The sequence below is a fragment of the Onychomys torridus genome, chromosome 20, assembly GCF_903995425.1.
Source record: "Onychomys torridus chromosome 20, mOncTor1.1, whole genome shotgun sequence".
NCBI classification, from domain to species: Eukaryota; Metazoa; Chordata; class Mammalia; order Rodentia; family Cricetidae; genus Onychomys; species Onychomys torridus.
In genome coordinates, this window is record NC_050462.1 from 46,539,562 (window position 1) to 46,818,802 (window position 279,241).

The 279,241-nt window shown below is 47.5% G+C and overlaps 14 protein-coding genes and 3 non-coding genes across 32 annotated transcripts in view; 13 read left to right on the top strand and 4 right to left on the bottom strand.

Annotated features, from left to right (window-relative positions):
• Positions 1–5,951: 5,951 nt before the first annotated feature.
• Prim1 (DNA primase subunit 1) lies at positions 5,952–23,864 on the top strand. Its single transcript, XM_036169406.1, has 13 exons — positions 5,952–6,096; positions 6,748–6,905; positions 9,724–9,830; positions 9,894–9,967; positions 11,712–11,848; positions 13,512–13,570; positions 14,768–14,877; positions 15,575–15,666; positions 15,817–15,955; positions 18,085–18,154; positions 19,593–19,684; positions 21,872–21,970; positions 23,746–23,864. The coding sequence occupies exons 1-13, from the start codon at positions 5,994–5,996 to the stop codon at positions 23,763–23,765; spliced, it is 1,260 nt and encodes a 419-aa protein (XP_036025299.1). The 5' UTR covers positions 5,952–5,993; the 3' UTR covers positions 23,766–23,864.
• A 4,722-nt stretch (positions 23,865–28,586) lies between these two features.
• On the top strand, positions 28,587–42,031 carry Naca (nascent polypeptide associated complex subunit alpha). 4 transcript variants are annotated; one of them, XM_036169789.1, is made up of 8 exons: positions 28,587–28,669; positions 29,476–29,547; positions 39,641–39,726; positions 39,980–40,057; positions 41,027–41,173; positions 41,421–41,549; positions 41,642–41,764; positions 41,880–42,031. In XM_036169789.1, the coding sequence occupies exons 2-8, from the start codon at positions 29,478–29,480 to the stop codon at positions 41,892–41,894; spliced, it is 648 nt and encodes a 215-aa protein (XP_036025682.1). In that variant the 5' UTR covers positions 28,587–28,669; positions 29,476–29,477; the 3' UTR covers positions 41,895–42,031. The 4 variants fall into 4 exon arrangements, with proteins under 4 accessions (XP_036025682.1, XP_036025683.1, XP_036025684.1 ...); XM_036169790.1 differs by lacking the exon at positions 28,587–28,669 and adding an exon at positions 28,676–28,872; XM_036169791.1 differs by lacking the exon at positions 28,587–28,669 and adding an exon at positions 28,676–28,856.
• A 10,390-nt stretch (positions 42,032–52,421) lies between these two features.
• On the top strand, positions 52,422–70,128 carry Ptges3 (prostaglandin E synthase 3). The gene is made up of 8 exons (XM_036170165.1): positions 52,422–52,738; positions 61,770–61,883; positions 62,415–62,484; positions 63,046–63,144; positions 64,598–64,687; positions 67,587–67,649; positions 68,378–68,402; positions 68,982–70,128. Coding segments are annotated over exons 1-8 (483 nt in total). The 5' UTR covers positions 52,422–52,736; the 3' UTR covers positions 69,002–70,128.
• A 5,724-nt stretch (positions 70,129–75,852) lies between these two features.
• Positions 75,853–82,520, top strand: Atp5f1b (ATP synthase F1 subunit beta). The gene is made up of 10 exons (XM_036170074.1): positions 75,853–76,022; positions 76,453–76,635; positions 76,864–77,038; positions 77,485–77,606; positions 77,836–78,020; positions 78,239–78,397; positions 78,484–78,606; positions 80,688–80,900; positions 81,087–81,288; positions 82,271–82,520. Exons 1-10 carry the CDS (start codon positions 75,896–75,898, stop codon positions 82,369–82,371), a joined length of 1,590 nt encoding a protein of 529 aa, XP_036025967.1. The 5' UTR covers positions 75,853–75,895; the 3' UTR covers positions 82,372–82,520.
• LOC118571307 lies at positions 76,710–76,785 on the top strand. The gene has a single exon (XR_004943342.1). It is a non-coding gene; the product is annotated as a small nucleolar RNA SNORD59 (small nucleolar RNA).
• LOC118571306 lies at positions 77,681–77,752 on the top strand. The gene has a single exon (XR_004943341.1). It is a non-coding gene; the product is annotated as a small nucleolar RNA SNORD59 (small nucleolar RNA).
• Positions 82,521–89,314: 6,794 nt separating the features above from the next.
• On the bottom strand, positions 89,315–90,736 carry LOC118570909 (translation initiation factor IF-2-like). Its single transcript, XM_036169644.1, has 3 exons — positions 90,603–90,736; positions 90,232–90,510; positions 89,315–89,459 (listed from the first exon to the last, which is right to left on the bottom strand). The coding sequence occupies exons 1-3, from the start codon at positions 90,734–90,736 to the stop codon at positions 89,363–89,365; spliced, it is 510 nt and encodes a 169-aa protein (XP_036025537.1). The 3' UTR covers positions 89,315–89,362.
• Baz2a (bromodomain adjacent to zinc finger domain 2A) lies at positions 89,853–121,143 on the top strand. The gene is given in 30 exon segments (XM_036169586.1): positions 89,853–90,040; positions 100,687–100,824; positions 102,395–102,988; positions 104,234–104,419; positions 105,078–105,296; positions 105,833–106,234; positions 106,528–106,588; positions 107,776–107,884; positions 108,022–108,123; positions 108,233–108,443; positions 110,144–110,244; positions 110,529–110,594; positions 110,843–111,076; positions 111,194–111,448; positions 112,364–112,578; positions 112,853–112,927; positions 113,108–113,288; positions 113,384–113,443; positions 113,605–113,749; positions 114,726–115,021; positions 115,023–115,379; positions 115,508–115,730; positions 115,847–116,002; positions 116,091–116,242; positions 116,782–117,071; positions 117,155–117,287; positions 117,428–117,574; positions 117,827–118,053; positions 118,140–118,283; positions 118,610–121,143. Coding segments are annotated over 29 exon segments (5,643 nt in total). The 5' UTR covers positions 89,853–90,040; positions 100,687–100,688; the 3' UTR covers positions 118,776–121,143.
• Positions 121,144–125,124: 3,981 nt separating this feature from the next.
• On the bottom strand, positions 125,125–174,959 carry Rbms2 (RNA binding motif single stranded interacting protein 2). 4 transcript variants are annotated; one of them, XM_036169457.1, is made up of 15 exons: positions 174,702–174,959; positions 174,516–174,576; positions 143,753–143,919; positions 138,951–139,009; positions 138,135–138,226; positions 135,633–135,790; positions 130,319–130,398; positions 130,118–130,227; positions 129,852–129,898; positions 129,628–129,721; positions 127,578–127,655; positions 126,910–127,020; positions 126,259–126,336; positions 125,767–125,854; positions 125,125–125,600 (listed from the first exon to the last, which is right to left on the bottom strand). In XM_036169457.1, exons 3-14 carry the CDS (start codon positions 143,893–143,895, stop codon positions 125,771–125,773), a joined length of 1,134 nt encoding a protein of 377 aa, XP_036025350.1. In that variant the 5' UTR covers positions 143,896–143,919; positions 174,516–174,576; positions 174,702–174,959; the 3' UTR covers positions 125,125–125,600; positions 125,767–125,770. The 4 variants fall into 4 exon arrangements, with proteins under 4 accessions (XP_036025350.1, XP_036025348.1, XP_036025346.1 ...); XM_036169455.1 differs by lacking the exons at positions 174,516–174,576; positions 174,702–174,959 and adding an exon at positions 171,305–171,411 and having other exon boundaries at positions 143,753–143,895; XM_036169453.1 differs by lacking the exons at positions 174,516–174,576; positions 174,702–174,959 and adding an exon at positions 171,305–171,411.
• A 7,381-nt stretch (positions 174,960–182,340) lies between these two features.
• Positions 182,341–182,643, top strand: LOC118570929 (small nuclear ribonucleoprotein E-like). The gene has a single exon (XM_036169667.1). The coding sequence runs from the start codon at positions 182,353–182,355 to the stop codon at positions 182,629–182,631; it is 279 nt and encodes a 92-aa protein (XP_036025560.1). The 5' UTR covers positions 182,341–182,352; the 3' UTR covers positions 182,632–182,643.
• Positions 182,644–189,008: 6,365 nt separating this feature from the next.
• Gls2 (glutaminase 2) lies at positions 189,009–210,341 on the top strand. 3 transcript variants are annotated; one of them, XM_036169662.1, is made up of 18 exons: positions 189,009–189,469; positions 198,458–198,557; positions 198,937–199,058; positions 199,588–199,717; positions 200,421–200,500; positions 200,965–201,128; positions 201,320–201,378; positions 203,813–203,845; positions 204,090–204,148; positions 204,659–204,725; positions 204,854–204,904; positions 205,087–205,263; positions 207,265–207,396; positions 207,887–207,979; positions 208,152–208,213; positions 209,145–209,221; positions 209,482–209,545; positions 209,674–210,341. In XM_036169662.1, the coding sequence occupies exons 1-18, from the start codon at positions 189,288–189,290 to the stop codon at positions 209,828–209,830; spliced, it is 1,809 nt and encodes a 602-aa protein (XP_036025555.1). In that variant the 5' UTR covers positions 189,009–189,287; the 3' UTR covers positions 209,831–210,341. The 3 variants fall into 3 exon arrangements, with proteins under 3 accessions (XP_036025555.1, XP_036025557.1, XP_036025556.1); XM_036169663.1 differs by having other exon boundaries at positions 189,402–189,710; XM_036169664.1 differs by lacking the exon at positions 199,588–199,717.
• On the bottom strand, positions 210,317–212,284 carry Spryd4 (SPRY domain containing 4). The gene is made up of 2 exons (XM_036169665.1): positions 212,184–212,284; positions 210,317–211,849 (listed from the first exon to the last, which is right to left on the bottom strand). The coding sequence occupies exons 1-2, from the start codon at positions 212,266–212,268 to the stop codon at positions 211,311–211,313; spliced, it is 624 nt and encodes a 207-aa protein (XP_036025558.1). The 5' UTR covers positions 212,269–212,284; the 3' UTR covers positions 210,317–211,310.
• Positions 212,285–224,294: 12,010 nt separating this feature from the next.
• On the top strand, positions 224,295–230,040 carry LOC118571199 (major intrinsic protein of lens fiber). Its single transcript, XM_036170152.1, has 4 exons — positions 224,295–224,675; positions 225,599–225,763; positions 226,183–226,263; positions 229,483–230,040. The coding sequence occupies exons 1-4, from the start codon at positions 224,316–224,318 to the stop codon at positions 229,666–229,668; spliced, it is 792 nt and encodes a 263-aa protein (XP_036026045.1). The 5' UTR covers positions 224,295–224,315; the 3' UTR covers positions 229,669–230,040.
• A 1,233-nt stretch (positions 230,041–231,273) lies between these two features.
• On the top strand, positions 231,274–251,149 carry Timeless (timeless circadian regulator). Of its 8 annotated transcripts, none has more exons than XM_036170099.1 (29): positions 231,274–231,366; positions 237,673–237,861; positions 237,974–238,127; positions 238,212–238,326; positions 238,421–238,483; positions 239,799–239,900; positions 240,059–240,214; positions 240,439–240,572; positions 240,757–240,844; positions 241,110–241,286; positions 241,916–242,133; positions 242,349–242,452; positions 242,556–242,725; positions 245,106–245,240; positions 245,336–245,487; positions 246,136–246,233; positions 246,317–246,437; positions 246,522–246,723; positions 246,889–247,034; positions 247,718–247,794; positions 247,880–247,997; positions 248,085–248,167; positions 248,369–248,511; positions 248,676–248,829; positions 248,907–248,975; positions 249,071–249,189; positions 250,019–250,235; positions 250,351–250,455; positions 250,571–251,149. In XM_036170099.1, exons 2-29 carry the CDS (start codon positions 237,765–237,767, stop codon positions 250,639–250,641), a joined length of 3,588 nt encoding a protein of 1,195 aa, XP_036025992.1. In that variant the 5' UTR covers positions 231,274–231,366; positions 237,673–237,764; the 3' UTR covers positions 250,642–251,149. The 8 variants fall into 8 exon arrangements, with proteins under 8 accessions (XP_036025992.1, XP_036025994.1, XP_036025996.1 ...); XM_036170101.1 differs by having other exon boundaries at positions 237,703–237,861; XM_036170103.1 differs by lacking the exon at positions 231,274–231,366 and adding an exon at positions 236,070–236,091.
• A 4,133-nt stretch (positions 251,150–255,282) lies between these two features.
• LOC118570877 (apolipoprotein F-like) lies at positions 255,283–256,130 on the top strand. Its single transcript, XM_036169587.1, has one exon. It carries the CDS (start codon positions 255,283–255,285, stop codon positions 256,045–256,047), a length of 765 nt encoding a protein of 254 aa, XP_036025480.1. The 3' UTR covers positions 256,048–256,130.
• A 9,350-nt stretch (positions 256,131–265,480) lies between these two features.
• LOC118571301 lies at positions 265,481–265,586 on the bottom strand. The gene has a single exon (XR_004943337.1). It is a non-coding gene; the product is annotated as a U6 spliceosomal RNA (small nuclear RNA).
• A 13,221-nt stretch (positions 265,587–278,807) lies between these two features.
• Positions 278,808–279,241, top strand: part of LOC118570910 (apolipoprotein F-like) — a 2,327-nt gene continuing 1,893 nt past the window's right edge. Inside the window, 2 exon segments of the mRNA XM_036169646.1 lie at positions 278,808–278,823; positions 279,229–279,241. The exon segment at positions 279,229–279,241 is cut by the window's right edge and continues 938 nt beyond it. Coding sequence (XP_036025539.1) covers positions 278,808–278,823; positions 279,229–279,241 — 29 coding nt within the window.

A 279,241-nucleotide genomic window follows, 5' to 3' on the forward strand; every position in this document is an offset into this window, starting at 1 on the left:
CTCCTGGCATCAAGTCTCTAATTTCCAACTGCCTGCTGAATACTTGCCTCCTGGGTCCGGCTAATATTTTGTAAACTTATAGCCCTTTCTTTATAGGTAGGCCTGTGCCAGCTCATAAGGTGGATGTGCCATTTGAACGCCCAGAATTTAAGTCTTTGCTTTCCGGTGGTTTATTTGCTGGGCTCAAACTCAAGACCTCATACATACTAAGCATTACCACTGAACTTCATACCCCAGCCCTAGAATCGATGGTCTTAATAGAGAAAACAGATAGTAAAGGTATAGTGTAACCAAAATGCAGCGTACACTACTAATACACTTTTCCACGAACACGGTGTAAGAACTAGGAAAAAAGAGCAAAGGGCACTTTAAGGATCAATTGCCATAATACCTTGAACTCAACCTGTTCAAAACTGAAATAATCATGATTTGTGGCAGTCTGGTTTTCCTCCTGTTTTATGTCTGTACATGTATCTCCAATCTGTACATCTACTCAATAAATATTTAACACACTTATCAGTACTTACAAGGTTCAAGAAAATCCCCTCCTACCCAGTTGTCCTAGTCCACAATGTGGACATCATTTTAATCCCTTTCCTCCTCCCCTGCACTCGGACAATATTAATTCTGACTCTTTAAGCTGACAGTACCCATCCTGCCATCTCTATCTCCAGTCACTGCCTTAGTTCAGGTCATGGATTTGTCGTCTGCTTCCAGCCACCGCATCTAAAATCGCCATCTCTGTTCACTTTTCTCTCCTCCTACTTACTTGCCAGCCTGCAGCTCCAGAATTTATTTCTGAAACACAATTCTAATTATGTTTCTCCAGTGGTGAAACCCAGCCATGAGGTGATAGGTACCATCCCATATTCTTAGGAGGCTGAGACTCGTGGGTTCACAAAGCATAAACAACATACAGAGAATGGCATGCCCCGCCCCCCACTGTCTTCAGATAAATCCAAATTTCTATGGAAAGAGCAAAGTTTGATGTGATGTTTTAGTTTAAGTCTAATAAACCCTTTCCTGTAGGCGGCCTGCAGGGAGAGAGCTAGATCCACAGCATGTAGAGCTTTATGAATAGCAAGAAAGAGTACACAAGTACCCGGTCAGTCAATACAAGTCTGGCACATTAACTTATAGGTAAGCTTTAAAATTTTCAATTTCCTATACCAAACCTGTGACATAGATTAAAGAACCCTTGCAAGGTTCTATAATGAGTGTTTTATTAGCTTTTGTGGCCAGCACTTGCTTTGGACTTAAAGGAAATATTCCTGTGGGGTTAAACTAAAACTTTCTCATTAAACAAATACAATGTTTATAAAAACAAACTCTGAGCCGGGCGGCGCACGCCTTTAATCCCAGCACTTGGGAGGCAGAGCCAGGCGGATCTCTCTGTTCAAAGCCAGCCTGGTCTCCAAAGCGAGTTCCAGGAAAGGCACAAAGCTACACAGAGAAACCCTGCCTAGAAAAAAAAAAACAAAAAACAAAAAAAAACAAAAAAGCAAAAAACAAAAACAAAAAAACAAAACCAAAACCAAAAAAAACAAAAACAAAACCCAAACCAAAAAACCAAAACTCTGCTAGTTTGTTGTACTTTTGGTAATATTATCAATTTTTGTTGTTGTTTTTTTTGTTTTTCAAGACAGGGTTTCTCTGTGTAGCTTTGTGCCTTTCCTGGATCTCACCCTGTAGCCCATGCTGACCTCAAACTTACAGAGATCCCCCTGCCTCTGCCTCCCAAGTGTGGAGATTAAAGGCGTGTGCCACCACCGTGCACCCAATTAGAAAAAGCCCAGTTTAATGAGTAAAGTGTTCCTGGTCACCAGGCACCACCACAATATTCCTGAACATATTCCATGCCCTTTATACGTTTGCGTCTGTATTTCTATGCCAGTCTTGTCATTACCTTACGGAACTGTGTTGCATCAATAGAGGCCGGCTCAGGGGTTAGGGACACTTGTTGCTCTTCCCAAGGACCCAAGTTCAGATCCCAGCACCCATGTTGGGCAGTTCACAACTACACCTATCACACTTTGTTACCCTTGTTTGTGCCCGTTGCCCCAACTAGACCTTCACATCCTTGGAAGCAGAAACCATGCCCTTAACCTTTTTCTCCCCAGAGCCTCCCTTCATGCCCAACATAGATCGTGGTAGTGAAAGGACAAGCAGACGACATGACATGCTGCCCAGTCTTCTCTCGGCGATCAGGCCTCAATTTCAGTTTCCTGAGACTTGAGCAAGCAGTTTCTGGAAGGGCCGTGAACAAAAGACATAGTCCGTGCAGTAGCTCCCTCTCTGCACATACTCGTACTCTGACTGCTCAAGGTTCAGCCAGGACCCCTCACCAACTTAAAACTACAAGCATGAGTCAAGGACAGAGCCTGAGACACTGCGTCAGCCCCCACAGTCAGTAAGTGCAAGGGCCAGCCTCCATGGCAGCTCAAGGACAGAGACTGGGACTTATCCAGGCCTGTCCCAAAATGCTAACTATAACCCCCAACTAGTAAATTCAAAGGTTACATACTTCACCCAGGCATATAACACAAAGGCTTGTACCACCCTGCTTGCAGTTTTTTTCCTCTCAAAACCCCTCAGGGCCATCCTTCTCCACATGCTTAGTCAGAGTGGTGGACACGGACCAAGGCCTGGCTTGCTTGTTATCAATAAACCCCTGTGTGTTTTGCATCAGGTATCAGCTCTGTGGTGGTCTTGCTGAGGGGTTGAGGGAGCGGGTTCTCGAGCCGTGGGCACAACAATAGTATTTATTATCTGAGAGGCAGAACCAACAAGCTAAACAGAAATAGATATATAGAAGGGGATTACTAGGGGCATTGGCTCACATAATCGCAGAGGCTGAGAAGTCTCCCAACGGGCTGTGTGTAACTGAAGTCCCTTTTGTGCCAACAGGGAGGCTCAGTCCAAGTCCGAGTCTTCAGAACCGGGGAAACTGACTGTATAACTCTCAGTAAAACCGAAGGATGCTGTGAGAGACACTGGCTGAGTCCTGGAATGCAAAGGCCTGAGAGTCCAGCAGTCTGCCTTTGAGGGTAGACTTGAAGTGTTTCAAGGTTGGGAAAGAGTAAATCACCTTTCTTCTGCGCTGTTTGTTCTTTCTGGTCCCCAAGCTGATTGGATGGTCCCTGCCCACAGGGAAGGCGGATCTTCCCATTCAGATTAGCAATTAATTCATTGAAGTGCTTGCTCTTTAAACACTCATAGGCACACCCAGAAGCAATGTTTTATCAGTCAATATTCTAGGTATGCCTTACTTGATTCTAGGTGGCAAGTAAAACTATTATACATTTATTCATTAATTATTTGCAGACTAAATGAATAAATTAAAGAAAGTCCAATAGGTTTAGGAGACTGGAGCAGTAAGGTGCAAGTTTGAGGCCAAACTAGGCAATGTAATGAGTCTCCTTCCTATCACCTCCAATATATTAATAATTTTAAAACAATGTGAGAAATAAAAAAAATTTAAAAAAATACTTCACAAAATAAATTACTCTTTTAGCTGCTTAAAAAAAAAAAAACGCGCAAACTAATGCTAGAAATTGAACTAAAAAGAAATTCCAAATGATAGGTGCCCTGCTCTGCTGCGCTTGGGGGAAGAGGTTGGGACTGATTAGATAGATATTAGCCCTCGAAGAATCAAGGATGGTATAGTCAGAAGGCGTAAATCTGGAAAGGGAAAATGGTTTTACTACTTCTGTGGTTGAACAATCAAAACAGTAGCAATACTGCCTCCTAGTGGCATTTGGCATAAAGGCTGCCACCCCAGGGCCCTTGTAAGATAAATAACTTGGGTGGATAAGGTCTATGACCTCCACCCCCCACCCTCATGCTTCAGACTGCCCTGTTTCTTTACCCCATAAATACCTCTTCAACCATACCCTTGAGGAAGAAGATTTGAGACTTAAGACCTCTTTATATTGCCTGTCCCTTGAATAAACCCTCTTGCCAAAGTCCTTGCTTAGGTGATTGGCATACAAAGGGGTCCGGGCTCCCCAGATACCCTCTTTATGCTGAGTCTTCAGTAATTCTCTGACCGGTTCCTTCTCCTTTAACGGCCTCTCTTCACTCGACCAGTTCTAAGAGAGTAGGGACACTCTTTCCCAGGCATTTGATTCCCGCTGGGCACATCCTAGAGTATAAAAAGTAGTTTGTTAATTACTTCTTTTTATTATTGTTTTGTTGTTGTTCTGTATGTTTTTTGTTTTGTTTTGAGACAGGGTCTCCCTGTGCAAGAGTCTCCCTGCTGGCCTGGAACTTGATAGACCATATTGGTCTTGAATTCTCTGAAATCCTTCTGACTCTGCCTCCTGAGTACTAGGATTAAAGGTGTGCACCACCACCCAGCTGTTTGTTTGTTTGGTTGGTTTTGGTTTTTCATGACAGAGTTTCTCTTGGTAACTGTCCTAGTTATCACTTTGTAGACCAGGCTGGCCTCAAACTCACAGAGATCTCCCTGCCTTTGCCTCCCAAGTGCTGGGATTAAAGGCACACGACATCCACACCCCGCTGTTTGTTTTTAAATCTCAGTTTAACAATTTTAAATTAATTAAAACATCTCAAGGAACACAACATGTAATCGTATCACACAAGAAGCTGATACAGGAAGATTGGAAACTTAAGGCCAGTTTAGCCTGGGCTTAGTAAAGAGACAAGATCTCAAAAGAAAGAAAAAACAAACAACAACAGTCCTGGGAAGTTGGCACACATGGCTTCAGAAAAGAAAACTGGGTGGGAGCTCCACCTCAGCCCCTGGCATCCTGGTCTCCTATACCCAACGAGGTCTGGAATGTTCTGGTGGATTACCCACCTCAACTCCCCTCCCTTGTCTCTTTCCCCAAACCCACCCCTTCAAAGCCCGCCAAACACAGCTCCTCCCCCAGAGGGGCTCACCACCACTCCCACAGGGTGTTTAAGCTGGGTGTTTAACCCAGGAAACAGGTTTTCTGCATGGCTGGCGAATCACCTTGGGACGCTTTACCCCTTAAACCGGGGCTTTTTCTAATTCGGTCTGATTTGGTCTGATTTGGTCTGATTTGGACGGTGGAGAGGTTTATCGGGGTGCAAAAACTGCAATGCACTCTGGACAAGACAGTTGGAGTGAGAACCCTGTCAACAACAAAATGCACTTCACACAAATAGGTAATACGTAGGGGGTTCAGGAAATCAGCTATGTTTTGTGGAAGTTATCAGATCTCTAAGGATCTTCAAATAAGAAAGCTCTGTGCGGAAGCCATTTTGACCACTTTGCCAACCGGCGTGGGGAGTCCATTTCTGGAGTTAGGTTGTTAATTTACTAAAACCTTTTTGTCTCTTCTTGCTCTTCCAATATTATTGAAAAAATAAAACTTGTGAAAAGTATGGGGAGGTGGGGGGCTGGGGAAATGGCTCAGCAGGTAAGGGTGCAAACCACCAGGTCTGATGACCTGAGTTCAGTCTCCCTGAAAACTGTCATCCTCCATACCCATGACGTGGTACATGAGCACACATGTACAACATAAATAACTAAATGTAATTTAAAATGTTTTGTAATGAAATTTAAGATGTGTTGAGCTAACCAGAGCTACATAGCAAGAAGCTTTCTTTCAAAAAGGAGATGGGAAGCTGGGCAGTGGTGGCTCACATCTTTGATCCCAGCACTCTGGGAGGCAGGTTTCTCTGTAGAGTAGCTCAGGCTGTCCTGGAACTCTCACTGTAGACCAGGCTGGCTTCAAACTCATATATATGATTGCTTTGTTTTATTTTTATGTGTGTGGGCATTTTGTCTGCATGTCTGTCTTTGTACCGCATGCATGCAGTGCCCACCGAAGCTAGAAGAGGGCGTCAGACAGGTCTTCCGAAAGAGCAGTCCTGCCGCACGCGCGCAAGAACTACAAGTCCCGGCAGTCCCTGCGGCAGCGCGCCACGACTTCGATGCGTGCGCAGCCGTGGAGCCCTGTGCCGTTCCCGCCAATTCCCGTGTCAGTCTAGCTCCTGACTTCATGGAGCCGTTTGACCCTGCGGAGTTGCCGGAGCTACTCAAGCTGTATTACCGAAGGCTCTTTCCCTACGCCCAGTACTATCGCTGGCTCAACTATGGCGGAGGTGAGGGAGGCTGGGAGCCGTGGGGAGGATTTTCCGGGCGGGATGTCCTTAAATGACTGTAGAAAGCCCTCTGCGTCAGATGGATGTGCCGGGTGCCTTCCTGCACCATCCCCATCCCGCCCCACCACCTCAAAGGTACCAAAGACGGGGACCTAATGTCCTGCGGGCATGCTGTGTTGAAGAAGAGAAGGGCGAGCGGGGCCAGCAACAAGCGGGTTTCTAGGTGTAGGCATGGGGGTGTGACCTGCAACCAGGTCCTAGGGAGAAGAAAGACTTTCACAGCTGGGTCTGTCCGTGCCCGCTGATGAAAGACATTTCGTCTTTAAAATAGTTACACCTCTTGTTTATTGTTCCCTAGCAAATGTGGAATAGTACGTCCCTTCAAATTACAGGCCCAGTAAAACCGTGTTGGGCCCAAGGGCACTCATGAAAAATATTCTAGAGGGCCTGGTGACTCACGCGTGTAATCCTTACATTTGGGAGGCGGAGGCAGTGAATCTTCATGAGTTCAAGGCCAACCTGGGCTCCATAGTAAATTCTAGGGCAGCCTACTCTATACAGTAAGACCCTATCATATATATTATTCCCATTAGTTGAGGTTATATAATGCCCTAAAACTGAATAAAGTACCAAATTAAAATTATTTTGCAGTGACAAAGAATTACTTTCAACACCGTGAATTTTCATTCACCCTGAAAGATGACATTTACATCCGCTACCAGTCCTTCAACAACCAGAGTGATCTGGAAAAGGAGATGCAGAAAATGAACCCATATAAGATTGATATTGGTGCTGTATATTCTCACAGAGTAAGGAATCTTTGTGTGTGTTGTTTCATAAGCCGGAGCGGGTTGGTGCCCCCAAGTTTTGAAGGCAATGTTTTAAGAGTTTGTTATAGTTGATGAAACACACTTGCCTGGCATGCATGGACCCTTGAGTTCCATAAACCAGGTGTGTTGGTGCATTACCTGTAATCCCAGTGTAAATAAAGGTCCAGGGGAGGCCAGAGGACCAGACGTCCAAGACCATCTCAACTATGTAGGAGTTAGAGGCAGTCTGAAATACATGAGACCGTGTCTTTAAAAAAAAAATCTTGCTGGGGTGGTGACACACTCCTTAAACCCCAGAGGCAGGTGGATCTCTGAGTTTGAAGCCAGCCTTGTCTACAGAGTGAGTTCCAGGACAGCCAGGGCTGCAAGAGAAACCCGTCCCTGAAAACAAACGGACAATAAACCTTCGATTTGATTGGCTAAAAGAGAAAAATAAATCTGTATTCGAAAACAGTAAACCTGAGGCTGGGGAAATAACTCAGTTGGTAAATTGCTTGAGGTCCTGAGTTGAGAATCCCTAGTACCCATGTCCCGAGGCAGAGACAAGGGGATCCCTGGAGTTTGCTGGACAGCCAGACTAGTGGAATCAGGGAGCTCCAGCTTCAGGAAGAGTCCCTGTGTCACTAAGGTGGAGAGTGGTCGAAGGAAACACCCAACTTCAGCCTCTGGCGTACATACATGCACCTGCACACAACAATAAGTATAGAAGTTTTTATTAAGTTTCTCAGAAAAGGAGCTGGGATGTAGATTAGTCATAGAGCATGTGTTGTGGGAAACCCTACATTTGATCCATGTTGCACCAGGGGTGGGAACCTAATGTTATTCTAATTTTCTTTCTAATGCATGAGACCTGGGAGCTCTTAGGATTTTCCATCAATCCTTTCTTTCCCTAGTTCTAAAATTACACAACTGTGTGCCTTTTATCATCTGTTCTGATAGATAGTGAATAGACCGCTACCATACTTGTGGTCTTCAGTTGTGGGGGGGAGCTATACTTTTTCTAAACATCCTGTCCTTTTTCTTTGAAATATCTTGTTTCTGGGGATGTCAATGATAGTTTATTAAACTCTCTTCTTTTATACTCAACCTCCCCCACCCCTTCATAATCTTCCTGCTTCTGCCTCCTGAGGTGCGGAATTTACCAAAGCACCCAGCTATGGATGTGATGTTTTTTTACTGGAAAGTGATTTGGCTGAGCCATATTCTTAGAGACTCTGAGCTAAGTTTCTCAGGTCTTTGTCAGAATATCTCCACTAGCATAGAGACCTTCATTCAGTCACTGGCCTGTTGTCCCTAGAGCCTAGAACAGTGCCCAACACATCTGGTCAGATTCTTCCTGCCTGAGTTGTCAGTGGAAAGCAATGGACGTGAGGAGAAGGGACTGGATCTCTGGGTAAGGAGATGGCTCAACAGGAAGAACACTTGCTTTGGGCCTGACTTCAAACCTCCAGCATCCACATAAAAGTTGGTTGTGTCTACAACCTCCATGCTATGGAGGCAGAGGCAGGTTGTGTCTACACTTGAGCACCTATAACCTCCGTGCTATGAGGTAGAGGCAGGAGGATCACTGGAGCTTGCTGGCAACCCGCCAAGCTCTGAAAAACCCTGTCTGCAGGAAATAAAATGGAGAAGTAATCAAATAGGACACCTAACATCCTAAACACATTCTCTCTCTCTCTCTCTCTCTCTCTCTCTCATACATAGACATAAAACTAAACACAATTTAAAAGAAAGGGCTGAATCTCAGCATTTCATATATAAATACCTGATTAATCTCTCTAGTAGCAATATAATATGCCCTTCTTCAACTGTGCCTTTTGTCCCCCACGTCCAAAGACCCTCTTTTATGTTTTCCAAGTGACAGATCAGGTACCTTCTTCGAGGGCAGTGGAGGAGCAGTCACTTAGCTCTGTAGCTTTACAGAAGACTCTGGAGAGCTAGCTGCTTCAAGGGCTGGGGCGTGCTCAGTTGATTGTGTTCCTAGCATGGAAGCTCTGGGCTCCGGCTCCAGCACTGATCATCTGGGCGTAGGGCACATGCTAATAATCCAGCCTCAGGTAGCAGCAGGAGGATGAGAAGCCCAAGATTATCTTTGGCCACGTAGGGAGTTCAAGGTCAGCGTGGGCTAGTGAAACCCTGTCTCAAAACAACAACAAAGACTCGTTTGAGGGGATATTTTTTAATCTGCTGATGGGATCTAAAATAAGTAGATATTTGTTATTTGCATGTACAATAACAGATTTGTAAAACATCCTGTAATAGGAAATTATTTGTATAGACTTTTTTTTGGGGGGGGGAGCTGAGGATGGAACCCAGGGCCTTGCGCTTGTTAGGCAAGCGTTCTACCACTGAGCTAAATCCCCAACCCCTGTATAGACATTTTTAAAGAAGATTTATTTACTTATTAGGTATACAGTGTTCTGTCTGCATGTACCCTCTGCCCACCAGAAGAGGGCAACCAGAACTCATTACAGATGGTTGTGAGTCATGTCATTGCTGGGAATTGAACTCAGGACCTCTAGAAGAGCAGCCAGTGCTCTTAACCTCTGAACCATCTCTCCAGCCCATCATTTCTTTGTTAGGTGCCTAAAATAGCTTTATTATTTCTATCATGCAACATATATTTATGGAGAATTCATTAAACCCTATTCTAAGTAGGTTTAAAAAAAAAACAAAACGTTGAGTAATGGACTCAAAGTGCCATAGACGTTGTATTATGCAACCTCTGTGGCTCATTTTCCCGTGTGAATAGACATGGACAGTTCTCACAGAAACTGATAGGTTTTTGTATTTGTAGCCCAGTCAACACAATACAGTGAAGCTAGGAGCGTTCCAGGCCCAGGAGAAAGAACTGGTCTTTGACATTGACATGACAGACTACGATGACGTAAGGAGATGCTGCAGGTGAGCACCATCCGGTCGGAGTGGGTGATGTCACTGACAGTGAGTAACGATGATGTGTTCCAGTTCTGCAGACATATGTGCTAAGTGCTGGACTCTCATGACAATGGCCGTGCGAATCATAGACCGAGCGTTGAAGGGTACGTGCCAGTCAGTGTCTGCTTTCCTAAGTCTCCGCGTTTCTGATCAGACCTCCTGGTTTCTGGTATTTCCCCCTGAAACATAAGAGAAGAAGAAAAGAGAAAAATCTTGTAGCAGTGAGAACTTAAGACAGCCGTCACACACACTAGTGTATCTTCCCCCAGAACAGTCACTGTGGAGCAGCGCTGTGTGCTAGGTACTGTTCTCCATAAGAAAAATGAAAAAACAAAAAGAAGAATCTTACCCAGTCTGGTTTTTTGGGTTTTTTTTGCTTTTTTCAGAGCTGAGGATTGAACCCAGGGCCTTGAGCTTGCTAGGCAAGCGCTCTACCACTGAGCTAAATCCCCAACCCCCAGTTTGGTTTTAAACTTACTATAGTGCTAAGGATGACCTTGAACTCCTGATCTTCCTGCCCCCCTCTGCCGCCCCGCAATTACAGTCCCTCTGAACTGATTCCCAGCGACTGTGTAGGTTGGCTAACAACTGCTTCTAATAAGGGGTCCAATACCATCTACTGGCTTCTGCGAGCAGCATCACACACACGGCAAACATACACACATAAGCACATATATATTAATGAAAATAAGCCAGGAAAGAAAGAAAATCCTTGTCAGAAAGATGAGAATGGGTTTAAAAAAAAAAGTCAAGAGCTCAGGATACGTCAAGCTGCATGGAAGTCAGTGTGATTAAATGAGAAAGCTGTTGCTGTGTGTCTTAGGGTTTCTATTGCTGTGAAGAGACACCATGACCACAGCAAACCTTATAAAGGAGAACATTTAATTGGGTGGCTCACTTATAATCCAGAGATTCAGCCTATTATCGTCATGGTGGGACATGGCAGCGTGCAGGCAAAGCTGGTGCTGGAGCTGTGAGCGCTACATCTTTCAGGCAATAGGAAGTGATCAGTCTCTGTGGGCATTACTGGAGCCTATGAGACCTCAAAGCCTGCCTCCACAGTGGCACACTTCCTCCAGCAAGACCACACGTACTCCTATAAGGCCACACCTAATAGTGCCACTCCCTTTGGGGGCCATTTTCTTCCAGACCACCAAGCTGTGAGCATGACATCTGGCTTGGATTTCCAGCACCTGTGTGAAAGCCAAGCTTGGTAGCGCATGCCTGTAACCACAACTTGGGGAGGTAGGAACAAGAGGATTCCAGAGGCTTGCCCAGCCAGCCATCAGCTGAATCAGCGAGCTCCAGATTCAGTGGGAGTCCCCAAAAAAGGAGGAGGACAGGAATAGAAGGACATACAGTGTGAGCCTCTGAATTCCCCACATGTACGCATGGGCATGCACACACACATCATAAACACAAACGTAAAAATAGGAGAAAGCCAAGTCTGGTGGTGCATACCAATAACTTAGGGGTGGAGGTAAGAGGATCAGGAATTCAAGGTCATCCTTGGCAATATAACAAGTTTAAAACCAGCCTGAGTAGCGGAGCGTGGTGGCGCACACCTTTGATCCAGAGCCAGGCGGATCTCTGTGAGTTCGAGGCCAGCCTGGTCTACAGAGCGAGTTCCAGGACAGCCAGGGCTACACAGAGAAACCCTGTCTCAAAAATAAAAAATAAAATCAGACAAGAAAGCCAGCCTGAGTAACATAAGACCTTGTCTCAAAGTACAGCCCCCAGGAAGTGGGGGGGGGGGGGATGAGAGCACTTGTGGAGAACATGAGAAATGAGTAAGCAATAGCTAGGCCATCAAACTGTCTTAAAACCGGTTATTTCTGCCCTCCTCAGAGGACTTTGGATTCAAGCACCGCCTCTGGGTGTACTCAGGGAGGAGAGGAGTTCATTGTTGGGTCTGTGATGAGTCCGTTAGAAAACTGTCCTCTGCCGTGCGCTCTGGGATAGTGGAGTACTTGAGTCTTGTCAAGGTAAGCCTCTCTGAGTTAACAGTTCCCGTGTCCTTATCTAGTAGATCCTACCAAGCACGGGACTTTCGGTAACACAGAAAATTATCTTTATAGCATTCATGTTTCAGAGTAAGCAATCTTAGCAAAGATCGTTGGAAGTCATAGTAACTAGTTTTGAAAAGATGCTTCACACCAAACACACACATGCACACATACACACATACACACACACAACCCCCCCACACACACACACAGCCAAGGCTCAGGTAACATTGTAGGAGAGAAAATGGAAAGAATGAGCTGAGGCTGGGGTGATGTGCAGCAAAAAAGACACGGCATAACCATCACACGTAGCTGTCTGCACCCACGTGAGCTCACTGCAGCTGACTGCACCCACGTGAACTCACTGCAGCTGACTGCACCCACGTGAACTCACTGTAGCTGTCTGTCTGCACCCACGTGAACTCACTGTAGCTGTCTGTCTGCACCCACGTGAACTCACTGCAGCTGTCTGCACCCACGTGAGCTCACTGCAGCTGTCTGCACCCACGTGAGCTCACTCACTGCAGCTGTCTGCACCCATGTGAGCTCACTGCAGCTGACTGCACCCACGTGAACTCACTGCAGCTGACTGCACCCACGTGAACTCACTGTAGCTGTCTGTCTGCACCCACGTGAACTCACTGCAGCTGACTGCACCCACGTGAACTCACTGCAGCTGTCTGCACCCACATGAACTCACTGCAGCTGTCTGCACCCACGTGAGCTCACTCACTGCAGCTGTCTGCACCCACGTGAGCTCACTGCAGCTGTCTGCACCCACGTGAGCTCACTCACTGCAGCTGTCTGCACCCACGTGAGCTCACTCACTGCAGCTGTCTGCACCCACGTGAACTCACTGCAGCTGTCTGCATTCTTGTGAACTCACTGCAGCTGTCTGTCTGCATAAGTCCTTTATGTGATGGGTCCGTCAACAATTCATGTCTCGTGGGTGGGAGACGGGTCCCTGAGGCCCCGCCCCTTCCTGTGGGACAGGTCGGTGAGGACATGTCATTTCCATCAGTGGTGTAGCCACTAACAAGTTGCTGTGGCTCTCGGAAATAACCCCTCACCCACACTGGGGCAAGAAACCTGAGTTAACTCAGGGAGTCACACCCACAAAAGAGCTGATAATGAGAAGACCCGTTGGGAAGAACGGTGAGGGGGGCCATGTGAAAATAACTAGAGTCCATCGTGTAAATACAGGAGACTCGAACAACAGCTAAATTATTTATATCTTTAAAATGTAGATGGCCAGCCTGGGCTGGAGTTAACAGAAAGTTGGAGACATGGAAGATCCTGGGCTGGTGGCTCAGTGGTTAGAAGCACTTCCTGCTCTTGCAGAGGACCCTGGCTCAGGTTCCACACTGACGTGGTAGCTCACAACCACCTGTAACTCCATCCTACGGCCCTCACAGCTACAACACTTGTCGTACACACACACACATACTCAGGTACACAGACGCAAAAAGAAAGCATTTTTTAATAATGAAATAGCATCCAAGCTATACTTCCAAATTTAGCCACTGTCTCTGGTTTTTATATAGCTCTAAATGGGATAATAGAATATATTAAAGATGATTTTAAATAATTTTATTTAGTATACATAAATAAAGGTCTTTTTTTTTCCTGGTTTATTTTTCAGGGTGGTCAAGACGTTAAAAAGAAAGTCCACCTGAGTGAAAAGCTTCACCCCTTCGTCAGGTCTGTTGGGGAAGGGTCCCTGAGGGTCCCAGGTTCGCTGCTTGTGCTTCTAGAAGTCTTGCTGTTGGCTTCCACCCTGGGAGCTTTTAGTCACTGTTGCAGCCGTCAGCCTCCTAGTTTATGTCCCATGAGTCCCAGCGGCCTTCACGGCTTCATGAGAAGCGTGACAGTGTCTCCGGTGAAACATCACACAAGTCACCGTTGACGTCCAGCAGGCAGGCCCCAGTTTACCAGCTTCTAAAACCCATGCTTCCTCTACCCCCTGTTCTGCCCTGTGCCCTTCATGATGGAGGCACCACTTCCTTATGTGGATGATGTGGAGGGCTGGATCCACTCTACTTAACTCTAGAGTTGTGGCAAAAACCAGTGAAACAAGATGTGAAGAATATTTGTAAACCCCAAGCATACTGCCATTTTGTTTTATTTTGAGAGGGTCTCTGTGGCCCTGGCTGGCCTAGAACTCGCTCTGTAGACCAGGCTGGCCTCTGTAGAGATCCACCTGCCTCTGCTATCTAAGTGCTGGGATTAAAGGCATGTGCCGCCGCCACCACCACCTAGCCAGCTGTTGTGATTTTAAAGCAAAAAAATAGATCCTACCTGTAACACTGATATGTTGTCCTAAGTTGATTATTTATACCAGTGTTGGATGTTCTATGATGTTAGTAACTGTATAGATATATTGTAAGATTTAAGAAGTAATCATGGGGTTGGGGATTTAGCTCAGTGGTAGAGTACTTGCCTAGCAAGTGTAAGGCCCTGCGTTTGGTCCTCAGCTCTGGGAGGGGGTAAAGGGGGGGAGAAGTAATCATTTAGACCAGTCATGGCAGCACACACCTTTAATCCCAGCCCCAGGAGGCAGAGGCAGTCGGATCTCTACAGAGGCCTGCCAGGTCTCCAGAGCGAGTTTCAGGGGATCCAGAGTTATACAGTGAAATGCTGTCTCAAAATGAAATAAATAATTTGTAAAGGAAGCAAACCTTTCCCCAATACCTACCTATCCTGTGATGGGTACATGCTAGGTTATTTACCTTTTAAGTGTCTAGTTTTAACTTTACCTAACTAAAAGGTCTCATTTCATTTATCTAGTTCTAGGAATTCAGGAAAAATAAACAGTAACCTCGCCCAGTGGGAGAGTGTCTGTGTGTCCTGCGTGTTGCTAATGCTGTTCGGACTTTGTTGTTACTGTTATTCCTACAGGAGGTCTATCAACATAATTAGAAAATACTTTGAAGAATATGCCTTAGTTGGCCAAGATATTCTTGAAAATAAAGAAAACTGGGATAAGATCTTAGCCCTTGTTCCTGAGAATATCCTTTCCTGTGATGACTGTGTGAGTCAGTGTTGCCAACCTGTGATATTACAGAAATGTACTGCTTGCATAGTCTCATATGTTTCAACAAGTTTAACCTTTTTGTTCCTGCACATCTACATTTTTATATCACTGGGCCACAGTAAGAAATGGGACCATTTTGTAAAATAGTTTCCTCATTTTATAAGTTGTTCCTAGAATTAATGGTTAAAGAATGGGGAGCCATTTAGTCTGGATATGTACAGACCTGGGGAAACTTCATTATGTTATAATGCCTTATAGTTATTTTAGCATCTTTCTGTTTCACTACTATATTTTTATAAGGTTTTTTTGTTTGTTTTTGTTTGTTTGTTTGTTTGTTTGTTTGTTTTGGGTTTTTTTGGGAGGGTGTTTATTTTCAAGACAGCATTTCTCTGTGTAGCCCTGGCTGTCCTGGAACTCACTCTGTAGCCCAGGCTGGCCTCAAACTCAGATCCGCCTGCCTCTGCCTCCCAAGTGCTGGGATTAAAGACGTCTCACCACCGCCTGGCTATGAGGGAATTTTTTCACTGTAAGCGGTCCGTGCCTAGCATTTCTGTTTTGGAGTCATCGATAGTGTCTGAGTGTGTGAAGCCTCAGCATCCCTGTAGTAGCACACACCACAGGCTGACTTACCGAGGTACCCCAGATGAGCGTGTTCCTTAATGATGAATCACCGATTCACGATGAGCTTCAGAGAGGCTTTCAGCGGCTTCACAGTTCCTCTCAGCGCTGGGACCATCTGAGGAAAGTGGTCAGCACCTCCCAGGTATTGAAATGTGTGTTCGCCAGTTTCATAATACAATTCGTGATTAAGTTGTGATTGTTTTCACCTGGTCATTTAAAGGTGGTTGAAGAAGATCTTTCTTTTTAACCACCTTTGAGGAAATACTCAGAAGTCCCTTCCGTCTGCTTTTAGAGTATGAAGAATGATAAATGTGGTCCCTGGCTGGAGTGGGAGATTATGCTCCAGTACTGTTTTCCACGCCTGGATATCAACGTGAGCAAAGGGATCAATCATTTACTGAAGAGCCCTTTTAGCGTCCATCCTAAAACAGGTACAGTGTGAGGAAAGGAAGGAAGGCGAAAAGGAAAAACCCTTCTTCTGTTTAAGACAAGCTCTCACTGTGTAGACCCGGCTAGCCCGGATCTCTCTCTGTAGACCAGGCTTCCCTCACAGATTTGCCTGCCTCTGCCTCTGAGTGCTGGGATTAAAGACGTGCTGTGCCACCATGCCTGGCTCGTTGTTTTTGGTGTTGGTGGGATGTCATTAGTTGTGAGTAGATACACATGTCTGTGAGTTAAGGGTGAGGAATCAACTTGTTGGCCAGTTTCTACATGCTTTGACCGTGCCTGCTAAGTAGCTACTAGGAGAATTGCTACTATATAAAAGTTAGAGGGTTGTGGGGGGTGAGGCTCAGTTTGTAAAGTGCTTGCTTGGCATGCACAAAGCAACCATAAGCTATGTGTGATGGCACAGGCCTATAATCCCCCTAATTACGAGAATCAGAAGTTTGACATCATCGTCAGCAACAAGGTGTTTGAGGCCAGCCTAGGCAATATGGCCTCATATTGTCTCAAAAAAGAAAAAGATTGTTAGGAAAAACAAACTGAAGCCAAGGACAAAGTTTTTATATACCTGTGCGCCCAGCAGTCAGGATGTAGAAGCCAGAGGGAGGCAGAAGGATCAGAGCCAGTCTCTGCTACATAGCAAGTTCCAGGCTAGCCCAGGTATTCTCCATAATGGGACCCCATTTCAAAAGAAATCATTATATCCTCAGCCGTTAGGTGTGAATTTTATGCATTGTCCTGGATATAGATTGTTTTGTTTTGTGTTTTTTGTTTGTTTATTTTTTTCAAGACTGGGTTTCTCTCTGTAGTCCTGGCTGTCCTGGAACTCACTCTCTAGACCAGGCTGGCCTCGAACCTGGTGTAGATTTATAAGATGTTATCAAAGGTCATATGTCACTTAGCAACAGAAATTCCTTTAGAGAAATATCATTTCTTTTATTATTGTGCAAACACCACAGTATAATTTTATACAAATTAAGCTGCTTGTTGCTGGACAATATCTTATAATATCACCACTGTATGCATCCTATCAGTTGACCAAAATACCATTTTGGTCCCATGACCGTGTATTTCCAAAACGCTCCATGAAGATGTCCAGCGTGGAACTGGTGAGGTGGCTCAGCAGGTGAGAGGCACTTGCTGCCACACTTGATGACCTGGATTCGATTTTCTGGACCTACATGGTTGAAGGAGAAGACCAACTCCTACAAGTTATCTTCTGACTTATACAAGATAAATAAATGCTTTAAAATGTTTTTAAAGATGTCCAGGGGCAGGCTGGAGAGGTGGCTCAGAGGTTAAGAGCACTGACTGCTCTTCCAGAGGTCCTGAGTTCAATTCCCAGCAACCACATGGTGGCTCACAACCATCTGTAATGAGATCTGGCGCCCTCTTCTGGCATGCAGGCAGAACACTGTATACATGATAAAAAAATATTTTTAAAAAAAAATGTCCAGAGGCTGGATAGATGGTTCAGTGGTTAGGAACATATATTGCTCTTCCAGAGGACCTGAGTTCGAGTCCCAACACCCATGTCAGGTGGCTCACAGCTGCATATAACTCCAGCTCCAAGAGGATCTGCTGCCTCTGGCCTCTGCAGGCACCTGCACTTGTGTACACAGAATACTCACACAGTTAAAATTAAGGTGTCCAATATGGTCAAGTATGGTGGTGCATGCCTGTGGCCTCAGCACTTAGGGGGTTCATAAGTTCAAGACCAACCTGGGCTACATAGTGAGGCCTTGGCTCCAAACAGCCTGAGCATGATAGCTCACGCATATGATCCATCCCAGCACTCAGGCAGAGACAGGAAGACTGTTGCAAGTTCAAAGCCAGCCTGGTCTACATAGTAGTGAGTTCAAGGACAACTAGGGCTATATAGTAAGACCCTGTCTCAAAAAAACCAGATTGAAAAACCCTCATGATAGCAAAGCTTTTGAAAAAAGAATTGTGTGTGTGTGTGTGCATGCTAAGGATGGAATATAGGACCTCATGCGTGCAAGGCAAGACCTCTACCACTAAACTATATCCCCAGTGCTTTGTAAAAATTTAACCAAAGATAATTCAGAGACACAACAACCTATAATCATGTGTTTGTAACTTCTGGTTCTTACAGGTCGCATTTCTGTGCCAATTGATTTTCAGAAAGTCGATCAGTTTGACCCATTTACTGTTCCAACTATAAGGTATGCTCCAGATCATTGATTATTCCTTGTTTATGACTGTTCTTCTGAATTTTAAATAGATTATCCTAGATCCTTGAAGAGAGAAGTAGTTTTACAGGGTGACCTATTTGATTATGGAGGTACTTAAATATGGTGATATTTTAGGGGGGCCGTGCATGTCTTTAGCTGTTTTGTGGGGAAAAGTGTTTTAAGGTCAGATAACCCTATGAGGGCTAAGGGGCACAGCTCATTAGTAAGAGTACTGGGCCCAGTACACAGCATCAAAAATAATAAGTCTGGGAAATACCAATTCAAGCATATGAAAAGTTTTAGGTGGGGCTTGGGGAGATGGCTCCTTGGGTGAAACACAAGCTTAAGACCTGAATTGAGCCAGGTGGTGGTGGCGCACGCCTTCAATCCCAGCACTCAGGAGGCAGAGCCAGGCAGATCTCTGTGAGTTCAAGGCCAGTCTGGGCTACAGAGCGAGATCCAGGACAGGCACCAAAACTACACAGAGAAACCCTGTCTCGAAAAAGAAAAAAAAAAAAAAGACCTGAGTTGAAGTCACTAGACCTTCTTAGAGCCAGGCACAGTGACAGGTGTCTGTGATCTCAGTGTCTGTGACGAGATGGGAGTAAGAGACAGGAAAATCCCCAGGAGCTCACAGGCCAGTTAGCCAGAATACACAGCAGAAAACACCAAACAGGTCGAAGGTGAGGGTCACTTTGGCTGTATGCGTACTGTAGCTCACATACACATATGCATACATGAAAGTTTTAGCCTAGAGATATATATGGATGTAGCTCAGTGACAGAGCACTTGCCAGGCATATAGCATGTATAAGACACTGGGTTAGATCCCCAGGATCATATTAAAAACAGATCTTGCCAGCATAGTGGCATATACCATGGATCCAGAGGCCGAGGCAAAAGGATCACAGTTCTAGGCCAAGGCGTGGGAAAAATGTGGCTTAGCACATAATCACAGGCGATGTGGAATACACCTGTAATCTCAGGTGGGGGGGGGTGGAGGTAAAACAAGAGAATTCAAGGCCATCCTTGGCTATGTGACAGTCTGAGAACACTCTGGAATACATGAGACCCTTTCTCGAAATTTAAAATCATTCTAGGTCACCTAGAGCTCCGTATTGAGACCTGCTGAGTGTGAGGGCACTTGTGTGTGCAAGGCCCACCCTGGGTGCAAACACTGCTGCATTTCCTAATCCTTAATGTGCTTGAGAAACTCTTGAGAAGAGATGAGGCTGCCTCAAACCCACTTGACAGGTCGTTTGTTCATTGTTCAGTATCAGAAGTGGTGCCTGGGGTCGTTTACATACTAAGACAATCTCACCATCAAGCTACCCCTCAGGCAGGTGGCTTTTTCACAGATTGTGAGCTTCCTGTGCTAATGTCAGGGGGTGATGTGAGTCTAGGAACCAACTTGAAAATTCCCTTTGTAGTGCCATCTGCCGAGAACTGGACATGGTTTCCACTCATGAGAAGGACAAAGAGGAGCACGAGGCCGAACCTGACAGCAAGCCCAGAGTCAGAGGTAAGTTAGTGTACCGGAGCTGCGCTCTCACAGCCCTGTCTGCACTCCGGGAACTAATTCTTAGAATCAGGCGCCGTGGGCGTCTGTCCTTGACCAGCTCAGAGATAAATGCTGTCACGGCTCTTCCCTTCTCTTGTGAAGTACTTTGTTTTCTGGTTTTGGAGTTGTGGTGAATAGACACTGATTTCTTTCTCTGAGAATACATTATTGGTTTATGTGAAGGCTGCTTTCGTACCCTGCACGGTTCCCAGTACAGTCTGTGGAGTCTTTGAAGAATTGTGTCATCTGCAAATATAAGTAGTATGACTCCCTCCTTTCCTATTTTTACCCCTTTCTGGCCTGTCTTGGGTAACTGCTAGAGCTAAGACTGAGCATGGTATCAGATAAAGGGTGGGGGTTGCTGCAGAGAGGTCTGCAGAGAGTTGCTGGCTGAAACTCGAGTCCCAGGAGGAGCCTGCCCTTTCTGGCTCCCACAGGTGCTGCGTGTGTATGGTGCACAGACATACACTCAGGCAAACACTCATTCACATGGAATAAAAATACATAAAATCCTAAAAAGATACAAACCATAAAAAGAGTGTGGACATCCTTGTTGTTCTTGATTCTAGTGAAATGCCCTTGGTCTGTCTCCATTGACTATAGATTTGTTGTATACAGTAGCCTTTAACATTTTGAGGTGTGTTTCAACTATTCCTGAAGTCTCCAGAACTTTATCATGAAGGCATGTTGAACTTATTTGAAAGACTTGTCTTGATACCAAAATACACAAATACTGAAATAAGATTTTTGGAGCTGTATCTTCTCCAGCAGGTTTAGGAAATCCAATAATCAGATAATTCTCATGAATCCCATCGTAGAGTGCTGAATAATTTGTCTTTTTGTAGCTGGAAAATGCTTTTCGTGAAAAGTAATGTTCCTCCTGCAGGTGCACTTTCAGCCCATGCCAGTTTTCCTCTGGAATAATTAAACTATGAAACAAACCAGTGCCCTTGACAATTATGTAACTGGATATGTTACGTCATTTTTCTTTGAACTCTGAGTTAATATCTCCCTGATAGAATCTCAATAATTGTTACAGACTCAATTCTCACTGACTTTCTCCAGTTTTCTACTATAGAATAAATTTGATAAGCAATTAATGAAATCAACTTGCTTTTTTTTTCTTTGTTATTTATTTGTGTTTTAATTTTACACATCAGCCATGGGTTCCCCTGTATTACATTTATTGATGTATATATGTCGAACCAACCTTGCCTCTCTGGCATGAAGCCTATATAATCTTCTTAATGTGTTCCTGAATTCAGCCTGCAAGTATTTTGTAGAGAATGTTTACGGCTCATCGAAGAAATTGGTCTGTGGTTTCTTTTGTTGTTGTTGTTGTGTCTTTGCCTGGCTTTGCTACCAGGATAATATTGGCTTTGTAGAATGAACATGGTAGTATTCCTTTGTTTTCTTTTTGTGGAGCAAGGTTTTTAAAGATTGGTATGAAATCTACCTTGAAAGTTGGATAGAGCCGGGCAGTGGTGGCGGACGCCTTTAATCCCAGCACTTGGGAGGCAGAGGCAGGTGAATCTTTTGTGAGTTCGAGGCCACCCTGGTCTCCTAAGCAAGTTCCAGGAAAGGTGTAAAGCTACACAGAGAAACCCTGTCTCGAAAAACAAAACAAAACAAAACAAAACAAAAACTGGATAGGTCAGGCTGGGTAGCGCACACCTTTAATCCCAGCAGTCGGGAAGCAGAGGCAGGCAGATCTCTGAGAGTTTTAGGCCAGCCTGGTCTACAGAGTGAGTTCCAGAATAGCAAACAAAACAATTCAGCAGTGACTGTCCAATCCTGGCTGTGTGTGTGTGTGTGTGTGTGTGTGTGTGTGTGTGTGTGTGTGTGTGTGTGTGTGTGTGTGTGTGTGAGTGAAGTTATTTGTATCATCTGTACTTTGGGGAGATGGTATGCACTTAGAAACCCTGCTCCTGAGTTACCCGGCTTTTTAGAGTTAAGTTTCCATAGTACTCTCTAGTAACTGTTTCTTTGGAATCGGATGGAATGGCAACTTTGTATCTCCTTTCTTTTTATCAAGGTGGTGAAGGGTTTGTCAATCTTACTTTCTCAGAGAACCAGCTCTGGTTGTTTTAAAATATTGGTGCTCTTCTGCCAATGTGCTAGCTCTAACGTACACCCTTTATAATCTAGATTATAAGAAGACCAGTCTAGCGCCATATGTGAAAGTGTTTGAACAGTTTCTTGAAAACCTGGATAAGTCTCGGAAAGGCGAACTTCTCAAGAAGAGTGGTAAGATGATGTTCCCCCTGTGTCTAGGAGGATCTTCTGAGTTTGAATAGTTTAAAGCTCCCAGCAAATGAGCAACTTTGTGTTTCTAGTCTTTGTAAAACTAATCTTTGTCTAATCTAGTTTAAAAAATACTGATTTATTGTAACTTTAGTAAGTTTTTGCTGTTGTTGTTGTTGTTTTGTTTTTTTTTTTTTTGTTTTTTTGGAGCTGAGGATCGAACCCAGGGCCTTGTGCTTGTTAGGCAAGCACTCTACCACTGAGCTAAATCCCCAACCTGGTTTTTGTTGTTTTTTTGTTATTTTTACATTTATTTATTTAGGGAGGGGTGTGTGTGTGTGTGTGTGTGTGTGTGTGTGTAAGCACATAGTGCATCTATAGGGATCAGATGACCATTTGTGAGTCACTTCTGTCCTACCATATGGTTCCAGGGGACTGAACTCAGGTTTTCAGCCTTGGCAGCAAGCAACTTTACCTGCTGAATGTCCTGCAAACCCTTAGTTTTTGTTTGCCTGTCCTGGAACTTTGAGATGGGGTTTCTTCTCTGTGTAGACCAGGCTGGGCTCGAACTCGAAGAGATCGCCTGCCTCTGCCTCCTGAGTGCTGGGATTAAAGGCACGAGCTACTAACATCCAGCTAAACATGTTTTTAAATAAGTAAAATGCTTAAATTATTTACAGTGTATTTCTCTTATGGAGATTATTTTCTTCATAGAGAAAAGTGAGTTTGTAAGCTGGGCAGTGGTGATGCATGCCTTTAATCCCAGCAGGGGGATCTCTGTGAGTCTACAGAGTGAGTTCCAGGACAGCCAGGACTGTTATGCAGAGAACGCTTTCTAGAAAAAAATTAAAAGCCTGGTAGTGGTAGGGCACACAAATTTTTTTTTCTAATTTTAAATGTGTGTATGATTTATTAACTTCCTGCAAAATATTTCCGTCTTACTAGTAACAAAACTAGAAGATTGTTTTTCTTCATGAATTTTCCTCTTAGAAAAATTCTCATGTTGCTACAGAATGAAGTTTTCAAAAGCTTGATGGATACTCTAGAAGGCAACAGCAATATTATAGAAATACCAACACCATTCCCACTTCATTGTTTTAAATTTAATTTGTGTTGGATTCCAGAGGGCCGAAGACAGAGTTTTGCTTGTAGTGAACGCTCAGATTTGTCTTTATTGGATAAACTTAAAGCCTCATCATTGCTGGTATACCAAGTAGCTATACCAAGTCCTTTGATTTCTTTTTATTTTAAACATGGAGATGGGGGTTGGGGATTTAGCTCAGTGGTAGAGCACTTGCATAACAAGCACAAGTCCCTGGGTTCGGCCCTCAGCTCCAGAAAAAGAAAAAAATAAGAAAAAAAAAAACATGGGGAGAGAGAGAGAGAGAGTGAGTGTGTGTGTGTGTGTGTGTGTGTGTGTGTACACATGTGTGTACGTGCACACTTGCCATAGAATGTGTGTGGACATCAGTAGTTAGTTCTCCTTCCACCCGTGCAGATCCTGGACATTGGATTCAGGCTTGGTAGCAAGTCCTTTACCCACTGAGCCATCTTGCCAGCTTTTGGGTTTCATTCTGTACTGGATCAGCCTGTAATGTGGGCTTCAGTAACAAATACATTAATAAATGTAACAATAAGCCTTTATATATGATGCAAATTTAATAGAAGCATTAAACAAATCAGAATATGGAAATAAATGGCTTTATTTTCCTTTACTAATTTTCATTTTAAAAAACTATATTTTTAGTTTTTAAATTTTGTTTTCTATTTTGTTTTAGATTTACAAAAAGATTTCTGAAGAGAACAACTCCTGTCAAACCAATGTCGATGCCTTCCACCCTTAACCACGGACCAAATACTTTAGGAACCATTTAATAAATTCATCTATGTGCCTTAATCCTTAAAGCAGAATGTCCTTCTTTCGAGAAATAGTTTATATTGAAGAGATTTCCTGGGACCAAGAGAGTGTTGAGGATCCTAAAAGAAACAATAAATCAAGGAATAAGTAAACTGCAGGACTTTGTAAATTTTAATATTATAGAAAGATAATTCTTAGGCTTCTGATATACTCGGTTCTACCAGTTGCTATGTGTAGAGGTACATGTGAGCAGTAATAATGCCAAGACTTTCATTTTAGCCCACTGGGTACCATCTCCACTTCCATAATTCTTTATAGATGATGGCCGTATCCTTCAGTCATGTGAGTTAACAGCTGTGGCTCATACCTGTGACCCCAAGACTTAGAAGTCTGAGGCAGAGCAAGAGTCCAGGGCCAGCCTGGGCTACACTACAGCCTACTTGTATTAGTCAGGGAAGTATCTGTGTGTGTGTGTGTGTATATATGTATATGTATATAGAGAGACAGGGATTTATCAGAAAGGCTCACAGGCTGTGGTCCAGCTAGTCCAGCAGTGACTGTCTACCAATGTAAGGTCCAGTAGCCTTCCAGTCCATGTGGCTGGATGTCTCAGCTGGTTTTCAGCACACTGGGAAGCCCTGAAGCGGCTCCAGTACCACTGATAGCGGGGAGCCTCCTCCATCTCCTTTCTGTGGTTGGCCATCAGAAGGTGTGGCCCAGAGTTAGGTGGGGCTTGCCACTTCAGAAGATCCAGATTTAGGGTGGTGCTTCCCACTCCAATGATTCCATTAAGAAAATCCCTCACAGCTGTACCCAGCTGCCTGGGTTTTCGTTAATTCCAGATGTAGTCGAGTTGACAGCCAGGAATAGCCATCACAGTTCGGTTCGGTTTGTTTTACGGTTTTGTCTGTTGTTCTGAATGACAGGGTCAACTCTAGGCCGAGCTGTCCTGGACCTAATGACAGTCTGGATGTGTCAACCTCCTGGGTGCTGCTGGGGTTACAAGCCTCAGACACCATGTCCACTTTTCATTTTCCATGTATTAATGTTTTTAGTTAGCAGATAAGATAATGAGTTTCCTAGTAACATTTTCCTTTTATTCTTTTTATTGTGACATTTCATACATACATTTATATCAAACTTTTTTCACACACTCCCTTTTCCCCCAAACAGCTCTCCCATTGGCTTTCATATCATCTATATTCATTTACTCTCTTGTTTCTCCTTAAAAAGTTTTTGGGGCTGGAGAGAGATGGCTCAGAGGTTAAGAGCACCAACTGCTCTTCCAGAGATCCTGAGTTCAATTCCCAGCAACCACATGGTGGCTCACAACCATCTGCAATGAGATCTGGCACCCACTTCTGTATACATAATAAATAAATTTAAAAAAAAAAGAAAAGAAAAAAATTTTTTTTCAAGACAGTTTATTTATGAAGCTGTCTCTGACCTTGAACTCACAGAGATCCACCAGCCTCTGCCTCCTGAGTGCTGGGATTAAAAGCCTATGCCGTCGGGCAGCTGTGGCACACACCTTTATTCCCAGCACTTGGGAGCCAGAGGCAGGCCAGCCTGGTCTACAGAGTGAGTTCCAGGACAGGCTCCAAAGCTACAGAGAAACCCTGTCTCGAAAAAACAAAAAGAATTACATTGTGAGACCCTGTCTCATATATTTCATATACATATATAGTGTTTATCAAAACACTTAGGGGGGCTGGAGAAATGGTTCAGAGGTTAAGAGCACTGGCTGCTCTTCCAGAGGTCCTGAGTTCAATTCCCAGCAACCACATGGTGGTTCACAACCATCTGTAATGAGATCTGGTGCCCTCTTCTGGCCTGCAGTCATACATGCTGTATACATAATAAATAAATCTAAAACAACAACAACAAAAAAAACCCACTTAGACCTTCTCTCCTACTCTTCAAAGAAAACTATTAAAAGCCATCTTGCAAAACTCCTTATTTAAGCTTCTGTATACTATGGATTATTCAGTCTTCAGCTCCTAAAAAATAATGGATCAATTAAAACTTAATAATTACTGGGGCTACAGAGATGGCTCAAAGCTTCTGGCTTCCTTGGATACTGCACAAACGAGCAACCACTCATAGAGACAAAACACCTTACACATACAATAAAAAAATTACTAAGACTCATTAGTGTGTGTGTGTGGTGTGTGTGTGTGTGTGTGTGTGTGTGAGTGTGTGTGTGTCTCTGTGTGTGTGTGTGTGTGTGTGTGTGTGTGTGTGTGTGGTGGAGGGCTGGTCTCATGTAGCCCAGGCTGGCCTCAACCTTTATGTAGTCAAGGAAGACCTTGAACTGAACCTCTTACCTCCACTTCCCAAGCGCTGGCTTTGCCAGCTTTCACCATCACACCTGGTTTTATGAGCACTGAGAGTCCAACCCAGGCCTTCATGTATGTTTCCAAAGCATAACAACTAAACTCTATTCCCAGCCCCAAATCTGTTCTTAGTGAGGCAGTGTCTCCTATATGGGATGATTTCGGAATTCCCTAGACCTTGTAAAGTTATTACCCCAATTAATCCTGATTTATTCATCCTAATTCTCATTGATTATACTCAAATTCTCAAGACAGCTTATTTTTGCTTTATTTCTGTTTTATGTGTACAGGTATTTTGCTCTTCGGTATGTCTTTGCACCACATGCATGCAATGCCCCCAGAGCCCAGAAGAGGGCTTAAAATTCCCCAGGAGCTGGAGATAGAGACAGAAGTGCTGTAGATGCTGACAATTAAACCCCTGCCCTCTGAAACAACAGTTAGTGCTCTTAAGTGGTGAGACGTATCTCCAGCCCAGATATTATTATTTCTTAATTAATTTATTTATTTATTATGTATGACTGCAGGCCAGAAGAGGGCACCAGATCTCATTGCAGATGGTTGTGAGCCACCATGTGGGTGCTGGGAACTGAACTCAGGACCTCTGGAAGAGCAGTCGGTGCTCCTAACCTCTGCGCCACCTCTCCAGCCCCCGGATATTATTATTTTATAGACTTACTTGTGTATATGCTCTTGTACTTTGTGGAGTCTGTTCTCTTCCACCTTTCCATGGGTTTCAAGGATGAAACTCAGGTTGCCAGGCTTGCACAACAAGCTCATGTACTAGCAGACCCATCTGGCCAGCCCAATCGTGAGTTAAAGTACCTTTCAGAATATTTAAATTTCTCAATGCTTCCTATAAAACGCAGCCAATTAAATCAAGTAAGTGTTAGCCAGATGTGATGGTGCACGGCTGTAAGCCCAATACTCTGGAGGGCTGCAGCAAGTTTGAGATGAGCTTGGACCTACAGAGATCCTGCTTTTAAAAACAAAGACAGGCAGGAGAGATGGCTCAGTGGGTAAGAACATTACCTGCTTTTTCAGAGGGCCTGGGTTCAATTCCCAGCAGCCATATGGGAGCTCACAACTGTCTGTAACTCTGCTTCCAGGGAATCTGACATCTTTACATCAATGCACATATAATAAATTTAAATAAGTTATTTAAAAAAAAAAAAAACACCCTGCAGGTGAGCTAAGTAATCCAGGTTCAAGTTTGTTGAGTTCTTTTGTAGAACTAAGAGATGGTAAACCATTTCTTTAACAAAATATTGGTTTTACAGTATATTCTACTTTCAAAGAATATGAGGTTTTGTTTGTTTTAAGACAGGCTCTCAATATCTAGTCCAGGCTGGTTCTAAATTTGCTAGATTCAGAGGCAAGTGCGTCTCTAAGAGTTCGAGTTGTCTCAAAACACAAGGCTGGGCTTGGTAGCCCATGTCTTTAATTCCAGCACTCAGGAGGCAGAGCCAGGTGGATCTCTAAGTGAGTTTGAAGCCAGCCAGGACTACATTAGGAGACATTGTCTCAAACAAAACAAAAACCCTCACACGATTCTGTATTGCTGTTTTGCTGAGGATGGCTTTGAACTCTTGATCCTGCCTCCATCTCTCAAATGCTGTTTTGCAGGATAAAACCCAGGACTTATTGTTTACTAATCAATCACTCTACCAATCGAGCTACATTCCCACGCTGACTCTAAAAGGGGTGAACTTTAGAACATCTGGGAAGAGCTGGGTGGTGGTGGTGGTGCGCACTTTTAATCCCAGCACTGGGGAGGCAGAGGCAGGCGGATCTCTGAGTTCGAGGCCAGCCCGGTCTACAGAGCGAGTTCCAGGTCGGCCAGTGCTGCTATGCGGAGAAACACTGTCTCGAAACACGCACTCCCCTCCTTCCCCCAAAAATAGAATATCTGAGAAGTGCCCTGGGCGTATCCCTGACTGTCCTGGAACTCGCTCTGTAGCCCAGGCTGGCCTCGAACTCAGAGATCCGCCTGCCTCTGCCTCCCGAGTGCTGGGGTTAGAGCGTTTATTTTCCTGGGGAGAACCGAACTTTCGCTGCGCTAAATCGTCCATTCTAAAATGCAAACAACTGGGATTTAACACAGGCCACTTCTCTCCAACGGTGCAGACGGGGCTCGGTGACACTGGCTGGAGGAGGGATCCGGGGACGCCGTTTTCAACAGCTGCTGCTCCTTCGCGTTCGGTCTCCTGGCGCGTCCCCCGGGGTCAAGGCCACGGCTGGGCGGCTCCAGCCAGGCCCGCGCGTCCTCTTAGGAATTCACAGCCTTGTTTAGGCCGCGTCACCATGACGCCAGGACAACAGCTGCTCGGCTCGCTAAAGGAAGCGGAGGCACCGCCCCCCCACACCGCGGGGAAGGAGTGGAGGCGCCTGACCCGGAAGCGCATGTTGGTCCCGCCCTCCTCGGCGTCCGGCTTCCTTCTGCAACAGGCGTGGGTCACGCTCTCGCTCGCTCTCTTCCCGCCGCCATCTTGGTTCCGTGTTCTCCGCACAGTAAGTGCCGCCAGCCCCTCCGCTCTCTATCCGTAGCCATCCTCCTTCGCGGCGAGCCCGGCGGGCCCCGGGGGATCCGTGTGCGGGGCGCTGGCGGCTGTGTTGGGGGGCTCAGCGCTCCCACTCCGTCCCCGGGGGCCTGCGGACAAAATGGGGCCCGCGGCTGGGGTCTAGGCGTAAAAAGCAGGCGAGGAGGGCTGCGGGTGGGTCGTGCCCGGAAGTTTAGGCGTGGGGACCGGGGAACCATTGCGGTGTTAGCTGGAGAGGTCGGGTGCGCCTGGACTCGGGAAGGGCTTCCCGGGGCCCCGGGCGGGGAGGTTAGGGGGTCACGGCCGGCCGGTGGCCGGGGATTGCCGGGACAGATGGCCCCCCGTGCTCCTCCTGCTCTCGGGAGTGGACCGAAGGGAATCTGGGGGTCCCCGGCTCAGCGGCGGCGTGGGTGTTCGGACGGGAAGGGGGCCCAGCGAGCGCCGGGATCCTCATGATGGGGAGCCAGACCTTGGGCGCAGAGAACGCGCAGAGGGTTGCTGTCCTTGTGACATCCAAGGGACTTGGGCCGCCGGCAGCCAGCTGTCTGCTAAGTGAGGCGGCCCCGGGAGAGGTTTGGTGCCTTTAGCAGCGATCTGAGGGTCGTGTCACAGGCTCACGCTCTTGGCAGTCGCCTTGGGGACGTTGTCTCCCCGGGCCTCGTGGTTGGTTTTCGTACCGGCCCTAGGCAGGTTTTGTTTGATTCCAGAATACTTGTCTCTGGGCCGGGCAGGTGAATTCACCCCAGTTAATTCGGGCTTCCGGTTTATTCCCTTCAGAAATGCCTGGTGAAGCCACAGAGACCGTCCCTGCTACAGAGCAGGAGTTGCCACAGCCTCAGGCTGAGACAGGTAGGTGCCCATAGCTCTCTTGCTGTTAATTAAAATGGATCCTCAAGCCATTTGGTGGGCAAGGTGACCAACACATTTCTGCCTTTTGGAGTTCACTGTCATGTAATGAAGTTTTTTTCAAATGGGTTCGTAGCTGTAGGACAAATTTTAACTGCTATCTTGTCGGCGCTGGGGGACCGCCTCAGAGGAAAAGAATAAAAAATGGTGTCTTCAAGATTTATGGACAGGTTCCCTAGCTTGAAAAGCTCTTCTGTGGAATCTACACATCTTATACGAAACCTGAGCAGGGCAGGGGCTGGGTGGTTCTGGTCTGTTGGAACTGGGTGGCAGAGGCAGGCCAAGGAGACCTGAGCTTTAGTGAAGTTCTGGCCAGCAAGTTGCATCCAGGTTTTAGATAGCCGTGATTGGCACTGAGCCTTTCTCACATGTCTGGATGAGATAGGTGCTCCCTTTGAGAGAGCCCCAGCCAGGGTTAGTTAACTTGTAGGGATTGATAATGCTCAGATACTTGTAGTGGTACTGGAGTAGTTCCAATATATGGAACTCAAGGCTGAAATAAATGTGGTTTTCAACTGAAGTAGAATGTAGTGTGAAGATAGGCCTGAATGCTGGTTAGAAGAACGTTTCAATAGGAAACTTGAAATGAACATGAAGTGGTCTTACCGAGTCAGTTCTGCAGACCTAAATGAGTGTCCTAAGAATACGCCCTCTACTTCGTCTTTAATTGTTGCTCATTGGGCCATTTCTGTTTTCTGTTGGATTGAAAGTTATTTATACTCGAAAGCATTAAAGTCCTTCCTCCCCACCTGTCTGATTTTAGCAGCTGAAGGGATTAGTCCAGCTGCTAGACCAGAAAGGAGGTGGGTGCCCTGACGAGGGAATGGGCAGTAGGGAAAGGAATGGTCTGCAGCTGCCGGGCTAAATAAGGGTTAAATTCAACTCTACACGTGTGGAGGCTGAAATTGACATGAATTTAGAATGCTTTGGTTCTGGCTTTTAAAATTACTAGTTTTAAAGCAGTCCTTAGTGTTGTTAAAGATAATTAGTCTGAGCTTGCACATGTTAGGTATTGAAGGCATACTCATGATATCTGTATTAGTCTCACTGGAATGAATGAAGATAAATCAGGGCCTTGGGTATAGTATAAAAGCAAATCATGTGGACCTTATCCTGCCTTTAGGTCCAGTAAAGCACATTCCATGTTTTAAATTCTAGTTAACATGTTTAGAAGTGTTTGCATTATAGTTAAAAGGCTTTGGCCTACCAATTCTCCCAGAGAGACTGGTCCAGCCACCTCCTCCCTTGTCCTATGAGAACTGGGGATAAACTGGTTGAGTGAGGTTGGGTGTTGTGGACTTTTTTATTATTATTTTCTAGCCCTGCTAGGTATTTATCATTTGTTGGTTCTTTGGTTTAATCCAGTGTTATCTCAAATGGCAGAACTTCCACCCCCTTTTAGAAATCTTAACAGTGCCAAATAGTGGTCTGTTTCAGTAGCATCGTAGGCTTATCTAGATCAAGGAGTGGGAACCTGTATTTTTTGTTTTTTTGTTTTGTTTTTCATTATAATTCTCTTCTAAAGTATGTCTTAACAATTTGGTTAATTCCATGGTATAATTCCTACTTTGCCCTTCCTTGGGTCATAATTAGTTACAATGTTTAAAGAGCTAATATTGCTGAAAAATAGAGTATGGTTTATAGACCTCTTCTGATTGAGACTGGGTGTTTAATATTCAGTATTAAATGTTGAAGAGGTTCAGCTTTAGTAGAACTGAGTTATGCTAGGTATATACTTTTTAAATTTTATTCCAACATAATCAGATCCCACCCCGACCCCTGTAGATTTCCTCATCGTTAACACTGCTCAGAAAGCATTGGCCAGCACCTTTAATCCTGGCGGAGATAGAGACAGCTAGACCCTGCTCTGAGTTCCAAGCCACCTGGGGCTTACATAGTGAGGCCCTGTCTAAAAACAGAGCATTGGGAATAGTGTCAGCTTTGTAAAGGAGGGAGGAAGAAGGCATGTTCTCAGTCCACTCCGGGTTGGTCTTCTAGTCTCAGCTCTTTAGGAAGCTGAAGCAAGAGGATTGTGAATTCAAGGCCAGCCTAAGGTGGGGCCGTCTCAGGGCTAAGGCTCTACAGTAATCTTCCCTGTACTGTGTGAAGAAGCCCTAGGTTTAATCTCCAGTCACAGGGAGGGTGTGGGCCTGTGCTCCCCATTTAGAGATGAGCTAGTCTTAAACCATTTGCCCCACCTTAAAATAGTTGGTTTATTTTTGTAGAACTTAGGAAATGAGAAGGATGTAGTCCACTTAATCGCTGAAATATGTACAGGGAAAGTTGATATTGCTTGTCACCTTTTCTAATCCTGTGTGGTGACCTTCATTCTCAGATTTAAAATTCCATTGTTTCCTGTGAGGCATGTTACCAACTTGGGCTGCACAACTCACCTTTTTCCCCTCCCTTTATCTCCGTTTATTATTTTGTTTTTTATTTATTTTTGCTTTTCTCCAGCTGTGCTTCCCATGTCTTCAGCCTTGAATGTTACCGCTGCTGTAGTGCAGCCTGGACCTCCCCCTCCTTGCTCCCCAGCCCCCCAGCAAAGCCCTCTAGTAACTGCTAATCAGCCTTCCCCGGCCCCTTCCCCTAGCATTTCCTCAGCCCCTTTCGAGCTTCCTTTTCCCCGGCAGTCTCCTGAGACAACTGCACCCCTGGGAGCTGCCCCCCCCACCCCAGCTTTCCTGCCGCACCTGATGATAGGGCCCCCCATCTCCCCTGCTGCCTTGGCTTTGGCCTCTCCCACCATAGGTCCAGCTCAGAAAGGTGCCCGGTCCTCTCCAGCCCCCGTGTCTCTGGTTGCCGTGGCTCCCCGCTCAGTTCAGAAGGGTCCTATATCTCCACCTCACCCTCCCACCTCACCTTCGCCAATTGCTGTAGCCGCTGAGCCAGGGCCATGGGCATCTCTTGCTCCTTTCGAACCAAAGGCCTCTGCTAGTCAAGTTCCCTCTGAGGTAATCCTGAATCTGAAGGGTGCTGCCCCGAGTCCTCCAAATGTGGTCAGTGTTTCTCCTGCCCCCCTTGAGACCCCCCTTGAGGCCCCCCTTGAGGCCCCCCTTGAGGCCCCCCTGGCCTCCGTCCCACCTGTTCCTCAAATGCTGTCCATCACTCCAGCCATCACTTCTCCAATCAAAGGCACCCCCATTTCCTCAGCTCTGGCGCCACAGAGTATAAGCTTTAACCTAAAGAGACCTGTTAGTTCACCTGCTCAAAACACTGTAGCTCCTAGCACCCTCCCGGCGCCCCCTGCTTCTCCGGGCTTGCCTCTTCCACCTTTACATCACAGTTCTTTGGATTCTCCTACCCAACCTCTACGTCAGTCAGGTCCTGGTGCTCTGTCAGATCCTACAGTGAGTAACACCATTTCTGTAGGTCCTTCTGCTGTTGAGGCATCCTGTCTATCTGAGAGATCTGCATTTCCTCCCCTTCCTTCCTTCCAGGCAGGACTCCTTCCTTCCAGGCAGGAGCTGGTTGCTGATTCTCTGGCAGCTCTTTCAGTGGGGGCTCCAGCTTCTGCCCTAGCTCCATCTATTGACCACAGCACCTCTGCTGTTACTGGTATAATCTGCGGCCCTCCTGGCTCCTCAGATACAGCTGCTTCATTGTCTCCTAGCGCCTCTCTCGTTCCCAAAGATTCTTCTAATGCCACTCAGCAGCCTGTGCTAACACAGATTCCTGCTTCTCAAAAAACTGGCTTAAAAGAAACTCCTGTCTCATGTGTTGGAGCGGTCCCGCCTGCTCCGGATAACCCTTCTGCCATTTCTGATGCACCTGCCACTTCCACGTCTCCTCCAGTTCCTTCAGGTCCTGTGGGTAGTAGAGACCTCGCTTCCCCCGCTGTCTCACATGGAGTGCCTGCTGCTCTGGGAGTACCTGTTCCTCCTCTGCTGGCCACTGAAGGCCTTAAAAATCTCATCCCCAATTCTGTACTGGTAGGTGCCCCTGGCTCTGCAGCCCAGGCAGGACTCCCTACCAGAAGAGACCCCGCTCTACTACCCTTGGCTCTGACAGCACATAAAGAGTCTCCTCCTCCAAGTGCATCATCTTTGGGGGTACCTTCAGAAGACACTGTAACAAAGATTGTGGAAGGTTCTGCCCTTGGAGTGAGGGCAGCCCTGAGTGCTGACTCCCCAACTGCTGTTGTCAAAACAGACCCTGTCAGTCTGTCTGTCAAGCGTCCTGTCGCTGCCCCAGCAGTGGCTCCATTTCTTTTAGAATCTTCTGATCCTGAAGAGCTGGCTCCTAAAACTGCCAAAGGTACCTCTGCTTCTAAAGCATCCACTACTACCACTCCACCTCTGGTTCCTTTAGCTTCTGAAGGTTGTCCTATGGCTCCATCTATGGCTTGTCCCCCGACAAATGTTTCTGCTTCTATGACCACTTTGGCATTCGCCCCTGAATTTCCCAAGTCTGTACCCTTTCCTGCTCCTCCCCCAGCTGGAATTTCTTTTTCTGGTGCAAAGACAGTTGATGGTGTTTCCTCTAAGTCATCTTTGGCCTCCTCTCCTGAAGGGCACCCAGGAGACTCGAGTGCTTCTGTGTCTTTGAAAGGCACTCTGGTGTATCCAGCTGATTCCCCATCTTTAGAGACTGGTATGTCTCCTCAGACTAAAAAGCCATCGTCTAAGAAGGGTTCTGCTATCCCAGATGTTTCTCCTGCAAACCTGTCGTCTCTTTCTCCATCTGAGCCTTCCTTCCTTCCTGGGGCTAGTCTTTCTTTTCAAGGCCCTAAAGACTCACTTAAGCTTTCTCCTGTTTCTCCATCTTCCAAAGGGGCCCCTGTGGAGACTTCTACATCCCCCCAAAAGGTCCCAGCAACCTCGTTCTTCAAAGATGCCCCCACAGTTCCAGCAGAAATTCTTCCTTCCCCCCCAAAGACCACAGAAGCTACAGCTTCCAAACTGGTCTCAGTAATCCAGCCCCCCAAAGTGGCCCCTGTTGTACCAGATGTGACTCCCACCTCTTCCAAAAAGACACCAGCCCCCAAAGATACTTCAGCAGCCCTGTTGCTCCAAAGTGTCCCAGCTGTGACTTCTTCGTCTCCCCCAAAGGCCCCTGTGGCCCCACCTCCTACTGGAACCCCTATTGCTCCAACTGAGACTCCCCCTTCCCTCAATGCCCCAATAACCGCAACCCCCAAAGAAGCTCTAGCAACCTCATCTCCCAAAGTTGCCACTGCTATCCCAGATATGACTTCTCCCTCCCCACAAAAGACTCCAAAATCAGCATCCCCTAAGGAAGCCTCAGCTATGCCCTCCAAAAAGGCACCAGAAAGTGTAGCTTCCAAAGTGTCAGCACCCCAGTTCCCCAGAGAGGCCCCACCTGCACCAGCTGTGGCTCCTCCCTCCCCACCAAAGTCTCCAGCAACTGAAGCATCCAGTGAGGCTCTAACAAGCCCATCCTCCAAAGGTACCCCTCCTGCCTTAGCTGAGGGCCCTACCTCTAAAAGGGCTCTCGAAACTGCAGCCCCCAAAGAAACTCCACCTGAAGGGGTCACAGCTACGCCACTAGAGATTTCACCCTCCCCAAAAAAGACCTCGAAAACTGTAGCTCCCCGTGAAAATTCAGCCTCATCCAAAGGGTCCCCTAAGATTGCAGCCCCCAAAGAAACTCCAACCCCTTCAGGCAGGGTCACCACTGTGGCACTGGAGATTTCTCCCCCCAAAACTGGAGCCCCAAAAGAAGTTCCTGTGACCCCATCTCTCAAAGGTGAACCTGCGACTCTAGCTCAGAGTCCTGCCTCCTCTAAAAAGGCTTCCAAAACTACGGCCCCCAAAGAAACTCCAGCAGCCCCATCTGTAGGCATCACAGCTGTGCCACTAGAGATTTCTTCATCCCCAAAAAAATCCTCAAAAACTGAAGCCCCCAAGGAAAATTCAGCAACTCCATCCCAAAAAAAGTCCACAAAAACTGCAGCCCCAAAAGAAATTTCAACCGCACCTTCTGAAGGGTTCACTGCTGCTCCATTGGAGACTGTTCCTTCCCCCAAGAAGGCCCACAAAACTGCAACCCAGAAACAGGGGTCTGGGACCCCATCTCCCATAGGTGCCCCTAATAATCCAGCTCAGAGTCCTACCTCCCCTAAAAAGGCCCCTAAAACTGCAGCCCCCAAAGAAACCCCAGCAGCCCCATCTCTAGAAGGCGTCACAGCCGTGCCGGTGGAGATTCCTCCCTCCTCTAAGAAGGCCCCCAAGACTGCAGCCCCCAAAGAGAATTCAGCAATGTCATCCCCTAAAAAGGCTCCTAAAACTGAACCCTCCAAAGAAACTCCAACCCCATCTGCTGAAGGCGTCACAGCCGTGCTGGTGGAGATTCCTCCCTCCCCCAAGAAGGCCCCCAAGACTGCAGCCCCCAAAGAAAACTCAGCAACGTCGTCCCCTAAAAAGGCTCCTAAAACTGCACCCTCCAAAGAAACCCCAGCAGCCCCATCTCCTGAAGTTGTCACAGCTGTGCCGGTGGAGATTCCTCCCTCCCCCAAGAAGGCTCCCAAGACTGCAGCCCCCAAAGAGAATTCAGCAATGTCATCTCCCAAAAGGCCGCCCAAAACTGCAGCTCCCAAAGAAGCTCCAACAACCCCATCTCTCGAAGGGGTCACAGCTGTGCCACTAGAGATTTCTCCATCCTCCAAAAAGACCTCAAAAACTGCAGCCCCCAAAGGAGCTTCAACTCCATCTTCTGAAGGGGTCACAAATGCAACACAGGAGATTCCTCCTTCCCCCGCTACTGAAGCCCCCAAACAGGCTCCTGTTACTCCACCTCCCAAAGGTGCCCCTGCTACCCTAGCTGAGAGTCCTGCCTCCCCTAAAAAAGCTCCCAAAACTGTAGTCCCCAAAGAAACCTCAGCAATTCCATCCTCCCAAAGGGCTCCCAAAACGGCAGCCCCCAAAGAAACCTCAGCGACGTCATCCCCCCAAAGGGCCTCCAAAGCAGCAGCCCCATCTTCTAAAGGAGTCACAGTTGCATCACTGGAGACTCCTTCCCCCAGAAAGACCCCTAAGATGTCAGGACCCAAAGAAACACCTACAGTCCCACCTCCCGAAGGGGTTACAGCTGGGCCACTAGAGATCCCTTCATCTCCCAGAAAGGCCCCCAAAATGGCAGGCCCTAAAGAAATTCCAGCAAAACCATCTCCCCAAGGAGTCACAGCTGTACCACTGGAGATTTCTCCTTCCTCCAAAAAGACTTCAAAAACTGCAGCCCCCAAAGAAAATGCAGCAATATCGTGCCCAAAAAAGTCCCCCAAAGCTGCAGCACCCGAAGAAACTTCAACCCAATCTCTTGAAGGGGTCACTAGTACTCCACTGGAGACTGCTCCCTTTTCCCAAAAGGCCCCTAAGATGGCAGGACCCAAAGAAACATCAGCAGTATCTCCTGAAGGGGTCACCATTGTACCACAGGAAAACCCTCCCACCCCACAGAAGGCCTCAGCCACTGCAGCCTCCAGAGCCATCCCTGCTGACACACAGGGGGTTGCTGTCTCCCCCAGGGAGACTCCAGTAACCACGGCTGCTCCCCCAGTCAAGAACCCTTCCTCCCATAAAAAGGCCCCGGTGCCTGTAGCTCTTGAAGAAGCTCCAGCAGCCCTGTCTTCCTCAAAGAGTCCAAAAACACCATCATCCAAAAAGGCACCAAAGAATTCAGCCCCCAGAGAGTTCCCGGCAAGCCCCTCCCTTGAAGTTGCCCCCACTTCACTGCCAGAGAGAGCTCCCTTTCCGCAAAAGGCCCCAGCAGCTGTGGTCCCCAAGGAGAAGTCAACAGCCCAGTCCATCACCCCTGTCTCCACAAAGGCCCCAGCAGCCCTGTCTCCTGGAGGTGCTTCCACTGCCCTAGCTGTGGCTTCCCTTTCCCCAAGTCCCCCAGGGAAGGTCTCTTCCTTCACTAAGACTCCAGCTCCCACATCTCCTGAAGGGGCCCCCGATGTCCCATCTCCTCCAAAGGCTCCAGCAACCGAGACTAACAAAGAGATTTCAACAACTCTGTCTCCCAAAGGGGCCCCTACTATCTCTTCTGTGGGTCCTGTCTCCCCCAGAGAGGTATCAGCAGCATCCTCATCTTGCCCCAAGGAGACCTCAGAAACTTCAGCCTCCAAAGGAGTTCTTGCCCCCACCGTTAATGCTCCTTCAGCTCCAAAAAAAGCCCCATCCTCCAAAGAGGTTCCCATTCTCTCAACCATCACTTCTTCTTTCCCCAAAGACTCCCCTACTTCCCCAGCCTCTGTCACACGTAGCACAGGGACTGTTGACCCTCAGGCATCTGAAAAGCTCCCAGCAAAGAAAGACCCTACAGCTCTCAAAGAGGTACTTGCTGCACCTGCTCCAGAAAGTGCTCTGGTCTGCACTGCTCCCCTGCAGAAAGGCCTAAGAGCCAAGAAGAATTCTGCTTCCCCTAAGTGCTCAGATCCCTCTGCTAAGAAAGATACAAAGGGCCTCCTTTCTACAGTAGCCCCAGCCCCTCTGACAGTCCCTGTGGAGAAAGACTCTTCAAAGACTACAAAAGCTCTGCCTGTTGTCCCTGCCAAAGACAGTGATTGTCTCCACTCCCCAAAGAGTCCTGTGGATGCTTCTCCTGAGTCTCAGATCACCCCCCCTCTGGCAGCAGTTACTTCTGACAAAGCCCTTCCTGAAGCTGGGTCAGCAGCATCTGTGGCTCCAAAGCCTACCGCACCAGCCTCTCTGACTCCTGCTCCCTCCCCAGTCCCCCCTCTGCTTCCTAAACAGCCATTTCTTCAGTCCTCACCTGGGTCAGTGCTGGAATCACCCTCTAAGCTCCCAGCCCCTGCTGAGGAGGATGAGCTGCCGCCTCTGATTCCCCCGGAAGCAGTCTCGGGGGGAGTGCCTTTCCAGCCGGTCCTCGTCAACATGCCCACCCCTAAACCTGCTGGGATCCCTGCCCCAGCCCCCTCTGCCAAGCAGCCTGTTCTGAAGAACAACAAGGGTATTTGCCTTGGTTTGCTGTGTGCATGGTGTGTTGCCCACACCCCTCTTGGGGGCTGCCCACCAATACTAACTAGGATGCGTCGCTTTGTACAGTATGTCTGCTTGGGTGTGGGCATAGTACATAGAATGATAACTAAATGTAGACGCTCTAGGAATATGGTACTAAATCTTGGTTTCTATCATCTCAGATAATACTTAGTGTCTTCTGTAAAGTGAGCCAGGCTAAGCCCTGGGTCTAACCATCCTTTTCAGCCTGACTGAGCTGATAGAGAAAACCAAGACCACCAGGCCTTTAGTTTACTCTGATTCCTACCACATCACTAACCCTATCTGTCCCTGGGCCTGGAGTTTGCTTTTTTAAAAGTAAACAGAAGGGAAATCTTGAAGCTAATTTTTTTTCCACTTTTTAGACTTAGTAACTACCAGTTGCCCAGGGACTTCCTTTTCTTAAAAATGTAGAGACATACATGTTTTTTCCTGACCTATGAATGGTGTGGGTGTATGCTTTCTTCCCCTTCCAGTAGAATTTACTGATGCTTGGCCTTTGAATTGAAGGAAAATTAAGATATGTGTATTGTATTTGGAAGTGGGGACCATGGGTCTTCTCTAACAGAGGTGAGAACTGTTAGAGCTGAACAACATGGAGGCGTTCCAGTGGTGGGTGAGATAAGGCAGAAAGCTGTGTGTGCACAGCTGCCTCTGTCTGACCTTCCAGCCTCTTTTTAAAGGGTTTCCACTTAATTGTACCAAAAGACGCCTTTTGTCTAAACATTTCCGGATGGCTGGGCTGGGGATAAAATTTGGAATCACGTGGGTGCTTGGTGTTTGTGCCAAGCAATGGAGACCTTGGAGCAAGGTGACTGTCTCCAGCTACTTACTGCACATAAGCTGTCTGCTGTGTGTGGTGACTGCCCACATCTCTGAGAATGGCTTCCTTCAGTGGGGTCCTAGAAGTTGGAGGCCTCAGGTGGGGTCACAGGAGACGTTAGCTTTGTAAGGCCTTGTGTAAAGCAGCGGTGGCTAGTTCAGGCAGACCCTGATGAGGTGCCACCTTTTAAAATTCTGCTATTGGGAACACTGAAAGTTTTCTGTCATCTTAGGGTCAGGAACAGAATCCGACAGTGATGAGTCAGTACCAGAGCTGGAGGAACAGGACTCCACACAGACAACCACACAACAAGCCCAGGTACTTGTTCTCTTAATAATTTACATTGAGTCAGGGAAGTACTAGAAGACAAGTGTGGTAGCCAGGACCTATCTATCATCTGAGACAGGTGTTGAGTAAAGCCAGTTCTCAAAAAAAGGAGGGTCTGGAGAACCAAGATTGATTATAACAGACATGACTGAGCTGTGAATCTTTGTAAAGCATAAAAAAAAAACACATGGAAACAAGCACCCTGAACTTGGGATCTGTTCAACTCAAAACTCTGTCTTCCCAGCTGGCTGCCGCAGCAGAAATCGATGAAGAACCTGTCAGTAAAGCCAAACAGAGTCGGAGCGAGAAGAAGGCGAGGAAGGTAATTCAGCGGGTATTGTTTCAGCATGCGCCTTTCTCTAGCTCTGTGGAGCTGTTACTGTGCCTAAGACACCTGGTGGGCTGATACAGAACTGGCCGACAGCAAGGCAGGAGAAAGGACAGGCGGGGCTGGCAGGCAGAGAGAATGTCTAGAAAGGGGAAAACCTGGGATTGGAGAGCTAGCTAGCAGCCAGAGGAGGGAAGACTTCAGGAGCCACACAGCTGCAAGCCACAGAGTAAGAGTTAAGATTCACAGAAGCGCAGGTGGTGGGGGCGCACACCTTCAATCCCAGCACTCGGGAGGCAGAGCCAGGCAGATCTCTGAGTTCGAGGCCAGCCTGGGATACCAAGTGAGTTCCAGGACAGGCGCAAAGCTACACAGAGAAACTCTGCCTCAAAAAAACAAAACAAAACAAAAAAAGATTTACAGAAGCAAGAGAACAGGAAAAACCCAGAGGCAAAAGGTAGATGGGATAATTTAAGTTTAGGAAAGCTGGCCAGAAACTAAGCCAAGCTAAGGCTGGGCATTCATAATTAAGCATGAGCCTCTGTGTGTGATTTATTTGGGAGCTGTGTGGTGGACCCCACAAAAGAGTAAAAAACCCCAACAACAAGGTAAGATAGATTTATCAATAAGGTTGGAGTTCTGGGGTGCTGCTACCTATAATCCCAGCACTTGGGACACTAGGGCAGAAGGATTAGGCCTTAAAGGCTAGCTGTGTAGGAAGTTCAGAGCTAGTTTAGGGTCTGTGGGACTGTCTCCACAAATAAGGCACCATGGTACAGCTCCTGGTAATTGCTGCAGCTGAAAACACTCAATTAGTCTTCCCTTAATAAATTTAACCCAGGTAAAGTGCTGTGGGTGTTGAATGTGATATTATGTTTCTTTCTTCTTTTTTTTCTTTCTTTTTTTTTTTTTTTTAAAGCTGCTTCTAAAGTTAGAAACTTAATGTTCTGTTCTCTTCTTTAGGCTATGTCCAAACTGGGCCTTCGACAGGTTACTGGGGTCACTAGAGTCACTATCCGGAAATCTAAAAATATCCTCTTTGTCATCACAAAACCAGATGTCTACAAGAGCCCAGCTTCAGACACCTACATAGTTTTTGGAGAAGCTAAGGTTGGTGAAGGTTTGGGGTGATGGCTCCAGACCAGTATTACTGTTATTTGGGGTCAGATAATCTTTGTTGCAGATGTTTGGCCCCTTCTCATGCAGCTGTGATCTCTAGACACAGCGCTCACTTACTTCTTCCTACAGTGAGTCCAAAGTGAGGGCAAATACTGTTAACAAACAGTGCATGGCCTAAGGTGCAGTTTTTACCTAGACAAACAGATCTACTCATGTGCCTCTGTTCTCTGCCCTGTAGATTGAAGATTTGTCTCAGCAAGCACAGTTAGCAGCTGCTGAGAAATTCAAAGTTCAAGGTGAAGCAGTTTCAAACATTCAGGAAAATACTCAGACTCCAACTGTACAGGAGGAGAGTGAGGAGGAAGAGGTACGCCGCAAAACCTTGTGAACTTTTATTTAGTCTGTTTGTGCCTCACACACTGCGGAAGTCATTCTTATTAAGACTCTCTCCCTCCTTAGGTTGACGAAACAGGTGTGGAGGTGAAGGACATAGAATTGGTCATGTCACAAGCAAATGTGTCACGAGCAAAGGCAGTCCGAGCCCTGAAAAACAACAGTAATGATATTGTAAATGCTATTATGGTAAGTGGCCTATGTCTGTTCCTTCCCTCCCAGTCACTTAGGAGCCTGAGATGCCTTAGAATATAATGACCTGTTTGCCCATAAATGCCTCTAATATCTTTTCCCCCCTTTACAGGAATTAACAATGTAACTATTTGACAGCAAGGACACTTCCATTCTCCGCCTCCTCTCCTCCCTTTTTTGGTGTTTCGAAAGTGGAACTACAGCTTGGTTTGAAATTTGTACTGTTTCTATCACTAATAAAGCTATGGCTTCTTGTTGGATGAACTTGGTAGGTGCTTGATCTCTTCCCTCAAAGTAAATTGAAGGTGCTCAATTTTAACACTACCACCACCTTTAGGTGGGTGCGAGTGAGTGTGTGTGGACAAAATTATTTTTAAAAAGTGTGTGTTGATCTGGCCAGGCATTTAGGAGGGAGGAGGATCTCTGAGTCTGAAGACAGTCTACTCTATCATGTAGGGAAGCTATCTCCCCTCGGGGTGACAAGTGGTCAGCACACCTGTTTTGATGGTGAGACAGGGCGCAAACTGTAGCCCACACTGGCCGGGAACTCTAGCCCAGGAGGGCTCAAATTCATGTCTGTTCTTTTGCACCGACTTCTGTATGTTGAGATCACAGGTGTGAGCTACCACACCTGTTTTGGATTTTGTTGTGTTTGGGGCTGGAGAGATAGCTTAGCAGGTATGGGTATTGACTTCTCCCTGAGGATCCAGGTTCACTGCTGCCTGAGGTGAATTCAGGCGATCCAGTGCCCTCTTGTAAACTCTGGCACCAGGCACCCAGGTGATGCACAGACAACAAGTCTTTTCAAGAATTGCTGCATTGATTTGTGTGGGGGTGTGCATGCATGCCATGGAGCACCATGAAAGTAAAAAGGCAGCTTGCAAGAGTCCACTCTCTTCCACCACATGGAACTTGGGAATCAAACTTAGGTGTCAGGCTTGGTAGCAAGCTTATTCATCAACTGAGCCATTTTGCCAACCACCTAATTGTTTTATTTTGAGACATCAGACGTGCTCTCTACATATCCCTGACTATTCTGGAAGTGACTAGGTAGACCAGGCTTTTTTCTTGAATTCACAGAGATCTGCTTCCCAAGTGCTGGATTTAGGTGTGCACAACTTCTCACCATTTTTGAGACCTACTATGTGCCTGGCATTGGCTACACCAGGAAACTTGTTCATCCATGTCTTAGATTCTACTGCTGTTTAGAGACACCATAACCATGGTCGATGGTTATTTATTTTTTGGTTTTTCAAGACAGGGTTTCTCTGTAGCTCTGGCTGTCCTGGAACTCGATTTGTAGACCAGGCTGGCCTTGAACTCACAGAGATCCACCTGCCTCTGCCTCCTGAGTGCTGGGATTATAGGCGTGTGCCACCACCGCCCGGCTATAAAAGAAAATATTTAATTGAGGCTGATTGGCTTACAATTTCAGATGTTCAGTCATGGTGGGAAGGATGGGGACATGCAGGCAGTCTTGGAGTTCTGCATCTGGGTTGACAGGCAACAGGAAGGAAATGCCACACTGGGCCTGGCTTGAACATCTGAGACCTCAAACTCCCTCCCCTCCCCCCAGTGACATCTATGACAAGAACTGTCTTCTAGCAGAAAGGATCATGAGTTCAAGGCCAGTCTAGATTGCATAGTTCCAAACCAACTCCAACAAAGTTGGAGCCTGTCACAAACCTATAAAACGATTACCCCAGGCTAATGGATTTTCTGTTGCTGTAACAAGGTAGTGGGGGAAACCAGCTTATGCCTAGCATAGTGTCATACACAGTAGTAGTGCTAGAGATGTGGAAGCAGGAGGATCAGGTGTTTAAGACTATCCTTGGCTGTATACCAAGTTTGAGACCAGCCTATGGTATAGGAAACTGTCAAAAGGGTAACATTGAATGAAGAAATGCCGATTTTGTTCAGCTTCAAACATACTGTTGCAAGGCTGAGTGTGAGGACAGAAGCAAGTGGAACAAAACTCGCCTAATAAGGCTAAAGAGCAAAAGAGGGATCCTGATGTGTTTCTGAAGTTTACATATCAGTAGGGACTAAGCCTTCGACCTGGGAGCTTTTAGGGTTAATCAGGATTTATTTCAAGCACTGAGCTTGGTGGAGAATCTCCAAGTTGGAGACCAGCCTTGTCTACAAAGTGAGTTCCAGGACAGCCAGGACTGTTACAAGAAACCTTGTCTCCAAAAGAAAAAACAAAACCAAGTCTTGCTAGGTGGAAGTGTCACACACCTTTGATCTCAGCACTCAGGAGGCAGAGGCAGGCAGATCTCTTGAGTTTGGGCCAGCAAAGGCTACACAAAGAAACCCTGTCCCAAAAAAAGTCTCGGCTCAGTCCCATTTAAAAGGGTTTGGGGAAAACTAGCTTTTTGTTGTTTGTAGAACTAAATTTAAACACCTTAAATATGTGGTGGTACTTGTCACATAAGTCCTGAACTTCTAACCTTCTCCTCCATCCTCCATATACACTGTCTCCTAAACTCAACGCATGGAACTTTCCAGGAATTACTTTCCAATTTTTATTTTACGTGTGAGTGTTTTGCCTGCATGCATGTCTGTGCACCACTTGCATGCAGTGCCTGGGGAGATCTTAAGAGAATGTCTGATCTCCTGGACCGGGCCGGAGTTACAGATGGTTAGGAAACTGAATCTAGATTCTCTGAATGAGCAGGTGAGTAACTGTCTAACTTGCAGTTTCTTGAAAATAGCACTGAATTTGCTTTACACCTATCCAGTGCTCTTCCTTTTTGGTTTTTTGAGGCTGGCTTCAAACTCAATATGACCTTCTTTGCATCTGTCAGCTTTCTTTTGTAGTCTCTGGCTTCTTTAATCCTGTAACATTCTATAGTGTGATCTGAGAGTTAATATCAAAATTAAGATTGGGAAAAAGGAGCTGGACAGTGGTGGCGCTCTGGGAGGCAGAGGCAGGTGGAGTTCCAGGCCAGTCTGGTCTACAGAGTGAATTCCAGAACAGCCAGAGCTACACAGAGAAATCCTGCCTGGAAGGCAAGGGGATGAGGGGTGTCTGTCTGTCTGTCTGTCTGTCTGTCTGTCTGTCTCGTTTGCCATCAAACAAGAAAATTAGTGCTATTTGGCACATTGTAGCCAAATAAAATCCACATAGCTTGTGAGCTTGTTACTTAGCAAACACTGGCATTGTGTGAAGACAAAACCATGCCCATATGTGTTTCTGGCATAACAGACTGACAACACCAACTTTTTGGTTATGTGAATTGTCAATTTTTGAAAGTATGTTGGGAGGGGTAGTGTCTAAATTTTTTTAAGTGTGACAGTATGTTAATCACATATGTCTGGTGCCTAAAGAGGCCACAAAAAGTCGTTGGATTCACTGGAACTAGAGTTGCAGCATGTGAGATGTTGGGAAACAAACATGGGTCCCAGGAGCAGCAAGTGATCTTACCAGGAACCGTCTCTCTAGCCCCTCGTTTATTCTGATGCAGGCTTTCACTGTAGTCTATAATGACCTGGATCTTAACTGTACCTCAGACTCGAGATTCTCCCTCTTAAACCTTCACAGTACAACTGTAGAGGTTTGAGCCACCATACTTCACAGGTTTTGTCTTTTGGGGAGTTTCACTTTGTAAAGCCAGGCTGGCCTCCAAGTCCCAGCACACCTGTCTGTGTATGTGTTCCTGTGAGTACTGTGTGTATCTGCATGTGCATGGAAGCCAGATTGGTGTTAAGGGTCTTCCTCAGTTGTTCTCCAGCTCATTGGTCTTTTTTGAAGTGGTTCCAATAGCCTTGGCTGGCCTGGAAGAGGCTGTGTACTGAGACCAGGCTGACCTCAAACTGCCTCCCAAATACTCGCAAATACCATGCCCAGTGGTTTACTTTTGAGACAGGGTCTCCCACTGAACCTGAAAAAATTTGGCTTAGAATAGCTTGTCATCATCCCAGGGATCCTTCTGTTACTAGGACCGGGGTTACAGATGGACACTCCTTCATCTGCGGGTTGTTTTATTTTTTCGAAACAGGGTTTCTATGTAACATTGCGCCTTTCCTAGAATAAGCTTTGGAGACCAGGCTGGCCTTGAATTCACAGAGATCTGCCTGCCTCTGCCTCCCAAGTGCTGGGATTAAAGGTGTTAGACACCACCGCCTGGCTAAGTCTTCGTTCTTTTTTTTTTTTTTTTTTAAGATTTATTTATTATGTACACAGTGTTCTGTCTGCACATATCCCTGCAGGCCAAAAGAGGGTGCCAGATCTCACTACAGATGGTTGTGAGCCACCATGTGGTTGCTGGGAATTGAACTCAGGACCTTTGGAAGAGCAAACAGTGCTCTTAACCTCTGAGCCATCTCTCCAGCCACCAAGTCTTCATTCCTAATGTGGCAAGCGCTTTACCACCAGAGCCTTCTCAGCTGCCTTATAGGTATACATATACTCTTAAAGGTGATGTTTGAGGTATGGGCGGTTTGTTCGGGTGTTGGATTATGGGAAGAACTGAAAGCATCCCCGTGGTGTCATTTCATCAAGAGCAAGGCCAGATTTGACTTCTCTACTTCACTTTCCTGTCTCACTCTGGCCGTGTATGAGTCTGAGTGAGTCTCTGCCTGAAGACTTGAAGTCTGTGTATCTTTGACAAAGGGCTTGCTTTGCTCTTTGTTTTTATTTTGTTTAAATAGAACAGAAAGCATCACTGGGGCAGGACTGAAGGCTATTTTTACAAACATCTTTAACAGCGTTTAACAAGGGGTTGAGTAACTAACTCCAACTGACCAAGATAACTAATCCTATGAAGCAGTATCTGAATAATGGTCTCAGCATGTGTGGTGGACATTCATTTTATAAAGCAGCTTCCAATCTATTCACTGTTTTCAGCACATGACTATCACAGCATGCATGTGCTTATAAATTACTCATAGAATAGGGACAGAGAAGAGTATATAAATTTAAGATTAAAACTATGCATTAGCTTAGGTTGTAAAAGTTGACTACATAGGAAATCCAAGGCAAGCAAGGTTGGTTGCTACACTGTTCTCTTAAGGGTAAGTTACAATAGCAGTCTTAAGTCTTAATTAAGTGACCTCAAGGTGCATTACTAAGTATGGCTGTAAGGACCAGCAAAAGTTCCAGTCTCAGGATATTTTTATAATTATGCATTGCTGCAAAGATAATGTATACTACCTTGCAAGAAGAGTAATTTTTTCATTTTTCAATATTTTTTCTTTGTTTAAACTTTTTAAAGCCTCTTCCTCTAGAAATATTGCTAGTGGTGGGCCCATATTTATAGACCTTAGAATTACCAAATCAAACTTTAGAACATGAGAAAGCTCAAACAAGGCACAGTAGTTTACCTTTCCATTACCGTATACTAAATTGTAAGAAAATAAAGACAAAGTGCAAGAGAAAACACAGTAAGGCCTGTGTTTGAGTCTTGACCTTGACCCAATCAGAAATTGAGTTGTCAGTACATTTGCAAGACAATCCTGTTACAACTTGCGTCACATCGCTAATGGTTGAGGCTACAGGTAAAGGCTTGTGAAGTCTAATGTGAAATCCATTGAGATGGGGATGGGAAAGACAGAGAAATGACCAAAGCAATAGGATAGAGGAATAGTGTGTTACGGACTGCCATGCAGTGGACCTGTATCTTCCAAAGTGTCTCACAAGAGACAGTTGTTTCAAAAGAACTTTTGATAAGGGGAACTCCCAGAAATTTGGGGTTGAATTCTTCTGAATGTTACCTTCTAGTCTGTTATTTTATTTTCAATTCGTCTGTATTTTGTTACCAAGTTATTCAACTGCAATTAGCCTAATGTTAAGCACCACCATTGTTTAGCCTGCTTTGTAACTCTTTTGTGGTACTGGGCATTGAACCTAGAGCATCACACACGCTACACTAGCACTCTCCTTAGAGGCACCATAATGCTAACCTTTTTATAACTCAGAGAGGGGTCTGTCCAGGCTGATTCTGGGCTTGCCAGTTAGTCCAGGCAGACTCTGAACTTGAGATTCACTGGCCTCAGCCTGTGATTACAGGCCTGTACTACCTGTGACCTACCTGGTTAAATTTTTGTTTAGTCCAGGCTGGCCTTAAAACTTGCTTAGCTGAGGATGGCCTTGAATGCCTGATCCACCACCCCTAGTGCCAGAATTACAGTCACAGGCAGGTACCATGCTCTTGTTTCCTTAAGCTTAACTTTAATAATTTTTAATAATTTCCCTACACTTTGGGGTCCATATGCGGGCCAGAGGTTAGCAAACTACTGCTTACAGACCAAATCTAACTCACCTGCCATCAGTTCTTATCCAATCAGAGTAATGAGTGACATTTTTAATGGTCAGGAAGATAGGTAACTCATGCTTGTAATCCCAGCACTTGGGAGACAGAGGCAGGCAGATCTTTGAGGCCAACCTGATCTACACAGTGAGTTACAGGACAGTTAGAGGGCTACATAGACCCTGTCTCGAGGAAAACAAAAAACTAGGAATACAACTCAACTGTGTAAGGGGTTTGTTAGCATGTATAAGATGCTGTTCAATACCCAGTACAAAAAATATAATGTATTTCAAGCTGGTGATGTTTAGTCCAGTATTAGAATGTTTGGCTAGCATATACAAGGTCCCTGGTTCAAGCCAGGCAGTGATGGTGCACACTTTTAATCTCAGCATTTGGGTGGCAGAGCCAAGCAGATCTCAGTCTGAGGCCAGCCTGATCTACAGAGTGAGTTCCAGAACAGCCAGGGCTACACAGACAAACACTGTCTCAAAAAACCGAAGTCCCTGGTCTTCAGGAAGCTCTGAGTCTGGAAGAAAAGACCTTCACTGGTGTTGGGACTGTTGACTTCCACCTGGTGTGGCTGCCGTGGTCTTACTGCGAGATGAATAGGTTTGGTGAGGTTTGGTGGAATCTTCGAGGGACTGGGAATTTAGTTATTTCAGAAAACAGCACCCGCCCTTCCTCTGGAAGTGGGGATCCATGCTGTGCTGAAGGCCCAACCAAGTGGATTCAGTTGAGCAGTGGAGAGAGCCTGCCTAGTCCCTGAGTTTAATTTCCTGCACAAAAAAGAAAAGTCTGGATTTTTGTTTTCTCCAGGATCTCATCATGTAGCCAAACTCACCAGGTACCTGATGAGCATCCTGCTCCTTTCACTGCCCATGGGCTGGGGTTGTCCATGCTCAGCTTACCATGAGGGTGGTGGTTTCTGTTTTGGATGGTAATCCTGTTTTGTAGGATTATATGGGTGTTTTAATCTGCATGTATGTCTGTGTACCACTTGTATTCCTGGTGCCCTCAGAGTCTAGAAGAGGGTATTGGATCCCTAGAACTGGAGTTACAGATGTGGATGTTGGGGATTGAACCTGGCTCCTATGGAAGAGCAGAGTGCTCTTAACTGTTGTGCCGTCCGTCTCTCCAGGTCCCAAAATTCCATTTCAAACAGTACAATATATTATGCCTAGAAATCCCGTGTTCACTTGGTAACATACAAGGTTGTTTAATTCACAGTTCAGCATCCTTGAGTAGCTTGATTGAAGCTGGGCACGGTGGTGCACTTTGTTTGTTTTTGTGTTTGTGTTTTTTCCAGACAGGGTTTCTCTGTGTTGTTTTGGTGTCTGTCCTGGAACTCGCTCTGTAGACTAGGCTGGCCTCAAACTCACAGAGATCCGCCTGCCTCTGCCTCCCAGCAGGCGTGCGCCCCCACCGCCCGGCCAGTGGTGGACATCTTTAATCCCAGCACTTAGGAGGCAGGAGGAATCTCTGAATTTGAGAACAGCCTGTTCCCGAGTTCCAGGACAGCTAGGACTACACAGAAAAAACTTGTCTCAAAAGAAATCAATGTGTGTGTGCACATTATAGAGATAATCTTTATTAAACACAGCCTCATTGACATACATGTTGTCTTCACAATACTAGAGCAGCAGAGTTGAAAGAAGAAATCTTGACACAGTCTTATAGCCCAAGTAGGTTTCATACTTGCAATGTAGCCAAGGCTGGCCCTGAGCCTCTCCTCCTCCTCCCTCCACCTCTTGAATGCTGGAATTACAGGTTTATGCCACTACACATACAGCAAAAGCAGAACTTCTTGAATTTTTGCCAATGATCACAGAACAAATTTTTATACAACCTGGGTATGTATGTAAGTATATAAAAAGTAATACAAATTAAACAATGATTAATCAATTTTTTTGAAAGTTCTTTGTTATACACATAATTTTACAGCTTATAAAGATGAAGGAAATCTTACATACTAATGAGATGCTATGCTTATTTCAAATGAAGAAATCTTGGGTGCTGGAGAGTGCTCAGGCCTTAAGAACACACACTGCTGTAGTAGAGAGCCTGCTTTTAGTTTTGAGCACATTGGGCACCTCGTACTTGCCTGTAACTACAACTTTAGGGGATGTGACACACTCTTCTGGCCTCTGAAAGTAACTGTACTCATGCATACATATTCTTTTCGTGGGAGGTGGAGGCAAGGTCTCCTTATACAGACCTAGCTGTCCTTGAACTTACTATGTAGACCAGGGTGGTCCTGAACTCTCAGAGATCTGCCTCTGCCTCCTATGTTCTGGGATTAAAGGCATACACCACTACACTTGGAAAAATTCATTTAATTTTAAAAACCATTTTATGTGGCTGGAGATGGCGCAGTAGTTAAGAGCGGTTGCTGCCCTGGTACCCACACTCTTAACTTTCTGTAACTCCAGGTTCCGGGGGGTCCTATGCCCTCTTGTCCTCCACAGACATTGCATTCACATGGTGCACACAGATACATGAATGCAGGCAAGTCACCCACACACGTAATTTTTTCATTCATATGTATGTGGGTCTGTGTCTGTTGTGTGTGAGAAAGAGAGTAAGTTTATATGTGTTAGTGTCCACAGAGATGGCATGCATCCTATCTTCTGGAGCTGAAGTTACAGGTGGTTATGAGATGTTTGCCACGGGGTTGGGAACTGAAGTTGAGACCTTTGTAAGGGCCATATATGCTCTTAACTGCTGAGCCAGCTCTCCAACCCCCTCCTCAATGGTAGTTTTAAAAACTGAATATTCTGCTGGGCAGTGGTGGCCCATGCCCTTAATCCCAGCACTTGGGAGGCATTGGCAAGTGCTTCGGATCTTAAGGAAGAGCAGACAGTCAAGTCTTTTCTCTTTTGGGGTGTAGTAGTAGTAGTAGCAGCGCCATGGACTGAACACAGGATTCACCATGCTAGGCAAGTACTCTATACCACTGAGCTGCATCCCAGAGGCAGGGTCTCTCTTAAAGCCCTGATACACAAACCAGACTGGCCTAGAATTCAGAGGTCCACCTGCCTCTGCCCCTGGACAAATGTTGGGATTAAAAGCATGGAGCCATGACCTCTTATTACATTTTGAGGGAGCTGGAGAGATGGTTCAGCAGTTAGAGCACTGGGTGCTCTTCTCAAAAAGCCAGGTTCTATTCCCAGAGCCTACATGGTTCACAACTCCGGTTCATAACCCCAGTTCTAGATCTGCCCTCTTTTGACCTCCATGTGGGTGGGCATCAGGCACACACGTGGTATACATATTGGCAAAATACTTAACCTCAGGAAAAAAATTAAAAATTGAAATTTTGAAGCAGGGAAGTTACCCAGATTGTCTTCAAGCAATATGCCACCCAGACTGGCCTGAGGGTTGCCCCAGATTCCTCAACTGAGATTCCAAGCCTGTGCCACTATACTGGACCATTTTCTTTTCCGATGGGTGGTATGATTCTCAGAATCAGTATTTCAGTTACCTTGCACTCGGGAAACAGATCAGGATTACACGGTCAACATCACCTAAGACTCTGGGCTTAGTGACACCAATAGCATTAAAATGAAAAGGCTTGTAATCCCAGCACATCAGGATTACCCTAAATTTGAAGCCAGCCAGTACTGCATAGTGAGTGTAGGCCAGCCTGAAGGACAAAACACAAAGACGTTCTTATCTGTTTATATCCCCTTTCGCCGTAGTGAGCCTAACGCCCCATTTTGCAGATCTGAATACAGCTTTCATTGCACAGCGCGGGTAACACTTCACTTGGTCCCCTTCAAGCTGCGGCTCTTCCCAAATGGCTTACACTCTCCTGAAACCTCTCGTGCCCTAAATAGTGGTTCGCTGGTCCACCTCTGCCCTCATCCGCCCGCTTCTCACCAGCAAATAACTGCTCTCGGCTACGAGGGTCTGAAAACAGCCCCCAAAGGGGGGTTCGCCGAGGCAGCCCCTCACTCAAGGCCGCGCGTCCCCACCACCCGGGACTGGAACCTCAACACTCGGGAGGCCGAGGCGGCAGAGGCGCCGCGGGTTCGAGGCCAGCCTGGGCTGGAGTGCGAGCCCCGTTCTCAAACCAACATGTCCACCGAGACGTCCTTCTGGAGACTGTCTCCTCGGGGCCCGGTTCCCACCCCTTGGCCAGCCCGGCCGTTTCGCGGGGAGAGCGCCCAGGGCGCGTGCTCGGGCGGTTGGCGGCCAACGGCCTGCTAACGCGAGAGGCGAGCACGGGAAGACGGCGCGAACAAGGCCCGCGGCGGGCGGGCGGGCGGGCGGGCGGGCGGGGCGGGCTCGGGAAGCATCGCGAAGGAGCCGGAGGCCCCGCCCCTTCCGTAGAGATCTCTAGAAAGCCGCGCAGGAGCCTGGAAACAGCGACTGCGCAGGCGCGGCGGCCGGGCCCGGGCATTTTGCTGCGTCACCAGCCGCCGCCCGGCCTCACCACCCCTCGCACGCACGCACGCACGCACGCTCCTTCTCCGTGCTCGCGCCCCTTTGCCTACACTTTCCTCCGCTCCCGGGCCGAGGGAGCCGCTCTGCGCGCGGTGCATTCTGGGCATCGAGGTCGAGCCCGCCGCTGCCGTCGCCTTCGGGGAGCGAGAAGAGGCCGCGACCGGGCAGAAGACGCCGGAGTCGCCGCCGCCGCCGCCGCCGGAGAGGAGTCGCCGCGCCCGCCGCCAGCGAGGCCCGCCCACCCGTTCGCCTGGCCCCCGGCCCCGTTCACCATGTGAGTGCGACATGCCGCCCAGGGAAGGTCGTCCGGGAGCGAGGCCGCGCCGGGAAGCCCGGCGGCCGGGAAACGGCCCCCGGCCCTCCCCCACGCGGCCCCGCGCCGCCCTTCTCCCCCGGCCGGTGGCCGTGCTGCCGTGCGGTGGGAGGTCCCGCGTCCTTGTTCCGGTTACCGTTGGCGGGCGGAGGACATCTTTTTTTCCTCCAGATGTCCGCTCCCTCCTCCAGCCCGTGTCCCGGAGCCCTCGCGCCGGCAGCCCCGCGCTCCCCCGATGGGCCTGGCCGACTCGGAACTCCGGGCGCTCGGCCGTAGGCCCCGAACTCGCGTGTGCGCGGCGCGGCGGAGCCCGGACCAGGCCCGGGGCTGGAGCCGGCGGGCGCCCCGGGAAGCCCTCCACGCGGCCCTCCGCCCTCGGCCGCACGCTCTGCTAGGCAACGGGGTGGCCGTGCCGTCCCCCCACCAAACTTCCCGTTCCCGCGGTCGCTCGGGGCCTGCCAGGCTGCTTCCTGACGCGAGTAGAAGCGCCTGGGGCAGGTAGTTCTGCACGGGTCCGGTCACAGCACGCTTGGGGACTCGGCCTTAACTAACTTTGGGTGGCACCTCGTTAGTTAGGTCCGTCCGTGCGAGGATGACCGCCTGACTGCCCGGAAGACCTCAGATTTGTTCCTGTGGGGGTGGTTGTCGATTGTTGAAGCCTAGCTCTGTGATAAAGGGACCTTGGGGGTTTTAACCTGTTGAGAATTCTTGACCCCGTTTTTCCAGGCCCTGCCTTCTCAGGAAAACTTTTCAGATGCGAGAACCGAGTCCCAGTATTTGGTGGTGGTGTGAGTGGGTGCGATGCACAGCCGTCAGAGTTAGCTGTGGGTCGTGGTTGGAAGGAAACTAGATTCTAACAATCGTACAGGTGTGAGGACTTGCTTGAATATTGTATGGCTAGAACTCAACGGGTGCAAAGCAACATACCCTAGAGCTGGTTGGTGGCTGAGAACAGGCCCTAGAAGAAGGCATGTGGTGCTCGGAAATATGGAAAGAAGTTTGTTTGCCTGTGTGAGTGACCGCTCCTGAAGGCGAAAGGAAAGCCTGTGTGTGGGAAGGTCTCTTCCATCCTGTGGGGATTGATTCAAGTTGTCAGGGTGGCAGTGGGTGCCTTAACTTGTTGAGCCAACTCCCCAGCACCGATTTTTTTATTTTCGAGGTGTTATGGATAGAACCCTGTGTTAGGTTCTAGGGCTCTATCGCCTGAGCTATGTTCCAGTGCCACATTTTGGCTTAAGACAAATTAATGTAAAACGTTTATTTCCTTTTTGATATTTAATATACCAAACAGATTGAACATCTGTAAGGAGAATATGAATTGCTAGGTAAAACGTAATCAATTTAATAGATGAACATAGCCAAACAAAACACTTTTTCATCCAAAAGTACCAATTTAGGAGCTGCAAAGGTAGTTCAGTGCTTTAACAGCGTTGGCTTCTCGTGCAGAGGACCCAGTTCTATTACCAGTACCCGCATGGTGCCTCACAACCATCCATAACTTCAGTTTTAGCGATGTGGTCCACATATGCAGGCAAGCATTCATGCACATAAAGTCAAAAAACACTTTTCAAGCACTGTGTTTAAAATGACTTTTTGAAACATTTTCTGTAGGTAATAAGTGTAAATAATGAACATTGCAGGTAACAGTAACATTCTACCCATTCTCTAATTGTAGTGCTGTTACCTTCAAAGGTAATGTTTTTGTTTACCACTACCCCACCCCCCCCCCCCACCCGGGTTTCTCTGTGTAGATCAGGCTGGCCTCAAACTTAGAGAGATCTGCCTGTCTCTGCCTCTCAAGTGCTGGGATTGAAGGCGTGTGCTACTACTACCCAGCATAAATTTTTCCTTTTAAGATTTTGTTTTTATTTGGACCAGAGAGGTGGCTCAGATTGAGTGGTTGCTGTTCTTGGAGAGGACCTGGGTTCAGCTCCCATCACCATGCGGTGGCTCACAATCTTCTGTAACTCCAGGTTCAGGGGACCCAGTGCCCTTTTCTGACCTCTGTGGGCACCAGGCATCATGTGGCACATACATATATACAAAATACTAGTACAACTGAGATGTGTGTGTGTGTGTGTGTGTGTGTGTGTATATTTTTTTTTTCTTTTTTTAGCTGAGGATCGAACCCAGGGCCTTGCGCTTGCTAGGCAGCGCTCTACCACTGAGCTAAATCCCCAACCCCCTTAATTAATTTATTTATTTTTGTTTTTCTGAGGCAGGGTTTCTCTGTAATTTTGGTGCCTGTCCTGGATATCACTCTGTAGACCAGACTGGTCTCGAACTCAAGTGCTGGGATTAAAGGCATGAGCCGCCGCCAGCTGGCAAAAATAAATATTTTTAAAATTACATTATTTTTTATTATGTCTTTATGGATGTGTACATTCTAATGCAGGTTCCTGCAGAGGTGTTAAGATCTGAATAGAGGCAGTTTTGGGCCACCCAACCTGGGTGTGTGAGTGTTTTGCTGTACGTATATGTCTGTACCACCTGCTGGCAGCACTTCCAAAGGCCAGAATAGTGTTGGATTACCTGGAACTAGATGGAGTTACAGATGGTTGTGAACCACATATAGCTGTTGAGGTGTTATTTGTTTTGGGGGTTTTTTGTTTTGTTTTGTTTTGTTTTGTTTTGTTTTAAAGGCTTTTTGAGTTGGGTCAATGAGGCCCTAGGTGGTCTGCAGTCCACTACTATGGGGCTACCCTTGAATGCTTAATCTCTCTTCTGCCTCTACCTCCCAAGTACTGAAACTAGAGGTGGTACACACCATTAAGATAAAGGCCAGCCAGGCCTACATATGCACATAACTTTTTATTTTGTTTATTGTTATTTGGTGGGTGTTTTTTCCCCTCCCTCAGGACAAGGTTTCTCTGTGTAGACCAGACTGTCCGGAACTCACTGTAGACCACACTGGCCTCTAACTCCGGGGATCTGCCTGTCTGTCTCTGCTTCCAAGTTCTGGGATTAAGGATGTGTGCTACCTCACTTTATTTAAAGCTTGAACCATTATGCACATTTTGAATCAATCACATACCTGATGTTGTTTTTGTCTTGAGGAGCAGCCATTGCTCTTTGAGAGGATCTGGGGTTAATTCTTAGAAGGCCCCCCCCCCCCCATGGCGGCTGGTGTAATCCAGCACCCTCTCTGGGCCCTCTGGCCTCCAATACCAGGCATATAAGCAATGTCCTTAGGTACATATAGCCAACACACACACACAATAAATATGAACTCCTTAGAAGATAAAAATGTTCAATATATGCCATTTTGGAAACATCAAGGCATTTATGTAACTAATATGACTTAGAGTTCTAAAGTGAAAATTGAAAAAAAATCTGGCTAATTTGTTGATGTCTGCTGTGAATAAGCTTATTCTTTGAGACAGGGTCTCACTGTGTAGCCCTGACTATGCTAGAACTATAGACCAGGCTGGCCTTCAGCTCCCCAGTGCTGGGATTAAAGTTATATACCTATTTATTTACTCCCAAAATAAAATCTTCAGCCTTCTGAACTTAAACAATGAGCGTGTCCTATAATAAGTGTCTCGTAAGTTTGAAAAGAGTAACTGGTGGCCTTTGTTCAGTGTTGATTTCCTAACCACTGTATCCTGGCAACTGATGGTTTTCCTTTTTTTTTTTTTTTTTTTCTTTCTCTTGTTGAGTTAGACTTTTAACTGGAAGGCATAGAAACAGTGACAAAAACTGCTGGATTGTTACTCCTATTGCTAAATTAATTACTCTGATAAATTGCATTTTCTGTTGTAAAAATTTGGGGCCCTGGAAATCATTTGGGGGCCTTGAATAGTCACTGGTTATCCTTGCCCCCTCAGGAAAACTCTAGAGCAGATTGTGGGGCTTTAGGGTTTTTAGGTGGGTCTCACTGTCTGCCAGGCTGAAGTGGAACTTGTGATCCTTCCACCCCAGGTGTGAGATGACAAGCATGTGCCACCATACCCAGCTCTGTAAGTTCTTAAATGGAGAATTGCTGTGTTATGTTTTGCTGTCAAGATAGAAAGAACCTAGGGCTTCATTCACCCATGCTGGGCAAAGCTCTTCCAGTGAACTGTAGCCCCAGCCCTGTTAGTTATTGTAAGGATTGATGGGGGGTTTTTGGAGGCAGTGGCAGCAGGTTGGGTGGGTATCACTCTGTAGACCATACCAGCCGTGAACTCAGAGATTCCCCTGGCTCTGCCTCCTGGATGCTGGGATTAAAGCTATGTGCCACCACTGGTCCAGCCCCCTTTTTAAAATAAATCACAGGAACTACTGGCACCCAGCTTCCAGAAGCTAGAACTTGATAGAAAATGGGGATATGGTACAGTTGAATCTACTCCAACTACTGTGTATATTTAGGTTAGTTTTTCTCTCTTGAGACAGGTTTCACTGGGTAGACCAGGCAGGCTTCAAATGGAGATCATCCTGCCTCTGCCTCTAGAGTGCTGGGATTACCAGTGTGCATCACTGTAGCCAGCTAACTCCCTTCTTTCCCTTCAGCGCTGCTGGCCTGGCTCTGCTGCTGTCTTCTCCCCATGTTGGGTTACAGGCGTGCTCCACTGTGCCTGGCTATCCACAGCAGAGCTTTGGTGTCTCTCTCCTCATTACAAACTGACACAGATAAAACAGTTTTGTTTTCATTCTGTGAACTCCTGATCCTTCTACCTCCACATGAGCACTGTCCATGGGAAGGTAGAGGCAGGAGGTTTGTTGCAGTTGAATGCCATCCAAGCCTGCATAGTTAAGACTCCCTCGGGAGTGGTGGTGCACACCTTTAATCCCAGCACTCGGGAGGCAGAGGCAGGCGGATCTCTCTGAGTTCGACGCCAGCCTGGTCTACAGAGTGAGATCCAGGACAGGCTCCAAAACTACACAAAAAAATCTTGTCTTGAGGGGGGGGGGAGACTCTCTCAAGGGAATAAGGTGTGGAGGTGAAGCAAGTGTGAGACATCTGGCCACCTCCCACCCCCATACACACATGTGCATATATACTACATACAAACATACACAGTTTTTGTGCAATATTGATGCGTGGCCTTTAATGGTACAGAGAATGTAGACCAGGCTGTCCTGAAACTTGTAGTGATCCTCTACCTCGTAATTAAAAAGTGCTATGACTACAGTGTAAGCCACCACCACCTGGCTCAAGGTTGAGTGGGATTGTCCTCTCCTGTTGCATCTCCAGAACAATTCCCAGCACTACCTTCCAGTAAAAATTTAATGATAAAGCTCTGATGTGCTTTGGCTATAGGGCATGATTACATGAGATGCTTTTGATAGTTAGGGTTGGGCCTGAGGTCTGCCTGAGGTCTTGTTACTCTGTAGCACATCTTCAGTCAAATTCCCTATGCCCCATGTTAAGCCTATTGAAAAGTATATTGGGGGGAGGGTTGAAAAATAGTTAGCAGGTCTGGGAGATGGGCCAGCAGTTAAAAGCGTGTACTAGCTGGGCAAGGTGGAGCACACCCTCAATCACAGTTCTTAAGAGGCAGAGCCAGGCAGTTCTCTGAGTTGGGGGCCAGCGTGGCCTACATAGTTTCCGGACAGCCAGGGCTATGTAGAGACCTTGTCTCAAAAACAAAAAACCCCACTAAACTAAAAGCACTTAACTGCTCTTGGAGAGATTTGATAGTTCCCAGCATCCACATGGAGGCTCACAACCTTCTAAAACTCTAGTTGAAAGGGATCCATCTGACTTTTGTAGGCAAAAAGTCATACATGAACCTTTAACTGTGTGTGTGTGTGTGAGTGTGTGTGAGTGTGAGGGGGGGGAGCGCGAGCGTGCGCGAGCTGTGTTTATCTTGGAAAGTATAGAAAAGCATCGCCAAACCAGTATGTATTTATATATAAAGTACCTTCGATATATCTGTGAATTATTTGGTTTAGGACTGTTAGTTACAGTTTGGTCAGATCTTTAACTAGAAAACACTATGGCTTCCCCTTGAGCTGAGTCAGCCTCTTAGCTCACCTAATACTGGAGAGAAACTGCAGGGTGAGACCTTAACATTAAACAAATTTGTTGCTTTTGATTGTTTTTATTTTCTAAGAAGGGGTTCTCTCTCACTTGCTAGCTCCCTGAGTCTTCTCAGGCACATCTCCTCTCCCCTGCAATGGCACAGTCGGGAGGAGAGCCCACTTTATAATTGCACTTTCGCTCTTAGCTCAACCATAGCCTCAGCTCCTAGGCAGGGAGCAGGTGGACAGTAGAGCCCTGTCCCCAGGTCAGTCGTTTGTTTGTTTTAATGAGGTAAAGCACTACACTGGATCCTCATGGACCTGTTATTTGATGGTATTATTCAGGGTTCTCTAGCAGAAGAGAACCAATTCAGTGAGTGTGTAACAAGGGGATTGATTGGCTTGCCTTCCATGGTGCTATGTCAGCCGAACAGTTCGACAATGGCTGACTTACCCAGAGAAATCGGAAGCTGGTAGCTGCTTCTAGTCCCTCCAGTCTGGTGCTGAGAGCCTGGAGGAGGGCCAAAGAGCTGCTGCTCCTCTTAGTCCACTTGGGAAGGGTGAAGCAGCAGCGGCGGCAGGGCGGGTGAACTTGCCACAGAGGTGCAGCCAGCCCATGATTACTTAGGACGTGTCTCCCCACTTCAAATAATTTATTTGATCAAGAAAATTCATAGGAATGCCTATTGTAGTTGATTTAGAATCCAAGATTATTTGGAGTCACTTTTTTTGTCCCCAGCGGACTTTATTTTCAATTTAAGCAGTTTTCTAAAGTTAAGCAAAGGACTCTTGGGTAATAATGGTGAGCTGTAGCTATTAGTCTTCGCTGAACAAGCAAGTTTGTTACAACTTTTATTGTTGGTGGGTGGGCATGCATGTGGAGGGATGTGTCTTAGAGTCCTGGTTTCCATCTTTATGTAAGTTCTGGGAATTGAAGTCGGGTTGCCAGGCTTGTGTGGCAAATACCTTTACTTGGCTGCTGAGTATCTCACCAGGGCAAGGTAGACTTTGTTTTCTTTTATTTATTGGTTGGTTGGTTGGGTTTTCTGGGTGGGGTTTTGCTGTGTAGCCCTAGCTGTCCTGGAACTGGCTCTGAAGACTAGGCTGGCCTCTTGCCTGCCTCTACCTCCTGAGTGCTGGGATTAAAGGTGTGTGCCACCAGGCATGGCAAACAGCACCGACTGGACTGCTCCAAAGGGAAAAAGCATTCCATACAAAAATGAATTCATCTTACTTAAAATACTTGTAGTGCTTGGGTTCAAACCTAGGGGCTTGCCTGTACTAGGCAAATGCTCTAACACTGAACTAACTACTAACTCATGCCATTGCGGGGACAATAGTTGAGAAAGGATCCTACTCCAAAGCCTGGGTTTACCTGCACTCAATAGTTTTCCTACATTCGCCTGCCAAGTGCTGGGATTATAGACATAAGCCACCACGCTCAGCTAGTTTTAATTTTTCTTTATTGCTAAAAATTTCTAGTGTGTTCTTAGCAACAGTGGCCTCTAAGATCTATCCTGCTGAGGACAGCAGGTTTGGTGGACTGCTTTGGCCCTTTTCCAAGTCTCTGAATAAAGTGTTTGGCCAACCACCACCACCCCATTTTTCCCCCATTGTAGAAAAACTCTAGATACTGTGCTTGGTGGTGTGTGCCTTTAATCCCTGCAAAGGCAGGCAGATCTCAGTGAGTTCGAGGACAGCCTAGGCTACATAGTGAGACCCTGTCTCAAAAGAAAGAGAAAAGTTCTAAGCCAGGGCTGGAGCAATGTCTCAGTGGTTCAGAGTCCCCACCGTTCCTGGAAGGCCCAGAGTGTGGTTTCTAGCATCTGTATCTGGTGGTTCACAAGTGCTTGTAACTCCAGCTTTTCTGACCTCTACGGGTACTTGTGTGCAGGTGCATATAAATAACACTAACTAAACCCTGTCTTGAAAACAAAACAAGAATGAAATCTCTTCAATTGAATGTGAATGGTGTGCACCTGCAATTCCATCATTCAGGAGGCAGGGACAAGTGTTAGTGCAGGCCAGCCTGCACTTAAACAGCAGGACGCTGTCATAAAACAAACAAAACCCCAAGGGCAGGGATACAGTTAGTGAAGAAAGGTACCACTGCACGTGTTCAAGTTAAGACGACTCGCAGTTTTCACACCCAAGTGGGTCCTGAGAGCCACCTCAAGTGGTGGAGCTTGGCTTTTTTATCTTTTTTGTATGAATGTTTTGCCTACTGATCTTGGATGGTTGTGAGCTGCCGTGTAGGTGCTAGGAATTGAACTCAGTCCTCTACAACAGTGAGTAACCAATGCTCTTAGCCACTGTGCCATCTCTCCAGCCCTTGCTCTTGTTCTGTGAAACAAGAGCTTAGTGTGTAGTCCAAGCTGCTCTAGAATTCCCGGTCCTCTTACCTTAAATCTCCTGAGTTCTGGATGACAAAACAGCACACTACAACACTCTGCGTTTTTCATTTCTCTTGTTCAGGGGTTTAGTGCATAAAACCCTGACCTTGTAAATACTAGGCTAAAATTATGCCACTGGCTACACCCTGTTACTTCTAAATTTGAAATGTTGAAATCAGGATTGTAAGCTACTACTACATTTATCTCTTTATAATTAAATCTGTACATCTTAGTTTTAGTGATAATGGTTTAAAAGATCATCGCCTAGTGATTGACAGGGAATTAAACATTAAGATTTTGGCTTTTAAAATCCCTGTTAACACTGCTGAGTGTCTGTGAAGGAAAAGGTGGTTGGTTTTTAAAAACTATTTTCTGTCTTACAATGATACTAAAAAGATACTTGGCATTATGTGGGTAGGCAAGGAAAAATGAGGTGTTCGAGGCCAACATGGGCTATGTGAAACCCACCTCCCAAAATAAAATCCCTATTACGAGAGTATGTCCTCCTGAAATTAGTTTGTTGGAGCCCTTGAAATGTAGGGTAAATGTAAAACAACTTTAAAATGTGATGGAGTAGAGAAATACATGTTAAATGTAAAGCCAAAAGTATTCAATTCCTGCTTGAATTTATCATTTTTTTTTTCTATTTATAGGCAGCCTGCTTCTGCGAAGTGGTACGATCGAAGGGACTATGTATTCATTGAATTTTGTGTTGAAGACAGTAAAGATGTTAATGTAAACTTTGAAAAATCCAAACTTACTTTCAGGTAATTTATTTGCCTTTTGTCTTGGGGAGGGTGACTGTTGCTGTGATGAAACACCATGACCCGAAGCAGCTTGGGGAGGAAGGATTTATTGGGCTTAGGCACCTACTGTTCATTATCAAAGGAAGTCAGGGCAGGAACCTGGAGGCAGGAGTTGATGCAGAGGCCATTGAGGGGTGCTGTTTACTGACTTGCTTCACATGGCTCTTTCAGCCTGCTTTCTTATGAAACCCAGTATCACCAGCCCAGGGATGACCCCATCCATGATGGGCTGGGCCCTCTCCTATCAATCACTAATAGAGAAAATGCCTTACAGACTTGCCTACAGCCCAGTCTTAGGGAAGCATTTTCTCATTTGAGGCTCCCTTGTCTCAGATGACTCTAGTTTGTCAAATTAAAAAAACTAGCCAGCACACCTTTTTACATCAGTGTTACCCAAAGCTTATTTCAGATAACTGAGTAACTTATGCTTTTTTTCTTTTGCTTATCTATTGTTTAAAGAAGCTGATTTGAATCTCTCTCTCTTTTTTTTAGTTGTCTTGGTGGAAGTGATAATTTTAAGCATTTAAATGAAATTGATCTTTTTCACTGTATTGATCCAAATGTAAGTAGTATTAATGCTTTATTCTGATTTAAGTTTTGAGGAAATGGGAATGCTGATAGTAAATATTAAGTCTTCACATGACAAAATAGAGACTGCTATATATTTTAAAACCTTCCTTCTGCGTGGTTTTATTGTCGCTGGACTGATGACATCACCTTTGACGCCTGTCTTTAAATCTGAAATTTTTAGCGCCTGAGAGCCTGAGGAAAGAACCAGATAGGTGGCTTGTGCCTATAAGGTGAATTTTCAGGAAGCTGAGGTGCAGGACAGCTTTGCCTACATAGAAAAGCCGAAGGAAAGAAGCAAAGCTTAATGTAGAGGGGCACATAAAAACTGTTAGCACTCAGGCCGATTAAGGAGGGTCTTGAGTTCAAGACAAGTCAGGCTGCACAGTAACAGCCAAATTATGGAAATACAGCTCTAATAGAACACTTCCCTGGTATGTTTTAAGATCCTAGGTTTGATCTCTAACAATACAAAAAAGTAGGGAGAAGTTGAAAGGAGCAGGTATTTACCGAGATAATAGAGAGGTAAAATGGTGTGATGATTCTCTGGTTTCAGGATTCCAAGCATAAAAGAACGGACAGATCAATTTTATGTTGTTTGCGGAAAGGAGAATCTGGCCAGTCGTGGCCTAGGTTAACAAAGGAGAGGGCAAAGGTGGGTGCTAATTTTCTGTGCTTGAGAAGTAAAAAATGTTTTAATGAAACGATTTTGTTGTTTTTGTTTTTTGAGACAGGGTTTTTCTGTGTCGTCTTCACAGAAGTGTAAAAGCTGGTGCCCTACCTGGCACTCTCACCAGCTGTCATGAAATAAGTCCCTGGTTGATGACAATTTCTTACATTCAAGAGACATAGGCTTTTGCATCAGGCATGGTGGCACATTTGAGGCTAAAACAGTAATGTTGTGAAATTTAGACCAGCTTGCCCGAGTGTCTTAGTGTTAGTTACTATGATGAAACCCCATAGGAAGCAACTTGGAGGGTTATTTGGTTTACACTTCCATATCCATAGTCCCATCACTGAAGAAAGTCAGGACAGGAACTCAAAGCAGAACCTGGAGGCAGGAGCTGATGCAGAGGCCATGGATGGTGCTGTTCACTGCTTTCTTAAGGAGCCCACCAGCCTAGGGATTACTCTACCCCACCGTGGACTGGACCCTCCCCCATCAATCACTAATTAAAATGTTATACAGGGTTGCCTACAGCAGCCTGCTTTTACAGAGGCAGTTTTTCAATTGTCATCTCTCAGGGACTCTAACCTGGGTTGAGATGACATAAAATAGCCAGAGCCTGTCCTTTTTTAGGGATGGGCTTGGTGCTTTGTGTCTACAAGATCCTGAGTTTACTGTTGGACACAGAAGAGTTTGACCCAGGCATGGTGGTTCATGCAGAGGCAGGAGAATTGTGAGTTCAGGACCACCATGGGCCATAGAAGTTAAGACTGTCTAAAACGGGAAAAGGGAGAGAAATTTTGCAGAGGAAAAGTTTTTATCGTAGGGGAGCAAAGCTTGGTGTCACTTAAAGTTCATGGAATTGGAGACTGGCTGCTAGAGTGACTTACTGGTAAATAGGAAAAGGTGATTGCTGCCAAGCCTGAAGACTGAGTTTGAGTCTAAGAACTCATGTGGTAGGAGAGAACTACTGACTCCAAGTTGTTGTCTTACCCTCTTGCTCCTCCACACATACAAATGTCTTAGGAGTGCCATGTGTGTGGTGCTTATCCCGGTATGTAAGAGGCAGAGGCAGGAGGATTTCTATGAATTTAAGCCAGCTAGGGCTTCATAGTAAGGTCTGGTCGAGAATGGAAACAGTGGCACTAAGGATGTAGCTCCGTTGGCAGAGTGCCAGAGCGCACACAGAGCTACAAGTTGGTGCAGCCTGGTGGCGTGTCTTGTAATCCATGTCTCCAGAGGGTCAGTAGTTCCAAGGTTAGCCTTTGTAAGTTTAATAGTTCCAGATATCAGACAATGCTTCTTACCAATGACTGTTTTTGTATAAAAGGAAAGTTAAATGATTCATGGACTTGTTACTAACTTGTGCTAATTTTATGTCCCCTTAGTGGTTCTAAGTTCAAAAAACTTAACATAGGGTGATGTTTTTGTTGATCTGTAGCTTAATTGGCTCAGTGTGGACTTCAACAATTGGAAAGATTGGGAGGATGATTCAGATGAAGACATGTCCAATTTTGACCGTTTCTCTGAGGTAAGTTCTCTTAGTGATGTCCTCTACCCTGTTCCCATAATACTGCTCTATATAGTGATTTTAATGTGTAAGGATAGTCTTTGCCTGCATATGTGTCTGTGCACCGTCAGGGAACCTGGTGTCCTCGGAGGTCCAAAGACCGTGTCAAAAGTCCCAGGAAATGGAGTTACAGGGGTTATGAGCCACTGTGTGGTTACTAGAAGTCACCCTGGTCTTCTGCAAGAGCAACAAGTGTTCTCAACTAGCCTTTTAAAATTATTTTTAAAGCTTAGTATTATGGGGACCTATGAGATTACTCCATGTCATGTGTTAATAAATGTAATTTTAAAAAACTAATGTACCGAAATTAAAATATGAATGATGTGGTGCTGGAGAGATGGCTCATTGGTTAAGAGCACTGGCTGCTCTTCCAGAGGACCTAGGTTCAGTTCCCAGCACCCACATACATGGTCGTCACAGCTGCTTATAACTCCATTCCTAGAGGATCCTAATGGTCCTCTGGTCTCTTCAGACACCAGGCTTACATATGCTGCACAAACATACATGCAGACAAAACACCCATATATACAAAATATCAAAAATACAATCAACTTTCCTTTTAAAAAAGTACAGTTTAGTCCCAACACTCAGGAGGCAGAGCCAGGCGGATCTCTGAGTTTGAGGCCAGCCTGGGCTACCAAGTGACTTCCAGGAAAGGTGCAAAGCTACACAGAGAAACCCTGTCTCAAACCACACACACACACACCCCAAAAAAGAAAAGTACAGTTTCTCAGTCCAGTACAAGTAGTTGTGCCAGTCCAATGTTGGAACCATTTAGGAGCATGAATTCAGCAGTTGCACTATACTTTGAACCGTATAATACAAATTCACCTTTTTGTTGTTTTCAAGACAGGGTTTCTCTGTGTAGCTTTGGTGCCTGTCCTAAAACTTGCTCTGTAGACCAGACTGGCTTTGAACTCAGAAATCTGCCTGCTTCTGCCTCCCAAGTGCTGGAATTAAAGGCATGCGCCACCACTGCCCAGCCAAATAATAGTTCTTGTTTCTCATGCAGAAGGCCTAGGTTGTGCTTAATGGTAGCACAACCGTCCATAACTCCAATTATGTGTATGAATGTTGGCTTGCTTATGTATCTATCTGCCTACGGAGTGCAGAAAATTTATTGGTGGTTAGGATACACCATGTGGGTGCCAGGAAATAACCTGGGTCCTCTGCAAGAGCAACAAGTGTTCTTAACCACTGAGCCATCTCTTCGGCCCCCCTAAAAAGAATTTTTAAAAAGAAATAAACAAGAGCATCTTGGTGAGTTGTTGACACTGAAGTGTGTGCAAAGATATTTTTTGTTTGTTTGCAAAATCAAGAAGAGGACAGGTTAGTGGCCCATCTCTTTCTTTAATACCAGCACTCAGGAGGCAGAAACAAGAGCATCTCTGTCAGTTCAAGGCCAGCCTACCTAGTGAGACTTATCTCCAAGAAAAAAACCAAACAAACAAAAAAAGAGGCAAGGAGACATAGGTAAACAGAGAAAGACTTTTGTTTTGTTTTTTTGTGACAGGGTTTCTCTGTAGTCCTGCCTGCTCACTTTGTAGACCAAGCTGGCTTTGAACTCACAGAAATCACCTGCCTCTGCCTCCCAAGCACTGGGATTAAAGGTGTGCACTACCACTGCCTGGCTCAGAAAAGGGCTTTTATGTGTTTTGTAAAATGTTACAAATACATTACTATGATCAAAGTGGGAAATATTTGTTAGTTATGTGTAAACTAAGAAAAGAAGGAATGTGGTGCAGTTGGTAAATGCTTACTCAGCTTGCATGAATCCCCTATTCATTCTCCATCCCCAGAATTTTGTGAAGCCAGGAGTGATAGCAGATATGGTAAGTGAAGACAGGGTCAGGAAGTTCAAGGTCATCCTCAGCTCATAGTAAGGTTAAGGCCAGCCTAGTCTACACCAGATTATCTGAAAATTAAAATTCGGGGCTAAATTTCCAACTTCATGTGCTAACTGCTTACTTAAGCATCTCATGGGAAGAGGACAACAACACCTCTTCCTCTTGTTGTGGATTTAAAGTGGGTCCACCACTACCCATCTTTGTTGTGACATGTTTTTTGTTTTTTAATCAGATCTCACTGCATTACCCTGTCTGGCCCACAATGCACTGTGTAGCAGGCAGGCTGTATGTGAGAGCTTATTTTGCATGTGTGTTCACATGCATACCTGTCCTGAAAAGGTCAGAAAAGGGCATGAACCCCCTTAAACTGGAGTTTGCTGTTTATCAGTAGTTGTGGGCTACCATGTGTGTTCTGAGACTGAAACTCAGGCCCTCTTTGAGATCAACAAGCACTCTTAACCACTGAGCCATCTCTCCAGACCAAGACCGTTTTCAGCTACCAAATGAATTCTATTGGTGGTGTTTTCGTTGTGCTGGTGTTACTTGTTCGTTTTTCCTTTACCTCCAGAGATAACTATATCCTGCTATAAAGAAGGATTTTTCTTCTTTCCTTCCTTTCTATGTGGGTAACATAAAGATGTCAAGAGTCCCCTGGGATTGTGAATCATTTGGGTATTAAATACGGTGCTGGGTCCTCTGCAAGAGCAGTACATGGTCTTAACCACTGAGCCATGTGGGGTTTTTGTTTGTTTGTTTGTTTGTTTGTTTGTTTGTTTTTGAGACCTTAGGATCTTAGGCTTGCTTGCCTTTTATCTCAATTTGTAGTTGAGAATGACCTTGAACTTGTAAAGTCTGCCACCAAGTTCTTGGACCGCCCCTTGTTTTCAGGAAAGAAGTAGTTTCTTTTGCATTCATTGGTGGGAACCTGTGACAGACTGAAGGGTTGTATCTGGAATGTGCAACCTATTAGGCTTTTAAACATTTTAAATACTATTTTTTTATGCTTCATATAGATGATGGATCACATGGGTGGTGATGAGGATGTAGATTTACCAGAAGTAGATGGAGCAGATGATGTAAGTATACGAATCCTCTTTTCTATTTCCTAATAGTAAAAGGCAGTTCATTTACAGATGGTCTTGCATGTTCAGTGAATCCCCCTGCAAGTGTGTACTCACATCCATATGCCAGCACTGGGGATCTTGTGAGTTCAAGGCTAGCCTGGTCTACAGACCTAATTCTGGGACAGCCAGAGCTGTTACACACAGAAACGCTGTCTTGAAAAACCAAAAAAGAAAAGAAAAGAAAAAGAAAATGATTGTCTTACCAAGGATATAAATAGGATTTAAAACCAGGTCAGAGACTATAGTAATAAAAGGATGTGACTGCATTAAGAGGAGCTCATATTGGACTATTAGACATTCTTTCCTCAATATTCTGTTAACATCTTAACACAAAGTTATTTATGTAGTTGGGAGAATTCTCAACTTCAGCATATAGAATTAGAATTCATTTTTTGTTGTCTTTGTATTGAGTCATTTTTTCCCTTTAATTGAATGGCAAGATACTGTAACAAGGGGGAGAACTGAGGGTGAGCTCAATTCCAAGCAAGAAGTACACGATGCTTTGTACAGAAAGAGGTTTTCTGTTGCACAGTCATTCACTTCATGAAAATAAATGAATCAATTATCATTAAGTTTCTGGGTACCATGTGACTATTTGCTACTGAAGTAAAAAATACAATCTTAGGGTTTAAAAAGAATGTGTAATCAACTTGGTAACTTTTTAAACATTTCTTCTACAGGATTCACAAGACAGTGATGATGAAAGTAAGTGAATGGTTTGGGGGTGGAAAAGACCATACCTATTGTTTCTACACAAGGTCTCTCTGTGTAGCCCTGGCTGTCCTGGAACTAGTCCAGGCTGGCCTCTCCACCACCTCCCAGCACCTTTCTATGTTTTGCCTGCATGTGTGTCTGTGCACTATGTATAGCTAGCTGGTAGCTGGGGGGACAAAAGAGACTCAGAGCCAATTGTGAGCCACCGTATAGGTGCTGGCAGTCTCTCCAGCCTCAAGAGCATAATTTTCAAATTTGGCATGGAATAGAATTGGCTTATTAAGAAAGAAGAAGACAGAAAAACCCTGTCTCAAAAAACCAAAGGGGGGGGAGGGCATTCCCAAAAATGGAATGGGCTAATGAACTAAGGAAGGAGCCTTTAGAAAGCCTTGTTGTGGTTCTCAGAGATGATTTCCTCTTTAACATTTGCTCTGTTCATAAGGGCATACAGGGAGGGCACACACAAGTGCTTACCAGGAGCTTTCAGTTCTGCCAGCTACTTCTCTACTGAGACGGTAGATTCTCAGATTCTCTTGTAGACCTTGCTGACTGTTTCTAAACTCCTTTCAGAAATGCCAGATCTGGAGTAAGGAATGTTGTCATCGCCTGGATTTTGAGAAAGAAATAACTTCTGCAAGATTTCGTAATTGAGAAAATTCCTGAGTTGATAGCTCTAAAGGCAGATGCTGTATTTGCCTCCTTTAACCCATTTTTCAACCTTTTTTTTTTTTTTTTTTTTTTTTTCAAAGGCTTCACTAAGGGTTGATAATGTACCATTGTATGGGGCAATTTAAGTCAGCTAAGGCAATATCCTTATGCATGAACATTTCCCAGGATTCCATGAAGCAGTTGAGATCCTAGGCAACTGACACAGCAGCTCTGATGAATAAACACATTTTACTGAAGTCTTCTTTCTATAACAGTTACTTACATGTTAGGAAGCTCTCAGCTTAGGGAAGAGAACTAGTTTTAGATCCTAGACCATGGCCTTGAAGGGGCTGAAACAAATTGGCCGATATCCTAACCTGATACCCTGCCATTCTTCCAGTGTACCTTTCAGAATTATTCCACTAAAGTTTATTTTTCAAGAAATGTACTTTACATTATTGTATGTGATCACTTGTCAGTGTTGAGGTGTATTTTAGCTAAAACTAGTGAATGCCCTAACTTAGATGGTTCTTGAAGCCTATACATTTGGTATTGTTTGGCCCTTAAGCTTTTACATCTCTTAGCATGGAGGACAAAGGAAGCTGTACATTGTTGCTTGAGAGTCTGTACATTTTAGACCAGATTTGTATTTGCATTGTCAGTATGGCAAATGAGTGGAAAATGTTAATACACTATTGGATTTTTTTTTTTATTTCCTGTTTTGATTTCAGCTTATGCCCTGGCTGGAAAACCTCAATTTATGTTCATGACAGTGGGGATTTTTTTAAATGTCTACATTCTTTCTAATAAACTGTTGGAAGATTTCTTGGCTCTCCTCCTAAGTGTCTGGTTTGCTGTAATTTCATGTATTTACCACTTACTGGAATGGAGTTCTTATTTTTTTGAGGGAAAACTTGGGACTGCTCCTGTTTGAAAAAGAGGCTTGCTATATTGTCACAGGGAACCCTTTAAAGTGGATCTGTAATGGAGACCTGTAGATGCACTGTGCAGCACCTGGAACAGTGTTGTGACTTGATTGAAATAAAACGCAATGTGGTGTCCTCCTGTACATCCTTCAGTTCCTGCGTTTGAGCAGTGTTCCTCCCCAGCTTCTGGAGTCTGTCCAGCAGGAGAATGCTCTGTGTCTCGGTAACCTGTGCTATTCGGGTTGTTTCAGACAATGTTGAATGAATGCTAAAGTGCAAAGATTGATTCCTTGATGATTTCTGTGTGTACATAGCTCAGAAGTTGACCAGTTAGAGAACAGCAGATGAAGATTTGGAGAGGTGGCTCAGGTGGTTACAAAATGAAACTTCATCTTGGGGTGTGTCACACACAGCACATTACTATAGGCCAGAGAACTACCTGGTGTTGATTCTTTCACCGTAGGGATCCTGGAGCTCACACTCAGTTTGGCAGACTGGGTTACAGGCATCTTTGCCCTCTGAACTATCTTAAAAATTTAGGGCTGGAGAGATGGCTCAGCTGTTAAGAGCACTGGCTGCTCTTCCAGAGCACCCGGGTTCAATTCCTAGCAACCACATGGCGGCTCACAGCTGTCTGTCGCTCCAGTATTAGGGAATCTGACACTCTCACACCAATGCACATAAAGTAAAATTATTTTTTAAAAATTTATTTTAAAAACAAACTCACCACCACCACCTTTTAAAGACCTTTTCTTTGTATGTGTCTACCTGCCGTTGTATGTATGCTCCATGTAAAGACTGGCTTGATGATGCATACCTCTGATGCCAGCACTATGGCAAGCAGGGACGGGTGTCATCTCTGAGTTCAAGGCCAGCCTGGTTTTTTGGTTTGCTTGGTTTTGGGTTTTTTTTTTTTTTTTTTTTTTTTTTTCCGAGACAGGGTTTCTCTAATTTTGGTGCCTGTCCTGGATCTTGCTCTGTAAACCGGGCTAAGGCCAGCCTGGTCTACAGAGCAAGTTTTAGGATAGCTAGGACTGTTAAACAGAGAAAAACCCTGTCTTGAAAAACAAACAAAAATGTGCTCCATGTGTATGCAGGTCTCCTCAGATGCAAGAAGACTTAAACTCCATTGAACTGGAGTTATACGGAGCTACATGTGGGTCCTGGAAATTGAACCCAGGTCCTCATAGCAGTAGACACTTTTCACTGTTGAGGCCTCTTTCGAACACCTAAATTTGGGAGGGGATGGTGCTGAGGGAGGCGAGAAGGTATTGGTCCCTTGGGAACTTGAGTTAGTGGTGATTGTGAACCTTAATTTACATGGGTTCTGGTATTTAAACTCCTCATTGAGTAGCAAGCACACTTAACTGACAAGTTAGGACCACTGAGTGAAAAAGACACATAGCACCACATAGCTCTAAAATTTTAACATTTTATCTGAAAATTTGGACACAAACTTTCAAACACTCATAAGACAGGCAAGAATAGCTCTTGAGTTTCAGGCCAGCCTAGTCTACATAGACCCTAATTCAAAAATAAATTTGGAAATTTACAGCAGAAACAGCCCAGCCTAGTAGCTCACCACACCTGTGGTCCCAGCACTTGGGAGGTACAGGCAGGGAGTCAGCTCCTGCTTGGCTACTGAGTAAGGTTCAAACCAACTAGGCTAAAAGGAGCTGTCTACACAGTGCAGGCCTGGCTCCAGAGCAGGGCTATCTTAAAGCAGTAGGGGCTGAATTCCGTCCCAGCTCTCAAGGCCAGAGCCTGGTCTACAGCACCTGTGCCAGGACAGCCAGGGCTACAAAGAAAGCCTGTCTCAAAACCAAGCAGTAGAGGGAACAACAGCCACAGACAGAGACTTGGGGAAACTATTGATACAGTTTGTCCTTGTTCTTGTCAGAATTTCTGCTAGTCTTGATAAACCTTACTTTGTTGCAACCTCACATATAGAACAGATAAGGTGGCTAAAACTCAAGGACAGCTTATAGACATTTGAAACAACCCAGAAATGAATATTCTATGTTCTGCCAGGCATGGTGCTATATTCCTTTAATCCTGACAGGAGGCAAAGGCAGGCAGAGCAGGAGTTTGAGGCCAGCATGGTCTATCTACATGGCCAGTTCTGGGAAAGCCTGGGCTACACAGACCCTGTCTCAAAAATGGGGGGCAGGGTGTATGTAAAACATTGTTTAGTGCTGGACATGGGAGTCTAGGTACTCCTACAGAATGATCTACCACTGAGCTACACTGACCTCAGCTCAGCTCATCCTGTAGGCAGTGTATTTATCTTACATGATGATGCCAGGACTGTTAGGGTACGGTGGTGGATTTTGAGAAAGACCACTTATATAATAAATTTATTGTGGACTGGACATGTGGCACTGAGCAATTCATGGATTTGATCATCAACCCTGAAGAAAGTAATTGTTCTGTTAGTACCTAATATGTAAGTTAAGCTTTACCATAAGCAATTACATACAAGGAAAACATATATATGGGTCGCAGCTGGTGTCCAAGGTTGCAGATACCTACTAGGATCCTGGAATGTGTTTCTTCTGAATAATGAAAACTATGTTTCAATTACAAGAGTTCTGGAAGAATTCAGGAGCATGACCAGTGTGGATATCAATATTGTAAGATGAGTTGGTGAGAAATAATTTCATCATAAAATTGGTGAGGCTTCCAGTTAGCAACTTCAGGGCACAGTCACTTGTGAATACAGATGTGCCAAGGAGACCTGACTGAAAACTCACTTCACATGAAATATCACTTGCATAATCTGGGTGTCAAGAAATATAGCCAGGCAGGAGTAGTACATGCCTTTAATCCCAGCACTCAGGAGGCAAAGGCAGAAATATCTCTGAGTTTAAAGCCAACCTGGTCTACAGAGTGAGTTCCAGGACAGCCAGGGCTACATACCCTGTCTCAAAAAAAAAAAAAAAAAAAAAAAATTCCTGTGTTTGTGCACCACATCCATGCCTGATTCCAAAGGAAGCAAGAAGAGGCTGCCAGATCCCTTGGTACTGAAGTTACAGTTGTGAATGTCCATGAGGGTACTAGAAACCAGATCCTGGTCCTCTGCAAGAGCAGCCAGTGCTCTTAACCACTGACATCTAGCCCTTAAAATAAAAGTTAATTTGAGATGGCTCAGCAGTTAGGAGAACTTGGGGGCTCTTCCGAGGATTGGGGTTCAGTTCCTCTCACTATAACTAACTCCAATCCCAGGGGATCTGACCCCTTCTGACCCCAGAGAGGACAGTCAACATATAAGCAAAACACCCATACACATTTTTTTTTAAGTACAAATAATAGCTAAGATGTATGGGCTATACACCAGATACTGTTTATTTTTTCAGGACAGGGTTTCTCTCTGTAGCTCAGGCTGCCCTGCAACTCATTCTGTAGGCCAGGCTGACCACAAACTCAGAGATTCACCTGCCTCTGCCTCCTGAGTGCTGGGATTAAAAGTGTGTGCCACCACTGCCTGGCCAGATGTTTTCAATTGTTTTTCATATATTATTCTGTTTAATGCTCTGAACAGCTGGTGAGGTCATCCCATTATTGGACCTTATACATAAATAAACTAACACATAGAGAAATTCCGTATCTGGTGATGTCTCAGAAGTGACAAAAATCAATTTTACCCCAGTCTGGCTCCTGCTTTTCTTAAGTATTCTAGCTGAACTAGAAACTTTAGAGGCGGAAAGACACATGCATGACAGAAGTCTCAATTAAAAGCACTTGCATGGTAGCACACACTTTTAATCCACTTTTAAGCAGAGGCAGACTGAAACCTATGAGTTTAAAGCCAGGTTAGTCTACATAGCAAGTTCCATGGTGACACTCTGTTTAAAAAAAAAAAAAAAATCAGCTGGGAATGGTAACATATACCTGTAACCTGGGAGGTAGAAGTGAGAAGATCAGAGTTCCAGGCCAGCCTTGTTTACATAACAGTAAATTAGAGGCCGGCAGGGCAGGGCTACATTACATAGTGAGACAGTCTTAGTTATTGTTACCCCTGTGAAGAGAACCATGCACAAGGTGACTTCTATAAAAGAAGACATTTAGCTGGGAGCTTGCTCATAATTTTAAGAGATTAGTCCATGATCATCATGATGGGAAGCAAACAGGCATGATGGGGAGATTGGACCTAGTGTGGACTTATGAAACCTCAGAGCCCACCCCCAGTGATACACCTCCTCCAACAAGACCACCCCTCGTCCTTCTCAAGCACTTCCACTCCTGGTGACTAAGCATTCGAATATATGAGCCTCTGAGGGTCACTCTCAGTCACACTACTACAGAGACCCTGCCTCAAAGTGGAGGAGGTAGTTCAGCAGTTAACAGTTGTTCCCAACACCCGTGTCAGGTAGCTCACAACCATCAGTAACTCCAGTTCCCGGAGGAGATCTGATAGTATCTTTTGGCCTCCTACGCCCAAACACTCAAAATACCATCAGCAGTAAAAAGCAAACAAAAAAGGGTTGCTGTGGAGCAAAGCAAGAATACCAACGCGGCACCTTTTTTCTGCAGGCCTCATGGTATATGCCTGTTATTAAAGCACACTTGTGATGGAGGACAGAGGCAGGAGGATCTCGAGTTGAAGTGAGTGAGTCTAGAGAAATAACTTAGTTGTAGAGTGGTTGTCTATTATGTGTGAAGCCCCAGTACCACAGACATACAAAAGTATGTCCTGTGCTTAGTCAGCACTCCGAGCTTAGCATTATTACCCACCCTGGCTACATACAGCCTTTGCTAGCTCTCCACTGCCAAACAGTAATGCAGAAAAATCATCGTCATTCAGAAAAATGAGAAGTAATGGAAGATGATGGGAAGCAGTCCAGCCCAACACTCCAGCTGTGTGTTCTCCCCGCCCCCATCAGCCCCATTGTCGCTGAATAAAGTCGGTATCTCAGGAAAGGATGTCATTGACTGTGACTTTCCCTTCTGAAGGAACACACACTTTATCCCAAAGTCCTTTGAGACCTGGCTCGGGCTTCTCACTCGGCTCATTTTCTCTTTTCAAGCTTTCACCTTAGCTGCAAACTAAAGGAACGTGGTTTCCGGCAAACGTGACCTTGGCATAGTCTTCCTTTCCACTTTATCTCAGGGATTTCTACGTACATATCACAGCCAAAAATCTTACTACTTCCGTTCTTTCGTTTTGTGTTTGAGACAAGGTCTCAAGTAGTTCCAGTTGACCACCTGAGACCTCTTGATCCTCTTGTCCATACCTGTCAAACTCTGGAATCACAGGGTTCTGCCACCACGTCTGGTTAGGGCAATTTCTTTACATGGCTACGGGGCCCAAACGGACCCCTCGAGCGTTATAAATAACCTTGTCTCCCCGATGCAGAGCATCGTCTGTCGAAGGCTGGGTTGCTCGCTTCTTTCAGGGCATGGCTCTAAATGATAACCAGGTTTCTGGCTTGCTGAGCCGCCTGGAAACTTCCACCCTCGCTCCTGTGGGGGGGAACCCGCGCTGTGATGCCACAGGAGGCTCCCGACTTTCAGGACGCCACCACTTCGGCTAACCTCCGTGCCTGTCACCTAACTCAAGGTCCAAGGGCAGTCAAAGACAGCCTACTGCCCACGTCCAGCAGGAACCCCGCCCCTTTGCTTTACGTAGTTCCGCCGAATACCCTCTCCAACGGACATTCCTAGGACCCAATTAGGTTTCGAGGCTCAGGGGGCTGCTCCTCCAATTAAAAAAAGGCGTTTCAGATTGGCACCCGTTTGGACCAATAGCTGAGGCGCTCCGAGCTTCTTTTTACCCTATAGGAGCGTCACTGCGGATGATGAGCAGCACACTCACCCAATGGCTGTGCCGACGGCAGAGTCGGCCTCGCCCCAACTGCAGGACAGGCGGCGGGGACCGCTGCGGCGTTCAGTCTCCACCCGGACTCCGCCATGTTGAGTCTTGTGGGGCGTGTGGCCTCGGCCTCGGCCTCCGGGGCCCTCCGGGGACTCAGCCCTTCGGCGTCGCTACCCCAGGCGCAGCTTTTACTGCGAGCCGCCCCCGCCGCGGTCCATCCTGGTAAGCGCCTTCCTCAAGAGGCGGGGTTCGTCTCTTCTCCCCGTGACCTTGAGCCTGGGCCTAGGCGATCGGTGCTCCGTCGGGAAACCCGGGGCCGCGGACTGCCGTCCGGCGGCGGGGGGACGAGGACAGTCGCCCGTGGGAGCGTTCGTCGGGCCCGCGGCGTCCCGTCTGGTGGCGGGGAGGTGGCGGGCCGCTGCCTTGACCTTGTGGCGCGGAGCGGGGATACCAGACCCGGGAATCATGGCGGTGTCGTGCACGAGGTCGGGGGAGCGGTGCGGGCGGCCTCCCGGCTGCGGCGTGGCTTTCTCCGCCAGCCGGAGACCGAATCTGGGCTGAACTCGCCCTTCCTTGGGGACGCACCGGGGCTTCCGTTGACCTTTAGCTGCCCTGACCCCCCAGCGCCGTCCCACACCTTTTTGTCTGTTAGCCAGAGACTATGCGGCGCAGACGTCGCCGTCGCCCAAGGCGGGCGGTGCCACCGGCCGCATCGTGGCGGTCATCGGCGCCGTGGTGGACGTCCAGTTCGATGAGGGATTACCACCCATCCTGAATGCCCTGGAAGTGCAGGGCAGGGACACCAGGCTGGTTCTAGAGGTGGCCCAGCACTTGGGTAAGTAGGATTTTCTTTTTAGGAGTGGTAAAGAGCTAGTTAAGCTTAAGTATCACAAAAATCCATGCTGTCTCCCTTCTGTGATGATTTTATCAAAATGACTTTCGTTCTTCTGAGTTTGCTGAAGCCACGTTCAGTTGCTGAGAGAGGGAGCCTTGTTTGCTTTTGGTCACCACTAAGTGCTATTGTGCATCGGTGCGTGTAACCTCTAATTCGTTTCTCTGACAGGGGAGAGCACCGTCAGAACCATTGCTATGGATGGTACTGAAGGTTTGGTTAGAGGCCAGAAAGTACTGGATTCAGGCGCACCAATCAAAATTCCCGTTGGTCCTGAGACCTTGGGCCGAATCATGAACGTCATTGGAGAACCTATTGATGAGAGAGGGCCAATCAAAACCAAACAGTGAGTTCCTCTCCTTGATTTGTGAACACAGGAACTCTTTCTTGCAGTTTTTACACATTAGGTAATAACTTGTAATAAAGCAGAGTTTTTCTACAGTACTGCTTCAATTTCTGTTGTATTCAGTTATTGGAACTAGAGGTAGAGACGTTTGGATTGTTGAAAACTTGGTAGTTAGAAGCCCCCCATTGGTTATTTAAAGCTTGAGTTTATGGCTTAGGTTATGGAGTCTCTGAAATTTACAGGTCTTTATTTTCCTGTTGGTATGTAAAGGAATTTTGTTGCATTAAGATTCAAGAAGGGGGGGGGGTATTTATTCCCAAGACAAAGTCTTGATTGCAGAAAGTTAGATGTTACATGACAGCTTACTTGGGCAGGATTGGGCTTGTTGGCAGGGACTTTTCCGCACAATGAACAGTTAACTGATCCTCTTTATTTCAACCTTACAGATTTGCTCCTATTCATGCTGAAGCTCCTGAGTTCATAGAGATGAGTGTTGAGCAGGAAATCCTGGTGACTGGTATAAAGGTTGTGGATCTGTTGGCCCCATATGCCAAAGGTGGCAAGATCGGTATGTTGGTGGTTGATAAATGCTTTCCAAATATAGTCGGGAGGGAGTGCCATCTTCTGAGTATGTGTTGATGTCCTTCACTGATGATTAGCTTCTGACTTTCGTTCTTCTGAGTTTGCTGAAGCCAGATGCCATTTCTGAGAAGGGAGAAGATGGACAGGGGTGAACATTTTTTGATGGTTGTTGAATTTGGGAATGCAGAGATCTGAAATACTACTTCTTAACGTAGGACTCTTCGGTGGGGCTGGCGTTGGGAAGACAGTACTGATCATGGAGTTAATCAACAATGTGGCTAAAGCCCATGGTGGTTACTCTGTATTTGCTGGTGTTGGTGAGAGGACCCGTGAGGGCAATGATTTGTACCATGAAATGATTGAATCTGGTGTTATCAACCTAAAAGACGCCACCTCCAAGGTAAGCTCTGAGCTGCTTGATGTCCACATATTCAGAAAACTAGTGCCAGCTGAAACCATATATTTCCAATTTGGAAATTATCTTTAGTGTTTTGAATTTCATATCTAATGGGAGAAGAAATTTAAACAGAAACATTGGCACCTAAGTGGGAGTCCCCTGGTGGTTTCTTTTTCTGCTTGGGAACCTGCTAACTTTTCTGATTTGTGTACTTACCACAGGTGGCGTTGGTGTATGGTCAGATGAATGAACCACCTGGTGCTCGTGCCCGGGTAGCTCTGACTGGACTTACCGTTGCTGAATACTTCAGAGACCAAGAAGGTCAGGATGTCCTGCTGTTTATCGACAATATCTTTCGCTTCACCCAGGCTGGATCAGAGGTATGAGGGAAGCCTAGGAGGACCAGTTGGACATTTTAGGATAAAGATGTAGACACATAAACCTTGTCTTCACTTTGATCTTTTAGGTGTCTGCCTTATTGGGCAGAATCCCTTCTGCTGTAGGCTACCAGCCCACCCTCGCCACTGACATGGGTACAATGCAGGAAAGAATCACCACCACCAAGAAGGGGTCTATCACCTCTGTGCAGGTAAGAAGAATTAAGTGGGTAAAGGTAACAGTTGGTAGAAAGGAATCTGAGAAGATATAAAACCTTGTTATATGTTGGCCTAGAGAGAGAGTTCAGTGGTTAAGAGCTCTTCTATCTCTCCAGAGGACCAGGTTTATTTTAGTTCCTCTACCCAAGTCAGATGATGCATAGCCATTTGTAACTCCAGCTCCAGTGGATCTGCTGCCCTCTTCTGGCCTGTCATAGACAACCTGCACACACATGGTGAACATCTATACTCGGTCATACATGTGTATTAAAAAGGTAGTTTGTGCTGGATGCTGCACACCTTTAATCCCAGCACTGAAGGCAGAGCCAGGCGAATCTTTGTGAGTTCAAGGCCAGCCTACTCTACAAAGCGAGTTCCAGGACAGGTTCCAAAGCGAGTTCCAGGACAGGTTCCAAAGCTACACAGAGAAACCCTGTCTCCAAAAAAACCAAGAAAAAAGGTAGTTTGTCTGAGTGGAATGGAGTGGCATACACCTTTAATTCCAGCACTCAGAAAGTAGAAGTAGGTGAATCTCTGAGTTCAAGATCAACCTGGTCTACATAGTTTTCGGAGAAAGGAGGCTGGTTGGCTTGCTTGTTTATTATGGGTGGGGGGCTGTTTGAGACAGGGTTTAATCATTATATAGCCTTGGAACTTGATCTGTAGACCAGGCTGGTCTCAGACTCAGAGATCCATCTGCCTTCCAAATATTGGGATTAAATGCATGCATGCTCCCAAAAAGGCTTTTGAGCTGGGCAGTGGTGGCACACACCCTTAATCCCAGCACTTGGGAGGCAGAGGCAGGCGGAAGTTCGAGGCCAGCCTGGTCTACAAAGCGAGTTCCAGGAAAGGTAACAAAACTACACAGAGAAACCCTGTCTCGAAAAACAAAAACAAAGAAGTCTTTTGAATAGGGAGAGTTAGCCAGTTAGAATAATGTGTAAAATTTTGGGTTTGCATGCCAGAAATTTACAAAAAGGGTAAATTTTTAAAGAAAAGAAAGAAAAGCCAGGCGGATCTCTGAGTTCGAGGCCAGCCTAGGCTACCAAGTGAGTTCCAGGAAAGGCAAAAGGCGCAAAGCTACATAGAGAAACCTTGTCTCTGGAAAAAAAAAAAAAAAAAGTTTACTAGCTGGGTCTGGTGTTACATGCTATGATCTTATGATCTTAGCACATGGGAAGAGGCAGGAGAATCAGAAATTCGAGGTTGTTTTCAGCTCAGAGCGAGTCCCTGGCTAACTTGACTACATGACACTCAGGGTTTTGTCTCACAAAACCCAGAAAATTAAACATTCATTTAATGATGTGAAGGTGTCTGGGGCTGGAGCAATCGCTCAGCAGTTAAAAATACTTTCTGCTCTTGCAGAGGATCTGCATTCTATTTCTAATACCTAAGTGTTGGGATTACAGATGGGAGCCATCATCGTATCTGGCTTTCATTGTTTCCTTGGTGTGTTGTGGGGCAAGTCTTCTGGGGCTTGACCTTGAATGTTAAACATACCTTATCACCTGAGGTACACTCTTAGGTTCGTGTTCATTTAACTATTGTGCACTCTTTATTTTTATTTTATGTGCATTGGTGTTTTACCTGCAGTGTATGTCTGTGTGAAGGTAACAGATCTCCTGAAACTGGAGTTCCAGGCAGCTGTGAGCTGCCATGTGGGTGCTGGGAATTGAACCCAGGTCCTCTGGAAGAGCAGCCAGTGCTCTTAACCGCTGTGCCACCTTTCCAGCCCCCTATTGTGCACTCCTGTGTTCATGTTCACTTAACTATTAATGTGCTGGAAGTTTTTCTGTTTGTTTGTTTTCCTTCTCTTTTTTGGTGTGGGGGGGGGGGTTGTTAAGACAGGGTCTCTGTAGACCAGGCTAGCCTCAACTCAGAGATTCTCGTGCTAGGATCAAAGGCATGTGACACCACCAGCCAACCAAGGATGCTAAGACAAAACGATCTTGATTTTGAGACTAACGTGGGCCTCTTTAGTAAGACAAAGTGAGACAGAGTTTGGAAAGCAGATGGCCTGAATAGGAATGAGCTTGTTTGCTGCTGGTCTCCATGAGTTCTTGACTCACTTTAGGCGATCTATGTGCCTGCTGATGACTTGACTGACCCTGCCCCTGCAACCACCTTTGCCCATTTGGATGCTACGACTGTGCTGTCCCGTGCCATTGCTGAGTTGGGCATCTATCCAGCTGTGGACCCTCTGGACTCCACCTCTCGAATTATGGATCCAAATATCGTTGGCAGTGAGCATTACGATGTTGCACGAGGGGTGCAGAAGATCCTGCAGGTGAGCGTCTGCCTCCATGGGGTCAGAGGAAGGAGTCTGAGAACTGCTGAAGGGCCTGGGTCTTCTCTGGTCATTTGTGCCATATGTTTGGAGCGGGGGAGTTGAGAATGGAGTGGTGTTGCTGATGAGGTTCCCAGTTAAAGGAATGTGTGCTTACCTCCGTCCTTTCATCTTATTTTCTTCTAGGACTACAAATCTCTCCAGGACATCATTGCCATCTTGGGTATGGATGAACTTTCTGAGGAAGATAAATTGACTGTGTCCCGTGCAAGGAAAATACAGCGCTTCCTGTCTCAGCCGTTCCAGGTTGCTGAGGTCTTCACGGGTCATATGGGAAAGCTGGTGCCCTTGAAGGAGACCATTAAAGGGTTCCAGCAGATTTTAGCGGGTGAGATTTTCTACCAAGCTAACCATAAAAATGATTCTTTCTGCTGTCTTCCCACTCTAACAAATGATATATTCTGTACACTTCCATTATAGGGGCCACTACCCTGCTTCTCTGATAGCACAGAAAATATTAAACTCACATGACACTGAGCCAGAGAATAAGAATTTGAACTCTGGTGTCCCAAATATTTTTCAGTGTTTATGTGCCTGAGTGTAGATGTGTGCATGCAGGAGCCCACGAGGAGTTAGGTTTCCTGAACAGTCAATGGAGGTTACAAGTGAGCCACCGTGTGGGTGCTGAGATCTTGCTGAGCCATCTCTCCAGCCTCAAACTGTGATTTTCTTTTAATTTGTTTTGTTTTTTATTTTTTAAGACAGGGTTTCTCTGTGTATCCCTGGCTATCCTGGAACTAGCCATAGACCAGGCTGGCTTTGAAATCAGATCTCCTGCCTCTTCCTCCCGAGTGCCTGGGAGTAAAGGTGTGCACCACCACACTTGGTTTAATTGGTTTTGTTTTTGTTTTTGTTAAGATTTATCATGTATACAGTGTTCTGTTTGCAGGCCAGAAGAGAGCACCAGATCTAATTACAGATGGCTGTGAGCCACCATGTGGTTGCTGGGAATTGAACTCAGGAAGAGTAGCCAGTGCTCTTAACCACTGAGCTATCTCTCCAGCCCACCTAATTAAGTGTTCTTAATCTACATCTTTGTCATACCTTATGCTTGGAAGGAGACAGGTGTGGTGCATATCTTTAGTCCCAGTATTTCCAAGTAGGTCTCTGGGTACTGGAGGTCAAAGCCAGCCAGGGTTATGTAATGAAACCTTGTCCCAAAACACAAAGTACATTTCACTTGGAAGTTTAAGTTTCCTTGGATGATAAGAATTCATCAGTTTGGGCAATGGCCTCAATTGCTAGGTTGTATCTACTGTAGAAAGTTGATGTAACTCCACTTCTTACCAATTGTATTTTCCTCTGTGTAGGTAACTATGACCATCTCCCAGAACAAGCTTTCTATATGGTGGGACCCATTGAAGAAGCTGTGGCGAAGGCTGATAAGCTGGCGGAAGAGCATGCATCTTGAGGGGTCCTTGTGCAAACTCTGTGTACTGTATTCTCCGTGCTGAAAGCTCAGTTTCTGTGTAGGCCACACAAGAGCCTTGACTGAAGATGTGATGTCCTACCTGAAGAGTATTTAAAGTTTTCAATAAAGTGTACACCCCTCATTTGTCAGTCTGTCTTGCTCCTGAAACAGCCTACAATGCAGTTGACTATGAGAGGTCAAATTTAGAATAAAGTCGGGTTATATGCTTGAAATGATTATCAAAAATGAAGATCCATTCATGAATGAAATTCTGTGGGTCTTGTGAAGTTTCCTGTGGTTAGTGAGGTCATAATAACTCAGCTTGGTTCTTATGGTATTTGTTTAGACAAATCTATTTATTTGCTTCCAAGCATTTCATACAACTTTCCTTTGTTATTTGAATCTTGCTAGGTAGTCTTGGTCTGGCCTCAGTGATCAGTCTTCCAAGTGCTAAGATTGCAAGTATGCTCCACAACACCCATACCCCTCTATGGAGTAGAATAGTTTTGTTTTTGTGGGGTTTTGTTTTGTTTTTTTGGTTTTTCGAGACAGGGTTTCTCTGTAGCTTTGGAGCCTATCCTGGACTAGCTCTGTAGACCAGGCTGGCCTCGAACTCAGAGATCCACCTGCCTCTGCCTCCTGAGTGCTGGGATTACAGGTGTACGACACCACCGCCTGGGCTGAATAGTTTTTTTGTTTGTTTTTTTTAAATCTGTGTACCCTGGCTATCCTGGACTCCCTTTATACATTACACTCCTCACACCCAGAACCTGCTTCTGCCTCCCAAATGGGATTAAATGTACACACAGACCTGGTACAAGGTGATTTTAATGCCTGGATTTTGCCAGTTTGGAGTTCGGTGTGGGTGCTAGGAATTGAACTGGTGTTCTCCAGAACAGTCCATGCTCTTAACCACTAAACCATCTCTCCAGCCCATGGGATGATTGTTATAAAGAGGGTATCAGGGAAAACAGGTTGGCTTATTTCAAGACGGATTGTTTTTAGGAAATGTTGAATATTATAATGGAGGGTCTTCTGGGCTTTGTCTAGGCCTTCATTCTTGAGAAAGTTCCTAATATACAGCCTCCAGATATTTCAACAAGCCTAGACATGCATGTTTTGTGTTTGAGGTTCTACTGGCTATGAAAATTTAGGAAGATTTAATTTTACAAGGAAAGACCATATTTTAGTGTTTCCATTGGGGCTTTTGAACAACTTAGTTCCTCTTTATAAAATGTGTGCCTTAGTGTAATATACTAGGGTGTATTTTGTGCCCTACAGCATGTGTGAGTACACCTAGTGTCCTCTTGTGGCAGCATTTAAGACTACAAGAACTGGAATCTCACCATTTTGAAATCTATTAAAAGCTATTTGCTAGGAGGTATTTCTGTCATCTAATGACTGTTTACAAACCAGTCGGAGCTTTTGTCCTGAGGAGGAACCTACATCCTTAAGTTCCGCCTGGCAAGGTTGCCACATAAGATAGAAGCCGGGCAGTGACAGCTGAACTCCTGTTGGGAGTCCCTGTGGCCTGAAAGGTTGAGGGAGGGCTCTAGGAGCCTCCTGGGGTGGAGTAGAGGCCCCAAGCTTCCATCTGTCTATGACGTCCTTGACTCCAGAGCGGCCCGCGTCAAGATCTGGACAGAAGGTGGCGCCCCTGAGTTGTTTGTGTTTGGCAGTCCGCTCTCGGAGAAGCTCGGGTTGGGGGGAAAGGTGCTTATGAAGGTGGGGACGCCTCCTCCAGATCCTGACTCCCCCAGACCCTAAAGGGCTTTGTCACCCAAATACAGACTTGGAAACTAAAGGTCATCCGCACGCCGGCGTTCATGTGCCCCAGCATTTATCGAGAGCCTTTGCCCTCTCGTTAGCTGCAACTGTTTCCTTCTCCCTTCACCCTCTTCCACCAGTCTGGGTGTTAACGCGGTTCTAACCTTCCTCTGTATTTCTCCGGGTCGGCCCCGGTCCGCGCCGCCTCCCTCTCTCCACCCAGTGAAAGCCCCGCCCTTCTCTCCTCCCTCCCACCCCAGTCTGTCATACAGGGACATCACCCTACAGCAGTTCAGACTCTGTGGTTCGCAGGAAGCATACACTGGCTTTTTCTGTTTTGTCGAGTTCCCAGCTCACAGTTGGGGTGGACCTCACTCTAGCCTTCAACTGAAGCGAGACTCAAGGACAGTGAGAAGCTGGGTCCTCATCTGGAGTCCTGCCAGCCTGACATGGGTAAGTATGATAGCCGGCCCTGGGAAAGGCCTGAGGGATGCCTCGCTCCCTCCCCGGCTGACTCAGCAGGGGTGGGACCTAACCTTTGCTCTTTGGGGGGTGAAGGAGAGGAAATGGACTGTGGGGGTACACAGGGCTCCGCTGGTGAGCTTCTGGACATGAGATCCCAGCGCTGGCAAACTCAGCTCTAAGGAAGAGCTTGGGGCTGTATCTTGGGCTAGAGCTCCTTCCTCCCCCACGAGGCGCCCCTCTCCCCCATTTAAACTCCTGAGATACAAAATTCGTCACCAAGTCCACTCTTGGTCCCGCGCCCTAGTTTCTCTCAGCCCTTTAAAGTCCAATGTTTCCTCCTGCCCCGTTTGAACCCACCACCAGGTCGGGGCTGCACTGGGCATCTGCTTCCTGTTGCCCCAGAGGTTGCTGCAAGGGTGGCGGTAGTGGCGGCGGCTGGGGCCACGCTGAGCAACGACTAGAGCCGACCCTCCCAGTCCTGCACAGCCTCACTGCGCCGGCCGCCCTTGTGGGTGGCCTGCCTCCCCAATACCCAGAGGGGTGACAGGACAGGGAGGGAGGGTTTTCGCCTTCGTGGCTTCCTGATTCCGGAGTCTCCACAGCTGTAGTAGGGCCCGGGCCCGGAAGAAGCATGTTTACCTAGCAGGGCGCTGTGCGTGACCCCGACATGCCCGGCCTCCGCGGGGAATAAGTCGGGGCTGGCGCCCCGAGAGCGCCCGCAGAGAGAGACAGAGACCTCCGAAGTCCTCCGGTCCAGACCCACCACCATCCCCAACCGCGCCGAGCAAGTTGGTCTTTCCCTGCGCCCGGGATCCTCCTTTCTGGTTCTGGCCCCTAGGAGACGCCGCCGCCCGCTGTCCCCTCCCCCGCGGATCCTGGGCGACCGCCGTCCCTGAGCGCTCGTCCTCGCCCGGGCGCCTCCTGCCCCTTTAAGCGCCTCCTCCCCCCGCTCCACCGCCGCGGGCCTCGGGCTGGGGGAGGAGGAGGCGCCGCCGCCCGGCTCCGCCACCTGCGCCGCCGCCGCCGTCCGGCCCGGCCCGGCCCTGCTGCAGGTGAGGCCCGGCATCCACCTCCAGGCCCGGAGTCCCGGGCAGGGCGTCCCCGCCGCCTCCCGTGGGATGCAGGGCCTGCGCTGCCCTGCGCCGCCTGCGCTCCCTGCTCTCTCGCCCGCACCGTCTCCTCGCCCGCTCCGCCCCTGTCCTCCGTGACCGGGATGCTTCTCACGCCTCTCCGCCGCCCTCTCCCGGGAGGCGCCCCTCCTGTTCCGGCCCGCCGTCGCCCCCTCCCCGGCGCCGGGCTCGCCCGGAGAGGTCTTCCCTGCCGCGGTCTGGGTTTCGCCTCCGCGGCTCGGGAGCCGGCGCTGTCCCACGCCGTGCTGACCCCACCGGGAGGGGGGACTAACCGCCACCCCAGCACCTCCGCGGCGCCCCGGCGGGAGGGACGCCGCGCACGCACGACACACGGCCTCCGTCCGCCGGGCTCGGCTCGCCCTTCAAGTTCGATCGAGTCCCACCTAACGCTTGCTTCCCTCCCCGAGTTTGGGGTCGGACCTCCTGCACCGCCCCCTGATGCCGGTGGGAAGGGCCCTGGGCCGGGGCGGGGAGCTGGCCCCTCCCCCTCGGCCGGGCGGCGCTGCGGGGACCGGGGACCCTGGGCCTGGGCGGCTGGCGCGGCAGAATAGACGGGGGCTGAGTCTCTAAAGGGGTTTCGGTGCCCGGTTAGGCAAAGGAAACCGATCTTCTCTGGTTTAGATTACTCCAGGGGAAGGAGCGGGGGGAAAGGCGCTGTGGCTGTCTCCCAGTCCCACCGCGGAGCTGTCCGCTGGGAAATCTGGGGACAAGACCCCATCTGAGGGGCACAGGCCCACTTGGAGAAGGGCGGGGGTTATAGTCCTCTGGGTGTATCAGGAGAGAGTCTAGCCTCCCCCAAAACACATGGAGATCGTCTGGTGTGAACCGGGGTGGCGAAGGGGACCAACGCGAATGCAGCTGCAGGGCCGAGAGCGGTCGCCACAGTTATCTGTTCAGTCTGCGAGTGGGAGGTCTTTATAATTATCCTACCTAACACGGGGGAGACTCCTTCCCCCCCCCCAAGTCCAGCTGAGCCCCTGGCTCCAGAGTTAGAGGACGGGGTGTCGGGGTGTCTTATGCCATCCTGAGTCACGACCCAGGGTGCCGGGAGGGCAGTGTGTGTGTGTGTGTGTGTGTGTGTGTGTGTGTGTGTGTGTGTGTGTGTGTGTGTGTGGTGCTTGGGGTTGGATGCCAGGGGTGTCTGGACGGGGAAGATATAGCCAGGCTGTACACCACCTCGGCTCTCCAAGCCCCGGCCATCTGGCTCCGGCCTGGCTGGCACTATGGCAGCCGACCCAGAGTTAGAGAGGTGCAGCGGGAACACGGAGAGTGTGAGAAAGGGGAAGCAGGTGTTCACCCCCCCACCCCACCCCACTCCCCGCCTTTCATTTCTCATCCTCGGGCTCGTTTGCGGGGAGGATCAGTCTCTTCCCCCACTCTTCTGACAACTTGCTGATGACAGGACCGTCGGCCCCTTTCTCTTTTTAGAAGCCTCTTCAAGGGAGGCTTGTTGGACAACCAGCTGCGTTTTATGGGGTTGAGAAATGTTTGGGGACATCTGGGGTCAGTCTGCCCTCGGTTGTCTGGAGTTGGCGTGGGGAGGGGGGTCACCAGGGCTGCACGTCCCGGCGTCTGGCAAAAAGTAAACACTTAGCTTTGGGGCATATTCCCAGCCCACCCTTACCCTTCAGAGAGCAGGAAAGATCCCAGATTAGACGGGATAAAGGAGGATTTTATTCAGGGTTGAAGGTGATCGCAGCCCTCCTGTACCAGATGGGGAAAATGCATTATGCCCTGTTTTTCTCTTCGCGTCCCCGTGGTCTTCCAGCGCACACCTTTCTTTCCTGGCTCGGAGCTGGGTCAGGGCCTAGAGGTTGCCCAGGAGACTCGGCCTGGGGCTCGGAAGGGGTGGGGACAGTGGGGCACAGGAGTAACCGGCTCTTCCGGAGCCAGCAGTGGGTGTGTGTGGGTGTGTGGTGGTGAGGCGAAGGGGCGTGGTCACGGACGTCGGACTGGCGAGGCTCCTCCCCTGCCTGCCCTGTCTCGGACTGGTTAGCCCGGTGGTGGGAGGTAGGAAGATTCTCTAGTACGCCCTGGAAAAGGAAGAGGAGGGAAAAAAAGGATACCAGCTCTCCTGTGCACCTGCCTCCTCCCCTCCGGTCCTCAGGTGCCAGTTCCAACGTAACCCCCCCCTTTTTTTTTTAATTTATATATATTTTTTAATTTTTTTGTTTGGGGGCTAGCATTCCTTAGCATAAGTCTACTTCTGCTTTCTCCTGAAGGAAGAACTCCCTTCCCTTGAGCGTGGCCTCTAGTTAGGGCTTTGAGGTTAGTGGGCTGTCGGAGGGGTGAGGTGTATCCCTCCCCCCCCCCAGGTGACCTATAAATCTCCTTTTGATTTTTCCAGACGAAGTTTTACCATGTAGTCCTGGCTAGCCTGGAACTCGATATGTAGACCAAGCCGGCCTTGAGCTCATGACGATCCTCCATCTCTGTCTCTCCAGTGTAGGAATTACAGGCGTGGGCCACCATGACCGACTTTATAAACCCACTTGGACAGGGGCGATAGAAAGATTTTGTTTCTCCCTGTCTCCTCTGCCTCTCAGGAATTTACTTACCTCAGTTGGGGACAGGAACCCCCTTAGCCTCTGCTGGCCCACATTGTTGGCAAGCTTTTCTAAAAAGATCTTCCTTCTGATTCCTTTCTGAACTATTTGTAATGACGGGTGGGATATGTCTCCCACACTCAGAATCCCCCTCTGGAGTAAGGAAATCCAATTTAGACTGCTGGATGTTTGGCTCTACTATATTCTGTCCACAGCCAGCTATCCAATCTCTTAGCATCCCCCAAAAGGAAATGGTATTTTTGACGCTTCCCCCATCAGCCAGAATTTCACTCTCCTTTTTCTGTTTGTTGCTCTTCCGAGGTATTCAGACTTGGCTTTGCATAGTTTAAGCAATTGTTTATATTCTAGAATTACACCTCATTGAGTTGAATGGAATTTATGAAGCCAGAAAAGTCTTGAATTGTAAGGAAAGTAAATGAAGTTTCTTTACTAGTTATATCTAATGTATGACCTTGAGCAAGTCAGTGAGTCACTTGGCTCTCAGTTTCTTCATCTGACAAATGAGAAGTTTGAATTTAAAAAGTGTTGGGTGGTGGCGCTCGCCTGTAATCCCAGCACTCTAGAGGCAGAGCCAGGCGGATCTCTGTGAGTTCAAGGCCAGCCTGAGCTACAGTGTGAATTCCAGAACAGCCAAGGCTTTACAGAGAAACCCTGTCTTGAAAAAAAAAAAAAAAAATCAATAAGCTATAACATCATATGACACTGTTTCCCATCTTGGTTCCCGGTAATACACATTTAGGTGAAGGCCAAACTCTCTAATTGCTTGCTTGATTTTATTTTCCAGTTCCCCACAGCTAGATGTTAGAAAAAGTACAGGGAGCCGGGCGGTGGTGGCGCACGCCTTTAATCCCAGCACTCGGGAGGCAGAGGCAGGCGGATCTCTGTGAGTTCGAGGCCAGCCTGGGCTACAGAGTGAGTTCCAGGACAGGTTCACGGAAAAACCCTGTCTCGAAAAACCAAAAAAAAAAAAAAAAAAAGTATGGGAACAGGAGACAACATTTGGGACATTTTATTTGTTGGTTAGTTTACTGTTTACCTTCTACCCTTTGGCCACAGTTAGACTCAAAGCCGAGTCTTCTTTCTCCACATGCAGGAATCTCTCCGACGTCCAAGGCCTTGCAGATGTCGCCAGCAAAGTGGTGATCCAGGCAGGACCAGGCTGTCCGTACAGAACAGAGGTGAGTGGACTTCTGTTTCTCTTCATCCCTTTACGCTCCCTAACTATCAACCTCCTTTTTCACTACCCTGCAGAGGAAGCAGACAGCCCCGAAATTATCCTCCAGACAGACATCCCTCACAGTTAGAAAAGCATCATCTGCCTTCGGCCCTAGAAATGTGCTCTAGTCGTTTGGGTTAACCCTGAGATATGGCTCGCCTCTCGGTTTGACCTGGGTGAAGCGCTGTGGGCCTCGGAGCGGCGCTAGGACCCAGCTCGGCAGGGTCTGCGGGGAGAGCGGCGGGCACTAGGGCCCGGCGGCCGCGGCCTCGGTGGGCGGGCCCGGCGGCCGCGGCTTCCCCGCCCCCTCCGGCCCCGGCTCCTCCTCCCCCGCCGGCCATGTTGGCTGTGCTCGGGCCCCGCGGTTAGCCGCGGCCGCCTCCCGGACCCCGGACCCGGGCCCCGCTCCCGCGCCCCTCTCCCCGCGGGCGTCTCTCCCCTCCTGGCGCCCGGAGCGCGGCCATGTGACCCGCCCGCCCCCCGGGGAGAAGCGAGCCCCCGCCGGCTGGACGCCGTCGCCTCAGGTCTGTAGGGTGTGTGGCCGGGGCCGGGCGTCCCTCCGCGGCTGCGGCTCGGGAGCCGACCGGGGCTTCTCCCCGCGGCACGCCGCCCGGGGCTGTGCGGAGCCGGCCGGGCCGGGCCGGGCTGCAGGCTGACGGGCCCGCGGGCCGGCGGGGGTCGGGGCGGCCGCGGCGGCGTCCCCGGAGGGCCCCACCTCCTGGGGCGGCGGCGGGGCTTGCCCGCGTGCCCGGCGGGATGGGGCTTCCCTGGCGGGTGGACGGGAGCCTGTGCGGAGCGGGGCTTTCGGCGGCGGTGAGCGGAGGCGGGAGGGGTTCCAGGGTCGGAGGTGACTCCCGGGCGCCGCAGGTTCTGTCCTGACGGTGGGGAGGGACTGGCTGCGGCTGGCGCCGGCTTGGCTTGCGCCGGGCGCCCAGGGCGAGTGCCCTGCCCCGGAGACCCTGCCTGGGCGCCTGGGCTTGAGCCAGGCGGAGGACTGAGGAGGAGAATAAAGAGGATTCCTCTCCAAGGAAATCCTCTGCTGCAGCGGGGATCCCCGTTTCCGTAGCAGAAAGGATGCTCTCTCACCATCCCTCTTCCCCGGCGTCCCCGACAGCAGAAGTCAATGCCAACAGCAGGCATCCTTTGTGGCGCTCTCTGGAGTGAGGGATGTGTGTCCTTGGGGGAGTGGTGGTGGTGGGGATCGCGTCCACCACCTCCATCTGTACACAAACGGCCCCTCCCCCAGCCTCCCGCAGGAAGTGGCCGGGAAATGGCAGCTGTGCGTTCGATGCTGCGTCTCTTGTTGTTTTGAAATGTCCATTTTAATCTGATTTGGTTTCATTTTCTGAGGCCTTGTGGGCAAGCTTGTGTGCCAAACGTGTGGCCCGAGAGACTTTTCCCTGTAACATCCATTTGTCAACCAGTGCTCAGCTATAGTTGACCCTCCTTTGTAGACTGGGTCTCTTCTGGACCGCCTCCCTCCCCCGCTGCGAGCTCTAGAGGTCATAGAGACTCAGACTCAGTTTTCACCAGCCGTACATTCATTACAAGTGGTGCAGATTCAGCTTAGCTGCCAAGACGACTTGGGATCTTTATGGAAAGAGAGTGGCTTCTTAATCCTGCTTAATGTTTTTAAGTGTGACAGTTTCTTTATCGCAGAGCATCTGAGCAAGTAAGCTTGTGAAAACACGGGCACAAGGGAAGAGAGGAAATGGGCACGGTGTATGTCTTATGATTTGTATATAGGGATGGGGACTGATTATACATGAGCGATATCAGCTTGTTCCTTAGTGATGATTCTAGCCTAGTCCTGCAGGGAAACCCATTCGTTGACCTGGATTCCTGGCAGTTCCACCTTCTACAGAGCTAATAGAGGAATTTGCTCTCATGATTTAACTCTTCTGTCTGTAAAAGAACATTTCTTGAAATGTGGGAATTTTTTCCTCTTGTGTATACTTATGCCTGTGCCCACATTTTCTTTTCCCTTTAAAAAACTTTTTTTATTGTTCTACTTTATGTGTATGAGTGTTTTGCCCACATGTGTATCTGTGCACCATGGGTGTGCCTGGTGCCCATAGAGACCTGAAGAGGGCTTTGGATCTCCTGGAACTGGGATGAAAAGATGGTTGAGCTGTCATGTGAGTGCTCTGAACTGAATTCCTGTCCTCTGAAGTAGCAGCCTCTCCTCTTTCTCCTGAGGACCCAACCCAGGGCCGTGTGCTTGCTAGGCAAGCGCTCTACCACTGAGCTATGCTGAGCCATCCCCTCCCCACGCTTGTCTGTGTCTGTCCTGGAACCAGGCTGGCCTCCAACTCAGAGCTCAACCTACCTGCCCTTCCAAGTGCTGGCATCAGAGGAGTGAACCGCCCTGTGAGTTTTTTGTTTTGTTTTGTTTTGTTTACTGTTTTTATTATTATTATTTTGTTTTGGGTTTTTGTTTGTTTGAAACAGGGTATCATTATAGCCCGGTTGTCCTGGATCTTCCTAAGTAGATCAGGCTGGCCTCAAACTCTCAGAGATCTGCCTACCTCAGCCTCCTGAGTGCTGGGATGGATAAAAGGGCATGCCATTACACTACAGAAACTTGGTTTTTTTTTTTATGCTAGGGACAGGCTGGCCTAGAAATAACTATTTGAGATTTAAGCTGGCTTTGAACTTGTAGTGATCCTCTTGCCTTTCAAGTGTTGGGCTTAACCAAGAGACTTTTTCCCCTAAAGGATAAGGTGATGGCTTTTGTATCTCTCCATTTTGGTTTGTTTGTTTGAGGTCCCCCTCCCCCAAGGTAGTGCCTCATTAGGTAGCTTTAGAGGGCTGGCCTGGAGCTCTCTATGTAGAATTTATAGAGATGTTCCTGCCCTGTCTCCCAAATGCTAAGATTAGCTGTGTGCCCCATTCCTGGCCAGGTCCCCTTTTGTTGCTATTTGGGTTTCGTTAGGGACAAGAGTTTGAATATTTAGAATTGAAATAAGATTATTTGAACTACCCTGAAAACTACATGCACCTGTCATTGAAATCATGATTTTTTTTTTCTATCAGAAACTTACCAACAGCATATAAATATATAGGTTAAAGATCTAGGAAAGAGCAGACATATGTGATTTTTTTTTTTGTGAAAATGGTATCCTTACAATAAGATTGGATCATTGCTCTTCCTGGGGTGGCTGGTAATCTGGAACCAATTTTTAAAAAAGTATGGTGTCCTTATCTCCCTGATTCATTGCCTCTCTGATGTGGACTGGTGGGTTGCTTTGACTTGTCTTTTAGCTAGATGGTATCAGGCATCTAGGTGATATCCGGTGTCTTTTGTGCGTGCTGGGAATTTAACTCAAGGTCTCAGGCATGTGATGCTTTAATTATCATTTTAGATTTTAAAAGGTACATTTATTTGTTGTGTTTGCCACAGGGTGTGGGTGGAGATCAGAGGACAGCTACCCTACCATGTGGGCTATGGGGTTTGGTAGCAAATGCTTTTAACCTCCGAGTCTCCTCACCAGCTCCACACTGATTGATTTTTAACTTATCCTGTTCAGCCTTCACTTACTTAAACTGGGACCTGGCAGAAAAGAAAAGAAAAGTTTCCTTGTTGGGGTTAAAAGATGGAAGAGGTCTGTAAGGAAGAGTTTAGTAGTAAGTAACTCCCAGGCGGTGGTGCACGCCTTGAATCCCCCATCACTTGGAAGGCAGAAGGCAGTCTGTGAGTTCGAGGACAGCCAAGGGCTATACAGAGAAACTCTGGAAAAACAAAGAATTTAGTAGTAAAAGGACTCTTGAACCATGAGTTCCACAATCCAAAGTGACTTCATAGTTGAAGCTTTGATAACTTTCTTGTAAAACGATTCATTTTCCTGTCAGAAGTAAATTAACTCTCCTCCCTTTCTGTATTTCTCTTCTGGCCTTTTTTTTTTTTTTTTTGCCAGACAGGGTTTCTCTGTAGCTTTTGCGCCTGTCCTGGAACTGGCTTTGTAGACCAGGCTGGCCTCGAACTGGCTCTGCCTCCCGAGTGCTGGGATTAAAGGCGTGTGCCACCACCACCCGGCTATTTTTGGATTTTTTAAAGGTCTCTCAATGTCCTTGTCTGACTTGAACTCACAGTGGTCTGACTACCTCTATCTCAGTGCTCAGTGTGCCACCACCTTACCCCACATGCTTTTATGTTTTTGGTTTTTGTTTCTCAGAGACAGGGTAGCCCTGACTGTCCTGGAACTCACTCTGTAGATCAGGCTGGCCTCAAGCTCAAAAAACGGCCTGCCTCTGCCTGCCTGAGCACAGGTATTAAAGGTGTGGGCCATTGCCACGCAGCCTGTGTTCTGTTTTGTAAGTCTCTACCTGAAGAGAAAAATGGGTAGTATGAAGAGAATTAGATGGGCTAACCTCAGCTTCTCAGAAGCCTAGAAGACAGAGGTTCATTTGGAAGCCTCCGCATTCTGGAGTCACCTTTGAAGAAATTAAGCCAAACTGCTCTATTCTTAGACTGTTAGAGTGATGTAAAAGTTACTAATTGGTGTAGTGTTTGATCTCGTGTGTAATGTGTAAAGTGAGACAGTAATGTGACATAGAGGGATTTTCTGGATTTTTCCCTTTACTCACCCCGTTTTTTTCCATAATTTTGCAATAAGATCTCATACAGATCAGGCCAGCTGCTTTTTTTTTTTTTTTTTTCCTTTCCTCGGTGAGACAGGGTCTGTTTGTGTTACCCTGGCTGTCCTGGAACTCAGTGTAGACTAGGGTGACCTTGAACTCAGAGAGCTCTGCTTACCTCTGCCTCTGTTAAGGTAAGCGTGCCTAGTGTGTACAAGGCCTTGGGTTTAGTCCTCAGCACTGTAGGAAAGAGAAGTCAAGAGATTGGAGCCCTTCCCCACCTAGACTATTCTATCTTAGGCTGGGGTGATAGCCTAGGATCTCACAGTTGCCAGCCTGGCTTTCAGCTCACAGAGCTCCACCTGCCTCTGCTATGATTGCATGCTGGAAGGAAAGGCCTGCTCCCCATTACAGCCAGCTTGGACTGGCCTTGAACTCCTGTAGCCCAAGGAGGCAGTCCTTGGATTTGGGATCCTTCTGCCCCAGTCTAAGTAGCTAGCCAAGATTACAGGATATACAGCCAGATCCAGTTCCAACTGTAATTTTCTTTTCTTGAAACCCTGGGGAATCAAGAACATTTTTAAAAATTAATGTTTATTGGTGTATTGATTGCACTTATGCATGTGCATGCTATATTCATGCCTGGTTCCACTGGAGCTGGAGTTGCAGATGGTTGTGAGCTGCCACGTGGGTCCTCTAGAAGAGCAGCGGTGCTCTTTAGCTTCTGAGCGGTCTCTCCAGCCCCTCAAGACACTTTTTCTAGAAAAAGATTTACTTGAACATACATATGTTTGTGGTGTGTGTGCCCGAGTGCAGGTGCCTGTGGAGGCCAGAAGGCACGGGTCTTGTGGAGGGGGTTACAGGTGCTTGAGAATGCATGGGTGCTGGGAACTGAACGTCGGTCCTCCACAAGTGAAACAGCACTCTTAACTGCTGAGCCATCTCTCCAGCCCCATGGGGACAGGTTGTATTGTCTTGTGTGACAGGACTTGGTGCATCGTAGGGAAGTATACTCTGCCAGGAAACTACATGAGACTGTTTCTTGACAATGAAGTGACTAAGAGCTACGACAGAAAACCAGGCTGCAATATGATTCCTTTAGTTCATATAAAAAAATAATAACTTCTTATGTAATTCAGATTGGTTTTGAATATATCCACAGCTGACCTTCAGCTCCTGTGCTTGTTGCTGAGTTTGTGTGTGTGCACCTCCATGCCAGTTTACTGGCATGTGCATGCTGGGCAACCACTCTACCCACGGAGGTACAGTTCCAGTCTTTAATAAATTAAGTCTGTGTGGAACATTAGAACTAAGTTTATTGACTTTTTAACATTGTCAGTACTTCTCTATTCTTTGTTTTGTTTCCCAAGACAGGGTTTCCCTGTGTAGTTTGGTGCCTTTCCTGGAACTCGCTTTGTAAACCAGGCTGGCCTCGAACTCACAGAGATCCGCCTGCCTCTGCCTCCCGAGTGCTGGGATTAAAGGCATGCACCATCACCACCTGGCTACTTCTCTATTCTTTTACCTTAATTTGTATAAAGGATAGCTAGCCAAAAGTCTGTTAAGGATGGTATGTATAGCTTGCCTAGTATCCTAGTATATACATACAAGTCTTTGGATTTAGTCTACAGCACTGTAGGAAAGGAGAAGTCAAGAGATTAGGACCTTCCCCCTCTAGGATTTTTTTCTTTTTTCAAGGCAGATCTTGCTGTGTAGCCCTGGCTGGCTTGAAACTCTGAAACATAGACCAAACTGACCTTCAACTCATAGAACTCCACCTGCCTCTGCTGTGACTTTGTACTGGATGAAAGACTTGAGCCTACCCAAGTCTGACTAAGGACTTGAGTTTGATCCCTAGAACCCAAGTAAAATGTCAGGCAGGCCCAGTAATGTGTGATTGTAATCCTAGCACTGGGAAGGCAAAAACTGGAAGATCCCCAGGGCTCACTGACCAACCAGTCTAGCCTAATTGGTATACTTCACTGAGGGACTCAAAGGGGATGGGTGGTGCTTCTGAAGTTGTACTCTGACCCACATGCATGGACACACAAGCACTGGCACATATATGAACACATACATACATACATACATACATACATACATACATACATACATACATAAAAAAGTGGGGCTCCGTTTGGTAGTGTCTGCCTTTAATCCTAGCATTCACAGGCAGAGGGATGCAGCTCTCTGAGGCTAGCCATATTGAGTTCCACTCCAGTCAAGGCTACATAGAGAGACCTAGTCTCGAGAGATTTGCATGCATGCTGCTCTGGCAGAGGACCAGAGTTCAGCTTCCAGCACCTCTTCAGGCAGTTCACAGCAGCCTATGTAACTGGCTGTAGCCAGAGTGGGTGGATCCAACAACTCTGGCCTCTTCAGGCACCTGCACTCACTTGCAGAGGACCTGAGTTCCACCCCAGCACCTACACAGTGGTTCAGAACCGTCCTTAACTTCAGTTCCAGGGCATCTGATGTCCTCTGCTAACCTCCATGGGCACCAGGCATGCAGATAGTACAAGCATAAAATCTTATGTCTGAAAAACTAGCTGGGCGAAATGGTGCACACCTTCAATTCCAGCACTTGGGATGCAGAAGCAGATGGACCTCTGCGTTTGAGGCCAGTACATTTTACAGAGTGAGTTCCAAGACAGCTAAGGCTATGTAGAGAGACCCTGTCTCAAAAAATAAAGAAAAAGAAAAAAGAAAGGGAAAAAAACTGAATTTAATTATCTGAAAATAGGAACAGGCTTACACTAAGCTCGTAGTGGCAAAAACAAAAACCCTAAGCCACATGTATTCAACAAGTACTTCATTTGGCTCTTTACTAAGTATTAAATTAAATCCTGGAAACTTGATGGTGGAACCTAACATCCAGGTGATGTTGGAGAACCTGCCTGGACATGGCAATTTTCTTTGAGTAGTGCCTTCCTACATCAGTGTGAGATTTCACCACCTTCCTTCTACCTCACTGAGAGCTCTGGTGTGAAATGGGGGTTAAAGAAAGGACATTTTGAAAGAGGCTGAGCCTTGGTTAGAACATGTTATAGTTGGTCTGAATCAGAGTTCCCAGAGAAGTTTGTTGAGTAGGCCAGATAAGATCCTTCAATATGTGTTTGCCATTTGGAGCTTGCATGGAAGAAGATGACTTAGGCAGTGAGGAGGGGTGTTTTAGATAGGAAATTTAAAGATCACTGTCTCCAGTGTCAGGAACTGAGAGCGGCGAAAGCTTGGAACTTCCCCAGGATGTGTGGGGCAGAATCGCTACAGCTTTTGTTTCTCAGCCTTGATGTGTACCTTGGGTCATTGTATAAGACTGAGCTGTCTATTAAACAATGCTGAGAAACAGGGCAGGAGAGATGGCTCACAAGCTAGGATTGCTTACGGCTCTTGAAGAGGATCTGGGTTCTATGTCCAGCACCACATAGTAGCTCACAACTGTCTGTAACTCCAGTTTCAGGGGTCCAGGTCTTCTTCTGACCTCTGAGGGCTCCTGCCTATGTGTGGTGTACATACACACAGAACATTATTTTTTTATATGCTGAGAAGCAAGTTGGCATGATGAGATATGCACCTGTAATCCTAGCACTTTCTAGAGTCTTACCATGTAGCCCTAGCTGTCCTGGAACTAGCTAAATAGACCAGGCTGTCCTCAAACTCGCAGAGATCCACCTGCCTCTGCCTTCCAAGTGCTGGGATCAAGGCAGATGCCACACACCTGACATTTTCTTGCATTCTTATATTGTGATCCCATTATTTATGTGACATCTGAAATCAGAAGTTAAGTTGTATGTATTAAGTCTGGCTATATCATCTCTCTTGTATCTCCCATATGAGTAGCTTTAAAAACACATACTTTTTAAAGCCAGACATAGTGGTGCACACCTTTAGTATCAGCACTAGGAGGTAGAGGCAGGTGGATCTCTTTGAAGTCTAGGCCAGCCTAGTTTATATAGTGAGTTCCAGAACAGCCAGGGCTACACAGAGAAACTGTCTTGAAAAGCTTGCGTGTGTGTATTATGTATATGCACTTTTAAGTTAGGAGTTGTAACTCACACCTTCGATCCCAGCAATTGGAAGGCAGAGGCAGGTGGATCTCTTAAGTTTGAGGACAGCCTGGTCTACAGGAGTTCTAAGACAGCTGGGGCTACACAGAGAAACCCTAAAACCATTTTTAAAAATTGCATATATGTGCATACACACACAAACTAAACATTCTTTTCACTCTTTGTCTAATAAGGTGTGAGGATGGAGAGATGGCTCAGAGGTTAAGAGCACTAGCTGCTCTTCTAGAGGAACTGGGCTCAATTCCCAGCACCCACATGGTGGCTCACAACCATCTGTAATGTGATGTGGTGCCCTCTTCTGGCCTGCAGGCAGAACACTATATACATAATAAATAAGTCTTTTAAAAAAAAAAAAAAAACTAACATGGCTGGGCATTATGGACATGCCTTTAATCCCAAGGTTTGGGGATTTGAGGCAGGGGGATTTCTGAATCCCAGACCACCTGGGGCTACACAGTGAGACCCTATTTCAAACAGACAAAGCATGACCTTTACTACAAGGGCTTTTAGGTAGACAAGTAGACTGAACGATTGATTGATTGATTGATTGTCTTGTTTAACCCTCAAGCCCTAGAAATGCATAATAAAATTTTTCTAAGTGACAAAACTAAAGCTCAGCAAGTAATTTGTTCAGAGCCAAAGAAGCCAGTGAGTGGTAGGTCTGAGCTTTGAGCCTGCCTTCTTATGCTGACCTAGGGATGGAATGCAATGGCTGTGGTTCCTGTGACTCTTCAGCTGGGGCAGGCATGCAGACAGACTCAGGTGCCAGATAGCTTTTATTCCTTTTACATCTCTGGTTTCTTTGGACCGTCAACTTATTCTGAACAGTATGTAATTTGTAAAGTAGCATATGCTGTTTTCTCAGAGTAACAAAAAGAATAAGGTCACTAGTTTCCTTATAGCTGGAGAGATGGCTCAGAGGTTAAGGACACCGACTGCTCTTCCAGAGGTCCTGAGTTCAATTCCCAGCACCCACATGGTGGCTCACAACCATCTGTAATGAGATCTGGTACCTTCTTCTGGCCTGCAGACATACATGCTATATACATAATAGATAAATAAACAAATAAATGATTCAACAACAAAAGCAAAGAGAAAAATGAACCAGGCAGGATCCATCATTTAGGGTATAATCCAGAGGACACAGGAAGAAGGATGTGTTCCTGTTTCCTGCATGCCAGGTGAGGTGTGATTGCCTAAACTGGAAGAGAGAGGGCCGTGGAGGTCATGGGGAGTTGGGCTCCTCCAAAGTGAGCCGCTGCGTGTTCCTTGCTCTGTGGTCTAAGCTTTCGAGTAACCCAACCTAAAACAAGGACTCAGTTTTATTTTGTGTGTTTTATCCAGGATTATTAATCTCATGCTGCTTTTTTTTTTTTTTTTTTTTTTTTTTGGATCCCTGTTTTGAAGCATGGGCTTTCCCTATGATGGGGAAGTCCTGGAAGGCAACAGTCTTTTATCTGTTGATTGGCTTTTCCATGGATGTGTAGCAGATTGAAGTCTGCTGCTTAATTTACACTTGGTCTTAGCCAAAAGCTGAGAAATGGTCAATCACTACTTAATGTTAACATGTTTGGGGGGGCGCATGTGTGCACTCATGCATGCTGGTATACAGGTGCCACAGCAGGCCTGTTGAGGAGGGGGTGGTCTAAGAGTTGGTTCTCTCTTTTAGCTGTGGGTTCCAAGGATTGAACTCTGGAAATCAGGCTTGGCAGCAAGCACCTCTACCTTCTGAGCTATCTTGCCAGCCCTTATTGTAATTTTAGAGTGAAGCTGGGATTCTATATGAGAGATAAATTAGTAGGAAAACTTCTCCGGAGTTGGGCTTGGTGGCATATGCCTGTAATCTCAGTACTCAGAAAGCTGAAGCAGGAGAGTTGTTGTGAATTGTTATCACTCTAGACTACCTGGAAGACTGTTTCTGAAAACAAGCAAACAGCTAAGCCATAGTGGTGCACACTTTTAATTGGGGGGGGGGGTCGCAGAGGCAGGTGGATCTGAGTTCAAGGCCAGCCTGGTCCACAGAGCAAGTTTCAGGACAGGCAGGGCTGCACAGAGAAACCTGTCTCAGAGAAAGAGAACACTTTCGAGGGCGGTGGTGGCATGCGCCTGACGTTAAAATAAAGAGCAGATGTCTAAGAGGACGACAGCCTGGGCCATGGATTAAGAGGGTAGAACTTGACATAAGGTGGGCTCTTCCACACTAACTCATTTTTCTCTATGACTGACAGTGAACTCTGCCTGCCTGCCTGACAACTTGCTTTTAAACTGTCTCAAAGCTGGGCCTTAAACCTGTGATCCTTTGCCCCAGTCTCCTGTGTGCTGGGTTTATAGGTGTGATACCATGCTTGACTTAGAGTTGGGTCTTTGCCCAGGTTAAGGGCATATTTTCTTCTCTTTTTCAACTTGCACCTTCTCACAGCACCCCTACATTGAAGGGTGAGTAAAGGGATGGGAGGGGGCACCGCCTCTGGACGATGATATAACCTTGCTTAACTGATTATTTTTTCCTTTTCTCCCTCCTACAGAAATGGAGGCAAACGACCATTTTAACTTCACTGGCCTTCCTCCCGCACCAGCTGCCTCAGGACTGAAACCCTCTCCTTCCTCAGGGGAGGGCCTCTACACTAACGGGTCTCCCATGAACTTCCCCCAGCAAGGGAAAAGTGAGTGTGGAGGCAGGCCACAGACCTGGGGAGGGAATGGGCATCACTGCTTTAGATCAGGTGGATGGAAGGAGGTTGTCTAGTTTGGGCTAGCCACCTTACAACAACTCTCTGCTAGCAGGTAGTGGCAGAGGAAATAAATCCGTAGAACTTACTCATTGCTAGAGAGAACTCACACTTCTGAGAACAAGTTATAGGACTTCGAGAAGCTGTGGTTTTTGTCTTGACTTCAGAGTCTTTTCTCTTCTGCCAGTCCTGCCCCTGGCTGCTGCAGAGAGAAGGGCAGCTGCTGATAGTGAGGGTGGTGGGCCTGGGCCAGGGAAAGCCTCGGGGAGCTGGGTTCAGAAGTTAGGAACTTGGCTTGGATTGGGACTCGGGTGAGGAAGGTGGGCGAAGGCTGTAGCAAAATAGCTTGTGCAGCAGGGAGGCCGCAGCAGAAGCCCGGTGCTGCCTCCCGTCTGGTTCAGAAGGTGAGGGCGTGCAGTGCTTTCCTTAGACGCTTACCATTCTCTGTGGAAGCGCTGCTGTTGCTTGAGGGTGTTTCCTAGTTCTCTTTTGGGGTAATGGACCGATCCCCTGGGACTAGAGCTAGCAGACACTGTTGGCTGCCATGAGGGTTCTAAGAATCAAACGCAAGTCTCCTCGGAGAGCCAGTGCCCATCACCACTGAACCATCTCTAGCCCAGATGGCCTTAAACTGGTGACAGTCCTCCTGATTTACTCTTCTGTCGGTTATATTGCCCGGATCTCAAGACAGTATGCTTAGAAGTAGAAAAATTCTGGCTTGTACTTACTGTCTGTCCTGTTGTGTATAGGGCACTTGCCGATAAATGCAAGACCTATTCTTTTACTGGCCTTTCCCCACATGTACATACCCACCCACCTGCTGTAGGATTCCCCCATACCCAGATACCTGCTTGAAGTTTCTTTAGTATCTTGGTCCTGATTGTTGTCTGTTGAAAACCCAAAGATTCCTATTTTCAGAGCTGGTTTCTGTAGCACTGGTCATGCAAAGATTTTTACCTATTCCACATTACCCTCCTGGGCCTATGGGGAGGAGCGAAACCCAGCCTTCTGAGCTGGATTTTGTCACTGTGGTGACTGCAAATTCTATTCTTAGCCCAGCACAAAGTGCTGGATCTGCATGTGCCAGTGAGGTAGAGGCTCTCCCTTCTGGTGCCACTGTAGGGCCAAACAGGCACTAAGGAAAGAGAGCGGGGACTGGGGAATTCAGTCACTCCAAGGGAGGAACTCCCATAAGGAGTGAGGGTGAGAAGGAATGCAAGTCATTGCGGGAGACGTGTGCAGCCATGTAGTGGAGAGCTGCAGCAGCAGCATCCGCAGCTGCCATGAGCTCCTGTGCACACCTAGGCCACTCCCTCACCCTGACCCAGCTGTCTCAGCAGCAGTGCTAAGCTTACGCACAGGAGCATCCAGGTTCAGTGTTCCCTTGAGACCCAAAAGCTAAAGGAAACGGGTCCTTTACTTGTGCCCTCACTGTTAATTGGAGGTTTATTTGGTAGCATTATTGCATATATATTCATAGCTGACTCTTCTATTTCTCTGCCAGGTTTGAATGGGGATGTGAATGTTAATGGCTTATCTACTGTATCTCACACTACCACTTCAGGGATTCCGAGCTCTGCTCCCCACTCCTCCAACACCTCACACCTCCATCACCCTAACGTGGCCTACGACTGTCTTTGGAACTACTCACAGTACCCACCTGCCAATCCTGGCAACAACCTCAAGGACCCACCCCTTCTCTCTCAGTTCCCTGGGGGACAGTACCCGCTCAACGGTATCCTTGGGGGCAGCCGACAACCTTCATCCCCAAGTCACAACACTAATCTTCGAGCTGGGAGCCAAGAGTTCTGGGCCAACGGTACCCAGAGTCCAGTGGGGCTTAACTTCGATTCACAGGAGCTGTATGATTCCTTTCCTGACCAGAATTTTGAGGTGATGCCCAATGGACCCCCAAGCTTTTTCACCTCCCCACAGACTTCTCCAATGTTGGGATCTAGTATCCAGACCTTTGCACCTTCCCAGGACGTAGGCAACGGGGTCCATCCTGATGAGACAGCAGAAAAGGAGCTGACTTCAGTTGTGGTAGAAAATGGCACTGGCTTGGTAGGCAGCCTGGAGCTGGAGGAGGAACAGCCAGGTATGACTGGGTCTGTGAGCTGGGTGTGGAGAGGGGAAGAGGGGTCATGGAGGACAGTGGCTTTTGGGGTGAGGAGAACTTGTCTTTCCAGCTCTCTGCAGTGGAGGCTGATTTGCATGTTAGTGATTAGCAGAGCCAAGTGTCTGGTGTCTTGTGGCAGCAGCTCCAGTTCAGGAGTGGGAGTGCAGCTATTTCAAGCTCATGCAGAGCTACTGGCCGGGAGAGGGCAGGTGGGCGACGGGCAAGCCTGAAACAGCCCAGACACTGCATCAAGAACGGCTTCTCAGGCTAGGGGTGTAGCTCAGTGGCTAGTGTGGTTGTGTAGCACGCGTGAATGGGGCTCTGGGTTCTACCTCCAGCACTGCATAAATCATGGACCCTGGCACATGCATATATCTCAGCCCTTGGGAGGGGAGGCAGGAGAAGTTGTTCAGGGTTAGCCTGGGTCACATACGTGGGGTAGGGTGGGGTAAGGGCTTCTGAAACAGAGGAGATGGTTAGGACATGAGCAGTGAGCACTGAGACCATGAGGATGAGGTTCTGCTGCAGCGGCGCAGCCCTAGTAGTGACTGGCAGAGTGAGCGCACCATTGCTCATCTGTTCAGCCCCCTTTTTGTTTGTTATATTTATATATGTGACCTCTTTTGTTTCCCTCAAACTAGATAAAATCTTAGTTTGTATTTGTAGTTAATATTCAATGCAAAGACAGCTACCCTATAAAAACCATAGGATATATTCTCTGCTCCACTTGTGGGAGAAAATAGCTGAGTCCATGGTGGATTCTTGTCTTGGCCTTGGCATCCCTTTTCCTGTTTGCCTGTGTTTTAGCAGCACATCTCTACTCATTCAGGTACCTGGATAGGATCTGTTTCTAGTTCAGAACTGGCAATAAATGTTGATTGAATGCACATCTTAGTTTTAAAACGGTTTACTAAGAGTGTTTTAACACAGATCTGAGTGCCAGGGTGGCTAGGGGAAGGAGCACTTAGTTAGGAAAAGAACAGGATACACCATGTGCATGTATATCTGTTGAGGGTGTCAGATCCCCTGGAATTGGAGTTACAGACAGTTGTGAGCTGCCATGTGGGTGCTGGGAATTGAACCTGGGTCCTCTGGAAAAGCAGCCAGTGCTCTTAACTGCTGAGCCACCTCTGCAGCCCCTCCTGAACACATTTCTATAACCACCTAATATAGCTAAATTGAAGGCATCAGTTTTGACTTTGGGTCTCTCCTGGGATTACCTAGAACTAAAGATGTGTGGCTACAATGGTTCCGTCTCTTCTGTGGAGTCTTTACACCAAGAAGTCTCCGTCCTGGTCCCTGATCCCACAGTGAGCTGTTTAGATGATCCTTCACATCTTCCTGACCAACTGGAAGACACTCCAATCCTCAGTGAAGATTCCCTTGAGCCTTTTGACTCTCTAGCACCAGGTGGGCTTTGGAGGATGTGTCCCTTTCCTGCTTACCTGGGGGGGGGGGGGGGGGGGTGGGGCTTGTAGGTAAACCTTTAGTAAACTGTAGTCAGTACTGCTGGCTGGGCTAGCTTTACTCAGATGCATTGGTTCATTTCCCAGGCTCTTTCTGTCTTCCAGTTGGCCCAGAGCCCTTGGCTGCAGTAATTCACTGAATAGGCTGTAACTACCACACAGTTGGGCTATTTGGGTTCTAACTAACTAGAAAGGAAACATTTGCCAATTAAATATAAAAACAAGGCCTATTTTATGATAAATGCTGGATTTCTGCAAGAATCTATATGGGTAGATAGACAGTCTGTATCTTTGCCTTCATTTTTAGTTTTCTGGCTTTGTTCTTTAAGAGGGCTATATGTCCCCCTAGTTTTAATGTTAACATAGGGTGGCTGAGGTAGGAGAGTTGTGACTTTGACACCATCCTGAAGTACATAGTGAATTTCAAGTCAGCTCTGAGCTGGAGGTGAGACCCTTTCTTATTTCCTCCCTACTATTCCCCAATTCATACCCTAGAAACTAGAATTGGACATTGTTTTAGCTAGTATTTCATCAAGAAATCTGGCTTGCTAATTTTTTTTCCTTAATGTTCTGCTTGTAATTTTTTTCACCCTCATAAACAGAGCCAGTGAGTGGAGGACTTTATGGTATAGATGACACAGAGCTGATGGGTGCAGGAGATAAGCTGCCTCTTGAGGACAGCCCTGTGATCTCTGCCCTCGACTGCCCTTCTCTCGGTAACGCTACTGCCTTCAGTCTCCTGGCAGACGACAGCCAGACGCCAGCCTCTCTCTTCGTCAGCCCCACCTCTCCACCTGTCTTAGGGGAGTCCGTCTTGCAAGGTAAGTGAAGGGAGGCAGGACAGATAAAATCCTCACTTGCAGAAATAGTGCGTGTGTTCCGTACCTAAGCCCTTAACACGGGAGTGTTCACTGGTATCTCAGTTACACACTGAGATGGTGTCAAGTGGGGATAAAAAGTATCAGCCATTATACCTCCATAAGTACTCCGTGGAGAGCTTGAGCAAAGATGTTTGGGGCAGGGAGAGTAGCCAGCACTGCTCTTTCAAATTTAATTTTATGTGTATGAGTGTTCCTGTCTGTAAATCTACGTACCAAGTGTGTGGTGCCCTTGGAGGCCAGTGTTCTGAGCTCTTGGGACTGGAGTTACAGAAAGTTCCTGGAGTTGCCTGTGGGTGCTGGAAGTCAAACAGCGGTCCTCTGGAAGGCGGCCAGTGAGCTGTTGCTCTAGCGCCTAGAGGTCACCGTTCTTTTTTCACTACAAGTCCTTAGGATAACCGTGGTTGCCACAGTGCAGGTTTGACTGAATAAATTCTTGATACCATTTTCTTTTATTTACATTATTCTTTGGATTTTAGATAACGGCTTTGACCTGAATAATGGCAGTGACTCTGAACAGGAAGAAATGGAGCCTGAGTCTTCTTCGGACTTCCCACGTCCCCTAACTGAGCCGGCCCCTGACCAGCTGCCTACTGTTGAGCTACATCCAGCAGCCTCTCCAGCAGCCTCCTCACTTGTCCCTCCTGCAGTCTTCCCAGCAGTCTCTCCAGCCCCCTCCCCTCCCCTCCCAGCAGCCTCTTTGGAAGCGTCTTTGACAGCTCCAGTGACCCCAGTGACTTCTCCTCAAGCTTGCCCGCCACCTTCCCCAGTAGCCACCTTCCAGACAGTTTCCCAAGCAAGTGAAGACGTCAGCAGCATCCCGGAAGCTTCTGTTGATTTAGAAGAGATCACTGGAGAAGCTGTCACAATTTCTGGTAGTGGTGAGTGTCCAAATTCTGTTTTGTCCCTGTCTGGTTTCTACAAAAGTTTATGTTACATACTGCATCTATCCCTCCTCTTCTAACCTGTAATTTAATTTTTAAAAAAATATTGTTGTTGTTTCTTGAGACAGGATCTGACTATATAGCCTCGGCTGGTCTGTATGTAGACCAAGCTGGCCTCCAGTTCACAGAGCGCTGCATGCCTCTGCCTCCAAGTGCTGCTGTGCCGCCAGCTCAGCTCTGTCCTGTAACCTTACTTGACCTCTTACCTTTATCTCTGGTCTTATCTCAAGGTGATGTACTGAAGAGACGCATTGCTACCCCAGAAGAAGTTCGTCTTCCCCTCCAGCATGGGTAAATGCTCTAGATGGATGCATGCATTGACCTTAACAAGCCTAGGAATGATTCTTAAGTTATGGGAGAGGGTTGGCCTAGGTGGGAATGGATTGCAGGACCGTGAGGAGAGTGCGGAGTCCTCGGAGTTGGAGTTGCAAGCTGTCCTGAAGCCACCTGTTGTGGGTGTTGGGTCTTCTGGCAGAGCAGCATGTGTGCTTAACTGCTGGGCTGTTGCTCTAGACCAATTCCCTCTTTCTTTTTTCTTTTTTGGGGGGATGGAGACAGGGTTTCTCTGTGTAGCTCTGGCTGTCCTGGAATTCACTCTGTAGACCAGGCTGGCCTTGAACTCACTAAAAATCCACCTGCCTCTGCCTCCCAAGTGCTGGGATTAAAGGCATGCGCCACTACCATCCAGCTAAGTTTTCTCTTTCTTAGGGTCTGTCTTCCCTGTCCTTCATTGCTCATCTGCTGTTCCTTGGTCTTGATCAAGGATCCTTTTCCAAACTAAGGCTCAAATATCCAGAGTAGCCAGGCAGAGCTGTTTTCATAGAGAGGGACAGCAGTGAGGGAGGAGGCTTCCCCCGGTGAACTGGGTGGTTTGTGGTGTGGTAGTTTCTGTTTCAATGCTCTCTGGAGGGCTACGCTTTGGAATGGTAACTACGTAATGACCAAACCAGATATCATCGAAAACCTCCTGGAAATAACTATCTTCCTAATTTTCACCACAACCACTCTGGCTACTGGTTGTTACCAGGTCTTAGTACTGCTGCAACACTGGTGATGAGGATAAGGTTGGCTGTCACAATCTGCTGCTCAGATCAGCTACTGAGTAAAACCTGGCCTGCTGAGTTCCTTCATGGAGGCAGCCTCCCTCTGCACCTGAGCCAGGGCTGTTAGAGTGTCCAGCTGCTCGTTTCGTGTCCATAGCTTTATGAAAAGGAAGAGTGGGGTCTTTGTACGAATTTGCCATTTGGCGTGTTGTTTTCCTCCTGAAGTATTGGCTGCAGAATCTGCTCGAGCAGCGTGAGCCTGTTTGTCAAGCTCGTGTGCTGTGTTGTTTGTGTGTGCAGGACTGTCTAGGACGTGTGCGTGCAGGGCTAGTGAGACAGATGTAGGGGCATCTGCTCAGTGGGCTTGGCTCCTGGGTGGCATGGGAGTGGGTAGGGGTGTGACCTGGTGGCAGGGCCCATGTGCTTCTCTGGCAGGTGGCGGAGAGAAGTGCGCATCAAGAAGGGCTGCCATCGGTGGCAGGGGGAGACGTGGTACTATGGCCCCTGTGGGAAGAGAATGAAACAGTTTCCAGAAGTTATCAAGGTAACAGCATTTGTAGCTCTGAGAGGACTTTTTCTAGCACTGTCTGTCCTGGGACCTATTCTGCGTGTGTGACAGCTGGCCACAGACGTGGTAGAGCTCTGACTTTACAACTGTCGCTCTCCTCTCCTTCCTCTCAGTACCTGAGCCGAAATGTGGCCTCCATGGTCCGCCGGGAACACTTCAGCTTCAGCCCCCGAATGCCTGTCGGAGACTTCTTTGAGGAGAGAGACACCCCAGAGGTGCTGGCCCCAGGGCTAAGTAGATGGGGAACAAGTCCGGGATAGTGCAGAGGGCTTAGTGGCCTGCACTGATTGTCTCCTTATAACACAGTGTTCCTTGTTCCTTTAGGGCTTGCAGTGGGTCCAGTTATCGGCAGAGGAGATTCCTTCTAGAATCCAAGCAATTACTGGCAAACGAGGCCGACCTCGAAATAATGAAAAGGCCAAGAACAAGGAAGTTCCCAAAGTGAAGCGGGGCCGAGGTCGGCCACCCAAGATCAAAATCTCTGAGCTATTGAATAAAACAGACAACCGACTTCCAAAGAAACTGGAAACCCAAGGTACAGTCTTATTTGTAGCTCAGGTATTCTGCTCCCTCCACGGGGTATCTGAAAGGTTGCTGAATTGCAGTTGGTACCTAGATTTCCCAGGAGGGACTGACATCTGGAAAGATGAATCTAAATCTGTTCTTCCCTTGGAAAGCATGATCAGCTTTTTGCTGCATTTTTTTTCCAGACAATTTCTTCCTTTGAGTTGCTTTTACTATTAAAGCCGGGGGCTGTCCCTGTAAATGCCAAAGGAGAAGACTTCCATGCTTTTCCTCTCCATCTTCCAGCTCCTTGCTTGTGTTGATTGCATTCATACAATTTCCAGGGTTTTTGTGTAGAGATTCCAGTTCATGCCTGAATACAAAAGATAATTGGCACACTATTTTAGTCAGATAAGTAAATGGGAAAATGTCTGGGTTTTTTGTTTGTTTTGTTTTGTTTTCAGTTTTTTGGGGGATGGGATTGTTTTGTTTTGTTTTTCAAGACACGGTTTCTCTGTGTAGCTCTGGCTGTCCTGGAACTAGCTCTGTAGCCCAGGCTGGCCTTGAATTCAGAGATCCACCTGCTTCTGCCTCCCCGGTGCTGGGATTAAAGGCATGCACCACTACCGCTCAGCACAAATGTCTAATTTTCTAAGTAAGCATTGCATTTATCTAAGTAAGTATTATATGTACGGTGTGCAGAATATGAAATAGTCTTGTTAAATTCCATTCAGAGTTCCAGCTCTGCTCTCTGTCTATATCTTTTTGCCCCCTATACTAGGGGCCAATCCTAGGTCTTCGAGCACTCTACCAGAGTTAAAACCCCAAACTCAGTATATTTCATTCTTTTCAAAAAGGTTTATTTTATGTGTGTAAGTGTTTTACACACAGGCACTACATGCATGTGTGCCTGGTGCCTGTGAAGGTCATAAGAGGGTGTCAGGTCCCCTAGAACTGGAATTATAGATGGTTGTGAGCTGTCATGTGAGTGCTGGGAACTGAATCCAGGTCCTCTTCTGCAACAGCATTAAGAGTGCTTAGCCCCTAAGCCATCTCTCTAGCCCAATATCTCATTTTAATAAAAGCTTTAAGTGACTTATTTGCCCAAAATACTTTAGAAGCTTGCCATAAAAAATGTATGATGATGCTTCTATATCAGAAATGAAAGAATTGGTACTGTTGGGTCAGAATATCAATTAGAAATGAGTTCTTTGCAGATTTATACTTTGATTTGAATCTTTTAGTGGAGTGAGCTGTGAAAGTTGAGTGTAAACACTGGCTATGACAGTTTGAGTCTGGGGTGCCAGTGTTACAAGCCAGTACCCTCTTTGCTGACAGTTTAGATTCTTGTTTCCATCCTCAGCTCTCTTTGTACTAAAATGAGGCTGTGTGCATCAGTCTGGGCGCTGCTATCCTTGCTCCATAGTCCGGGAAAGAGACAGGTCATACAGGCACTCTGCATTTGTAGCCTCTGCCATCAGCTGGAGTCAGCCTGTGGCTTCTGGGCTGCTGATGCTGTTTGGGTGCTTTGTGTAACTACCTGAGCAGGTGCCTCTCTGACCCCTTTCTCTTAAATGTTTTATTATGTCTACTGAAAAAACAACCAAAAGCAAAACAATATCTGTTCATGAAGCTGTATGAGAAGCCAGCTTTGTAATAGGCATGTGCTACCATGTATGCCAAGCTTGGTTTTCAAACTCACTTCTTTCAATTTCCTTTCTGCCTTCACAGAAACACTGAGTGAGGAGGATAAAGCACAGATGAGTAAAAGCAAAAAGAAGATGAGGCAGAAGGTACCTCGGGGAGAGAGTCAGACTCCTGTCCAAGGGCAGGTGAGGAGCACGGCCGTTCGCTAACATTTTCTACAGCCGGCTTCACATTTTCTTCCATCTCCGTTTCCTCCTCAGTGTAGCAGTGCACGTTCATAAAATGGAATTGCTTGGGCTTGGTTTAGAAAAATAGGGCATCTCTCGGGTGAGAGAATTGATCCATTGCCAGTCCCTCATCATCCCATCTCTCACCTCTCCTCCCCAGCACCCTTTCTGTTTTTGAATCCTAGCCCAGGCAGAGGTGCTTTCAGAGTTTGGGGAGAAATGACTTCCCTTATGGTTTACAGGCCAGAAACAAGAGGAAACAAGATGCTAAGAGCTTAAAGCAGAAGGACACTAAGAAGAAAGTCAAGGTATGTGTACGTGTGATTAGTGTGTGCACCAAGCTTACTTCCTTTTCCAGGGTGCATTGTGCATGCCAGGCAGATGTGCTGCCACAGAGCCAAGTCTCTCTCGCGTCTGACTCTGAAGCCACCACACGGGTTTATTTCCCAAACACTCCTCTGCCAGTGTTATTTTGGACTCTTGCTTGGGAGGGACTAAGATCAGGCCTGGCTAGACAGGTATCTCTGACACTTGTTCCTCTCTCCTGCGTGGGTAGGCCGAGAAAGAAAAGACGAAGACAAAGCAGGAAAAACCAGTGGGGAAAGTGAAGAGGGAAAAGAAGGAAAAGGAGAAAGTAAGGGTGAAGGAAGAGGCGGCCAAAGCCAGACCCCCCAGTAAACCAGAGAAGAGCCTTGCCACGCAGAGGCGTCTGCAGGAGCGGCAGAGGCAGCAGGCTATCTTAGAGGAGATGAAGAAGCCCACGGAGGACATGTGTCTGGCCGACCACCAGGTATTAAGGGTCATGGAAGGGCCAGTTCTAGGGGCATTTAACAGAAGGACCTCTGACTATCCAGACATTGCCTCTTGGTAAGTCTAACAGGATGCCTACCCAATTTTATCTCCCCAGCCCCTGCCTGACTTCGCCCGCATCCCTGGTTTGACATTGTCCAGTAGGGCCTTCTCAGACTGCTTAACCATCGTGGAGTTCCTGCATAGTTTTGGCAAAGTGCTAGGCTTTGACCTTACCAAAGATGTTCCTAGCCTGGGCGTGCTGCAGGAGGGACTCTTATGTCGAGGTGACAGCTGGGGCACAGTGCAGGACCTGCTGGTGCAGCTCCTGAAGGCTGCACTCCGTGACCCGGGTCTGCCCTCCTACTGCCAGGTGAGCGCGCTTTGAGAACATGCGACACCCCCCCCCCCCCAAGAAGTGGGGTGTGACTACTTCCTGTTCCTGGTTGGTTGATACTGTTTTCTTTGTAATGCTTCCTTCAGCTGTCATTTTCTTGTTTTTACTTTACAGTTCTCCGTGGCAGTCTCGCCTTTTTCTAGTAACCATTTTCCTTAATTTTCATTATTTTATTTTATGTGTATTAGTGTTTTACCTGCCTGTTTATGTACACGTGTATGCCTGGTACCCACAGGAACCAGAAGAGAATGTCTTCTCCTGTAACTGGAGTTAGAGACAGTTGTGAGCCACCCTGTGGGTGCTGGGAACTGAACCCAGATCCTTTGGAAGAGCAGCTAGTGCTCCTGACCACTGGGCCCTCTCTCCAGCCCCTGTCCTAGCCAGTGCTCCTGACCACTGGGCCCTCTCTCCAGCCCCATGTCCTAGCCAGTGCTCCCGACCACTGGGCCCTCTCTCCAGCCCCTGTCCTAGCAGTTTTCGGTCTTTTTCTCTTTTCACAAGAATTTCTTTTAGCTGGGTTATGTTGCACACCTTTAACCTGAGTGCCTGGGATGCAGAGACAGACAGGCCTCTTTAAGCCTGTCTGCATAGCAAGTTCCAGGCCAGCCAGAGCTACATTTTTTGTTGTTGTTGTTTCCTTGTGTTCCCCACCTCCCCCACCCCACAGGGTTTCTCTGTAGCTTTGGAGCCTGTCCTGAAACTCACTCTGTAGACCAGGCTGGCCTCGAACTCACAGAGATCCGCCTGCCTCTGCCTCCCAAATGCCGGGATTAAAGGCGTGCGCCACCACTGCCTGGCTTTCTCTGAGAATTTTATCTTAACCCTTAAAGTTTTCTCCCAGGTTTTATTCCTATTTCTTCTCTCATTCCCATTATGTTTTCTTCCAAATAGTCCCTGAAGATCTTGGGGGAGAAGGTGTCTGAGATCCCATTGACCAGAGACAACGTGTCTGAGATACTACGCTGCTTCCTCATGGCGTACAGAGTGGAGCCAGCCTTCTGTGACAGTCTGCGCACCCAGCCTTTTCAGGCCCAGTCACCCCAACAGAAGGCTGCTGTCCTAGCCTTCCTTGTACATGAGCTCAATGGCTCCACCATCATCGTCAAGTGAGGGACTTGGGTGGGATGGTGAACCCTGTGCCTTGTGTGGGAGTGGGGTGGGGAGGGGTTAGCTCTCCAGAAGTCCGGGGTAAGGCGTCCATTGCTCCTCTGAGGATGCCAGGATGACTGGATAGAATCGTAGCCCTTCCCTGGGGACGGAAGCCTGCCTTGGTTATTCATTCAGGTTGTGACTGGACAGAAGTTCCCTTGTAAGACCTTATTTTTCTTTTCTTTCTTGCTGCCACTTTTCCCTCAAAAATCATTTGCTGTTCCTCTGCAGTGAGATTGACAAGACTCTGGAGAATATGTCCAACTACAGGAAAAACAAATGGATTGTTGAGGGCCGACTCCGAAGGTAGGGACACAGAAGACTAGAACCCAGAGAGAGAGTGAGGCATAGCCAGGATGTTGCCTGGATATGATGCCCTTCTTTGGTTGACACTTCGCCAGGGCTCTAGAAAATGTACATTTCAGGCGTTTCTTTTTTGGCATTATGTTCTTCTCCATAGTTTCCCCTAATCTCTTGTTTTTCAAGACTGAAAACTGCTCTGGCCAAGAGAACTGGGCGGCCTGAGGTTATGACAGAGGGGCCAGAAGAAGGCCTGGGACGGAGGCGCAGTTCTCGGATCATGGAGGAAAACAGTGGCATAGACGAGGAGGAAGAGGAGGAAACTATAGCAGCTGTCCATGGCCGCAGGGCTCGAAGAGATGGAGAGGTACTGACCCAACGAGAGGAGGCGAGGTGGGCTAGAAAACATTCTTCCTTGATCTGGTAACTCCACATCTCTCATGTCTCTTTGCTTCTGCCCAGGTTGATGTTGCAGCATCCAGCATTCCAGAGTTAGAGCGCCAGATAGAAAAACTCAGTAAGGTATTTTAATCTCCCCAAAGCTGGCAAGAACTGTTCCCCTTGTTTAGATTATACCTGTTGTATAGGGAAGTAGAGAAGCCCCAGTCCTCTCTCTATATTAAAATTCATCATGCCACGCTGGAAATGTTTTTATTCATCTTCTTTTTCCAATTCCTACCCAGCGTCAGCTCTTCTTCAGAAAAAAGCTGCTTCTCTCATCCCAGATGCTTCGGGCAGTGTCTCTGGGTCAGGACCGCTACAGACGCCACTACTGGGTGTTGCCATGTTTGGCCGGAATCTTTGTGGAAGGCGCAGAGGGGAGCTCAGGTAGGTGTGTCTGTGGAGACTTGAATTCTGCGTTCAATCTTCAATTTCCTGATGCAGTGCAGTTTATTAAGAGCACAGGCTCTAGTGTAAAAACTGCTTGCCAGCTGCATGCTTCAGTCTGTAAACAGTGGCCATGTTGGTTGTAAATGTGCTTCATGAGACAGGACACAGAGGTGAAGAGCGCGGCTCTTCCAGAGGGCCTGAGTTGCATTCCCAGCACTCACGTCACTTGACTTACAAACACCTGTAACCTCAAAGAATCCATACATACACATAATTGTTTTTCTTTTTTCCTTTTTTTTGGGGAGGGTGGGGGTTTCAAGACAGGGTTTCTCTGTGTAGTTTTAGTGCCTGTCCTGGATCTCGCTCTACAAGACTAGGCTGGCCTCAAACTCACAGAGTTCAAGGACAGCCAGAGCTACACAGAGACACCCTATCTTGGGTTAGAGTGTATTGATACTCTTATTAGTGCTTGACAGAGTCTAAATGTAGCTCAGTGGTGGGCGTTGCACAATATCTTGGGGTTGATCCCAAACACAAAAGAGAGGACTAAACTGAGCATGTAGCTAAAGATTGATCACCAGTGCTTGGGGAGCTGAGTTAAGAGGGCCTAGAGTTCAAGGACAGACTGAAGTATATAGCAAGACCCTGTCTCGGAAAACAGGTGTTTAACCGAGAGTTGTTTCTCAGTAAAGCACTTATGTAAAGACTATGTTGTGACTAGTCATTATTTAGAGCAGGTTGGTCTCTTGAATCAAGGCAGTCTAGTGTACATAGTGAGTTCAGCGCTGGCCAGGGCTACATAGAGAGAGACTGTCTAAAAGCAGGATTTCTTCCGCAGACACTCTCCATTGACTTACGCTGTGAACCAGTAGAATCTTGACAGATTTCAGAAAGCCAGTGTGTTTGCGTTTGTAGATTCCCATTCTTTCCCACTGTGCAGCAGCTTGTCTGGAGCTTTTGTCTCTCCCTACAGTTAGTGAAGAGGCAATAAAGCAGGAAGCTGAGTACTTGACGGAAGCAGTCCCTTCAACCCCCTGCTCGGCCCTAGTCTCTGGAAAGAGAGAGTTAACTGGATCCAACACCTCTGCTTCTCCTGCCCGCGCCCGAGGCCGACCTCGAAAAGCTAAGCCTGGGTCTGTGCAGCCTAGGCACCCCAAGTTTGCTATTCAGGACCGTGATGATTCAGAACAACCCCAGCCTCAAGTTCAGCCAGAACCTCAGTCCCATCTGCAGCTTCAGGCTTCCACCCAGCCCCATCTTCAATCCCATCCCCCTATCAAATAATGGGTTCCTAGAGCCAGAAGGCTCCCCTCTGTCCCTGGGTCAGAGCCAGCATGACCTCAGCCAGTCTGCCTTCCTGTCTTGGCTGAGCCAGACCCAGAGCCACAATTCCCTGTTGAGCAGCTCAGTCCTCACACCTGATAGCAGCCCGGGGAAATTAGACTCTGCTCCATCCCAGTCTTTGGAGGAGCCAGAGCCTGATGAGTCAGATTCCTGCCCTGCCCCTCAAGGACCCTGGTTTAGCTTCTCAGCCCAGATACCCTGTGATGCTGCCCCTACACCACCCCCTGCAGTTTCTGAGGACCAGCCTACTCCCTCCCTTCAGCTGCCTGCCTCCTCTAAGCCAGTAAGTAGCCAGATCCGTCTGCTTTATCCTGCCCTGGGCTCCCATGTCTAGCTATGAGGCTATAGCCTGAAGTTGGGAAACCTGTAGACATAAAATATCTTCATTCCTTCATGTCTCCTTATTTACAGATGAATACCCCTGGTGCTGCCAACCCCTGTTCTCCAGGGCAGTTCTCTTCTACCCACTTGCCTGGAGGGGGCTCTAAGAGGCCATCAGGAGACTCTGAAGAAATGCCACAGAGTCCCACAGGGCAGGGACAACCCAAGCGGAGGGGGAGGCCTCCTAGCAAGTTCTTCAAGCAGGTGGAGCAGCATTACTTAACCCAGCTGACAGCCCAGCCTGTCCCCCCTGGTGAGCGAGCATGGCTAGGGTGGGGTAAGCATGGGGGTAATAGCAGCTCTCATTGTGGGCAGTGTGACTCATGTGGTTTCCATTCCCTGGCCCATGTACATACCCTCTGTACACAGAGATGTGCTCTGGCTGGTGGTGGATCCGAGATCCTGAGACACTGGATGTCATACTCAAGGCACTCCATCCCCGAGGCATCAGGGAGAAGGCGCTTCACAAACATCTTAGCAAGCACAAGGACTTCTTGCAGGAAGTTTGCTTACAGCCCTTAACTGGTAAATAGGAAGCTTGACCCAGCTTGAGCTGAGTGGCTGCTGTGCACAGGAGCCTGACGGACCGCTGCTCTGCTCCCTCTCTTCCCAGATCCTATCTTTGAGCCTAGTCAGCTGCCTGCCTTGGAAGAAGGCCTTGTGAGCTGGTGTCCCAAAGAGAAGACTTACGAGACAGACCTAGCTGTGCTTCAGTGGGTAGAGGAGCTGGAGCAGCGGGTTGTCCTGTCTGATCTGCAGATTCGGGTACACTGGGGTCCGCACTGAGTAGGGAGCTATTTAGGGGAGGGTTTCGGTTTTGTTTAACAACTTTTTGTCTTGATTGGTTGGGGTGTGTGTGTGTGTGTGTGTGTGTGTGTGTGTGTGTGTGTGTGTGTGTTTTTGCTTGCATGTCCCCATGGTACATGTGTGCAGTGCCCTCAGACCCAAAGGGTCAGATCCTCAGGAACTGCACCTTGTAGACAGTTGTGAGCCCGTGTTGGGGGTGCTGGGAATGACGTGGGTCCTCTGGAAGAGGAGGAGCCCGTACTCTGAACTGCTGAGCCCTCTCTCCGGCCCTAGGTTCTGGTTTTTGAACAAGGTCTCTGTAGTTGAGGCCTGCCTGGGGTTCAAGGCACTTTTCCTGCCTCAGCTGTCCAGGCGCTGGGACTGCTGACGGGAGCCACTACGCCCAGCTGTGGGTGGGTGTCAGGAAAAGCCCTTGGTGTCTTCTCCCCAAGTGACTTTCCATGGCATGAAGTGTTCCCTTTACAATGTGTGTTGCTCCTCCTCTTTCCCACTGGAAGGGTTGGACGTGCCCCAGCCCAGACTCTACCCGAGAAGACTTGGCCTACTGTGAGCATCTGCCTGACTCTCCGGAGGAGATGCCGTGGAGAGGACGGGGCAGAGAAGGGGCTGTACCTCAGCGGCAGAGCACCAACCCTCTGGACCTGGCTGTGATGCGGCTGGCTGCCCTGGAACAGAATGTGGAGCGGCGTTACTTGCGGGAGCCCCTCTGGGCAGCCCAGGAGGTGGTTGTGGAGAAGGCCCTGCTGAGCGCACCCAACGGTGCCCCTGATGGCACCACTACTGAGATGTGAGTGACTCCTGCTTGCCAGTCTCCTGGCCTGGGAGAGAAGACAGGCGTCTTCCTGTCCCTCACCCTAGATCTCCCCCTAGATCGTATGAGATCACCCCTCGTGTTCGCATCTGGCGGCAGACACTTGAGAGGTGCCGTAGTGCCGCCCAAGTGTGCCTGTGCATGGGCCAGCTGGAAAGGTCCATCGCCTGGGAGAAGTCCGTCAACAAAGTGGTGAGTGTCTGGACCGCTCCGACAGTGGGCTTGTCTGCTCACAGTAGGCCAAGTCTGCTCGGGTAGAGTCTGGGCTGGGGCGCGGACAGCCATAGGCAGGGGTTAAGGATTCTCTCTGCCTCCTCACCACCCGGGTCTAGACCTGCCTAGTCTGCCGGAAGGGCGACAACGATGAGTTTCTCCTGCTCTGTGATGGGTGTGACCGTGGCTGCCACATTTACTGCCACCGGCCCAAGATGGAGGCTGTCCCAGAAGGAGACTGGTTCTGCGCTGTCTGTTCGGCCCAGGTAAGGTCTCTGCTCCTTTTTCCTAACCACCAGTCCCAGGTGTGGGACTCTCCCTGGGCTGAGCCTCCGACAGCATGTTTGGGTTGAGTCCTTTGACCAAGTCACGCTTTACCCCGTCATTGTCTCTGTAAGTAGTAGTGGTTACCCTTCCTCTTCCTGTGGATTCCCTGAATGAACCCACAGGCTGATGAGCAGGAGAACCAGCAGCACACACCCACACTGCTGCGCTCACCTGGGCCTGTCCATCCTCAGCAGGCAGCGGAAGAATCCTCTCGGAGGCCTGCTTTCCCAAAACGAGGCCAGAAGCGGAAAAGTAGTTTTCCACTGAACTTCCCAGAGGGTGACAGACGCAGACGTCGGGTTTTGTCACGCGGCCGAGAAAGCCCAGCAGTGTCCCGGTGCCCAGAAGATGGGCTTTCTCCCTCCAAGAGACGGCGACTTTCAATGAGAAGCCACCACAGTGATCTCACATTTTGCGAGTGAGTTAGTGAATCTAGGGATAGCTGGCTGGCTCTGTGTGCCGGAAGGGCTGGCAGGAGTCAGTGTGTGCTTCCTGTACTAATAGGATCATCCTAATGGAGATGGAGTCCCATGACGCAGCCTGGCCTTTCCTGGAGCCTGTGAACCCTCGCTTGGTGAGTGGGTACCGGCGCGTCATCAAGAACCCTATGGACTTTTCCACCATGCGCGAACGGCTGCTCCGGGGAGGGTAAGAAAATGCTGCTTGCACACTCGCGCTCTCTCCCTCCCTCCCTCTCCCCCTCCCTCTCCCTCTCCCCCTCCCCCCTCCCCCTCTCCCCCTCCCTCCCTCCCTCCACTCCCCCTCCTTCTCCAGCTCCCTCCCTCCTCCCCCTCTCCCCCTCTCCCCCTCTCCCTCTCCCTCCCTCCTTCCCCTCTCCCTCTCCCTCTCCCTCCCCTCCCTCTCCCCCTCTCCCTCCCCCCTCCCTCCCCCTCTTCCCCTCCCTCCTCCTCCCCCCTCTCCCGCTCTTTTTCTCAGCTCTTAACAGCTCACAGCCCATTTCCCCCTTGGCCCAGGTATACTAGCTCAGAGGAGTTTGCAGCTGATGCCCTTCTGGTTTTTGACAACTGCCAGACCTTCAATGAGGATGACTCTGAAGTGGGCAAGGCTGGGCACATCATGCGCCGCTTCTTCGAGAGCCGCTGGGAGGAATTTTATCAGGGAAAACAGGCCAGTCTGTGAGGCGAGGAAGGTGGAGGCCACCTCGTGGTGTCTTCCCCAGCCTTCCTAACAAGAGCCTGCCGTTCTCACCTGCTGATGGCTGCCCTGGGTGGACGCATCGGACAGTGCCGATGCCTGCCTCTGCCCTCGGCAACACCACACCCTCTTGTCCCAATCTCCCTTTCTCCCTTCCTCCTCTTGCTCCTCAAAGAAGGGATGCAGAGATGAGGTCCTTCTGGACAGAAAGCCAAAAAAGAAAAGAATTTTTCCTGGGTTTTTTTTGTTTTTTTGACTAATTAAAATGGAGAGGGGTAAAGAAGTCCCTTCCTCTTCCTGGCTTCCTCCCCTCCCTGTACACGCCCCAGCATCCTGGGGCTATTTAACAATAGCAATAGTTCTAGTGAATGTGTGAAACCGAGAAACACTCTGTACTGTGTGTGGACCCGCAGTGACGGCCAGTAAAGTGGACTTAACTCCCAAGTGTGTCGAGCCGGACACCGGGCCCTGAACATGCTGCTTCCATGTTCAGTCCTCCCTGCTCCTGCCTCCTCTTACCTTTTCTTTTCTCCCCTTTTTGTCCCACCCAATAATGTAAAACTATCGTGTACGGGTTCTTCTTCCCCTTCTGTGGAGAACAAAGTTCAGAGCTCCCTGTCTCTGTCCTCCTCTTCCTGCCGAGTTACCCTCTAAAGTGTCCGCTCCCCTCATGTGCTGAGTTTCTAGCCTTTCCTGAAACTCTGACTGGGGGTGGGCAGGTGGGCAGGCGGCGCCCCGGGCCTCCCAGCCTTCTTCCCCGCTTCCCAAACCTCCCTCTTGGGAACTCCTCAGGGACAACTACTGCTGAGTCTGAGTGCTGCTCCGAGATGGAGGCCCTCAGAGAGAGGGGGAGAGGTGTGCGTGTGCGTGCGTGCGTGCGTGCGTGCGTGCGTGCGTGCGTGTGAGAGAGCGAGCGAGCGAGCTGTGATCGTGACCCTGTTTTGTGTAATGGGATCCATTCATGTTTCCTCATATGTTTTTGTCTCATCTTCCCCTTTGTTTCATGCCATCACTTTCTGTCCGGGGGAAAACACGGGAACTGTTTCTCTGGGGACAGTGCTGTCTCTCCTCATGGTTATCTTCTGCTCCAGCCTCTTCAAACTGTGCAATCTTCTCAGCAGGAATTCCCTCTCCTCTCAGGAGCTTTGAGTCCCGAGTTTGCTGGGAGAGGGTAGAACTGGATGTTTCCTAAACCATGAGTGTCTGCGCTTCCTTGTGTTTCCCTTCCTTGTATCTAATCTACTTCACATCCCCAGCATCGAGCAAACTCCTGGAGCACAGGATGGGTAGAGGAGAGGTTCTGGGTCTACCACTGCCCTGTGTGTGACTAAGCCCAGGTTAAGCCCCCAACACGTGAGAGGAAAGCTGCTAACTCCAAGCTATAGCCATGGGCCTCTGGCCCCTGCTTTCCTGCTCAGCAGAGCCCCTCCCATCAGAAATTACGGGTACTTGCACTGGGGAGGTGGCTGCTAGCTGGCCTAAGCAGAGAGCTGAGGCATCCAAGCAATGTTCCATTGGAGGGGCAGGGGGGGCCAGGTGAGGAGAGTGGTCCTTGTACTCGGCAGTACTGAGGGGTAGGGCGGTGCGGTTCCTGGGCAGCCCCTTCCTCCTTTTCAACCCATCCTCACTCCGCTCCCTGTTGCCTATCTCTAAAGTCGCCTTTTCTGTCGATAAACCTCAAAACTTAATTTTATTTGAGAAATTTTTTTTTTGCTTTTAAATAAGAGGTGGATTGAAGAATATTTGAATTGACTTTATATTATGCATAAATATTTATATTTTATCTAAATAACTGCGCCGTAACAAACTTTGTGTTAGTCAGATGTTTGGAACTGTTGTAACTGGGGACAGCTCCCCCGTGGCAAGTTTCCCTTGGCATAATGTACTGGAGTCATTCGTGGTTGGGGTGGAGGGGGAGAGGCCTCATGGTCTTTGTGCTCCTCTCCAGCCTGCTCTGTCCTGGGGACCAGGCACTCTTGGCGGGGACGGGGAGGCCCTAGACTTGAAATGGGGGCTGAAGGGGTCCTGGGGTAGGGCATGATCCAAGGGGCCATTTCTCGCTTTTCTTTCTCATCTTTACTGCCCCTCAAGCTAGGTGGATTTCCTCTTATTGGCAGAGTATTTGGTAGGAAAGCAGGTTAAAAATAAAGAGACACCTACCCTGCCCTTTGTGTCCCTCTCCTGTCCGGTAACAGCAAGAAACCAACACCAACAAGTTTCCATGTTCCTTTTACAGCAAAAGGGACTGACTTTTTATATAACCAAATGTGGTGTTTTAGTGACTTTTTGATAATGTACAGTTTTTTGTGAATTTAAATTTATTTCTTTCTATATTTTTAGGACCAATCTCATTTTTAATAAGGTTTAAAAAAAAGGAAAAAAAAGTCTAGAGAAAAAAAAAAAACACCTTGTTTTTGCCATGTGATGCTCCACAGGTGCGGCTGTAGAAAGTGCTTGTCATTGAATAAAACCACATTTGATAGAGACTCAGAAAGACTGGCGTGTTTCTCTGGTGCAGCAGGCTTGTGTGGTGGAGCACTCAGCGCTCCCGTTACCATGTCACCGTGTGCCGTGGTGGCAAGAGTGGGCAGGTCACTAGTTACCCCTCCACAGCCATGGATAAGACACTAAAACAGGCTTTTGTGTTTTATTTTATTTTATTTTATTATTTTTTTTTTAAAGACAAGGTTTGAAGTTAGCAAAAGTAAAGCTCTTCCAAATCACAGGGGAGCGATGGGAACCAGAAGTCAGCCGAGGAGAGTGAGCAGGAGGTAGTATTGGCAGATGTGGGAGAATATAAAACTACAGGTTTCTGGGTAAAGGGAAAAACGTACAATGTTCTAAGTATAAATTAAACCTCCTCTCCGGGGTGATAAGTGCATCCAATGGAGCCATCACTTGCCCCAGAGATTGGCAGGAGCAGATCTATCCCTTTCCAGCCCAGTTAAAAATCACAGACAGAGCCAGGCAGTGGTGGCACACGTCTTTAGTTCCAGCATCGGGAGGCGGAGACAGGCAGATCTCTGAGTTCAAGGCCAGCCTGGTCTACAGAGTGAGATCCAGGACAGGCACCAAAACCACACAAGGAAACCCTGTCTCGAAAAACCCAAAAGAAAAAAACAAATCACAAAGCCCTCAGCTCTAGGCAGCCTCCAGTCTGTTCTCTTGTTCTCGGAGGTCTGAAGCTCTGCTCCAAAGCTGCTGTTGTTGCCGGGTGATTAGTAACTGCCCTGGGTGGTCACTGCGCAGCTTCGGCCCTGGCCTGTCCTGCCCAGACTGGTCTGGAGAGCTTACACTATCGTAGGTGATAGGGGAGCCAAGATCACTAGAGAGACAATCCAGGAAGAGCAGTTCCGGTTCTAGACCTGAAGAGTTTGCGTTTGTTCTACGTCCATGAAGACAAGGGCAGTGACGACGTTCGGCAAGACGATGCTGGTGGTCTTGGTAAAGTGTGAGACTGAGGTAGTCGAGTGATGAGGACAAGGAAGTTAGGGTTTGCCTGGACAGTAAATGTCTTTTGAACAGACTCCAGTAAGAGAGCAGTCACGAGGCTGTGAGGACATGGAGCTTTCTGATCACTACCACACGGAGACCATTTCCAGCGAGACGCAGCACAAAGCAGAAGAGACAGACAGAGGCTGGCTTTAGCTGCTGAGGAGAGGCTCCAGGGAGCCTGTCAACAGAGGACACTAATGCTAAAAGGCACTTTTTAAAGGTGGACTGTTGAGAAGTGGGAGTGGCTGATCCCAGAGGCACTGAGGAGAATCGGTGCAACAAGGCACAGATTTGATCTGACTGTTCGTTATTCTCTGAATTCAGGTTTAGAAAAGGCTGGGTAAGTTTGGACTGAACACCTACTCTGTCCATTGCTCCTGGCTAAGAAGGCCTTCCATGAGTGCAATTTGGACATTCTCCAAAGGTGGGGCACCTCCCGGAGGGATGGGAAGCAAGAGCAACAAACGCTTCCCCTTGTAGCAAATAATGTTTTGCTGCCACCCCATCTTTATTATTGACAAGAGCTGTTCCCTCTTCAGAGGCACCCAACTTCACAAGCTGGGCAGTTCTTCTCAGTAAGGATCTCTCCATCACTGTTCCCACATCATCCTAATTAATATCAGCATCTTCCTGCAAAAAGTCCAGGCCCTCTACAGCCCGGATTGTGTGGCCAAAAGGGATGCTATAACACTGATAGGGTTAGGCCTGGAGCCTCGTAAAGGGTTATACCATCCTAGGAATGGACTCTAGTTTGTTCTAACTGGAAACAAAACGTGAGCATCTATGGGGTAAGATACAGAGAAAGGTCTGACCTCCATGCCAGCAAGATTCAGGAACCACTGGGCATGGTGTCTCAACACTCCACTGCCTTGGGCAGTGGAGAGGTGCTTCCTTTGGAGCTATGTCGTGTGGACCAACCCTCTACAGCCTGTATCCTTACTTCCTGTCTCTAGTCACTACCTCACTGAATGATGAGCCAACAAGAGAGAAGAAATCACCAAGCAGAATTACACAGTGCCATTAACTGCTATGTAAAAAAAAAAAAATTACAGGTTACCCTCATTTCCCGTGTTCACACCTGTTCAACCAGAAACACTGGAATCTAACCAGTGGGAAACCTCAAGAGATAACTTCATATTCTAAAACCATCAGCTGTTTGAATCGCTTTAGAACTACAGAAAAAAAAAAAAACAGGTGGAAGAGGTAGTGGGGGCAGCAGTGACATCAGGACCCTGATGGTCAGCAGGGCTTCCCCAGTCCACTGGAGAGGTGAGTGATGAACAGAGTCCTGGGCTTGGTCTTTTTGTTCTTAAAAACCGCTAACAAGAAAACAGCCTCTTGAGCGTCCTGTCGCTGAAGGCTGGAGGCCTTTAACTGGATAGGACTGACCTTCCTAAGGTTGAAAGCACCAATGAAAAATCCGGTAATTTTGTTCTTTATACTGTATGCTTGCCACTGCCATGAGCCCCTTATTCCTAGAATGCACAGAAGTAGAGTCAGGCCCGGATTCCTAATTGTGCGGTCTGCACAGCTGCTGAGCCACACTGGCCCCTTCCTCTTGTACACAGGCCTCTGAACACATTTCCCCATCTCTACGACTTTGTCTAGTGGAGGTGAACCTGGCTTTGATGTGAAGGGGACATGTCACATGTGGGGAAGGTCTGACGGAAGGGTTAAAGGCGAGCATTTAAAGGTCCCTCCTGACGTAAGTACGGAGTTGAAGTACTGCCTTTTTCTATCCTAGCACCCTGTTGTCCTTCCACAAGAAGGAAAACGATTTCTGGTGTTCTGGTTCCCTGGGGAAGGGGTCCAGACACACCAGGGCTGAGCAGGGCACTTTCTACATAGAGAGCTTGGTCCTTTGTCAGGCATGCAGAGCACACAGTGAACAGTTCTCGCGTTCTTCCCTTCAAACTGCAGTTGACATACACATACAACCATGAGAGCCCCGCTAAGACAGCTCCTGCTGAACTTTCAAGTGATTCAGCAAGGTCACAGCTGGGATGAGAGGCCGAGACCCCAGGCAGAAATGACCCACCAGGAGGCGGAATGGACAATTCAAATGAAGGCAGCAGGCACTCCTGGTCAGTTACCTGGCTGTCACAAGGCTGTGTGTCCAGGGCTGGGCTGGGGATTCAGCCTACTCCAGAAGGCAGGGAAATACTTTATCTGAACTAGATGACTCTTTGCCAGGGAGTGAGGGAGGGGGAGGGGAGGTGTGGTTCTGTACTATCAGATACTCGGGACCACCCTTGATCTGCAACAGCCAGGTGCCCAGCACACATGACCACTCCCAGGCATGGCGAGCAAAGATGACAGGCAGAGCAACAGCCTCTTGGGGACAAAATAACCTCCAGTTAAAGTGAAGGGCTGGACTTCGCAGCGGGGGATAATCTTTAAATGAACTAAGCAAGGCCACAAGCAGCAGGGATGGGGTCTGTGAGACCTGGGAGAGAATGAAGCCCCTCCAGGAGGCAGGGCAGGTGTTCCCCAACGCTGAAGCTGGCCAATGCTTCTCAGGGACACTTCCCTGGCAGTGCTAAGAGCTAGTCAGACATCAGAAAGTTCATCCTTCTCGAACCTGCCACCAGAGCTGGCTGAAGGGTGACTTCCAAAGGCTGCGGTTGCCACGTCTCTTCTCAGAAAGCAGAGAGAAAGCCACCTCCACGGTCTGCGATGCTCTCTCCCTTCCCCCAGTTCCACATGAAATAAGTCAAATTCATAAAATTAAAAACTGCAAAAAGGCAAATAGGCAAGGCTCAGCTAAATGGAAAAGAGAAAAACAACCTGGACAAAAAAAAAAAAAAAAAAAAACAATAAAGAAAAAACAGTAGCCAGGCATAGTGGTGCTCTCAGGAGATGGAGTGGGTAGGATCCCTGTGAGTTCAAGGGCAGCCTGGTCTACAGAGCGAGTTTCTGGCCACTGAGACCCTCCCTACCTTAAAAGGTGGTAGGGTCAGGGACGCAATGCGATGTGTGAGCTCAGAGCTTTGCAAAACAAAAAACTTCAAATCTGCATATTTAAAACACATACATCAAAAATAGTCCGTAACTAAACTTGGCAAGCAGGACTCCTTCATCAATTTCCCAGCACTTTTTTTTTTTTTTTTTTTTTTTAAGAAATCATTTTAAAAGCCTTCCTAAGTATTTCCAACAAGCCCCAACCTTCCTGTGAAGATGAGAAGCGGCTCAACCAGTGTAAGTTTTCTGATCTTGGATGTAGCACACACGGAAAGCCACAACGTTTCCCTGGCTCCATCGGTGGGAAAACAGCCCAAGGCAGGCATGCACAGGCTTCTTTCCTCAGGCCCGGGCCTATGGGGAAATGATGGCCACATGTTAGTGATCAGTGTCGCCTATAGATTGCCAAAAATGCATTTCTGTTTAACAAAGCTGTGGGCAAGAATCCTAAAGGAGGCATAAACTGAAGAGGGTGTGGAGGGCTCAGTACCACAGCACACCCCCACCTTAAAGTTCTTACCTCATTACTTGCTGAACTGGAAAGGATAGACCCCATGGTCTGAGGGTGTCTCCACGGCCGCCACTTGATTCTGCTGACCACTGCTCTCCTGTATCACAGCCAAGGAAAGTTACTGATGCATTCCTACTCTCGCCTCCCACTGAAGAAGCCTCACTAAAACAGATGCAAAGCTGAGTGGCATCCCCAACTCACCCACTCCCCAAAGGCAAGTGTGCTCGCAGCACCTAAGTTGGAAAGGGTGATGTGGTACAGCTAGCTACTTTGGGAAATACTTAAGCAATTGCTCCTTTTCAGAGCATTTAAGCAACTGAAGTTGCATCCCGCTCTGAACTGAACTGAGCAGTGAACACCAGTGAAGCCTTTCCTTCTCTACACTCCTCACACCCACCAGTGAGGAACAGAATCAGCAGTGCTGGGAGAGAAAGTGCTTGCTCAGGACAGAAGTCTGCCTTTCACTGTGGCCTAGCCACCGCAAAGAAAGAATGTTCCTACCTCCACAGACACATTGGAAGAAGGCACAGGAGGGTACTGGGGGATGTAAGCTCCCTGCATGGCAGCTGTTGGCAGGAGCTGGAACGGAAAAGAGCCGTGGTTCTCAGACGGTTCAGAGCACTTGCCAGCTTTGGAAAGGACTATACCTTTATTGGTGTGGGTGCTTCTTAGGAGTGTTCTTGGTGGTACTCAAGTATGCTGGCCTAGAGACAGATCTGCCTTCCTAACGTCTCCCTCCACACCCTCGGTGCCCTGCCCACCAGCTTTCCCCCACAAGTCAGGCTCAAAAGAAATCTGAGCTGCCACGTCCCTTCCTTTAGTGTTCTGATGAATTCTAGGAAATAAGCACCAATTCCTGAGCGAATACACAAACGTTTAGAACTTACTTAGCTCCGTGACTGGGAAGCACCAGAGGTAGGAGGGAGGCAGAATGACTATATTCCCAGCTTACAGATTCTTTTCTGTTTATCATTGTCCTTGAACTTTTGAATACCTTCCTCAGCCTCCTGAGTACAGGGATTGGAGAGGCATTATCCCAGGTCTGAGAGACCCCGAGAAAACACTTCCGTCCTTCTGGTCACTACTGGTGCTAAGTAGGATTTCACTGGTAGTCTAATTCTACAGAGTTGATACTTAGAGACACTCCTTTACCGGGCCCAGGCTGTTGAGTGACAGGTGACCCAATTGCTGAGTGAGAGGTCCCATCATAGAGGCAGGCTGGAGAGAAAGAGGGTGGTCCATCCCTGGTGTAAGAAGTGAGCCCTGGTGGAGGTAATGAAGGAAATGGTTAGGCAAGCAGCCTCCTACAAAGACACCTCAGGCAGCAACTGATGACAAGCAGGGCCACCAACATTTTTTTTGGGGGGGTGGGGGCAGGGACTCTGTAGCCCTGGCTTGTCCTGGAACTTTATGTAAATCAGGCTGGCCTTGAACTCACAGAGATCCACCTGTCTCTGCCTCCCAAGTGCTAGGATTAAAGGCAGGTGTCACTACACCCAGATTTTTATTTGCTTTTTAAGAATCGTTTATTAACTGCACTGTAAGTGGGAAGCAGACTGCAGGAACTAGAGTACCGTCGGCTGACATTTTCAAGTCCTGGAAATTAACGTGAGCAGCAAGCAACCCGGCTTGAATAAGATCAGCACCCTGACCTTCAGTCTGCAAAGGCTTCTGTCTAAGAAATCACGGAATTGGGTTACTGTTGGGTTGCACAATGCGCTAAGCCAGAACTCACGCCCACAGGACCCTGTTATCAAAGCCCTTTGCTTTTCTTTACATCGAATCGTCTCTTTTGCTTCTGCCCACTTCTGAACACTCACTGAAGGCTGCATGAGGTACGACTGGTGTTGCATCCAGGACGGGTTAGGTACTTGTGGAGAAGATGTCTGAGTCACTCTCTGATATAAGCAAAAACAAAAAAATGTTAACTGCCTCAGCTCAGTGACCAAGAATGATCAGCAGAGTCCCCCACAAACTGACATGTCCCTTCAGAACACAAACATTAAGAACAAGCTGTTTTTTCCAGGCATGGGGCTGGCATGCCTTTAATCCCAGCACTTGGAAAGCAGAGGCAGATGAATCAGAGTTCAAGGGCAGCCTGGTCTACATAGAGAATTCCTGGCCAGCCAGGGCTATATAGTGAGACCCTGTCTCAAAAACCTTACAAAAGTAAAAAGAAACAAACAAGGTGTTTACAAAATCTTAGCAACTTATGACTCAGATAATCCAATTAAAATTAAGCAAAGGGCCGGCTGTGATGGCGCACGTCTTTAATCCCAGCACTCAGAAGGCAGAGGCAGGCGGATCTCTGAGTTGGAGGCCAGCCTAGTCTATGGAGTGAGTTCCTGAAGAAACTTTACCTTGAAAAAAAAAAAAGTAGGCAAGGAGTCGTAAATAGCTCACCAGGTAAAGGCATTTGCCACCAAATCTAAATAAATCTAAATCTACCCAGAGAGTAGTAGGAGAAAACCTTCCACAAGCTGTCTTCTCACACACACCCACACACACACACACACACACACACAGACACACACACAAGACAGACACACACAGACGCACACATATACACACACACAGACACACAGACACACACAGACACACACATACACACACACACACACACACACACACAAGACAGACACACACATACACACACATATACACACACATACACACATATACACACACACACAGACACACACACACACACACACACACACAGACACACACACACAAGACAGACACACACACAAGACAGACACACACAGACAAACACTTACACACACATATACACACACACAGACACACACATACACACACACAGACACACACATACACACACACACACACACACAGACACACACACACAAGACAGACACACACACACACATATACACACACAGACACACAAGACAGACACACACATATACACACACACATACACATATACACACACACAAGACAGACACACACACACACACACACATACACACACAAGACAGACACACACATACACACACATATACACACACATACACATACACACTCGCATGTGCGCCTCCCCCCCTCCCCCCCCTCCCCCCCGTGGGACAGGGGAGAGAGAGACAGAATGACAAGAAATGGGATTTTTTAAAAAGGTATTGGGGGATGGTTCAATTAAGAGTTAAGAGCCAGCAGTTAAGAGCCTTGCTGCTCTTCCGAGGTCCCCCAGCTCGGTTCCCACCACCCACATTGTGGCTCCCAGGCATCTGTAACTCCAGTTCCAGGGGATCCAACACCTGACCTCCTCGGGTTCTAGACACACATTTAATACATATACATACATAGAAGCAAAACACTCATACACATAAAGGACTTAAAGATATTGTTATGAGAATAATTAATACATGTTAAATGTGGTTCTGTTTTTATAAAATGAATTACTCCCAAAGTCTCTTATATATGTATTTATTCACATGAAAGTGAGATGCCGTAGGAATCAAACATGCATTTACTTGGATGGTGAAAGAGAAAGAGAATTTTTTTATTGTATTTTGAGGCAGGGTCTCTATGATGTAGCCCTGGCTGTCCTGGAGCTTGTTATGTAGACCAGGCTGGCGTCGAACTCACGGAGATCCACCTGTCTCTGCCTCCCAAGTGCTGGGGTTAAAGGTGTGCACCACCATGCCCAGCTCAAGAGGATGCCTCTAAAAGTGTTAATATATACACACACACTGTATGTATGCACATATACACATATAGGAATGCATGCTATTTATATACACACATAAATCACGTTATGCTTTTACATAACTTTTTTATGTGTACAATATAGAGAAACTTCATATTCCTTCACTTAAAACACGTGGTAGGGAAAACACCATGCCTTACCTGATAGGAAGACACGGCAGATGGAAGGTATGGGACGAGGGCAGACTGAGCCAGCATCCTGCTGTGGGCGATGTTGTAAGGGGCTGGGTAGAACCTGCAGAAAGGGCTTTGTTCAGTGAGACGCTCCAGGAAACCAGAGCCACCTCCACTACCTGGTATTTGGGAATCAAAAGCAAACGCTGAAGTGCCTGGACAGGAGCCACTGACATTTCTTTCACCCTTACCCATTCTGAAGCGCTGCGGTCGGGTCATAGGTCAAGGCCATACCACCCTATAAGAAAGAATACAGGGTTCTTATTTTGAGCCCAGAGTACCCACGAGTCCCACTGCAGGTTTCTGGAACTGTGCAGGTTGCAAATCTGCACTGCAGAGCAGGGAACAACCCGCAGGACACAGCTCCGCAGACTGCCCTCAAGCTTGCCGCCTAGGCGCACAGAAACCAGGCCGCGCTTGCGCGAGGCCATTCCCATCCCACGCCAAGGGCTTCTACCATGTCTCCGTTCCTTGGCCAGGCCCGTCCGTTCTGCACAAATTTTCCTTGGTTCTGTCGTTTCTTTGGCCCGCCATCGGCAAACTTGCAAAGCAAGGGGTCAGACGGCGCTGGCGAGAGAGAACCGCAGACAGGCGCTGGACCACCGCCCTCGGCGCCCATCGCGCCCGCGGCTCCCAGCCTGAGTCCCAGAGGCCTCACCTGCCACTCCAGGGGGCGTCTTAAGATACTTTCCGTTAAAGTGGGTGATGATGGCTTCACACTTCTCTGTGGACTCCATCCTGAGAAACACGGGAGGAGTAAGGCTCTCACCTGTCCGGGACACGCGTCCTGCGCACATTCAGCGGGAAAAACCCAGGTCCCCAGCTCCATGCGTGCTCAAGAAGTTATTTATATGTGGTACATACAAACAGGAATTTCTGGCACATGTTCATTTCAAGGCAGCTATGTTTCCTTTTTACAAGACGGAGTGTGTGTGTACCCCTCAAACCCCTATCTAAGGACGACTTTGATCTGCTGAGCCTCCACAAACACCACGTCCGGTTTTTATGCAGTGCTAAAGTCTGACCCAAGGCAGCACGCACTTGTGACCGGCAAGCACTCTAGCGACTGAGCGCCTCCCCAGCCCTTTGCTGTAAAATTCCTAAGGGCCAATGAGATGGTTCAGTGGGTGAAAGGCACCTGCCAGCCGGACCAGCACCTTGAGTGCCATCGCTGGCCACATGGTGCTAGGAGAGAGCCATGGACACATGCGCCGTAACACACAAACACGCACATACGCACACACAAAACGAATTAGTTTAAATTATTTCAAATGCCAATGGGCGGTGGTGGCGCACGCCTTTAATCCCAGCACTCAGGAAGCAGAGGCAGGTGGATCTCTTGAGAGTTCGAGGCCAGCCTGGGTCTATTTATCAAGTTCCATGACAGCCAGGGCTACAGGAAGACCCTGTCTCAAAAAATGATTCAGTGGGCAAAAGTACTTATTGCTCTTGCAGAGGACCCAGGTTCTGTTCTAGGCACTCACATGACGGCTCACAACAATCTGTAACTCCAGTTACAGGGACCTGATGCCCTCTTCTGACCCCTGAAGGCACTTGGTGCACATACATACATGCAGGCAAAAGACTCACACCCATAAAAAATCAATATGAAAAAGTTTTGTTTATTTGGTGAAACTGCACACGCTATGGTTTTGTTGATATTTATTTCCATTTCTGGCGATAATTATCAAGGCCCAATTATGGATGACATATTGTTATGATTGGTAGTAAAGAGCTCATGAGGTCAATGAGGTGGCACAGTGGATACAGGGACTACAGCCAAGCCTGGTAGCCTAAGTGACCCTAGAACCCACACAGTGAAAGGAGAATGGACTTCTGTGAGCTGTCCTCTGGCTTCCACATTAGTGCTCTCTGGTTCTGCCCGAACAACTGATAAATAAAAACTTCCTGAAGGGGTCAGGGCTCCTGTTCCAAAGTGACAGCAAGGGACGCGTTAGGACCTGCTCCATGGCAGCTTCCTGCTTGGGGGAGGAGCCTGGGAAAGAAGCCATGTAGGGGCCAGTGGCCACTCACCACCCAAAGCTGTCAGAACACTCACAAAAGCGCTGACTCTGTCCCTCACCTCTGCACCAGACACGGGCCCCACAGGCCAAACCACTTGGGTCCTGCTTGGGTTTGATTTTCTGAAATGGGACCTTGTTTTGTAGCCCGCGTTCAGAGCTTCTGAACTACCTCAGTCTTCACATGCTGGGATTTCAGTAGCTCTACACTTGGGCTGGCAAGATGCTCAGCAGGTCAAGGAACCTGCTAATCAAGTATCAGTTAGCCTGGACATGAGACTCCTGTCAGGTCTAATGACCTGTGTTTGATCCCTGGAACCGACATGGTCAGAGAGGAAAACTGATACCTAAACATTGTCCTCTGACCTACACCCCCCTGCCATGGCACCTACACTCACCTACACACACACACACACACACACACACACACACACACACACAAGCTCACAAAATAAATAAAATGCAATAGAAATATAATCCCAGCTACTGGTGAGTTGGGATTCAAAATCTACCTCAACTACAGAGTAAATTCGGAGCCTGTGTGATGGTCAACTCAATACAACCTAGGGTCACGTGGGAAGTCTCAATCTCTCTGGGGGTCTGTCTTCAATTAATTCATGTGGGTGACACCATTCCCTAGGCCCAAACTGTGCCCAAACTGTGTAACAGGCAGGTGAGCATTCATGAATTCATTCTGTTGTGGGTTTTGGTTTTTTTGACAGGGTCTCACTATGTAAACCTGTTTAGCCTGGAACTTACTCTACAGACCAGGCCTTAAACTCTACCTACTCCCACCTCTTGAATGCTAGGTTTACAGCAAGCATCCACAACAGCTGCTCTCTTGTCTTGACCGTGGGTGTGACTGGACTAGCTAAGTCCCCACCGATTTTCCTGAGACCATAACCAAACACCAGGAGTTGAAATAACCCTCTTTGCTAAGTCGTCCTTCGTTGGGGTATTTTATCACAACAACAAAGACGGAACTGGGGCCCGCTGTCACAAAAATGAAAAAAAAAGGACGGGGATGTGGCTCAGTGGCAGACTGCGTGCCTGGCGTGACAGAAGCCGCAGGCTTTAGCCTGCGCTGTTAAGATGACAGACAGGCACAGGGGTAAGGAGATGGCCCACTTGGTAAAGTGTTTGCCACTGGAGCACAGAGATCTACATTCAGTCCCCAGCACCCACAGAAAAGCCAGGTGTGACGCTGAGATCCACATACTTGTGCAAGCATACCTCATCCTAGCTTCCCCAACCCCACAAACTGTTTGACCATTTAATTACTTAAAGTACTGGATATTTCTTTTGGTACGGAGGGGAAAGCACTATGCTAACTAAGGGCGCCATGAACTAAGAACATCAGCCCTAAAGTGAAGAGCTAGCGTGGCATGGTGTTCCAAGTCTGTAGTTCCCGTATGCAGGAGGCTGAGGCAAGAGGATCTCAAGTTCAAAGCCAGACTAGGCTTCACATCAAGACCATATCATGTCTCAAATTTTAAAAAAATCAAATAAAAATTAAAAAGATTTCTTTTTAATTAAAAAATTAAAAAGAAAATGTCAGAAATCAATTAACACAAACCCAATTTTCCTCTTGTCATACCTGAGACTGCCATTAGGTGGTGCCACTCAGATTGAGCCCATTAAAATTTTTTTCCTAGCCACAGCCTCTATTATTTAAAAAATAAAGGGTTGGGGATTTAGCTCGATGATAGAGTGCTTGCCTAGCAAGCGCAAGGCCCTGGGTTCAGTCCTCATCTCAAAAAAAATAGATAGATAGATAGATAGATAGATAGATCGATCGATCATTGAGGGTGGAAAGATGTTTTGTTCTTTGAGGTAGGGTCTCATGTGGTCCAAGGGCTCCCCCTATTCTCTTGCCTCTATCTCCCAAATGTTGCGATTACAGGGTGGGCCACCACCCCAAATTCACTCCCAGTCTCTGAATCACTGACTAAGGGAGTAGTCATGAGCAGATCAGAGATTGAAACACAACAGTCGATCCTCGAAACCGTGACTTTCCCGCATTGGCCCTCCAAGCGCAGAGATTACAGGCGTATACAATACCAAAACAGTTTTTGTTTTTTATTTTGAAGACAGAGTCTCCTGTAACCCAAATTGACCCTAAACTTTTATTTATTATGCATACAGTGTTCTGCCTGCATGTACCCCTGCACACCAGGAGAGGGCACCAGATCTCATTACAGATGGTTGTGAGCTACCACGAGGTTGCTGGGACTTGAACTCAGGACCTTTGGAAGAGCAATCAGTGCTCTTAATCTCTGAGCCATCCCTCCAGCCCGACCTTGAACTTTTGATCCTTCTGCCTCCACATCTCAAGTGCTGGGAATCCCGGGAGGCATCTCATTCCACGCTGGAGCTCAAACTGGGGTTTCTGGCATGCAAGGCAAGCGCTCTACCAACTGAACTACATCACCAGTCTGTTCTGAGCCAGGGTTGAGACCTGTGTAGCCCTGGCTAGCTTAACATTCCCTATTCTATCAAATGCTGGCTTTGAACCTGCAGTGATTCTCCTTCTTTGGTCTGCTGAATATTGGAGTTTGTGAGCAAGTTTGTGTCTGGCTCAAAAAAAAAAAAAAAAGTTTTTATAACAATATTTTACATATATTCATTTTGTGTGTGTGTGTGTGAGCATGTGAGTATGGGGTCAGAGGACTCATGGGAGTCTCTCTCTCAACCACGTGAACCTGGGGAACAAACTCAGGTTGGCCAACTTGGCAGCAAGCACCTTTACCTGCTAAGCTGCCTTGCCAGCACCCAAACAAAATCGTAAATAAAAGCAAATAATTTTTTAGGGAGGCTAGGATCCGCTGAAGCTCTATGACACATGAGCCCAGAAGAGGGCAGCCTAGGGAACGGAAGCTAAGGCCTGTAAATAGCCTACATCCCGATGGTCAGAGAAAGGGTTGCTTTCTCTGGGATGTAAGTCTCCCTACAGATCTAAAAGGCGGAGCAAACCCTCAGCTTCATCCTCCTGCAGTGAGGACCAGGCCTCTGTGCTGTTGTCCAGTCTCGGTTAGGAGGAGGCAGTGGGGGAAGGCATGAAGAGTGGATAGCTGTGAGGCATGGCAGAGCATGCCTAGAACCCCAGCGTCTGGGAGGCAGAGGCAGAGGCAGGAGGATTACCACCAGTTCAAGTTACATGCCAGGCCCTTGGGTTAATACTCCACACACACACACACACACACACACACACACACACACACACACACACACACTTGATTTACTGCCAAGGGTCTAAACATGTTATTACATTTTACATTTATATTTATGTGTGTGGTGTGCACAAGCCTCTTCTTCCACCGTGTGGGTTCCAGGGATCAAACTCCGGTCATCAGGCTTCATACACAGTGCCCTCACCCGCTGAGTTACCAGGGATTGTTGACCATTATTTTGGTCCATGTAGAGAGGAAAGGCAGTGTGTGTGTGTGTCTATTTGTGTGTGTGTGTGTGTGTGTGTGTATGTGCCTGTGTGTGTCTATTTGTGTGTGTGCCTGTGTGTGTGTGGGGGGGGGGTTGCCTGTGTGTGACTATGTGCCTGTGTGCACCTGTGTGTGTGCATGTGTGTGTGTGTCTGTGTGCCTGTGTGTGTGGAGGGAAGGGGGGAGTTGCCTGTGTGTGACTATGTGCCAGTGTGCACCTGTGTCTGTGTGTCTGTGTGCCTGTGTGTGTGTGTGTCTGTGTGTGTGTGTGTGTGGTTGCCTATGTGTGACTATGTGCCTGTGTGCACCTGTGTGTGTGCCTGTGTGGGTGTGTGTGTGTCTGTGTGTATTTGTGTCCATGTGCCTGTGTGTGCGTGTCTATGTGTGTGCCTGCCTATGTGCCTGTGTGTGTCTATGAGCCCATGTGTGTATGTGTGTGTGTGTGTGTGTGTGTGTGTGTGTGTGTGTTGTTTCCTAAGTTCTCTCTCTTTAATCACCCTTAACCTCCTCTTACCTCGCAAAGCCGACCCCTCTGCTGATCCCACTACTGTCTCGAAGGATTCGGGTGGAGATAACCTGACCAAACGGCTTCAGCATCCCCTCCAGCTCTTGCTCGTCCATCGACAGGGGGAGGTTTGAGATGTATAAATTTGTAGGGTCTTGCTCCTGTTGCTATGAACATGAAAAGTGAAAACTGAGGCTCACATCTTTATCCCACTCCACCCTCAGCCCTCACGCGCAAGAGAACATGTGAGCCAGCAGTGGTTGTAGTGGATAGCCATCCCAGCATTGGCCTGGAAGTTCCAACCCCCATTGAGGCTTCAGTAATGATCACGCCCACAAGGCGGGGCAGAAAAGGGAGCGGAAGACCGAGGATCAAGAGGAGGTCACTCTCTTGGTTGGGGACGCTGGACGCAGGAGGTAGACCGAGCAGAGCTCTCCAGAGAACACCGCAGGACTGTGCTATACCTTTGCCAGACCCTGCAACCTACCCCTTCATTTGTAAGTTACCCTACAAAATAAACCTCCCTTTTAACTACGTGGAGTGGCCTTAATAATTTCACCAATAAGTGGTCATGCACTGGAGGCGGAGGCAGGCGGACCTCTGGGAGTTCGAGGCCAGCCTGGGCTACAGAGTGAGTTCCGGGACAGCCAGGGCTACAAAGAGAAACCCTGTCTCAAAACACCGAAAATAAATAACATTTGAGAAAAGAAACAGGAAGAGGGTTCCAAACGAAGAGAATCTTGGCTGTTTGCAATATCCAATCCCATCATCATGTACGTATCCCTAGCCCGGGGAGAAAAACTACAGCATTTCCTCTGTCGATTACAATCCAGTGATAAAGCCACCAACCGAGTCTGTGCCCGTTAAGCCTGGCCCAGGGATTAGAAATTCCCTTAGACTGCCTTGTCAGCTCCACAGACCTGCATACTTTCTCCCCCCTTCTACCACACCAGACTTGTCAAGGTGGGAATACCTGGTCCTTTGTGAGTGGAAGGGAGGAAGAAACAGAAAGGGCTGCTCAGTGGTTACCTCAAGCCCTGAAAGGTCTAGTCTCCTGGGAGCCCAAGGCTAAAGTGAGCGGCTGCATTGGGAGGGGTCGTGAGGTCACCAGACAGAAATGCACAGTGGCAGTTCTGCCCCAGGGCTGGGTTTTTTGGTGTCTGTTTTTGTTTTTGAAATAATTTATTTTTATTTAGTATGCACTGATGTTTTTCCTGCATGTGTGTCTGTTTGAGGGCGTTGGATCCTGAAGTTACAGACAGTTGCGAGCTTCCATGTGGGTGCTGGGAATTGAACCTGGGTCCTCTGGAAGAGCAGCCAGTGCTCTTAACCACTGAGCCATCTCTCCAGCCCCCAGGCCTGGTGTTTTGTTTTGTTTTGTTCTCCATGTATATGTGCATGTGTGGCTGTTTTTGAGACAGGGTCTCACAATGGAGTCCTGCTGGCTTGGAAGCTGCTATGTAGCCAAGGATAACCTTGAATTCCTGATCCTTCTGTCTCCTCCTCTCAAGCTCTGTCATCCCAGGCACCGCGTTCCAATGCCAGCCCCAGAGCTGTTTTCGAGACTGTAAATCATTCTCTGCCTCAGTCAGTAGTTCCTGTCACCTTAATCCTACTGTCAACATCTGTTTCCTTTGGTTTTCTCTAAAATTGATTTCTTCTTACAGCTATGGGTGTTTTCGCCTGCATGTGTGTCTGTGGGCCATGTGTATGCCATGTTCGTGGAGGCCAGGAGGTGTTAGATCCCCTGGGACTGGAGTTAGGATGGTTTTAAGGTACCAGGTGGGTGCTGGGAACTGGACCCAGGTCCTCTAAAAAATAGCCAGTGTTCCTCTCTCCTCCCTTCCTTCATCTCTCCCTTCATTTCTTCCCTCTGTCTTTCGAGACTAGCCCGCACTCTATCCTAGGCTGCCCTGGAACTCTCTGCGATCCTTGGCCTCCCAAGTGCTGGGATCAGAGGCCTGAGCCATCATACCCTTAACCATTACAGAAGAGAATGGCTGTCTTGGGGCTGGAGAGATGGCTCAGCGGTTAAGAGCACTGGCTGCTCTTCCAGAGCATTCCCTGTACCTACATGGGGACACACAACCCACTGTAGCTCTATCAACTCTTATCAGGTTCTTTATAGTATTTGAGATGCCTCAGCAAGGCAGGGAACTGTCCTCCTCTGCTGCAGGGACTAGAGAAAGGCTTCTAGCTTTCTAGAGGTTGACACTCTCAGCTCCAGGGAGCACTAAGCAAGAGGCTCAGTTCTAGCTTCCTTCCCTTCCCCCAGCCCTCTCCCAGCTCACTCCCAGCTCACTCACTCCCTGCCCTATGGGAGTACCGCAGGCCTGTAAAGCGTTCTTCAGAACCTGAGTTGCACAACTGCCCTCTTCAGAGAATGTTGCAAAACTGTAACCATCTGGCCTAGCAAAGTGGGGCCGGGGTGGAGCAGGGAGGCATCAAGAGTGCAGAGAGGCCTGCCCTCCTGTCTGCCACACAAACGACCCTGGCGTGGGGAGGTCTTACCTTTGCCATCTGGGCCTGCACACCACTGGCTTTCAGCGCTGTTACAGCCTTCTGTGCTGCTGATGGGCTGTCAAAGTCCACAAAGCCATAGCCTGGAACAGGGAAACAGCATCACGGGGAGGTGGGGTGTGGGACAGAGGCAGGAGGCCCAGGCTTTTCAGGAGACAGATGTAGTGGGGGGAAAGAGAAATTGAAAGTTTCCAGGCGATTGTCCGTGCGACCCCTCACCTGGAGGTCAGGCCCACTCTGGCCAAGAGCACTAAAGGAAATGAAGCCCTTGTGTATCTGCCTTTCTCCTTCTCATTAGAAACCTGGGGCTTCAGACCCAACGTGTTAAATCCAAGACCTCGTGCACTTCTAAAGGACCCCCATCTCTTCTCTGGACAGCCCCCAGAAATGCTGGGCAGGGAGAGACACGGGAGAGCAGGCAGTTCCAGATGGAAGCGGCCCTTCCTGCTTATCCCAGTGTTCTTCCAGCTCCTCTGGGAAATGCTCAAACCCTTCCACAACTGAAGAGAAACCTACTGGGCTGTCTTGTTTACAGTAACAAGCAGAGGCAGTCTCTCCTGCATCCCCTCCCATCCAGGGAGACGCGGCCCTGAGTGAGCTCCAGCCACCAGAGGGAGCCCCATGCAGGCTTCTGGCTGTCTGTCCCTAACTGCATTCTCAGCTCTGGCTCTCTGGTCACCAATGACTCTAAATACCTATTGGTCTTTAGGCCCCAAACCCTCCCACCTCCTCCCTGGCAGCGGGTGCTCAGACACCCAACAGCAGGAGGCAGAGGATGGCCTCTCACTGTGGGCAGCTGCTTCTCACCTTTGCACTTGTTTGTGGTCTTGTCCAGAATGGCCTTGGTGGAGACAATCTTGCCATATCTAAGGGGAAGGAAAAGGCAAAGTGGTGATCTGAGGACAGGGATTAAGAACAGGACAGCCAGGCGGTGGTGGTGCACACCTGTAATCCCAGCACTCGGGAGGCAGAGGCAGGCGGATCTCTGTGAGTTCGAGGCCAGCCTGGGAGCCTTAAACCCAGGCAAGGCAAGGAGGCAGAGGCAGGAGGGGACCCCCAGCCTGGTCTACAGAGCGAGTTCCAAGGCAACCATAGCACGGAAAGGGAGGGAGGGAGAATATGCCAGCCTTCTCTCTTTCCTCTCTGTTCCATCTTACCCCCCTCCTACCCCCCCTTCGTTTTATCTCCCTGGAAAAACCATCCCTGGCATCCCCAGATGTGTACTTTAGTAATCTCCAGGCTGGTGTGGTTTCCATGGAAATGTCCCCATACTTTGTCCTGTGGCTGAATACTTGGTTCCTTAGCTAATGACCCTGTTGTAGGAGGTGGAGCCGCACTGGACTGAACAGGCAGCAGGGACTTTACAGCACAGCCCCACCTGGCTGCCCTTCGCCACAATGGACCCCTCAAACTGTGGCCAGACAGACCCTTCTTCACCAATCGCTTTCTGTCTGGTACTATGTCACCACAAAAGAGGAACGTAACTCCCACGCTGCGCTTCTCGATCTAATCACATCGATGAGATCAACTGTCCCATTGTCCTTAATATCACCCTGACCCCTCAAAGGCACCACTAGAAAAAAAGTCACTAAAGTCACTGCAATGCGAAGGCATTCATCTCTTTTAGCTAGGAATGTCTGGGGGGAGGGGAAAAGGGCCAGCTTGGCCACACCCACTTAAAGTACGCAAGGGCGGAACTCCAGGCAGAATTCCTTAAGGAACAGAAATAATTCCGTTTTGTTTGGTTTGGGGTTTTTTTTTGTTGTTGTTGTTGCTGTTTTGTTTTGTTTTTAGACAGGGTTTCTCTGTGTAGTCCTGGCTGTCCTGGAACTCATTCTGTAGCCCAGGCTGGCCTGGAACTCACAGAGATCCGCCTGCCTCTGCCTCTCGAGTGCTGGGATTACAGGCGTGTGCCACCATGCCTGGCTGGCATCCTTATTCTATTTTTCTTTTAGACAAATACCATTCATCCTATTCAAAATAATAAAATAAGCCAGGTGGCAGTGACCCAGCTGTTGCCAGCTGCACTGGAAATTCAGGAGGCAAGTGGATCTCAGTGAGTTCTAGGCCAGCTTGACCTACAAAGTGAGTTCCAGGGCCAGAGCTACACAGAGAAACCCTGTCTTGAAAAACCAAATAATAATAATAGTAATAATAATAATAATAATAATAATAATAATAATAATAATAATGGGTGCTGGAAAGACTGTTCAGTGGTTAGACCACTGTAGAAGACCTGGGTTTGATTCCTAGCATCCAAGCATCCAAGTGGCAGCTCATAACTGTCTGTGACTCCAGTTCCAGGGGATCCAATGCTCTCTTCTGGCCTCTGTGGGCGCCAGGCATGAATGTGGTACACAGACATATATGCAGGCAAAACATCCATACACATAAAAAATAAAATTAAAAGTAAACAAATAATAAACATTTGTTCCTTGGAGCCCCTATTCCCCAACACTCAACTGATCTCTGAAGTGCATGCCAGCTTGATCCCAAACTGCTTTCGCTCAAAGCCTGGCTCGGCTGCTTTTTAGCAAAGTGCGATCCTGGACAAGTCCTGTGACCTCACCACTGCAATCTTACCCCGACATATTTTAGCGCTAACGAGTAACTCCTTGTGTTCCTTGACCTGATTTTTCCATCCTTCTGCTGCCTCCATGAAAGAGTTAAATCAACCTGTGACATGATTTCACCCTCCAGTTTATGAGCTCTTTGGAAATCCTTGGGCGCAGCAGGGGTCTGCACAGCCCCCAGCGCTTCCGTGGTGAGGTACCTACTCTTGGGTTACGTCAGGAGCATCAGTTAGGAAAAGCCGCTACATTCTATTCCAGTAGTGTGAAAATCTCAGACAGAACGCAGCCAGGAAGAAGTCAAAGGACAAGGGCTGGGGGAGGGAACAGAGGACGGACGGACAGATGGACGGGACGGGAGCAGAGGAGGGGGGAGAAACGGTGGTCGGTATGTAAAATAAAGAAGAAAATGTTATTTAAATAAAATTTAGAAAAAGAACAAAGGATGAACAAAAACAGCTGGCAGGGACTAAATTTGAAATTAACACCCCCAACAAGCATTAGATACATACATATCCTCTTCTCCCTAAAGATGTGATGTCTACTTTGTTACCACTCCCCAGCTGCCCCACACCCGCCCCAACTCCGCCTTTTCAGGGGAGCTTCTGGGACCTGCAGCATTAAGCCAGGGAATGCCCTGGAGGTCGGGGAAAGAACAACAGAGAAAAGGAGGTGGGACCAGTGGTCCTTGGTGTTTTGAGGCTCCAGGCTTGGACTCTAGCCCGAGGACACTCAAGCTGCTATCCCCATCAAGGCCCCAGGGTGGAGCCTGCTGTGGCCCAGCAGCCTGAGACTGCTGCTCAGAATTTCCAGTGCAGCTGGCAACAGCTGGGTCGCTGCTTCCTCCTCCTCCTCAGAAGGAGCCCCTTCCAGAGAACCAGGAGTTCCAGGCTCAGGCCACACCTCTCCTTCCGGCCCACCAGAGTTTGGGATCCAGCAACCCAGGAAGATGACTGGGACAAAGGCAGGAAGTCCTTCTGAGTTTGAGAAACACCCTTTTCAGAGCGGCTCAGCTCCCTGCTCCCCTCCACCAGGCCCCATCCCTGCTCTGCTGCCCTTCACTCCTCCATTTTTATTTGACTGATTTTTGTTTTGTTTTTTTAAGACAGGGTTTCTGGGGCTGGAGAGATGGCTCAGCAGTTAAAAGCACTGACTGCTCTTTTCAGAGGACGGGGATTTAATTCCCAGCACCCACATGGCAGCTCACAACTGTCTGTAACTCCAGGATCCAGCACACTCACACAGACATACATATAGGTAAAACACCAATAAAATAAATAAGACAGGGTTTCTCTGTGAAACAGCTCTGGCTGTCCTGGAACTCACCCTGTAGCCCAGGCTGGCCTCGAACTCACACAGATCCTCCTGCCTCTGCCTCCTTGGTGCTGGGATTAAAGGCGTGTGCCACCACTGCCCAGCTGTTTGACTGGTTTTTAAAAAGATTTCATTATTTTCGATTACATGTGTCTGTGTGGTTATGTGCCTGTGACTACCTGAGGTGCTTGGCTGCAATTACAGACAACTGAGCTGCCCGACCTGGGCCCAAACTATGGTCTTTTTCAAAAGTAGTTTGTGTTCTTAACCACGGAACAAGCTTTCCAGGTCCCCCCCCCCCCTTTTTTTTAGACAGGGTCTCATTCTACAGTCCTGGCTGACCGGATGCAGATCCTCCCACATGCTCCCAGACGGTGTGAGCACAGATGAGCCACCACAGCCAGCTTTCACACCTGCTTCTTCCCACTCCACTCCTGGACTCCTGTCTCCCACCCTACACACTGACCCTGACTAGTTCTTGGAAGGGCAAATGAAAGCCTCAAAGAACAGGGAAGCCAAAGTTTCTTAGACTAGAATGTTGCACCCAGGCAGAGTGCTTGCAGCACGCAAGGCCTCCAGTTTGCTGTGCAGCAGAGGACTTTGAACCCCTAACCTTCCCGACTCCATCTCCTGAATGCTGCAATTACAAGCATGGGTCTCCATGCCCAGTATGAAAACCTTATAGTATTATCTACAATAGCTTCATAGATAGATAGATGATACGCTGTGACCCAGCAATACACCCAACATGAATACCTACATATACACACACCAAGGTGTAGGTTTCCGGCACAGTCTGCATTCATAATAGCCACAAACTGGTAATAATGCAAATACTGGCAACAATATGATGGGCGATTGATTGATTCTATAAAGCAACAGGAACAGCTAGTACAGGGGACTGGAGAGGTGGCTCGGCAGTTAAGAACACTGGCTGCTCTTCCAGAGGTCCAGAGCTGGATTCCTAGTGGCTTGAACCTGCTTATAACTCCAGTTCCAGGACATCCACGCATGTGGCACATGTAAATCCACACAAGCACATACACATATGTATAAATAAAAATATAGCCAGGTGTGGTGGTGCATGCCTTTAATTCCAGAACTTGAGACACAGGAGGATAAGGAGTTCAAGGCCAACCTAGACTATATGATATCCTGTGTTACACACACACACACACACACACACACACACACACCATAGAGAGTAAGTGAATATTTCTTTCAAAGCATGTGATGATAAGTGTTAACTGTCAACTTGACAGGCCCTGGTATCACCCAGGAGACATGCCTGTTGAGGGCCTTACCCACTATGGGTAGTGCTGTCCCTGGCCTGGGATCCAGGACTACATTAGCAGAGAAAGGGGCCTGAGTGGTAGCATCTGTTCTCCTTCCTTCCTGGCTGAGAGTGTGATGTGACCAGCTGCCTCCAGCTCCTTCATCTGGGCGTCCTCAAGCTCTGAGACAAGAGCACCCTTTTCTCTCTTAAGCTGATTTCGTTTGATCCAGCCTAGGATCCATGAGACACTGTCTCAAACCAACAAAGCCAAAAAGGCAACAAGGAAAGATGCTGAGCTATGTCACGACTGTGCCGTGACTACTGTCGTGTTTGAGGCAGAAGCACACTATCGCTATTGCAATGCGAGCTGAGAGCAGGCGACAAGAAGCCAGCGATCGATCGCAATCCATGCTGTCCCTGGAAGCCTTCCTACCGGGCCCACAACTTACGGCTGACAGAGCTTGACGAGGTCCTGGTCCGTCGTGCCAGGCTGCAGTCCGCGAATGTACAGGTTGGTTTTGCTCAGCTGCTCATTGCCATTGCCCCCGATGCTGCTGTTAGGGGTGCTGTTCCTCGGACTTGGCGGTGCCATCTGCTGAGACAATGACACATATGGCTGTGGGGAGACATAAAGGTCAGAAGGTCAGGAAGATTGTACATGTGTGGAGATTGACTCCCTGTAAGCAGGATGCAAAACGTTAACGGTAAGGAAAGGGGATAAAACATAAAAAGAATAATGATGATGGGCCAATGAGATGGCTCAGCATGTCAAGCTGCTTATCACCAAACCTAATGAAAGAACAGACTAAAAGTGGACCTCTGACCTCCACATGTGCACTGTGGCACGCCACATACATGCACATACACACAGACAATAAATATATAAAATACAAAAATGACAGCCAGGTGGTGGTGGCATACACCTTTAACACCAGCACCCAGGAAGCAAAGGCAGGGGGATCTCTGTGAATTTGAGGCCAGCCTGGTCTCCAGGACAGCCAGGACTACACAGAGAAACCCTGTCTTGAAAAAACAAAAACAAATGAACAAACAAGCTGGATGTGATGTCACACATTTGGAGGCAGAGGCAGGAGGATCTCTGTGAGTTCGAGGTCAGCCTGGACAACAAAGCGAACTCCAGGCCAGCCAAGTCTCCATGGTGAGACCCTATTTCCAAACAACAATAAAGAATCTAAGAGAGAAGACAATCGAGAAGCCTTACGCAACACTCATCTAACTTCCCAAAGGAAACTACTCAGTCGGTGTAAACCAACCATGCTCACCTAATCAGTAAGAGAAAATGAGGTTGTATGTGTGAACAACTAAGGAACGGAAATATTCTTTTTTTGGTTTTTTTGTTTTTGTTTGTTTGTTTTTTAGCTGAGGTTCGAACCCAGGGCCTTGCGCTTGCAAGGCAAGCGCTCTACCACTGAGCTAAATCCCCAACCCTAGGAACTGAAATATTCTTACCAGAAGAATTTTGCTCAAAGCCCTACACTGAATTGTTACAATTCAAAGATCTTTTGTGTCACTTCTGTTTGAAACCAGGTCCCATGTATCCCAGGTGTTCTTAAACGCATGCTGCTCAACCTCTGTTCCCTCAGTGCTGGAATTTGGTATGTGCACGACCACACCAGCCTAAGTTCAAAACTCCGGTAACCACTCATCCGCCACCAAATTCACTCTTGACCTGGGGCCCTAAACGTCATTATGAACCATCAGGGCAAGAGAAAATCCTTCCTGAACATGAAACCTAAGTTCCTGGTGCATAGTAAACATAGGAATTAAGATGAGAAATCATCTTACAGGATAACTTCATCACACACTTAACATCTAGACAGTCTCACAGATGCACCCAGTGACCGGACTTTATAGTTCTGACAGCAGCCTGGGTATAAATGATCCTAATAACATGTCCTAAGCTAGTGGCCTCTATGGCATGTAACACAGATGAATATTTTTGCTTGGGTTCCAAGTCATAATACCTCCAAATAAGAGAAGGTCCACATTGCAGAGTGATAATTCCCCAGTAATTACTCCTGAGACCCTCAAGCTATTCCAGTGATTCAGTGAATACCTGACCTGCCAACTACATGTAAGCACTGATTGATCCTGTGAGGAAACAGATTAATAAAAACAAGTGGGATATTTCACAATGCCTTTTAATTTGTGCAGCTGCCGGGGATTGAACCCAGACCTTGACTATATGCTAGGCAAGGGCTAAACCTGTCCTTTTTACTTTCTATTTTGAAGCATGGGCTACGCCTTCCACTTTCAAAATTCAACTTGGTAAACCAGTGGGTTTTATCTGGGTTACTTCACCCCAGCCCACCCCAGCATAGAACTGGATCCAGAAAGCTGGGCACCCAGAGCACACAGCACAACCCATAGGTAGCTCAACGGGGGTGGTGGAGTGGGAGGTGGGTGTTTTTTCCAGGCAGACTGGTTGATCTGAGCCCATTCTGGGCACCTCTACTTGCTTGAGACCATCTCTTCACAGACTTTACCACTTATATAAGCCCATGTGAGCTTTTTTGTTTGTTTGTTTTTGTTTTTGTTTTTTTTGTGTGTGTGTGGAGCTGAGGATCGAACCCAGGGCCTTACGCTTGCTAGGCAAGCGCTCTACCACTGAGCTAAATCCCCAACCCAGAGCTGAGCTTATTTATATAACCCAGGGTGACCTCAGGCTCCTCCTGCACCAGCCTCACCAGCTGAGTGTACGATAATGTCCGGCTATAATATATCTTTTACACTCCCACCAGGAGTTCACAAGTTAGAGCTCACCACCTAGAAAAGTAGCTAAGTGTAAAATGTGTGCTAGTGAGAATCCAAGCAAAACAGCAACCGAGCAAGAAGGAATAAGTTCCCGAGAGAAGTTTTTCTTTCTTTTTTTTTTTTTTTTTTTTCAAGTCAGGGTTTCTCTGTGTAGCTTTACACCTTTCCTGGAACTCGCTTTGGAGACCGGGGCAGCCTCAAACTCACGGAGATCCGCCTGCCTCTGCTTCCCAGGTGCTGGGATTAAAGGCATGCACCACCACCGCCCCGCTACCGAGAGAAGTTTTGAAAAGACTATGGTACCCCTCGAAAGGACAAGCAGAAAGAGGAGTGAGTTCAGAAGACACCTGTGGGACAACACAGATCACCCCTGCTGACTAGTACTGTGTCAACCTGAACAAGAGAGCTGGAGAAGGGAGAAAATGCCCCCACCACATTGGCCTGTGGGCAAGCTTACAGGTTTTTTTTCTTGATTAATAATTGATTTGGGAGGACCCAGCAGCCCACTGTGGATGGTGCCTCCCCTGGGCAGGTGGTCCAGCATAGAATAAAAAAACAGGCTGAGCAAACTGTGCAGAGCAAGCCAGTAAGCAACATTCCTCCCTGGTCTCTGCTTCAGTTCCTGCCTCCAGGCTCCTGCCCTGACCTCCCTGGATGAAGGTAAAGCTGTAAGATGAAATAAACCCTCTTTGGTCATGATGTTTTATCATAGCAATAGAAACCCTAAGACATAAGTCTTCACACCCATTGAGATGATGATAATAAAAACAACACAGAGTAGGGCAGGTGAGGATATAAACTGAAGCCTTTGGGCACTACGTGTGAGACTGTAAGACAAGGCAGCCATTCTTTGTGCCTGTTCATTTGTTTCAGACAGGGTCTCAGGAAGCCCAGATTTGTTGTGGGATAATCTTTTTGTATCCTATAAAGATGTCTCTGCCTAAGGCACCTTGTGATTGGTTTAATGAAGCGCTGAATGGCCAATAGCTAGGCAGGAGAGGATAGGCAGGACGTCACTTCCAGGGAAAGAGAGGAACTCAGAATCTAGGTGCAGAGGAGATGCCAAGGGGATGCTGAAGAGGTCAGATATACAGGACAGAGTAAAGGTAATCGAGGCATGTGGCAGAATATAGATTAATAAAAGCAGCTTAAGTTATAAGAGCTAGTGGGACAAGCCTAAGCTAATGGCCAAGCTTTCATAATTAATATTGTCTCCATGTCCTTATTTGTGAGCTGGTGGTCCAAATAAAAGTCTGACTATACAGTCTTGCCTTGCCTGCTTTGTGTATAGTAACTCTGGATGTCCTTGAACTCCTGATCCTCCTGCCTCCGCTCCCCAAGTGCTGGGGCTACAGCTGTACCCCATCATATCCAACTTTTTTATAACAATCCAAAAAGTACCTGTCATGCATAATTCTATTTGGTCAACTCAACAACTCTGTGAGGAGGGACAGGAAATGTGTTATTTATTCCCCTTTTAAAATTTGGAAACTAGGTATATTGGTTCACACATTAAACACATAATTAAAACATAAAAATAAGGAGCTGGAGAGACGGCTCAGCAGTTCACACCACTGGCTGCTCTTGCAGAGGACTCAGGTTTGATTTCCAGCACCCACATGGCAGCCCACAGTAGTCTATAACTCTGGTTCCAAGGAATCTGATGCCCTTTTCTGTCCTCCTCAGGTACCAAGCATGTACATAGTGTACATACATACATGCAGGCTAAGCACTCACACATATAAAAATACATACATCTGAAAAAAAAATTTTTTTGAGACAGGGTTTCACTGTGTAGCCTGGAATTCGCTGTCCTGGAATTTGCTCTGTCGACCAGGCTGGCCTCAAACTCACAGAGATCCGCCTGCCTCTGCTGGGACTAAAGGCGTGCGCCACCAATGTTCAATGTCATCCTCAGCTACACAGCAGGTTTGAGGCCAGCCCCAGTGAAACTCATGGGATACACATGAACTCACAAAGGGGGATGGCTAGAAAGAAGAAAGGGACTAGCAGCTAGTAGATTGTGTGTATGATAGAAATACACTATATAGATGTATAAAAAATGTCATAGTGAGCAGATGTCTGAGTTTGAGACCACCCTGGTCTACAGAGTGAGTTCTAGGACCGGCAGGACTATACAGAGGAACCCTGTCTCAGAAAATAAAAGAAAGAAAGAAGATCCAAATAAGGCGAACATGCTATGGTCAGCAGCTCTTAGCTAACGTGTCTTTTATTTTGAAGGGGTGAACTACTAGGGTACGTGTGTGATTACAGGATAACTCCCGAGAGTCAATTCGCTCCTTTACCATGTGGGTCCCAGACTCAGGCTGTGACAAACACCTCACTGGCATTTACCTGCCTTCGAACCCACAGGTTTCCTACCCATCATTTTCTTCTGTAATTTATTAGTTGAAGAAATTGAGTCAGTTGACACATTTAATAACCATTTAAGTAGTCACTGTGTAGAAAAGGATGTCACCCAACACGGGCCACCTACATCCACGTTAGACCCGAGAAAGCTTTAAAAAGGTTCTAAACACACAAAAATGGAGCCAAATGTGGCTTCCTAGTCTGGTGTCTCTCATGCGGGCTGCAGTACTGAGGCTTATCTCCGGGCAGCTGCCAGCACACCATGAGCTAAGTAAGCCAAGTGGCGCTCACACAGGCCGCAATACAGAGAGGCCTCTCCCAGCCGCTGCCTGCAGGCTTGAGCCCCCAGTGGGAGCTCCTCTGGTGCACTACATGGTGGATTTGGGGTTTTGCTTATGCAGACAGAAAAGGTTACAGATGCTCAGTAAAGACAGATCCAGACAGGAGAAATCTCTAAACAGGTTACAGTGTGTTTAAAAATGTACAAAGGCTTGTGTGTGTGTGGGGGGGGGGGGTTATAGACAGTTATAATATATATAAATATATATATAGTTTTAAAACAATAAAGTCCTTAAAAAGGAAGTAATATAGAAGAAAAAAGCTATGTAAAGATGGGAAATACACAGAGTCTGGATTTGTTATTGTATTGTCTTTAAATTTTTTGACTGCTGCTGGGCAGTGGTAGCCCATGCCTTTAATCCCAGCATTCGGGAGGCAGAGCTCTGTGAGTTCAAGGCCAGCCTGCTCTACAGAGCGAGATCCAGGACAGGAACCAAAACTACATGGAGAAACCTTGTCTTGAAAAACCAAAAAATAAAAAGATAAATGTAATATATAATTAAGAAATACAGTTAACAGTCATCTATAATAGTCAAACTTATATTCATGTTAGGTATGTTTTCAAGGTCATAAACAGATATATTTAAATAGATGGCCTTCAAACACTTCAAAGAACTACAAAAAATGGCATTTAAAATGTTTTAATAATATAATGCTAGGGGTTGGGGATTTAGCTCAGTGGTAGAGCACTTGCCTAGCAAGCGCAAGGCCCTGGGCTTGATCCTCAGCTCAAAAAAAAAAAAAAACAAAACAAAAAAAATACAAGGCTTTTTATGACAATGAGCCATGTCTGCTCCTGGCAGCACCAATCTACTTCAGAGAAGATGACGGGCATTGAAGAAACTCCTGCATATGGAGTTCACTCTCTTTGTGGCAAAAGTTAGCCACTGGGCAGGAAAATGCCCTTGTCTCAATTGCTGACAGAATGATGTCCAAACTGGACCAGCAGGACGCAAAAGAAAGTGATTGCCAAACTTTGCCAAGACAAGGTAGGGCAGTCCTTCAAAATTCCTGCTTCTCAGAAATGTCTGTCAGACATTCTCGACCTGTAGGCCAGAGATGAACACCCCAAGGTTATAGAAGAACTTTGGGTGACTGTCCAGGCAGCCAGATGTCCCCGTCATTAGGTAACATTTCACCCTTCTGGGGTCTTTAATGGAGTTAAAGACTAAATAATTAGACTTAATTAATTTAATTTCCTTAATTATGAAAAAAATAAATTAGGTATAAAACTTTAGACTCACAAAGATAAGATAGATAGTATTTTCTCTAAATTTGACAAATACAAATGGACTGGATATTGTAACTCTTATTTAATAACTGTTTTTGTTGTATATAATTTTACTATGTTAAAATTAAAACTTTCCGCTGGGCGGTGGTGGTGCACGCCTGTAATCCCAGCACTCGGGAGGCAGAGGCAGGTGGATCTCTGTGAGTTCGAGGCCAGCCTGGTCTACAAAGCGAGTTCCAGGACAGGCTCCAAAGCTACAGAGAAACCCTGTCTCAAAATACAAAACAAAAACAAAACAAAACAAAACTTTCCTTTTTTATTTAGACAAAAAGGGGGAAATGTGAAATATTCCTTTACACTGTGTGAATATATGTTGCTGTGATTGGTTTAATAAAGAAGCTGACTGGCCAATAGCTGGACAGGATGAGGTTAGGTGGGAAAACCTGACTAAGGACACTGGAAAGATGAAGGGCGGAGTCAGAGGAGTCGCCAGCAAGACTCAGAGAGGAAGCAGAAGTGGCAGATGAAAGAGAGGTAACACCATGTGGAAGAATGTAAATTAATAGAAATGGGTTAATTTAAAATATAAGAGCTAGTTAGTGATAAGCCTGAGCTATTGACTGAGCATTTATAATTAATAATAAGTCTCTGTGTGGTTATTTGGGAGTAGCTGCTGGGCCAAAAAAACTGCCTACAGAGGAATCTATAACTAAGTAACTAACGGTATAGTGTGTGGAGATAACTATAAAGAAATGCAAAGGCAGAGAGAGGTTTGAACCAGGGATAGTGGTACATGCCTTAAATCCCAGCACTTGGGACTGAAGGAGAGGATTGAGGCCAGCCTGGGCTATAATGTGAGACCATCTCAAATTAAAAAAAAAAAGAAAAAAAAGAAAGAAAAAGGCAGAGGGCCAGCAAGACGGTTCATCAGGTAAAGGTGTCTGCTGCTGAGGCCAAATAACTGTATTTGATCCCCAGGATCTACATGGCAGAAACAGAGAACCAGCTCTTTCAAGTTGTCCTCTGACCTCCAAGCTCATAAGAAAGTTAAGGCAGCCAGTAGTGTGGTGATGGTTACACACACCTTTAATCCCAGCACTCAGAAGGCAGAGGCAGGTGGATCTCTGAGCTGGAGGCCACCCTGGTCTACAGTTCAAGCTCCAGGACAGCCAGAGCTACAGAAAAACCTTATCTAGAAAAAAATAAAATAAGCAAAAAAAAAAAAGCAAAGGTACCCTTTCTACTTTGCGTGGATGAAGAAAAGGAGTTTTAGCCTCTTTCTCAGGGTTACATAATTAATATGAAGTGAAGTCTTGCTTTGTGAGTGTGGGTGTACGATGTGTGTGCCTGTGCATACATTCATGTTTGAGTATGGGTGCTTATGTGCAGTGTTGTGTATGTGGAGGTCAGAAGACAACCTCAGGTGTTGTGTATATGGACGTGTGGGTTCTCAGTGTCCACCTCAAGATGCATGCTAAGCCAGGTGGCCGGTGGTGCCCTGGGGGTTTTCTGTGTCCACTTCCCACTTGCAGGGGAACACTAGAGAGCCCAGCTTACACGGTCCTCACAGGTGCACGACAAGGGCTTTACCTGAGATCCCGAGCCTACACCTGTGCACTGTCCCTCTAAACTGGAGCAGTCTTTCACCAATGACAAGCCTCTATTTACAAAACAGGAAGTCTTTCTAAAATGTGTTCAAATCCAGTCTTAAATAAGATTTAAAAACAGATGGAGAGCAAGAATGCTGGTTCACACCTGTAACCCTGGCACTTGGGAATGGATAGAAGGGTCAGGAGTTCAGGGCCAGCCTGGCCTATACGAGACCCGTCTCAAAATAAAATAAAATAAAAGTTTCAAAGACCAGCCAGGCAGTGGTGGCACACACCTTTAACACTGGAGCTCCAGAGGCAGAGGCAGGCGCATCTCTGAGTTGGAAGCCAGCCTGGTATACAGAGCAAGTTCCAGGACAGCCAGAGCTGTTACGTAGAGAAACCTTGTCTCAGATAAAAATAAATTAAAAAAACAGGTGAAAAGTTTAGAATAAACCCTTTCGTCCCGTCCCCCTCCTTTTTAATGACTGGAGATCTGTTCAACAGCAGAGCTCTCACCTCTAAGTCCTGAGGAAGCCCAAGGCTCACGCTTCAATACCACCACCACCCCAAAAAACCAGGCCAAGAGCTCTATCCCATCCATCAAAAACATCTACTAGATTTAGGAGTCAGTCTGATATTTGCAAATGAATTCTGTTATCATCATTAGATTACAAAACACTTAATTCTACCACAGGAGTCTCACTTCAGAGGGCTGGCCGGCTTCAGTCAGTGTTTCTGAAGGCAGTAGCACATACGGTAGCACAGGCCTGTCATCCAGTCACTGGGCAGGCTGAGGGAGCCTGGACAACAGTGAAACCCAGCAGGAGACAGGGACAGACAGACAGACAGCACAACTCGCCTTTCAAATTGTGAGACCTAGTAGAGGTTCCCACAGGGAAAGTCCACAGGTTTTTGTTTGTGAATCTAAAAAATAAATAAATAAAAAGGAAAGGACATTAGCCGGGCGGGTCTTTGTGAGTTCAAGGCCAGCCTGGGCTACAGAGTGAGATCCAGGATAGGCTCCAAAGCTACACGGAGAAACCTTGTCTTGAAAAAAAAAAAAAGGAAAGGAAAGGAAAGGACGTGACCACTCAAGGTATTGTGGTTTATTGTGGAGAAAAGGAAGACATAGCCAGAGGCAGGGACATCTGGGAGAGTCCAGAGTGACCTGTGACCGTGACCCGACTGAGCTGGGCCGTGTGGGGAGAGGGGGAGGGGAAGGGAGAGAGGAGAGCAGGGGAACCCAGTGCAGCAGCCAGGAGGCCCAAAGGTTCAAAAAGAGCGGGTAACCAAGATGGCTGGGTTATACAGGGGAGAGCAGCCCAGACCCTGGGCTGGAGAAGTTCAGGGTGGGGGCGGGGTGTGCGAGCCAGGGGAACTGTAACTGGCAGAGGCTGAGGAATGCAGGAAGAACCTGGAGGCCAGGTTTGATTTGATATGTTAAACAGGCAACTGGGCCACTTGGCCCAGGGTTTGAGACTTAACAGTTTGGTTTCATGGTATATTGGGAGACGAATCTATCTGGTTCTAGACTTAGTATTAGATCATCCAGAGGTCCAGAAATGTAAGATGTCTTTTGTTTGGTTGGTTTGCTTGTTTTTTTGTTTTTTTTTTTGAGACAGGGTTTCTCTGTGTAACAGCTCTGGCTGTTCTGGAACTTGCTTTATAGTCCAGGCTGGCCTTGAACTCACAGAGATCCCCCTGCCTCTACCTCCCAAGTGCTGGGATCAAAGGTGCCTCTGCTGCCAGCTTGTGGCGTGTTTTTTGACACAGTCCTAATACAACCCAGGCTGGCCTTAAGGGACAGATCCTCCTGCTTCCTGAGTGCTAGGTTTACAAAGCACTCACGTCCGGCCTGATAAAGGACCTTTGTGAAGATTAGTTTTTTGTTTTTGTTTTGTTTTGTTTTTGCTTTTTTGGTTTTTCAAGACAGGGTTTCTCTGTGTAGCTTCCTCACCTTGTCTGGAACTCACTCTGTAGACCAGGCTGGCCTCGAACTCACAGAGATCCGCCTGTCTCTGGATCAAAGGTGTGCGCCACCACCGCCCAGCCGTTAGCTTTATTAATACTAACAGTTCCACTTTTATTTCTACTTGTCATTTTTTTTCTTATTTTTTCAACAAGAGTGAAGGAAAGTAAATGCTCCAGTTCCAAACTTCAAACCTCAGCAAGTTTTAAGGCTGGAAAACACTCTGGTGGTTGAAATGGTAGGATGAATGTTAAAGCATAGCCTTGCCAATTTGCAAATCCTGTTTCTGTAAATAGTGACTTTAGCCAGGAATGACCGTTTAGACCTATAATTTCCACACTCAGAGGCTTCCTCCCCAAGTCGCTTTGGTCATAGTGTTTCATTATAGCAACAATAGGAACCAGAACTAAGGCAGTGGCCAAGGATGACGTTAAAACTGTGATCCTTCTGCCCCCCCCATGCTGAGATTACACACGTCGCATCCCCATGATCAGTTTTATATGGTGCTGAGAATGGGACTCAGCGCCTCGTGCATACTGCACAAGCATTCAGCAGCTAAGCTATATCCCAGTACATCACTTCATACTCCGTGTATGGTCTTTTTTTTTTTTTTTTTAATTTTATTTATTTATTTATTTATTTTATTTATTTATTTTTTTTATTTATTTTACTGTATATGGTCTTAGTGTCTCAGATGAGGAAAGATGAAATTCACTTTCTGTACAATTATTGAGCTGTTCGTTATTCATTCAAAAATGGAATAGACAATGCTTCAACATTTTGATACATTTTTTTCAAATGTATATATTTTTAACTTTAGATAGCATTTAACTAGTGAAGTGTAATTAAAACACAGGCTCTGGATCTCCCTTCCTTGGAGCCCTCCCATTCCCAGGAGTTCTTAGTTTCCTTGATAAATCTGTGAAAATCAAGCAAGCAAACAAGAAGCCACAAAGAACAGAGCCATGGTGATGCATGCTTGTGGTTCCAGCACTTGAGAGGTAGAGGCAGAAGATCAGGAGTTCAAGGCCACCCTCAGCGAGGGCACCCTCAGCTCCATGAGACCCTATCTGCAAAGAGAAAAGAGATCGGTGACCTACTTTTACCAGGCTCCTCAGAAAGGTGACTAACCTTTAAACAAGACTTCAAAAACAAGGAGGGGAACCTCATTATTTAGAGAGCAAAAGAAACCAGGCCATTTCTTAGTACCAGCACTCAGCAGGCAGAGGCAGGCAGATCTCTGTGAGTTCAAGGTCAGTTTGGTCTGAAGTGAGTTCCAGGCCAGCCAGAGCTACACAGGGAGACCCTGTTTCAAACAAAACAAAAACAACCTCCCTCACCCCAAATAAAAACAATCTGAAAAGAAAAATACCATTTCAGAAAAAAGGAACAACTCGGTGAGAGCCATGAGGTCCTTCTGTTGCCAGGACTAGACGGCCAGTGGACCTGGGGTGTAAGGAAGACAAAACAGGAAGACTCTTCCCAGTTACCATAAGGTGCTGGAGGTTTCCTTCCCCTCTGGGGAGGATGCAGACTCTGGAATCATGATCACCAAGCAGAGCTGGATGGGAATAAGCGTGTACCAAACCCACACCACGTGCTGCCATTTCTCCAGCACCACAGCTCCCAGAAGACACGACTTCGTCCTGAGCAGCTAACCCACCACACAAAAAATGCCCAGCGAGCAACAACCCTCGGTGCTCCCGCACGCTGCACGCTTCAGCTTGATTACAATGAAGCCCGTTACTTCCCGTGCCAAGAATGCTTCCATCTGCCTTTTAATGCCTTCCACTTAAACAGCCCCAAACCATGAGACATAATTAGAAGAAAACCTATGAAGTCAGAAACCAAAACAAACAGAAAATCAAAAAGGACTCAAAGGAAAAAGAACATACAGGAAGAAAGCGTAAGGACAAGAGGAGTTTCAGGAGAGCTAGACAAAAATAATTCCATCTGTGAAGCAAAAGCAAAATTCAACAAAGAAGGAATGGACAGGGCCTTGGAGAGACGGCTCAGCAGTTAAGAGCACTGGCTGCTCTTCCAAAGGACCCAGGTTCAATTCCCAGCACCTACATGACAGCTCACAAGCTAACAGTTATAAGTGTGTAACTCCAAGATCCAACACCCTCATGCATGTTGGGGCAGGAGTGACAGGGAGTTCTAGACCAGCCAGGACTAGAGTGAGACCTTGTCTTAAAACACAAAACCAGCCAGGCAGTAGCGGTGCACACCTTTAGTACCAGCACTCAGAAGGCAGAGGCAGACAGATCTCTGTAAGGCCAGACAGGTCTACAAAGCCAGTTCCAGGACAACCATGGCTACACAAAGAAACTCTATCTCAAAAAACCAAAAAAAAACAATCAAACAAACAAAAAAAACAAACGAACAGGAATTTATGGAAACAGTAATAAAACCTGTTGAAAGAAAAATATAATTTTAGAATTCAAAATTATGGAGACAGGAAAGGCACATTGCTAGCAGAGGACCAGGAGTCAAATTAGCATCAGTCAGCAACACTGTAAGTCAGAAGACAACAAGGTAACACCCCGACCAGCAACTACAGATTCAGTCAATTATCAATCAAGTTTTACAGTGGAAAACATCTGCATATCCACAGTTAAAAAAAGTTTCACTAGGAAGTGCTGGTGCACGCCTTTAATCCCAGCACTCAGGAGGCAGGGGCAGGCAGGTCTCTGAATTCGAGGCCAGCCTGGGCTACAGAGGGAGTTCCAGGACAGCCAGGAGAAATTTTATTTTGGGGGGAAACAAATTTCCATTTGCATTTGGTGACACTCTTACCTAACAAGGGAATTAAGCAACAAACAGGATCCAACCAAGACAACAGGCAAAATCCATCCCTGGGAAAGAGCAGTGGGAGAACAGCCCACCTCAGCTGCAACTCTGCAGAGGGCAGGTGGTGGGGACCAAGACAGTGGAGTCTGATTTGCAAGCAATTATCAAGGATTTCCTACTTGGTCCAGAAGCAACAAACCCTACAGACATCAAAAAGCCATGCTGGTTTTTCCCAGAACTAGATGGTAAGACCCAAGCTCCCTGATGCTGGAGATGTCGACTGCCATGGGTATCAAGGACTGGGAAATAAAGATGGAACTGGGCGGGAAGCTTCCTTTCCGCTGGCTTGCCTTCATATTCCTGGAAAGTTCTATGCAGGCTGCCCGGAGAGAATCAGTGTCAACAATCTTACCCAGCCATGGCTTCTGCATGCAACACTATCATTCAGTCAGACAAGATGCACCCATGGGTGTGGCAACAGCGATCTGTGAGGGGATGGCAAACCATTCTGGCTGGGATGTAGGCCCACTCCTCAGGAGGAGATTCATGCTTGGTACTGTAAACCAGTCAAAAGCCCAATGCTGGGGAGGTCACGGGCCCTCGTGGGAAGCTACTGCTCCTTTTGCTCAGCAGACATGACGTACTATGGAACTGCCTTCTAAATAACCATATTCATACCACAGGGTTGGCAGTGTTGGTAGGAGAAGCTTCTTTTCGCAGTAGTCCAAAGTGACTGCAGAGACCCACAGCTGCTCAAGTGAGGAGAATAAATGGCTGCTGAATGCGCAGCCATAAACAGGACATCTGTCCCCACATGTTTTGGGGACATCATGGAAAAAGGAGAAAGAATGGGAAGAGTTGGACAGTGCAGCGGAAGGGGGCAAGGAAGAAGTACAGAACCCTAACTCCTGGGCATGGCAGCTGCTGCACTCTTGTTTGGGACACCACTGAGGGCCTACTGCACTTCCTGCTGTACTTTTTGTTTGTTGGTTTGGGTGTTTTGTTTTTGTTTCTTTTTGTTTTTCAGAAGAGAGTTTCTCTGTGTAGCCCTGGCTGTCCTGGAACTCACTCTGTAGCCCAGGCTGGCCCTGTGGCATTAAAAAAAAAAAAAATCCTATTTATTTAAGTATATGAGTGTTTTGATTGCATGTATGTCTGTGTGCCACACGTGTGCCTAGTGTCTGAGGAGATAAGGCATCTGGAACTGGAGTTATGGACAGCTGTCAGTCACTTTGTAGGCCCTGGGAATTGCACTCTGGTCCTCTGCAAGAACTAGTGCTCTTGCTGAGGCATCCCTCCTGTCCCCACCCCCACCCCTTAAATGCACTCCTAAACTCATGGTAGCTGTGATTACCTGCACAGGATCTATTCAAGTTTGGACACCATCATCACCTTGTCATGGAAATGGGAGGAACTCTATACTCCCTGAGGGTTTATATGCAATTAATTGTTGATGGAGAGCATCTTAGTTAGGGTTTCTATTGCTGTGAAGAGACACCACGACCACAGCAACTCTTATAAAAGAAAACATTTAACTGGGGTGGCTGACATTTTCAGAGGTTTAGTCCATTGTCATCATGGTGGACATGGTGGTGTGCAGGCAGACACGGTGCTGGAGAAGGAGCTGAGAGTCCGACATCTTGCAGGCAACAGGAAGTGAACTGAGACACTGGGCATTATCTTGAATATATATGAGACCTCAAAGCCCCACCTACAGAGTTACACACTTCTTCCAACAAGACCACACCCACTCCAGCAAAGCCACACCTCCTAATAGTGCCACTCCCTTTGGGGGGCATTTTCTTTCAAAACACTACATTCCACTCTCTGGCTCTCAAAGGCTTGAAGCCATATCATAATGCAAAAATGCATTCAGTCCAACTTCAAAGTCCCTATATTCTTTAACATATTCTAGGCAACATACTAAAATTCTCCTCTAGAACCTCTTGAGCCAGCCCCCCACAGTTCAGATCACTCTTCTCACCTCTGTCTTCCATGCCCCTACTGTCATGCCCCATCAATTAGCACCTAAAGCATTCCACTGCTTTCCTAACCCAAAGTCCCAAAGTCCAACTTCCTCCAAACAAAAGCATGGTCAGGCCTATCGCTACACCCCACTTCTGGTACCAACTTCTGTTTTAGTTAGGGTTTCTATGGCTGTAAAGAGATATCCAAAGGCAACAGGAAATGGTCTGAGATACTGGGCATGGCTTGAGCATATATGAGACCTCAAAGTCCACCTCCACAGTAACATACTTCCTCTTACAAGGCCACACCCCCTAATAGTGCCACTCCCTTTGGGAGCAATGTTCTTTCTAACCACCACAGGGAGGGAAAGACTTTTTCTTAAGAGATGTCATCACTGGTGAGGTGCCTCTGCTCCTGTGAGCGAGTAACCCTAAAGGGGTTCATAGGGACTCTCTCTCTCTCTCTCTCTCTCTCTCTCTCTCTCTCTCTCTCACACACACACACACACACACACACACTCACACACACCACATACACTTACACTCAGACACAAACACACTAGCACAAACATGCACACTCAGGCACACACACACACTCACACACACACACACACACACAGTCAAGACATTAGAACAGAAGGAACTTGGTGGCAAAGGGGGATTAGTAGTAATGGGAAGGAGACAATTGATAAGTGCTGTGACTATGCTCAAAATACCCTCTGCACATAAGGATACTCATTATTATATATAACTAATATATGCTAATAAAAACATTTCTTTTTTTAAATGAGGACTGAGCATGGTATCTCATGCCTATAATCACAACAATTTGGGAGTTAGAGGCAGGAGCATTAGTTCAGTCATCCTCAGCTGTAAAGTTTCAAGCTAGCCTAGAGTACAAAGTGAAACTTTGTTTCAAACAATTATTTCAGGGCCTAGAGAGACCGCTCAGGGGTTAAGAGTATTTGTTGCTCTTGCATGACACTTCCAGGCAGCGATAAACCCCTGGAACTCCAGCTGTAGGGGATCCAATATATTCTTCTGGCCTCCATGGGCGCACACACATATTAGAGCCAGGCACTGTGATGCATGCCTTTAATACCAGTACTTGGAAGGCAGGGAGGGGCAGGCAGATCTCAGAGTTCAATGACACCCTGGTCTACATACATACACATAAACATACATATATACATATACACACAAATATACAAACATAAATGAACTGTTATTTAGATGACAGAGCTGTGTAACCATAACCTCAATTTTAAAACATTTCCATTAATACCCCCAAAGAAACCTGTAATCCCAGTTCTTCCCAGTTCCCTTCATCCCCTTCTACTTCCACCACAGACAACCACTGATACACTCTACACCCTTATGGATTTGCCTGTTCTGGGCGTTTCATGAAAATGGAATCATACTCCATATGTTCTCTTTGAGTGCCTTTCTGTCATTAGCAATCTGTTGATCCATTTGTAGCAAGTATCACTACTTCCTGCCTCTACTCTGCTGCACAGCACCCACGGTACCGGCAGGCACCATGGTTCGTTGACCCATCCGTCATCTGAAGGTTTGGGGTGTTTCCACTCAGGAGTTTGTGACGAATGCTGCTGTGAACATCTGTGTGCATGTTTTGTGTGGATGTACATTTTCTTGGAATGGAATTCTTGGGTCCTTTAACATTTGACCTCCCTCCCAGCTGTGTATCAGGGTTCCAGTTACCACACACTCCCTGTCATGAGCGCTAACACGGAAGCACAGCTACATGATAAACCTTCTTCTCAGACCCTGCCTAAAAGAATGGTCCTCCTCTTCAAAAAAACACACAGCTTTGAGGGACTCACAGGAAGTGGTGAGAGAGGAAAGGGACAGATCAGCCAAATCCATGCTGGCAACCAACGGGGAGGTAGATGCCACAGCCGGACAGAACTCACATCACTAATATTACTTGTCTTTGGTTGGTTGGTTTTTGAGGCAAGGTCTAAAGCAGCTGAGGCTAGCTCTGAACTCTCTCTGTAGCCAAGGCTGACCTTAAATTCCTGATCCTCTTCCATTCACATCTGATGGGCTGGGGTTGCAGACACGTGCCAGCATGCCTAGCAGACATGTATTTATTCAGAGACCAACAGAGCTTTGTTTTGTTTTTAGTTCATTAAGAAAAAGGTTTTAAGCCAGTTGGTGGTGGCACTCGCCTTTAATTCCAGAGGCAGGTATTGGAGGCCAGCCTGGGTTACAGAGTGAGTTCCAGGACAGCCAGGGCTCACAGAGAAACCCTGTCTCAAAAAAAAACAAAAACAAAAACAAACAAGAAAGAAAGAGAGAAAAAGAAAGAAGGAAGGAAGGAAGGAAGGAAAAGGGTTTTAGGGATGGCAAGATGGCTCAGCAGGTAAAAGCCAAGCCTGACAAGCCGAGTTTGATCCCAGAGACCAAAATGAAAGAAGGAGAGAATGTGCTCTGTGACAGGTGCTCCTGGTGTGTGTGTGTGTGTGTGTGTCTTGTCTGTCTGTCTGTCTGTGTGGTGTGTATGTGTCTGTCTGTGTGTGTATGTCTATCTGTCTGTGTATGTGTGTGTCTGTCTGTGTATGTGTGTGTGTGTGTGTCTGTGTGTGTCTATCTGTGTGTGTGTCTGTCTGTCTGTGTATGTGTGTGTGTGTGTATGTGTATGTGTAAAAGTAATTGTTTTTTAAAACATAAAGAGGTTTAACATCAGAGCTTAAGAAAAGCATAGTGTCCATCAAAATAGCTCAGGGGTAAAGGTGTTTACTACCAAGTAACAAGCTGAGTCTGATCTTCTACCATATATGGTAGAAGAAAAACTGATTCTTCAAAGTTGTCAGAATTTGAGTTACGGAAGGGCCTCCCTTCCACAAACAAATAAACAAATGTAATTTTAAAAAAGTTTAAAAGAGGGGCTGAGGGCTGAAGAGATGGCTCAGTGGTTAAGAGCACTGGCTGCTCTTCCAGAGGTCCTGAGTTCAATTCCCAGCAACCACATGGTGGCTCACAACCATCTGTAATGAGATCTGGCGCCCTCTTCTGGCCTGCAAGGACACATGCAGACAGAACACTGTACACTTAATAAATAAAAATAAATCTTAAAAAAAAAAAAAAAAAGAGGGGCTGAGATGGCTCAGCAGGTAAGAGCACTGACTGCTCTTCCAGAGAACCCAAGTTCAGTTCCCAGCACCCACATGGCAGCTCACAACCTCCGTAACCCCAGCTCCAGGGGATGTAATGCTCTCTTTTGGCCTCTGTATGCACCCACATACATGTGACATACACACACATAAACCTAAATAAAAACAAATCCTTAAAAAATAAATCAATAATGTGCTTAATAAATACCAAAGTGCTTATAGAATGTCAACTTCTAAAAAGATTTTAGCCTAGTGTAGGGGTGCAAGCCTTTAATCCCAGCACTTGGGAGATAGAGGTAGGCGGATTTCTGTGAATTAGAGGCTAGTCTGGTCCACAGAGTGAGACCCTGCCTTAAAGTAAAATAAAATAAATAATTAATAATTAAAAGGAAAGAAAATTTTGCTGGGCATGGTGGTGCACGCCTTTAATCTCAGCCCTGGAGAGGCAGAGGCAGGTGGATCTCTGTGAGTTTGAGGCCAGCCTGGTCTAAGATGGAGTTCCAGGACAGCCCGAGCTTTACCAAAAAAACTCTGTCTCAAAACACAAAAACAACAAACAAACCAAAAACATTTTTAAAAATGAAAATTGATCTTAAAAAAAAATAAAGCAAAGGATGATTCTGGACCGAGGATGCAGCTAAGCGTCAGAGGCAGAGTCATTACTTAGCATGTATGAACCAAGTGCCAGCCCCCACACAGCATAAGCTGGGACTGCACACACCTGTAACCCCAGTGCTCCAGAGGTAAAAGCAGGAAAATCAGAAAGAAGTTCAAGGCCAACCTGGGCTACGGGAGCTCCTGTCTCAACAAAACAGAAAAGGAAAGAGCTGCATCATCCACCTGATGCGTCCCTCCGGAGTCACGAAGGCCACAGAACTGTTTTTTTTTTTTAAGGCAGGGTCTCTCTCACTATGGCTAGCCTGGAATTCACTCTGTAGACTAGTCCTCAGATTCACCTGCTTCTCCCTCCCAGTGCTGAAAGAGGAGCCCTCCACCACGCCTGGCACCTCGTGCATTCTTTGTGCAAACCCGCCAGAGGGGTGACTCAGGGTGGAAGACAGGGCTGGGATTGAAAACCCGCTCCACCACCCTCGCTTGAGGAAGAGTTTAATAATCAATGACGTTCCGGTTTGGACTAAAATGGGGGCATGAGGAGGAGAATTGGGACGGAGCTCTACAGAGCTCCGGCCTCGTATGCACAAACCCTCAACCACAAAAACACTAAAACCATGAAAGAGAAGAGGTCTCTGTCCTCAGCTGCAAACAGATCATTTCTCATTCAACAGGAAGACATTAGCAGGGAGTAGAGAACCAACGGCTTTAACTATAAATCTAGGAGCCAGGGCCAGGGCGGTGGTGGCGCACGCCTTTAATCCCAGCACTCGGGAGGCAGAGGCAGGTGGATCTCTGAGTTCGAGGCCAGCCTGGGCTACAGAGTGAGATCCAGGATAGGTGCAAAGCTACACAGAGAAACCCTGTCTCGAAAAACAAACAAACAAAAAAACAAAACAAAACAAAAAACAAAAACAAAAAACCCTAGGAGCTAGGTGAAAAGGATAAAAGAAACTCCCACAGAGCGAAACTGGGCCCAACCAAAGAAATCTGTGTGGACACAATGGGCAGGAAATCTGATTGATTGATTGGTTGATTTCTGGACACATCTTATGCCGCCTAGACTGGCCTTGACCTAAGAACATAGCTGAAGGTAGTCTTGCTTCTACTTCTCAAGTGCTGGAATCATATGTGTGCATAACCATGCCCTGTGAGAAAAATCTGTGAAGGCAAATTATCTCAAATCAAAAGCAGCCCCATGCCAGGCAGTGTGGTGCATACCTACAATCCCAGGATCAGGAGATAAGGTAGCCTGGGCTACAGAGAGACCCATCTCAAACACACACAGACACACATATGCACATACACCCGCGCACACACACACACACAGCACATGTACACACACACACACACACACACACACACACACAGCAGGGAGATGGTGTAGCATGTAAAAAACTTGCCAAGCCATCTCTCATGAGAACTGTCGTTTAGATCTCAACAACCCACGAAAATGCCGTGAATCCCTGGTGGATCTCTGGAGCAAGCCAGCTAGCCAGAGTAGGCAGACAGACCATGCCCCAGTGGGTAAGGTGGAGAGTGATAGAAGCTTCTGCTCCTCAGCCTGAGCCTCCACACACGTGCACATGTGCACCAGGCACATGTGCACACACACAGATCCACACATATACCACACAAATGGAAGTTGGGGAAGAAAAACCAAAAGTAGTCGGTTTTCTTTTTCTAAAGGAAATGGTCGTTGCTGTGAGCAGATAAATTACAACAGATGCCAGGGAGGTGATGTCAGGGAGGGCGGGGTCGGCCGCTTCACAAGCACAGAATTCCTTTATTCCCAAACACTTCCCTTTCCAGCCTCACCGATTTCATCTCTGCACTGAGCAAACGCCTCCAGACATGAGGATGAAGTCCCAGACCTACAGCTCATTGCTCTCCCTATTTTTTACCTAAGTCAAGACCATTAACTTTTTCTTTAAATAATCACATTAAATTACCTTGTAGAACTCTGAAATCTACCCTTTGCTGTTCTGTAACTTTATGTATTTATTTACAGCCTCCCTCCCTCCCTTTCTCCTCTCTGACAGTCTTGCTCGGGGTGGGCTGGAATTTGCTCTCTGAACAGGCTGACCTCGAACTCCATTCTGCTTGTTTCCAGAACGCTGGGATTCCAAGCAAGTATGACAGCATGCTTGCTTGCCTTCTGTAAGTATTTGAATTCCAATGGATAGGAATTTAACACCACATCCCAAGAAAGACTGCCTTTATTAGCTGATTTTAATTTGTTATCTACTTGTTTGTTTGTGGTTCTGGGGATTAAACCCAGAGCCTTGAGGAAGCTAAGCAAGTGTTTTGCCAAAGAACTACAAACCCCATCCCTTAAAAAAAATAAAAATTAGGGGCTAGAGAGATAGCCTAGTGGTTAAGGGCTCATATGCTCTTACAAAGGATCCAAGTTCAGTTTCCAGCACCCACATCAGGTGGCTCACAGTTGCTTCTAAGTCTGCCTCTAGGGACCTGGCACCCCTGGCCTCTGCAGATACCTCGCTTACATACCCACACACATACACATAAAAAAAAAAAAAAAAAAAAAATCTCTGTGTGCTTGTGTTGTTTGAATCTTAGAATCTTAGATGGTCATTTAATAAAAAACCCAGAGCCAGATATCAGGGTGAAAGCTGAAAGATCAGAGAAGCAGAGCAGCCAGCCACTAGTTCTTATCTCCTTGAAATCTTCAACCTAACCAGAGTGAGTTCTGTTTCCTCATGCCTTATATACCTTTCTCTGCCCTGCCATCTCACTTCCTGGGATTAAAGGCCTGTGTGCTTCCCAAGCAAAGGCATGAAATCTCAAGTGCTGGGATTAAAGGTGTGTGCCACCACTGCCTGACCTCTGTGTCTAATCTAGTGGCTGGCTCTGTCCTCTGATCCTCAAATTTATTAGGGTACACAATAGATCACCAAATGTGTGTATCATGCTCATGAATGCAGGTGCCTGTAGAGGTCAGAAGCATCCGTTCCCTCTGGAGCTGGATTTACGGGCAAGGTACCTGAAGTGGCTACCAGAATCTAAGTCTGTTCTGCAAGAGCTTAACCTCAGAGTCATCCACAGCTGGTCCTCCACTTTATTTCTGAGACAAGTCTCACGTAGCCAAGACTGGCCCTGAATTTACAGCCTTGTCTCAGTCTCCTGAGTAATTGGGATTACGAGTATGTATCACTACACCCATCTTTATATTTGACTACGCTACTACAGTTATGACAAATCAATTAATTTAATTAAAAATAAAGACTGGGGAGATTGTTCAGCAGGTAAAGGTACTTGCTGTGCAAATATTAGGACTCAAGTTCAAATCCCCAGCACTAGTGGCCAGAGTTATAGCTCAGTGGTTAAGAACACTGGCTGCTATTGCGGAAGACCCAGATTTCAGTTCTCAGCACCTGCATGTCAGTTTAAAACTATATTTGGCTCCAACTCCAGGGATCTGACGCCATCTTCTGGTCTCTGCAGACACCAGGCACACATGTAGTATACATACATACAAGCAGCAAAATGTTCTTTTTGGTTTTTCAAGACAGGATTTCTCTGTGTAGTCTTGGTTGTCCAGGAACTCACTCTATAGACCAGGATGGCCTTGAACTCACAGAGATCCACCTGCCTCCACCTCCAAAGTGCTGGGATTAAAGGCATTTGCCACCCCCAACCAATGCAGCAAAACATTCTTACATCATTCCCCACCCCCCACTCCCTATCCCCAAGAATCCATGTAAAACCAAGCATGGCCTCACATGCCTATTAACCCAGTCATGGGACAGAGACAAGTGGGTCCCCAGAGCTCAATGGTAAAGCCATCCTGGCTGAAATCTCCCCAATACACACACACACACACACACACACACACACACACACACACACACAGAATAAGAAAACTAACTTTCAGTCAGACTTGGCAACACATGAAATAATCCAAATAATCCCAGTATTTGAGAAGTAGAGACAGGACAATCATGAGTTCAAGACCAGCCTCAGCTACTTTATCAAGGCTGAGATCAGCCTCGGCTACATGATCATTTTCTGTTGCTCTTTTGTTTTCCTGAGACAAGGTCTCAGGGATCCCAGGTTGGCCTTGATCTTGCCATGTAACTCAGGGTGACATGGACTTCTGATCCTGCCCCCACCTTCCAAATGCTGGGACTATAGGACCCATCACACCAGTTTATGTGATGCTTGGCTGGAGCCCAGAGCCTCACAGATGGTAACCAATTAGTTCACCAATAAGCTTCCCGTTTTTTACGTTAGTCACTAAAAATTGGATTATTCTGGCCAGGCAGTGAAGACACACACCTTTAATCCCAGCACTCGGGAGGCAGAGGCTACAGAGTAAGTTCCAGGACTGCCTCAAAAAACCCAAAAATAAAAGGAGGATTATATTTTTATTGGGTGCATGCATGCTGCGGCATGTGTGGAAATCAGAGGACACTTTATAGGAGACAGTTCTCTCCTTCCACCTCAGGGCAGGTTCTTAGTGCTTCTGCTGCTCTGTATACTCCAGGCTAGCTGGCCGAACAACCTCCAGGCAGATCACCTTGCCTTAGGAGCGATGGGACTGCAGACCTACACCACCTCATCCAACTTCCTTACACCGGTTCCGGAAATTGAACTCAGATCCTCAGGCTGTGCTGAAAGCACATTTTACACACTGAGTCACCTTGCAGATTTTTTTTTTTTTTTTTTTTTTTTTTTTGGTTTTTCGAGACAGGGTTTCTCTGTGTAGCTTTGGGGAACACACTTTGTAGCCCAGGCTGGCCTTGAACTCACAGAGATCCGCCTGCCTCTGCCTCCCGAAGTGCTGGGATTAAAGGTGTGCCCCAACACCACCGCCTGGCTCTTGCAAATTCTTATAAGTATTTTTTATTCCATAAACTAGAAGTAATAACTATAAACAGCAGAGAACTATAATGTATATTTTTTTCCTTATATAAGGAAACATTATTTATTTTACATCCAGGCTTTTTTGGAGGGCAGGGGAGGATAGAGGTGCTAAAAAAAAAAAAAAAAAAATCAAAACTCAGGTCTTATTCTTTTGTTTTATTTATTTATTTATTTTTCTCTATGTAGCTTTGCGCCTGTCCTAGATCTCACTTGGTAGACCAGGCTGGCCTTGAACTCACAAAGATCCACCTGCCTCTGCCTCCCGAGTGAGTGCTGGGATTAAAGGCGTGCGCCACCACCCCCAGCTGTTTTATTGTCTTTATGAAATGAGGTTTCACTATGTAGCCCTGGACTGGCCTAGAGATCACTATGTAGATCAGGCTAGCCTCAAACTTATGGCCGTTGAGTGGGAGGATTTCAGGCATGTGCTACTGAGGTCTGTTTATATGGTGCTGGGAGCTGGAGACTAACCCAGGGTTTCATGATTGTTGAACTAGAACTCTCAAATGAACTACATCTCCTGCCCCCACCTCTTGGTCTTTCGATTGTGGCTTATGCTGCTGAACTCAAAACTCACTCTTCACTGGGGCTGGCCTCTACCTCCCAATGATGCTGGTTCAGCAGAATGCCTGGATTACAGGTGTGTGACACGCGGCTTTTGTGTTTTAGACAGCTTCTTGCAGTGTAGCCCTGGCTAGCCCAGGGTTTGTGGTAATCTTCCTGCCTCTGTCTGGGTTCTGAGCAAGGAATTACAGGACTTGAAGATGCCACAGGACTTTATTTTACAAATCTTTCTATTTTTAATTCTTTTTTTTTTAGCTGAGGATCGAACCCAGGGCCTTGTGCTTGCCAGGCAAGTGCTCTACCACTGAGCTAAATTCCCAACCCTATTTTTAATTCTTAAAAGGGCAAATGTTACACTTATTACTAAAAATTAACTTAAGATTTTTAAATCTCTCTCTCTCTCTCTCTCTCTCTCTCTCTCTCTCTCTCTCTCTTGTTTTTTGAGACAGGATTTCTCTATGTAGTCCTAGCTGTCCTGGATCTCAGACCAGGCTGGACTTGAACTCAGAGATCTGCCTGCCTCTGCTGGGATTAAAGGCCAAATTGCTTGTTTGTTTTTCTGAGAACAGTTCTTTGTAGACCAAAGACACCAAGGGCACATATGGTATGCAGACGTACCTGCAGGCGAAACACTCATACACATTCAAAACAAACAAACAAACAAACACTGCACAAATTGCTTTGCATGGTGGTGCTTGCCTGTAACCCTGGGATTCTAGAGACTCAAGTGGGGAGGGGTGAGCTGTTTGAGGGCAGCTTGGTCTAAGCAGCTACCAGAGTATAAGTTTCAAGCCAACCAGGGTTACCTAGTAAGAACTGAAAATAGCCAGGAAAAAAAGAAAAAGAAACAAACGCACCAAACTATCAGACTCACCTGTGAACAGCAAGATAAAGAGCAACATAGTAGTGTCTCAGTTCAAACGCCCCAAATATATATATGAAATCATGTGGTGGTATTGTGTTCCCCAAAATACTGTGCACCCTAATAAACTTATCTGGGGTCAGAGAACAGACAGCCACTACATACAGAGGCTAGAAAATGGTGGCACACGCCTTTAATCCTAGCCTTCTGGAGGGAGAAATCCCTCTGGATCTCGGTGAGTTCAAGGCCACACTGGAAATAGCCAAGCATGGTGACTCACGCCTTTAATCCCAGAAAGTGATGGCTGAGAGGTATGTAAGGTGTGAGGACGAGGAACTAGAGCTGGTTAAGCTCTTAGGCTTTTGAGCAGCAGCAGTTCAGCTGAGATCCATTTGGATAAGGACTCAGAAGCTTCCAGTTTGAGAAAACAGGATCAGCTGAGGAATTGGCGAGGTGAGGAAGCTGTGGCTTGTTCTGTCTCTCTGATCTTCCAGCAGTCACCCCAATATCTGGGTTTGTTCTTATTAATAAGTACCTTTAAGATTCATGCTATAAAATCAGTCGTGCACAGCCACAATATGCAAATATAACTTCCTTAGATGTTTCAGAACATCGACTTATAAACATTCAAAGATTTCTTCGTTTACTTAACATTTTCATTTCTTTATTTTGTATATGTAGAGGTCAGAGGACAACTTGTGGGAGTCTCCTTCTACCATGAGGGTTCTGGGGACGGGACTCTGGTCTTTAGGCTTATAGGTATGGCCTTTGCCAGCTGAGTCATCTTGACAGACCTCCAAAGACTTTTAAAATTACTTTTTGAATATTATCATTAGCGTATTGTCAATATGTGTGTGTGTGTGAGTTTATACACATGCCACACTCTATGTGTGGAAGTTGGAGGAGAAACTTCAGGAAGGGAGTGATTCTTTTCTACCATGGGACCTGGGGCTAGAAATGAGGTCATCAGTTTTGTGTGGCAATCTTTTGCTCACAGAGCTATTTCACCAGCCCCTGAAGACTTCTTAACAAATATATTAGGAAAAACGCAAATGCCGCTTCTCCCAGCCACTCGGACCTTATAAATTGTCAGGAAGAGCTAGGAGATTAAATCCAAGCCCACAGCCCCATCTCTTGTTACCCGCTCTCTTACACTTAGAATCTAAACATTAGGCTGTTTGCTTAGTTGCCAAGTGTGTGTTAAGCGTGTGCAAGGCCATAACTTCCATCCTCCAAAACAAAAACAAAGAAACAGAGTCTAAATCTTAAACGTCTCTCAAAATCCAAAGGGAGTGGAGAGCTGAGAAAGGGCATTTTAGATATATTGAAATCAGAAAGTACATTTAGTCTTATTTGAATGGGTACCCTCAGAAACTTGGAAGGGAAAAGAATCAGGAATGAGCTGTAATCGGAGCCTGGGGAGGCTGAGGCAGGAGGATCACAGTTTGAGGGCTAGCTTGGGTTACATAATAGAGCCCTATTTAAAAAGAAGAAAAAGAAAAAGGATCCAGGTGCAGTGGTTCATCCATGCCTGTGATCCTAGTTGGGCTACAGCAAGTTCAAGACCAGCCAGGGCTACATACAGAGTGAGTTCCAGGCCAACCTGAGGTAAAGAGGGAGGCCACATCTCAAAGCCCCAAACCTTACAAAAAAGAGAAGAGAACTTTTATATAGTACTATATAGATTTGAGGAGAATAAAGGTAGACGGATTATTCCCCTTCCAAACACACATCCATATAAATGAATAATATATATAGTAGGACATCAGTCTATACATTATACTTATTGATACATTTTATATATAAAGTAATCAAAAATATGTGTAGAGCTTTCTTTCCTTTTTTTTGTTTTGTTTTTTTGAGACAGGGTTTTTCTGTTTAACACTAGCTGTCCTGGAACTCGATCTGTAGACTAGGCTGGCCTTGAACTCAGAACTCAGAGATCCACCTGCCTCTGCCTCCTAAATGCTAGGATTAATGGCCTGCACCACCACTTGGCTGTAGAGTTTTTTTGGTAAGCAAATAAACCGAATGAATGCCACTAGGGGACTGCCCTGATGAGACACTAGTGTTTGAGTCTCCAAAATGGTCTCTTCAAGTCCAACAGGACGTGAATCTTTCCCCTACCTCCAACATTCCATCAGATAAGCTAAACATAGATCTCTGGAAGAACAGCTACAATGCTCGGAGTGGGTAAAAAGTCTCTGGCTGAAGCTCCTCTCCAGTACTGCATACCACAAAACGCCAAGAAACTGCCTTCTCTGGCAAAGGTGGGCAAGACTGTCCATCTCTCTCCAGGCTGTCCATTCACTCAACCATAGCTTAACTTCTCAGACAGCCATGGGTTAATCATAAAGATTCCAGGGATCCTGGCTATCTGCAGGGTTCCAAGTATCCACTCAAAAGGCAAGACCTAAAGAATCACAGAGCTCTCTGCCTTAATCCCAGGGCGGCGTGTTATCTCCTCAAATTCCTCTGCCAGGATGGATGGGATAGGGTAGGGTCTCTAGAAGCACACACTCAGCTCTCGAGGAGCCCTGGGACTACCTGGGACTCCAGCTATCTGGGGTTGGAGTAAAAAGGGGAGCGGGATGGGGTAGGGGTAGATGAAACTCCCCACAGCGAGAAAACAATCTTGTGGGGAGTGCGTGCACAGTCAGCCGTCTAACTCCACCTCAGGAGGAACAAACTTGTAAAGTTGGCTGTTTTTATTCCCCCGGCTTTCTCCCGCCTCCGAATTCCTTTAACTCCAGAACCAGGTGCAGAAACGCAGGGAAGAAGGGGAAGAGAGGCGCTGGCTGGGGACGGGAGTCCGGTTCCCCTCTTAAAGGGGACGGCCAGCCCAAGGGCACTCCCGGAGCCCGGGAGAGGAAGTGGCTGGATTCCCAGGAGCATTTCCCTACCTTCTTGTTGTTCTTGTTATACCCAAAAGTCGAAATCCCAGGCCTGGAAGTCACTGATAGCAGCATTTTTTTCTTTACTGTTAGGGAGCTGAGACCGAGAGAGAGCGGAGAGAGGGGAGGAAAGGGGTGGGGGGAGAGGGAGGAGGAGGGGGAAGGAGAGGGAGAGAGGAAGGGAGGGAAAGAGGGAGGGAGAGGAAGGAGGAGGGGGAGGAGAAGGAGGAGAGAAGGAGAGAGGGAGTGTGGGGGGGCCGCGGGGAAGAAGGAGCTGGGTCTGCCGCGCGTCACTGACAGAAGTTAACTGAGAGTCGGGACAAGCTGCCTCCACTGGGTCCTAACGCCCTGGGTGTTCAAATGCAGCTTGTTCGACGCAGGCTTAGCAGTTGAAGGCAGAAAGAAGAGTCCTTAGGTCTAAGCCTCTTCAGAGGTACCCCATCTCTCTGTGAACAAGTTCTGATGATCACAAAAAAAGACAATTATCCTGCTGTCAATGAAAAGACAAAGGTTTTTGTGGTTGTTTTGTTGTGACTTGAAACTTTCCCTAAGATCTCAGCTACAAGATTTCAGCGGGCAAGATGGCTTATTGGTAAAGGTTGCCAAGCCTAAGTCAGGTCCCCAGTCTACAAGGTAGAGGGAGAGGACCGACTACCAAAAATTGTTCTCGGACCCCCACAAGCACCCACATGCATGCCCACACATGCACATACAAAATAATTGAAATACAATTTTTTTTTTTAAGATTTCAAGCTTGATGTAAAAAGACCCCCCTTGACTCTGCCTTCTAGAGCATGCAAAGAACAGCATGCTGAGCTGCAGTATGTGAGATGAGCTCAGAGCTCAACTACTTTATACTTAGGGTGATCTTAATGCATTAAGAAAGAACAGGAGCCTGGCAGTGGTGGGCAAGTCTTTAATCCCAGCACTGGGGAGGCAGAGCCAGGCGGCTCTCGGCTCTCTGTGAGTTCGAGGCCAGCCTGGACTACCAAGTGAGTTCCAGGAAAGGTGCAAAGCTACACAGAGAAAGCCTGTCTCGAAAAACCAAAAAAAAAAAAAAAAAGAGAGAGAGAGAGAGAGAGAGAGAGAGAGAGGAAAAAACATGGAGGCTGGAGAGCGGAATAAAGATTTAAGAGCACTTGCTGCTCTTCCAGAAGACCACAGCTGATGTCCAACATCCATATCAGGTTGTTTACAACCACCTCTATTGCCTCGAGCTTCCATGACACCAACATTCTTATGTGTTCTCTTCCCCTTCCATCTCCCCCTCTCCCTCTCCCATTCACTCTCTCTCTCCTCTCTCTCACTCTCTCTCTCACACTCTCTCCTTATACACACACAATTTTTAAAAGATAAAATGGATTTTTTTTGGTAATTTTTATGTACATTGGTGTTTCGCCTGTATGTATGTCTGTGTGAGGGTGTCAGATCCCTGTACAGACAGTTGTGAGCCACCATGTGGGTGCTGGGAATTGAATCCGGGTCCTCTGGAAGAACAGCCAGAGCTCTTAACCACTGAGTCATCTCTCCAGCCCAGGAAATGAATCTTTAAAAACAAATTAATATAATAATGAAAAAGAAAAGCCATGGCCTGGGAATGGTAAAGCCCTGTGTAAAGCTGCAACTGTAGCACAAATGAAGAGGACCGTCACAGGTTTGAGGCCAGCCTGATCTTCATAACAAGTAGGCCAGCCAAAGCCCCGAGTGATGGTGGAATAGACAACAGAGGTGAGGCAGGAGGATCACAGTGCAGGCCAGCCTAGGCTAGGCTTTTTTTTTTTTTTTTTGATGGTGGTTCAACAGGTAAAGGTGCCCAAAGATCTGGATTCAATTTCTGGGACCCACGTGGTCAAAGGGAGAACCCACTCCTGCAAGTTGTTCTCTGACCTGCACACATGCTAGGGCGCACTCACACACACACACACACACACACACACACACACACACACACAACCCTCATAAAGGAGAACAAAGGTGGGTATACCAAAGAGCAGATACAAATTAAATACATGATGAAAAATAGTTTCAGATCCTTTGTCCTGTCCCTTCTGGGTGATGCCAACAGGCTAACATCAGCATTCCCATTTCAGATTCTCTCAGTAAGAACAGCATACTTAAGAAGGCATCCTCAGCTGGGTAGTGGTGGCACACACCTTTAATCCCAGCCATAAAAAAAACAAACAAAACAAAACAAAACAAAAAACAAAACAAAAATCATCAATCAGAACAATTTCATGAATTCGGTGCTTTGTGATTTTTTTAACAAGTTGAAGCCTTCCATTTATTATTTTACTTATTTACTTTTGGTGGTACCAGGGATCAAAACCAAAGGATCCAGTATGCTAAGTGTTCTACCACTCACTAAGCTATACAAAGCAATGTCCTCAGCCCAAGTGGAAGCTATCTTATTTAACAATATTATTTATTTATGTAAGATAGGGCCTCACTAGGTGGCTCTCACTGACCTCAACCCTGTGATCACCCTGTCTCAGGCTAGTACAGCATAAACATATACAATCGAGCCTCATTCTGTTTGTGCGTTTGTTTGGCTTGGTTTTGGCCATTTTGGGCTAGATGATCAAGCACTCTACCTCTGAGCCACATTCCCACCCTTCCAGCTTATACTTGATGTTTATTTATTTATTTATTTAGGTTTTTCCAGACAGGGTTTCTGTGTCGTTTTGGTGCCTGTCCTGGATCTCACTCTATAGACCAGGCTGGCCTCAAACTCACAGAGATCTGCCTGACTCTGTCTCCAAGTGCTGGGATTAAAGGCGTGCGTCACCACAGCCTGATGCTTTTTTTTTTTTTTTTTAAGTTAGTTTTATTTAATCATTTATGAGTATTATGTATCACACGTGTTCCTGGTGCCTATGGAGGTCAGAAGACAGCATCAGATTCCCTAGAACTGGGATTACAGATGTTTGTGAGCCACCATGTGGGTGCTGGGAATCAAGCCTGGGTCTTCTGTATTAGCTCTTAACCACTGAATCAACTCTCCTGCCCTGTTTGATATTCTTGAGACAGGATCTCAAGTAGCCCAAGGTGTCGTCGTTGAGCTCCACAAAGCCAGAAATGATGAACTCCTAACCCTCATGCCTGCTTTCCTGAGAGCTAGGTTACAGAGTACACCACCTTGGCCAACTCTTGGACGTTTCATTCTATTATTTCCTAGCCCTTAAAACCCCCAAAGCTTAAACAAGTAGAAACAAACACTCACCAGGTGTGAAATTTATAGCCACGCTGAATGAAGTCCACAGAATTGGGACACTGTCTCTGCGCTGTCAAACAAACAAATTGTTACTCTTTAAGAAGCATGTTTCACAAGGGAGTAAAATATGAGACTTTCTAGGAAAGAACAGAACTTCAGAGTCAAGGCTGTCACACAGCTGCAGTTAATACTCACCTCCAGTATGCCCTTGAAGGAGTAGTTGTAACAAGAAAAGACAGCTTGAGAATGACACCACAAAGCCTACCCATGCAACTAGAACCAGAGGGAGTGAAGGGCTTCAGAGTTCTTCCTCAGGCCTCCTGGCTGCTGTCACATACTCTCCAGCAGACAGACATTCAATCCAAACTCTCTCCCCAGTGAAGGCCAGCTCTCCGGGTTTCCTGTCACTGTTTGGCTATGATCGCGGAGCAGACAGCGCCAGCGTTCTGCAGAGTAAATACTCACATTAACAGCCACCCCCAACTCTAACTTTCATTTATAACAGGACAGGAAGTGCCTGCTCAGCTCAAGGGACACAGGAAGGGTGGGAACAGCCTCAATGTGGGAATTGCAACTGAGAATGGAAACAGCCCAACACAGTAAATAAGTAAATAAGAGCATCTCTCAGGGCACCGCGTGTTTTCAAGAACTTCCTTTTCCGCCCTCAGAAACTTTCATTCATCATATCCCAATTCATTCTTGGGGTTTTAGACCACTCTACTAACTGATGTTAAGTCGTATCTCACCACGGCCAGTTCCAGACTAGCCAGGGATATATAGTGAGAGCTTGTCCCAAAAATAAATAAATAAATGAATGAATGAATCAATACAATAAAAGCCAGGCATGTGATGCACACCTTTAACCCCAGAGGCAGGCAGGTCTGTGGGTCTGAAGCCAGCCGGGTCTACAAACAAGTTCCAGGACAGCCAGGGCTGATACACAGAGAAAACCCATCTAAAAAAAAACTATAATAATAATGATAATAAGTTGGGTTTTTTTTCTTTTTATCTATTTATCTATCTATCTATCTATCTATCTATCTATTTATTTATTTATTTACTTATTTATTTTTCTATACAGGGTTTCTCTGTATAGCCCTGGCTGTCCTGGATCTCACTCTAGACCAGGCTGGCCTGAAACTCAGAGATCCACCTGCCTCTTCTTCCCGAGTGCTGGGATTACAGGCGTGGGACACGACCGCCTGTTTCATTTTTAAAAAGCAAACGTGCTTATTTTATTTTGAATCAAGTTTCACTATGTAGCCTTCGCTAGCCCCGAGCTCAATGCTTCTCAGCTTCTTTCCTCTTGGGATAGACATGAGCTACCGCACCCTGCTTTAATTTGTAACTGACACATAAAAGCATCAATATTATACATACTAACCAACATCAGTCCGTGTTTTTACATATGTATACATTGTATAATATTTAGATCAGGTTAAAAATCTGTTCTTTCAAACATTTATCATTCGTGATGAAGACATTTTCTTTCTTCCTAGAGGCAGGGTTTTGTTAATTTAGTCCAGTCCCTCAACACACAAGCTAAGTGACCCTGAGAGAATTACCTCACATGTCTGAAACTTTAAAAGATTTACTTTTTTTAAAAGATTATATATATATATACATATACATATATACATATATATACAGAAGAGGGCGCCAGATCTCATTACAGATGGCTGTGAGCCACCATATGGTTGCTGGGAATTGAACTCAGGACCTCTGGAAGAGAAGTCAGTGCTCTTAACCTCTGAGCCATTGCTCCAGCCCCATGTTTTGTTTCTCTGTGTAGCTTTGCACCTTTCCTGGATCTCCTCTGTAGACCAGGCTGGCCTCAAACTCACAAAGCCAGGCTGGCTTTGCCTCCTGAATGCTGGGAGTTAAAGGCATGCGCCACCACTGCCCGGCTAAGATTTACGTGTGTGTGTGTGTGTGTGTGTGTGTGTGTGTGTGTGTGTGTGTACATTCAAATTCCGCAGTGTGCTTGCAGTCACAGAATGACTCTCAAGCTCTTCCCTGAGCTAGTTCCCTCCAGCTACCTGCAGGAGGGATTGCACTCAGGTCCCAGACCCACACACAAGTGCTTCTACCTGCTAAGCTGTTGTACCAGTCTTTTTTTTTATTATTTTTATTTTTTTATTTATTTATTATGTATACAGAAGAGGGCACCAGATCTCATTACAGATGGCTGTGAGCCACCATGTGGTTGCTGGGAATTGAACTCAGGACCTCTGGAAGAACAGTCGGTGCTCTTAACCTTTGAGCCATCTCTCCAGCCCCCCTTTTTTTTAATAGCCCCTTGTATCTCAGACTTCTCTCGTTTGTAAAATGGAGTAAATAACTACCCATTTCCTATCATTTTAAGTGAAACAAAATGAAACAGTTCCTTTGCAGCCTGTAGGAAGTTCTTGACACTCAGGGAACACTCAGTCCCATTATGACTAGTTACTGTTTCCCAGTGGGTATCCCCTTGAGTGTCATGTAACCAACATTGAAGACCCTAAGAGAACATTTCTGAAAACTAGTATCTTAGTTACATTCAAGATTATTCTATGGGCTGGCAAGATGGCTCAGCTGTTAAAGATAGTTGCTGTACAAGCCTGAAAACCTGAGTTCAAAACAGTGGAAAGAGAGAACCGATGCTCCCGAGTTGTCCTCTGCTTTCCATACATATGCCACGGCACATGTTTGTCCCAGTGCACATACACACTCAATAACGATACATTTAAACTAATTTAAATCCTAAGACTCTCCTAAGACTACTGGGGGTTGAGGCTCACACCTGTAATCTTAGCACTCAGGAGGATTTCTACAGTTCCAGACACACCTAGTGTACACGGAGTTCCAAGCCAGCCAGGGCTGCATAGTGAAGTCCTGTTAAAAAAACAAGCATGTTCTAGCTAGGATGGACCAAGGGGGCTCAGCCACATACCAGGAAGACGTCAGAGAAGTTTGCAGATGTTTGCAGATCTTTACAGCTAAGCCCACTTTCCTGAGGTCTAACTCAAAAGGCATGACTCCCCCCACCCCACCCCTTTGTCTCTTCTTTGGATGCCCTCTTAAATCCTAAGCACCATTTCCCTCGCTCTAGACATTCTCACTTTTTTGCAGTGGGGAGAGTCTTTCCCCCCACAATGCAGCTGTAGCAGACCTCCGATGATTGATCTGCCTGCTTTCTTAGACCCTAACTCCAAAGGCATTAACTTTCCTTCTCCTTCTTAAACTACCTCCTCCTCCTCCTGGCCTCTGCCAAGATTGACAGCTTGTCTACCCCGTTGTTTTCCTTCAGATTCTGAGAAAATAGTCACAGAGCTTCAAAAGGGAAAAAATAAAATAAAAAAATGGAAAAAAAGTTGCAAACCAGGCATGGTGGCACACGCTGTAATCCCAGCACTCAAAGGATTTGGAGGATCCAAAACTCAAGGTCATCCTTGGTGCCTGGTGAGTTTGAGGCCATCCAGGGCTATAGAACTGTCTCAGAAAGGGGGTGGGGGAAGACAAAAGTTAAGTCTCCAGACACATAAAAGTCATACTTCCCCTTAGATATACTACTCCATTTTTATAATCTGTCCAATAAACTTAGGGCCATAGAAGTAAAATATCCCAGATGTACAAACTGATAAAAAATAAATAAAAATAAAAAATAAAAAAAGTTGGGTCAAAGGGCATAAATACTACTAATTAGAAACTGCTAATTTTTTTTAATAATTTAATTTTACATATCAGCCACGGATCCCCTGTCCTCCCTCCTCCCAACCCCCCTCTCCCTAGCCCACCTCCCCATTCCCATCTCCTCCAGGGCAAGGACTCCCCCAGGGATTCAGCTCAACCTGGTAGATTTGGTCAAGGCAGGTCCAGCCCCCTCCTCCCAGGCTGAGCGAATTGTCCCTGCATAGGCCCCAGGTTCCAAACAGCCAGCTCATGCACTAAGGACAGATCCAGGTCCCACAGCCTGGGGGCCTCCCAAACAGTTCAAGCTAATCAACTGTCGTATTTATCCTGAGGGCCTGATCCAGCTGGGGGCTCCACAGCTTTTGGTTCACAGTTCATGTGTTTCCACTAGTTTGACTATTTGTCCCTGTGCTTTTTCCAATCACGGTCTCAACAATTCTCAATCATACAATCCCCTCTTCTCACCAATTGGACTTCCAGAGTTCCACCTGCGGCCTGGCCATGAATCTCTGCAAACACATCCATCAATCATTAGATGAGAGGTCTAGCATGACAGTTAGGGTGTTTGGCCATCCAATCACCAGAGTAGGCCAGTTTGGGCTTTCTCTCGACCATTGCCAGTAGTCTATTGTGGAGGTATCATTGTGGATTCCTGGGGACCTCTCTAGCACTTTGCTTCTTCCTATTCCCATGGGGTCTTCATTTATCATGGTCTCTCTTTCCTTGTTCTCCCTCTCTGTAGAAACTGCAAGTCTGATGAGTACATACACTTAGTTCTGTGGTGCTAGATGTCAAACTCAAGTGCAACAGGGTGAGCGCATCTACCTGTGAGCTTCATCCCTAGATCCCTAATAGAGTTTTACATTTTTAAAGGACGGTATAGAGTTTGTGAAGGAGCTGGGAAGGCAGCAGGGTTCTAGGGTTCTGCTCGGGAAGTGTATCTGAGAAAGGACAATGCTAGCCCTCCAGCATGTTTACCCTGACTTCTGTTCTCTTCATTATACTGCTCACGTTGTTCTAGATTTAGTTCATTTCTAATTCTTAGTTCTCATGAGCCAGCACTGGAGTTCTTTTGCTTGGTTTTTTGTTTTGTTTTGTTTTGTTGTGAGGGGCTCTCACTCTGTGGCTCAGCCTGGCTCCACCCAAACTCCTTAGTATCTCCTGAGGAGGTAGGATCATAGGCAGTACCACTGTGGCCAGGCTGAGTCGCTTTGGGAAGAAGTGGAATTACTTGTAACATCTTTTAGGAAAAGAGACATTTATACCTCCTAATTCAGTATAGACTAGTTTGGAATTTCTCTAAAACATGCACTGGGGGGAAAGAAAACCAGTTACTCTTGCTGGGTATGGTAGCGCACACACTCCTAGCATTTGGAAGGTAGAGACAGGCAGAGCTTTGTTGAGTTGGAGGCCAGGCTGGTCTACAGAGTGAGTTCCAAGACCTCCAGGGCTATTGATCTTTTTTGTTTGTTTGTTTGTTTGTTTGTTTTTTGTTTTTGTTTTTATTTTTTTGGTTTTTTGAGACAGGGTTTCTCTGTGTAGCTTTGCGCCTTTCCTGGAACTCACTCTGTAGACCAGGCTGGTCCTGAACTCACAGAGATCCGCCTGGCGGTGCCTCCTGAGTGCTGGGATTAAAGGCGTGTACCACCACCGCCTGTGAGAGTCTATCTTAATAAACCAGAAGAAAAAAAAAAAACCAACTTTTTATTTTTGTGACTGTGTCTATGCCTGCCAAAGCCAGAAGAGAGCATTAGACCTCCCTCCTGCAGCGGGAGCTACAAGCAGCTGTGTGGATGCTGGGAATCATACTCAGGACCTCCGGCAAAAGGCTAAGCATTCTTAGCCTCTAAGTCCATCTCTACAGCACACTTTTTTAAAAAACAGAGCTGACTGTGGTTACACACCCCTGGAATCCCAACCCTTGAGTTGCAGAGGCAAAAGGATTCAGAGCTGAAGAACAGTCTCAGTTACATAATGAATTTGAGGCCAGTCTGGGCCATGTGACACTGCTGGCCCTCACACACAGGTATACCTTTCTTGTGAGCGACAACACTCGTGACTATTCCCACCACCCTGGAAGCTGAAACAGGACAATTGCAGGAGCTCTTCTGGGCTACACAGCAAGATATTGTCTCAAAACAAAACAAACAAAAAAGAAGAAGAAGAAAGAAAGAAAGAAAGAAAGAAAGAAAGAAAGAAAGAAAGAAAAATATACTTTCAAATAAGAATCACAAGGATTTGGAGAGAGCTCGACCGTGGTCTGTTAGATGAAAGATGCCTATTATGTCACTATTGGCCTCCAAATCGGGGTGAGGAGCTGAGATAAACGTATTACCTGCAGATGTGCTGGACTCTAGCCAATACTCTAGTACAGCCAGTTTACGTGTTCTCAAAAGTAGGAAGACTGGCCAGCGTGCTAGGGAAGGTCTCAATACACTTCAGGGCCTGTGGAACAAAGTCTAACAAAGCCAAGGCACTCACCTCCAACACACTCCCATCTCCAGTGGAAAAACTCCTTCCACTGTGTAAAGTGCCTGCCCTCAAGTATTCTCATCTAAAGTGTTGAATTTATCTCCCTGTAAAGAGAAGAGGAAAATCAGGGTTAGAAAGAAATAGAAAAAGAAGGCTGAGGACACAGCTGGTAGGGCACTTGCCTGTCATGAATGAAGCCCTGGGTTTGAGCCTTAGCACCATGTAAAGCCAGGTATGGTGGCACCCATGTGTAGTCCCAGCACTTGAGAGGGGAGGAAGGGGATGAGGAGTTCAAGGTCATCTTCCTCTATCATCTTCAAGGTAGCCTGGACTATGTAAGACTGTCTCAAATAACAAAAAGAGAATATAGGAAAGAAATCCATATGGAAGAGAAGTGTAGGTAGAGTTTTCCTGTCCCTCAGACACTCTCAAATAAACACACTGAGGCTTATATTAATTGTAAATGCTCGGCTGATAGCTCAGGCTTGTTACTAGCTAACTCTTACATTTAAATTACCCCATATTTCTTATCTGTGCTTTGCCACGTGTCTTGGTACCTTTGCTCAGTACGGCATGCCCATCTTGCTTCTCTGCATCTGCTGGTGACTCCCCTGACTCCACCCTTCTCCTTCCCAGCATTCTCAGTTTGGCTTTCCCGCCTAACTTTATCCTGCTTAGCTATTGGTCAGTCAGCTTGTTTTTTAAACCAATCATAGCAGCATATATGCACACAGTGTACAGAGGATTATTCCACAGCAGAGGGAGTGTTTGCCTAAGCATGTGTATGTGCACACGATGTGTAACACTTGTGTATCTCATGCCCACAAAGAGGAAGAGAGAGATCCCTTGGAACTAGAGGTACAAGCTACCTTGTGGATGCTTGGGACTGAAACATGGGACCTCTGTAAGAGCAGCAGGTACTCTTCCCTGCTGAGCCATCTCTCTAGTCCCCCTCACCCACTACCCAGCTTTTTGGGAGATGGCCTTACTATATAGTACTGGCTGGCTTGGAACTTACTCTGTAGACCAGGCTGGCCTCAGACTCACAGAGTTCTGCCTGCCTCTGCCTCCCGAGTGCTGGGGTTAAAGGCGTGTGCTACTATACCCAGCTCTTTTGTTTGTTGTTGTTTTGTTTTGAGATAAGGTCTCATGCAGCTCAGGCTGGCCTTGAACTGGCTATGTAGCTAAGGATGACCTGGAGGTTCTACCTCCCAACTGCTAGGATTGCAGGCATATGCCACTGGAGGATCCAAGACTGGATTCTCTGGATTCTCAGAATGGCCTGCACTGATCATATGGTTCTATTCATGTGTTTTCTTCACACCTGAGATATTAATTTTGCCTAACCCTAGGTATCTCTAAAATAAGTAACTCACATGATCCCAGCAGGGGTCGCGATCTCAATTCAGCTACTAGGTTTGACCAACACCATGAGTATGAAAATGAGCCCAAGTACTGAGGGCTGGGAGTATAGTGCAATGGTAGAGCATTTGCCTAGCATGCATGGGACCTGGGTTCAATCCCCAGTACACCTGGAAACAAACAGCAAAAAAGAAAACGATTAACTTGAAGTAGCCTTAACAAAACCTTGCATAAAACTGTCAAATAACAAAAATTTTCTAGAGGTCATGGTAAAACAACAAATTGGGAAGTCGCTTTCTGAGGCGGTCTTCCTACTCATGTAGTCTTTGTGACTTCTACCATGGCATACCGCGGCCAGGGCCAGAAGGTGCAGAAGGTGATGGTGCAGCCCATCAACCTCATCTTCAGATACTTGCAAAATAGGTCTCGGATTCAGGTCTGGCTGAATGAGCAAGTGAATATACAGATAGAGGGTTGTATTGTTGGCTTTGATGAGTACATGAACCTCGTATTAGATGATGCAGAAGAAATTCACTCTAAAACAAAGTCAAGGAAACAACTGGGTCGGATCATGCTGAAAGGAGACAATATTACTCTGCTCCAGAGTGTTTCCAACTAGAACCTGGCAAGCACTGGAGAAGATGAAGAGGACGACGTGGAGTGTTTTTAAAGGTGTCTGCTGCTGGGAGCACGGTCTGAGATTTATTCATATTGTTTTAGTGGCCTTTATGTCATTATCAGGTGACAATAAATGCTGTGAGGTTGTTTTTATTACAAAAAACAAACAAAACAAACAAAACAAATTGCCTTAGCCTCCAGAACACGGGGATTACAGGTGTGTGTATCCATGCCAGCTAGGAATCTAGAATTTCTGACCTTCAATTCTATCCTATTTGCTTTTGATGAGCAAGTGCCACTTCACCTGGCTTTTTTTTTTTTTTTTTTTCTTTTCTTTTAAAGATAGGGTCTTACATACTCCTGCTGACCTCAAAATGGCTATGGAGACTTTGAACTTCTGATTCTGTCTCTGTGTCCCACGTGCAGGCTTTACATTGGTAGATGTATAAGAGGTTCATTTTCACCTCTTTTATATTGAAGTTTGTTTTATTTTTATTTTTTTGAAAGAAGGTCTCTCTATATATTCAGGCTTAGATAAGACTCAGTTTCTCAGCTGGGCCTCCTCAGTACTGGGATTTTATGTGATAAACACAGCAACTTTCAGGGAACAAAGGGTTTATTAGGCTTACCCCTTGTCTTAGTCAGGGTTTCAACTGCTGCAAGGAAATACCATCATGAAAAAGCAGGTTGAGGAGGAAAGGGTTTATTTATTTATTTTAGATTTATTTATTTATTTATTTATTTATTTGTTTGTTTGTTTGTTTATTATGTATACAGAAGAGGGCACCAGATCTCATTACAGATGGTTGTGAGCCACCATGTGGGTGCTGGGAATTGAACTCAGGACCTCTGCAAGAGCAGTCAGTGCTCTTAACCTCTGAGCCATCTCTCCAGCCCCGAGGAAAGGGTTTATTTGGATCACACTTCCACATTGCTGTTCATCACTGAAGGAAGTCAGGACAGGAACTCTAACTAGGAAGGAACCTGGAGGCAGAAGCTGATGCAGAGGCCACGGAGGGGAGCTGTTTACTGACTTGTTCATCTTGGCTTGCTCTCTGTTTTTTTTTGTTGTTGTTGTTGTTTTTGGGTTTTTTTGTTTTTTTGTTTTTTTTTTTTTGTTTTTTGTTTTTTTCCAGACACCTGGAACTCGCTCTGTAGACCAGGCTGGCCTCGAACTCACAGAGATCCACCTGGCTCTGCCTCCCGAGTGCTGGGATTACAGGCGTGCGCCACCACTGCCTGGCCTCAACCTGCTTTCTTATAGAACCCAGGACCACCTGCCCAGGGATGGCACCACCCACCATGGGCTGGGCCCTCCTGCATCAAGCACTAATTGAGAAAATGCCTTACAGCTGGATCCTATGGAGGCATTTCCTCAGCTGAGGCCCCTTCCTCTCTGATGACTCCAGCTTGTGTACCCAGTACCCTCTTCCACATCATAATCCCTCATTAAGGGAACACAAGGCAGGAACTGAAGCAGAGACCAGAAGAAACAATGCTTACTGACTTGTTCCTATTGGCTTGTTCCACTGGCTTTTTGATACAGCATGGGCTCACCTGCCTTAGGGATGGTAATGCCCACGGTGGGAGGTCAAGAAAATGCCCCAGAGACTTGCTCATAGGACAGTCTGATGGGCAAGCTTCAATTGCTCTCTTCCCCGGGGTTTCAAATTGACTGTCAAGATCACCCATCACATACCCATACACTCAGTTCTATACTTTTTTTTTTCAGTTCTGAAAAGCAAATCCAGAGCTTCTTGCATGCCGGACAAGTACTCTAGAGATACACCGAAGCCCCTACTTTCACCTCTTGCTCCCAGATCCCCAGATTGTGAAGTAGGAATTCTTTTTTGTTTGTTTGGTTTTTTGAGACAGGGTTTCTCTGTGTAGTCCTGGCTGTCCTCAAACTCACTCTGTAGACTAGCAGGCTGGCCTCAAACACAGAGATCTGCTTGCCTCTGTCTCTGCAATCCTAGGATTTAAGGCATGCACCACCACCTTGAGGCTAATCTTTTAATCTTTATTCCATGTCTTGGTTTTCTATTGCAGTGATAAAACACCATTACCCAAAGCAACAAAGGTAGGAAAGGGTTTATTTACACTTACAGGTCCCTAAATCAGTCCATCATGAAGAGAAGTCAGGGCAGGAACTGAAGCAGGGGCCATGGAGAAATGCTGCTTACTGGCTTGCTCAGCCTGCTGTCTTATACAACCCAAGACCACCTGCCCAGAGGTAGCAGTACACACAGTGGGTTGGGCCCTCCCTCCCATATCAATCATTAATTAAGAAAATGTTCCACAGACTTGCCCACAGGCCATTCTGATTGAGTCATTTTGAAGTTCCCTTTCCCCAAATAATGCAAGCTTATGTCAAGAACGCGCGCGCGCGCGCGCGCGCGCACACACACACACACACACACACACACACACACACACACACACACACACACACACACACACACACGACCACGACACCATCCAAACATAATTTAGATTCAGGAATGCTTGCTGACAGAATGGAATTTTCATCCTTTTTAGAACGTCTCTAGTGAGAAAGCGAACCCCAAAGAATACTAGGAGAAACACTGCCATCTGCTGGGCAAAGCAGGTCTTGTTTCCTTTAGGAAACAGGATCCAAGGAAGGTCAGAAGTTGGAGGGGAGAGGGAGGTTTTATTTTTATTATTGGGGAGCAGCGAGATAAGTTCACATGTAATTCAGAGTACTATATTGTGGAGACATTTCTCCACTTTCAACTTTACAAATCCAGGGATCACACTCGGGCTTCCAGATTCGTATTTGAACAGTGTTTTACCCACTGAGTGGTCTCAGTCGCCCCAACTTTTGCTGTGGTTTGGTGTGTGTGTGTGTGTGTGTGTGTGTGTGTGTGTGTGTGTGTGTGTGTTTGGTGTGTGTGTGTGTGTGTGTGTGTGTGTGTGTGTGTGTGTGTGTGTTTGGGGGGGGTGTCACTATGTGGTACAGGCTTACCTTGAACTGTTCATCCTTCAGTCTCTACCTCAAAAAATCAGCATGTACCTAGGGCCAGTTCTATAGGCCGGGCTTTGCTCAATCAGCTCCCATGTAAGGGGAAAATGCAGTAAAGCAGAAACTCAATTCCTGGCAGTATAAAAAAAAGTTAATTCAGAGAAGCAGGGCTATAAAGGAAGCAAATGTCTCCTGGGTGATAACTAGAAATTCCCTAACCTTTGACATTTTTCTCTTGAACAGACCTTATTTCTCATGAAATAAGGATAAGATTAGCCTGTCACATATACTTAAGAAAACCCTAATGGAGGGCTGAGAAGACAGTTTGGTTTGTCAGGTAATGGCTATGTGAGGATAAGGACTTGAGTTCAGATCACCAGCACCCACATAAAAAGCTGGGAGCTGTAACTCCAGTGTTGAGGTGAGCTATTGCTGGCCATCTGAGGTCTTGATGAATCTGCTAGGTCCAGGTTTGTGAGAGACCCTCACTCAAAAAATATATGGGGGAGCTGGGTGGTGGTGGCGCACGTCTTTAATCCCAGCACTCGGGAGGCAGAGGCAGGCGGATCTCTGTGAGGTTGAGGCCAGCCTGGTCTACCGAGTGAGTTCCAGGACAGGCTCCAAAGCTACACAGAGAAACCCTGTCTTGAAAACCCTACGTGTGTGTGTGTGTGTGTGTGTGTGTGTGTGTGTGTGTGTGTGTATGTGTGTTGGGGACTAAAGAGATGGCTCGGCAGTTGCTGCTCTTGCAGAGGACCCAAGTTCAGTTCCCAGCACCCACATGGCAGCTCACAACCATCTGTAACCCTGGCTCCAGGGTTACCTTTCTGGCCTCCACAGGCACCAGATACTCATGTGGTGCATCCACATACATGCAGGTAGAACACTGTAAAGGGGAAAAGGCACTTGCAGTGGCGCACACCTTTAATACCATCACTTGGGAGGCACAGCAAGGTGGATCTCTGAGCTCCAGGCCAGCTTGGTCTCAAAAGACACCTGATGTCACCTCTGATCTTCATGTGTGCACACAGAAGCACATATACCACACACACACACACACACACACACACACACACACACAAACTAATGTTGAATTAAGTTTATACTGAGTATTAAGGCTCTTAATTAAGTACAGGCATGGTGTTACAGATGTGTATAATCTCAGCTACTCAGGAGACTAAGGCTGGAGGGGGAGGATCTGAGTCCAGCAATATAAACTATATTGGTTATATATATATAAAATATATAACCAAAAAGACACAGATGGGGATGCCCAACTTGTAGAGTGCTTGCCTAGCATGCAGGAACCCTTGGGTTCAGTCCCTAGCCTGGAATAACTGGGCGAGGTGACTGCAGCCTATATAATCCCTGCCCTTGAGTGGTAGAAGCAGAAGGATCAGAGACTCAAGGTCATCCTTGGAAAGCGAATTCAAGAACACTCCGAGAGACGCCCTATCTGAAAAGCAAGACCCAGGCAGTTTGCTTTTGGGTCAAAGCCAGGAGTAGGGCAGCAAGCTGTGGTCCCCGAATTAGAGAAGTCCTTCGGAGAGGCGAACAGATAAACCATACAGGGGATGGCTGACAGCAGGAAGATCAAACAGGAGGAGGTCCACCTGGTTTCAAACGAAATACCCACTCCAAACAGTCGGAAGAGCTGCGGGTCCTACTAAACACTCAAGCATGGCTTGATATTTGTTTTCCCGTGGCCATGTTTTGTTTGTGGCAAGTTCCCCTCACGTAGCTATTCCAGCTTGCCCTCCTGCCCCCTACCTAAGCTCCTCAGATGTTGGGATCTACAAGGAGTGTACCACATCACTCCCGGTCAGTAGCGTGGTCCTTTAAATTCAAAACTGAAAACTAAGAGTTTTGTAACGTAGCCTGGGCAGCTCAGGAGACAATGCCCAATACTATCTCACTTTCAGGAGTGAGGTTGTTTTCGCCTGGGTTAATTCAGTTGTCAATTTTGGAGAAGGCTGCATGGAGGAGAAAGCGTGTGATATGAGGCTTGTGTCTAATTTCAGCTCTATCTTAACTTTCTTTTTATTAAAAAGGTGGGTTTTTTTAAAGCATTTATTTATCTGGGGGTGGGGGGACACATTGTCTCTGTCCACTGTGTGGGCTCCAGGGGTTGAATGCAGGACTTTGTCAGGCAGGCACCTTTACCCACCGAGGCTTCTCTGTTCCGTGTTTCTGCTCTTCAAAACAGGCCTAATGACGGCTTCACAGGTCGCTGCTGAGGAGAGAGAACGCTGCTGAACAAAAGGGCTAAGAGGAGGTGTGCCCGCCCATGCCCACACTGGCCTTGGACCGCTTAGGTAGCAGCAGAACTGAGTCTTGAACTGCTAACCTCCCTGCCTCCATGTGCTGGGACTACAGGAATTCTGACTACTAGACCCTTAATTCTCAAAGACTTCTGCGTATTTTCTTATCCAAGAGAACGAGAGGGGTAAGCGATCAAAACAGACAAAATTGGGCCTGACACGGTGGCGCACACCTTTAATCCCAGCACTCTGGAGGCTGGGGCAGGTGGATCTCTGTGAGTTCGAGGCCAGCCTGGTCTATCTATGGTCAATATAGCTAGGGCTACATAGAGAGACCCAGTCTCAAAAATAAAAATAAAATTTGGGGGAGCATTTATATGTTTTGTGTTTCTTTATTTGTTCTCTCTCTCTCTCTCTTTCTGTGTGTGTGTGTGTGTGTGTGCGTGTGTGCGTGTTGCACACACTTGTAATCCCAGCATTTGAGAAGCTGAGGCAGAAGGTTTGCCAGGAGTTCGAGGCCAACCCTGGCTACAAATTGAATGCTAAGGTAACACAGACTATATCACAAGACCCCCGTCTCTAACACAACAACAACAACAACAACAACAAAAACGTTTTCGTGTTCACTGGCTTATTTTAATGCACGAACTTTACAGAAAGAACTTAAGTCTTCCACAGCCACCAAATAAACTGGAGGGGGATAACGCTAAGAACCCAGCACCCTAACGGCTCGCACTGAAGCGCGGCTGTTCCTGGGTGGGGATGCTCTCCACTCACCGCCCGCGCGCGGCCGTGACGGGGGCGCATGGAGCCCGCAGCCCGCACAGCGCGTTCTGGCCTTCGACGGTCACTGGACGGCTCCTGCATCCCGCTCACTCCCATCTTTCCCTCTCCGAGCAGCATTTTCATCCGCACCAGAGAACTCCATCCTTCCCAGCCCAGCCGCGTCTCCCCCAACTCCAGCCGGGCAGAGCCAGGATCCTCTCCCCACCGCCACCGCAGTGACGTGCCCGGGAGTCCGCGGGCGCTGGGACCTGCCTTGCACCGCCTCCGCGCCTCTCCCCGCCTCCCGGGGCCCCTCTCCCTCGATGATTGGTCGTGGGCCCTGTCCGTCTTGACTCCAGGTCCCGCCCTCTCCCCACCCAGCAGCGGCTCTCACCCGTACCCGCGGCGCTCCTCTCCGGAGGCAATCAAGGGGCTATGGGTGCACCTACAGGGTCCCGGTCGCCCCGGGACTGGCCCCTCCCCCGGCCCCACCTCCACCCACCCAGCTGGCCCTTTACCCCGCAGGCTGGACTCGCCGCCGGACTGTTCCCCCACTCCTAGGCTCGCCCGCCACTCTTCTGCCCCTCCCTCCTCGCCGCCGCTCGCACGTCTGGAGCGCCCGGGCAGAGCGGGTGGCGCGCCGGGGGCATGCGCTCCATGAGGGCTCTGCAGAACGCGCTGAGCCGCGCGGGCAGCCACCGCCGGCGGGGAGGCTGGGGTCACCCGAACCGGGGCCCGCTCCTGGGCGGGGGCGTCCGGTACCACTTCAGTGAGGCCGCGGCGCAGGGCAGGGGGACGCCGCACAGCCACCAGCCGCAGCACACCGATCAGTAAGGCTCGCGGGACAGGGGCTGGGGACAGGCTGGCTCCCACTCCCGCTGTCGTTCTCGCTCGCTCCCTGGGAGTGCCCTTCCCCAGACAGCGCCTCTCCTCTCCTCTCCGAGCTCACTAGCCTGCGATGCCTTTTCCTTTAGATGTGGGGCTTTGGGTCCGCCGCGCTCGGGCGGCCAGGTGCCGTCCGCCCGGGAGGGCGTTTGGGCAGGTCGGTCTTCGAGATGATGCCTGTCCAAGGTGCGTACTTAATTGGGGACGCAGATGGGCGCGCAGTGTTGCTTGGTGCTAGTGTCTGAGTGCAGGGCCGAGGGCACACCTGCCCATCCGCATCCCCTCTTCCTTCTCTGGTCCTGGTATTTTAGGGAAGGTCGTGAGTATGGAACAGTTTCCTGCCCCAGGTTCAAGTGCACTTGGGTCTGTCTGTGTGGTGTTTCTTGTTTCTGCGTGTCGTCAGTCGGGAATGTGTGGTGCGCGTCATTGCTGATGCGCACGCAAGTGCGTATGTGTCCGGCGTGTTTTTGTAGCAGAGCTTAGCAGTAGAATATCTTACATGCAGGCAAAACACTCATACCAAGTTCCCAACTTGGTCGTGGAATGTGTTGATTATTCCTGAATGAGGAAAATCCGTGAGACACAGATTTTGCTCAGTCTCCCTGAATTGAAGAGTTTTCTCCTTCGGGCCCATCTTCAACCCAGGAAGTCGACTGCCGCCGCCACCACTGCCCAGGCAACCGGGTGAACAGTACTGGAGAGTGATGGGCTCTGGGAGTGTGACACCATGAGGTAGAGGGAGGTCTGTGTTTGGAAGGTAAAGGAGGGCAGCAAAGAGGAAATACCTTGTAATTCAGATTATTTTAAAATACTTAGTGTAGGGCTTGAGAGGTGGCCCACTCAGAGTACTTGCTATCTGGCAGAGGACCTGGGTTTGATTTCCAGCATCCACATGATGACTCACAACCACACGTAACTCCCAGGCTTTCGCGTGTGTGCATTCATATACATAAAATAAATCTTTTAAAAACATTTAAAAATAAAATACCTAGCACCAGGCATAGTGGCATATACCTTTGTTGTTGTTTTTTGAGACAAAGTTTCTCTGTGTAGCCCTGGCTGTCCTGGTACTGGCTCTGTAGACCAGCCTGGCCTTGAACTCAGAGATCCACCTGCCTCTGCTTCCCAGTGCTGGGATTAAAGGTGCGTGCCTCTACCACCTGGCTTTATGAAGTTACTTTTTTAAAAAAATTTTATTTTATGTGTATGGGTGTTTTGCTTTACACATAAAACGTACTGTCTGTGTACTGCATTCATGCCTGGTACCTACTGACAGGGCAGAGGAGGGTGTTGGGTCCCCTAGAAATGGAGTTACAGATGGTTATGAGTCACCATGTAGGTAGTAGGATTTGAACCCAGGGCCTCTGCAAGAACAAGTACTCTTAACCACAGAGCCAGCTCTTCATCTCTGGAGCACTTGATACTCTTGAAGAGAGGGCCCAGGTTCAGTTCCCAGCACCCACAGAGTGGTGAACAACTACCCATAACTCTAGTTCCAGGGGATCTGGGGTATTCTGCCCTCTCAGGGCACCAGGCTGAGTGTGGTGGTGCATAACTAGTCCCAGAATTCAGGAGGCAGAGGCAGGCAGATCTCTGAGTTCGAGGCCAGTCTGGTCTACAGAGTGAGTTCCAGGACAGCCATCAACGCTACACAAGAGAAAACCTGTCTTGAAAAACCAATTTAAATAAAAACAAAAAAATAAAATAAAAAAAAAAAATGGAAAAAAGAGAAAGATCCCAGTACTAGAATTAGAGATAAATAGTTAATACTGTGATATATCCATATACAGCTTATATATATACATATATATGCATATAATTTAACAAATGTAGAATTATAATATTCATATTCTTTGGTAAGCTATACTTTCCATTTATGAGTTTTATTTTTTTAATTAATTGATTTTTTTTTTTTTTTTTTTTTTTTGGTGTTTCAAGACAGGGTCTCTCTGTGTAGCTTTGCGCCTTTCCTGGAACTCACTTGGTAGACCAGGCTGGCCCCGAACTCACAGAGATCTGCCTGCCTCTGCCTCCCGATTGCTGGGATTACAGGTGTGCACCACCACCGCCTGGCTGATTTTTAATTATCGCATGTGTATGAGTTGCTCACGTGGTCAGTGGGTAATTGTGGAATTGGCTCTTCCTTCTCCCTTTGTGTGGCTTCTGGGGCTTCAGGTGTCAAACTCAGATGTCCAGGGTTTCGTGACAAGCACTTTTTCTGCCGAGCTATTTTGCTCACCCTACATTCAATTTTTTGAATGGCTTTTTAAAGTTTTATGTTTGTGTGTGTAGATAGTTTGCCTGTAGATGTATAGCTGTGAACTGCTTGTTTGCCTTGGGAGGCCAGAAGAGGATGTCAGATCCCCTGGAGCTGGAGTTACAGACAGTTGTGAGCTATCATGGGGGAATGGAAATCGAACCTGGGTCCTCTGAGGAGGACCCAGTTTTTTTTTAAACCCAGTTTCTTGTAGCCTAAGCTGGCCTCGAACTCTTTATGTAGGAGACCTTGAACTTGCCTCCATCTCCAGTTACTCATACCTCTTTTTGATTTGTTTTGAGACAGGGTTCCCGAAGTAGCGTTGCCTGGCCTGGAACCTTCCTTGATCCTCCTGCATCTGCCTCCCAAGAGCTGTGGGGTTATGAGGATATGTTCCTCCTTACTGGGCAAGTCTTCCCACAATGCAATGGGCATCTGAGACTGTTACTTTGTACATCTGAAAGATATGTTTCTGGAAGTCGGCTTGTTGAGTAAAAGCGCTTTAAAGATCTGGATCTTAACAAGTTGTCCTGTTTGGACACAATCTGATACAGTATTTCCTCTGCACTAGGAATGGAGCTCAGTGGTAGGACATTGTCTGGCATGCCTAAGGCTCCAAGTTTGACCCCTAGAACCACACAAGAAAACAAAAATAGGTTTTTTTTTCCTTTTCCTTTTAGGTTTTTTCCTTTTCTTCCATTTTTTCTTCTTTTTCTTTTTTGGTTTTTCAAGACAAGGTTTCCCTGTATAGCCTTAACTGTTCTTTAACTTGCTCTGTAGACCAGGCTGGCCTCAAACTCACAGAGATCCACCTGCCTCTGCCTCCAGAATACTGGGATTAAGTCATTAGTCTATTTTTGAGCTGGGCATGGTGGAGCATGCTTTTAATTCCAGCACTCAGAAGGCAGAGGCAGGTGGATCCCTGAGTTCGAGGCCAACCTGGCCTACGAAGTGAGTTCCAGGACAGCCATGGCTACACAGAGAAACACTGTCTCAAAATACTAAGAAAAGAAAAAGGGAAACAAAAGGTTTTCTAAGTATGATAACATTAATAGGAGAATTTTTGGAAGACCAAGAAGTCTTTAGATCAATGGTTCTCAACTTTCCTAATAATACAGTTATCATTAGGAACCTTCCTTTAATACGATTCTTCATGTTGTAGAGACCCTAACCACAAAATTATTTTCATTGCTTCTCCATAACTACAATTTTGCTGTTATGAATCATAATGTAAATATCTGTGGTTTTTCTTGTGTGTCTGTCTGTCTGTCTATCTATCTATCTATATATCTATTCTTCTCTCATATATTACATCCCAACCACAGATTCCCCTCCCCCCTCTTCTCCTGGTTCCTACCCAGCACCTCTCCTGTCCTCCATATCAATTCCTCCTCCTTTCCCTTCAGAAAAGGGCAGGCCTTCCAGGGATATCAACCAAAGATGGCGTGTCAGGTTATAATAAGACTAGGCACCTCCCCTCATGAAGGCTGGATGCCGCAACCTAGTAGGAAGAAAAGGGTCCCAAAAGCAGGCAAAAGGGTCAGAGACGGCCTCCACTCCCACTGGGAGGAGTCCCACAAGAGGACCACGGTACACAACCATAACACACATGCAGAGGACCTAAGTCAGACTCCCTGATTGTCAGTTGAGTCTCTGTGAGCCCCTATGGGCCTGGTTAGTTGATTCTGTGGATTTTCTTGCAGTGTCCTTGACCCCTCTGGCTCCTACAATCCTTCTTCCCCCCTCTTCTGCAGGGTTCCCTGAGCTCCGCTTAATGTTTGGCCGTGGGTCTCTGCATCTGCTCTTATTAGTTTCTTAAGAAGCCTCTGATGATGATTATGCTAGGCTCTGGTCTACAAGGATAGCAAGAATATCAGTAGGAAACATTTCATTGACTTTTTTTTTTTTTTTTTTTTTTTTTTTTTTTGGCCAGTTGTGTTTGGTTCTAATCCTGGGTTGTCCAGCAGCTGGGTCCTGGCCATCCAGGCAGTGTCAGGCAGTGTCAGGCATGGGCTCCCTCTCCTGGCTTGGGCCTCAAGTTGGACCAATCATGTGCTGATCACTAGTAGAAGTTCTGTGCCACCTTGACCACATCTCACAAGCAGGACTGACTGTAGAGGAAGAAGGTTTTGAGGCTGTGTTGATGTCCCAGCCCCTCCGCTGGAAGCTTTGCCTGTTACAGAGGATGGCTGGTTCAGGCCCCGTATCCCTCCATTACTAGGAGTCTTCACTAGGGCTACTCTCATAGATTCTAGGGGTTTCCATTGCATTAGGTTTCTAGCTCAACTCCCCCAAATGCCTCCCAATTCCAGTCATCTCTCCAGGACCCTCTTCCCAACACCTGATCTCTCCTGTTCCCATACCCACCTTGTCCCCAGTCCACCCATGAAATCTCTTCTATTTCCCCTTCCCAGGGAGATCTATGCCCCCTTTTGGCTCCTCTTGTTAATTAGCCTCTCTGGGTCTGTGGAGTGTAGCATGATTATCCTTTATTTTACAGCTAATATTCGGCTTATAAGTGAGTGCATACTGTGTTTGTCTTTCTGGGTCTAAGTTACTTCACTGGGGTGATTTTTTTTTTCTAGTTCCATCCATTTGGCTGCAGATTTCATGATCTCATATTTTTTAATATTGTGTAATACTCCATTATGTAAATGTACCACATTTTCCTTATCCATTCTTCGATTGAGGGACATCTAGGTTGCTTCCAGTTTTGGGCTATTATGAATAAAGCTGCTATGAACATAGTTGAGCAAGTGTCCTTCTGGTAAGATAGAGTGTCCTTTGGATATATGCCCAAGTGATATAGCTGGATCTTAAGGTGGATTGATTCCTGATTTTCTGAGGAACCACCATACTGATTTCCAAAGTGGCTGTACAAGTTTGCACTCCCACCAGCAATGGAGGAGTGTTCCCCTTTCTCCACATCCTCTCTAGCATAAGCTGTCACTTGTGGTTTTTGATCTTAGCCATCTGACAGGTGTGAGATGGAATCTCAAAGTCATTTTGATTTGCATTTCCCTGATGGCTAAGGATGTTGAACATTTCTTTAAGCATTTCTCGGCCATTTGAGATTCCTCTGTTGAGAATTCTGCTTAGATCTTACCCATTTTTTTTTGTTTGTTTATTTTGTTTTGTTTTGTTTTGAGACATGGTTTCTCTGGGTAGTTTTGGTTCTTTTCCTAGATCTTGCTCTGTAGCCCAGACTGGCCTTGAATTCACAAAGATCCACCTGGCTCTGACTCCCAAGTGCTGGGATCAAAGGTGTACACCACCAAATGCCCGGCCTTACCCCATCTTTTAATTTGATTATTTGGTTTGTTGATGTCTAGTTTCTTGAGTTCTTTATATATTTTGGATATTAGCCCTCTGTCAGATGTGGAGTTGGTGAAAATCTTTTTCCATTCTGTGGGCTGCCATTTTGTCCTATTGATGGCATCCTTTGCCTTACAGAAGTTTTTCAGTTTCATGAGGTCCCATTTATTAATTGTTGATCTTAGTGCCTACACTATTGGTGTTCTGTTCAGGAAATTGTCTCTTGTGCCAATGCACTCAAAGAAATTTCCCACTTTTTCTTCAGTCAAGTTCAGTGTATCTAGATTCATGTTGAGGTCTTTGATTAATTTGGACTTGAGTTTTGTGCAGGGTGATAGATATGGATCTATTCACATTCTTTTACATGCCAACACCCAGTTAGACCAGCAACTGATTGAAGAGTTTTTTCCATTGTATATTTCTGGTTTCTTTATCAAAAATCAGGTGTCCATGGGTGTGTGGATTTATGTATAGGTCTTTGATTCAATTACATTGATCAACCTGTCTGTTTTTATGCCAATACCAAGCTGTTTTTAATTACTATAGCTCTATAGTACAGCTTGAAATCAGGGAAGGTAATACCTCCACAAGTTCTTTTATTGTACAGGATTGTTTTAGCTAGCTTGGGTTTTCTGTTTTCCCATATGAAATTGAGTATTGTTCTTTCAAGGTCTGTAATTAATTGTGTTGGAATTTTGATGGGGATTGTATTGAATCTGTAGATTATTTTGGTAAGATGGCCATTTTTACTATTAATCCTACAGACCCATGAACAGGGGAGATCTTTCTAGCTTCTGGCTATGTTTTCCAAAGGTCTTGGTGAACTCTGTGAAAGAGAGGGGGTTGTGACCCACAGGCTGAGAACTGCTGCTTTAGGTGTTTTAGGGGTTTTATAGCAGTGGGAGTGAACTTTGGGGTCGAAGGGCCTTCCTAGCTGGGCGGAGTAATGTAGGTTGGTCATTATTATTGAAGGTCCATGTGTTGTAGACACTTTGCTCAGTCTAGGGAGAGAGAGAGATGTGCCAAGCACAAGGAGCCAACAGTGGAGTGGGTGAGTCACCTGACGTTCATCAGGATGTGTGTGAGACACACTAGCAGCATACACAATATCTGGAGATTTAGGTCAGCTGCCACAGGGTTGGTTACGTTTGGCCTGCACCTTGAGAACCAATTGAAGAAGAAAGTCATGAAGGTCTTCTAGCAAAGGCCACAAAGCCTCATCATGTCTGTCCCACTAAGGAAGTCATAATTGGGGTATGGAGTTACCTAGCATAACCGCCATAGGGGAGAATGATAAAGAATTGGAAAACTGGTGTAGTTTTAAAGAGTTAGGTAGATGCCGTGCTAAGAACTGAGAACTACCCAGACATCGGAGTAGGAAGGGAGGGGATTAGAGGAAATGGGGGTTGGTTTGATAAAAATACATTATATATGTGTGAAATTATTTGAATAATAATAAAAGAGCTAGCCACGGTTTTTCATTATCATGCTTGTCATTCCAGCACTTGGGAGGCAGAGATGATCACGTGTTTAAGGCCAGCCAGGCTACACAGCAAGACCCCCTCTCAAAATCCTGTCCAAACAAAGAAAAGAAACCAAAAACACTCTCCACCAACACGATTGCCATCACTGTGCACACAGTTGAGTGCGACCCATAAACTGTCCAGGGTCACCAACGTCCTGAGCAGAATTGGCTTCTAAGGACAGTACAGGCAGGTGCATGGAGGACTTATGGACGACACCCCGCATCCCAACAGCTGCAGTCTGAAAAGCAGTGTGTACAGAGCGATATGCACATTCTACTCCAGTCAGAAAGACTCTGAGGCTGAGCTTGCAGCGAGGTCCTGATTATTCAGTACTTGGTCCACAGGGTGACTTAGAGCTGTTAAAGTATTTGTACTGCAAAGGAGAAGGAAGAAGAAGAAGAGAAAGGGATAAAAGGAATTTAATCTGTAGGCACTGAGGGTTTTGCTTTGTTTTGTTTTGTTTTTGAGACAGAGTTTTTCTGTATAGCCTCAGCTGTTTGAAACTGCTCTGTAGACGAGGCTGACCTCAAACTCACAGAGATCCCACTGCCTCTGCCTCCTGAGTGCTGGGATTAAAGGCACATGCCACCATGCCTGGCTGGCACTGAGGTTTTTGTTTTAATATTTATTTCTATTTATTGGGGAGGGTTGCCCATGAAGGCCAGAAGAAGGGATCTGATCCCCAAAGGTACAGGCACTTGTGAGCTGCCTACCCAACACTCAGACCTTCTGCCAGAATAACGGGTGCTCTTAATTGCTGAGACATTCTCAAACACTTATTGTTTTTCCCGTGGTCTCAGGTAGCCCAGGCTGGCCTCAGACTCACTGTGCAGCTGAGGATGACCCTGAACTCCTGATCCTCCTGCTTCCTACCTGCCAAGTTTTAGGATTACAGGAATGGGCCACCTCACACAGCTGTACCACAGGACTTTTTGGTTTTTTTGAGACAAGGTTTCTCTGTGTAGCCCTGGCTGTCCTGGAACTCGCTCTGTAGACCAGGCTAGCCTACAACTTCAACTCAGGGATTCCCCCTGCCTCTGCCTCCAGAGTGCTGGGATTAAAGGATACAGGCCTGCATTACCATGCCCGGCTTTAGGATTTTAAGTGGAGAAATGCTAAGTTTCAGAACGGCAGCTGGCATGAGTGGCCGAAGAGCATAGTGGCAAGTTGCAGGCAGGAAGTTGATGATTGACTCACTTTACATCAGAGTTTATCATGGAGTATGGCCTTAAGCCTCACACAGCCTATCCATGTAAAGTAGACCTTTCTACCGTTATTCCCTAGATAAGGAGAAGCAGGTTAGCAATAGTAAATGAGCTACCTAAGTCATATAGCAATTAGGGAGCAGAGTAGGACTCTTTCTAGGGCGCTCTTCTGTACAGGAGGAAAGAGGGTGGGTTTGAGAGCAAATACGAAGATGGAGTCATCCAGTGTTAGTGACCAACTCCATACAGACAGTGTGGGAACAATCAATTCTGTATTTCAGCTTGGCCTCCAGGTGGGTAGTCATGGACCAACCCTCAGGAGAAACACACGAGAAGAGACATCTCGCGCTGGATGTGTTCAGTTTTCAGTGTGTATGGGATATCTAGAAGTGGAATTATCTAGAAGGCAGCTTGAAATAAAGGTCTGAAGAAAGTTCAGAGATTCTTTTAAAAGAAAGCTAGACAGTAAGATTTACAGTATCTCATCCCAGAGGTGAAAGTTAGGATTACAGATTGACATCTGATGGCTCAGAGGAGGAGCCTAGGGTGAACTCATGACAGATCCATGTTCCGGGAGGAGGAGAGGGAACATCCTCAGGCTCCTGCCTTCCTGCCTCTTCCCCCAAACAGCGATGCATCAAACATCGGCATGCTGCCTCGACTTGGTGACCTGCTGTTCTACACCATTGCTGAGGGACAGGAACGAATCCCCATCCACAAGTTCACTACTGTAAGTGCCTGTCTGCCTGTTCAGAGAACCCTGATTCCTTAGAGTCTCTGGAACATAAGAAAAGGCTGGTTGACAGTGCAGGGCAGCTAATGGGTTGTTATGTGAGGACAGAAGACACAGAGGGATAATGGCTGCCTGGGCTAGAGAGCCAATGCCATCATCCTTTCCCGAAGTCCAGAAAGAACACCTTTCATGGAAAGTATCAAGAGACTTGTTGACCTTTAAAGCTGGTCCAGCCCCTTTTTGCTTAGTACCCAAACCCATTTGTTCTGCCTGTTGTAGTAATTAGGGTTGAGTGATGTGAGTATCTATTGGGAAAGATTGAGGAATAGATTGCTGTCTTTGGCTGACCTTACCAGGCCTCTTCTTTCCCCCAAAGGCCCTGAAGGCCACTGGACTGCAGACGTCAGACCCGCGGCTCCAGGACTGCATGAACAAGATGCAACAAATGGTCCAAGAGTCCAGCAGTGGTGGCCTCTTGGACCGAGACCTCTTCCAAAAGTGAGAACCCCAGAAATGAGCAGTGCCCCCAGAACCGTTCTGTAGGACGAAGAGTCTTGGGAATTAAAGAGTTCAACCCTTCATTTTGTTTTATTTATTATACAAGCAATACATACTCATTATGAAAAATAATACAGAAATATATTTTCTTCTCTACCCAGTCCTAGCCCCTTTCCCAGACGTAAACATTAACAGACAGTGAATGTGTTCTAGAAAATGTCCTGTGTGTTCACATACATTTATGGCTATATATGTTAGGACTTCTCAACATTAAAGCCCATATGCTATGCTTATTTTGATTTTAATATTTTTCTCATAATGTCTTGGGATATCTTCCTGTGTCTTTAGAACCTCTCATTTTGGAGGTTAGGAAATTTAAGCCTCATGAGATTAAAATGACAGGCCAAAAGTCACACAGCTGTTAGTCCAAAGCCAGATGAACACTCACAACCTTCTTTATCCCCAACTTCCATGGCTCCTACCCGCCTGTACCTCTCCAGCCCCTAACACACTCGTATCTGGGATCCAGGTGTGTGAGCAGCAACATTGTGCTCCTGACTCAGGCATTCCGAAAGAAGTTTGTCATTCCTGATTTTGAGGAGTTCACGGGCCATGTGGATCGCATATTTGAGGATGCCAAAGAGCTCACTGGAGGCAAAGTGAGGGCCAGGGAAATGGGGGTGGGGCGTGAGGGCTCTGGGCCAGATACAGAGACTCCTTGGGAGCTGGGGATTCAGTGATAGAGGATGAGAAGCAGAGCCTCCAGAAATAAAGACAGGGTTCCATGTGTTTCTACGTGGGACTCTAATAGTGAGTGGCAAGAACTTAGTTTTTGTGGACATGGATGGCAGAAGCTAGGCTTGGTGGTACAGGCCTATGATCTTGACTCCCGAGAGGTTAAGGCAGGATCAGAAGTTTGAGGTCAACTTGGGTTTCATAGGAAGACCCTGTCTCAAAGTAAAGATATTCAATCCAGCTTTCAAGGAGATTTACAGGGACTGAGCCTGAAAACCTAGCCCTAGAATTGCGCCCCCCCCCCCCCACCGCAGCTGAGGACCGAACCCAGGGCCTTGCGCTTGCTAGGCAAGTGCTCTACCGCTGAGCTAAATCCCCAACTCTGCCATTTATTTTTTATTTATTTATTTATTTTTAATGTTCTATCCCTCCAGGGTTAGGGCTACAGAGAGGTAAAGTTGCCAGGGACTAAAGGCTTGGGTGTTTCTGGAAGCAGTACACAGAAGGGAAACCATCTGCCATGTAGGTGACAGAATTTGAGCTTCTACCACAGTTTCTGGCCCTGAGTACAGCTGTGTTGGTCTCCGTATTCACCGGTCTCCCCTTTCTCTGCCTATTCGTGCCCAGGTAGCAGCCTACATCCCTCACCTGGCCAAGTCAAACCCAGACCTTTGGGGCGTTTCCCTGTGCACTGTGGATGGTCAGCGGTAAGACATGGGGTGATTCCTGGCTTGGTGGCACACGCCTTTAAGCCCCCCACACTCAGGAGACAGAGGTAGGAGGGTCTCTGAGTTCAAGGCCAGCCGGGTCTATAGAGCAACTTCCAGGACTGCTAGGGTACTGTAGAGAAACCTTGCCTCAAAAAACAAACAAGGGGGCTGGAGAGATGGCTCAGTGGTTAAGAGCACTGGCTATTCTTCCAGAGGACCCAGGTTCAATTCCCAGCACCAACATGGCAGCTCACAACTGTCTGTAATTCCAGTTCCAGGGTATCCAACACCCTCATACAGATATACATTCAGGTCAAACATCAATGCACATAAATAAAAATTAAAACAAACAAAAAGAGCTGCTGGGTGAGAGGAAGGTGCTGCAGGGCGCAGGTACAGGGCGCAGGTGCACAGCTGCAGAACAAAGCCCAATCCCTTTTACGGCACCTCTCTGTCTCCAGGCACTCTGTGGGCCACACGAAGATCCCTTTCTGCCTGCAGTCCTGTGTCAAGCCCCTGACTTACGCCATCTCTGTGAGCACCTTAGGCACTGACTATGTGCACAAGTTTGTGGGAAAGGAACCCAGTGGTCTGCGCTATAACAAACTCTCCCTCAATGAGGAAGGTGAGCATCTCCAGGGCTCACACTGCCATCTGCCTTTTCCCTAACCCTGCACCTCACCTCCTCCTTTCTTTCTTTGCCTTTTCTCCCATCCAGGTAGGAACCAGACCCAGACGCTTAGCTTTGGATTGGGAACGATGTTAAGTAAGCTTTCGTGAGTGACTGACAAGGCTCTGCGGTTTGTGTTTCCCCAGGAATCCCCCACAACCCCATGGTCAACGCTGGCGCCATTGTCGTCAGCTCCTTGATTAAGGTCAGTACCGTTCTAACCCTCTGAAAGCTAATATTCTCTCAATCCCCCGTATTCCTGTACCCCCTCATCTGCTCATCTCTCTAGGGAGACTCGTGGGGTGCTGAGTCCTTTGGGGGTTAATAAGAGGCATGGAAAAATACAACAGGAAGCCTTGTGTTATAAGCTATGGATGTCAGTCACACGTCCTCCCTGCCCCCACCTATAACTCTGCAGCCCAGAGCTCCTGACGCTTACAGAAGTGAGCAGGTCGTGACCCCTGCCCAGGACCAAGAGGCAAAGGTCAAAGGCAAGGGGAGGACAGCACCATCAGGCATTGATTGGCCACTCCTGGGTGAGAGGCACACCGAGAAAAGGGTGAATGGCCAGTCCAGGGCAGCTATTCACGTCACCTGGACCTGTGAGTTGGCCTTGAGTGTGGTGTCAGACAGGCCCATCAGCTGCAGGACTCTCAGGACTTGAGCAAGAACCTGGGAGCAGTGTGGGCAGCCACAGGACGGAGCCAATCACAGCCCCTCCTGGGGAAGGTGGTGTTAGGAACCCTCCCCCCAGGAACTCAGGTGTCAGAGTCCCTGGAGAGTTGACTCTAGAGCTGACAAATGCTGGAGGCGAGGAATCTGGGGGAGGGACTAAGGCCAGTGTGACTGTTCTGTGACGGTCTGTCTGCTTACTGTCCTGTCTTTGGGATCTGCCTCATCTGACTCACCTAACTTTAGCAGAGCTCCCCAGTAAGTAAGTAAGGGCATTGGCAAAACATTTGCCCCACCATCTCTGGAGACCTTGGGCTCAATCTCTGGCACTGCTGAAAAGTTATTTCTGTTCCATTTAACAATGCAGCTGGGGATGTAGCTCAGTGGCAGAGCATTTGACCAACGCACCTGAGGTCCTTGTTTCAATTCTGGTAGTAGAAGAAAAACATTTATCAACGTAATTGAATATTCAACAGACACAGCCCGTTTCCGTCACAGAGGGTATGGGAATCAGGGATAGGCTAGAGCAAGGCTAGAGAATGAGGTATAAAGAACGTGAGTGCGCACGCCTTTAATCCCAGCACTCCAGCATTAATCCCAGCACTCCAGCACTCGGGAGGCAGAGCCAGGTGGGTCTTTGTGAGTTCGAGGCCAGGCTGGGCTACAGAGCGAGATCCAGAAAAGGTGCAAAGCTACACAGAGAAACCCTGTCTCAAAAAAAAAAAAAAAAAAAAAAAAAAAGAACATGAGTGGGAGCCAAGGGGTGGTGGTGCACACTTTTAATCCCAGCACTCAGGAGGCAGACAGGCAGATCTCTGAGTTCGAGGCCTGCCTGGTCTACAAAGCAAGTTCCAGGACAGCTTGGGCCACATTGAGAAACCCTGTCTCAAAAAACAAACAAACAAACAAAAACCCCAAACAAACAAATAAACAAACAAAAAAGACGTTGGACCATGGTTCCATATGCCTGTGATGCCAGAACTTGGGAGGTATGGTTAGAAAGATCAGAAGTTTAAGGCTAGTCTGGGATATATGAGACCTTTACTAAAAAAATAAATAAAATGGGGGTTGGGGATTTACCTCAGTGGTAGAGCACTTGCCTAGGAGCCTCAGCTCCAAATAAATAAATAGAATAGAATAGAATAGAATGGATAGTAGTAATCAGGGATAGGGGTGGAACTGAGGGACAGAATTGGAGACAGGGATGAGGACTTAAGATGAGGCTGGAAAGTAGGGGTGAGGCTGGGGAGGGGTGAGGATGGGGAGGGGTGGGGCTGGGGAGAGGTGGGGCTGGGGCTGGGGAGGAGTGAGGCTGGGGAGAGGTGGGGCTGGGGAGGGGTGGGGCTGGGGAGGGGTGAGGCTGGGGAGGGGTGAGGCTGGGGAGGGGTGAGGCTGGGGAGAGATGGGGCTGGGGAGGGGTGAGGCTGGGGAGGACTGAGGCTGGGGAGGGGTGGGGCTGGGGAGAGGTGGGGCTGGGGAGGGGTGGGGCTGGGGAGGAGTGAGGCCGAAGGATGCAGTGCGTTATCTGAATCCTCATTCCCTGATAATTTAAATTTTTGTTTGTTTTTCGAAACAAGATCTCTCTAAGTCGCCGAGCTGCCCTGAAATCTTTCAGTAATCCTCCTGCCTCAGTCTCCCAAGTGCTGGGGTTATAGGCACGCATCACCAAACTGGTTAGAAGTTTGGTTTCTCTGTTACTAGACCTACACCTGCAGGAAGAAAGCTATTTAAACAAGAAGGATCCCGTGCCTGTAACACCAGATACTCAGAGACTAGAGCAACACAGGGCCATGACTAACTCCCAGACCGGCCTGGACAACCCAGGCCTGTCTCAGAACAAGCCAGAGACGCTGTAAAACGTACCGTCCCCAGGAGTAAGGCTAGCCGAGCATGTCCGCTGCACCACGCCCTTGTCTCCCATCCGTCGAGGCCGGAACACTGATTGCTTTCTCTCGCTTTTTCTGCAGATGGATTGTAACAAAGCAGAGAAGTTTGACTTTGTAAGTTCCTTGTGCTCACCTTCTTGCTGCCTTTCACATGGCACGCTCCCCTCTACAGCTATCTCCAGTGCCCGGCTTAGGCCAACAGTTTCTTCACCAGTAACTCCAGAGGGGTGGGGAACCCTGCTCCCCTGGGAAAAGCTGAGAACGGGGCCGAGAGGTTCCGAGTGGCCTGCCAGCCTGAGCTGTGTTTTCTAGGGCTCTTTAGTCAAAAGGCGTCTGTCTTGCCCTTCTCCTCCTCCAGGTGCTGCAGTATCTGAACAAGATGGCTGGGAATGAATTCATGGGGTTCAGCAATGCCACGTAAGGCTGCTTAGAGGACTGGCTGAGTACACTGTACTGTTGCATATCTGTTTGCTTGGTGGGGAGAGTAAAGCGGGGGAGAGAATAGATATCATCTTAAGAAGGAATCCAAGGGGAATTTTGGCCTCCCAGCTTCCTCTGAGCCCCTTCACTGACACTTACCTGGAGAAAGAGCGGCTCATTTCTGATTTGCACATAACGAGAAAGGCAGTGTGACAGTTTGTGCCTAAGCCCTCTAGCCAAGACTCTCAGAGCCAAAAGCCTTGCCAGATTCCCTAGACAGAACGGCTAGACAGCTTTGGGTGGGTTTGGTTTTGGTCTGTTTGCATTTTTACTACAAAGCTACACCAAGAATTTGCTCAGGTTCAGAAGTTCCCGCTGATATTCTGTGAGATGTTCTAAAGGGGGTGATTCAGTTTGACAGAGGGAATAGGGTTGTGTATCCGGGGAAAGGTGTTTCCTTCTACCCACCTCTTAAACGTCAAGTGCTAAATGTGGTGTTTGCTTCAGATTCCAGTCAGAGAAGGAAACTGGAGATCGGAATTACGCCATCGGCTATTACCTCAAGGAGAAGAAGGTAACTGGGACAGACCAGTAGAGAAGGTCCCTGGGAATTGTGCCACCAGGTCAGGGGCAGAGGGGCTGGAGACCGTGTGTGACTCTGGTGTGTGAATTATATGCTGAAGAGACTGTTCTTCCTTCCAGTGCTTCCCCAAGGGAGTGGACATGATGGCTGCCCTCGACCTCTATTTCCAGGTATGCAGACACTCCCAGGGCCAAGGGAACAGGACAGACTGCCCTCTTTCTCTGGGTGACAGGGTAGACATGCCTCTCTGGCTGCCCTGTGAGACACATTGAAAGCTCTAGATGTGAAGAACATCACTCTTCATGACTGTGTTCCTGCGCACCCTGCCCTTTGACCTCTCCTGTCTCCATAGCTGTGCTCTGTGGAGGTCACCTGTGAATCAGGCAGCGTCATGGCGGCCACTCTTGCCAACGGTGGCATCTGCCCCATCACGGGCGAGAGCGTCCTAAGCGCTGAAGCCGTCCGGAACACCCTCAGCCTCATGCATTCCTGCGGCATGTACGACTTCTCTGGCCAGTTTGCCTTCCATGTGAGTGCTCCAGCTCTGCTGTCCGTGTGCCACGATCCCAGTGCCGAGAAGAGAGGACGGGGTGAAGCTTACCCCCGCCTCCTTCACAAACATCTACCTGGGCAAACAGGCTAAGAATCCTTAGGGGAACTTGCCAAGTGTACCCCATTCCTTAAATATGTGGACCCTTTACATGGCTGACTCCCATCCTAGACGTCCCTTCTTCCAAGGAGATGCATGGTTGACTTGCTTGTAGCCTGAGACTCACAGTGACCCTCCTGCCTCAACCTCTCAAGTACTGGAACCACAGTCATGCACTTCCACAGCTGGACTTGTTTGACTTGGCATCGGGGATCAAACCTGGGTCTAACCCATGCTGGGCAAGTGCTGTGCCACTGACCTGCATCCCCAGGCTCCGGAGGTGTTTCTGATCTCTGCACTCAAACAAAACTGCCTCCTCCGCCCCTGTTCAGAGCACACTAGTCCTTTTCTTTTCCGTGTTTGCTGTAATTATTTTATCTGTTTTTGAAGATTCATTTTTATTATGATTGAGTATGTACAGGTGAGTACAGGTGCCCACTGAGACTAGGAGTACTGGATCCACCCCCCACCTTCAACCACCCACCACCCCCACCCCCACCCCACCTCCACCCATCCCACCTCCACCCCTCCACACACCCCCACCCCCACCCACCCCACCTCCACCCACCCACCACCCCCACCCCATCCCCCCACTCCCCCAACACCTCCACCCACCCACCCCCACCCACCCCCACCTCCACCCCCACCCACCCCACCTACACCCACCCCACCCCCACCTCCACCACCCCCATCCCCACCCCCCCACCTCCATCCCCCCCCACCTCCACCCCCAAGCTGGAGTTTCAGGTGGTTGTGACCCTGCCAGTTTTGGTGACTGGAAATGAACATGGGTTCTTTGCAAGAACAGTACAGGCTCTTAATTACTGAGTCACCTATCCAGATACCCCTTTTTAAATATTTTATTATTATTTGTTCAAATCCCAGTACTTGGGAGGCAGAGGCAGGTGGATCTTTGTGAGTTCAAGGCCAGCCTGGGCTACAGAGTAAGTTCCAGGACAGCCAGAGTTACAGGGAGAAACCCTGTCTCAAAAAAATTTTCTTTTTTAATTTATTGTTAAGTTACATGTATGGGCGTTTTGCCTGCATGTATGTCTGTATACCATATGCATATGGTGTTAACACAGGCCAGAAGAGGGCGGTAGGATCTTCTGGAACTGGAGTTACAGACAATTGTGAGCTGCCATGCCGGTTTTGAGAACCGAACCCCGGTCTTCTGGAAGAGCAGCCAGTGCTCTTAACCACTGAGCCATCTCTCCAGCCCCCAGGTCCCATTTTTAAATTTTAAAAATTTATTTATCATCGGTGTATGTGTACGCATGACAGTGCATGTGTGGAGGTCAGAGGACAACTTTGTGGAGTTTTTTCCTCTCTGTCCACCTTTGTGGATTCGGGGACTCAAACTCAGGATGCTAGACTCAAACTCAGATGCCCAGGAAGCACCTGCCTGATATGCCATCTTATAAGCCGCTGTTTATTTCTTGTCTCTCTCCTACCACGAGAATAAAAGTTGAATGAGAGACTGTTTCCTGGGGCTGGAGAAATGGCGGGCTGTTGAAGAGCATTTACTGCTTTGGGAGAGGACCATCTGAAACTCTGGTTCCAGGGAACCCATAGCCTCTTCTGGCCTCCCCGGGCACCAGGCACACATTCGGTCGGTGCACACACGTACACTCATATAGGGAAAGTCCAATGAAATCTCTTTTTGAAGGGAGGGCTGGGGAGCATTTCCTCATTTGAGCATGACACCCAGCAGAGTGCTGTTCATGCCTTAGCAAGCACCCCGTATTTGTATTAAGTATTTGTATTTGTATTTGTAGGAGAAGACAGTGGTCAGGGGTGAATTAAAAAGCTGAAACATTGAGGTGGGGTATCTGTAGCCTTGTCTGCGCCATCACTTAGACCAGCCTCCTTGTCCCTCAGGTGGGTCTGCCAGCCAAATCAGCTGTGTCAGGAGCCATCCTCCTGGTTGTTCCCAATGTCATGGGGATGATGTGTCTGTCACCTCCGTTAGACAAGCTGGGGAACAGCCAAAGGGGTATCAACTTCTGCCAGGTAAGATGTTCTGTATATGGTACTTCATACTGTTTAAGAATAAACCATTGAGCTGGAGAGATGGCTCAGCAGTTAAGAGCACTGGCTGTTCTTCCAGAGGTCCTGAGTTCAATTCCCAGCAACCACATGGTGGCTCACAACCATCTGTAATGAGATATGGTGCCCTCTTCTGGCCTGTAGACAGAACACTGTATACATAATAAATAAATAAATCTTTAAAAAAGAAAAAAAAGAATAAATCAATGAGCTGGGTGTAGTGGCACACGCCTTCAATCCCAGCACTCGGGAGGCAGAGGCAGGTGGATCTCTGTGAGTTTCAGGCCAACCTGATCTACAGAGTGAGTTCTAGGAAAGCCTGGTCTACACAGAGAAACCTTGTCTCAAAAAACAAGAAAGAATAAATTAATGGTAGCCACTATAGTTAAAGCAATTTTGAGCTCCTAGAAAGGGCAAGAGATATGTAAATGATTCCTCTGGCTTCTAATTCTAGAAGTTGGTGTCTCTCTTTAACTTCCACAACTATGACAACCTGCGGCACTGTACTCGGAAGTTAGACCCACGACGTGAAGGAGGAGAAGTCCGGGTAAGGAAAACCTCAGGTAGCCTAAAGGATATTTCAAAATGAAACATCCATCCCATAACACTTCAGCCATATCCCTGGTGAACCATCCATGGAGGACAGTCATGGGTAGAGCTGGGCATGGGTGGATTCAAAGCCACAATTAAATCCCAGGTGGGTACGCTGTATGTTTCAGAACAAGACCGTGGTGAACCTGTTATTTGCTGCATATAGTGGGGATGTCTCAGCTCTTCGAAGGTAATTCTACTGTGACTAAACAAATGAGATAAAATACATCTTATTAGGACACAACAGAGCAAACTGCTAAATGCTTCAGTTTTAGTGTTAGAACAGACACATAGCAATTTAAATGAGTACATGCCTGTTTGTGTCCGTGTCCGTGTGTGTGTCCGTGTCCGTGTCCGTGTCTGTGTGTCCGTGTGTGTGTGTGTGTGTGTGTGTGTGTGTGTGTGTGTGTGTGTAGTGTGTGTTTGTGTTATCTGTGTACATGCACCTGTTTGTGCCACTGCACATTTGTGGGTATGTGTACGTATGGCAGCCAGAGGACACCTTCAGGTTTCATTCCTCAAAGGCCATCCACCTTGCTTTTTGAGACAGAATCTCTCACTGGCCTTGAGCTCACCAACACATCAAGCCCCAGGACTTCCCTGTCTCTGTTTCCCACCCAGTCTGGGATTACAGGCGTGTGGTACCATGCCTGATTTATTTATTTATTTATTTATTTATTTTTTTAATGTGTGTTGTGTGAATCAAACTCAGGTCTCAGTTCTTCATGCTCGCCTGACAAGCACTTTGCTGAGCCATCTCTCCAGCCTTACGATTTTTATTTATTTATTTATTTTGGTTTTTGAGATGGGGTTTCTCTGTGTAGCTTTGCGCCTTTCCTGGAACTCACTTGGTAGCCCAGGCTGGCCTCGAACTCACAGAGATCCGCCTGCCTCTGCCTCCCGAGTGCTGGGATTAAAGGCGTGCGCCACCACCGCCCGGCTTTTCGTTGTTTTAAAATCAAAGTGCCTGTGGTGAGTTAAGAACTTCACTGTGACTGACTTGGGTATGACCAGCATCGGCCTTGGAAGTGGGGACTCCATCGAGGCTGGCCCTACTTCAGAAGGCTATCTAGTGATTCTCGCCTGCCGTGGGTAACCCAAGCTGCTTTCCACTACCTCAGGTTTGCTTTGTCAGCCATGGATATGGAGCAGAAAGATTACGACTCCCGCACAGCTCTGCATGTTGCCGCAGCGGAAGGTACTTCAAGTGTGAGACCCCTGCTCTTCCACTGGGTGTGCACCACTATCATTGTGCTCCTAAAGGGCATCAGCCAGCTTTGTCCACAGTTTGTCCAACCTGCAGCTGACAGACAGGTTGTTACTAGGTGCTGGCAAGAAGGAAATGTCAAGGGCTTTTCTCCTCCCCTCTTGGCACAGACTCAAGTTACCAAGGGTTGACACCCAACGGTTCGGGACCTACCTGTGTACTCTCTCACTTCCCCTCTACCCTGTTCCTAGGACATATTGAAGTTGTCAAATTTCTGATCGAGGCTTGCAAAGTGAATCCTTTTGTCAAGGATAGGTGAGTAGGAGGATCCAAGGGAAGGAGGTGACCCAACCTTCCCACCGCCCTGCAGCCACCGTGCATATACATGGAACTATGGTAGTCTCAGGTCTTCCCTGCCTAACCGTGATCCTTGTTCCTCACAGGTGGGGCAACATTCCCCTGGATGATGCCATACAGTTCAACCACCTGGAGGTAGTCAAGCTGCTTCAAGACTACCATGACTCCTACATGCTCTCTGAAACTCAGGCTGAGGCAGAGGCTGAAACCATGTCCAAAGAGAACTTAGAAAGCATGGTGTGAGCACAGGCCGGAGGCTGTCCCGGCTCAGGAAAAAGCATGAGCTGGCCATATATTTAATGCACAGCCACCAAAAACACTATGGGACACTGCTTCCATGGGGATCAACACAGCCACTTGGTGACAGAGGCCAGTGTTTTCTGTGAGCATCATAACACCCCATTCCCTCAGCCAACAGCACACAGAAGAGCCTCAGTGGACACCTGCAGTAGCCACCCACAGAGACCTCAAGGTATAGTTTAATGGTTTCCTCCACTCAAAAGTAGCCTAGGTCTTTACACAGGTCCCCTTTTCCTCTCTGAAGAAGTCATCTTGAGAACAGACTTCCTTGGAGAGAATCTAGTCACCATGCATATGTATCTGCCACAGAGTAAGAGACGTGAGTGGGAGCCAACGCACCTGGCTTTAGAAGTCTGCAGAGATCTGTCCCCTTAGCAGGACATTCTGCCACTGCTGACAGCAATTTTATAGACAGAGAAAGTATTTTGTGTTCAAATAAACTTTAATTACATGAGTTTTTTTTTTTTTCTAAATCCAGTCATTCTTTTTCTCCCCTAAGGATATCCAATTTCATCACCATCATCGATAATAGAATTACAGTCCCACAGGGTCAGACAAAGTCCAAACAATATATATTCTACATACATACTCATCCATTCCACCAGGTTCTCAACCTCAAACACTGCTTTGATTAAGTGTATCCTGTGGCCAAGGGGGATGGAAGTTTGGGGTCTGACCAGGCTCCAAAATGGATTATGTAAAAAAAACTCTCCTCTTTTCCCTGAAGTTTCCAACTGTGGCAGATATGTAGCTGGAACTTCTTAAAGACTAGAGTTTCTGGCACGACAGCCCCACAGATCCTCTAGTGTCTCTCTACCTTTGGTCACAGCTGTAACTGGCACAATGGTTATGACAAACTGGCTGGGTATCAGAGGTGTGCAGGAGAAGATAGATGGACTCAGAGCACAGGTAGCTGCATCTATGTAGGACTGATGTCTGTGGTGCTGACCTACTGGGTCAACGCAGCATGGACGGAGCCAGAACCCAAGAACCTGAGGGGCATCAGAGAAAAGGCCACCACTCCTCCAGCCAGAGGTAGAAAGCATTTACTCTGGAGAATCTGGTGAACCCCCAAAACAAGTTACACATGGGTAAGGGAAGGAGAGGTAGTGGCTAAAAGACAGGACCCCAGGACTGAACAGTCTAAGACACCTGGGCACAAGTACAGGGACCCAAGGAAGCGACTCGAGGAGAAAATTCACCTGATACTCTAGGAAACTGGCAGTAATGTGGGGGCAAAGTTTGGCTGTATACCTGCTTTCACAGAGTAGGGACCTGAGGAAGGTGACTAAAATATTGCGCAAAGGATCCCAACTGAACTGTGAGAGCTACCAGTTGCTTGCGACAACGTAAAAACAGCTTTAGACCCTTTGAAAAGAAAGCTGGCCATAAGCATGATTAAGAGGCTTAGGTAATGGTCACATTAGAGACCCTTGGGCACTTCTAGCCCTGAGTGGGTTAGCAGCTCTCCATCCCAAAGGGCAAAAGCAGGCGTCACTGGGCCCCGGAAATCCGTCTGTAGTGTGTGGATCACAGAGATCTGATTCACATCCACCAGGCTTAGCTTCTTTGCCTCATAGTCCAGCAGCAGCCCCACTTTCTCTGGTTGCCCTATGCCCTCAATCGGGGCTCGCTCGTTGGCCAACATGCTGTGCCACTTGCGCTGGGCATAGGAGAACACCCAGGAGCGATCATCAGCGCCGACGCAGCTGTCCCGGGACATGTCCACATCAGCCACTCCGATCCGGAATTGCTGGGAGCGCTTCACTGTGACCTCCCAGTAGTGTCTGCCACTGGTGACTGTGGTGTCAGCCAGCACCACTGCCCACTCCCGGAAGCGCTCCACATTCAGGGCCACCTTGGTGGGTTCCAATCCCACCATGCCGTATTTGACACCCGTGTCACTTCTGAAGAGCGCCAGGCTGCTGTGGGCAGTTTTTTCTTCCAGTTTGAAACTGATGCCTGAGGGCAGAGCAAAGGAAGGGGGGAAAAAAGGTAGTGACAGGTTAGAACCCTAGGGCAGGTTTTGATCTGAAGCGGTCAGGCGATGATGGGAAAAGTCAAATGTTAAGATTAGAAATGTCGCTTTAGTAGAGCAGCCCCGGGAGCCGCAAATCACAGCGGGATGGAGGTTGGAGGGGGTTAGGGGGAACCACAGATTGATGCCCCAAGTTTGGAATCTTGCTAAACCAAGGCAGGCGGGGCAGGAGAAACGAGGGGTGGAGCTCTCTGGGCGCGCTCTGGGAACGACACGTTAAGTACTTGGGAGAGAAAGAGTGAAAAGAAATAACCCTACCTCTCCGGGCTTCCCCAGCAGGGGGTCCCCATCGCTTGGCTCCCCAGCGGTGCAAGTTGCAGCGGCGTGCAAAGGGCAGCGCCATCTTCTGCCGCAGCCGCACGGGGCCACGCCCCCCGGCGGGAGGCCGACCAATGGCTGGTCTGCGCCCGGAGCACGTGGTGCGAGCCGCGCCTGCGTCCGCTGGGCCCGGGTCGCTGGAGGGCGCCCGGTGGTTTCTAATCTGGGTTAGGTATTTAGTTTCCTTTGTGGAGAGGCGCGTGGGTCATGGGTTTGCTTGGCTTCCAGACATTCGGTAGCTCTGGCTGTCCTGGAGCTGTGCAGACCAGGCTGGCCCCGATCTCGTGGAAACCCGCATGCCTCTGCCTCCCGAGGGCTGTGCCACCATGCCTGGCAGAATAAACTAAATATTCCTAAAAAATGGTTTAAGCCAGGGTGGTGGCGCACGCCTCCGATCCCAGCACTCAGGCGGATCTCTGTGCGTTCTGCGCCAGATTGGTTCTGTATTCTGTGTTCCAGGACAGCCGGGACTCCACAGAGAGACGGTGTCTCGAACCTTCACCTCCCCAACCATATATACACACATAATAATAATAATAATAATAATAATAATAATAATAACAATTTAAACCACTGTTTCCCAGAGCCTCAGCATTCTCTGTAGACAGAATGTGTCTACATACATGCTGACTGTTTTTGTATCTTTTCTCTTTCTCGAGACAGAGTCTTGCTATGAAGCCTTTGCTGGCCTCAAACTTCGTATCCTCCTGCTTCAGTTTCCCAAGTGCCAGGTTATTATTATTGTTGTTGTTGTTGTTGTTGTTATTATTAATTTTATTTGAGACAGGGTCTGGCTGTCCCTACCTCCCGAGTGCTGGGATGAACAACATGGTTTGTGCTCACTGTTTTTTAATGTATAAATGAACATGAACCGAGGGGATTTTTTTTTTTTTTTTTGTGCAGTGACTTATCTCTCCACCAGGGTTCAGTCAGGCCTAGCCTTTTCATCCGCTTAACCGGAGAGGTGCAGTTGGTTGGCTTTTTTTTTTTTTTTTCTAATTACAAAGCTGCTTTTAACACTTTGAGGTGTGCCCCACAGGAATAAAAAACGGGGAAGGGGTAACCTCACCTCCAGGAGTGGCCCAGGGGAGAGAGGTTACCCGCGGGGAAGGAAGCTCAGCAAAAGGAACGCCACCGGCGGCACATAGCTCTGGGCACATAGGCAAAGGGCAGGAGGCTTGGCCACGAAGCCACTAAGCTACGTGGGTCCCTCCTTGTGCTCCCTTCTCTGCTTCTGCTGCGCGACCCCCGAGTCGTCTGCTTTCCCCCAGCCTCGCTCACGCTCGCTTACCAAGGTCCTGGCAATCGCTCGATCTGGTTTGTTGACTTTTAAACCCAGGAGCAGAAGTGTTGAGAGAATTTCCTCCAGAGAGCCCTGCCCTGCTCTGCTCTGCTAGTGCTTTGGGTTTGGGTAGTGAAGGGAGAACTGTTTCAGAGCAGGGTCTCTGGAGAGCTGGAGCAGCCACAGCCTTCCCCGGCACTTAAGACACGCCTGCATTTCCCTCCCCTCCCCTCCGGTCCCCTCTCCTCTCCTTTCCTCACCACCTTTCTGTCGTATCAAGCTGAGCCCTTTTGACATGTTGTTTGTTTGTTTTAATTTGGAGACAGGGTTTCACCAAGTTGGCTTTGGAACTCACACGATAGCCCAGGCAATATTTGAACTATGGTTCCTCCTGGTACAGACTCCCGAGTAGCTGGGATTATCAGGTCTGTGCTGCCAGGCCTGGATATACCTCCATTATTTTATACTCATTCAGGGAATAACTTTACCAGTCATTGCTTATATTATTTTATTTTTAGCATCAAATAAACTCACCTTCGTGATTCAGACAATAATCTGCCTTATTGTTTTTGTTGTTTTGGTTTTTAAAGACAGGGTTTCTCTGGGTCGCCCTGGCTGTCCTGGAACTCACTCTGTAGAGCAGGCTGGCCTTCGAACTCACAGAGATCTGCCTGGCTCTGCCTCCTGAGTGCCGAGATTAAAGGTGTGCGCCACCACCTCCCAGTTCAAACAATTAATTCTTAATATTCCCGTGTATCCCAGTGGGCAGATGATAGACTTTTGCTTGACAAAGAGGGAAGGGCACTTCAGGGTAGAAGCTTGAGCTAAAGTACTAGGTTATAAACGGAAGGGAGTACTTCAGGAACTCTGAGGAACAGTATTGCCAGAGTGCTGAGCTGAGAGGATGGAGGAATAGTTGAAAGGTTGAGGCCGAATCATAAATAATCACGGATGTTGTGAGGAAATTTAAACCACTCTTGCAGATACCCAGGAGCTGAATGAGGCAACGTGGGGGTGATGAATTAGATTGCCAAGGTGAAGTTGGGAGCATCGTGGAGCATGAAGTGGAGGGTTGAGATGAGAAACAGAGAAACAGGGTTTTAGGCCAACGGAGATCTTACAGAAGGCATGGTCTGACCCAGCTACGTCAGAGGTGATGGTTAGACGGGGAAGGAATGAAGGGTGTTTGTAATTAGTTAAGTTTAGGGAAGCTGGACTTGAGATGTCTATGGGACGACCACATGGAAATGTTCTGTAGTGTGGATATAATTTTATTCATTCTTTGCTAATTTCATACTTATAGGTAACATGTCTTGATCACATGCACTCCAATCCTCCTAATTGCTCTTTTTTTAAAAATTTATTTATTATATATGTATACAGTGTTCTGCCTATATGCATGCCTGCAGGCCAGAAGAGGGCACCAGATCTCATCACAGATGGTTGTGAGCCACCATGTGGGTGCTGGGAATTGAACTCAGGACCTCTGGAAGAGCAGCCAGTGCTCTTAACCGCTGAGCCATCTCTCCAGCCCCTAATTGCTCTCAACATGTCTTTTTCCCCCTTTCTTCCTCTTTCTCTTCCTCCTTTTTGTCTTCTTTTATAACCCACTGAGTCCAACAACATGCTAACTGGTCTTGTTGGCCCGATCTTGCCCAGGTCTTGGGCAAGACGACATCATGTCCAGAAGATGGCCCAGCACTCCTCCCATCATCCTCTTCCATGAAGTTTCCTGAGCCTTGGGCACAGGGGTACTGTGCTTGGCCAAGGTTGAGTAACCTGGCCAATCTATGATTGCAGCTTGACAGCATGTGTCGTCCCCACCCCCCCATACAACAGTTGTAGGTTCCCTTCTAGGTTCTGGTTTACAATGTTAGGCATGACTTTCCTCCTAGGAAGCAGCCCTCTCTCTAATCCAAGCCCCAAACTCTAATCCAAACCCAAAGTAGTTGGTTGCCCCCACAACATTCCCGCCACTACTGCACCAGCAGGCTCATTGTGCCTGGCAGGTCTGTGTTGTAGCCTGCAGGGCTCGCCAATAGGTAACATCATTGATGGCTTTTCTCTGGCTCAGCATCTCTGCACTATGATATCTAGCAGGTAGGGAGGAAATTTTCAGGTCAGTTCTTCTAGATTTCTCTGTCCCTCAACTGAAATGTTCAACAATGGAGTCTTACCAGTTAGTTCTGGGAGGCAACCAAGGCATGACAATAGCCTGGGTTCTTTTGGGGGCCTCTGGGAACTCACTGATCAATAATTCATGGAAGGCCCGAAGGAGGTGGTGCCTCTTGTCATCCTATGTGACCTCTTAAAAGGAAAGGGAGAGGGGTCATGAGGCCCTTTCTCCCTGGTTCCTGCTTCCTGGTCCGATCAGACTGCCAGGTGGATTCACTCCTGGTCAGAGCAGAGGATGACTTCAGCTGTTTACTCGGTTCTGTATTCGTGAGTGTATTTCCTCAATTTACATCCTATTGAATTCTCTAAGACTCCTGTGGATTTCTCACGTTAATGCACTAGTTAATAACTCATACCTTCTTGGAAAGCATTGTCAACCCAAACATGTATCTATGTTCAACACACACCCTCCTTTTATTCATTTTATTTATTTTTATTTATTTATTTAGAGACAGGGTTTCTCTGTGGCTGCCCGGGGATTTGCTGGCTTTGAACCCAGACGTCTTCCTGCCTATGCTTTCTGAGTGCTGGGATTAAAGGTGTACACCACCACTGCCTGGCTTTTATTTTATTGTTTTTTTTTTTTTTTTAAGATTTATTTATAACACTGTTATGTATACAGTGTTCTGCCTACATGCCAGAAGAGGGCATCAGATCTCATTATAGATGGTTGTGAGCGACCATATGGTTGCTGGGAATTGAACCCAGGTCCTCTGGAAGAACAGCCAGTGCTCTTAACCATTGAGCCATCTCTCCAGCTCTTGTTTTATTTTTTTTTGAACTACCTTGCAAAGCAGTGGGTTTCCATAAGGGTTTTCCCCACATGCTCAGTGTTTTGGTTATCCCACCTCCCATTCCCACGTATATATAAATTTCAAGAGAGTGCATCCAAGGAGAGTAAGGAGGAAAAGAAATGGACATGGGGCCCAAGGGGACAGCAGCATGTGCAGGGACACATAGACAATGCTGAGAGCGGCCTGGCCTCCAGGGAGTGTTGGTAGGTGTGGTCAGGGCTTGCATGTCACTCACTAGAAAGGAGAAAAGAAGCACAGGGACAAGATAGGCTAACCCCTGACTACTCTGTACCTTGAATTACATGTTGGATTTCAAAACACACAGGGTCCTGTTCTGATCCCAGTGCTCACTGCAGCCCTCGACTATAGATGGGAGAGGGGTGATGGACCGGGAGCTTGGTGATTGTTCTAGACTATGCCAGGAGTCAGCAGTCAGCAAAGCATAACCAGAGAAATCGAGAGAAGGGGGGTGGCCTCAGGAGCTAGCCAACGGGGCCTTTGTCCTACTGGAACTGTTCACACAATGGAGCTGGGCTACATGCTGACATGGCATTCTGAATGTGGAGCTGGGATAGAGTCTACACGGTGGAAACAGAAATGAATGGCCACCTGTCCCTAAGGACCACCTCTCTTTTCATGACTATTGAGATCACTAGAGAGGATGTTTGACACATGATACATCCACATTAAGTTAACATATGACTAATTCACAAATCAATTAATTTGCATTTTGAGTTAAGATAGCTAATTTAACATATATAGAAGTTGGAGATGTTGCTCAGTTAGTAGAGCGTTTGCCTGTCATGCACCAAGCTATGTGTTCAATCCCCAGCCCTGGGGGATTGAACTGGATTTGGAAGTACACACCTGAAACCCCAGCACTCAGGGGGTGGAGGTAGGAGGGCCACAAGCTTAGAATTGCCCTCAGCTGCATGGTAAGTTGGGTGCCATCCTGAGATATCTGAGACAGAGTCTCAAAAACGTATGTATCATTTAGGCACATCCCACTTGATTCCCACACTCCTCCCTGTCACAAGCTCAGCAAGGTCAGGATTTTATAGAACCCAAACCCGGTTACTTTGTAGGCACTAAAGACACTGGATGGCCAGAGAGTGGCTACAGGAGGGTGGTACACCCATCACGGACCACCTCAGGGATTGCTATGGCAACTGCACAGAACCAACTACGAAGGAATGAAGTCAAATAGCTCTGTCTTAAGAGTCCTTGAGCTGTACAGAGCGACCCTCCCCCTGTCAGTATAGACAGTGCTCTGTGGCACTCACCCTCTGTGGGACTGAGAAACGGACTTTCATTCTTGAACAGAGGTGTAAACTTGGGATGACCAGCCCAAGAATATCCAGCTTTTAGCATCTTAGTCACCAAGAGATAACACAGGTAAGTGTAGAGACAGATAAAACTGCAAGGCGTTTACCATCACAAGGCATTAATATTTCTGATAAAAGCTGGGCATAGTGGCGCATACCTTTAACCCAGCCTCTGGAGACAGAGGCAGGTGGTTCTCAGTGTGTTTAAGGCCAGCCTGGTGTATCTAGAGAGTGCCAGGGCAGCCAGGACTACATAGAAAAACCTGTCTAAGAGAAAAGAGTTGTGGCAAAGGCCAGGCTTGCTAGTGCAGAGGCAGGAGGATCATGAGCTTGAGGCCAGTTTCAGCTACACAGCCAGTCTGAGGTAAGTCTGAGCTACATAAAAGACCTTGTTTCAAACAAACAGGGGCTGGAGATATAGCTCAGGGGTTAAGAGCACTTGCTGCTCCGCCAGAGGACTGTGTTCTGTTTCCAGCCCCATGTCAGGTGGCTCACACCTGCCTGAGGCTCCAGCCCCAGGAGATAGGAGGCCCTGGCTTCCCAGGACAACCGCACTCACACATAGCTACACAATTAAAAATACTAAAGACAAATCTTTGAAACAAGTGAAAACCTATAAGACTGGATGCAGTGGTACCTATACCTAGGAGGTAGAGGGAGGAGGCTAAAGCACTCAAGCCTAGTTCATTTTGGCTACATAGACATCCTGTCTCAATAAACAAACAAACAAACAAACAAATAAAAGAAACAGAACTGGACATGGCTCAGTGGGTAAAGACCCTTGCAAACTTGACTATCTGAGTTTAATGCATGGAATCCATATAAGGATGGAAGGAACAACTCCATGAAGTTGTCCTCTGACCTACACACACACACACACACACACACACACACACACACACACACACACTCTTACACATGCATACACACACATACACATGTACACATATACACATACACACATACACATATACACACACATACGTATATACACAAACACACACATATACACATACACACACATATACACACACACATGCACACACTACATGCACACACACACATTGCAATAATGATAATAAATAAAACTTATAAAAAAGACATAATTATTTTGAAATTACCCAGTTTTATTATCTCACAAACCCTTTCTCTTCTTCAATAGTTTCTATTAAAAAAGAAAACTTGAGGGGCTTAGGGTGCTAGCGTGTTTACTAAGCACGCATGGAGCCCTGGGTTAGAGCCCCAGTGCCACATAAACTGGGTGTCATACTCTCCTTCCTCTGGTTGAGGTCCTTCAGGGGAAAGAGAATGAGAGAGGATGAGGAGGAGAGCAAGCCTGATACAGCCAGGACAGCAAGCTTTGTCTTGCTTTACTCCTTCTCTGGAAGACCTGCAGAGATGGTGGGCATTCTTGTTCGGTTGTCTTAGTTTTCTTTTACATTATTTAAAATAAATAACAGGGAAGGTACAAACCGTAGCATTCATGTGGAGATCAGAGGACAGCTTTCTGGAGTCAAGTCCTTTCCTCCACCTATAGATGGGCTGCGGGGATCAAGGTTTGGAAGGTCATCGGCTTGGAAGCAAGTGCCCCCCCACACTGATCCATCCGGAGGACCAGAGGATCTTGGGAGAGGCAATCCTCGAGGCCCCATGCTTTGAGGGCTGCTGCTGGTGAGGCTGGCACAGATGTTCAGTGAGGTCAGTCGGGCATGGAGAAGTCCAGCTGTGGCTCTGCCGGAGGTCTGTGCCCAACACTTGACCTTGTGCAGGGGAAGCTATGTTCTGAGCCAGAGCACAGGAACAACCTGGCCTTAGTTCCTTTACCCTGACACTACTCTAGGTGGCTGCAGCCAGCTGCCCCCTCTCATGCCCCTTGAACAGGATGGTGACGCTGAGCAGGTACTGAGGCTAGCTGGTTAACAGGACTTTAAGGAATAAGCAGTCAGAGAATACTGGTGCTCGGCCAACCTCTCAGTAAACCACATTTGCTGTGAAGTGGGTCTGTCCATTGTGTTAGACTCAACGGCTCAGGATTCAGGGTGACTTGCTTTATTTAAATCTATCTCTGAAAGCTTCCTAGGTGGATTGCGTTAGTCAACTGCCTGTCATAAGACAAAACCTCAAGACAATATCTTGTGAAGAGAAAAGATTTTATGGTTAGCTCTTGTTTCTAAAGGTTCCAGTCCAAACCTGAGTGACTCCATGGCTTTGGGCCTCCAGCAAGTGTGGCACGTCTACAGGTGAAAATGTATGGCCGCGCAGTTGGCTTTTGTCACAAGCCAGAGGGCACAGCAGGAGAGGAAGAAGAAACCAGTGTGGGGAAGCCCCCATTGGAGGGCATTCCTCCTTGACCTGAAGACCTCATACAAGGACAACTTTCTCTGAGCCCACCATCTCCCCATAGCACTGCTCTGGGGAGCAAGTCATCTAACATGGTGGCCACTGCAGGACACAATTCTTATTCAAGCCGTGGCATGGGCAGATGGTGGAACTTGCAGCCGTGAGAGGAATGTTGTGTCCTCCACCCCTGACCTCACAGATGAGCAGGAAAAGCCACGGAAGACCAGGCTCTGAGCATGGAGTGTTTCTACATGTTCCGACTGGCATTCACCATGCTCCCTGTGGCTTCTAGCAGTGATGGAGAAGCAAATGGACCAGGTAGAGGGGTTCCCTGATGGCCGGATCAGTAGCATTGGGTGCGATTTCCTGCCCATACCCAGCAAGTACTTGTGCAGGGTCAGATTCACTTCTCAAGGGAAGCACAACCTGTTTTCATTTTTTGTTCTTTTTTTTTTTTTTTTTTTTTTAAGTCTAGGCTAAGGCTGGGTGTAGTGGAATGCACCTAAAAATTCTAAAAATTCTAGCTTCTTAGAGTCTCAGGTCAGAGGATTTTGAGTTCAAGGACAGCCTGGACTATACTGTGGGGCCCCATCTCAAAAATAAATAAAAACAAACCAACTAAGCTACTAAAAATCAACCAATATGCTAATTATATGTAAATATGTGTAAATGTTAAGTAACTTTGTAAGCTTATCTCCAATTAGGGTTTTTGTTTCATTAAGTTTATTTATTACTTATTGTGTGTGTGGTCAGGGCATGTGTGTGGAGGTTAGTGGACTATCTGAGAGAATCGATTCTCTGCTTCTGCTCTGTGGGTCTGAGGAATCAAACTCAGGTCATCAGGCTTAGTGACAAGCCACTTAACCCCTGGAGTCATCTCACTGGCGTCTCCAGTTATGATTGAAAGATGCTGGTATTTAAGTAAACAAGGAGCATCATGTGAGAGGATCGGGCCTGCAATTCAGTTATCCATGGAATTGTTAACATTTTTTGTTTGTCTGTTTATTTTTTAAGTAATTTATTTATTTGTATTTTATGTACATTGGTGTTCTGTCTGCACGTATGTCTGTGTGAGGTGTCAGATCCCCTGGGACAAAAGTTATAGACAGTTATGAGCTGCCATATGGGTGCTGGGACTTGAACCTGGATCCTCTGGAAGAGCAGCCAGCACTCCCAACCTCTGAGCCATCTCTCCAGCCCCTGTTTGTTTTTTGAGACAAGGTTTCATTTGTAGTCCAGGCAGGTTTCAAATTCATATGTAACCTGGGCTAGTCTCACATTCATAAGCCTCCTGCCTCAATCTCTAGAGTCCTGGGATTACAGATGTGAGGCTCACACCTGGCTAACTGTTGATATCTGACAAAGGATAAAAAGGGAAGGTTTTTTGCTGCAGATAAGGAAATCTGACCATTTGGTGATGAGTTAGCTCCCCTTCTGTTCCTCTTATAAAGGGGTACCAGATTGTGAGAAATTATTTTTGGTGTTAATAGAACCTTGGCTTCTGTGTATTAAGTGTTTTGCTCTATGTGGGACACTTTACCTATTTTTTAAGCTATAATATTTATTTGAGGAAGAAGATACTGAGCCCCAAAGAGCCTATATTAAATGGGTTCAACAGACATTTATCTCTCTCTCTCTCTCTCTCTCTCTCTCTCTCTCTCTCTCTTTTTCTTTAAGAAAAGGTTTCTCTGTGTAGCCCTGGATGTCATGGAACTCTCTCAGGAGATCAGATTGGCCTGGAACTGCCTGCCTCTGCCTCCTGAGTCCTGGGATCAAAGGTGTGTGCCACCATCACCCTATGTATTTATTTGTTTATTTGAGATAAGGTCTCACTATGTGTCTCCAGGTCTTGCTTTGAATTCAAAATCCCCTGCTTCTACCTCCCATGTGCCAGAATTACAGGCACATGTCAGTGTTATGCTCTCTCCCCTTTGTGGGGTTTTAGCTCATCTGTATGTGTTCTGAAAAATGCATTTGTACTTTATAGGTAAGTGCTCTAGCAACCAGATCACATCCTCATCCATTTTTTTCACATTTATAAGAAGATTATCACAGTATATATATATATACGTATGTGTGTGTGTGTGTGTATTTCTTTTAGGTTTATTTATTTAATGTGTATGAACATGCTGCCTGCATGTGTGCATGTGCACCACATATGTGCCTGGTGCCTTCAGAGGAAGGAAAAAAGGCATCAGATCTCTGGGAACTGGAGTTATGGATGGCTGTGAAGCCATCATGTGGATGCTAGGATTGGACCTCCATCCTCTTTAAGACAACAGATGCTCCTAACCTCTGAGCCATCTCTCCAGCCCCTATCTGTTTATCTCTCTCTAGAGATAGATGGAGATATCGATTGAGACCATCTTCCAGTAGAGCCCTGGCTAGCCTGGTGCTTGTTATGTAGTCAGGTTGCCTCGATCCTGCTGCTTAAGGCTTGGGCACTGTCAGTCTACTCTCGGTAGAGGGAATCCTTGAGGCCACATGGCCCCAGTAGGAGCTCCATGCCAGGCACAAGTCTCTCATCCCATGTGACTGACCCTGGCTTTGAGCATGGGTGGGGGTGAGCCTGGCACAGATGCTTGAGGTGAGTTCCTCGTGCCTTAACTTCCATGGTTCTGGGATTATAGGCATGTACCATCCGTCATACCTGCAGATGGACAACCCCCTGGAACTTTTGGAAACGATTTTGTTGCTAAGATTTATTCTTATTATTGAGTGCCACTGACCATTAACTCCTGTTGACGTTTGAATAATAATCCTATCACTAGCTACTACATCACCGCTTGTCAGTTCACTCTCCCGCTGGCTGGCGAGTGTCTGGGTTGCTTTTGCTTTTTTGCAGCTGTGAACAGCTGCTCTTGTACATATCTGCTGGTGTGTCTGTAGAAGAGTTTCTCTTGGATATATAAGTGCAGTTCTCGGGTCAGAAAACTCGTATTTGTTTGTTTTTTCATGCAGCGCCCGTTGTACTATGTATCAAAGGGTCTTAACTTACACTCTTGCCAGTACTTGTAGCTATTTCTTTCATTTTGTGTTCTCTCCCACCCCTGCCCGACATGTGCTACTGCGGTCTCTGCTCTTATCCTTGATGTGTTTACCCTCGCTCCTGTCTGAGGATGCCTTCTGGAAGCAGCACAAACCCTCTGTTTCCCGGGGTTGACCGAGGTGACCGGAATCTAGGGACATCACTGGATGAGATGTAACATACCTTACAGGGCATGAAGTCAGGAGACTTGAGGTGCTCCTGGAACATTCAAGAGTCAGAGGGTGTTGTTTCTCCTGAGCCAGTCCCTCTGAGTGCCTGTGACCTCAGCATCTCCTGCTGGGTTAGAATCCTTCCACCCACAGACACTGTAACATTTTCCCATCCAACCTCGAACTGGATATTACAGGACAGAAACACAACTGACCTCTTTCCTCCTCGGACCCCCAACCCCACTTTCAGCTTACGCTTCCTCTTGCTCTCTCTCTCTCCGGTTTAAAAGGGCAGGCTGAGGGTTTGGAGAGGGAGGTGCTGGCATGGGTTGGGGGTAGGGAACCCAGGGCTCGAGAAAGCCAGACACAGCAGAACTATTCTGTTCCAGAGCTGCAGGGTCCACAGATTCCAGTCCAAACCAGCCAATAGGAGAAGGCCCTCTAATCCTAGGGAACTAAAGAATTCTCTTCAGTTATTCAATTTCCCTGATGTACCCCACTCCTTATCCCCATCCCCCCCCCCACCTTAACCCTGATAGAGTCAGAGGAGCCTGAGACACCCCCCACCCCCCCAGGAGTGAGCCTAGCCCATATGCCAGCAAAGTGATCTCAACCTGAGTTCCAAGAAATTTGAGGAATGTTGTAAGCCAGATGTCAATCAGGACCATGAACCCCAACTTTGACATAGACAGACTGAGTGTTCCAGTTCTCCATCCGTGAACCCCATACTCCTGGCCCCCTGGCTCATCCCCCAGATGAGGAGGGAAAATCCAGCCTCTCCATCCGATGTTTGGGACTGAATTCAGACATCCACAGCTGTGAAAGGGTTAAGAGGCAGAGCCAGTTACCTCAGCCTGCCCCTCCCAGGGATTAAGAGTCCTCTATAAAGGGGACTGTCCACCCAGGCGAGTTCAGGGGGTTATTAGGGACCCAGGCACTGTGCCCACCCCCCACTGCCATGTGGGAACTTCGGTCTGCCTCCTTTTGGAGGGCCATATTTGCTGAGTTCTTTGCCACGCTGTTCTATGTTTTCTTTGGGCTGGGAGCCTCACTGCGTTGGGCCCCGGGACCCCTTCATGTCCTGCAGGTGGCTTTGGCCTTTGGCCTGGCCCTGGCTACGTTGGTGCAGACGGTGGGTCACATCAGCGGAGCCCATGTCAATCCTGCAGTCACTTTTGCCTTCCTGGTGGGCTCCCAGATGTCCTTGCTCCGCGCCTTCTGCTATATGGCAGCTCAGCTTCTGGGAGCTGTGGCTGGAGCAGCCGTGCTGTACAGTGTCACCCCGCCGGCTGTCCGAGGGAACCTAGCACTCAACACGGTAAGGGTTGGCTAAGGGGCGGTGGGGGGAACATGGTGTCTTTACTGTTGCTCTAGTGCTTGCTCATGTATGTACATAGAGGGTGTGTGTGTGTGTGTGTGTGTGTGTGTGTGTGTGTGTGTGCGTGTGTGCGTGTGTGTGTGTGTGTGTGTGTGTGTGTGTGTGTGTGTGAGCTTTGGAGGGGAAAGGAAAGCATAGAGCCCTCCATGAAGGTTGAGTTCAGATCTCAGCTTTCCTTCCAACTCTGTTTAGGTTCTTTTGCTGTCATTGAGCAGGGGGATCTAGTCCCGGCCTTCCTATGTAGCCAGAGATACTCCTCCTGCCTCTACCCTCCAAGTGCTAAGATTATAGGCACGCCCAAACACATCCATTCTGTTTGGTGCTGGGAATAGAACCCCAGGCCTCATGCATTCGAAGCAAGTAATACCAAATGAGCTTCATCCCAAGTTCTTTCCTTCTTTCCTTCCTTCCTTTCTCTCTCTCTCTCTCTCTCTCTCTCTCTCTCTCTCTCTTTCTTTCTTCATTCATTATGTACACAGTATTCTGCCTGAATGCCAGAAGAGGTCACCAGACCCCATTATAGATGGTTGTGTGCCACCATGTGGTTGCTGGGACTTGAACTCAGGACCTCTGGAAGAGCAGCCAGTGCTCTTAACCTCTGAGCCATCTCTCCAGCCCTCCTTTCAAGTTCTGAAGGAGATTTGTTTTACTTTATAGAACCTCAGTGTCCTCGCCCATGTGAGTAAGACAAGCATTTCCAAACAGTAACCAAGACTGTCAGGAAAGACTAAGATAGAAATACCTGGGCTAGAGGGTTACATACCCTTCCTGTCCTGGGAGCTGGACTATAAGAGGATGCCTGCTTGAGATGGTAACAGCGTGGCAGTGCTAACAGTGGCCTCCCTTTCTCCCCCTGTGACCAGCTGCATGCTGGGGTCAGCGTGGGCCAGGCCACCACTGTGGAGATCTTCCTGACTCTCCAGTTCGTGCTCTGCATCTTTGCCACGTATGACGAGAGGCGGAATGGCCGCATGGGCTCTGTGGCTTTGGCTGTTGGCTTCTCCCTCACCCTGGGGCACCTCTTTGGGGTAAGCAGAAGAGGTGGGAAACTTCTTACTCAGGATTCTAGGGATCCCCCAAAGCATTACCAACCCATAAGGGTCCTTTCTTCCCAACTCCACCTTTAAATCACAGGTATTATCCACCCTTTTCATTATCAATTGGCACAAAGGGATCAACTTCCTTTTAACTACTCTAATCTTTCTTGACTTCAGGGTGGAAATGCACACATCATGGGTAGAATTGGGTTGTTCTTCTGGGTCCATAGGTCTGTCCCCAGATAGACTATCAGTGCCACTCTCCACTGTGGAGAGTTATGCAGCTGGTCCTGCCCCAGCTGCTGCTGGCTGGAGACAAGATACCACCAGCTCTCACTGGCAGTGTGGGCTGTCGGGGGAGAAGCTGGAAGGTCGGGGTGGGAAAATCTCAGCATCTCTGTCTTTTGCAGATGTATTACACTGGTGCAGGGATGAATCCTGCCCGCTCGTTTGCTCCGGCCATCCTCACCCGGAACTTCAGCAACCACTGGGTAAGTAAGTGTACAGGGTAAGAAGAGCTAGAGCACTTTTGGCGGGCTGGCCTGCAGGTTGCCTTCCATCAGGGTGTATTGGCTGCTCTGCCAGCATACAGCTCAGGAGGCTGTCACAGGCCTTGGCACACTTGCATGTGCACATTGCATTATTTTGTCAAAAAGAGAAGCTCCAGCTGGTAGTGATACCTGTAGTGCCCGTAGTTCCGGCGTTTGGGAGGCTGATGCAGGAGGAATATTTGAGCCCAGAAAGTTGGAGCTAGCATGGACGCCACAGCAAGACCTCGTTTCTGAAGCAAACAGACGGGAGGCTCTTGCTCCCACTGGCCTTCTCTTGATGGCAGGGGGTGGGGAGCTTTTTAACTGAGTACCCACTGGATGTGAGAGCTAGAAGCAATTGGATAGTCAACTACATTTAAGACAAAAATGTCTGGTTCCAGAAGTCAGAGTGTATGCCTGCCCATGGGCCAGCAGCACCTTAGTTCTACTTTATTAGTCTCATATTTGAGTCTGACTAATCACTCATTCTTTACTTCTGTTCATCAATTACAGAGTAACACACACACATATATATATATATATATAAAATTATAATTTATATAATTATATAAATGTGACAGTTATCTGTATAAACCAACTGGCACAGATTCTGGCATGGAGTAATCTTCAACAAATAATAGTAATGCTTTTGTTCCTTTGGGCACATGCAAGATAAGCATGAAAACAGTTCAAAAGAATCTACCAAGATGTACAGCCAAGATTTCCATAGCAGCATTAGTTACAACAGCAAAAGGGAGAAGCAACCCTAATTCCCCCTGCTAGATGAGTGGAGAAATCACACGTGGCCTATGTGTACATAAACCTCAAGGACATATACTAAGTGAAACTGCCTGTCACCAAAAGATAATCCTTACACAGTTCTGTTTGCACGAGGCAGAATATTCATATTCATTCAAATAAACCAACGCGGCGGTACAAACCCACATTTCCAGCACTTGGGGGGTGGGAGCGAGAGGATCAGGAGTCCAAGGTCATCCTAGGCTACACAGCAGTTCAGGTCCAGCCTGTGCTATACACGACACCAAAGAGAGGCGGAGAAGGGGATGGAGGAATGGGAGCGAGTGCAGAGAAAGAAGGAAAGAAAAAGAAAACAGGAACTCTAGAAACAGGAAGTCAAAGGGCAGCTGTCAGGAGCTGGAATGGAGTCAGATAGGCAGTTTAATGGCTATATCGTCTTATATTTTAAAAACTCAAAAAATCCTGGAGATGAGTTACACGACAATGTGGAAATATTTAACACTATCGAGCCACATTCTTTTGTTTTTTTTTTTCTTTTCTTTCTTTTTTTTTTGGGGGGGGGAGCTGAGGATCGAACCCAGGGCCTTAGCTCTACCACTGAGCTAAATCCCCAACCCCTTGCCATACTCTTAAAAATGATGTAAACAAGCAGGCATTTCGGCTTGCGCTAGTCACAGCACTTAGTAGGACAACCTGGGAGAATTGCCTTGGGTTTGAGGGAAGGCTGGGTTACACGGTGACTTAGACACCAGCCTGGGTTACACGGTGACTTAGACACCAGCTTGGGTTACACGGTGACTTAGACACCAGCTTGGGTTACAGAGTGGCTCTGACACCAGCTTGGGTTACGGAGTGAGACCCTGACTCAAAACTATGCAGTTCTGCAGAGCCTGGAGTGTGCACCGTTAATCTCAGCACTCAGGGGCACAGGCAAGCGCATCTCTGAGTTTGAGGTCACCCTCATTTACAGAGCAAGTTCCAGGACAGCCAGAGCTACACAGAGAAATTCTGTCTCAAAAAACAAAAACAAACAAAACACAGTTCTGGGAATGTTCCTCAGTGGGCACAACACTCGTCTGACAAGCACAAAGCCAAGTTCACTCCCCATCACAGAATAAACCTGGATAGTGGTACATGTGTGTCATCCCAGCACTTGGGAGGACCAGAGGATTAGGAGTTCAAGGTCATTTTCAGTTACATAGCCAGTTTGAGGTCATCTTGAGGTCAATGAGATCCTGTATTCGGCAACAAACAAGCAAACAAAAAACAGACAATACTTAATAAGATCAGTTTTATGTTATAAAGTGCATTTTACCACATTTACATTTTTCTAAGAAGTATATAAGCTAGTTGAAAATAACAACAAATAGAACATATGTATGCTAAGGAAGTATAGGTAAAACAGACAAATAAGAAGAGAAAAATGACCAGGCGGTGGTAGTGCATGCCTTTAATCCCAGGCAGAGGCAAGTGGAGGCCAGCCTGGTCTACACAGCAAGTTCCAGGACATCCAGAGCTGTTACACAGAGAAACCCTGTCTCTTGAAAAACTAGAAAAAAAAAAAAAGAGAGAGAGAAAGGAAATAAATGGTTAGTAAATCAGAAGGAAATGACAGGTTTTGGTGTACAGACAGTAGAGTCTAGATAGTTTTGTTTTGTTTTTCAAGACAGGATTTCTCTGTAGCTTTGGAGCCTGTCCTAGAACTCTGTAGATCAGGCTGGCCTTGAACTCACAGAGATCCACCTGTCTCTGTCTCCCAGAGGCATATGCCACCACTGCCCAGCAAGTCTAGATATTTTTAGAAACAATATTATTTTATTTATTTTTTGTTTTATTATTATTATTTTGTTGTTGTTGTTTGAGACATACAGATCTCACTATGTAACCTTGACTGCCTGGAACTTGCTATGTACACTACGCTGGCCTTGAACTCTCATAGATCCACTTGCCTTTGACTCCTTAGTGCTGATGTTAAAGGTGAGCACCACCATGCCAAGCTGTATTTTATTTTTTAATGTATATAGGTATTTTGCATGTATGTCTGTGTGCTACATGCCTGCCTGGTGCCCCCGGAGGCCAAAAGGAGCATTCAGACCCCTGGGAACTGGAGTTACAGATGGTAGTGAGCTGCCATGTGGGTGCTGGGAATTGGCCTTTCATCCTGCGCAAGGGCAGCAGGTGCTCTTAACCAACCACTGAGCCATCTCTCCAGCCCCGTGGAGTCTAGAATGTTAAAACCAACCAGCCAAGTGGGTTGGCTGCTTTGTACAGTGCAAGAGCGTGTGTTCAGCATGCGTGTGTCCACACACACACACAGCAGCACCGACAAAAACCTGCGTTGACTTCTACTCACCAATGCCAACTGTGTGGGACAAGGGCAGGGAGTCCCGAAGCCTGAGCATACCTTCTCTCTTCCCACAGGTGTACTGGGTGGGCCCGATCATCGGAGGGGGCCTGGGCAGCCTCCTCTATGACTTTCTACTCTTCCCCCGGCTCAAGAGTGTTTCTGAGAGACTGTCTATCCTCAAGGGAGCCAGACCCAGTGACTCCAATGGACAGCCCGAGGGCACAGGGGAACCTGTAGAACTGAAGACTCAGGCCCTGTGAAAAACCCAACTGGAGAGAGGAGTGGGATGCTTCTGGGTTTCAAGGAGGGGCCAAGCCAGCCCTTGAATGGAGAAAGAGACTGTGGGGAGGGGCATGTACTTCTTTATTTTTTAACTTATGTGTGTTTTCCATTTTTTTCTTTTGCTGTGTGAAATCTTTCAAGTTGCATTCACGATCTGGTTGGTGCAAACTTCCCTTCCTCCCCACCCCAGCTCCCTTCGCCGTGTGTGTGTGACTGTTCATATGAATGTGGATGCATGTGGCTGTGTCTGAGTTTGGGGACGCAAAAGCTAGGGAAGGAAAAAGAGGTGTCGACATGTTATGTCCCTCTCCAGCCCAGTTTGGTGGTCACAGAGAATCCAAGACCTTAAGTCTCTGGCTTTTACCCTGCTTCTAGTCAAGTGTCTGGATCTTGATATTTGAAGGATCAGGGGAGAGGGGATTCACTCCCCTCAGGAAGCAGACAGACAGAAAGGGGGAGGCAAGGCATTTCGGGGATTGGGAGGATGGATTCAGGGAGGTGGGTGGAAGAGGAGATTTTATTTCCAGATCCCTAGGCTAATGTACCTAAAAGCTTTGAGGGGTTGATGGGAGAATAGAGCCTACTTATCTCAGGGATACTTGCCCCAGAGACTGGGGTGGAAGGAGCTCTGAGAAAAGTAAACATGGGGCTTGAGTTGTTCTGTAAAGCCACATAAACCTGTCTACGTCCACTGGCTGGGTTGCGTGTTCATTCAGAGACCTTGGACCGGAGGGACCTTCCAACCGAAGTAGGGTTTGGGTAAAGGCCTAGAGTCTAGAAAAATGAAGTGGTTTAAAAGGCCCGCCTAACAGCCCTTTGCAGATGGTACCGAAGTCCCAGAATCGACGTCTGAGACTAAAACAGGAAATCTGGTGTCTGAAGCAAATTTACAGGAGCTGGGGGTGGGGGTGTGTATTTAGAGCAAACGCAAATTTACAAATGGCATCTTAGTGTTCTTATCACTAGCTCCGTAGTCTTTCCTTTACGTATATCTCTTCACTTCTCTCCCAGCTACCCTCCCCGTGCCCCAGATACCGATCTCCTCTAGCCAAATGCTTAATTCCGGAGGTGATTTTTTTGAGCCCTATCTTGTATTGTTGGTTAAATGGCATCGTCTCTGCGGGGGGCGCAGGTGACCCTGAACCGAACAATGAATATTTATTGCAGATCTTTCTATTCTGAGCCTCCTGTATCCTTCGCAAGCTTTAAAACGTATGCCTACGTTAAGACAGACAGCCCTCACTCCAGCACACACATCCAACTCCCCACTTCCAAATAGAACACAGCTCTTCTACCCAGCCACGGAAGACTTTGGAATAGTCCACCTGACCGGACGGGGAAGAATGTCTGTAAATTCTACTTTAATTCGACCTTGAACCTTATTATAATTCAGTAGAAAATCCAGAGCGTTTTCGTTTTTACTTTTGGCGCAGATGCCCGACTCAGATAAAACAATCCTTCCTGGTTTCCCTTCTTATTTCCATCACACCAATCACCCCTCTCCCCTCGGCCGGAGTCAAGTGGACCTGTCCGCCCGGCCCCGCCCCCCGCCCCGCCCCCCGCCCCGCCGGCGCAGGCGCAGACCGGTCGCTCCCAGCCGAGTGGCGGGAAAGGCTGCGGCCCCGCACCTCAGGGCCGCTGGCTCTCCGAGGCTCCGGGGGGCGCGCGCAGAGCGGGTGAGTGTGTCGAGAGGCCCCAGGGCTGACTCGGGCAGCTCCGAGGCTGCGGGGCAGCGTGCGACCACGTCGCCGAGGCCGCGGTCCCGCCGCGCGGTTTGAAGGCGGAGGGGGGGCGGGGCTCCCGACGCGCACGCGCGTTCACACGCTGCTCCCCGGCGGGCTTGCAGCGGTCCCGCCGCAGCTCGGCGCCTCTGTGCAAGCCCCGGACCTCGGGGAGGGCTGGGACTGTGAGGCTGAGTTCCGAAAGCAGAGCTGGAGGCTCCGGGGACCGCCACCCTGCTGTTCGCCATCCAGCCCTGACCCGAGGACACGTCGGTTTGGTAGTTGTCAGGAGTTGGAATTCTCAGGCTCTGGGTTTTTGTTATAGATTGGGTTTAACCTTCTTGTCCCCCCGCCCCCGATTTTGTAAAGCCTAAAGAAGAGACGACCTCTACTGGGGATGTCAGCTAGAATAAGAGCCGTGAATTAGGCTTCTTTCCGGGAGTGCCATTGTTGTTTTTTGTTTTGTTTTGTTTTTTGTTTTTGTCTTGGATGCTGTCCCTAGAAATTCTTTTGGCAAAAACAAAAAAAACAAAAAACGCACGCCAATCGTTTTACAGTTACCTTTGAGGCCCCATTTTGCTCACTAACGGTTCCGCTTATCCAGGTCGGTGTCGTGCATCCTTGACATTTTTCTCATCCCATTTGACTCCCAGTCTCAGGGAAAGGATGTGTCGTCTGCTCCCCGGTCTTTCCCACCTTCCTTTGCTGGGAAGTTCAGCAAACTTCTCTGCTAGGTGAACTTGTCTTTGAGGACTAAGTGTGGTGGCCCCTAAAATCCAGTAATTCAATTTATCCAGCCCTCCAAGCTGGTCACCCTCCCCGCCCCTTTTTTAAAGACAGAGTCTCAGGTTCAGGCAGGATAGCTCAGCCAGTTGTGCTTGTTGCAATCCTAGGAGCCCAGTGTGGTAGGAGGAGAGAACTGACTCCTGCTAATTGACGTCTGAATGGGAACACACACAGGAGGAACATAACTACATACATAAAAGGACAGTCCTGGCTGGCCTGGAATTCTCTATGTAGACCAGGCTAGCCTCAGACTCACAGGTATCCACCAGCCTCTGCCTCCCTAGTCCTGGACACTCTCCTCTTTGCGTTCCTGAAGTATTGTACCTTTGTTGATGATCACTGACACTAAGGAAAGTGTATTGAGCTCCTAATAATGCAGCGTGCATGGCACTCAGTGCCAAGGGTACAGAGATAAGAGTAGATGAGTTCCTGCCCTTGAGGACTCGTGGAAAAACACATGTAGATGTAATTTCTACTGTTACAGTGACAGGGAATCCTCCCTAACGCCTCACTGTGCTCACTAAGTCCTGATGTCTCCAAATTTCCAACCTTAGCCCCATCCCCACCTTACTGTTCAGACTCGTCTACTTCGGTCTAGGAAACAGAAATTATTAAGCACCTACATTATCTCTGGGACCAAGGAGTTGACATTTTAATGTGGTTATCAGCTGAACTGAATTAGAGATCTGAGAAACATTTTCTTTTTTTTTCAGTCTTCCCCTAGTGAGAATTGAACCATAGGCCCATGCACACCAAGCCTGACACTACATCCTAACTCTCCTTCCCTGCCTTATGTAAAGGTGGAGACTCTTGTGAGTTGTCCAGACTGATCTCTAATCTGAGATCCACCTGCCCTAGGCCCCCCGAGTGCTGGGATTATACATGCCCCACTACAGCCAGTATAAGCAGTGATGGGAATGGAACCCAGGGCTTCCTGCATCCTTGGCAAGCCAGCTGAACTCCATCCTTTGAGCATTCCCCAAGAGCATTTTCAGAACACTTTTGCCCAAGCCCACTCCCTGGAAGTCAGTAACCATGCTCTGAAAAATCCATGATGATTGGAAACAGTTCTTGTCCTCACGGGTTCTAAGGCTAGTGAAGGGAGTCAGCCATATTGAGTAATCTGCTTTATTATGTACGTAAAATGTAAATGCCATGGGATAGAAGTCTGTATATTCTCCCAGAGGAGGAGGAGGCGATGGCTTCTGTATGGAGAAGTCAGAACTGTCATTTGGACAGTCTTAAAAGTCCATAACTTAAATGTGGATGAGAGGATGGCAGTGGCTTCAAAGGTGACCATACGAAGATCCACAAGACTATATTGTGGGCGTGGGCAGGTGTTGGTTTTAATTGAGACAGGATCTTTGGTAGCCCAGGCTAGCCTCCACCATGCTATGTGGCCAAGGATCCCTTGAACATCTGATTCTCTTGCTTCCGCCTTCCAAACTCTGGGATTGCAGGTGTGTGAAGTGTCGTGCTCAGCCTAAAACCCGAGCTTTGCATAGTGGTGCATGTTAACAGTGCACACAAAGGGAGGCAGACTAGTCATCTTCCAGCGTCACTTCTGATTCCCCAGGAGGCAGACACCCAGATGGAGGCTGGGGTGCAAGAGGCAAGAGCAGTTTGCTTACTAGAATTAAGAGGGAGCAGGACTGGGGGCAGGGAGAGCCTCAGACTGAATGGCAGGTCTGATATACTCAGCCAACGCTCGTGGAGACTCTGGAACAAGGATTGCCTGACGGAGGAGTTTGGGACTGCCAGGGAATGTATGTGCCTGTGTATATACACATTGGATTGAACTCAGAGCCTTTTCCGTGCTAGACAAGCACTCTGCTATGAACTGTATTCCCGATCTTTTTCTCCTTCCTTCCTTTCTGTCTTTTTGGGATTAGAGGGATTGAACCCAGAGCCTCATGCATTCTAGATAAAATGCCTGAAAACTGAGCTACATCCCCAGCACAAACTTGATTTCTTTCTTTCAAAGTTTATGCAGTATTTTGTCTGCATGTCTGCCTGCACACCGGAAGAGGGCACCAGATCTCATTACAGGTAGTTGTGAGCCACCATATGGTTGCTGGGAATTGAACTCAGGGCCTCTGGAAGGACAGCCAGTGCTCTTAACCTCTTAGCCATCTCTCCAGCCCAGAGATTTTATTTATTTATTTATTTATTTATTTAGGTTTTTCGAGACAGGGTTTCTCTGTAGCTTTGGAGCCTGTCCTGGACTAGCTCTGTAGATGTCCTGGACTATGTAGACCAGGCTGGCCTCGAACTCATGGAGATCCACCTGCCTCTGTCTCCTGAGTGCTGGGATTACAGGCGTGCGCCACATTTATTTTTAATTACATATATATGCACGTATCTGTGCAGATGCCTATGGAGACACTTGAGCTCCTGTAAGCTCCCATGTGGGTGCTGGGATTTGAACCCAGGTCCTCTGGAAGAGCAGTCAGTGTTCTTAACCATGGAGCCATCTCTTTAGTCCTAGCACAAAGTTTCTTGAAGAGAAATCTGAGCAGACCTGTCCGTGGCTGCCGCAGTACTCTTTTAGAGGCACAAACAGACTGATTTGGTAAAGGGTGGACAGGTCTGCAGCATGCAGTGAAGCCACGATTCTGACACCATCTCCTGATCTCACGCTGTTTTATTACATGCTTGCATTCTGCAGTCTTTAACTGTGCTTATTTGACAGCTACTGGATTACGTGCATTCAAAAATATCATCTGAGACAGTGATTAGTAGAAGAAGAGAGAATTGTCCTGGGTATTGTGATGTAAGACAACATGGATGTTCGACTAAGAATTACATGCCTGTCCTGCAGGTGGTCAGGGAGACTCAGAGGAGTGGTATGAACTGGATCTTGAGGGTCACATGGGCTCCGAACTTGAGGAAATAGCAGTGGAAGCAGCAGAGGCCTCCAAGATGGAGAGAATAAACTATGAGAGGAGTTCCGTGTGTTGGAACATGTATGTTTATGTTCCTAGGTGAGGGTCCTAACAGCCAGGGAAAGAAATTGAGCCACATGAGTTGGTGTGAGAAAACAATGCTCTTGCCTCAAACTGTAAAGAAAAGAAGAAGGAAAAGTAGGGTGAACTCTAATTTTTCTGTCCCTGCTATCCACCCCTTTTCTTAAATTTATGACAACTTTGAGGAGTCAGTTCTCACCTTCCAGTTTGAGGTGGGGGTCTCTTGTTTCACTGCTTATTCCGGCCATAGCTGGACCTTACGGACAGATGGCCACTGAACCTTATGGACAGGCGTCTTGCCATCTGAACTCAGGTCTCTGAGCTTGTGTGGAAAGTGGTTTTACCTGCTGAGCCATTTGGCTCTTTGTTGTTGGCCATCAACAATGACCGAGAGGCAGCATAAAGAAAAAGCAGGTCAGAGACCACAGGTCAAGAACCCCACAGCTTACGGCCACTCACTGGAACTGGGGGAAAAGCTTCCAATAGGAATTTCAGCCCTTCGTGGTGACACTTGATTAAAACAGCCCCAGAACCAGGTGTGGTGGAGCACATCTTTAATCCTAGCAGAGGCAGGAGGATCTCTATGAGTTTGAGGCCAGCCTGGTCTACAGTAGTGGTTCCAGCATAGCCAGGAATACATAGAGTGACTCTGTTTCCAGAACAAAACAAACCATAAATAAATAGGGTTTGGTTTCTGGTTGTTTTTTTTAATTGTGGTGCAGTACTACATGTTGAACATGCAAGTGTTCTTCAACGACACAGCTCTTTCATCTTTTTATTTATTTATTTATTTAGGCCAGCTTCTTAGGTCAGCCCTGGGGAAGGACAGATGGGGAAGGCCTTTGGTCTGGGGTGTGTGTCTCACCAGAGACCAGGTCCCTAACAGTGAGCAGCAAAGAGAAGTCTCCTCAGTTCTCCTGGTCATTCAGTGAGTGTTTTCCTGGCCCCTTGTATTGCTGGGCTTTGCAGCTCCGAAGTAGGTTAGTTAGTGGCCGGGGTGGGAGGGTGGGGGGGGGAGGATAGCAGGCAACTCAAAGAAGTAGGCCAGTTACGTACGTATGTATGTATGTACATGCAGCCTAGGTGCAGGGAGAGCACCAGGAGAGAGCACCAGTGAGATTAATTATCTACTGCCCGTAGGGGTGGAGTCGGGTAGAGCTAGGACCACAGCCAGCAAAGGTCTTTTTAGAGGATGCTTCGAACGGCAGAATGAAATACAGCTGAGGATGTTTAGGGGACAAGATTGGACGTTCCTGATCTTCCACAGGCGTGGGTAAAGAACGCAGGGTGTTTGTGCGTTTGCGGCATTGAAGTCAGGCTCCGAGTCACTCAGGATTCTGGGTCTGTGCCTACGTGAGTCCTTGGTGGGGGTGCGGGGACCTGGATACATGGGGACATGCTTCAGAAGAGAAAGTGTTGCTTCTGGGGCGGTGGCAGGGGTTTAGGGAGTTTGTTATCTCCGGCTTGCTGCCTTTGCTTCCTGTGGAGGAGCCAAGGAGGTCCTATGAGGTATCAGATCTCTCATGGGCTGGGGCGATAGCTCAGCTGACGAAAGTGTTGTACAAGTATGACTTCAGTTCAAGCCCTCAACACCCACATTAAAAACCAGGCTTGGTGGTTTGTGGTTGTAATTCCATCGCTGAGGAGGCAGAGACAGAAGCATCCTTAGGGCTCACTGGCCCGCCACCCTTCCCTGATCAGTGAGAGACCTTGTCTCAGAATGACAAGGCGGAGCAGTGATACCTGAGGTTGACCCTGGCGTCCACACACATGCACAGACAAGCACATACCTGTAGATCCCTGCCCGCTACATACATAATCATTGAGTAGTTGGGAGTGGGTTTTTTTTTTTTTTTTTTGGTTTTTTCGAGACAGGGTTTTTCTCTGTAGCTTTGGAGCCTGTCCTGGATCTCGCTCTGTAGACCAGGCTGGCCTCGAACTCACAGAGATCCGCCTGGCTCTGCCTCCCGAGTGCTGGGGATTACAGGCGTGTGTTACCACCGCCCGGCTGGGATTTTTATTTTATTTTTTGGAGGGAGGGGACATGTGGGGGTCAGAGGACAGCTTGCAGACGTCACTTCTCTCCTACTTTGTGGGTTCTGTAGATAATGCTCAGGTTCTCGGCCTTGGTGGCAGGCACCCTTATCTGCTGAGCCATCTCACCAGCCTAAAGTTAGGGCTCTTAGCTCCAGACTAGGGCAGTCCGAGGAAGAGCTGGAAGACGGCTCTCCAAGGTGAACATCTGAGAGTCAGTCTCCTTTCTTCCTTGTCTTAACTCTGCAACACACTTCTCTGGTTTCAGGGTCTGGCTGTAGTATGGGCCAGGACTTAATTCACACACACAAAGAAGCTTTGCCCACACCCCCCCAGGCATGGGGCCTCCCTGAGTTGATTCCCAGCACAACAGTTGATTAGTTGGAAGTTTGTTTTCCCTGGGCCTTTTAGTTGTGACAGGAGTGAGGCAGTCTCGGGTCTTGAGCCCTAGCTTGTCCTTTTCCTTATCACACAGGGCCCTGCGTCCCTCTTCCTTGTCACTCAGGCCTCCACGAATTCATCACCTGTCTCCACTGCCCGTCCTCCTGATAGTTGGGCCTCTGGCGTATGCACTTGTACATGATGAACTGTGAACTTCTAGCCACGTGTAGTGCCCTTGGGTACTTGGAAGGAGACACTTACCACAAGGAGCCAGATTGCTTAGGTGAGCGCCCTTTTGAGGTCTTGGGAATTTCTCAGGCTGCGGGTCTGAAGAGGGAATGGACCCGGCCAGCTTCTCCTGGGATCACAGTAAGTGTTTGATTCTGTCTCTAAAGAGAGTGTGAAGGATTTGATCCGCTACTTGAGGCATGAGGACGAGACGAGAGATGTGCGGCAGCAGTTGGGAGCTGCGCAGATCCTGCAGAGTGACCTCCTGCCCATCCTCACCCAGCACCGCCAGGACAAGCCTCTCTTCGATGCCGTCATCAGGTTTGGGCCTCAGCCTTTTGACTTTTGCCGTGTGCAGCATCTGTGTCGTCAAGGAAACTAACTACTTCTTCATCGTCTCCCCAGGCTGATGGTGAATTTGACTCAACCAGCCTTGCTCTGTTTTGGCAGCGTGCCTAAGGACCCCAATGTGCGGCACCATTTCCTGCAGGTTTTAACTTACCTGCAGGCCTACAAAGAGGTGAGAAGCCTTTCTCCAGGGGTGCTGGGTCCGAGTTTGGAGAGGGAGGAAGGGGAAGACAGGCACTACTTACCAGCTCTTCCCCGTTCCACAGGCCTTTGCCAATGAGAAGGCTTTTGGAGTTCTCAGTGAAACCTTGTATGAGCTGTTGCAGCTGGTGAGTAAGTCTCCACCCTACACATCCCACAGGGCAGTGAGTGCCTTCCCCTTCCCGAGGCAGAGGAAGGCCCTCAGCCCTGACTAATAGGGAGTTTCTAGCCACCTTGGGACTCCTCTTTCTCTCTCTCTCTCTCTCTCTCTCTCTCTCTCTCCTCTCTCTCTCTCTCTCTCTCTCTCTCTCTCTCTCACACACACACGCACGCACGCACGCACGCACGCACGCACGCACACACACACATGCACACACGCTTCTTTCTTTGCTTCCTTACTCTTTTTTCTTTCTTTTTTGTTTTTTTGTTTTTCAAGACAGGGTTTCTCTGCTTAGCTTTGCATCTTTCCTGGATCTCGATCTGTAGCCCAGGCTGGCCTCGAACTCACAGAGATCCGCCTGCCTCTGCCTCCTGAGTGCTGGGATTAAAGGCGTGCGCTACCACCACCCGGCTTTTTTTTTTCTTCTTTTTAGATTTATTTTATATGTATGCATGTTTTGCTTGCATGTGTGTATATGTGCACTGTGTGTGTGTTGGGTGCCCTCAGAGGTCAGAAGGGGCATTGGAGCCCCTAAAACTAGTTGTGGATGTTGGGAACTGCCATGTAGGTGCTGGGTACTGAATCGAGGTCCTCTGTGAGAGCAACAAGATCTCTTAGCTGCTAAGCTATTTCTTCAGCCGCCCCTCCTCCCCTTTTAAATTGCGCCTCATGTCCCCCAAGCTGCCTTCACACTTAAGCTCTCCACTTTACTGTATGTAGCTGAAGATGGCTTTGAACTCATGATACCCCTACCTCTTCCTCCTGAGTGCTAGGAGTATAGCCATGCACTACCATACTCTGCCCCTGCCCCATAGTACTGGGGGATTGAACCCAGGCTCTGATGCATGTTAAACAAGGGCTCTACCACTGGAATAGATCGCTAGCTCTCTTTTCTTATTTGTTTTTGAGGCAAGGTGTCATCACTCTGTTGCCCAGGACAACCTTGAACTCACTCTAGTCTGGGCAGGCTTTGAGCTGGCAGTCATTCTGCCCAAGTCTCGTGAGAAGCTGGGGTTACAGGCCTGTGCCACCAGGCTTGGCTCACTCTTTTCTTATTTTATTTTTATTATTATTTTATGTATGTACTTATTTATTTGGGGACAGTCTCACTTTGTAGCCCTGACTGGCCTGGAACTAAGAGATCCCCCCACTTTCTCTTCCTCCTGAGTGCTGGGATTAAAGACATGTGCCACTATTCCTGGCTCTTCTTTCTTTTCCTTTTTAGACATTTGTCTAATTTTTAGTGTGTTCTGTGTCTATACCAGCTTTTCTCCTCTGCCCAGGGCTGGGAGGATCGGCAGGAAGAAGATAATTTACTAATAGAACGGATCCTGCTGCTAGTCAGAAACGTGCTCCATGTCCCAGCTGACCTTGAGCAGGAGAAGGTGAGGGGCTGGGGCCCGTGAGTTCTTGTGCTGGTTAGGGTACCCTCCCTGCTTTCAGGTTTTCTGTCTACTGATGAGTCTGGGGAAGAGCGTTGGGGACTTTGGAGGGCTGGCCATGAGGCTGAACGTGTCCTTCCTCCCTCTCCCTGGCTGCTCAGAGGGTCGATGGCGATGCCAGCATCCACGACCGCCTTCTTTGGGCGGTTCATCTCAGCGGCATGGATGACTTGCTCCTCTTCCTGTCCAGCTCATCTGCTGAGCAGCAGTGGAGTCTCCACGTGCTGGAGATTGTTTCCCTGATGTTCCGAGACCAGGTCAGGCCCAGCACGCCCCCCCTCCGTCATGTGCTTCCTGCCGGGAGCCCAGCTGCTCTGGCAGTAATGGGGAATTGCCGAGGAGGCAGGGGAAGGGTGCGGTGGCTGCTGCGTCTTCTGCCAGGGCCATCAGAAGTTCTGTGTGTGTGTTCTCCATTCCGAGGAGGAGTGGGGCTAAGATGAGTGTCCTGATTCTGATTCTTTCCTCCTCACTCCAAATCCAGAACCCTGAACAACTAGCCGGAACCGGGCAGGGACGCTTGGCTCAGGAGCGAAGAACAGATGTGGCGGAGTTGGAGGTGCTGCGCCAGCGGGAGATGGCGGAGAAGAGAACTCGAGCCCTCCAGCGAAGCAACAGGTGGGTGGCGGGGCACTCTGCTGTGCCCCCCAGTCGCGGCAGCAGATGCCCAACACGGACCAATTCGAGGCTGGGTAAAATTTAAACTAACTGTCACAGAGCTGCTGACAGAAGAGAGACAGACAGAGTGCCTAACACTTTGAGAGAATTGAGGAGTCATTTTGGAACCTTTTTTTCCTTGAAGGCACTCTCGATTTGGGGGCTCCTACATTGTCCAGGGGTTGAAGTCCATTGGGGAGAGGGACGTCATCTTTCACAAAGGCCTTCACAATGTGAGTATGCATACACACACAGGCGGAAACATTTGGAGTTGCAGGACCTGAGGAGGGTGGCCATCTCTGGAGATCAGGCTGCTGTGTTAGACTTAGAAAGCAGAGCCTCTGGCGTTGATAGTGTTGTGTCCACTGACGCCAGCACCAGAGGCGGAGCTCCCCCTAGGTACTTCTTCTCCAGAAACTTGGGGACAGTGGCTGTAGAAAGAGCTGCAGGGGGCGGGGCAGTCAGGACCCACCCTGATGCCCCAACCGGTGTGTTCAGCTCCGAAACTACAGTTCCGATCTGGGGAAGCAGCCCCGGAGGGTGCCGAAGCGCCGCCAGGCTGCCCAGGAGCTGTCCGTTCAGCGCCGCTCTGCCCTCAACGTGAGGCTCTTCCTCAGAGACTTCTGCTCCGAGTTCCTGGAGAACTGCTACAACCCGCTCATGGGTGCAGTCAAGGTGAGAGCCCGGGAAGGATAGCTAGGCAGTTAGGGAAGCACACAGAGGTGAGGTACCAGTGGTTGACAAGGAGGACAGCCTGTCAGGGAGCCCAAGGGAGGCTGAACTGGGGGGGCGGGAGGGTGGGGTGGGGCGGGAGGGGGGGGGGCGGGAGGGGGGGGCAGGAGGGGGGGGGGTGGGGAGGGTGAACTGGGGGGACGGGAGGGGGGTGGGTGCCGATGAAATGAAGATTCTAAGGAGTGGGTTGCTATTCAACATGACTCAAAACCACAGAGTTCTTGGTGGGACTGGATAGTTCAGCAGTTACAAACACTTGCTGCTCCTGCAGAGGGTTTGATCCCACATCAGGTTGCTTGATGCTGCTACCTTGAACTACAGCTTCAGATGGTCTCATGCCCTCTTCTGGCTTACGGGGAGTACACCAACACTTGTGTGTACACCCCCACACAGAGACAAGTTAATTAAAAACTAAAATGAGTCCTTTTTAAAAAGAAAGCTCTGGAGCAATTTCCCCAAAGAAAAGGGAGGAGACAGTATATAAACCTGAGCAAACTGGAAACTGTGGATTCCAGGCGAGAGCGGCTGGAAGGGAGTTAGAAGCCCTGAGGTCACGGTGGTCTCTTTGCTAGGATCACCTGCTGCGGGAGAAAGCCCAACAGCACGATGAGACCTACTACATGTGGGCTCTGGCTTTCTTTATGGCCTTCAACCGAGCTGCCTCCTTCCGCCCTGGCTTTGTCTCTGAGACCCTCAGTGTCCGTACCTTCCACTTCGTGGAGCAGAACCTCACCAACTACTATGAGATGATGCTGACCGACCGGAAGGAGGCCGCCTCCTGGGCACGCCGGTCAGTGGGAGGGGCCACCGGGATCACAGTGGGGACCTTAGCCTATGGGTCGTCTGACCACCAGAATCGTGGATAACCATTTTTCCGTCTCAAGGTTAAAGTGGTCAGGCTGGTATAAGGCCTGGGGGGTTCTTCTGTTTTGGAGGAACTCTTGGGGAGGGCTTGACATTTACCTCTGCCAGAGCCTTAAGTTGCTCTCCATTCTACCTTGTCAGGATGCACTTGGCTCTCAAGGCTTATCAGGAGCTGCTGGCCACAGTGAATGAGATGGACATCTGCCCAGATGAGGCCGTGAGGGAGAGTAGTCGCATCATCAAAAGTGAGGCCCTGCCTGGTCTCTGATCCCGGCCTTCCTGTTTCTTGACTAGAATCTTCTTCTTCCCAGTCCCAGCTTCATCTCCCACTCCTTTCTCATTTCTTAGACAACATTTTCTATATGATGGAGTACCGAGAACTCTTCCTGGCTCTCTTCCGAAAGTTCGATGAGAGGTACCACCCACGTTCATTCCTACGTGACCTGGTGGAAACCACCCACCTCTTCCTCAAAATGTTGGAGCGGTTTTGTCGGAGCCGAGGGAACCTGATGGTGCAGGTACTGGGCAGCTCCAGGCTGTGGGAGAGCTGTGGGGAGGGTGAAGGACAGGGGCTCCTCATGCGTTCTACAGCTGACCGTGACCTGCTAGAACTATTCCGAACTAAAGGCCAGAGGTTATCTCTTTCACTCTGTCTCACAAGGGAAGGTAGAAGGCTGCCATGCCGTCTTACATGCAGATTCACATATCCTGTAGATACACACACACACACACACACACACACACACACACACACACACAAGTGGGTCAGGCTAGTCTTCTATTAATTACAGTTGGGACACACTCAAACAACCCATGTCAGTCTCCAGGTCCCTAAATTGAGGTTGTGTTCAAAACTGAGTAGTAGATGAAAAGACAAAAACAAAAAGTCAAGAAAAGAAAAATACCAAGGAATTTCTATCTTAGAGACACTGAGTTTTGGTTTTGTAAAAACGTTTGTTTTTTCAAAAAGTTTTTGTATGGGGCTGGCAAGATTGCTCAGCAGATAAAGGCACTTACTGCTGAGCCTGATGACCTAGAGCCCCAGACTCACAAAATAGAGTTGTCCAGGTTGTCCTCTGACTTCCATCTGCCTCTCTCTCTCTCTCTCTCTCTCTCTCTCTGGTTCACTTCCTCCCCCTCCCCCCATGTACACACACACACACACACACACACACACACAAACACACACACACGTAATAAAGTCAGAACTGACTGGGGCTGGAGAGATGGTTCAGTGGTTAAGAGCTCTGGCTGCTCTTCCAGAGGTCCTGAGTTCAGTTCCCAGCACCCACATGGCAGTTCACACCATTTGTAACTTTAGTTCCAGTGTATCCAGCACCCCACAGCAGCACTGGTCACATGTGGTGTGTATACATATATGATAACAAAACATATGTAAATGGAGGCCTTTTCTGCCCTGCTGCGGCCTACAGCTGCTCTCAAGCACACTGAGGCTTATATTAATTGTAAATGTTGGCCAATGGCTCACACTTATTGCTAACCAGCTCTTACACTAAATTAACCTGTCATTCTTATCTGTGTTTATCCACGTGGCTTGGTACCTTTTCTCAGTACAACATTCTCGTCTTGCTTCCTCTGCGTCTGGCTGGAGACTCCTGACTCTGACCTTCTCCTGCCCAGCTGCCTGTCAGTTTTTTATTAAACCAATTCAAGCAACAGATCAGATCTTTACAGTATACAAGAGGATTATTTATTCCACAGCATTTCCCCCTTCCTGTCTAATCAAAAAGGAAGGTTTTAACTTTAACATAGTAAAATTGTATACAACAAAAACAGTTATCAAGTAAGAATCACTTACAGTATTTAGTCTATTCTTATTTGGCAAAATCAAAGAAACTTCTCTATCATCAGTCTAAAGAGTAGTTAAGCAACTCACCTTGGTCTCACTGGCATCCATATTCAAGTCCTGGCCTCCTGGACCCCAGAGCTCATGCTCCTTCTGCCTTTGATTATAAAGCGTAATTGAGTAATTCCCAGGGGTTCCCATCCGTCTGTCCGTCCTATTTGGGTTGAGACAGAATCTCACTATGTAGCCTTGGCTGGCCTAGAACTCACTCTGTAGACCATCTTGACCTCAAACTCACAAGATCTTCCTGCCTCTGCCTCCCGAGTGCTGGGACTAACAGCCTAGCTGCCGCCCGACTTTGATATTACCCACGCAGGGGGCTGGTTCACAGCTGTGACCTTCGGATGTTGACTCACACGCCTGGTCCTCAAAAGGGAAAAGACCCAGGGCTTTCTTTATATGTGCTTTGCCTTTTACATTTATTTATGTGGGTGGGGGAGGAGCATGTGCCGTGGCACCCCCTGGAGGTCAAAGGGAAGCCTGTGGACTCCGTTCTCTTCTCCCACAGTTGAGTCTGCACTTGTGAGGCGGACTGGAGCACCTTCACCCTCTGAGCCATCTCGCTGTCCTGCTCTGCATGGTATCGATCTTGTAGCAGCTTTCTGTGCTCTGTGCAAGTTCAGGTATTTCTAGGCTGACAAGATGGCTCAGTGGGTAAAGGCCCTTGCCACCAAGCCTGACAAATAGAGTTTGATCATAGGACCTACATGGTTGGCTCTCACAAGCTTTTCTCTGTTCTCCACATGTGCCTGCACACGTGCATCCCATGAACACACAAAATAAAATAATTGTATAGTTTTGTTTTTAATTAAAAAACACATTGCCACTTTTCACAAACTCTTACTCCAAGAAATAGGCTTTTTATGCTCACCCTCATCATAGCTCTTACACACTGTGATGGCATTTTCTCTTGACTTGCCTGTTTCTCCTGGAGGGCAAGGACATGATGCCCTCCACCTGCATTCCACTTCACTGAGGGACAGAGGCTTCCATGGCTCGCCTGCTGTTACCATACAGTTCTTTCCCCTTAGAACAAAAGAAAAAAGAGAAAAAAGAAAAAGAAGATTCAAGACCAAGGTGTTGCTTCTGGTAATGTCTTGCGTAGCCCTGGGGAGCTGGAAGCCATGTGGCCAGCCCTGGAAGAGCAGCTGCTGCGGTGTGCCCAGGTTGGTAGTTACGGAAGCCCTATCCTTTTTGAGGACAGTGTTCTCTAGACAGTCTGGATTTCCTCCACTCTGCTCCCATGGCTATCTGACTGTAGGAACCTGAGCTCAGTATAGACTCCATCATTCCCTTTGATGCGGCCTCAGAGATACCGGTGGAAGAGCAGCGGGTAGAGGCCATGGTGAGGATCCAAGACTGCCTTCTGGCTGGCCAAGCCCCACAAGCCCTGGCCCTTCTGCGGTCTGCCCGGTAAGAATCCTGCATACCCATCCTCCTGGGCCCTGAGGGAATAGGGAGGCGTTCACTGGGGTCCTGGGTTCTCAGTGTTCAGAAGAGAAGATTTCCAACAGAGGCTGTGGATCTCTGTACTCAACACTTGCTTCGTAAGCTTTGATTGGCTAGTATTTTGTTTTTAGAAGTGTCAGCAAACACAGTTAAACTGAGGAAGAAAAATAAGTACAATCCACCAGCTAAGGTTAACCATGGATAGCATGTTGGTGAGTGACCTTTCAGTGTCTGTTCTGTGTAGAGATGCGATGCTTATACCCACAGTCATGGAACACTGCATTCCTCACGTGCGTGTTATTTTCACCTCTCTCTGTGTATATTGGATTGTTTTATGTGTATGAGCGTTTTGCCTGAATGTATGTATGTGCACCACATCTGTTCCTGTTTGTGAAGGCAGAAGAGGCATCAGATCCTCTGGAACTGGGGTTACAGACAGTTGTGAGCTGCCATGTGGGTGCTGGGAATCGAACCCAGGTCTTCTGCAAGAGCAGTGTGCTTTGTGAGAAAAGTTCCTAGCCTGTTTCACCACTGAGGTGGCCGTTTCCATTCTCCTTTCTCCCAATTGCAACTCCAGTTTCCTGTATGAAAGCCTTTTCTGTCTGTCTCCAGGGAGGTGTGGCCTGAAGGAAACGCGTTCGGCTCTCCAGACATCTCCCCTGGGGAAGAAATGCAGTTGCTAAGACAAATCCTTTCCGCGCCCCTTCCGAGTGGGTCTCCATTCCTTCCCGTCTCGTCCCAGCTGCGTTCTGCACCAGCATGGCAGTAACCCAGCGATCCTCACTCTGTACAGGGCAGCAGGAGCCGATGGAAGGAGATGCCGAGGAGGAGGAAGAGGAGGAGGAGGACGAGGAGGAGTTGCAGGTGGTCCAAGTGTCAGAGAAAGAGTTTAACTTCCTGGACTACTTGAAACGGTGCGGGCTGAGGATGGTCGGCCCCTGTGAGGATGCACAGCGGCTCTCAGATGCTGAGTGGCCTCCCTCCGTGTCTTGGTGCAGCTTTGCGTGCTCAACCATCGTGCGAGCCTATGTGCTCCTGCTGCGGAGCTATCGGCAGAACAGCGCGCACACCAACCACTGTGTCACCAAGATGCTGCACCGGCTGGCCCACAACCTGGGCATGGAAGCCCTGCTTTTCCAGCTCTCACTGTTCTGCCTCTTCAATCAGCTGCTGAGTGACCCGGCTGCTGGGGCCTACAAGGTGTGGGGCACAGCGGGTGTGGGGCAGAGGGTGAGGACACAGTGGTGAAGTCAGCAGGTGGGTTGAGGGTCAAAGTGAGGCGGTAGAGACAAGCCGGGACCAGCAACGGCCCGGTCTGCCAGTCCATTTGGGCTGAGGTGCCATGGCAGCTGTCCTTTCTTACAGGAGCTGGTGACTTTTGCCAAATACATCCTTGGCAAGTTCTTTGCATTGGCTGCGGTCAACCCCAAAGCTTTTGTGGAGCTGCTGTTTTGGAAGAACACTGCGGTGGTCCGAGAGATGACTCAGGGATATGGCTCCCTTGACCCTGGGTAGGCGGAGGTCTGGGAGGGTGGAGGTGGAGGGGGTGGTGCAGGCACAGGTCGTTTGCATCATTGATCCAACGCTTCTCCTTTCAGAAGGAAGGACCATAAGACTAAATGCTTTTCCTGAGGTTACCCAGGACAGGAACAAGACGTCTGCCACCTTTAGTTTCCTCCTCTGTCACCAGCCTTGACAGAGGTGGCCACTGATGTAGTGGGTGGTCCCCAGAGAGTCCGTGTGAACTTTCTTAAAATGTGTTGGGAGTCAAGCTGGGTGTGGTGGTCCATGCCTGTGACCCCAGCACTTAGGAGACTGAGGCAGGAAGATGAGTTAAAGGTCCACCTGGACTACGCAGCAAATACAAGGCCACCCTGCGTCACATGAGACCTTGTCTAGAACAAGACAGGCTTCGAAGAAATGCTTGTCCTCTGTCCTTGCCTTTGATCCCCCGTTCACACTGACTCTCTCTTTCCCACTCTCCCCTTCTCCTTGGAATGTCAGGTCCTGTAGCCCAAGACCAAAGGTCTCTCACGTAGGAGAGCAGAGGAAACAAGTGTATGCAGGCCTCTGCTTCTTGTCTCCTTGAGTTACCTGCTTCCCCCTCTGGCCTGAACCGATGAGGAGGACTTTGCTTGTCCCTTGAACCAGTGGTCTCCATGCACTTGCCCCCTCCACCGTTCATGTCTTCCAGCCACAGAGCCGCTGCATGGAGCCCTGAGGAGGAGGCCCAGCTTCAAGAACTGTACCTCGCCCATAAGGATGTGGAAGGTGTGAGGCTTTGAGGTCTGGAGAGACTGAGGAGGGTGGCCTCAGCCCTGAGTCCTCCATACTGCCCCATTCCTTCTGCACACAGGGCAGGATGTGGTGGAGACCATCCTCGAGCATCTGAAACCCACTTCTCGAACACGCAAGCAGGTCATCCACCGTCTGGTACGGATGGGACTGGCCAACAGTGTCAGGGACTTCCAAAGGTAAGGAAGGCACATGCTCTGGGGGAACCGGGGTAAGAAACCCAGTTTGCCCAAGGCATCCCCTGGCTCTGACACCCGCCTGAATAGGAAAGGGACCCAGATCGTCCTGTGGACCGAGGACCAGGAGCTGGAACTGCAGCGGCTCTTTGAGGAGTTCCAGGCTTCTGACGGTGAGCGAGGAGGATGCTGCTGGGATGAGCACTGAGCTGCCCGCCCACTTCCCCACTCCTCGCACTCCTAGGGCACCCTTGCCCCGGGCGGCCCTCTGTTCACCGGGAGAGAGCTGAGCTAGCCTCTGACTTCCGTTCCTCGCCCTTCCCAGCTGCTCTGCAGTATCCTGTCTTTCTCTCACTCACTCTCCCCGCCCCCAGATGTTCTTGGTCATATCATGAAGAACATCACAGCCAAACGCTCTCGGGCTCGAATAGTGGACAAACTGCTGGCTCTGGGCTTGGTGTCCGAGCGGCGGCAACTGTACAAGAAACGGAGAAAGAAGTTGGCGCCCCCTTGCGTGGTAACCATCTTGTCCTGGCTCTTGTGGCCCCACAAAGCCCTCTTGGATCCCCCCTGCTGCAGGCTGTTCAGGCCAGGTCCCTTCAGTGGGTGGAGAGAGCCAAAGCCCCACTAAGGTCCCCTGAGACCCTGTCCCTGTCTGTCTCTGTCTCCAATGAAATTCAGTCAAATGGAGACAAGTCCCTGCAAGATTCTTGGCAGGAAGATCCGGAAGAGGAAGAGAGTGAAGAAGAGGAAGAGGAAGGCTTGGAAGAAGAACCAGTTCAGGGTAGCTCAGTTTTCTCTGCTGAAAACCTTGGTCAAAGCCTGTGTCAGGAAGGTGAGGAGTTGGGTTGGGAGAGATGTCTGAGGTGGAGGTTTGGAAGGGGGTGCATGCCAAGTCTCCTCTTCACTCAGGTCTCTCCGCTCCCCTCCTGTGGCTCCAGAGCTGCCTGATTCGTGCAGCAGATGATCGTGAAGAGGATGGTAAGTGCATTGGAACACCAGGGCTGCTTGGGCCCAGTGTGGCCAAGGACCAGCCTTTCTTCACATCCTCACCATGTGCTGTGGCTCTGTTCCAGGCTGCTCCCAGGCAATCCCTCTGGTGCCTCTGACAGAAGAAAATGAGGAAGCAATGGAGAATGGACAGTTTCAGCATCTTCTTCGAAAGCTGGGGATCCGGCCCCCCTCCTCAGGACAGGCAGGTGTCAGAGCAAGATGGTGTCAGCAAGCTAGGGATCCGCCTCCCCCGCCCCCCCCAGTCAGGGCTGGCAAGTTGAGCTGGCATGGTGTCAGCAGGGATTTCTGGTCACCCTGGCCTTCCCTGCTGCCTTGTCTTTGTTCACGGGTTCCTACATCAGGTCTCTTGCTGTCTTTCTCTCCTCTCTAGCCGCCCTTCCCTAAATCCATGCCCGAGTCCCCGGGCTATCCCTTCTCTGTGTGGAGCACTTGGTAGATCTGCGTGTTCACAGCCTCCAGGTGGCATGCCTGTCTTACACACCTGCCGCTCATCATTCTGAACTGATCTTCACCCTGCAAATTCTGGGGCTGTTCATGCATACGAGGAGGGACAGACAGACAGACATGCACCGCCCCCGTCTTCCTGTTGAACCTCAGCCAGCCTTCAAGGGCAGCTCACTCAATGTCACTCCCACAGAGGAGCACTCTCACGGCCCGTCCGACTCAGGAATCCAGTGTAGTTACTGCCGTGCCCAGTCCAGTAGCTCTATAGCATGTTGGTTTTCTCCCATTGATTCTGAGCATGGGCCACACCTGGTTCTCTTTTACAAGATCCTTTCCTTCATATACTGTTAACAGCTGTATTTACTGGGAACCTGATGTGTGGTACTTTGCTAGTCATTGGATATATGTTATGAATAAGAAGTCAAGTTCACAATTCTATAGCTCATTCTCCATATTATTTACTATTTCGTATTTTATTATTCAGTTTATTCAGAGTTATTCAATATGAATAACAAAAAAATGTAGTGACCAGAGAGGCAGCCACTTCACCTGCTTTCCTCCTGTAGGAAACCTTCTGGCGAATTCCAGCCAAGTTGAGCTCCACCCAGCTTCGGAGAATGGCAGCTTCTTTGAATCAACAAGACGAGGAAGAAAGGGAAGAGGAGCCAGAGCTACATCCAGGAGTCCCCGGAGAGCAGAGTCCCAGTGAGGAGCACCGAGCCAAAGCCCTTAGAGCCCTCTTGTCAGCCCGTAAGAAGAAAGCAGGCCTGGTGTCCCCAGAAGGTAAAATGTCACTGCTCACCCCTTGATGACTGACTGTGCTGCTCATGAGGATGTGAGGGCTGGCGAGGTGTTTTGCGATGATGCAGATCTAGTTCCTTAATTTTGTGTCTTACAGTCACTTCAGAGGAAGAGACCACTGGGGAGACAGAATGGAAAACAGTGCCCAGGAAGCGGGAACTGCTGGACAGTGATGAAGAAGAGGAAGAGGGGAGGAGGCACGGTAGGGACTCCAGGACCTGCTCTTTCTGCTCTGCCTTGAGTCTGGAGCCACTCTGCCTTCTCCTTTTCAGACTTAGACGTTTTCTCTTTCTGTTTCTGACCTGTCATTCCCACAGCACCAGAGCTGGGAACTCCAGTAATCCACAAGAAGAAACGGTTTCAAATTGAGGATGATGAAGATGACTGAAAGGCCAGATGCCTGGCGCTGGAGACAGATGCACTTGGAAGGCGTAGGAGCTACCGGGCTTGCACTGAAAGTGGCCGTCCCTGCATCGAAGGCCCAGGAACCCTACCGGGAGCAGTGCTGGACGGACTGACTCTGCAGTCGGTCCTTCCCCACTTTATCACCTCTGATGTGAAATCCAGCTGGACGCCGGAAATGTAATCTTCTTCTAGGAACCATCTCTCAGGAAACAGGAGGAGTAAATGAAATACACAGGGCAGCCTGCACGCCTCTCTGGCTTTCTGAGGTGGGCCCCAACCTCAGATAGGGAGCTTCATAACTGCGCATGGGACGTCCACACGAAAGGCCTGCATTCCCTTCATTTTCTTTCCAGTGGTTGATCCCAGGACACAGGAGTGAGCCCATTCCTGCAGTTGAGGTAGAGTTGGGATGCACTGCTCTCAAGATGACAAGCATCTTGATTTGTGTGTCATTTAAACATGTAAATTAAAAGTTGCTGATGTTGATGTGATCTGTTGTGCTTTTGGAAGAACTTTAAGGGTTAGAGGTGGTGCACGCCTTTAATCCCAGCACTTGGGAGGCAAAGCCGGGTGGATCTCTCTAAGTTCGAGGCTAGCCTGGCCTACAGAGCAAGATCCAGGAAAGGCACCAAAACTACACGGAGAAACCCTGTTTCGAAAAACCAAAAAATAGAGAGTTAAATCATATCCTGAGCTGAGCAGGGAAGCAGAGGATTACCACAGGAGTGGGGAAAGGCTGGGTATACCACCACGCCTGGCCCAATAAATGTAGTTTTAAAAAGAGAGACTTCTCTTTTCTTCTGTACTTCCCCAACAGACACACAAAAGCAATATCACCTCAAGAAGCTTTGTCTTGCTGGCCACAGGGCACAGCCTGTTGGTTCAGCTCCTCATGAGGCTGGAATAAGAAGATCTTGAATTTGAGGCCTTCCTACACAAGCTAGTGAAACTCTACCTTAAAAAAACAACAGGGCTGGAGAGATGGCTCAGAGGTTAAGAGCACTGGCTGTTCTTCCAGAAGTCCTGAGTTCAATTCCCAGCAACCACATGGTGGCTCACAGCCATCTGTAATGAGATCTGACGCCCTCTTCTGGTATGCAAGTGGAACACTATGTACATAATTTGATATAGATAGATAGATAGATACAGATACATATACAGATATAGTTTTTAAAAATGAAAACCGGGGTTGGGGATCTAGCTCAGTGGTAGAGCGCTTGCCTAGCAAGCACAAGGCCCTGGGTTCCATCCTCAGCTCCGGGGGGCATGGGGAAGGAATGAAAACCAAACAAGAAATATCAAGAATAAATTTTTTTTAAAGATTTTTTTATTATGTACACAGCGTTCTGCCTACATGTATGCCTGCAGGCCAGAAGAGGGTTGTGAGCCACCATGTGGTTATTAGGAATTGAACTCAGGATCCCTGGAAGAACAGCCAGTGCTCTTAACCGCTGAGCCATCTCTCCAGCCCCCGAGAATAAATTTTTAAAAAATTATTTTATATCTGTGTAAGCGTATGCCAGATGTGTGTGTGGGTACCCAAGAGGCCAAATGAGGGCACTGGGTCCTTTGGGGCTGGAGTCATGAGTCATGGGTGCTAGGAACTTGTGGTTTGAAAGACAGTGACCCCCTGGGGAGTGTGTCACTGGAGGTGGGCTTTGAGGTCTCATTCTCAAGCCGTGCCCAGTGAGACAGACCACTTCCTCTTGTCTGCTGTTCAAGATGGAGCAGTCTTAGCTCCCTCTCCAGCACCATGTCCCCCGTGATAATGGACTAAACCGCTGGAACCGTCAGCCCCCCCAATCTAATGTTTTCCCTTTTAAGCGTTGCCGTGGTCATAATGTCTCTTCATAGCAGTAGAACACTGAGCCCGCTGAACTCGGTTCTTCCCATGAGCCGTCTCTCCAGCCCTGAGACTAGATCTGTGCACTGGGGAAGAGCAAGAGTCAAACCGGTTTGTCAGCATCAGGCCAAGGAAGGACAAAGGACTGGGCAAGAAAGTCCTGGGCGATGATAACTGAAGAATAAATGAACTGCACCAGCAAACGGCTTGGGCTCGGCTTAGAAGCCGGCTCGTTCTCCCTAGCTTCCAGTGGAGCCAAGCCGAAGGTAAAGGTTCAGAAAATGGCCATTGTGATCCCAGCACTCGGGAGGCAGAGGCAGGCGGATCTCTGAGTTCCAGGACAGCCACACAGAGAAACCCTGTCTGGAAAAACCAAAAGGGAAAAAAAAGAGAAGTTTCCAAGGACTCTGGTGCCTTCTGGCTCTGACCAGTGTTGACGCTGTCCTGTCCTAACCCATCATGACCGGGCGTGCTCTGCTGCTTTGTGACAGCTGCCCTCAGAACTCTGGACTTCAAGAGGAGTTATGAAATCCATTACGTGAGCATGATTGATTACAGTTGTTGACCACTGCTTTATCAAAGTTGGCCCCACTCACGCCCTTGGGAAGTCGGGTGGAGTTAGGACTGAGTTCTTGCCCTCTCGTCATGTGATTGGTTCCCCTGGCGACTAGCCACAGTCAGCACACCCCACTCTGCAGATTATAAGGATTTAAAATGTGTTAGAGCTTTATAATACACCACTCCCTTTCTCTACATCACTACACTAGTCTTCTTTAGGTTTTTTTGTTGTTTTTTTGCCAGAGCTGAGGACCGAACCCAGGGCCTTGCGCTTGCTAGGCAAGTGCTCTACCACTGAGCTACATCCCCAACCCCTTCTTTAGTTTCTTTAGTGAGGGATGGTGGTTTACACCTGTAACCCTAGCATTTAAGAGTTGGAGGCCAGCCTTGACACAGGGAGTTTGAGGCAAGACCCTCAAATAGAAAAGAAAAATGGACTACCCTTCTGATACGAATACAGCCACACCCTCTTCCAACTCTTCCTAGGCGTCTTTTTAAAAAATATTTATGGGGGCTGAAGAGATGGCTCAGTGGTTGCTCTTCCAAAGGAGCCCTGGTTTGATTCCCAGTACCTACATGGTAGGTAACATCTATCCAACTTCCAGTTCCAGGGAACCTGATGCCTTCCGGTTCTGGTGAGCACTGTATGCATGTGGTGTATAGACACTCATGAAGGTAAAATACCCATATGCATAATTAATTAATGTTTTTGGAAATTTCATGTATTTGCCAAACTCTCTATTACCTGGGTTTTGATGACTGAACTCAGGTTGTCAGGCTTGTTCAAGCGAGTTGCCTTTTACCCGCTGTGTCTGAGAGCCTGTCTTAACAAAACGGGTGTGGTGGTTCATGTCTATTACTTCAGCACTCTGGAGACTGAAGCAAAGTTACCCTGAATGCATAGGAAGTCAGGTCAGCTTGGGCTAGAGAGTGTCACAAAGAAGCAAATAGCCAGGCATCGTGGCTCACACCTTTAATACCAGCACTTGGGAGACAGATGCCGGAAGATCTCTGTGAGTTCAAGGCCAGCCTGGTCTACATAGTTTCAGGACAGCTGGGACTACATACTACATAGACAGACCCTGTCTCAAACAATAAAAAAGTAAACAGGAGCTGGGGAGATCTCAGTGGTTAAGAACTACTTCTCCAGAGGATTGGAGTTCTCACAACCATGTCAGGTAGTTCACAACTGCCTCTAACTAGCTTGTCTGGCCTCTGCGGGCACCTGCACTTGTGGACATACCTACACATAATTAAAAATAAAAATAAATATTAAGTGCTGGAAAGATGGCTCAGAGGTTAAGAGCACTGCTTGCTCTTCCAAAGGTCCTGAGTTCAATTCCCAGCAACCACATAGTCGCTCACAACCACCTGTAATGAGATCTGGCGCCCTCTTCTGTATACATAATAAATAAATCTTTAAAAAATAAATAAATATAAAAACAAAACAAAACATTAAAACCTGAAAGTCTGCTCTGCCACAGTTGGATTTGCTGGTCAGGTCTGTTTTTCAGAACTTGTGATTGGTGAGTATTTAAGAACTGTATGGACCAGGAGGATAGCCCAGTTGGTAGCATGCTTGCTTAACATACATGAATCCTTGGATTTCATTCCCAGTACCACATAAACTACACGTCATGGCGCATACCCGTAAATCCCAGTACTGGGGAGGGAATGCAGGAGGTTCAGAAGTTCAAGGTCATCCCTTGCACTTAATCTGGATTCTGGGCCAGCCAGGGCTACAGAAGGCCCTGTCCTGAAAGAGAGAGAACAAACTTTCTGTTGCCTAGAAGACGTAGAGGAACTTTGCTGGCCTGGTTGAGGACTAAATAAGTACTTAGGTTGACTAGACCATGGTCTACAGAAATCAGAGCCGCGAAGGAGGAAGCCCTGTTTGTCAGGGTGAGGCAATAGCTGGCTGGACAAAGTCTAGCCCAGAAAGGTGATAAATATTTGAGAATGTTCGTTTTCAACCATCTGACCTGGAAGGCAGCCACTCCGGCCACTGGAGGGACGTGCTAAGACAGGACCACCTCATTCCTCTGGCTGCTGCCTTCAGGACAGGTGAGGGTGACACACAGCCTCTAGGGGGTAAAAACAGAAATGGAAGTCTCCGAAGACAAGGACTCTTCCAAGCTCTGACCATTCTTGGCGCCTGTTCATGTTGGGTTTCCCACCTCCTCATCTGAGTTCTTCCCCACAGGGCTGTTCCGCTGACCCACCATGATCCAGGCTGCATTGCTCCTTGGCTGCGTCCTACTGTCCTCAGTGGCCGCCTTTCCAAGGACTACCCAGAATGGCGTCCTGACCCTTCAGCAGGCTATCACAGCGACTGAACCTGCATCAAATGTGCGATCCGGGAAGATCCCTCCTCCAGCCCCTGGCACCTGCCAGGACCTCCTGTACGCAGTACCCTCCTTGGCCCCCTTCCCTGAGTATTTGTCCCTCTTAGCACTAAGAGTGGCCTTGGAGGACATTGGCTGCCCTGCTGAGGTCCGCTCTCTGCAGCTTCAGCTCAGTAGAGCGGGAGGGAAAGACAACACTGAAACCCTGGTCCTCGAGACTCAAAAGCGCACCAAGGAAGAAGAGATTGGCAATAACGAAGCCATTCTGAGGGGCCCTGGGGGATCCCCTGGGGAACTGAAGAGGGCTAGACGCTCAGTGACCCTGCCTGAGACATGTACCTCTGGAGAAGGCCAGGTGTTCTATGAGCTTGGGTCTCTGCTTGTTGAATTTGCTGAGAAGCTCCCTTCCATTGATGTGGTGAGAGAGTTCAAGGCTTCTGCAGTCAACGTCACCCAGAAGTGCACCATTGAGTCTTGGGAACATTTGGAGCAAGTACGCAACAGGATGATAAAAAGCCCAGAAGTTCAGAACGCCACACTCTCCATAGAAGATCAAATATACATCGTTGCTCGGTTTTCAGTCATTCTGAATCGTTTTTTTGCCAGCCTTCTGCTAAACTATTTTCAGGCTTATTTTGGATAGACAAGGCCTCAGAGACATCACGTGTACTTTCTCATAGGCCTTAGTAGGTCTGTATGCAGAGACCATGCATCGCATGAAGCTACATAATGGCAATATTTTATGATTAATGCATTTTCTTCCTTTGAGCCTAGTGAGCAGACACATCTTTTAGTTTTTAAATGCTATGGGTATTGCAATTTCTCTCTTCACCTACTTAACACTTACTAATTCCTCAAATGAATGCTGTACCTTGATTGTGTTCATTTTCATTTGCTTTGAGATATTGGTGGGGGGAGCTTTGTTTTGTTTTGCTTTTGAGGTGGGGTCTCACTGTGTAACCCTGGCTGGCCTGGAACTCAGACATCCACCTGCCTTTGCCTCCAAGTACTGGGATTAAAAGCATATGACACCATATCTGGATTTGTTTTGATATTTTGAGAGAGTCTTGCTGTGTAGCCCCTGAACTTCCTTAGCCCAGGCTAGCCTCAAATTTATGAGACTCCTACTTCCACCTTCTAAGCGCTAGATTATAGACCTGTGCCACCACATTTGTTTTGTAGTGTTGGGATTGAACCCAGGGCCTCAGGAATACTAGACTAGCAGTCCACCACTAAGCCACCATCACAGTCTGCGTCTGTTAATTCTTAAACTGGTAAGAGAAATAAAAAGCTGCTTCTGAATTGGAATTGCTGTGTTTGGAGCCTTTAAGGGGGGTTAAGAAGAATTCAAAGCTCCAGCTGGCCCAGAACTCACTATGCAGTTCATGCTGGACTTGAGCTTATAGTGGTTACCTCAGGCTGCAAAGTTCTTGCCTGGCTTCGAGGTTTTCTTGCCTCCAGGTTTCTGTGGCTCCTTTTGCGATCTGAAGATGGACTTCGCAAGGACATGCAGTCCGTGCCAAGGTCTCTTGAGGCCAAAGGTTTGAACAATCAGTACAAGTGGGGAAATATTTGTAGAGAAACAACCATCTCCCCTGTTCATGAGACAGGGAACTGGACAGGGTCTACACCTCCTGGAGCTGTCTGAGCTTTCGCTGGCTGGACTACAGGAATTTGGGGGTTCCTGTGACTATATGGAAGTGGAACAGAAGTCTGGGGACACAGAATGAGGACACCAGGTTGAGAATTGTCATTCTCTTTTCTTAATTTTTGTTTTATTGTGGTGTGTGTGTGTGTGTGTGTGTGTGTGTGTGTGTGTGTGAGAGAGAGAGACAGAGACAGAGAGACAGAGACAGAGAGACAGAGAGACAGAGAGACAGAGACAGAGAGATGTGTGAAGGTCAGGAGACAATGTTCCTGGGTCACTGCTCTCATTCCACGGTGGGTTCTGTTGATCAAATTTGGGTCCCCGGGTCTGAGGGCAAGCTCCTTTACCTGTTGAGTCATTTTGCATCCCCCCCCATTCTCATTTCTTGGGGCCCAATTTAAAAGGTGCAAAAGATGAGGGTTGATGGTTGAGATGTACCAGATTGTCTTCTGAGCCTAACTACAGCCGTCCCTCGTTCACCAGGGCCTGCGTGCCAAAGACCACCACAGCTGGGCTGGTTGATTTTTGACTTTCCCTCGTGAGGGATAGAAGGGCCTGGGTCCTCATCAGAGTATCCAACCACCACTCCCAGCCAATTACAGGCAATTCTGCCCTAATGTCCTCAGGGCCTCAGGGAGGGGCTAGAGAGTATAAACTGGGGGGCAGTGGGGGACGGGGCCCATCTAAGCAGGGAAAACCATCATCTGTGTTTAGGGCCACCCACACTCCTGTTCATAGCCACTTACGCGTGCTCTGGTGGAAGAGAACTTTGGTTTGCCATTGGGACTTTATGAGGAAGGGAATAGACATTGCCTCAGTTGTGCCTTCTGTGCTCTTCAGAACACAGCCCACGGGAAGCAGTTTTAGAGTTGTCCATACAGCAAGGTCTGAGCCAGCTAGGCCTCACCTAAGACCCCTGGCCTGACATCACCGCCTCCTGCTACATTTATTGCCATTTCTTATAGACTTGGTCCCTTCTTTTCTCATTTCTGGGGGTGTCTATGCCAGATCCTGCAACACAAATTGCTAAAGTGTCTTATTAATAAAAAATCTGGAGCCAGATATTGGGATGAAGGCTGAAAGATCAGAGAAACAGAACAAGCCACAGACAACCTCACCTTGCCAGTTCCTCAGCTGATCCTATTTCCACGAATCCTCAGACTGAAAGCCTCTGAATCCTCACCCCTGAGGGTCTCAGTTGAACTGCCCTAGTTCTTGTCTCCTCACACCTTATATACCATTCTCCACCCAGCCATGTCACTTCCTGGGATTAAAGGCCTGTGTGCTTTCCAAGCAAAGGCATGAGATCTCAAGTACTGGGATTAAAGGTGTGTGCCACCACTGCCTGACCTCTATGTCTAATCTAGTGACTTACTCTGTCCTCTGATCCCCAGATAAGTTTATTAGGGGACAGAATAGATCACCACAAGATCCTGTTCCCAAATTCGTCAACCAGTCATAGCCTTTTGGCTGGTGTCTGGGGCCTAATTGCTGTGACCTGCAGCTTCGTCTGTAGTCTGGCTTTTTCTCCAGCCAGATTCAACTAACTGCTTAGACAGGGCTTTGCAGGATGGCCTGGTCTCTGCCCTGCAGCTCTTAGGAAGAGTTCAGCCTGCTGCCGGCTGGACAAGCAAGCCTTCAACACCACACTGTGTGCATGAGCAGAAGCAGAGTGTGAACACATGGTCCAGCTCTTGCTGGGACTGGGAATCTGCTGTACTTGGGCACAGCTTTGCACGTTGCCATTCCATCAAACCCAAGCAATAAAGCTGAGATGAGGCCACAGACATTGGATGCAACTTTCTAATCATGCTAAGGCTGTCAGAGAGATCCATGGGATCCCCATGTCTGTGTACACACAGTGAAGACTGGGGTTCAGCAGCTAAGCAAGGCAAACACTCCTCTGCTAGAGATCAGGGAGGAAGGTTTGAGTGAGTCACCACAGATAATGAGCAACCATCATGACCTGGTAGGGTCGTCAGGCTGGAGAGATGGCTCAGTGGTTAAGAGCACTGGCTGCTCTTTCAGAGGACATGAGTTCAATTCCCAGCAACCACACAGCAGCTCACAACCATCTAAAACTCCAGTTCCAGGGTACCCAACACCTTCACACACACATATGCATATAAAAATAAGGCTCTGAATTTGATTTCTGCTACACTCAGATATTACCTCAAATTCAGAGCCTTACGCCGGGCAGTGGTGTTGCACGCCTTTAATCCCAGCACTCGGGAGGCAGAGGCAGGTGGATCTTTGTGAGTTCGAGGCCAGCCTGGGCTACAGAGTGAGTTCCAGGACAGGCTTCAAAACTACACAGAGAAACCCTGTCTCGAAAAACAAAACAAAACAAAACATTCAGAGCCTTATGAGTTCTGGGCAAGGGCTCCACGTTTAGTCCATGATTCTCCTGTTGCTTTGTTTTTGTCCTGGTGTGCAGCTGCAGAGGGCTTGGAACTCATTATGGATGCCAGCCGGCCTTAAACTTGCCTCTGTCTCTCAAGCACAAGCACTATCATCCTCTCCCTCCCCCCACTCCCCCCTACCCCCGGGGAGCTGAGGTCCAAACCCAGGGCCTCGCGCTTGCTAGGCAGGCACTCTACCACTGAGCTAAATCCCCACCCCCCTCGTCATCATTTTTTAAGAGATATAATTTGGGACCAGAGAGATGGCTCAGTTAAAAGCACTGGGTGGTCTTGCAGAGGACCCGGGTTCAATCTCAGCACCCACATGAAGGCTCATAACCCTCTGTGACTCCAGTTCCAGGGGACCTGAAGCCCTCTTCTGACCTTTGTGGACACCAGGCATGCACATGGTGCACAGACAGATATGCAGGTGTGATGTATGCACCTGCACAGGCAGATATGCAGGTGTGATGTATGCACCTGCACAGGCAGATATGCAGGTGTGATGTATGCACCTGCACAGGCAGATATGCAGGTGTGATGTATGCACCTGCACAGGCAGATATGCAGGTGTGATGTATGCACCTGCACAGGCAGATATGCAGGTGTGATGTATGCACCTGCACAGGCAGATATGCAGGAGTGATGTATGCACCTGCACAGGCAGATATGCAGGTGTGATGTATGCACCTGCACAGGCAGATATGCAGGAGTGATGTATGCACCTGCACAGGCAGATATGCAGGTGTGATGTATGCACCTGCACAGGCAGATATGCAGGAGTGATGTATGCACCTGCACAGGCAGATATGCAGGAGTGATGTATGCACCTGCACAGGCAGATATGCAGGAGTGATGTATGCACCTGCACAGGCAGATATGCAGGAGTGATGTATGCATGTGCACTTATGGAGGCAGCTGTCTTCCTTGATTCCTTTCCACCTAATTTTTAAAGTTAACTCGTCCTTTGGCAATTTCCAGTATGTCTGTAATGCTTTCTGGTCACACTCATTCCCCCTCTTATGCCCCCTCCCACCCTGTTCCCAATCCTACTTCCATACCTCCTGTTTCTGCCACTATAGACAGGAAATACGGTAAGAAGAGACAGTGAAAATGACCTTCAGCAAGTCTTTTTGGACAAAACAATCACAATAATTCACACACTGAAAATCTGAGGTAAGAGCCAACCAGTGATGGCACTCGCCTTTAATCAGAGCCAGGTGGATCTCTCCGAGTTCAAGGTTAGCCTGGTCTACAGAGCAAGTTCCAGGACAGTCGGCTACACAGAGAAACCCTGCCACCAGGGTCCTAAATTCCTCTCTTCAGAGTCTCTGTCATGCTCTCTGTCTCTGCTCCTGGGGCCTGAACTCTACTCAGAACCCCCATCCGGCTGCCGTTTGTCTGTCCACGACATCAATAACTCTTTTAATAAGTGTATCCCCAACAGTCCATCTCAGTGTCCCCTTTAATGTCACATCTGAGACCTCCCAATGGGCAGACAGACAGATGGACAGACAGCAGAATGGCGGTGGCTCTGAGGACAGTTCAGACCCACGTGGCAGTCTCAGAGGGGGCTTGGTGCTGGATATTTTTATGTCAGTCTGACATAAGCTAAAGTCGTCTGAGAGGAGGAGCCTCAGATGAGGAAACGCCTCCGTAAGATCAGGCTGCGGGCAAGCCTGCGGGGCATTTTCTTCATTAGTGATTGGTGGGTGGGGAGGGAACAGCCCATGATGGGTGGTGCCACCCCTGGGCAGGTGGTCCTGGGTTCTATAAGAAAGCAGGCTGAGCAAGCCGTGGGAAGCAAGTCAGTAAGCAGCTCCCCTCCAGGGCCTCTGCTTCCTTCCAGGGCCTCTGCTTCCTTCCAGGGCCTCTGCTTCCTTCCAGGGCCTCTGCATCGGCTCCTGCCTCTGGTTCCTGCCCTGTGTGAGTTCCTGCCCTCACTTCTCTTAGTGAAGAACTCTTACACAGAACTTTGAGTGAAATAAACCCTTTCCTCACCAAATTGCTTTTGGTCATGGGTGTTTTATCACAGTGACAGTAGCCCTAACTAAGCCAGTTTCAGAGAATTGAGGAGGTTTCAGGTAATTGGTGGTCCAGTATGGAAGGAAATTCCTCAGGAGGAATGTGGGACTCTGAGTACATGGGAGATGAGGGACACATTTAATTAAGGTGTACTCATTTCACGGGCTGAGAGGAGGTATATCACTATCAGTAGCCTCCAGTAGCTCTCTGATGTCCCCAATCTGGTGATGTGAGTGAGATCTGTAAACTAACTTGGGGAAGTGAGAAATCTTGCACCTGGGGAGCCTGTTGGGATTGGTGGAGGCAGTTAGAGATTCCCTGAGAAGCCCTTGGCAGGGGGCTTGCCATTTCCTTCACAGAAGGGAGGCTGCTGTACATGTGTGGCTTGAACAACATATAAGAGAAAGAGCTAGGTGGAAGCCCGTACCTGTGACCCAGCACTGAAGAGGTTCTGGACTCACAGCCTGCCCTTCGTAGACCCCCTTATGAAGAAGAGGGGAGTGTTGCTGGGTTCTAAGGGCTCCCTCCAGGAGGGGGTGAGAAGGTAAGAATGTATCAACGACACAGACACCAGGAGTCAGGTGAAAGGCAAACAGCAGACTCATTCATTCAGTAATGGGGATATATATCTGTATATCTATATCTATCTATCTATATCTATATCTATCGATCGATCAATCGATCGATAGATAGATAGATAGATAGATAGATATAGATATATCTCCTCCTGGGACCCAGGCTGTGTCCAGTCTGGAAACATTGTGTGGTTGTCCCTCATTGGCTGGGCATGATCAGGAGATCTGACAGTGCCTGTTGCTAGGCCCTCAGGCAGGCTCCAGATTGGCTTATAAGGAAGTATGTTATGTCCATGCCTTGGCAACTGGTTTGAGTCAATTTCCTCAACCCTATAGGCCTGTCCTAGGGAAGAAACATTAGCATCATACAAAATACAAAAATATCCTAAACAAGAGTAGAAACACACATACAGTATAACAAAAATAACCTCAAATTTGTTTCAATATACAAAAATTCTTACTAATGTAAAGTATTTGAGACAGTAGTTGCAGTGGGGGGGGGGGAGCGGGGGTGGTGGCGCACGCCTTTAATCCCTGCACTTGGGGAGGCAGAGGCAGGTGGATCTCAGTGAGTTCAAGGCCAGCCTGGTCTTTAATGTGAGTTCCAGGACAGCCAGGGCTGTTACACAGAGAAACCCTATCTCAAACACACACACACACACACACACACACACACACACACACACACACGCACAAAAAAAAAAGTTTCAAAGGGTCAAAATAAAACCAAAGAATTATGAGATTAGTGGCAATAGAATAGTCCCTTAATTCTAGTTTTTCTTCTGTCCCATATTAGGTAGCTCTTCTGATGTGAGACAGATTTTGGATTTTACTTTAACAAGCATGCTTGGGTTTAGAGAAGGAGAGAGCCACGTCCTAACTCTAAAGCCAGCTTTAGTTTTTAATTGAACTGGGACTACAAAATGACTATTTGCTTTATATGTCTGTAGAGAACAGCAGAAACAAACATTTGGGAAGATTTATGAAATTTTATCCTGTTGGAAATGTGACATGCCATTAGGCCAATTTACTTTATTTCTTGGGACATTTTCTCTGGATGATTCATCCTTTTTCTTCAGATGTCTCATTTGTCCAGTGGTCTTCAGATTCCATAGCTGGATGACTTCATTCTCCTGGAAAGACAAAAACAAAACCCTGCCCCAACCCTACCTTTGGAGAGTTTCCTTTTTGGCAGGTAATATCCGATCAAATGAAAAGCATTTGTTAGTCTTATAAGTTAGTTTTCTAATCCGTTCATCTATGAGAGCAGATCTTACCTTTAAAGGTTTAATCATTATTTTGCATTCTAAATTGGCATTTTCAAAAGCCAAATATTCAATTAATATTTGCCTAACTTCTGGATCTGATATCATTTTATTTACAGCTGAAGTCAATCTTTGTTAAAAATCAGTGAAGGCTTCTTTGGGGCCCTGTGTAACTTTAGTAAATGACTCAGTTCTCTGACTTCTTCAGTTCTGTCCCAAGCATTCAAAGCTGCTGCATGGCATAGAGCCAGGGTGTGGTCATCATATGGAGACTGTCTTTGTACATCAGCATAATCTCCCTATCCAAGAAATTGGTCTTGGGATATTTCAGTACCTCTGGCCCTGCTTTCAATGGTCCTAGCCTCATCTTCCCACCAGGTCCTCCACTGTAATTAAGGACCAGGCTCCAATACTGCTGTAAACAAGTCTCTCCAGTCTTGTGGGACAGGTCTGTTACTAGCTGACCATGAGTTTAACATCTGCTTCACAAAAGGTGAATGCATACCATATGAGACTCTGGATTCCTTAAATCTCCTCAAATCAAACGTTTCTGCAAGAATCCAGTCGGCTCTTACCTGGCCTTGGGGATATCTGTCATTTGGCAGTTCCTGTAAGGGGACTGGATAAACTAAAGTTGGTTGTTTGAAAACTTTGGGCTGTTCCTCTCTAATTTTATAATGTAATGATAAGATTGGTTTTCCTTTAAATTCCTCTAGCTGGGTCTGAATAGCTCTGTGATCTATTTTAACAAGTTTTTCTAAGGCCTGTATCTTGGCACTCATGTCAACCAACTTTTTCAGAGAAAAACAAAGAATTATCAAATTGACAGTAAGGATTATCAAAATGATAACTGACATTATGTTAATCCCAGTTAAGTTGATCGTCCCTTCATTTAACTGGTCCATTTTTAAACCACCCTCTGTGTCATCATACAGAGACCTAGCTCCTTCCATTGTAATAGTGTTTCCCATTTTCTAATGTGAGAAAAAAACTCTCTCTTTTAACTAATTCCCTCCTTTAAGAATTCCCAATTGGCCAGTTGTGGCAGCACACGCCGGTAGGATTTGCTAAAGGAGGCAGAGGCAGGAGGATCACTAGTTGGAGGCCAACCTGGGCTACACATTTTTAAAACCAGGCAGTGGTGGTACATGCCTTTAATCCCAGCACTCGGGAGGCAGAGGCAGGGGGGATCTCTGTGAGTTCGAGGCCAGTCTGGTCTACAGAGTGAGTTTCAGGACAGCCAGGACTACACAGGGAAACCCTGTCTAAAAAAAAAAAAAAAAAAAAGTTAAAAAGAAATAATTTTAGATGGGTCAGAGGTTAAGAGCACTGGCTGCTCCTCCAGAGATCCTGAGTTCAATTCCCAACAACCATATGGTGGCTCACAACCATCTGTAATGAGATCTGAGGTGAAGGCAACATGTAGGAGGAACACTGTGTATATAATAAATAAATAAATCTTTAAAGAAGAAGAAGAAGGAGGAGGAGGAGGAGGAGGAGAAGAAGGAGAAGGAGGAGGAGGAGGAGGAGGAGGAGGAGGAGGAGGAGGAGGAGGAGAAGAAGAAGAAGAAGAAGAAGAAGAAGAAGAAGAAGAAGAAGAAGAAGAAGAAGAAGAAGGAGAAATAAGTTTGAGTCACAAAGAAAGAGACCACCATTTCAGTTAAGAAGTTCTGGTCAGAAGGTCCCTCTGCTCTTGAAAGCAGAAGAACACACGGGACAGGAAGTGCACTTGGTTGTGGTGCACAGGTGGTGACTGCTTTTTTCCCTTTAGCTAGGATCTGGCTTCACAGTCATTTGTGATTGGTTAGTTGCTTTCTTTTCTTTTGTTGTTGTTGTTTTGAGACAAGGTCTCTCTACATAGCCCTGACTGACCAAATGGCAGGCTGGTGTGTAAACTTAATAACTAGAGAGGTAGTGGGAACCACTGGGCTTTCAGCTGTCTCCTCAGCCATTCTTCTCAGCTGTGCAGGACCTGCCTTTTTGGGTAAAGGTCTCAGTCACCAGCAGGGAGAAGACTGTCAGCACCCATTGACTTGTACTGGCTTCCACTCCAGTAACACCCCAAGACACAGCCTCATCTGGCCAGCCTCCTGAGCCCCAGACATCTGCTGTAGGCAGAGGAGGACCCGGTCAGAAGTCACAGGGGACCACCAAAGCCAAAAGCAGTATGGACTGCTTCATGAATCTGTCTGTCCTCCTTGCTCAGGGATCATGCTAATCTTCCTCATTCCAGTTTCAGTGTCTGTACTGCTGAAGCTTCTTCATACGTGTCTTTCTTTCGCATGGCTTAAGGGGAACCTGCTTTCTGAATTCCCTTGCCCGGTCAATTGACCTGGTCCAACTGGAATGTTAGGTCTCCACCCAGGCAATTCTAGTCTCTTAACCAGGAAGTGTTTTCTCTCAGAGACTTAAAGAGGTGACCCTAGAATGATGTAGGATCCAGCTCAGATATCGGAGCTCCCCACCCCCACCCCCTAGCACATCTTTGGCCTTTGGCAAGGATGAGGCTGCTAAGAGTCCCGAGAACGTGTCTGGATTTTAGCCAAGAGGTAAAATGATTACTTCCCTTGTTTCTTTTTACTCTAAATTGCCTAGCTGAGTCTTCCTTCCTGTTTTTAACACACACACACACACACACACACACACACACACACACACACACTTAATAACCCCAGAACCATTTGTACAATAGCCAGGAGAAGTGGGAATAGGAAGCCCTTGCCTGGTTCCTGGAAAAAGATGTAAGGGAGAAGTAAAGGCAGCTGTTGTTGGCTTTAGGAGCCCCAGGCGTAGAACCCAGAGAAGCCAGAACACCGGATACTTTTTAAAGAGTCAAATCAGAGTCCATTAGACCCTGCTAGGCTCACATGGCAGCCATCTATTGGGGCTCTGTTGTGTGATATTTTGTGTTCTGATGAATAAAGCTTGCCTGGAGATCAGAGGGTAGAGCTAGCCACTAGTTAACCATAGAGCCGGGCAGTGGTGGGGCACACCTTTGATCCCAGCACTTGGGAAGCTTCTGCCTTTAATTCCAGCACTCAGGAGGTAGAGACAGGAATATAAGGTGTGTGGAGACAGGGTCTTGGCCCCCATTTTGTCTGAGGATTTGTAGAGGTAAGAAATGTCTGCTCTGATTCTCTGATCTTTCAGCTTTCACCCCTGATGTCTGACTCTGGGGATTTATTGATAATACTAATTAGATTCATACTTCAAGACTCCTCATTTTTCTTTGGCCTCTAAGGCTGGTCTCTAAAGCAGTGATTCCAGGGTCTGCTTTGATAGCTACAAGGGTGGCTTAAATCATCTTGATAGCCCTCCCACATGGCTTTCAGATACAGAGAAAAGAGATATTTAGCCACCTTTCAGTTCTTATTTTAGAACAATGGTGGACTTGTCCCGCTTGGGTATAGAGGGGCTACAGTGAGCCCAGGATCTGAGGTCTGATATTTGGACATTGTTTTCTTTCTTTCTTTCTTTTTTTTTTTTTTAAGATTTATTTATTTTTATGTGCATTTATTTATTTAATTATTTATTTTATGGCTTTGTATGTATGTCTATGTGAGGGTGTCGGATCCTCTGTAACTAGAGTTACAGATAGTTGTGAGCTGCCATGTGGGTGCTGGGATGTGAACCTGGGTCCTCTGGAAGACCAGCCCCTCAGCCATTTCTCTAATCCCTGGGCATCATTTTCTTATCAAGAAGTAAATCATTAGTTAGAGATAGCTGTCCAATTAACAGAGATTTCTTTAATATATATATTTTTTTCTTTCTTTTTTTTTTCCGGAGCTGAGGATCGAACCCAGGGCCTTGTGCTTACTAGGCAAGCATTCTACCACTGAGCTAAATCCCCAACCCCTAAAATATATGTTATTATTTATGTGCATGGGAGTTTTGCCTGAATATGTGTCTGTGAATACCACATGTGTGCCCGAGGAGGCTAGGAGAGGGTATCAGATACCCTGGAACTGGAGATATGAATATTGTGACCCAGGTCCTCTGGAAGAACAGCCAGTGCTCTTAACTAGGGTCAATTTCCCCAGGCCCATGGATAGTATATAGATTTAAGCCTCTTGTTTGGAGCTAGGTAAGGTGGTGCCCGCCTTTAATCTCAGCATTTGGGAGGCAGAGGCAGGTGGATCTCTGTGGGTTTGAGGCCAGCCTGGTCTACATAGGGAGGCTTGCACTGTCTCAAAATAATAAAATAAAAATAACAGGGCTGAAGAGATGGCACTCTGGTTTTTCTTTCTTCCATTTTTCTGTGAAGGTCAGTTGAAGATCTAGTCATCAGGGATCATCTGGACTTGAGAGGAACCTCTGGCTTCTCCAGCCATTCTCTTACCTGTTGTTCCATCTACATGGGGATAAATCAAAGGCCTTGTCTAAGGATGGCTTCTCTTGAAAGCAAGGAGGAGATTCCTCCTACTCCTCTTTGTAGATTGCACACTGGTTAGAATTGGAGTCTCATTTCCATGGCCTCCCTGAACAAGAGAACAAAGTGATACTCCTCATTTACAGGACATCTCAAGAGGTGCCCTGGGACCTAGTTGACCTTGGAGGAAAGGAGATAAAATGTTCTTCCTTTTAATCCCTCTGCCCACATCAGTATAGGACTCCAAGTATAGTTATTGAGTATTCAGAGGGTTAGTTACCCAGGCCGGTACTCTGAATTACTGTGCGATGTTTTTTATAAAGTTTGAGCAAAAACCAAACATTTTCCATTAGTTTATTTGGCTCTTAAGCTCGTTGCTGTTCTAGAGGATCTGAGCTCAGTTCCCAGCTGCTGGGAAACATTATTTTAAGGGGTGTTACTTTTGTTTATACTGAATTTGTTTAATTTTGTGAGGCTGTGTTACTTAGCCTGTCTAAAACACCTGATGGTCTAATAAAGATCTGAACGGCCAATAGCGAGGCAAGAGAAAGGACAGGTGGGGCTGGCAGGCAGAGAGAATAGATAGGAGGAGAAATCTTGGAGAAAGGGAGAAGAGATGGAGGAATGAAAAGAAGTAGCAGACAGTTACAAATAACCCTGGACTTTTGAATTATAACCTGTTTTTATGTTTAAAAAAAAGTCTGAGTTGGGGATTTAGCTCAGTGGTAGAGCGCTTGCCTAGCAAGCGCAAGGCCCTGGGTTCGATCCTCAGCTCAAAAAAAAAAAGTCTGTATGATATGCTGGTTTTGTGTGTTTTCTGCCTACCTCCTGTAATAAGAGAAGCATTTTTTAAAATTTATTTTGTTCAGTGATAGGCTTCTCAAATATATAGAACAGTGCTTTGTACAAGGTTGGCACTTGTATTTGTTCAATAAATAAATTAAGACACTTAAAAAAATAATCAAAAGGGACTGGTGGGATGGCTCAGCAGTTAAGAGGTGCTCTTACTGAGGGTGAGAGTTCAGTTCTCAGCACCAGGGGCCTAACACCTGCTGAAACTTCAGGTCCAAGGGACCCAGCACCCTCATGGCAATCCTCCTGTCCCTGCCTCCCAAGTGCTCAGGTTACAAGCATGTGCAACCACACCTGTCTCAGTACACTTAGGACTATTAATGCAATCTTCTTTTATATATATATATATATGAAAACATTTAATTGGGGCTGGCTTACAGTTCCAGAGGTTTAGTCCATTATCATCATGGCAGGGAGCATGGTGTCATGCAGGCAGGTCTGGTGCTGGAGAGGTAGCTGAGAGTTCTGTATTACACATCAGCCATGGCTTCCCCTGTCCTCCCCCCTCCCGCACCCCCTTCCCCCCATCCCCTCCCCTTCATTCCCATCTCCTCCAGGGCCAAGACTCCCCTGGGGAGTCAGCTCAACCTGGTGGGTTCAGTACAGGCAGGTCCTGTCCCCTCCTTCCAGGCTGAGCAAAGTGTCCCTGTGTAAGCAAGCCCAAGGTTCCAAACAGCCAGCTCATGCACTAAGGACAGGTCCTGGTCCAACTGCCTGGGTGTCTCCCAAGCAGTTCAAGCTATTCAGTTGTCTCACTTATCCAGAGGGCCTGATCCAGCTGGGGGCTCCACAGCCTTTGGTTCATAATTCATGTGCTTCCATTCATTTGGCTATTTGTCCCTGTGCTTTTTCCAATCTTGGGCTCAACAATTCACACTCTTACAGTCCCTCCTCTTTCTCGACAATTGGACACCTGGAGCTCCACCTGGGCCTGGCTGAGGATCTCTGCATCCACTTCCATCAGTTATTGAATGAGAGTTCCAGCTCAACTGTTAGGGTGTTTGGCCATCTGATCACCAGACTAGGTCAGATCAGGCTTCCTCTTGACCATTGCCAGTAGTCTATTGTGGATGTATCATTGTGGATTTCTGGGGACCTCTCTAGCACTTTGCCTATTCCTGTTCTCATGTGGTCTTCATTTATTGTGGTCTGTTATTCCTTGTTCTCCCTTTCTGTTCTTGATCCAGCTGGGATCTCCTGCTCCCCTAAGCTTTCTTTCCTTCAAACCTTGCCCTTCATTACTCCCACTGTCGTCCAGGTTGCTCATGTAGATCTCATCCATTTCTCTGTCACTGGGTGATCCTTGGGTCTTTCCTAGGGTCCCGTTTTCTAGGTAGCCTCCCTGGAGTTGTGTAGCAGTCTAGTCATCTTTGTTTTACATCTAGTATCCTCCTATGAGTGAGTACATACCATGTTTGTCCTTCTGAGTCTGGGTTACCTCACTCAGGATGATTTTTTTCTAGATCCATCCATTTGCCTGCAAACCTCATGATGTCATTGTTTTTCTCTGCTGAGTATATGTACCATTGTGTATATGTACCATATTTTCTTTATCCATTCTTCAGTTGAAGGGCATCTAGGTTGTTTCCAGGTTCTGGCTATTACAAACAATGCTGATATGAACATAGCTGAGCAAATGCCCTTGTGGTATGATTGAGCATTCCTTGGGTATATGCCCAAGAGTGCTACAGCTGGGTCTTGGGGGAGATGGATTCCCAATTTTCTAAGGAAGTGCCATATTGATTTCCAAAGTGGCTGTACAAGCTTGCATTCCCACAAGCAGTGGAGGAGAGTTCCCCTTGCTCCACATCCTCTCCAGCATAAGCTGTCTTCTGTGTTTTTGATCTTAGCCACTCTGACAGGTGTAAGGTGGTATCTCAGAGTCGTTTTGATTTGCATTTCCTGGATAATTAGGGATGTTGAGCAATTCCTTAAATGTCTTTCAACCATTTGAACTTCCTCTGTTGAGAATTCTCTGTTTAGTTCTATAGCCCATTTCTTAATTGGACTGACTGTTGGGCATTTTGATGTCTAATTTCTTGAGTTCTTTATATATTCTGGATATCAGCCCTCTGTCAGATGTGGGGTTAGTGAAGACCTTTTCCCATTCTGTAGGCTGTCGCTTTGTCTTGTTGGCCGTGTCCTTTGCTCTACAAAAGCTTCTCAGTTTCAACAGGTCTTATTGATTGATTGTTTCTCTCAGTGTCTGTGCTACTGGTGTTATATTTAGAAAGTGATCTCCGGTGCCAATGCGTTCAAGAGTACTTCCTACTTTCTCTTCTATCAGGTTCAGAGTAACTGGATTTATGTTGAGGTCTTTGATCCACTTGGACTTAAGTTTTGTGCATGGTGACTGATATGGATCTATTTGCAGCCTTCTACACATTGACATCCAGTTATGCCAGCACCATTTGTTGAAGATGCTTTCTTTTTTCCATTGTACATTTTTGGCTTCTTTGTCAAAAATTATATGTTCATAGGTGTGCGGGTTAATGTCAGGGTCTTCAATTCGATTCCATTGGTCCACATGTCGGTTTTTATGCCAGTACCAAGCTGTTTTTATTACGGTAGCTCTATAGTAGAGCTTGAGGTCAGGGATCGTGATGCCTCCAGAGGTTGTTTTATTGTACAGGATTCTTTTGGCTATCCTGGATTTTTTGTTTTTCCATATGAAGTTGAGTATTATTCTTTCCAGATCTGTGAAGAATTGTGTTGGTAATTTGATGGGGATTGCGTTGAATCTGTAGATTGCTTTTGGCAAGATCTCAAAAAAAAAAAATCAGTAGCCCTCCTATATACAGTAGACAAATAGGCTGAGAAGGAAATCAGAGATACATCACCCTTTACAATAGCCACAAATGATATAAAATACCTTGGGGTTACTCTAACTAAGCAAGTGAAGGAGCTATATGACAAGAACTTTAAGTCCCTGAAAAAAGAAATTGAAGATGTCAGAAAATGGAAAGATCTCCCATGCTCATGGATAGGCAGGATTAACATGGTAAAAATGGCAATCTTACCAAAAGCAATCTCTTAATGCAATCTTCTTAACTCAAAATTTCTATTGCTTCATGGTCACTGTTGGTTGGTAAATTATGTGCTTCCGAAATTTGTGCAAGTCATCTAAATTATCAAAATTTTTTTTGTTTTTTGTTTCTTTTTTTAAAGATTTATTTGTTTGTTTATTATGAACACAGTATTCTGCCTGCATGTGTCCCTGCAGGCCAGAAGAGGGCACCAGATCTCATTACAAGTGGTTGTGAGCCACCATGTGGGTGCTGGGAATTGAACTCAAGACCTCTGGAAGAACAGTCAGTGCTCTTAACCACTGAGCCATCTCTCCAGTCCCTTGTTTTGTTTTTCAAGACAGGGTTTCTCTGTAGCTTTGGAGCCTGTGCTGGAACTCACTTTGTAGACCAGGCTGGCCTTGAACTCACAGAGATCCACCTGCCTCTGCCTCCAGAGTGCTGGGATTACAGGCATGCGCCACCACCACCTGGCTAAATGATCAAATTTGTTGGCAGACACTTGTCTGTAATACTCTCCTATAATCCTTGTGGTGTGGGGAGGGGTTAAAACAGGGCCTCAGGCGGAGGTGGTGGTGCACGCCTTTAATCCCAGCATTCGGGAGGCAGAGCCAGGCGGATCTCTGTGAGTTCAAGGTCAGCCTGGTCTCCAAAGCAAGTTCCAAGAAAGGCGCAAAGCTACACAAAGAAACCCTGTCTTTAAAAAACCAAAAAAAAAAAAAAAAAAAAAAAAAAAAAAAAACCCAGAGCCTCCCATCATAGCCCAGGCTAGCCTGAAACTTGAGATACAGCTCAGAGCAGCGTCAAACCTTCAGCAACTCTGCCTCAGCCTTCATTCAGTATGGCGGGGATGTAGGCATGAGCTGCTAGGCCTGGCTTTCTTATAATCTTTTTAATTTCAGTAAAATAGGTAGTAATGTCCTCACTTTAGTTCCTGATTTAAGTCGTTCAAATGTTTTCTCCCTCTCTCCCGGGTCATGTAGATAACAATGTGTTGATTTTCTTCAACTGTTTAAAGAGCAAACTTTTGGGTTCGCTGACTTTTATCTATTGTTTCCTGCCTTTCACTTCCTTCCTCATACTACTTGTGGGTATAATCTTTCTTGGGTGTTTTATGTTTTGTTTTGTTTTTGAGAGGGCCTTGAATCACTGCAGAATCACTCTGGTTAGAACCTGCTCGGCTGTGCTGAAGGACGTCGCGAGAGTGGGCATCCTTTCTTCTTCCTTCTTTGAGGAATTATAATTTTTAAATAAAAAAGGAAGCATTAAACTTAAAGAAGATAATAATAAAATTGTCTACAGGAGGGTTGGGGATTTAGCTCAGTGGTAGAGTGCTCACCTAGCAAGTGCAAGGTCCTGGGTTCGATCCTCAGCTCAAAAAAAAAATGTGTGTAAGAAATGGAAACCATGGCATACACACCTGCAATGCTCGACACAGAAGAGGCACAGGAGCATCACTCACTCCAGCCAGGGCACAGAAGGGGCGCGGGAGCATCACTCCAGCCAGGGCACAGAAGGGACGCGGGAGCATCACTCCAGCCAGGGCACAGAAGGGGCGCGGGAGCATCACTCCAGCCAGAGCACAGAAGGGACACGGGAGCATCACTCACTCCAGCCAGGGCACAGATGGGACGCGGGAGCATCACTCACTCCAGCCAGGGCACAGAAGGGACGCGGGAGCATCACTCCAGCCAGGGCACAGAAGGGACGCGGGAGCATCACTCCAGCCAGGGCACAGAAGGGGCACGGGAGCATCACTCCAGCCAGGGCACAGAAGGGGCGCGGGAGCATCACTCCAGCCAGGGCACAGAAGGGGCGCGGGAGCATCACTCACTCCAGCCAGGGCACAGAAGGGACACGGGAGCATCACTCACTCCAGCCAGGGCACAGAAGGGGCGCGGGAGCATCACTCACTCCAGCCAGGGCACAGAAGGGGCGCGGGAGCATCACTCACTCCAGCCAGGGCACAGAAGGGGCGCGGGAGCATCACTCACTCCAGCCAGAGCACAGAAGGGGCGCGGGAGCATCACTCCAGCCAGGGCACAGAAGGGGCGCGGGAGCATCACTCACTCCAGCCAGAGCACAGAAGGGGCGCGGGAGCATCACTCACTCCAGCCAGGGCACAGAAGGGGCGCGGGAGCATCACTCACTCCAGCCAGGGCACAGAAGGGGCACGGGAGCATCACTCCAGCCAGGGCACAGAAGGGGCACGGGAGCATCACTCCAGCCAGGGCACAGAAGGGGCGCGGGAGCATCACTCACTCCAGCCAGGGCAAGGCCATCTTGGATTACAGATTACACCTTGTCTCCAAAGATGACCACAGCAAGGATGGAATAAAAGAAGAGGAGGTGGAGGAGGAGGTGGAGGAGAGGAAGGAGAGGGAAAGATGGAAGAGAGGAGAAAATAAATGATAAGGATGCTGATGGGAGGAGACAGAGTCCCTCTGTGCAGCCCTGGCTGTCCTAGAATTTGATGTGTAGACCAGGCTATTCAAACTTGCAGAGATCCTCCTGCCTCTGACTCCCAAGTGCTGGATTAAAGGTGTGCGCCACCTCCACTCAGCCCTTTCTACTTTCATGTCTCCCTTCCTTCCTCCCTCCTTCCTTCCTTTTTCCTTCCTTCCTCCCTCCCTCCCTCTCTTCCTTCCTTCCTCCTTCCTTCCTTCCTTCTTTCCTCCCTCCTCCCTCCCTCCCTCCCTTCCTCCCTCCTTCCTTCCCTCCTTCTTCCCTCCCTCCCTCCCTCCCTTCCTCCCTCCTTCCTTCCCTCCTTCCCTCCCTCCCTCCCTCCCTTCCTCCCTCCTTCCTCCCTCCTTCCCTCCCTCCCTCCCTCCTCCCTCCTCCTCCCTTCTTCCCTCCTTCCCTCCCTCCCTCCCTCCCTTCCTCCCTCCCTCCTTCCCTCCTCCCTCGCTCCCTCCCTCCCTTCCTCCCTCCTTCCTTCCTTCCTTCCTCCTTCCTTCCTTGCTTCGCTTTTTTCTCTTTTATTTCCTTTTCTTGAGACAGGATCTCACCAGGTAGCCCTGGCTGTCCCAGAGCTCACTATGCAGACCAGACTAGCTATGAATTCACAGAAATCCACCCACATATGCCTCCGAAACACTGGGGTTAAGGAGGTACAGCACCATGCCGATTTTTTTTTTTCTTTTGTGACCAACTGAGTTTAAGGTTGTTTTCATGAGTGTGAACAGGAAATTTACCATGTTTGTGTATTTGTTTGATTTTTATACTGGGTCTCATGTAGTCCAGGCTGGCCTCAAACTCCTGGTCCTCCTGATCTCCCAGGTGCTGGGATTATAGATGTGTGCTGCCATGCATGGTTTATGTAGTACCCGGGATCAAACCCAGGGCCTGCCACATGCTAAGCAAGCACTCTACCAACTGAACTGCCAGCTCTGTTTTTTTTTGTGTGGGGTTTTGTTTGTTGGTTTGTTTGAAATGGAGTCTCATTCTATAGCCTCCATGTTTGGCCTAGAACTTTCTAAGCTGACCAGCCTGGACTTGAACTTATCATCATGATCCTCTTGCCTCTGACCCCTGAGTGCTGGGGAAAACAGGTGTGTGCCACCAAGCCCAACTTTTATTTATGTTTATATATTAAAATTTTGTTTTGTACCCTGTTAAATTCACTGGTTCTTTCTTTTTGTTGTTTGGCTAAGATTTTATTCATAAAATATTTTAAAATAAACACTGTTCTTTATTTTTGTTGCTAGTTTATGCTATTTTTAAAGTTTTTTTTTTTTCATCATCTTAGAACCTACAATTCAATGACAAAAAATCTGGTAAAAGTGGACATGGCAGCACATGCCTTTAATCCCAGCACTCGGGAAGCAGAAGCAGGAAGATCTCTGTGAGTTCGAGGCCAGCCTGGTCTACAGAGCGAGTTCTAGGACAACCAGGGCTACACAGAGAAACCCTGTCTTGAAAAAACAAAGAAACAAAAAGGTAAGAATTTTTTTTAACATATATTGTATGGTATGTGTTTGCATGCATGCCCATGTCAGGACACAGATGTGGAAGTCAGAAGACACTGTGTGGAAAGGAATGTGTTCTCTCCTTTCATCGTGGGAGCCTCAGGGATTGAACTCAGGTTGTCAGGCTTGGTGACAAGTGTCCTTTACATTCTGAGCCATCTCAGTGGACCAGATTCTCTTTTTTGATAGATTTAAAGAGAAACTATTTAAATGGTATTGTAGTGGCATTCCTGCTGAGCTCCTGGCCTGGCTCCAGAGAGCAGCACCTCGCCCTAATCCTTCCTTTGTTTAACCACACCTTTGTTTCATTTCCCTTATCACCTCTGTGAATCTTGTCTGAGAGTCAAGGATCAGAGAGTCCCCCAAGGGTCAAAGGCCTATGCAAAACTTGGTCCAGGAAACCCAGAAAACCGAGGTACCTGATAGATCAAGTAATTTGTACCTGGCATTTGGTCTCTGGGAGCTCCTTTTGGTTTGCTTTGAAGGTACGGAAATTAATTATCTAAACTGTGAAAAAGAGTAAATAATGTGCCCTAGGTGAAGGGAAGAGTGCTTCAGTCCTTCGAGGCTGGGCCCCCTGCAGCCATGATAGACTAAATTCATTCCTAAGATGCCTCTGTGTCTTCTTTCCATGGACCCGCGTGAACCCACACAATCGTGTAGCTACATGGTATACCCTTCTTATAAAGGGAGACCATAGGATCCTAGGGATTCTCTAAGGATTGGAGTCTAGGGATTGGAGGTATCATGGGACTCTTCGGTACACTTGTTTCTTTCCATTTGGGCTGTGAATCCATGGAGACTTACTCCCTAGTTTATTCTGTAATTGTTCTCACTTGTTAAGGGCCACTTCTGGGAGCAGAGAGCAGTAAAAATTAATAGAGATAGGACCCTGGATGCTGTCCTCTGGTCTGCCAGAAGTGAGGGACATATCAGAGAAAAAAATTTATGCCATAATGATAATTTAGAACTTGTAATATTTTTGTTTACTTTGTTTAAAATTCTATTTATTTATTTATTTATTTATTTATGGAGCTGAGGATCGAACCCAGGGCCTTGAGCTTGCTAGGCAAGCGTTCTACCACTGAGCTAAATCCCCAACCTGTTTTTATTTTTAAGACAGAGTTTTGTTATGTAGCATAGGCTAGCCTTGAACTCATAATCCTCCTGCCTCAGCCTCTCTAGTGCTGAGATGACAGGCGTGCATCCTCACACCTGGCTGTGCCAGATTTAGAAATCACTGATGTCTATCCTTCCTCTAATTTGGGAACTAGTGTTAAGCCTGAATCCAAGAAGAAGCCCAGTTCTTCGTCTGGTTAGACTCAGTGTCTCAGTTAGGGTTTCTATTGCTGTGAAGAGACACCATGACCACGGCAACTCTTATAAAGAAAACATTTAACTGGGGTGGCTGGCATTCAGAGGTTCAGTCCATTATCATCATGGTGGGACGTGGCGGCGTGCAGTCGGAGGTGGGGCTGGAGAAGGAGCTGAGAGTCCTACAAATTGCAGGCGACAGGAAATGGACTGAGACACTGGGCGGAGTCCTGAGCATAGGAAACCTCAAAGCTGGTCTCCTCAGTGACTCTTCCTCTAACATCCACTCAATAGAGCCACGGCTCCTAATTGTGCTCCTCCCGATGAGATTATGGGGGCCAATGACATTCACACTACCTCACTCAGTGAGACAGTGCTGAGCCGATGAACACGTCTTATCTGTGTCTCATGTTGAAATCAGGAAAAGTGAAAAATAAAAGTTGCTTTGAGTGAGCTGATGTCAGTCTGTCCATGTATGTGTAGTACAGTTTAGAGTTTCCCTACCAGGATTGCCAGCCTTCTTCCTTAACCTTCTCGAAAAGATACTGAGAGCCTTTCTCATTTCATCTACAGATCTAGGGCAAAAGCTTAGGACAAGGCGATATGGTAGGATGGACAGGTAACAGAAGAGAAAACACAGTTTGTCAGTATGGGACAAAGGTGAGGAGGACAGAGTCTGCTCCAGGAAGAATTGGTAAATATTTGTAAGTACCAGATCCTTCACTTTTGTAAGCCATACATAGCTTTCTGGCTTCCTAATGATGTGATAGGGAGAAGGTGGGATTAAAACAACATTCACTCAGATCGTGAAGACACCAAAGGAAATGAGATGTTTTATACTACCTGCTTCTTTTAGCTTCCCCTCCAAACTAGTGAAATCTCGCATAACTTGTTTTTCTCTCAATATGTATTTTTTTTTTCTAGACAAGTTTTCTCTCTGTAGCCCTGGCTGTCCTGGAACTTGCTCTATAGATCAGGCTGGCCTTGAACTCAGAGATCAGCCTGCCTCTGCTTCCTGAGTGAAAAGGCTGGAGAGATAGGTCATTAATTAAGAACACTTTTGCTGCTATGCAGAAGACTAAGATTTAGTTCCCAGAACACACATGGCAGCCTATAAATATCTGTAACTCCACTTCTAGGGAATCCAACATCCTCTTCTAGCCTCCTGGAGCACTTAAGTACATACCAGAAAAATGCTCATACACGTAAAATAAAAATACACAAATCAGGTTGGGGATTTAGCTCAGTGGTAGAGTGCTCACCTAGCAAGCGCAAGGCCCTGAGTTCAATCCTCAGCTCAAAAAAAAAAAAAAAAAAAAACCACAAATCTGGGCCTGGCAGTAGTGGCACACGGCTTTAACCACAACACTCGGGAGGCAGAGGCAGGCGGATCTCTGTGAGTTTGAGGCCAGCCTGGACTACAGAGGGAGTTCCAGGACAGGCACCAAAGCTACACAGAGAAACCCTGTCTTGAAAAAAAACCAACCCCCCCCCCCCCACACACACAAATACACAAATCTTTACAAAAAATAAAAAGAATAAGGTGAAGATGGGCCAGTGGAATTGAGGTCTCCAAAGGCCACCTGGTGACTAACAATACAGCCCAGCAGTCTGTACTTGGCCATCCTTACCATAGCCTCTGTCTCCAAGCCTACCTGCATATACTCTGCCCTTGTCCTGCATTAAGTCCAGGTGACCTTCCTGGAGGATAAGATCGATGTCCTCATTAAAACAGCTGGTTTCGCTGTTGAAACTTTCTGTCCCTGCTTATTTGCAAAAGCCCTGGCCAATGTCAACACCAGGAGCCTCATCTGCACCTTAGGGACTGATGGACATGTTCTAGCTGTCAGTCCTGGCTCCTCCACAGCAGCCGCTCCAAATACCTCTTCTCTCTACGGGACAGAGAATTGGGTAGAACAGGAGGAGCTACCAAACCTACCCAAGTGGTCTCACTTCTCCATGACTGGACTGAACGGTAATCTGGGTCTCCCATAAGTGGGTGGGCACAAAACAGTGAGGTTCCTGTGACCTAGAAATGACAGAAACCAAGGAGAAATTGCATTGCATTTCCCCATATCCTACCATGTTACTAAAAAAACAGAAGATGCCAGGTGGTGGTGGTGCACACCTGTAATCCCAGCACTCTGGAGGCAGAGGCAGGTGGATCTCTGTGAGTTCGAGGCCAGCCTGGTCTACAGAGTGAGATCCAGGAAAGGCGCAAAGCTACAGAGAAACCCTGTGTTGAAAAACCAAAAAAAAAAAAAAAAAAAAAAGGCTGGAGGTAGGTGGTGGATAAGGGGGTCCCTTGAATCTTGGGCTCCTTTAAGACTTTAACCTTCAGCAAAATGGTTTGCATGATTTGGGGTTCTCCCTTTTCCAGGGTACTCTGCTCC

Excerpts from the sequence above, each read along its gene's own strand:
- LOC118571199 (XM_036170152.1), top strand. The coding sequence starts at position 224,316 with ATGTGGGAACTTCGGTCTGCCTCCTTTTGGAGGGCCATATTTGCTGAG. Across the intron at positions 224,676-225,598 it reads GGAACCTAGCACTCAACACG|CTGCATGCTGGGGTCAGCGT; the intron begins GTAAGGGTTGGC and ends CCCTGTGACCAG. Across the intron at positions 225,764-226,182 it reads CCCTGGGGCACCTCTTTGGG|ATGTATTACACTGGTGCAGG; the intron begins GTAAGCAGAAGA and ends TGTCTTTTGCAG.
- Gls2 (XM_036169662.1), top strand. The coding sequence starts at position 189,288 with ATGCGCTCCATGAGGGCTCTGCAGAACGCGCTGAGCCGCGCGGGCAGC. Across the intron at positions 208,214-209,144 it reads GATGTCTCAGCTCTTCGAAG|GTTTGCTTTGTCAGCCATGG; the intron begins GTAATTCTACTG and ends CCACTACCTCAG. Across the intron at positions 209,222-209,481 it reads GCATGTTGCCGCAGCGGAAG|GACATATTGAAGTTGTCAAA; the intron begins GTACTTCAAGTG and ends CCCTGTTCCTAG.
- LOC118570909 (XM_036169644.1), bottom strand. The coding sequence starts at position 90,736 with ATGGAGGTGGTGGACGCGATCCCCACCACCACCACTCCCCCAAGGACA. Across the intron at positions 90,511-90,602 it reads GACGCCGGGGAAGAGGGATG|TCCTCCGCCTGGCTCAAGCC; the intron begins GTGAGAGAGCAT and ends TCTCCTCCTCAG. Across the intron at positions 89,460-90,231 it reads CCCCGCCGCCGCCCCAGGAG|CCTGGTCCTGCCTGGATCAC; the intron begins GTGGGGCCCTCC and ends CTGTACGGACAG.
- LOC118570929 (XM_036169667.1), top strand. The coding sequence starts at position 182,353 with ATGGCATACCGCGGCCAGGGCCAGAAGGTGCAGAAGGTGATGGTGCAG.
- Timeless (XM_036170099.1), top strand. The coding sequence starts at position 237,765 with ATGCACTTGTACATGATGAACTGTGAACTTCTAGCCACGTGTAGTGCC. Across the intron at positions 245,488-246,135 it reads GCCCTTCTGCGGTCTGCCCG|GGAGGTGTGGCCTGAAGGAA; the intron begins GTAAGAATCCTG and ends GTCTGTCTCCAG. Across the intron at positions 248,512-248,675 it reads AGTTGGCGCCCCCTTGCGTG|TCAAATGGAGACAAGTCCCT; the intron begins GTAACCATCTTG and ends AATGAAATTCAG.
- Ptges3 (XM_036170165.1), top strand. Across the intron at positions 62,485-63,045 it reads TTCACTGTATTGATCCAAAT|GATTCCAAGCATAAAAGAAC; the intron begins GTAAGTAGTATT and ends CTCTGGTTTCAG. Across the intron at positions 63,145-64,597 it reads TAACAAAGGAGAGGGCAAAG|CTTAATTGGCTCAGTGTGGA; the intron begins GTGGGTGCTAAT and ends GTTGATCTGTAG.
- Spryd4 (XM_036169665.1), bottom strand. The coding sequence starts at position 212,268 with ATGGCGCTGCCCTTTGCACGCCGCTGCAACTTGCACCGCTGGGGAGCC. Across the intron at positions 211,850-212,183 it reads TGCTGGGGAAGCCCGGAGAG|GCATCAGTTTCAAACTGGAA; the intron begins GTAGGGTTATTT and ends CTCTGCCCTCAG.
- Prim1 (XM_036169406.1), top strand. The coding sequence starts at position 5,994 with ATGGAGCCGTTTGACCCTGCGGAGTTGCCGGAGCTACTCAAGCTGTAT. Across the intron at positions 11,849-13,511 it reads AGTACTTGAGTCTTGTCAAG|GGTGGTCAAGACGTTAAAAA; the intron begins GTAAGCCTCTCT and ends TTTATTTTTCAG. Across the intron at positions 19,685-21,871 it reads CAGCAAGCCCAGAGTCAGAG|ATTATAAGAAGACCAGTCTA; the intron begins GTAAGTTAGTGT and ends TTTATAATCTAG.
- Naca (XM_036169792.1), top strand. The coding sequence starts at position 29,478 with ATGCCTGGTGAAGCCACAGAGACCGTCCCTGCTACAGAGCAGGAGTTG. Across the intron at positions 29,548-32,061 it reads ACAGCCTCAGGCTGAGACAG|CTGTGCTTCCCATGTCTTCA; the intron begins GTAGGTGCCCAT and ends GCTTTTCTCCAG. Across the intron at positions 41,550-41,641 it reads AGGAGAGTGAGGAGGAAGAG|GTTGACGAAACAGGTGTGGA; the intron begins GTACGCCGCAAA and ends CTCCCTCCTTAG.
- Atp5f1b (XM_036170074.1), top strand. The coding sequence starts at position 75,896 with ATGTTGAGTCTTGTGGGGCGTGTGGCCTCGGCCTCGGCCTCCGGGGCC. Across the intron at positions 76,023-76,452 it reads CCCCGCCGCGGTCCATCCTG|CCAGAGACTATGCGGCGCAG; the intron begins GTAAGCGCCTTC and ends TTTGTCTGTTAG. Across the intron at positions 78,398-78,483 it reads TCACCCAGGCTGGATCAGAG|GTGTCTGCCTTATTGGGCAG; the intron begins GTATGAGGGAAG and ends TTGATCTTTTAG.
- LOC118570877 (XM_036169587.1), top strand. The coding sequence starts at position 255,283 with ATGATCCAGGCTGCATTGCTCCTTGGCTGCGTCCTACTGTCCTCAGTG.
- Rbms2 (XM_036169453.1), bottom strand. The coding sequence starts at position 171,370 with ATGCTGCTATCAGTGACTTCCAGGCCTGGGATTTCGACTTTTGGGTAT. Across the intron at positions 130,228-130,318 it reads GACGCCCCCTGGAGTGGCAG|CGCCGTCTGACCCCTTGCTT; the intron begins GTGAGGCCTCTG and ends CTCTCTCGCCAG. Across the intron at positions 127,656-129,627 it reads CTGCCGTGTCTTCCTATCAG|AGAGTGACTCAGACATCTTC; the intron begins GTAAGGCATGGT and ends TGCTTATATCAG.